At 44.2% G+C, this 288,358-nt stretch overlaps 1 protein-coding gene and 1 non-coding gene across 2 annotated transcripts; both read right to left on the bottom strand.

Annotated features, from left to right (window-relative positions):
- Nucleotides 1-83,019: 83,019 nt before the first annotated feature.
- LOC126214899 (uncharacterized) lies at nucleotides 83,020-237,289 on the bottom strand. Its single transcript, XM_049941542.1, has 3 exons — nucleotides 237,016-237,289; nucleotides 90,695-90,976; nucleotides 83,020-83,246 (listed from the first exon to the last, which is right to left on the bottom strand). Exons 1-3 carry the CDS (start codon nucleotides 237,287-237,289, stop codon nucleotides 83,020-83,022), a joined length of 783 nt encoding a protein of 260 aa, XP_049797499.1.
- Trnas-aga (transfer RNA serine (anticodon AGA)) lies at nucleotides 162,217-162,291 on the bottom strand. The gene has a single exon. It is a non-coding gene; the product is annotated as a tRNA-Ser (tRNA).
- Nucleotides 237,290-288,358: the final 51,069 nt, after the last annotated feature.

The raw sequence follows: 288,358 nt of genomic DNA, 5'->3' as shown, positions 1-288,358 counted from the left end.
TAGCGATGCTACACTGACGAAGACTCTCTCATTTGCCGAGAAGATAGTTAGCATGCCTTCAGCTAAGTCAATTGCTACGACCTAGCAAGGCGCCGTATTCAATTGATATTTATTATATGAAGCGTGTATCATCAAGAGCGATGTTCTACAATTATGGATTAAAGTTAAGTATTCCAGAAGCTACGTACTTTTCTTTATAGCATTCATTACGTATCCTGTTTCAGACCTCACGCCAGCCTGCCTGAGTTTAAGCGCGTGCCTTTCGGCTTCCTCTCATTGTGTCTAGGCTGTCTTGTCTAGACACAACACACACCATATAAACTAGTAAGAGAGAAGATCCGCTCTCCATTGGAATTATCAACAGTCAGGCACGGGGACAGGATGACGGAATCCTGGTAGGAGACTGCCGAGGTCCTCCTCCGGTCCCTGCTGCCTGATGATAGCGCGGATGGGGAATCCGAACAACAACAACTACTACTACTAAGACTTGATAGCCTCAATGAATACAACAACAATACGGCAGTCTACCCTTTCTCAGAGGAAGCGGTGGCTGCCCACATAAAGTCACTTAAAAGGGGTAAAGCTCCCGGGCCAGACGGCATTGTAGCCGAGGTGGTGCTGTTTCTAGCTCCCCAGCTAACTGCACCACTCACTTGTACAATGAGTGTCTTAGGCAACGAAAATTTCCAAGGGTGTGGAAGACAGCGAACGTAGTTATTATTCGAAAAGGTCCAGATAAAGTCCCAACAAACACAAAATTCTACAGACCAATCTGCTTGCTTAACATACTAGGGAAAATACTAGAAAAACTACTATCTGACAGACTGGCCGCACACCGAGTGCTGTGTGGGATGAGTGACAGGCAGATCGGCTCCAGGCCTGGGCGATCGGCATCTGATGCAGTCGCCCTGGCGGCTGAGGTCTGTGGCTCTACCCCGCACAAGTACGTGGTGGGCATCATGGTTGACATCAGTGGCGCCTTCGACAACCTGTGGTGGCCTTCACTCTTCTCCTGCTTGCACGAGAAGGAGTATCCAGGGCCGCTTTATGGCTGTCTGAGGAGCTATTGCGAGGAGCGGGAGGTCTGGCTATCATCCCCTAGCGGGAGAATTGGAAAATCAATAACAAATGGCTGTCCCCAGGGTTCTGTGTTAGGGCCCCTGTTTTGGGACATCCACATGGAGCCTTTACTAGACACCTTACAACAAAGCGATAGAGGTGATAGCTTATGCAGATGACATCCTCCTATTGGTCGGCGGCCGTAGCCGCGAAGACATAGAACCCAAAATAGAATGTTCCCTAAACAAACTACAGCTATGGTGCTAAAACACTAAAATGACGATATCACGAAGCAAGTCTACGAACTTGCTATTAAAGGGACAATTAATCCGAAACCCGACTGTACGAATCGAGCGCTCGCCGGTCCTTCGGCGACGTGACACACGATACCTGGGCATCATCATTGATGAGAAGTGGAACTTCGGGAAAACATTGAAACCGTAACTCAGAAAGCCCTCCAAACATTGAACAATCTCATATCCATCGGACATAAAAGATTTCATCTCTCCCCCTCATCTCATAAAACTCTACCACAATAGCATATTAACATCAATAGTAGATTACGGCTCGGGCGTCTGGGCACACAGGCTCACGAGGGTTGTGCCCGCCATGACAGTGAGAAGGGTTCAAATGAACATGATACTTAGATCTGTGGGGGCTTATAGAACATAGAACATTGGTCATAATGGGGCTCTGCCACCTGGACATCAAAATCAGAGAGCAGGCCGCGTGGTTCTGGGTTAAGAAGGGAAATGCAACGAAAATAGACGAGATGTTAGGCACTGGGGCTAGGGACAGGGGTGAGATTCGGCAAAAGGGGGAACAACTATGGCAAGAACTATGGGAGACGGACGAAACAGGGCGTAGGACATATGAACTCATTCCAAACATTAGGGAACGATTAAAAATGAAATACTTTGAACCCACCAGAGGACTAATCCATTTTCTCACTGGACATGGGCCTTACCCGACATACTTATGTCGGTTCGGGAAAAGGGCCACACCCGCGCATGAATGTGGTGAATCGGAGGGCACTACCGATCATGTGATTTACGAGTGCCCCCTCTTCAATGATGTGGCTTCCATACTACGTGACCAACTACCTGACCATGACACATACCACCTCATAAGACAACGAGACACTTTTCAGACTCTAAACAAACTAGCAGACGAGGTATCACGAAAAGTGCTAAAGGAATACATGAGGGAAATAAATTAACTACAATAGAAGTAGAGAAATTCTAATACCAAACACGCGCCCTACTCCTATACCGCCTGCGCGTGGATAGGCCGACCTTAATAGTCTGGAATCCACAACGTGCGGGACTAGGCGAAGTGGGGAATAACATCACGGACTAGACGATGCACCGGAATTGACTTAGGTTAGAACTAGTTAGTAGAAATTAGATTAGGAAATCAGTTATTAGGAACCTGCAGCGAATAACATCCTGGCCTGCCCAGTGTCAGGGGCACGCCCATCGGGATTAGCTCGATGGGCAAGGCAATAAAATAGGCTTATATATATATATATATATATATATATATATATATATATATATATATATATATATATTTCTGACACATTTGTGACGCTGAAGGCAGTAGAGTTAGATAAGATCTTAGGAATTAAATACTAATACGATTAACAATAGCTGCCCACTGTAATTAGAGTATAGCTGTAGCTCACAATCCACTACATTGTAATTGGCTGCAAATTGTATCTAACGAACTTAGAAAGTAAGACCCACTAATCATATAAGGAAGTGGGTTATGTTGTATAATTATTATTGATGGTTAATAAAGAATTTAAAAAAAAATCAAACAACATATCACCAATCACTTAACTTCTAATAAAATGCGATTTCTCGAGAAGACCTGGCGCAGCACCCCCAAATCGCTCCCTGAACCGTCCGCTGCCAGCCGCTTAATGGACGCAGGAGGGCGCTCCGATCTCCCGTCTCACGGCGTCGCAGCTCGCACCGGCCAGACTGATGTCGCGTGTTGACTCCTGTTGCTCTCGTGTCGGCCGGGAAGTCACTACCCCTCGCTATACGCCGCGGCCCACTGGACTCACGTGGCGACCTCACACGCGCCGACGCTCAAGGCGGACAAGTCATCTTGTGTCTCAGTGCGCGACCGACCAACCGAGCGATGCAAACGCCAATGACCGTTGCCTGAGCAAACTCGAGCAGACTGGCGGCCTAACGCGCAGACTCAGATGCAGGAACTAAGCGCCGACCGGGCGACCACTCGCTGAGTTCTCTTACTGGCGGAGTGGAAAGACTCTCACTTTGCCGACTTTAAAGGTTGATCCGAACGACAGGCAGACACTAACTGCGTAACAAATGCGGACGAGAGAGAGACTAGCAAGCTGGGGACGAGAGACTAACCCAGACTAACCGACTGGCGGGTTCATAGCGCCCCTTAAATGCACGTGAACAGGCAACCTTTCCCCTTTCCCACCAGAGGGAGACACCGAAGCTGCGATTGCCACAGCGGCGACTGCTTCACACTACGCGCTGAGGCGCGCTCTTCAAAACAGCAAATTTTTACCACGGCTCAAGCTGTTTTTAAGTGAGGTATATGTTTGACACAGCGGGCTGCGCATACATTTTCGCCATGGCGACACTCAGTGAGAGAACAACATTTCAATCGTTAATACACTGAAATGCCAAAGAAATTGGTATAGGCATGCATATTCAAATACAGAGATACAGGGTGTTTCAAAAATGACCGCTATATTTGAAACGGCAATAAAAACTAAACGAGCAGCGATAGAAATACACCGTTTGTTGCAATATGCTTGGGACAACAGTACATTTTCAAGCAGACAAACTTTCGAAATTACAGTAGTTACAATTTTCGACAACAGATGGCGCTGCGGTCTGGGAAACTCTATAGTACGCTATTTTCCACATATCCACCATGCGTAGCAATAATATGGCGTAGTCTCTGAATGAAATTACCCGAAACCTTTGACAACGTGTCTGGCGGAATGGCTTCACATGCAGATGAGATGTACTGCTTCAGCTGTTCAATTGTTTCTGGATTCTGGCGGTACACCTGGTCTTTCAAGTGTCCCCACAGAAAGAAGTCACAGGGGTTCATGTCTGGCGAATAGGGAGGCCAATCCACGCCGCCTCCTGTATGTTTCGGATAGCCCAAAGCAATCACACGATCATCGAAATATTCATTCAGGAAATTAAAGACGTCGGCCGTGCGATGTGGCCCGGCACCATCTTGCATAAACCACGAGGTGTTCGCGGTGTCGTCTAAGGCAGTTTGTACCGCCACAAATTCACGAAGAATGTCCAGATAGCGTGATGCAGTAATCGTTTCGGATCTGAAAAATGGGCCAATGATTCCTTTGGAAGAAATGGCGGCCCAGACCAGTACTTTTTGAGGATGCAGGGACGATGGGACTGCAACATGGGGCTTCTCGGTTCCCCATATGCGCCAGTTCTGTTTATTGACGAAGCCGTCCAGGTAAAAATAAGCTTCGTCAGTAAACAAAATGCTGCCCACATGCATATCGCCGTCATCAATCCTGTGCACTATATCGTTAGCGAATGTCTCTCGTGCAGCAATGGTAGCGGCGCTGAGGGGTTGCCGCGTTTGAATTTTGTATGGATAGAGTGTAAACTCTGGCGCATGAGACGATACGTGGACGTTGGCGTCATTTGGACCGCAGCTGCAACACGGCGAACGGAAACCCGAGGCCGCTCTTGGATCACCTGCTGCACTAGCTGCGCGTTGCCCTCTGTGGTTGCCGTACGAGGTCGCCGCACGTTCATCCGTCACGTTCCCAGTCCGTTGAAATGTTTCGAACAGATCCTTTATTCTATCGCTTTTCGGTCCTTTGGTTACATTAAACCTCCGTTGAAAACTTCGTCGTGTTGCAACAACACTGTGTTCTAGGCGGTGGAATTCCAACACCAGAAAAATCCTCTGTTCTAAGGAATAAACCATGTTGTCTACAGCACACTTGCACGTTGTGAACAGCACACGCTTACAGCAGAAAGACGACGTACAGAATGGCGCACCCACAGACTGCGTTGTCTTCTACATCGTTCACATCACTTGCAGCGCCATCTGTTGTTGAAAATTGTAACTACTGTAATTTCGAAAGTTTGTCCGCCTGAAAATGTACTGTTGTCCCAAGCATATTGCAACTAAAGGTGTATTTCTATCGCTGCTCGTTTAGTTTCTATTGCCGTTTCAAATATACCGGTCATTTTTGAAACACCCTGTATGTAAACAAACAGAATACAGTGCTACAGTCGGCATTGCCTATATAAGACAACAAGCCTCTGGCGCATGAGTTAGATTGGTTACTGCTGCTACAATGGCAGATTATCAAGATTTAAGTGAGTCTGAACGTGGTCTTAAGGTCATCGCACGAGCGATGGGACAGCATCTCCGCGGTAGCGATAAAGCGGGAATTTTCCCGTATGATCATTTAGCGAGTGTACCGTGAACGTCAGTAACCCGGTAAAACATCAAATCTCAGACATCGCTGTCGCCAGAAAAAGATCCTGCAAAAATGGGACCAACGACGACTGAAGAGAAGTGCAACCCTTCCTCAAATTACTGCATACGAGGTGCATTCAAGTTCTAAGGCCTCCGATGTTTTTTCTCCGGACTGGAAAGAGAGAGAAACATGCGCATTGCTTTAAAATGAGGCCGCGTTCATTGTCAATACGTTCCAGAGATGGCAGCACCGTACGGCAGATGGAATTTGACCGCCAGCGGCTAGAATGAGAACTGTTTTAAATACTTAAAATGGCGATGTTTTCCTTACTTCAACAGCGTGCAATCATTCGTTTTCTGAATTTGCGTGGTGTGAAACCAATTGAAATTCATCGACAGCTGAAGGAGACATGTGGTGATGGAGTTATGGATGTGTCGAAAGTGCATTCGTGGGTGCGACAGTTTAATGAAGGCAGAACATCGTGTGACAACAAACCGAAACAACTTCGGGCTCGCACAAGCCGGTCTGACGACATGATCGAGAAAGTGGAGAGAATTGTTTTGGGGGATCGACGAATTACTGTTGAACAGATCGCCTCCAGAGTTGGCATTTCTGTGGGTTCTGTGCACACAATCCCGCATGACGACCTGAAAATGCGAAAAGTATCATCCAGGTGGGTGCCACGAATGCTGACGGACGACCACACGGCTGCCCGTGTGGCATGTTGCCAAGCAATGTTGACGCGCAACGACAGCATGAATGGGACTTTCTTTTCGTCGGTTGTGACAATGGATGAGACGTGGATGCCATTTTTCAATCCAGAAACAAAGCGCCAGTCAGCTCAATGGAAGCACACAGATTCACCGCTACCAAAAAAATTTCGGGTAACCGCCAGTGCTGAAAAAATGATGGTGTCCATGTTCTGGGACAGCGAGGGCGTAATCCTTGCCCATTGCGTTCCAAAGGGCACTACGGTAACAGGTGCATACTACGAAAATGTTTTGAAGAACAAATTCCTTCCTGCACTGCAACAAAAACGTCCGGGAAGGGCTGCGCGTGTGCTGTTTCACCAAGACAACGCACCCGCACATCGAGCTAACGTTACGTAACAGTTTCTTCGTGATAACAACTTCGAAGTGATTCCTCACGCTCCCCACTCACCTGACCTGGCTCCTAGTGACTTTTGGCTTTTTCCAACAATGAAAGACACTCTCCGTGGCCGCACATTCACCAGCCGTGCTGCTATTGCCTCAGCGATTTTCCAGTGGTCAAAACAGACTCCTAAAGAAGCCTTCGCCGCTGCCATGGAATCATGGCGTCAGCGTTGTGAAAAATGTGTACGTCTGCAGGGCGATTACGTCGAGAAGTAACGCCAGTTTCATCGATTTAGAGTGAGTAGTTAATCAGAAAAAAAATCGGAGGCCTTAGAACTTGAATGCACCTCGTATTTCAATGCTGGGCCATCAACAAGTTTCAGCGTGCAAACCACTCAACGAAATATCATCGATACGGGCTTTCGGAGCCGAAGGTCCACTCTTGTACCCTTCATGACTGCACGACACAAAGCTTTACGCCTCAACTGGGCCCGTCAACACCGACTGTTGATCACTGGGAACGTGATGCCTGGTCGGACGAGTCCTCTTTCAAATTGTATCGAGTGGATGGACGTGTACGGGTATGGAGACAACCTCATGAATGCATGGACGCTGCATGTCAGCAGGGGAATGTTCAAGCTGCTGGAGGGTCTGTAACGGTGCGGGGCGTGATACGTCTAGATACGACTCTGACGGATGACACGTACGTAAACATCCTGTCTGATCACCTTCATCCATTCATGTCTATTGTGCATTCCGACGGACTTGGGCAATTCCAGCAGGACGATGCGACACCCACACGTCATGAATTGCTACAGAGTGGCTCCAGAAACACAAAAAAAAAAAAAAAAATTGGTTCAAATGGCTCTGAGCACTATGAGACTCAACTGCTGTGGTCATCAGTCCCCTAGAACTTAGAACTACTTAAACCTAACTAACCTAAGGACAGCACACAACACCCAGCCATCACGAGGCAGAGAAAATCCCTGACCCCGCCGGGAATCGAACCCGGGAACCCGGGCGTGGGAAGCGAGAACGCTACCGCACGACCACGAGATACGGGCTCCAGAAACACACTTCTGAGTTTAAACACTTCCGCTGGCCACCAAACTCTCCAGACTAATGAGCGTATCTGGGATGCCTTGCAACGTGCCGTTCCCCTCATACTATTAAGGATTTATGGACAGCCTCGAAAGATTCATGGTGTCGATTCCCTCCAGCACTACTTCAGACATTTGTCGAGTCAATGCCACGTCGTACTGCGGCACTTCTGCGTGCTCGCGGGGGCCCTACACGATTTTAGGAAATTGTACCAGTTTCTTTGGCTCTTCAGTGTATGTGGTAGGAGAAAAACGTCTGGCTGTCTGCTGTGGTAACACCAGTGTAGCCAACTTACCTTTCTCAGTAGAGGCAAAGAGATTTGTATCCTTTCTGTAGTCAGTAGTTGGTTGCGGAAAGGACCTTTCTGGTCTCTTCCGGCTACCCGGGGGATGTGCGTTGCAGGGAGAGCGTGTTCTCGGCACGCAGCACTGGATCCTTGGTGAGCGAAGACGGTCCTCTCAGGAGTGACTTGGCGCTCGCGAATGTGTTAGTGTGCGGTTGTTGTTGTTGTTGTTGTTGTGGTCTTCAGTCCTGAGACTGCTTTGATGCAGCTCTCCCTGCTACTCTATCATGTGCAAGCTTCTTCATCTCCCAGTACCTCCTGCAACCTACATCCTTCTGAATCTGCTTAGTGTATTGATCTCTTGGTCTCCCTCTACGATTTTTACCCTCCACGCTGCCCTCAAATGCCTCAGAACATATCCTACCAACCGGTCCCTTCTTCTTGTCAAGTCGTGCCACAAACTCCACTTCTCCCCAATTCTATTCAATACCTCCTCATTAGTTATGTGATCTACCCATCTAATCTTCAGCGTTCTTCTGTAGCACCACATTTCGAAAGCTTCTATTCTCTTCTTGTCCAAACTATTTATCGTCCATGTTTCACTTCCATACATGGCTACACTCCATACAAATACTTTCAGAAACTACATGCCTACACTCCATACAAATACTTTCAGTAACGACTTCCTGACACTTAATTCTATATTCGATGTTAACAAATTTCTCTTCTTCAGAAACGCTTTCCTTGCCATTGCCAGTCTACATTTTATATCCTCTCTACTTGAACCATCATTAGTTATTTTCTTCCCCAAATAGCAAAACTCCTTTACTACTTTAAGTGTCTCATTTCCTAATCTAATTCCCTCAGCATCACCCGACTTAATTCGACTACATTCCATAATCCTCGTTTTGCTTTTGTTGATGTTCTTCTTATACCCTCCTTTCAAGACACTGTCCATTCCTTTCAACTGCTCTTCCAAGTCCTTTGCTGTCTCTGACAGAATTACAATGTCATCGGCGAACCTCAAAATTTTTATTTCTTCTCCATGGATTTTAATACCTACTCCGAATTTTTCTTTTGTTTTCTTTACTGCTTGCTCAATATACAGATTGAATTACATCGGGGAAAGGCTACAACCCTGTCTCACTCCTTTCCCAACCACTGCTTCCCCCTTTCATGCCCCTCGACTCTTGTAACTGCCATCTGCTTTCTGTACGAATTGTAAGTAGCCTTTCGCTCCCTGTATTTTACCCCTTCCACCTTCAGAATTTGAAAGAGAGTATCCAGTCAATATTGTCAAAAGCTTTCTCTAAGTCTACAAATTCTAGAAACGTGGGTTTGCCTTTCCTTAATCTTTCTTCCAAGGTAAGTCGTAAGGTCAGTATTGCCTCACGTGTTCCAATATTTCTACGGAATCCAAACTGATCTTCCCCGAGGTCGGCTTCTACCAGTTTTTCCATTAGTCTGTATAGAATTCGTGTTAGTATTTTGCAGCTGTGACTTATTAAACTGATAGTTCGCTATTTTGCACATCTGTCAACACCTGCTTTCTTTGGGATTGGAATTATTATATTCTTCTTGAAATCTGAGGGTATTTCGCCTGTCTCATACATCTTGCTCACCAGATGGTAGAGCTTTGTCAGGACTGGCTCTCCCAAGGCCGTCAGTTGCGGTGGTGTGTACCTATTCCAACTGATGTACACGTTTGATATGCCAGTTCATTTTTAAGTTCGGTAGTCGAATTCTTACATTTTTTTCAGGTTGTAGTCACCGGTATTTCTGTATTATAGTAAGTTTTTCCGGACCCCGCTTTGTGTAAGCAGAACACGTGGTGTAGAAAGTTCGTTTCTTCAACACACGTTTAAAATTCAGCTGTCTGACATCTCTTTTAACTGGAACGTAGGTGTGAACTTTACTCATGTGTATTCCATTTGTTGTACTTTTCATTTCGTTTCAGTTTTAAGATCGCGTAGCTTTTTTCATACCACGTGGTGGTGATTTCGCCGTACGTAATTTCGGTACCATCTTAAATATGTTTTATTCTTATTTCCGCTTGATATTTTATTGGGTCTTGTGTCTATACGATTTACATCTGTGTTCTTTAAGTTCTCATGGGTCTCAGTAATTTTGCTTTGTTCATGAGTATCCACGGAATTCGCTGGCGTTTCACGGCAGAGTACCTTAGTTTCATGTGCGAGGTGATGCAGATAAATTTCTTTGTCGGAATGTATTCCATAGTATTGTTATTCAGAAAAATTGGGCCACTGCGATAGGGATGAACCAGTGAGCCTACGACTTGTTGTGACAAGCAAAATTCTCTTTTTCTCTATTTATGTGCGTGTGAATCGGGTATGTTTGTGTGAACTTATCACATGCGCGCCTAAGATTTCTCTTTCATTTATCACCGCCATGTACCTCAGCATTCAATATAATAATAACATAAGTGAGTCAGTTAATTAAATAACGGGCAGTAACAGAGAAAAGTTTAGAATTTTTAATACGATGTTTTATTTTAATAAACTGTGATGACTCTTTCTCAGACCAACCGAACATCTTTTGTAACATTATTTTTAAAACATTCAACTTGGCCTTTCTGAAGCGCAAAAGGCAGGCCTTATAACTGTAGAATTTTGAGTTATTATCTTTCTGTTGGGTCTAAAGCTCCTACTTCCTCTGAATTGGCCGGCCGAAGTGGCCGTGCGGTTAAAGGCGCTGCAGTCTGGAACCGCAAGTCCGCTACGGTCGCAGGTTCGAATCCTGCCTCGGGCTTGGATGTTTGTGATGTCCTTAGGTTAGTTAGGTTTAACTAGTTCTAAGTTCTAGGGGACTAATGACCTCAGAGGTTGAGTCCCATAGTGCTTAGAGCCATTTGAACCTGTGAATTGTATGATTTGACGTTTTTACATAAATTGTTCCCATATGCTTATTCAATATATTCACTTGGATCTGTTTATTAATATTAGCGCTTTAGTTATACTCACCAGTTCAGTGATTAATAGTCCTTATGTTAGATTTTCCCATTTTTCATTAAATCGGGTGGCGACCTAGAAAAATTTTGTGGCACACGAAACTTACAGAGACTGCTGAGTAACAAATTGCATAATTACCCTCAGTTTCCGTCTGCAAATCTCTAATTAACATTTACCTTCTCTGTGCGATGGCAATGGGAATACAGTGCTGTTAAATCAGACTTACTAAACACAGCCCTCCGAAATTCCTTCACCAAAGAAAACGAAGTAAATATTCCAGATTTCAAATCAAAAACAGCTGCCAACATGAGGAACTTCTAAGTAGATTTCCTCGGAGTAGTGAACTTGAATCACTTAATAAAAGCAAGTCTTCCGATCCAGACTGTATACCAGTTAGGTTCCTTTCAGAGTATGCTGATACAATAGCTCCATACTTAACAATCATATACAACCACTCGCTCGACAAAAGATACGTACCCAAAGACTGGAAAGTGGCAGAGGTCACACCAATATTCAAGAAAGGTATTAGGAGTAATCAGCTAAATTACTGGCCCATATCATTAACGTCGATGTGCAGCAGGATTTTCGAACATATAATGTGTTCGAATATTATGAATTACCGTGAAGAGAACGATCTATTGACTCACAGTCAACATGGATTTAGAAAACGTATTTCTTGTGGAACACAGCTAGCTCTTTACTCACACGAAGTGTTGAGTATTATTGATAAGGGATTTCAGATTGATTCCGCATTTCTGGATATCCAGATGTACCTCATATGCGGCTTGTATCAAGTTGCGTGCTTATGGAATATCGTCTTAGTTATGCAACAGGATTCGCGATTACGTGTCAGAAAGGTCACAGTTAGTAGTAATTGACGGAAAGTTATCGAGTAAATCAGAATGATTTCTGGTGTCCCCCAAGGTAGTGTTATAGGCCCTCTGCTATTCCTACCTAAACAGGCGATTTTGGAGACAACCTGAGCAGCCGTCTTAGGTTATTTACAGATGAAGCTGTAGTTTATCATCCAGTACAGTCATCAGAAGATCAATACAAATTGAAAAACGATTTAGAAAAGACATCTGAATGGTGCGAAAATTGGCAGTTGACCCTAAATAACGAAAAGTGTGAGGTCATCCACATGAGTGCTAAAAGGAATCCGTTAAACTTCGGTTACACGATAAATCAATCAAATCTAAAGCCCGTAAATTAAACTAAATAGCTAGGAATTACAATTACGAGCAACTTAACTTGGAAAGAACACACTGAAAATGTGGTGGGGAAGGCGAACCAAAGACTGCGATTTATTGACAGAACACTTAGAAACGTTACAGATTTAGTAAAGAGACTGCCTACACTACGCTCGTGGGGTGGACATCGTTAAAATAAAGGCGTTTCTCGTTGCGGCGGGATCTTATCACTAAGTTTCGATCACCAACTTTCTCATCTGAATGCGAAAGTATTTTGTTGACTTTTGATGAACCGCCTGCCAGGCGCTTGAGTGTGATTTGCAGAGTATCCATGCAGATGCAGCTGTAGATGTAAATACCTCTTAATGAGTAGATTATGATAGCATTTTAAATTTTTAAATTCGGTCAGTAATTATGTTAAATCCTAAAAATCTAATTTTTGCCAACCTTACCGGTTCCCGGGATAACGTTTTTGTAATGCAGATTCCTACTGCGTCAGTCTGACGGATGGCAATAGGGTGGTATTTCACCATGTCACTTGGTGCACAGGCGGACGCTACAGAATAAACTCACTAGCCTCTATAACTTTCTAAGAAGTGCTCTCGAGGAGAATTTTTTAGAAATCTAAAAGAAAGTTGCTGACGAATGATACTGCGTATGGTGTACCATTGAACGGGATCAAAACCATTTATTACGGTTAGTCACTCATAAAACTTCCATCTACCGAGCAAACAGCTACCATACTTAAACTAAAGCCCTATCTTTGATACACTTAACACGAAAACAGGTAATCTCACACTAATGAGGCATGTAATGTTACAATTTGTTTCTACGTTATCCTGAACACATTCTCTTCTCTATACTCGACATAACCTTCCGACAAACCCTCAATTTAAAGCGCTATGCAGTATCTCCACCACTGAAGTACATGTAGATGTGTCGTATTTGTTTCATGTGATAAACTTTTCTTAATTTTGCTTGCGGTTTTCATTTTATAACAGTTTTAAAAACCAACCCGAACATAGACATCATGTTACGCTGCGCATCACTGTAACTACAACCATGTGATCGGTGTCTGGGGAACGCGGGAGAGTTACACCCATTACGCTTCCAAATAATGACCACTGAAGTGGACGAACACTATCCTAATTACACTAAAGAGCCAAAGAAACTGGTACACCCGCCTAATATCGCGTAGGGCCCCCGCGAGCACGCAGAAGTGATGCAACACGACTTGGCATGTACTCGACAAATGTCTGAAGTAGTGTTGGAGGGAAGTGACACCACGAATCCTTCAGGAGTGTGCATAAATGCGTAATAGTACGAGGGGGTGGAGATCTCTTCTGAACAGCACGTTGCATCCCAGATTGTTCATGTCGGGGGGGGGGGCTGGGTGGCCAGCGGAAGTGTTTACACTTAAAAGAGTACCTCAAGCCACTCTGTAGCAATTCTGGACATGTGGGGTGTCGGGTGTCGCATTATCCTGCTGGAACTACCCAAGTCTGTCGCAATGCTCAATTGATATCAATGGATGCAAGTGATCAGACAGGATGCTTTCATACGTGTGACAGAGTCGTGTCTAGACGTATCAGGGATCCCATATTACTCCTAATGCACACGCTATAGCGTCCCCAGTTAAATAATACGAAAAGACTTAAAAACAGTATTTATAAAGAAGAGACATTTAAAAATTGAATAATATACATTTTATCATCTACCCGTATTATAGTAATTTCTCTGTGTACGTTTCGAGGGCAAAGAAATATAACAAAATGATCTAAAGAGACGACAAGATACGCTCTTTTGTTAATTTTTTAGTCGTCTTCACTTCTTCTCTTGTCTTGGTTGCGTGTTGACGGACATCTTGCGAGTGCTGGTAAATGTAAGAATATTTGTACTAATTAAGCAGATAATATATTGATTTAATGTTATTGTTCACTTTTCATTTGTAAGAGGTGATACCGATTTCATGTCCGCCTTCCTTGAATTAACCTGCATTCGAGTAATTTACAGTTCAACAATCGCAGCGGCCGATGCAGCCAACGACGCCATTACGTGGCGATATTAACTATAAAAAATTAGCGGAAGCGGAAAACTCGCCCGCTATTAATATAATATACATTTTTCTCCACAGCCGCCCGACGCTGTAAAAAATACGTAGCTTTAAGATTCTTATTTTCAGTACAACAGCCGAGAGCCAGAGCCAGGACTCCGACTACAATGCAATGGTTAACGGAGGTGAGAAAAAATACTCTCGCGCGTGTGTGGGCCGCAATTGCAATTAATAACTAAAGATTTTTTGATTTAAAGTGAACTGACTAGCCGAGGAAATTAATATGAAAAGTTTTTCCATTGTTAAACTTATATGCTCATGTTTTAAGATTCAGCGACTCCAACGTTCATTAACGGAACAAATAATTTATACTGAAGATTAATATTGGTAAGAAAAAAGAACTTCACAAAAGCAGTTAATTGTAAATCAAAATTAAATGAAATATCAGTTTCATTAAGGCCCACCACGTAAGTCGGCAACAATCAACATTACCAATAAATGATATATTAAATTACGACGGGCGACGGACGCGAGAACGTCCCACACCGTTACAGATCCTCCAACAGTTTGGACAGTCCCCTACTGGAGTGCAGGATTCATAGATTCATGAGGTTGTCTCCATACCCGTACACATCCATCCGCTCGATACAATTTTAAGAGAGACTCGTCCGACCGGGCAACATGTTTCCAGTCATCAACAGTCCAACGTCGGTGTTGACGCGCCCAGTCGACGCTTTGTGTAGTGGAGTTATTAATTATCAAGGGTATACGAGTGGACCTTCGGCTGCGAATTACCGTAACGCTGAATGGCTGAGAATTGTTGATGTCCCAACACTGATATCTGCAGCAAATTTGTGGAAGGGTTGCACTTTTGTCACGTCGAATGTTTCTCTTCAGTCGTCGTTGGTCCCGTTCTAGCAGCATTTTTTTCCGGCCGCAGCAATGTTGGAGATTTGATGTTTTACCGGATTACTGACATTCACGGTACACTCATGAGCCGGTCGTACGGGAAAATCCCCACTTTACCGCTACCTCGGAGATGCTGTGCCCCATTGCTCATGGGCCGTATGACCACGTTCAGACTCACGTTCATCTTGATAATCTGCCACTGTCGCAGCAGTAATCGACGTAACAACTACGCCGACCACAGCGCCGTATTCTGCCTGTTTACATATCTCTGTATTTGAATAAGCATGCCTATACCAATTTCTTTGTAGCCTCAGTGAATGTAAGTTGATATTTGCTAAGGTATTTGTAAATCAATGCTTTGTCTTTCAAGCAATAATTGATACCCTTTTTTTATAGGCTTTGTTCCCGTCGCTCCAAGATAACGTAGTGCCGTATTCGACAAATCACGTGTTTGCCATGTAATACGCACGAGTACTTCCTGAGCAGCATATGATGGAAAGTATGGCTTCAAGTACCTACTGAAGAAACGAAGCTTTTGTCTGTCTTAAATTCGTAACAGGCTTGGGAATTATTCCTGAAACATTCTTGTCAGGTCTGAAGTAAGAGTGTACCTCAACGCATTATGTACTGGTAGTAATAGAAACATCTTTGACCTGTCAGGGAAAAGTCTTACTTGCTGTACATGTTATCAAAACAAACCAGCATGATCAAATAGTCGCCGGCCGATGTGGCCGAGCGGTTCTAGGCGCTTCAGTCTGCGACCGCGCGACCGCTACGGCCGCAGGTTCTAATCCTGCCTCGGGCATTGATGTGTGTGATGTCCTTAGGATAGTTAGGTTTAAGTAGCTCTGAGTTCTAGGGGACTGATGACCTCAGATATTTAGTCCCATAGTGCTCAGAGCCATTTGAACCACTTTGATCAAATAGTCGCTGCTTTCTCGAAGATGGAGATCTTACAGATGAGCCTGCACAAAACTGTGCGCTCTTAACAGAACCGTGCCTATGACATTTTGCCATCTGGTTGTGGAGGGAGGGGGAAAGGTGCGGTTGGAGGATGGAGATGAATGATGTGCCGTTCACACCGACACAGGCACAACACTGATCAAAGTCAACAAAAGTTTTCTGACCAAGGAAAGAGACGTGTGCTTCGACGACAAAAGCAAAATCACACTTACAGAGTCTCACAGCTATAAAGACTTAACAGTATGGCGATCCAGAGTCTGACAAAGTAACACAGTTTCGATCTTCGTAGACTTGTGTGCCGGTGAAGCTGTCTCGAATAACATCGGCATAGGAACAGAGAAGCCTATCCTGGATACAGTCTAACTGCACCAAGGGAAAACGACGACAGCTGAATAAAGCCGGTCGACCCCTACAGTGGGCGGCCTACGACGATGGGGAAGTCGCACCCGCCCGGAGGCAAGGAGAGGATCTCGGAGACGAAGGAAGTGACATGTGCACCTTTTTTTCACGCTATAAATCCAAATGCCATCGTTGAGACGATCCAGATATCACGGTGGAAGGTAATTAGTGGCTTGAGTTAACTTTATTATGAATAAACGTTTGGGGTCAACTTCTTAGGGCCCGTATATCGGTCCGCAAGATACCGCCAGTTGGTGGAATGGGTTAGGATGTCATAGTACCAAGGAACGTGGTACCTTATACCGATGCCATAGGAGGGATATTGTCCTGCCCGGAGTTCTTATGTGGTACACCGAGTTACGCAAAGTGTCTACTTTGTTGTGCAAGGTGGTCGCCATTTGCGAACTGCCTCTAGTACTGTATCCACACGGAGGGCAGCGTGCAAGTCAACGATGCGAGTATAGCGGCTGGCACGAAGTATCCATCTGACTGCCATATTTCTTAAATCTTTTAGACGGCCAATTTGTGTCGGACTGGCAAGACGCTAGACCGAACAGCCATACAGTGTCTTAGAGGCAACATCGCCTTATATAAGCGAAGTTTTGCTGCGGTACTGAGGTCAGTATTATTGAAAAAAGGGAGGAGTTTCTTGGCCATACCAAAAGCTTTATTCCGAGAAGGTCAACATGTTTATGGAGAATGACGTGTTTGTCCAAAGTGACCCCCAGGTAAGTCACCGTTGCCCCCCCCCCCTCCCTCCCTCCCCCAGAGGATATCCCTCCCATGCAGCCTCAAGTTGGTAGGCATCGAGGGGTGTATCTTGTTGAAACAGGTGGCTCTCGTCTTATCAGGATTTTGTTGCACTTTATTGGTCTTACGCCAAGCGGTTGTGGCATCTAGTTGACATTGAAGGCGTCGAATTATTTCGTGAATATTTCTGTCGCTGGCGAGAAAAGCCGTATTATCGGCAAATTGCTCAATTTGGACTCCTGTGACAGTTAGCATGCCTTGACATAGAGATTAAATAGTAGTGGGGATGAAACGGATCCTTGAGGCAGCCCCACCTGGGCCAGTCGTGTATCAGACGATTGGCCCTCTACTGTATTAGTCACCTTTCTGTCTGCTGTAAGTTTCACATGGCAATTGGGTATTGAGCCGCGTATCGACTCGTGCTACATCTTGTGTTTAGATTGTATTGATTTTCCTTTTCTTCCCCTGACATGTTTGTTTGATATGTTGTCTGTCATTAAGTGGCTGCTTGGTTGTCTTTTCCCTCTGCTATCGATAGCTGCGTTTTTGCTTCCGGGAAACTGCTATGGAGGAAGTGAGATCTTTGACCGGTTGTAACCTCGTGTGGTGGCGACAATGCCACTAATTTTGTTACTAGTTGAATGACAGTCGTCATTTACTTCCATTAATGCTATTCACTGATGAAGCCAAGTTTACATGGGATGGATTCAACAACACACGTAATAACCATCAATGATCACAAGAAAATCCATACGCTACGATGGAAACCGATTTACAAGTTCGTTTTCCTATCGTAGTTTGACGCAACGTGATCGATAACTCGTTGATAGATCCAGTCACGTTAGAAGAGCGAATGACGATACAGAATTACTTGCGTTTTTTGGAAAATAATTCTGTTGAACATCGTGAGGATATTGCTTTTCGATACCGGACAAGCAACACATGTTCTTCTAATAGTGCACAAATGAACTCAAGTTGACGTTAGGATATTCGAACAAGTATTATGAACTATAGAACAACTGTAATGGGATGTGTACGATAATACTTAGAGGTGGTTGTGTTAAAAAGACCTATTTTTAAAGTAATACATTTTAAAAATCATGTAATGTTTACTGCCTGCTGTACATGATAAAAGTTGATACGCCCGCTAACCCGCAGGGCAGAACAGTGATTAGGATTGTGGTCAGTTTCACTCAAAATTGTAATTCATTATAATTTAATGACACCTTTAAACCAAAACGGCACATAGCCAAACCTTTAGAACTACGAGTTTCAAAAATCCAATTATTTCACGGCTGTGTCGTACAATGATATAATTTTGCAGGTACCGTGAGTGATATATGTGGTTACCGTCTGTAAAATGTATTGCGAATGGAGTTAATAGTATAGAACTACTAAATTAAAGCACCATCTTTGATGTGTACGAAAATATACAAGCGATAAACCTTTTTTCCCTTCATAATTTTGTGGAGGGATCGGAGAGAAAAAGTTTCGTAAGGCTTTGAAATTATGTGTTCAGTTTCTTGCAAGTTAGTAAGCGTTCTCATTCCCAAATACAGGAAAATATACTCTGTGACTTCATGCATCTCAGGCTACGCTTTTTTTTTTCACCTTCAAACTAACCCCTGTGATAGGTAGCTGGTTCTTGCCCCCACAGCGATTGTCGCCTGTCAGTAAGTTGTAAGGCATGCTGCGTCACGCTGCCTCAGTTTATAACTGTAGTACTTGACTTACTGTGATAAACCCTAAATATGATTATAACTCTTAATGAGTAGATTAAGTCAGCATTTTAAACTTTTAAATTCAGTCGATAATTATATGAAATATCGGAAAATAAATTGATATTGCCTCTGCAAACAGGTAGACAGGAAACCAGCAACAGCAGTTCTGCACCACACATTGGGTTCGCCGTTTAGTACACACATCAAAAAAGTTTTGCAACATCCCGGTTCCCAACACTCCTGAAGATAGACGTTGACTGTGGATATTGTATCACAGACACAGTCCCTTTGACTGTTCAGAGATGTCACTAAACCCGACCAAATATGTAAACAACCATACAGGAACAGGGCCTATTAGAGGGACGGGATCCGACAGTTCCAGTCATTCCACCATGAAGGAGCTACACTGCTCGTGTTGTCTGTAGTTCAACCATGCCTAGACTGCCAATATCGCCTTTCGATCGCGTCCGAATTGTTACTTTGTGCCAGGAAGGGCTCTCAACAAAGGAAGTGTCCAGGCTTCTCTGACTGAACCAAAGCGATGTTGTACGGACATGGAGGAGATACAGAGGCACGGGAACTGTCGATGACATGCCTCGCTCAGGCCGCCCAAGCGCTACTACTGCAGTGGATGACCGCTAGCTACGGATTATGGGTCGGAAGAACCCTGACATTGACGCCACCACGTTGAATTACGCTTTCCGTGCAGCCACTGGACGTCATGTTGCGACTCAAACTGTGCGAAATAGGCTGCCTAATGCGAAACTTCACGCCCGACATCCATCTTTGCAACCACCACACCATGCAGCGCGTTACAGATGGGCCCAACAACATGCCGAATGGACCGCTCAGGATTGGCATCACGTTCTCTGCACCGATGAGCGTCGCATATGCCTTCAACCAGACAATCGTCAGACACGCGTTTGGAGACAAACCGGTCAGGTTGAACGCCTTAGACACACTGTCCAGCGAGTGCAGCAAGGTGGAGGTTCCCTGCTGTTTTTGGGTGGTATTATGTGGGGTCGACGTGAATGCCATCCTCAGACCGATAGTGCAACCATGTCGGCAGCATGTTGGCGAGGCATTTGTCTTCATGGACGACAATTCACGCCCCCCATCGTGCGCATCTTGCGAATGACTTCCTTCAGTATAACGACATCGCTCGACTAGAGTGGCCAGCATGTTCTCCAGACATGAACCCTCTCGAACATGCCTGAGGTAGACTGAAAAGGGCTGTTTATGGACAACGTGACCCTCCGACCACTCTTAGGTATCTACGCCGAATCGCCGTTGAGGAGTGGGGCATCTGGACCAACAGTGCCTTGATAAACGTGTCGATAGTATGCCACGACGATTACAGTCATGCATCAATGCAAGAGGACGTGCTACTGAGTATTAGAGGTACAGCAATCTGGACCACCACCTCAAGGTCTCACTATATGGTGGTACAACATGCAACGTGTGGTTTTCATGAACAATAAAAAGGGCGGAAATGATGTTTATGATGACCTCTATTCCAATTTTCTGTACGGTTCCGGAACTCTAGGAATTGATGTGTTGCAAAACATTTTTTGATGTGTGTAATACAGATTAGGCTGTTTCCCCTTTTGATTCTCCTTCGCTGCTTTTCCCCCGTCTCCTTTCTTTCGCCTGAAGTTATGTTTCAGTACCATACAATTGGAGCGACAGATTATAATTCAGAATTTCGCAGTGATTGTAGGCCCATGTGGACTATCTCTTATTTTTTGTATTAGCCTATAATTACTAGAAACGTATTGTCGAAAGGACATACTCTGCGTTAACCAATACTTATTTTTTCTTTTTCTCTGTTTACCAGTTTCACGAAAACTACACAAACAGTATACTAGAAGTTCCTTGTGCTCTCCCCAGCAGATAGGAACCTGCGGTGATTTAATAATATGTACACAATCGCTGCTATGCAACATCTGTTTCCATCGTAAATGTTGAACCGCGCGGATGATGCTGGTTTTGATTGTAGCCGACCATGATGTACTCTCCTCATCACACTGGTTGAATCCCATTACATGTCAGTCATTCCTGGCTGTATTACCGTTTCTATTAATTTCGGCATTTACTGATAAGAAAAACTATCAATCAGTAAAACTTCCTGCCAGATTAAAACTGTGTGCCCGACCGAGACTCGAACTCGGGACCTTTGCCTTTCGCGGGCAAGTGCTCTACCATCTGAGCTACCGAAGCACGACTCACGCCCGGTCTCACAGCTTTACTTCTGCCAGTATCTCGTCTCCTACCTTCCAAACTTTACAGAAGCTCTCCTGCGAACCTTGCAGAAGTAGCACTCCTGAAAGAAAGGATATCGCGGAGACATGGCTTAGCCTGGGGGTAGAGCACTTGCCCGCGAAAGGCAAAGGTCCCGAGTTCGAGTCTCGGTCGGGCACACAGTTTTAATCTGCCAGGAAGTTTCATATCAGCGCACACTCCACTGCAGAGTGAAAATCTTATTCTGGAAACATCCCCCAGGCTTGGCTAAGCCATGTCTCCGCAATATGCTTTCTTTCAGGAGTGCTAGTTCTGCAAGGTTCGCAGTAGAGATTCTGTGAAGTTTGGAAGGTAGGAGACGAGATACTGGCAGAAGTAAAGCTGTGCTTCGGTAGCTCAGATGGTAGAGCACTTGCCCGCGAAAGGCAAAGGTCCCGAGTTCGAGTCTCGGTCGGGCACACAGTTTTAATCTGCCAGGAAGTTTCATATCAGTGCACACTCCGCTGCAGAGTGAAAATCTCATTCTGTTAATAGCTCATGCTAGCTTTGGTTTTTTTTTTTTTCTCAAGGAACATTAAACAGCGATTTTTTTCTGGCAACAACAAGGAAAGATTTAGGCGAAATACGGCTAAGCTTTTCGATGTAGATATAACCGCCAGACGACTGGAAACATTTTCGCACACACACGATAACTTCTTTTTGCTCTCAAACTATATATAAATCAATGTAAAATGATCAGATTTCACTGAAGATTATGAAGAACGCTTCGAAATGCGTTTTGATTAGCTAATATAAGCGGTACTTTTGTTTGTATGAAAATATGAAGAAGCAATATACTCGTATTTCTTAAATTACAGACTCGTTATGTGCCGATGTTGTCTCATTTAGAGTATTATCAATCGAAATGTCGAAAGCTCGTATTCTGGGCCCTGGTTGTGCGATTTTATCCTTTGTTTTGTAAATGTTGTGGAAAATTAAAGACAATTGAGATTGACTTGGACAAAAGGAGTCTATGATCATTTAAGTAGTATATACTTTTCTCTTCAATGTGCTTTGATCAGATGCAGCGTATTGTAGTTCGAAACAATTTGTCCCGTTTGATATTTACTGCGCATCTCTATGTTAGCTTCTGTCACTTCGATTTGCGCAACTGAACGCTAAACACGATTTAGGCATGTGTATTTTATATTTCGATAAACAAATTGGAAAGAAAAATTAAACGATTCACTAGATAATGCAGTTTGCTTTCCACGCAGACAAACGATACACTGGCTCCTTTCAGTGTTCTGACCACTTTCAACATGGATGCCGAGTTAACGTTGGTAACCACAAGGAGAGCTGTAACTCGTGTGTTTAGCCACTCTATGAAATTTAAACTCGTTGTTCGTTATGCGCTACTTTTTAAACTTTGGTGCTACAAAATTCACAGTCAAACATACTGTATTTATCTTTGTATCTGATGATGGTGCAACAGACCGAAAACCAGTTTGTAAAACAATAAGTGTTGTAGAATATTCTTTTACAAAAAGCTGCATATCTCGGTATAAGTGGTGCATCAGGGAAATGGCTCGACTCATATCTGTCAAACAGGAAACAAAAAGTTGTAGTAGATAGTCAAGATGGTGTCCCATTATCTTCAGAATGGGGTACCATCACATGTGGAGTGCCTCAGGACTCAGTTCTGGGCCCTCTACTTTTTATTATATTTATAAATGATCTCCCTCTATGTACGGAATATTGTAGATTCACCATTTTCGCTGATGACACTACACTACTTATTGATAATTCAGTAGATAAACTTGAGGTAACAGCAAATAAGGTTTTAAATAAAACGGTGAATTGGTTTAACATTAATGGTCTCTCTTTAAATTACTGTAAAACAAACTACATTCAGTTCCACAAAACATCCAAAGATGAGGAAATAGTAGTAAAAATAGGTGAGCAGACAATAACCAGGGTAGATTCCTCAAAATACCTAGGCTTGCATATTAATACCAAACTGAATTGGTCAAACCACATCCTGGATCTATGCAAAAGACTAAGTTCAGCAACATACGCATTGCGCATTGTTTCTTCTTATAGAAATATGGAAACCATGAAGTCAGCGTATTATGGTTGCTTTCATGCAGTTTTGGCATTTGGAATTATATTTTGGGGAAATCAGCCACTGTCTAAAAAAGTACTGTGTGTACAAAAAAGAGCCATAAGGATCATGTGTGGAGTCCATCCTAGAGCCACATGCAGGAATCTTTTTAAGAAGCTTGAAATACTTAAATCCACTGCGCAATATATATTCTCTTTGATGCATAATAAGGAAAGAAAAATCCATCTTTAAGCTGAATAGTGCATTTCACAGTCACAATACTAGAAGGAAACATGATATGCACTATGAACAGCCAAATCTAAGTATGGTGCAGAAACGAGTCCATTTCAGTGGCTGTAAGATTTTTTATGCCCTCCCTTCAAGAATTAAGTGTTTGGTAGATGATGATTTCTTGCTTAAAAAAACCTTAAGGCAGTTCCTTTTGCAAGGATCATTTTATACAATAGAAGAGTTCATGAACTACACTGTTTAACATTTCTTGTATTGTAAATTGCAAATGTATGCCCAAATTTGTATTTGTAATAATGAATAATTTTATTGTAAACATATATTTTGCAATATTTATTTCTCTGTAACACTTATTATTTTGTAATCTTAATCTATCTCTAAAATGTATTTTTGTAATGGGACCTAAGTTACTATTTACTGTTTTTGTTTTGTTTTATGTATTACCATAAATTCTGGCCAAAAGCTTGACACGTTCCATATCCTGTAATAGTGTCGCAACATGGATCACCGCAACAAGAGATAAATAAATAAAATAAAAATAAACACCAGTGTTGCGTGTTTCATTTAGCATCTTTCAGTTAAGACTTCGCTTGATTTTATTGTTTGGTTAGCTGAACTGTGTATTGTTTATTTTCAGAGATGCCAATATGACATGAAATTCTCAAAAAATTCATTTATATTGTCTGCATACTTATGGGAACGTCAAAGTGGTGCAAGGTTAGTGAATTAAGACCTATAAATATAACTAATTTTCAATTAGAGTCTTTGAAGCAGGTACCATAGAGACAAAACCGTAGATGTGTAAGAAACAATAGTTTTATTACATATAGATTATCTCTGGGTAATAAAAACTTATTTCTTTTTTTTAAAAAAAGGAGACTGCGTTAAACACTTTTTACAGTGACGAAGTAAGATATTAATTATGTGGGGATTTAATATCAATTTGTTTCCAGAATGAGATTTTCTCTTTTTTATTAATCTGTTACTTTAAACTGACAAAAAAGCTATGAGTATCTTAAGCAGTTTCACCTGAAACCAGTATCGATGCAGCCCACACGAATAGCAGAGTTGCTATCTTCCTCATTAGACAACATCTTCATAAATATTGAGAATTTTGTCAGCGAGGCTCTAAATGTGACCTTACGTCTGACAGATCACAACACACTAGTAATATGAATAAATTCTTTTGTACCCAAGGTAGTAAAAAGTAAGGGTGAGTAAAAATAAGATGAGCGGTTTGTTTGCTGTCGGCTATCTCGAACAATCTAGAGCTGGCTTTTTCTTTTTTCTTTTGCTATCGGTTAATTCTTGAACAATCGAGAGCTCGCGACGTAATCGTGCTAGTTGGCGGGGCGGCACAGAGATGGCGGTGGCGGCGCCGGCCCCATTTGACGCCGCGCCGCTTTGGACTCGCGCTGGCAGTCAGTCGGTAGGCTGCGACAGCTCAAGTGCGACAGCTCGTGCGGGGGTGAGGGGTCGTCTCTTTTTTTTCCGTCGTAACGAGTCTCTCCCCCGCTCCTGCACCTACAATCGCTCGCGCAAAAGCTCGCTCGGAATTTCCCTCCCGGACGGAACAAAAGCAGCACGTGGACGCCTATTTCGCCTTTGATGATTCCTGTTCGCAATGGAGTTGTCACCAAAACACAGATGACCAAACAGGTAAGAAATAAAATTCTTAATTAAAGTCCATCATTCGAATGTTCTTTTCTACAACGAAACCTATTCCATGCGGAAGATGGAGAGCTGTAAATGGAATGAAGGCATATTTTCTCTTCCTGTTTTCTCAACATGAAGCTAGACTTTTGAGACACACATCTAAATACACACAGTGTTGTTAGAGCGCAGTTAAAATTTGACTGTAAAAAATTGGCAAAAAATTTGACCATGATGAAATTTATGCAGGTTGCCCTTGCGTGTTTCACACAGACTGCAAATACACACGAAGACCTTATTTTTTTCAACATAGGAAAAGAATCTTCTGAAAATCTTGATCCAACTGGTGGCTCACTCACAGTAAGGAGACTCCATTGTTCCGCTACTTCTTCAGGGTACAGGCGTTTAAGACGTGCGTCGGCCTGTTGTTGTTGTGGTCTTCAGTCCTGAGACTGGTTTGATGCAGCTCTCCATGCGTCGGCCTAGAGTGCGTTATTAGTAGCGGCGATTGCGAAAGAGCTGTAGCCAAGCGGGTCTTTACGTAATCTGTTTATTTCGTTGGTCCCATTGGAAACAGAAGAACCGGTACAAAGCGATTAAGATCGTTGGCGTGGCTAACGAAATTGGCTATTCGCTTTAATAATACGACTTTCGATGTCATTCCATATTCGATAAATCACTAGCGCTCACAATTTCGTGCGTATTTTTTCTGTTGACTAAGCTGGTTATTGTAATCGATGTTTTAAGCGACTCCGAAAACTCTAGTATTTTACATTCAAATTAATTGTGTTGGCAAATTTGCGCAGCTGTGCTGTTCGATTTCACTTGTTTTCTGTACTCTCTGCGTAACTGTTTTACAAAGCTAAATCATTCTCATAACTGCGGATGTATTTGTCGTCATAGTTTTTCATTTTATCTTTGCTTTTTTAACATATTCATTGACGCCGCCTAATATTAAAGGTTCTGAGCGTTTCATATGATGGACGTACCACCATTTCTAATTTTCCTTCTATTTGATTTAGATTAACCACTAAAAGCAAAGTCTTTCCCGTGTATTTTGATCCTTGATCTGAAAGCTATTGTCCTTGCACACTTTTGCGTGGTTTACGAAATTCAGCCAAGATAGTGAAATATTACATTTGTATATTTCCCAGTAAATAGTATTTCTGTACATTAGCAGGAAACAAAATGTAGTAAAAACCAGATGAGGGCTTGCAAAAAAAAAAAAAAAGGAATTATTTATTGATTTTTTTTTTGGTAATACTTATTGAAATGTAATTCGTGACGTTATGCAATTTTTATTTAATATTTGATGGCAGTGTATTTGTTCACTTTAAAACGTTTTAAAATTACTGAATGAATTGTACTTTTTTCCTGAGGAAGCTCAACGAAAAATTACAATTGGACCGTCCTGGGTTCGAATTATGCCCTGGCATAAAGTTCAATAACTATTTCTGTCAAGTTTCTGTATTAGATACGCATTCAAAATTAATTAGTCGCTTGCCAGTTGACGATTTCCAATACCATGATTTGATATTGCCCAATTGTTACGTAAAAAAAAAAAAAGTTACAATTTGCTAGCTTCGACAGTGGTCGAAAGCGACCGTGAAAGTAAAATAGAACGATAAAATAAAATAGCGTTTCGGTGGTGACAGTCGTTGGACGCGGTTCTTGGCTTTGTCGCTAACATTCCGCATGTAGCCACACTGCTTATTGATTGGCTGCCCTTCTAGTCTCTGCGTCGCTAGGTCTTGGCATGATGTGCGGAGTTGGGGGGGGGGGGGGGAGGCGAAGAATGCCGAGCGTCTGTGAGCGCCGGGCGCTAAATGGGATTATCCCGCGTCCTCCCCTTATTCTCTTCAAGCAGTTCGCGGAAGAAGAGACGAAGTGAACGGTGAGCGGCGTACGTAAGAAAAGGCGCAACGGACTGTCCTTTGTTCGCGACATTCTTCGCGGAACCTGCGGTGCTGCGATGAATTCCTGTCGCGTCACACGGCTGTCTGACAGCTGAGGGGTGAAGACGTTATGTTCTCGCGTGGTGCTGTCTGCAGCACAATCAAAGCTCCCATAAAATCCACTGTCTACATAAAAGTTATCGGTCAAGTGTTGTGTAAAATGCTTGTCTAAAAAAAAGTTAGAGAGACATTTGACGCACCTCATTCGCTGTACATGATTTCGAGCGGCAGTCAAAGCCGCGCCAAATGTTTCTCACATACATTTCACTTGTTGTTACTGTTGTGTTCTACAGTCTGAACACAAATCTGATGCGGCTCTCCATGCTACTCTTATCTTGTGAGAGCTTTATCTCCGAATAACTACTGCGACCTACATCCTTCTGAATCTACTTAGTGTCTTCATCTTTTGCTCTCCCTCTACGATTTTTACCGCCCACGCTTCTCTCCAATACTAAAAATTGGTGATCCCTTGATGTCTCAGGATATATCATATCGACCGATCCTTTATTTTGGTCACGTTGTGCCACAAATTCCTTGTCTCTCCAATTCTATTCTGTATCTCATCATTAGTAATGTGATCGGCCTACCTAATCTTCAACATTCTTCTATAGTACCACATTTCGAAAGCTTATATTCTCTTTCTATCTAAACTGTTTATCGTCCATGTATCACTTCCATACATGGCTACAATCCAGGCAAATACCTTCAGAAAATACTTCCTAACAAATCTATATTCGATGTTAACAGATTTCTCTTCTTCAGAAATGCCAATCTACATTTTATATCCTCTCCACCCCGAGCGTCATCAGTTATTTTGCTACCCAAACAGCAAAAATCATCTACTACTCTATGTATCTCGTTTCCTAATCTGGTTCCCTTAGCATCACCTGGTTTAATTCGAGTACATTCTATTATCCTCGTTTTGCTTTTGTTGATGTTCATCTTATATCCTCCTTTCAAAGCAGTGTCCATTCCGTTCAGTTGCTCTTCCAAGTCCATTACTGTTTCTGACAGAATTACAGTGTCATCGGTAAAACTAAAAGTTTTTATTTTTCTGCCTTAACTTTAATTCTTACTATAAATTTTTCTTTGGTTTGCTTTACTGCTTGTTAAATATATATATTGAATAACATTGGAGATAAACTACAACCCTGTCTCACTCCCTTCCCTTTCACGTACCTTTCAGAAAAATCATTTCGCAAAACAGATGACCGCTTTTTTAAAAATTTTGTTTACATTTTCATACTTTGTTGAGAAAGTATGACCTTACTGGCATATCCATTTGCTTTTCTAGCATCTTCAGTTCTCGAAAAAAAAATAATAATAACACTGTAACTGTAAACAAACATATTTCTTATGTAAATGCAAGATAACAAAAGGAATGTAGTAGCCAAACAGATTTTACCTACATTAAACTGACATCCAATGATCAGCCTTAAAATGGAAGTTTTACATACCGGCTTTTACGGGTATACATCATATAAAGAAGATTCTTGTAATATATTCGTAATTTGTTTGTCCTAAAATATCGCATTTAATCATGAGCGAAACCAAAACGTTTAGTGCGTCTTCGAATATAGAGCTCCGAAGTCTTCAGTTTTCAAAATGATCTTTTACACAACTGTTAGCGATCGTATGTGACGTAGGTTCTTAGGGGAGGCCTTGAAATTACGAAAACAATGCTGATTCGTATGAACTAAGTTATGGAATAAGCTTCATGCGAAATCCAACTCATTTCAAACTCACTGAATTCCATTTACCATTATTTTAAAAATCCTTGGAAGTCTTTCCAACTGAAGTGCCACGCTGTTGATTGGGTGTTACTAGGGAGTGCGAGAGGGGTGAATGTTGACATCTTTCATATCAGCTATCCACTCAAAGATACTGCCCAATAAGTCCCTTCAAACAAAAATTCTGTGTACGCGTTTCGGGTGCGCGTCGTTCATTTTTCGCGAGTACGACGAAATAAAATTACAACATGTGTTTCATGTTAGTAGCCGGCCGGTGTGGCCGAGCCGTTCTAGGCGCTACAGTCTGCAACCGCGCGACCGCTACGGTCGCAGGTTCGAATCCTGCCTCGGGCATGGATGTGTGTGATGTCCTTAGGTTAGTTAGGTTTAAGTAGTTCCACGTTCTGGGGGACTGATGGCTTCAGATGGTTAAATCCCACAGTGCTCAGAGCCATTTGAACCATTTTTTCATATTAATATGTGAGCTAATCATCAATCTCTGTAACACGACAGTTACACAGAGCATCATGGTTACAGAATAGGTAAATCACAAGTGTGGACTGTCACTGACCACTGTACGCCCAATGTTCTAGCTACGTTGTCGCTCTGTGGCGTCCCTTCATTTCCTTTTCGTCACTGCCGTAGCTCTCGCATTAGCTCGGCACTGGAGTTTTTACACTGTTTATTTTCCGTTTGACGAGGAAATTCGTCTGATTTGCGTTTTTTTACAATTCAGAGCATATTTACTAGCCATATGAGACGACACCGTTCATTATTTTCTAATTTTTAATTTGATAATATTATACCGACGGAAAAAAATAGTTGTACAAGGAAAAAAATTAAGGCAGAGTAATGAAATTGTGGGAACACATTTATCTAGGTAACATCTGTAGGTGATTAACATTGCAAGATCACAGGTGAATGGAAGAGCGAGATAAGCTATTGCAAATGGGAAATGCTGGTACATTAATAATCAGTGCAAACGCCAGAATGCCGTCCGGGGTGGCCGAGCGGTTCTAGGCGCTACAGTCTGCAACCGCGCGACCGCTACGGTCGCAGGTTCGAATCCTGCCTCGGGCATGGATGTGTGTGATGTCCTTAGGTTAGTTAGGTTTAAGTAGTTCTAAGTTCTAGGGGACCGATGACCTCAGAAGTTAAGCCCCATAGTGCTCAGAGCCATTTGAACCATTTTGAACCGCCAGAGTATTGAATTCGAGCGTTCAAAAGTGCACGGATTGTCTTTTACAGGTGCCGGATGTCAGTTTGTGGGATGGAGAACCGTGCCTGTAGCACTTGGTCGGTCGGTACAGGGACGGTTAATGCTGGTTGTGGATGACGCTGGAGTCTTCGTCTGACGAGCTCGATTAGAAACAGATCTGGTGATCGAGCAGGCCAAGGCAACATGTCAACACTCTGTAGTCCTTGTTGGGTTACAACAGCGGTATGTGCGCAAGCGTTGTCCTATTGGAAAACAACCCCTGAAATGCCGTTCATGAATGGCAGCACAGCAGACTGACGTACAAATTTGCATTTAGGATGCGTGCGATAACCACGAGAGTGCTCCCAATGTCATGCAAATTCGCACCCAGGACCATGACCCTTATGTGTAGGTCTAATGTCTGTAGCATACAAAAAGGTTGGCTGCAGGCCCTTATGTTGTCTTGGCAGAAGAGGCAACACCGCGTTGCTAGTGGAGGCCGAAATGCACGCGTTTTAGCTCACGCAGGCTGGCGTGAGGAGGGAAGGACTATACTGACGTGAGGTCTGGAACATGACAAGGAATGAGAATTCAGAAAGCGGACGTAGCTAGTTGCATACTTAACTTTAATCCATTTATAATGAACGTCGCTATTGACGGTATATGATTCACAATATTATCTATTCAGAATACATTCTTAAAGAATATGGCGCCTTGCTAAGTCGTAGCAAATGACGGCTATGCTAAACTGTCATCTCGGCAAATGAGAGCGTATGTAGACAGTGAACCATCGCTAGCAAAGTTGGCTGTACAACTGCGGTGAGTGCTAGGGAGTCTCTCTAGACTGGACCTGCCGTGTGGCGGCGCTCGGTCTGCAATCACTCATAGTGGCGACACGCGGGTCCGACGTATACTAACGGACCGCGGCCGATTTAAAGGCTACCACCTAGCATGTGTGGTGTCTGGCGGTGACACCATACCTTAACTGCCTGCTTCTAACCGACACACCGCGATGACTGGCACCGAGACAGAACCAGCTTTCATCAGAAAACATACCAGACCTACACTCTTCCCTCCAATGAGCTCTCGTTCAACACCACTTAAATCACAAATGGCGGCAAATTGGGGTCAGTGGAACGCACACTACAGTGCTGCTAGGTCGAAACTGTCCTTGAAGAAACCGATTTGTAACAGTTAGTTGTCACTGTGGTGGCGACTGCTGCTCAGATTGCTGCTGCAAATGCAGTACGATGCGCGAGAGCCATCCGCCTAACATGATGGCCCTTCCTCACGGTTGTGCCACGTGGCCGTTCGGAGACTACCTTCTTGCAATCGTACATCGTCGTAACCACCGCTGCCAGTAACATGCTGTAGTATACAGAGAAGCTGCAGCATTAGAAAATTGTCGCGAAATGCAGGGAGATCTGCAGCGGATAGCCACTTGGTGCAGGGAGTGGCAACTAACCCTTAACATAAACAAATGTAATGTATTGCGAATACATAGAAAGAAGGATCCTCTATTGTGTGATTATATGATAGCGGAACAAACACTGGTAGCAGTTACTTCCGTAAAATATCTGGGAGTATGCGTGCGGAACGATTTGAAGTGGAATGATCATATAAAATTAATTGTTACTAAGGCGGGTACCAGGTTGAGATTCATTGGGAGAGTCCTTAGAAAATGTAGTCCATCAACAAAGGAGGTGGCTTAGAAAACACTCGTTCCACCTATACTTGAGTATTGCTCATCTGTGTGGGATCCGTACCAGATCGGGTTGACGGAGGAGATAGAGAAGATCCAAAGAAGAACGGCGCGTTTCGTCACAGGGTTATTTGGTAAGCGTGATAGCGTTACGGAGATGTTTAGCAAACTCAAGTGACAGACTCTGCAAGAGAGGCGCTCTGCATCGCCGTGTAGCTTGCTGTCCAGGTTTCGAGAGGGTGCGCTTCTGGATGAGGTATCGAATATATTGCTTCCCCCTACTTATACCTGCCGAGGAGATCACGAATGTAAAATTAGAGAGATTAGAGCGCGCACGGAGGCTTTCCTGCAGTCATTCTTCCCGCGAACCATACGCGACTGGAACAGGAAAGGGAGGTAATGACAGTGGCACGTAAAGTGCCCTCCGCCACACACCGTTGGGTGGCTTGCGGAGTATAAATGTAGATGGAGACTCTGTCCCTGCCAAGTTATTCTGCATTGTAGCAGAAGAAACGTTCAGCTTCTCTTAGGCTTATTATACGACCTAGTTCCAACTCAGTGAGGTGTTGACAATGTGATTCTTGGCTAATATCAACTCACTAGTCCAGTTTCAAAGGTAACTAACACTCACTACCGTTGCAGCGTGTATTTAAGCAAACATTATTTGCACCCTCATAGTGACGCTAATAGCGTCACTGTTATGAGACTAGCGCTAAATTTAAATAGACAACATCTTTTAGACGCAGAAATAGCCTACCAACTTTCGTTCATGTCACACAACTGCGTCTCCGTATTTTGATTTTTCTTCCGTCGGTGTATATTCTGGTGAACGTTTTTACTGTCTCAAGTTCTTCACAACGACACCCGAATCAATATCCTAGCTAAACACGTTTCCATGTTTCAAGAATTTATAACTTTACATAAAACTGCGTTGTAACAATAACGCGCATCTCTATACACCAGTACGATGACGACACAGGCATGACAAAACCGGCCTCTATCCGACCAATAATACTGCACAGTAATATTTTTCAATATAATTAATGTTCTCCCTAGACTGCCGAGTAATATTGTTCTATTGAACAGTGGTTCGGATTAAATTCAGTATTTTAAAAGTTTTTCATGATTTCAATATAACTGCTCAGCTTTGTTGCAACAGAAGGAAGGTGGAAGAAAAACTGGGTCAAGACACCTCGAAGGTCACTCACGAAAACTTGTTGAGCAAATTGAGGTTAAACGGAAAAAATGATTATGATAACTTTTTACGTTAAACAATCCTGTCGGAGGAACATCCGCTACTGAGCATTGTGCCAGAAGTTGGAAACACCGCTACAGTTGTAAGGTTCTTTTATTTAACACACGACCGGTTTCGGGCTCTTATACGCCCATCTTCAGGTGTCGTAACTTGGTGCTGTGTACACGTCCACCGCGGCGCTCGTCTATATCTTTCTGTGGGAGCTCTCATTTCCCACATTTTATTATGATGATCGTTTCTCCCAACGTAGGTCGGCGTGAACAAAGTATTTTCGGAATCGTAGCAGAGATTTGGTGATTGAAATTTTATGAGAAGATCCCGCCACAAGGAGGGACGCCTTTGTCTTAATGATATCCACCCCAAATCCTGTATTATGTCCGTGACACTCTCTCCCCTATTTATAGTTAGTACAAAACGTGCTGCTCTTCTTTGAACTTCCTCGATGTGCTTTGTTAATGCTATTTGGTAAAAATCACACACCGCACGCCAGTATTCCCAAAGGGGACGGACAAGCGTAGTGTAGGCAGTCTCTTTAGTAGATACAATACATCTTCCAAGTGACCTGTCAATAAATCGCAGTCTTTTGTTCGCCTTCCCCACCACATTTTTAATGTGTTCTTTCCAAGTTGTTCGTAATTGTAATTCCTAGGTATTTAGTTGAAATTATGGCCTTTAGATCTGACTGATTTATCGAGTAACTGAAGTTTAACAGATTACTTTTAGCACTCATGTGGAGGAACTTACACTTTCCATTATTTAGGTTCAATTGCCAATTTTCACACCATACGGATATCTTTTCTAAATCTTTTTGCAATTTAGCCGACCGAAGTGGCCGTGCGGTTCTAGGCGCTGCAGTCTGGAACCGAGCGACCGCTACGGCCGCAGGTTCGAATCCTGCCTCGGGCATGGCTGTGTGTGATGTCCTTAGGTTAGTTAGGTTTAAGTAGTTCTAAGTTCTAGGGGACTGATGACCTCAGAAGTTGAGTCGCATAGTGCTCAGAGCCATTTGAACAATTTTGGACCTTTTTGCAATTTGCTTTGATCTTCTGATGACTGTACTGGACGCTAAACGACAGTCATCTGCAAACGACCTAAGACGGCAGCTCAGATTGTCACCTAATTCGTCTGTATGGATAGAGAACAGCAGAGGGCCTATAACACTACCCTGGGGAAAGCCATATATCACTTCTGTTTCACTCGATGGCTTTCCGTCAGTTACAACGAACTGTGATCTCTCTGACAGGAAATCACTAATCCAGTCACATAACTGAGACGATATTCCATAAGCAAGCAATTTCACTACAAGTCGCGTGTGTAGTACAGTGTAAAATGCCTTCGTGTGAGTAAAGAGCTAGTTGTGTTGCAGAGCAGTAGAAGCAGAACCAACGCACACACGCAGACATCACATTCAATACTAATGTACAAGGATTGGAAATTTAATAGTGGCAACTATTTATTTACAGCTCGTACAATATAGATACGTGTTTCAAAGTTTTACTGATCTCAAAGTAGTCACCAGCATTGTGCATAACCCGTTGCCAGCAATGTGGGAGTCGTAGGATACTCTTAGCAGTGCCAGTGGTTTGACAGTTCGAGAGGCACGGTCTATTGCCCGACGGATTTGTAGCAGTTCTGAAGCGCATGCCGTGAAGTGTTTCCTTCAGCTTAGAAATCGAGTTGACCTTACGAGGGTTTAAGTCAGGGGAGTGCAGTAGGTGGTATAGCACGTAGCAGCCCCATCAGTGAAACAAATCAGTAACAGCTTGCACTGTACGTGCTTGAGCATTGTCCTGCAAAATGATGGTCAGGCCCGGCAGAAAGTGTCATCACTTCTGTCTCTAAGCTGATAGTAGGTTGTGTTCCAAAAATGAACAGCATAGAGACAGAAGTGATAACACTTTCTGCAGGACCTGACCAACATTTTGCAGGACAATGCTCAAGCACGTACAGTGCAGGCTGTTACTGATTTGTTTCACTGATGGGGCTGCTAAGTGCTATACCATCTACTGTGCTCCCCTGACTTAATCCCTCGTGATTTCAACTCGATTTCTAAACTGAAGGAAACACTTCACGGCATTCGCTTCAGAACTGCTACAAATTCGTCGGGCAATAGACCGCGTCGGTCGAACTGAATACAACTGGCATTGCTAAGAGTATCCCACGACTTCCACGTCACTGGCAACGGGTTATACACAATGCTGCTAATTACTTTGAAGGTCAGTAAACCTTTGAAACCCTTATCAATTTTGTACGAGCAGTAAATAAATAGTTACCACTATTAAAGTTCCAACCCTCGTCCATAGTAGAGCCTCAAATTAGGAACAAATTTCTGAAACGATGCGGCTATACAGGATAAAACGTATACTGCGCAGTGTTTTATTATTTAAAAGAGAATCAGTACTTCATCGTACAGAAGTAGCACGTCTCTGAACAGTGCAAACGTTACAACAACTAATGACTTATGTCCTAAAACCAAAATAAAGCATTTGTTTCTACGAATCCGTAACTCAATTACAAGTACCTTCCTTTTCCGTAAAGAAGATTCTCCTATTCCCGTCACTTCCTGAGGCCATCTACCTAAATTTCTCTCTCATAGAACGTTCACATCACCCAGCTTTGCACTCTGACTCATGAATATCCTTGCATCATTATTATAATGTAATGAAGAAAAAAACGAATTACAAATACTGACTGGGTGTGGACATTGACTTCATGGGGAAAGCTGAAAATTTGTGCCGGACCAGAATTCTATTATCGTTGAGGAGATTCATTGTCAAATACTGGTGAATAATGTCAGGCAATTCACGCGTCGTGGGCTACACTTCTTTTCCTTCACCAGCCCTTTGATAGGTGGGTGCTTCTTACACCCCACAGCTATTCCCTCCAGACTGTATGTGATACGTGTACCAAGTTCGGTTGAAATTGGTCCAGTGGCTTAGGAGGAAATGTGGAACATACGTACATGCATTTTTATAATATCTATCGATTCCTTCCGAATAGCCTTATCATTAAAATTCCTATCGTACAGGACTGATACAGTGAATAACAGGAATGGTCTGTTATCAGACTGACGTACGACAGTGTCACGCTTGTCACCTCCGACCGCTCAGACGTTATGTGTTTCATGATCTTGCAGGATAGCGCTTTAGCTGTATGAAGGGATCTGATATTCGTAGAGCTCGGTGTATTTGCCAGCGAAGGTATGAGCAGGCCTCCCTGAGTTTCGTCAGATATTCTAGACTGGAAGGGAGGTCTTATGTGGGGCATGGTCTAAGAGTGAACTCCACAAAATCGACATCTATCGTCTTGAGTGGTTTTTATGATAAATTTTTTGTAGTTCTTCGTCCTCAGTGCCTCATGTTTGTATGCTATCGTTAGAGCTAAAGTAACAGCTATTGTTATTATTAGTATTACTATTATTGTTCAAAATGTTCAAATGTGTGTGAAATCTCATGGGACTTAACTGCCAAGGTCATCAGTCCCTAAGCTTACACACTACTTAACCTAAATTATGCTAAGGACAAACACACACACCCATGCCCGAGGGAGAACTCGAACCTTCGCCGGGACCAGCCGCACAGTCCGTGACTGCAGCGCCTGAGACCGCTCGGCTAATCCCTCGCGGCTTCTATTATTATTATTATTATTAGTAGTAGTAGTAGTAGTAGTAGCTGTTGTAGTTTCTCAGTTCTCACAATTTTGCAAAATTGCTGTATTAATGACTTTGTCTAGGTAAAAACTGTCAGTCTAAGTACACCAACTCAGTTTTTAAAACGAAGAGCAATAATTTGATTTCAAAAGTGTCAAAGAACAGTGCGAGGTGGATGTGAGAGGTTCGGACATTCAGCCACAGACAACAGTGCCGTCTTCTCACGTTTATCTTCAAAGGATCATTGCGGCAATGTGCAAGATGATGAGCGACCGACAAAGTATGACTTAACCGCCCACACCTTATACTGAAATTTATCTTAATAAGTATCGAATATAAAGAAGATTATGTTATTGTGCACCTGTTTGCTTTACTTCTGGACTGTCTCTTTCTGAATGTATAGTCTTTTCATGAATGTAAGCTACTGCATACCACAACGTTCCATTCATAGAAAGGAAATATGTACATAAGGTAACCACATGTTTACAGTTAAGAACGAAATTTGCGTGTGAGAATGAAAAGCGAATCTCATTGCGAGAAGGTATATGTAATATACTCTGTCTGAAAAAAATAAAACCTCTGAACTTTAATGAGAATGGTTCAAATGGCTCTGAGCACTATGGGACTCAACTGCTGAGGTCATTAGTCCCCTAGAACTTAGAACTAGTTAAACCTAACTAACCTAAGGACATCACAAACAACCATGCCCGAGGCAGGATTCGAACCTGCGACCGTAGCGGTCTTGCGGTTCCAGACTGCAGCGCCTTTAACCGCACGGCCACTTCGGCCGGCTTTTAATGAGAATAATTTAAGTCAACAGTGTTAACTGACCCTATCAAACAGAAAACTCGTATCTTCTGTATTTGGATTTCTGCCCTCGTACAAAAAGGAGAAAAGGCGCTTCTCAGTTTCCGAGGCTGCTACTAAATACAGAGAACTGTGGTAGTGCAATGCTATCTCTTAGATAGATGCAATGCAAACTTTGTTGTCGTCACATGTATCACTCATAAAAAAACGAATGTTCATCGGGTAATGGGAACTGGGTAATGACGGAGGAGAATCTAAGTTACTCTACAGAAAAAAACTGTTCTTCTCAAGAAAATGTATAAAAAAATTTCTTGTCGCTATTCCATTTACAAAATTTCACGATTATGGGCTTAGTAAGCAGTAGAAACATATTTCATTACAAATTACAACTAAGCAAGAGCAACACTGGAGAAATACGAAAATGTAGCTCAACACGAAAATTTATACTAATGCTTAAATTCTTTTCGTCTTTTCAAATCCATGAACTGACTACGCCAAACTTTTTTTAAAAATAACAAGCAATTCTAGATTTACCTGTGTGTTTTGAAGAAAGAATGCCTAACTAAATACTGCCGCAATCCCAATTTTTCTCAAAATAGTATCTGCCTCAGTAAATGCATCTCACTCTGTGCACAATTATGATATTCCTTTTGTAATAATAATGTCTTCCATCGGATCAATAAAATAATTCCCAGGAGCTCCATGTTCTGCGTCCTTCCTGTACAAGCTCACTACTACCAGCACACCCCGCTACACATCTCGTCACGATCAAGACTTAACACCTGCGCATCCTCGCAGAGTGAAGATGACATAACTAGTCTCCTGGCAGTGCAACGTCTCTGATAACTAAACGATACAAATATTGCATGCGCGTCATAAGATACCGAAAAGCAAGAAAATACCTGAAATATTATAAACATACCCTTCAATATAACTGGTCATAAGAATATATAGAGCTTTACTCACTGTAAAACTCTGTAACTGAAGTATCTTCCAAATAGCCGTGATACATTATACAGAACATTAATATGCAGAGTCCGTAATACTTACAAACGCTGCGCTAAACAGAGCCTCATGTCTCGCAAGAACAAAAACAGTAGAAAATACAGGAAAGTGCTTATGGCACTCTTGTAGTGCGCGTTTCTTCGTGCGGATCTGAAACCGGTCACTACACCGAAACATCAACGAGGAAACACCCTGTGTCCCCAGGTACATCATGCCCCAGCTGCAGCACGCTCCCCTATAGTAAATCGTATCAGATTCAGACTGTGACTGGTTGCATATTATACAGGGTGTCCGAAAAGTGTTTCCCTGATTACATAAATTGATAACTCAGGCTAGAAGTAAGATACAAATATGAAACTGGTGTCTAATTGTTTACAAACTATCAAAGTTTTTTTTCACACATCAGTAAACCTCCACATGAGGACCTTTGGTAGCACGTAGCATATGTAGGCGATATTCAATTTCCGTCTACACATTAGCCAACATCACTGGAGGCATCACTTCAACGACTGTAGTTATCCGTTGCCGCAGGGTTTCAAGATCTGGTACACGTGTTCGGTAGACCTCGTCCTTGACATAATCCCATAAAAAGAAGTCTAATGGGGTTATGTCAGGAGAGCGTGGAGGCCAAACCGTTGGCCCATCACGACCAATCAATCGCCCAGGAAAGGTCATATCGAGATAGGCACGGACGTCCAAACCCCAATGAGGCGGTGCACCGTCTTGCTGAAACAAGACATCGAGGTGATACCGAAGCAGCTGAGGAACAGCATACAGTTGCAACATGTCCAGATACACTGCAGATGTGATGGTAGCCTCAGCGAAGGAGAATAGCCCGATAATTCGATCGCGCAATAGTGCGCACCAAACATTCACCTCTGGACTGCCTCTGGTGCACTCCATGACCGCGCCAGGGTGTTGTGAGCCCCAAATGCGCACTTTATGGCGATTCACTTCTCCACTGACAAAAAAGGTCGCTTCGTGGGAAAAGGCAATTCGTCTGAGATAACCATCATCGTCCTCAATACGTGGTAGCATTTCGACCGCAAAGTCATATCGACTTGTATTGTCATTGGGCAACAAGGCCTGAACGATTTTCACTTTGTATGCACGAAACAATAAACGTTTGTGCAAAATGTCATGGAGAGAGCTTTTTGGCATCTGTAATTCACGTGACTGCTTTACAGCTTCCACCCTGTCTGCTGAGGTTCTTGGTCGACCAGACCTCGGAAGGTCAGCAACCGATCCTGTGTTCTTGAACCTCTCATACCAGGCTTTAATGCTCTTGACATCAGGTGGATTCCTTCCAAATTTTGTCTGGAAGTGTCTCTGCACTGCGGTTGGTGATCGTGTCTCATGGTACCACAGGACACACTGTGCCTTCTCCTGATTGGTTAACGTGGCTTCTTGGGCACTGCACCTCATCCACCACTTACGTACTACGAACCTAAAACAGAAAAAAAACTTTGATAGTTGTAAAAAATTCGACACAAGTTTCATATTTGAATCTTACTTCTAGCCCGAGTTATCAATTTATGTAATCAGGGAAAGACTTTTTGGACACCCTGTGTGTGCATAAACCGCCGATTTATAGGGGATGCAAATGTATGAAAGGAAAGCGTTAAAAAGTAAAAAAAAAGTAAAAAAAATAAAAATTTCCGTCAGAAACGTGATAAAAAGTGATAGTGTTATTGTTGAGAACGTGGCGTGCCATAGATTGTGGCCGAGTTGTTGTGAGCCCTGAGGCTTCCAGCGAGCGTAGGCGGGTATGGCTACTGTTGTCACCGCTGAAGTGACTGCGCCGCTCATCTGCCGTCATCGATCGCTGATAGCGCCAAAGTGACGCCCCCCCCCCCTACCACACACACACACACACACACACACACACACACACACACACACACACATCCTGGGTGCCTTGCATGCTGTCCAATAAACTCGTATGTACGTCCGACATTGCTTTTCCAAGGACTGCCTCCAGCAGACAATAAAGGACACGAAAGGATCGTGAACTGTTACAAAATAGCTTGTCGTCCATTTATTCAATTCCGGGCAAGTTTTTGTACTGCGTGGCCGGCAGTCTAACACTCAACCCGTTTACAGCCCTCCCCCCCTGCCCCCCAAAAACTGGATTACGTAACCAATTTCCCAATACCGCTTCTGGGTGGTCATGTAAAGACTTCAAAATCGATTCAGTAAATCCGCTTCTGCTTACTTGTTTTCCTGTTCTGCAATCGATTTTCGTTCCCATGTAAACGCAACCGGTTTTGAAACGTGCTTGGGCTCTTAGGTTTCGTCTTGTTTTTACAAATTGTCGGCTAATATGGACGGAGTGGCTTTTTGTACAGTGAAGGATAGGGAGAAATATTAGACTGAAGCTGTTTGCACCTCGTCTAATTGAAGATAAATAGCGACTGTGCTGACTACATCAGAAACTATGGTTTTTCAGGCGCCATATTTAACTGGGCTAGCAAATCCGCTTCAGGCGACAGCGGAAAACGGTTTCCGAAATTCGGTTTTCGTCTTTCGGAACATATGCCGCATCTAAACGAAGTGACTTTCTTCGCCGGCCGAAGTGGCACAGTCAGCCTTCGGCGGCGCAGCGGTTCGGACGGTGTTTACGTCCCTGCCGCACGTCTGCGCGAGAGGTGTTTACGTTACGTGTGTAGCGGTGTGTCGCGGTAATACATAGAACGAATCATGGCCTTGTCGTTCCGCAAATCGACACTGAAATTTAGTTTTGCTAACGAATATGCTCGACCGAAGGCTTACGAGATCGAACGTTATTTACGGGACGAGGTGAAAATCGAACCTGACGTTCTAGTTGGAATACACTTATCTATAGTCAGCAGCGTGGTTTATGTCAAGCTTATAAATGAAGCGGCATGTGACGAACTACTACTTCGACACCGACAAGGACTTCGTTTCTGTCATTCGGACGGGAATGTTGGAGCGGTAACAGTTGAACACGCCGGCATGGGACTCCGAACAATCCGCGTCTTTGAGCTTCCATTCGAAGTGCCAGAAGAATTGGTGACAGACGCCCTGCGTCCTTACGGAACGGTCCTATCCCACGTGGCTGAAAAATGGGCGAGTTTCAAGACGTATCCTGTCCTCAATGGCGTCAGACAAATACGGATTGAACTCCGAAAACACGTCCCGTCATACTTGTACATCGCCGGTTGTAGGGCGATTGTCATTTACGACGGACAACCAAGGACGTGCTCTGGATGTGGGAAGGAGGGACACATACGTTCTGAGTGTGCTCAACGAAGGTTATTACAGCTGCCACGGGATGATCCACCCCTCACGCCACATCCGACTGTGCTCCCCATGACTTACGTCGCCGCATTACGCGATGACGTGGGCCGCGAGACAGACGCGTACCAGAACACACAGGCAGCGGCGGATCGTGGCGAGCCACAGAAAGACGACGTTGCGCTGGACCGCCTGCAGCAGTCACAGGACGCCCTCTCTTCGGTCCCACTTGCGGCCCCTTCCGATAAGGCACTTGGATCCGTCGATAATACGACGGCGCACGATTCTGACGTCCCCCACGAACAACTGGAGACCATGCTGACCTCTGATTCCGAGGCCCGGCAACGTAAACAGCGCTCACCAAAACGCCGGAAGAAGCGCCGCCTCACGGTGGAGAACGACCACTCTGATGTAGCAGATAATTCTGAGAAGTTTACGGGTACAGAACAGACGACCATGGATACAGAAGAACTGCCTAGCGTGGATGCAACGGTGGCCAGCGGGACGGCGACACGACCTACCGCTGATGATGCTCCAGACACAGCGAAGGAGCTCAATAGACGGCAACAGGCTACTGAGGAGGCTACGGCGCCTGCACCGCACGACAACGATGGGACACTAGGGGACTGGTCAGAAGAGCCAACCCCGTGGGGGACAGATGATGCCGGAGGAACTGCTCCCACGCACTCTCCCGGTGTAAGATCGGCAGAGTGCACGGAATAATGGCAGACCATATGAGGGGACGGCGGGGGCCGTTAGTCCGACAGCAGCCTATGTACGGCAAAATTAGCGACCGTACGGTACCCTATCTACGTAGACCGCCATGCAACAAGCTTATCGGATAGGGTCTGTTAACATCAATAGCATTGGGACGCCGGTAAAAATCAAGATGCTCAGTGACATGATAAAGGCTGCGGATTTAGACATCGCACTATTACAAGAAGTCCGGGTACTTCCCTCCTCGGACTTTTACGGTTACGACGTTTACTGTTCCCCGTGTGACGAGAGAGGCGTTGGCACAGCTATACTATTAAAGGAAGGGATACGTGCAGACGAAGTAGAGTATTTGCCTTCTGCCCGTGGTACGGCCGTGACCATAGGAGGAATACGTTTGATCAACATATACGCACCGTCAGGCTCGGATAAGAGAAGGGACAGAGCAGATTTTTACGCCCATGAGGTTGCACCGTTGTTCCAGGGACGATACGATGGTTGCATACTCGGCGGAGATTTTAATTGTGTGCTTGACAGAAAGGACCAACACCCTAACTATACTACTAGCCCAGAACTTAGGGAGCTGGTCAACGGGATGGAATTAGTCGATACATGGGACCTGAAGTATCGCAACCAACCAGGATATACATTTTTTACTAGCCACTCCGCGGGCCGTTTGGACCGAATCTACGTTTCAAGGGCGTTAGCAGTGTCGACGGTGGACGCAGAAATATGGCCGACAGCGTTTACGGACCACGAGGCATATATTTGTACGGTTAACCTTGATAGACAGCAGGTATGGAGACGGAGGGGTGATTGGAAGATGAACGTCTCCCACCTGCGAGATGCAGAATGCCGACGCATGGTGGAGGCCGCGTGGCATGGCTGTCTCCGTCGCTGAAATTCTTTCGGTTCTATCCTGCAGTGGTGGATCGAGTGCGCGAAGCCAGCTTTACGGAGGACGTTAATAGGTTACGGGAAGGAGGTTTCTCAATGGCAGCGCACGACCACTGAGTTTTACTTTACGGCTCTCCGGGAACTGTTAGCTCAACCACCTACACCAGAACGCCAGACGGCCGTCCGCCGAGTTAAGGCGAAGCTGGTACAACTTGCGAAGCAGAGGATGGCAGGTACGATGATACGCGCGAGGTCGCAGGATTTCCTGCCCAACGAGGTTCCCTCGATGCATTACGTGATAAAGGAACGACGAAGAAGACGCAGGAATTTAATACATGAGATCGATCTCGGCGATGGCCGTCGTTTTACAACACAAAGGGGCATAGCACAGGCGTTCACGGATCATTTTAGCAGATTCTATGCGAGCAACGGGGAGGGTCCGAGGGAGCTGGGGAACGTCCTGGAAGAGATCCCAGACGCGACGAGTGTGAACGGGGAAGCAGACGGGTTAACTGAAATTACGTGTGAAGAGCTGGAGGAAGCGATTACACGAGGTGCTTGCAACAAGTCCCCAGGTCCAGATGGATTCCCGTTGGAATTTTACCGTGCCTTCGTGACCATTATGACACCGATGTGGCTATGTATGTTTAATGAGCTTCTGCGGCAAGAAGTACCGATTCACATTCAATTCACGGAAGGGCTCATGATACCGATACCGAAGCCCCGTGGTGGCAAACGGCCTTGTGATTATCGCCCCTTGACCCTCCTTAATAGTGACTACAAGATCTTCATGCGCATCCTGGGAAGTCGTATCAAAAAGTCGCTGGAGCATCGAATACATGCCGATCAGACTTGTCTTGGCGGCATCAGTAATATCCACACAGCCTTGGGAGACTATCGTGACGTCGTCGCCCTCGCGGCTGCATGCCGCCTCCGGGGGGCGATGGTTGCTGTAGATTTCGATCATGCTTTTGATCGCGTGGATCATGTGTACCTCGCGGCGGTGATGAACAGGATGGGTGTCTCGCCATTACTGACCAATGCTGTGATGCGGCTGTTGCACGGCGCCAGATCAGCGATGGTGGTCAACGGAGGGAGAACTGAGTATTTTAAGATCTTAAGATCAGTGAGACAGGGTTGCCCCTCGTCGATCCTCCTTTATGCGATCGCCTTAGAACCGTGCCTCGCAGGCCTTCGCCGCCGTCTTACCGGGATCTCCCTACGGCATTTATCATTCAAATGCAGAGCATACGCGGATGATATTGTGTTCCTCGTGCGGAATGAGAGGGAGACTCAAACAGCACTGGATTGGCTACGGACGTATGGGATGGCAGCTGGAAGTGTGGTCAACTACCGAAAATCACAATTCATGCATGTGGGGCGTGGACTAGAACCGGGAACGGAAGGGCCCTTACCTGCGGTGGAAACCCTCCGCTGTTTGGGTATCACCTTTCATAAAGAGACAGCGGGAACGGCTGCGGACAACTACCGAAGACTGTTACTCAGAGTCCGCACGGCAGTACGACTAAACGCCCTACGGTCGATGGATATGCTGCAGCGAGTGTTACTCGTCAACCTTTATCTAGCGCCCATGATGTGCCACCTGACACACCTTCTCCCCTTGACGCGTACGGTGGCTATGAGGATTCAGGCGGCTTGTGGGTACTATGTGTGCCTGGGACAACTCTTTAAGGTACAGTACAACACGCTTACCCTCCCAGCGCGAGAGGGGGGCGTTGGTTCAGTGAACGTGCACGAGAAGGCGCGTGCCATGTTTATTAATACTATGCTCAAACGGTGGCGCAACAGGAACCACTCGCTTACGGGGACGATCATCGAAGAACTCGTCCCAACATCGCATCTTCCTCCAGTCAGTGTCGGCCATATATCGCCCCCTTTAACGTATGTGCGCACGTTCATCGTGGAACACAGTTACGTTGGAGAGCGTTTACCGACGACCCGACAGTCGACATCGAAGGACGTGTACCATCTGCTTCTTCGACAGATCGCCCGGAATAGGGTGGAACGCAAACATCCAGCTGTTAATTGGCACGTGGTGTGGCGCACGGTCCATCACCCCCACCTACCTACATCAGTCAGATCAACATGGTACATTGTCGTCAACCGAAAACACCCTACAAACGATAGAAAGTACGCAATACATTTGGCGGATTCGCCCTTGTGTCAGCAATGCGGCGTGCTGGATACGGACGACCATCGGCTGGTCTGCGGCGCGGCATTAGCTGTCTGGACTCTCGCACGAAAGATAATAGCGTTCATGCGGCGCACTATCTATACAGCAGTCTCTTCTGACATAGTATTTTTTCCAGAGGAAACGTATTTTCCGCGTCATAAGACGAACGCGGTGGCGTGGATCACAGGTATGACGGTCCATTACATCTATAGAGACTCACGTACGAACTTACTCCACGTCCTGGATTACTGGCAATACTTGCAAGAGGACACACAACACTATTACGGCTACAAAAGTACAAGGATTGGTATGCCAATTTCCTAGTAACGGTTTTTGCGGACCCGCCATATACCTGGGGTGTGCCGGGTGCGCGAAGATGAGCGGCGGTGCTGTCGTTGTGAAACCGACCAAGTTAAAGTGATCGACTAAGAACACTATGCGAGTATGCGACCTACGAAAAACTCACGCTTGAACAGTTATCAAATGGATGTATTTCAAATTTTGTTTTCATATCCAACATACTTTTCTTTAGGGTGCCGGAGGTGGCCCCACTTCGATTTTGTTGTTATTTCATGCTGCATGGTAGGACGGCAGCGAGGATCCTTCCAGAACAGTTATCATGTGGCAAAACGTACTATGTTTATTTTGTGAATAACAAAGGTTTCTGTTTCTCCTACCTTCCTTCATATATATATATATATATATATATATATATATATATATATATATATATATATATATAAAAGTTGGTAGAGCACTTGCCCGCAAAAAAAAAAAATAAAAAAAAGTGGCCGTGCGGTTAAAGGCGCTGCAGTCTGGAACCGCAAGACCGCTACGGTCGCAGGTTCGAATCCTGCCTCGGGCATGGATGTTTGTGATGATGTCCTTAGGTTAGTTAGGTTTAACTAGTTCTAAGTTCTAGGGGACTAATGACCTCAGCAATTGAGTCCCATAGTGCTCAGAGCCATTTGAACCATTTTTGACTTTCTTCCACAAGTGCTTCACTAATCACATAAGAATTCTCCTATTTCGTGTTTCTTCAGCAGTTTTCACAATAACCTATGGCGTCTAGTAAAACCCGAGAAACCGGTAGAATATGCAGCTCAGCGCCTGGTCATCGACTTCGCAAAGCAGTACGCTGCAATTCATAAAACATAAAAAAATTAATAAAATTAAAAAACGCTCTAAAAAGTTTTTTGACCGCTGTTAATTAATAAACTTTTTCAGGTTAATAACTAAAATGCTGGTTCCTGACAGCCTAGCGTAGAAGTTTAGTATAGTCACGCCGGTTCGAATCTCCACTTAAAAATTATTATTGTACTTTTATCTGAATTCCATATTTATTAAGAAATGTAAATGTTTATTAACAAATATTCAGTCATTTTCAATATAAATAACATCTTGCTATTTTTAATTATTGGTCGTCCAAAAATAATCACAGACATGTGATATGCATTATTGTTAAACAGAAAAAAATACATACATCAATAATTCAGTTTAAATTCTAAACATAAAAAACTCTTTATTTACTATTTGATATTTCGCTCTCTTGTACCAAATTTGAATTTATTGTGAATACTCACTTTTCAAGCGATTAGTAATTTAAATTTTTATTAACATTATGATTTAGTATTTGTCAATTAAATTTTCACTTGTAAATAAATATACAATTTCATCAAAAAAAGATGCTACTAGCAAGATTCGAACCAGCGACCATACGATTACCGAACCGAGAGAGCTGTCGCTGTGGTTAGCACACTGGTCTCGCTTTCGGGAGGACGACGTGATTTTCCTAAACTGCTTCAGGCAAATGCCGGGGTGTTTCCTTTGAAAGGGCACAGCCAATTTCCTTTCCCATCCATTCCTAATTCGAGCTCGTGCTCCGTCTCTAATGACCTCGTTGTCGACGGGACGTTAAACACTCATCTTCCTCCTCCTCACGATTACCGAACTTTTATGCTGTGAGCTCAGCTGAAATGTTTTGTATTCAGTAGCACCCGGGAATCTTCAAAAGGATTTTTTTCGACTTTTTCTGGGGACTGCATAGTACCGCTTAACGAAATTCATGTCCGGGTAAGTCCATAAGGCGCCTTTGTGAAACATTCTGCGATAGTCATAAGGTATTTTCCAACAAAGAGGCTGCGAGGAATGTTCACCACCCCACACAGAAAAAAGTTATCAGCATTGTTTTTACTTTTGATTGCACTTGACGAGTTTTTTTTGGGTGACGCGAACTTTAAGTCTTCCACAGACTTCATTGGTGCTTCATTTCAGGATCGTACACGGAGCACCGTGATTCGTCAGCTGACGACCTCGGAGAAAAGTTTGAAGCACATTAAGTTACCACGCAACATTGTTTATGTTAAGCAGTCGACACACGCATATGGCAGCTACAATTTTCATCCCCAAACCTTCCCTTAAAATTTCTTGTAATTCTAAATAACTATCTTTCTCGAGGGTTTCCCGAATTTTTTAAATGTTTTCGTCGGTTCAAGTCGTGGTAGGTCGACTAGAGCATAATTCGTCTTCAGTTGGGATTTCACCTCTTTTGAAACAGGAAAACCGTAAAAGGACTTTACTTTTTCCCGTTGCATCATCCTTTTACGCAGTTTTCAACATTTGAAGAATTTCTGTGCCGCTTTTTCCGTGCGAGCAGCAAAACTTTACGGCCCCCCGCTGTTCACGAGAATCAGCCAGTAAAGAAACGACGAACACATGAAACAACTGTCGCTATCAGATTCAGACAAGCCGAACGGTGATTAGGTAGACAGCCTGTAGGGAATGGTATCTCTATACGATCCTGGTGGCAGAATGCGGTAGAGGAAGGTGAGATGAAACAGCCAGGGCGGGAAAAGCGGACATCGCATATTTTTTGCGCTGATCAGTTCTGCTGTGACCCGAGAAGTGGTCAAACTAGTTGTGATAGATACCATCTTTGTTGTTAGTGATTGACAGTGGAAGCTTGTTCCATTGTTTTTAGTAAAAGCTTATCTGATTTTCAGTAGTTTGGTGTCAGGTAAGTCAGTTACATTATTCATGTCACACGTCACTTGTACGAAGGATTATACTTTTTTACAATATGATTGTTTAAACAACGCATTTTGTCATACAAATGTAGTTCCTTGTTATTTCATTCGGTGCAATAATTTCATCTGTAATTCGCTAACAGCGGAGTGAAATCCGATCTGGAAAAGTGGCCACACTACTCGTCGGGAAATATGGTCAAGTTGTTTATCCCAGTAAGAGTCTGAGTGAGTGAGGAAAGTGATCCGACATCAACAGGGTGGTCCATTGATCGTGACAAGGCCCGCACATGCATTTACAATGCGCTGACGCATGTTGTCAGCCATTGTCGGTGGATCACGATAGCAAATATCCTTCAACTTTCCCCACAGAAAGAAATTCGGGGACGTGAGACCCGGTGAACTTGCGGGACATTGTATGGTGCTTCGACGACAAATCCACCTGTCATGAAATATGCTATTCAATACCGCTTCAGCTGCACGCGAGCTATGTGCCGGACATCCATCATGTTGGAGGTACATCGCCATTCTATCATGCAGTGAAACATCTTATAGTAACATCGGTAGAATATTACGTAGGAAATCAGCATACATTGCACAATTTAGATTGCCATCGATAAAATGGGAGCCAATTAATTCTTCCTACCATAACGCCGCACCACACATTAACCCGCCAAGGTCGCTGATGTTTCACTTGTCGCAACCATTGTGGATTTTCCGTTGCCCAATAGTCCATATTATGCCGGTTTACGTTACCGCTGTTGGTGAATGACGCATCGTCGCTAAATAGAATGCGTGCAAAAAATCTGTCATCGTGCCGTAATTTCTCTTGTGGCCAGTGGCAGAACTGTACACGACGTTCAGAGTCGTCGCCATGCAATTCCTGGTGCATAGAAATAAGGTACGGGTGCAATCGATGTTGATGTAGCATTCTCAACACCGACGTTTTCGGGATTCCCGATTCTCGCGCAATTTGTCTGATACTGATGTGCGGGTTAGCCGCCACAGCAGCTAAAACACCTACTTGGGCATCATCACTTGTTGCAGGTTGTGGTTGACGTTTCACATGTGGTTGAACACTTCCTGTTTTCTTAAATAACGTAACTATCCGGCGAACGGTCCGGAAACTTGGATGATGTCGTCCAGGATACCGAGCAGCGTTCATAGCACACGCCCGTTGGGCATTTTGATCACAATAGCCATACATCAAAACGATATCGACCTTTTGCGCAATTGGTAAACGGTCCATTTTAACACAGGTAATGTATCACGAAGCAAATACCGTCCGCACTGGCGGGATGTTACGTGATGCGACATACTTATACGTCGCCATCTATCATAAAGCGAAAAAAGTGGTCCAACTAAAACATTCATATTTCTTTACGTAGTACACAAATATGGAATAAAAAATGGGGGTTCCTATTTAAAAAACGGAATTTATATCCGTTTGACCTATGGCAGCGGCATCTAGCGGGCCAACCATAGCGCCATCTGGTTGCCCCCTTCAAGCTAGACGAATTTCGTTCTTTGTAGTTTTCTCATTTGATGCTTATTTCGTGAGATATTTGGCCCAGTCACTATCAATGGACCACCCTGTATATGCACGTATACAGATGGCGGTGGTACAGCATACACAAGATACGAAAGAGCAGTGTATTGGCGGAGTTCTCATCTGTACTCAGGTGATTCGTGTGGGAAGGTTTCCCGCCTGATTATGGCCGAACGACGGGAATTAACTGACTTTGAGTGCGGAATGGTAGTTGGAGCTAGAAGCATGGAGCATTCAGTTTCGGGAAGCGTTAGGGAATTCAATGTTATGAGATCCACAGGGTCAAGGGTCTGCCGAGAAAAGCAAATTTCAGGCATTATATTTCACCACGGAGCCTTCACTTAACGACCGAGAGCAATGGCGTTTGCTTAGAGTTGTCAGTACTAATCGACAAGTAACAACCTCTTCTGCAACGCCTCTCCTGGGCTCGTCACCATATCGGTTGGACCCTAGACGACTGGAAATCCGTGGCCTGGTCAGATGAGTCTCGATTTGAGTTGTTAATAGCTGTTGTTTAGGTCCCAGTGTGGCGAAGACCATACAGATCCATGGACCAAGTTGTCAACAAGGCACTGTGCAAGCTGGTAGTGGCTCCATAATGTTTTGGGCTGCGTTTAGATGATATCGATTGGGTCCTCTGGTCCACTACATCGATCATGGACTGGAAATGTTTGTGTTCAGCTACATGGAGATCATTCGTGGACCTCAACATCAGGATGGAATTTTTGTGGATGACAGTGCGCCATGTCACCAAACCGCAACTGTTCGCCACTGATTTATTCTGGAGAATTCGAGCGAATGATTCGGCAGATCAGATGGCCCGTCATGAATCCCATCTAACATAATCGGGAGGTCAGTTCGTGCACAAAATCCTATGCCAGCAACACTTTCGCAGTTATCGACGGCTATGGAGGCAGCGCGGCTCAGAATTTCTGCAGTGGATTTCGAACGACTTGTTGAGTTCAAACCATGTCGAGCTGGTGTACTCGCCGGGCAAAAGTAGGCCCGACACGATTATAGGAGCTATCCCATGACTTTTGTCACCTCAGTATACATCAGACTGGGAGGGGGTGGTGAGGGTGGGGGAACAATCTGACAAACATAACAGTAGTAACAGAAGCTCTCGAAGATTCCTGGAGATACGGAAGGACTTGGCTGTGGATTACGGCCACAGACTAACAATAGCATGCCAGATAACATCTGAAATGGACAAACATTACAGGAAAATGTATAATCGAAAAACTGTCCGGAGTGAACCGTATCCGGCAGAAATCCACGGCACAGCGTATATCCCGAAATCGTAGAAAACACAAAGCAATTTACTGAGACATGGGATTGGTGTCGCAAATACGCAAAATGAACGCGATGGCTACGGGAGTGTGTCAACAGGCCACACGAATGGACGACCCCATCACTCGCGATCCGGAGGACATGTTTACATCTGTAGAGCGCCAGTAGAAGCCTACCGTGTTTACCGACTCCGCCCCGCTGTGAAGGAGCCCATTGGCGCTGAGGGGAGCGGTGTCACACCGTTGAGTTTGTCCACTTGTGCTGTGTGAGCGGGGTAACGTCTGCAGTCTGGGCGACCAGCTTCATCCAGTGCGACAAGCTGTGTTCCCTGGATAATGACACGTTAATCTAGACGATGATGCTCCCATTCACACATCTGTAATTGCCCGGAGACTGATGTAATGAAGCCGACAATGACGTACGCCTCCTGTACACTACTCGGTCCCCTGATCTGAAGATAACTGACCCTTTGTGGGGTATTTTGGAGATAAGCTGCATAGCTGATTTTCTCTCTGTGAACCGCTTTCAGAATTAACGACCTTTCAGCGGGACGGGTAGGGACGACCTTTGCGCTAGCTTATACGGGATTATAGCACCGGTTTCAGAAAACGCGATAATTACAAGACATACACAAAGTAGATGTGTATCAGTGAATTTAGCATCTCTCCTAGGTTTTAACGTGCTTTGCAGTTGATAAATACACGTTCCGTTTGTGACGCGGAAAATTTCAGTACGATAGCCGCACACTTGCCATTCATGTCCCAAACCTTGATGGTCGATATCAGCGATCGCATTAATTATCCGTCCTTGCAGTGCTTCATAATTGAATGGCAGTGGAGGCAGGAACGCACGATATTTGAGATAACCCCATAAGACGAAATCACACGGAGTTGAATCAAGTGACCGTAGGGACCACTGAATAAGAGGAGAATCATGATAAGAAAGACGCCCGATCCGACACTGAGGCAGTTCGGCAGTGAGCTAATACGAACGTCTGAAAGATTGCAAAAGATATTGCAAAAGATATTGCAAAATTAGCTCTCCACTGTCATAGTCCATTACATGACCCACTTGTACTCTAGTGGTGGGCTCTACAACTAACCATGTCGCATTATTTAATGGTATGTGTCATTGTTCATTATACCTTGTAATGCTATTGTAAATATAATACTGCCATGAATCTATATATATTAAAATTTTTTGCTCCGTAATAATTTTGAAAAATTAAGCAAATACTATAACGAGAGTAAGCTTTTGTTAAGTGTAGTTTATCTGTTCAAAATAACCTCTTTGACGTAGGTAGAATAAATGTATTAAAACATGTTTTGTAAATAATTATGTAATATTTCAAGTACAACAGTAATTATGTCAATTTTGTATGTATATGCTGTCATGCAATTGTAGATGGTTCATATTTAGGGTTTTTGTAAGCAGAAGTGTAAATTGAAAAGGTGCAGGGATCGTAGGTAGAACTCCGTTCTGTGGTGGAATGGAAAAGGTGGTGGGGGGCGCGCGAGTGAGATTTTGGCGCGCAAGTGGCTCCTACAGTCGGTAGCTGCCCTGCAAGTGGTGAACACGCATTACGTTGGTCAAGCACTAGAGGCCCCGAATTTACCTGCAAGACTGGGTTTTTGGTCTCGGACGTGTTCTACATGATTGGCGCAGTACGGCAATAAATTAATGGCTCAGAAATTTGCAATTTTGTCGTCGCCACCAAGAGGAAGACAGAGCTATGTACATCAAGAGCCGTAGCTGCGCAATGTCACTACGCAGCACCGCCTCACGCCACCTTCGACGTCAGTGACAGGCAAAGTACTTTATTTAGAAGTGTATCACAGTGTGAACCATGCATCTTCAATCAGTGGAATATAAGTGTTAAATGTACCTTTGTGTTTAACCGTGATTTTCCTTTGTCATGTACCTCAGTAGGATCCTTACCTAAACGAAGTTATTCCGAGTATCCTGATGTTTATTGAAGCTTAAATAATAGTAAATTAGTGGCAAGAGTACTGTTTTGCACGTATCAGTAGTCCTATCTTCCAAGGTAGGAGACGAGGTACTGGCAGAATTAAAGCTGTGAAGACGGGGCGTGAGTCGTGCTTGGGTAGCTCATATGGTAGAGCACCTGCCCGCGAAAGGCAAAGGTCCCGAGTTCGAGTCTCGGTCCGGCACACAGTTTTAATCTGCCAGGGAGGTACCTATACGTCTGTCTATTTTGTTGGTGTGGGGCGACGTGCTGAGGTCTATCTGCAAGGATGCCTTGAATACAGTCGCAAATGTGGTCGATGCTTTTTCACTAAAGAGCAATGAGGGGCGCTATCAAATCCCTTCTTGAGGTGAATGCTCGCGGCATCTACCTGAGCGCTGTGGATCTCATGGAGGAACAGAGCGAGCTGAGTTTTGCAAGGTCTCTGTTTTAGAAATGCATGTTGATTTTAGTGGTGGAGATTGTTGTTCTAAAAGAAAGTCGCAATTCTTGAGCCTACAACAAGTTCCGTACTTTTACGAGAGACTGACGCCAACGATGTAGGCCCATAGTTATGTTCATCTGTCCTACGGCCGTTCACAGATACGGAAATGACACGCGCTCTTACCCAGTCGCTAGGTACCCTTCGTTGCTCCAGCAAACTAGAAGGGGGTCATGTTCTTTCGCATCAACTTTTTAGAATCTTTTAGAAAGCTCATCGGTTGTTACTGCCGTTCCACTACTAAAAGACTTACCGAGCGAGGTGGTGAAGTGGTTAACACACTGGACTCGCTTTCGGAAGAACGACAGTTCGAACCCGCGTCCGGCCACCCTGATTTAGGTTTTCCGTGATTTCCCTACATCGCTTCAGGCAAATGCCGGGATGGTTCCCTTGAAAGGACACGACCAATTTCCTTTCCCATCCATCCTTCATCCAATGGGACCGATTACCTGGCTGTTGGGTCCCTCCTCCAAATCAACCAACCAACCAACCTACTAAGCGACTGTAGTTCCTTTTGTATTTCACTTTCGATTATCTCAGTATCTGCCATTTCAACGTTTGTGCGTTGATTGAATGGAAGGACTATGTTACGATCTTACGCCGTGCAGTGTTGTGTAGAGGACAGATCAGGCTATGATCTGTTCTAATTCTCCAGCTGTGTGTTCATTATTTATTAACATCGAATAGACAGGATGTAAACGGTATAAGGCGCCAAAATTATACAGATGGTACATCTCGGTGTGCTTGACAAAAAAGTCTAATGACATTTTCTTGTATCTTGTACTTTATTTTTGTTTTATTAAAACCTAATGTTCGTAGGATAGATAGTATATGCATTTCTGTTTACGTAGTCAACCGACAGTACACGGCGTACCGAGCTTATTGCCTACAATGACGGGGCGGCCAGAGAAAGGCAACGAGCCGACCAGAGGATTGAAATCATTAGACGTGTACAACGACGTGGTGTGATAATCAGGTGGTACCGAAAAAAGGAATGTAAACGGTTTTTGGGTTGTCAAGAATGTGTAATTGTCTTTACGTGAATTGAATACAACCAGTCTGTTTCTCAACAAGTCGATAACGAAGGTCGTCGTAGTAGTAATGAGAAGCTAATATCAAACACAATGTATTTCCAGTAGTACAAATTCAATCAATCACCAAGTAGATAGTTGTGAATTAATTACAATCAACTGTTTCACCTTTTTACGGAAATGCCATAACTAATACTGAATTCACATTATTTTTCTTCTGTACAAAACATCGTAACGAAAAGAAAACCCATTAGTTCGTTTCCTCTTACACCAATACTACAAAAATTGTTCGAAATGACCACCATTCGTTTCTACACATGCTTCATTACGGCGAACCCAGTTTCGTCGTACTCGTTCACACACATGCACATTGGCCTTTATAGTATTGGCAGCATCTAAAATCATCTGCGTCAATTGGTCCACATTATTTACTGGCTCAGCATAAACAAGTTCCTTCATATGGCCCCAAAAGTAAAAATCCAGTGGACTTAAATCAGGGCTGCGTGCTGGCCATCGACGTGGACCCGAACGCCCGATCCATCGTCCTGGAAATCGACTATCCAAAAATCTGCGTTCTCTGTGACCAATGTGGGGTGGAGCACCATCGCGGAGGAACCACATGTTATGACGTATGCCTAACGGAATTTCTTCTAACAACGTTGTCAACAATGTTTCTAGAGGAAACGTTCGATAACAGTTACCAGTCAAACGTGCAGTAAAACATAGGGCCCAATAATGTAATTATCGAGCATACCCGCCCACACATTTACGGAAAATCGTCGCTGAAAATGTGTTGCCACTACGTGGCGAGGATTGTGTACACTCCACGTGTGCACGTTATGGAAATGAGTTATTCCGTCGCGAGTGAAACACGCTTCATCTGTGACGAGTATTTTGTTGACAAAATCATGCTGCGCACAGTGTAACAAAAACCACTCTGAGAATGCACGTCGTGGAGGGAAATCTTGTTCTTCCAGTGCTTGTACGCGTTGAATGTGGTAAGGCCGCAGACACTCCTCTTGCAAAGTGCGATGAACGACAGTGTGCGATATACCCACGTGGCGGGCGATGCTTCTAGTTCTCTGAGAAGGATCCTCCTGGATGCGGTCCAGCACTCTTTCCTCAGCTTCCAATGTACGATCGGCGCGTTGTGAGCCTCTGCCTTCTGCTCGGGGCAGTAAAGAGTCAGTATCTCTCAATCTAAGGAGATTAAATACGTACTCGTCAGTTGGATTCTGTCATGGGGTAACAAAAACGGAAAGCATATCAGAACAGAAGATACGTTTACGTTTCGCATACGGACGAAAATTTACAAAGGTGCAGATAACTACTGTACTTTATTAAGACGCAAATGCATAACAATCGCATACAAGTAGAGAATTACAATGACACAAACCTTTGGTGCACAGCAGCAAATGTCTTTCGTGCAGGAAGTCGTCGTTGGGGGAAGCGTTCTCGATAAATTCGTACAGCTGCCCTCGCAACACCTTTTGCTTCGCCATAATTAAATGCATATCCCATGCATCCCATTTACTATAGATCGCCTATAGTATATCTCCTTTCCATCCTAACAATTAACAGAGTTGCAATAACATCAGCACAGGTTACTCGCCCACTGTCGTCGCTCGGTGTATTACAATGACGCAGCCACTCAGGCCGCAGTTGCCTATGTGTTTACGATTTACGCTCGCGATGTCAATACGCACAGCGGGCAATAAGAGGAACCAATTGCTTACGTACGTGCACGGCCAAGTATCTACTTTTCCAAAACCTTTATCCTGAGACGAACTGTCTTTTTCTGGGTCAACCGTACGAAATACGTAAACATGTTACTATAATTTTTTGTCAAGCTTTGCGAGATGTGCCATCTGTATAATTTTGGCGCCTTATACCGTTTACACCCTCTATATTTAAGTGTTAGGAGGTCTTTTCGGAAAGTATTTGTATGGAGTGTAGCCATGTATGCTAATGAAAGATCGACGATAACCAGTTCAGACAAGAAGAGAATAGAAGCTTTTGAAATTTAATGCTACAGAAGAATGTTGAAGATTAGGTGGGTAGATCACGTACTCATGAGAAGGTACTGAATGGAATTGGGGAGACAAGAAACCCGTGGCGCAACTTGACCAAAAGAAGGGATCGACTGATAGGACACATTCTGAGCCATCAATGGATCAGAAATTTGGTGTTTGAGGGAAGTGTGACGTGTAAAAACTGTAGAGGGAGACTAAGAGACGAATACAGTAAACACGTTCAGAATCATGTAGGTTGCAGAAGTTAACTGCAGATGAACAGGCTCGCATAGGATAGAGTAGCATGGAGAGCTGCATCAAACCAGTCTCTGGACTGAAGCCCGTGACACCAACAACATGTTCATTATTAAAATTTTTATGACAAAGAAGGCATTACCATTGATCCACCCTCGTATACAGGGTGTTACAGAAAGGTACGGCCAAACTTTCAGGAAACATTCCTCACACACAAATAAAGAAAAGATCTTATGTGGACATGTGTCCGGAAACGCTTAATTTCCATGTTAGAGCTCATTTTAGTTTCGTCAGTATGTACTGTACTTCCTCGATTCACCGCCAGTTGGCCCAATTGAAGGAAGGTAATGTTGACTTGGGTGCTTGTGTTGACATGCGACTCATTGCTCTACAGTAGTAGCATCAAGCACATCAGTACGTAACATCAACAGGTTAGTGTTCATCACGAACGTGGTTTTGCAGTCAGTGCAATGTTTACAAATGCGGAGTTGGCAGATGCCCATTTGATGTATGGTTTACCACGGGGCAATAGCCGTGGCGCGATACGTTTGTATCGAGACAGATTTCCAGAACGAAGGTGTCGCGACAGGAAGACGTTCGAAGCAATTGATCGGCGTCTTAGGGAGCACGGAACATTCCAGCCTATGACTCGCGACGAGGACACCTGCAATGGACGAGGCAATTCTTCGTGCAGTTGACGATAACCCTAATGTCAGCGTCAGAGAAGTTGCTGCTGTACAAGGTAACGTTGACCACATCACAGTATGGAGAGTGCTACGGGAGAATCAGTTGTTTCCGTACCATGTACAGCGTGTGCAGGCACTATCAGCAGGTGATTGGCCTCCACGGGTACACTTCTGCGAATGGTTCATCCAACAATGAGTCTGTCAGTCCTCATTTCAGTGCAAATGTTCTCTTTACGGATGAGGCTTCTTTCCAACGTGAATAAATTGTAAATTTTCACAATCAGCATGTGTGGGTGATCAAATTGTAAATTTTCACAATCAGCATGTGTGGGCTGACGAGAATTGTCACGCAATTGGGCAATCACGTCATCAACACAGATTTTCTGTGAACGTTTGGGCAGGCATTGTTGGTGATGTCTTGATTGGGCCCCATGTTCTTCCATGGAGCACGTTATCATGATTTCATACGGTATACTCTACCTGTGCTGTAGAACATGTGCCTTTGCAAGTACGACACATGTGGTTCATGCACGATGGAGCTCCTGCACATTTCAGTCGAAGTGTTCGTACGCTTCTCAACAGCAGATTCGGTGACCGATGGATTGGTAGAGGCGGACCAATTCCATGGCCTCCACGTTCTCCTGACCTCAACCCTCTTGACTTTCATTTATGGGGGCATTTGAAAGCTCTTGTCTACGCAACCCCGGTAACAAATGTAGAGACTCTTCGTGCTCGTATTGTGGACGGCTGTGATACAATACGCCATTCTCCAGGGCTGCATCAGCGCATCAGGGATTCCATGCGACGGAGGGTGGATGCATGTATCCTCGCTAACGGAGGACATTTTGAACATTTCCTGTAACAAAGTGTTTGAAGTCACGCTGGTACGTTCTGTTGCTGTGTGCTTCCATTCCATGATTAATGTGATTTGAAGAGAAGCAATAAAATGAGCTCTAACATGGAAAGTAAGCGTTTCCGGACACATGTCCACATAACATATTTTCTTTCTCTGTGTGTGAGGAATGTTTCCTGAAAGTTTGGCCGTACCTTTTTGTAACACCCTGTATAGGTCTTATAGGTCTCTTGCATTTGCAGTCAACTTGGTTTCCTAGATTCGCAGGAGGCCTATTGCATCTCTTATGCTCATATTCCGCCTAAAATCAAAATGCGTTTTGTACGTGATGAGTAAAACCTTTCGCAAACACGCACATGCGAGAGCGCGCCCACACACACACACACACACACACACACACACACACATGGTGAAGGAGCGCCAGCGTGTTTTCCACGGGATAGCGTGTCGTGAGTGATTTCCCCCGTGGTCTAGGCAGGCACTGTGTGTGTTGCGGCCGTAGCTAGACCAGCAGCGCCTGCGTTTGCTCGCTATTCCCTCGCCGCCTTTCAGTCGCTGCCCCCTCCACCCTCCCCACCCTCTCCCTCCCCCATAGAGGTTCCGCTTCCAGCTGGCTGATTGCAGTAAACTCGTTACACAAAAACTCGTCTGTTTTTTTCTTTTTTTCTGTTTTTCTTTTTTACTTTCCTCTCTGAACCGGGACATCGGCAGCGCTGTTGTTGCCTGTGGATAATAATATTCCCTCCCTACTCCCTCAAAAAAATCCCTGCATTTTCCGGAAAATGGAAATGGCGACGATGCGGAAGGCATCTTTAGCGTGGTAAACACACGTGGCGTGAATGTACAGACAAAGTAAACATCCTCTGTGATCGTGAAGCGGGACGTCTAAACGGCTGCACCGCTCGAAAGGGGAGTCGAAGCGTTTACCTCACCGCTGTCTCTCATTGACATCAGTTGCGTCGACGGAGCTGTTGGCATTGTCTGTCGTCCTGTCACTCTTTTTGAACTCACCGACAGCTTCGAATTGCAACTGCGGCACCTATCCATCTCGACTTGTGTAGGTAAAGAAATCATGTACAACAGCGACAGTCTCGGGATATAATGTGATAGTATCTCCACCGTGAAGGCTTGGTTGTGATGACTATGGCTGTGACGCAGAACGTATGTATTCGTTTCCGATTAACGAATGACTGTACGAGACTTTCGTTGCTCACTGAAAACGTTTAGTTACTCGCACGCAATTCGGTCCCAATTCGGTTGTGTCGGTACTACTATCATTCGCTACCTTCAACGAACTCGCCTGAATTATGCTCCGCACACATCGAGCTGACAGATAGTTTCCTGATTCTTCCAATTTCTTATTATCTGAGGAGCAAAGTGTTCGTGACTCGAAGTAACCAATACGTATTATCGCTCGCCATCTCTTCTTTCACGCACGCAATTCTTGTCCGACTCGGGCAATGTCAACAGTATTCGTAATCCCCAAATTTCTTCCGCCCAGACATATTTCGCGCGTGGGATACAAGGCGTGAACGACTTGTGCGACAACTGTGTGCCTTCGAAATTTCTCAGTTGAGGCTACCGACGGGGAGATTATATTCATTACGAAGTGTTCAGTTCGATTATTGGCTCAAATGGCTCCGAGCACTATGGGACTTAACATCTATGGTCATCAGTCCCCTAGAACTTAGAACTACTTAAACCTAACCAACCTAAGGACATCACACAACACCCAGTCATCACGAGGCAGAGAAAATCCCTGACCCCGCCGGGAATCGAACCCAGGAACCCGGGCGCGGGAAGCGAGAACGCTTAGTTCGATTATTAAATTAACCTGAAATCTGAGATCAGTGGTGAGATTAATCCTACTTTACAACGAGTTGTTGTACTATATGTATGAGCTCACATTATTGGTGTCAAACTGCGTAGAGCTGAAAAGAAGTAAAGTTTTTGATATTACTATTATTATTATGTTTTGTAAACAGCCATGAAACAGACCAAAGTGTTATATCCATCGACAGCCATAGACGACATTTTATCTTGAGAACTGTGAAATGAAATCGGACAAAAATAAATAATTTAGCTGCGTTACCTCGTATGTCAGAATACCACTTTGGGCCATATCTATTTGGAATTTCCGCACTTTCATACATCGTGCCATTCGGTTATCGAAAAACAAATACCACTGCACGTATTTCCCAGCGGTAATGGCGTGTTTTAGGGGGTTTAAACATAACGACATTTAGTAACGACAGTAAAGAGTAACGAATACTTTATAACGGATATGTGGGTCAGCAATATCGAATACGTACTTCACGAAATTTATCCGTTACTTTTACAGCTACTGTAGTGACAGACTGAAGTGTAGCGTAGATCGAAGTTTAGATTAGGGCAGAAGGTGGCAATTTGGTTGTAAGTTGGCGAATCGAAGTAATGTGAATGAGAAGAAAAGGTTGTGCTAATACACCGAACTGTACCATAGACTAATACACTCCTGGAAATGGAAAAAAGAACACATTGACACCGGTGTGTCAGACCCACCATACTTGCTCCGGACACTGCGAGAGGGCTGTACAAGCAATGATCACACGCACGGCACAGCGGACACACCAGGAACCGCGGTGTTGGTCGTCGAATGGCGCTAGCTGCGCAGCATTTGTGCACCGCCGCCGTCAGTGTCAGCCAGTTTGCCGTGGCATACGGAGCTCCATCGCAGTCTTTAACACTGGTAGCATGCCGCGACAGCGTGGACGTGAACCGTATGTGCAGTTGACGGACTTTGAGCGAGGGCGTATAGTGGGCATGCGGGAGGCCGGGTGGACGTACCGCCGAATTGCTCAACACGTGGGGCGTGAGGTCTCCACAGTACATCGATGTTGTCGCCAGTGGTCGGCGGAAGGTGCACGTGCCCGTCGACCTGGGACCGGACCGCAGCGACGCACGGATGCACGCCAAGACCGTAGGATCCTACGCAGTGCCGTAGGGGACCGCACCGCCACTTCCCAGCAAATTAGGGACACTGTTGCTCCTGGGGTATCGGCGAGGACCATTCGCAACCGTCTCCATGAAGCTGGGCTACGGTCCCGCACACCGTTAGGCCGTCTTCCGCTCACGCCCCAACATCGTGCAGCCCGCCTCCAGTGGTGTCGCGACAGGCGTGAATGGAGGGACGAATGGAGACGTGTCGTCTTCAGCGATGAGAGTCGCTTCTGCCTTGGTGCCAATGATGGTCGTATGCGTGTTTGGCGCCGTGCAGGTGAGCGCCACAATCAGGACTGCATACGACCGAGGCACACAGGGCCAACACCCGGCATCATGGTGTGGGGAGCGATCTCCTACACTGGCCGTACACCACTGGTGATCGTCGAGGGGACACTGAATAGTGCACGGTACATCCAAACCGTCATCGAACCCATCGTTCTACCATTCCTAGACCGGCAAGGGAACTTGCTGTTCCAACAGGACAATGCACGTCCGCATGTATCCCGTGCCACCCAACGTGCTCTAGAAGGTGTAAGTCAACTACCCTGGCCAGCAAGATCTCCGGATCTGTCCCCCATTGAGCATGTTTGGGACTGGATGAAGCGTCGTCTCACGCAGTCTGCACGTCCAGCACGAACGCTGGTCCAACTGAGGCGCCAGGTGGAAATGGCATGGCAAGCCGTTCCACAGGGCTACATCCAGCATATCTACGATCGTCTCCATGGGAGAATAGCAGCCTGCATTGCTGCGAAAGGTGGATATACACTGTACTAGTGCCGACATTGTGCATGCTCTGTTGCCTGTGTCTATGTGCCTGTGGTTCTGTCAGTGTGATCATGTGATGTATCTGACCCCAGAAATGTGTCAATAAAGTTTCCCCTTCCTGGGACAATGAATTCATGGTGTTCTTATTTCAATTTCCAGGAGTGTATTTACGTCCGCGCCATATTTAAGCCACTTTACCGTATTTACACACTTTTCGTTATGGAGACTGAAACTGTGCGCCGCCAATTTCTTGCTCTCCTAGACGCATACCGTGACTCGGAGGTTATGTATGCCGATGGCTCGATGGTTGATGGCCATGTGGGGGTACGCTTATGCTCATGCGGACTATGTAGACCAGCGCTCCTTGCCGGAAGGCTGCAGTGTTTACACCGCAGAGCTCACAGCCATTCATTTTTCGTGCCCTTGAGCGTATTCGAACCAGCACTGGAGAGTCCTTCATTTGCAGTGACTCTCTGAGTAGTCTACAGGCTCTTGACCAATTATACCCAGGCCATCCCATTGTTGTTGCCATCCAGGAGTCCGTTCACGCTCTTGAACAGCGTGGTCGTTCGGTGGTGTTCATATGGGCCCCGGGACACGCTGGGATAGCGGGAAACGAACTCGCCGACGAGAGGCTATCCGCAAACTGGCGCTGGAGATCAGCCTCGCGGCAACTGATCTTCGATCGGTGTTGCGCCGTCGGGACTTTGGGATGTGGGGAGACGAATGGCGCACTCTGTCTGCACCCAACAAGCAGCGGCGAGTAAAGGAGACCACGACTGTGTGGGGTTCCTCCATGCGGGCGTCTCGTAGGGATTCTGTTGTTCTCTGTAGGCTCCGCATTGGTCACTCTTGGCTGACGCATGGTCATCTGCTGCGTCGAGAGGACCCCCCTAATTGTCGCTGTGGTGCAAACATGATGGTGGCCCACATGTTGTTGGAATGTCCTATTTTAACGGCCCTCAGGCGAACTTTTAATCTCCTGGGTGATTTAACATCTCTTTTAGGTGACAATGTCTCTATGGCAGATCGGGTTTTAAGTTTTATTCGCGCAAGCGGCTTTTATAGGTCCATCTAATTTTATTGCGTCATCCTCTTTTGTGCTGTATCTTTTACTTAGTTTTGTGTTGTAATTCGACTCCACCCTAATCTTTTAGGCTGGAGGTTTTAACGTGTTGCAGAGTGACTGGCTCATCCTTTTATTTTCGTGATCAGCCAGCCACGGTCCTCCGCTGTACAGTTTTAATTCTTTCTGCCTTTATTCTATATGTTGTTTTTGCTGCTGTGCTCCGTTTTCCATGTTGCCTTACCATTGACCTTGGGGCGTTTCTTCCCCCTGACAGGCGGATGGTTTCAATATGCTGTGTGTGTTTACGAAACAAGGGACCGATGACCATTGCAGTTTGGTCCCTTTAACCTTTAAAGCAACCAACCAACTGCGAGGTAAATTCAAAACAAACAAAAAAATGGTTCAAATGGCTCGGAGCACTATGGGACTCAACTGCTGAGGTCATAAGTCCCCTAGAACTTATAACTACTTAAACCTAACTAACCTAAGTACAACACATACATCCATGCCCGAGGGAGGATTCGAACCTGCGACCGTAGCGGTCGCGTGGTTCCAGACTGTAGCGCCAGAACCGCTCGGCCACCAACGGCCGGCTAGGTAAATTCAAAAAAACATATTAGATGTTAGACCGATCTTCGACATATTGATGCATATGATGTATATATGAAGAGCTTATTTCAATGGTGGTACAAGTCGATTACCTCCACTTTTCTGAGTTAATGATGCAAACAAACAGAAAGAAAGGTTCATCGCTAGCAAGAACCCATATGCTTGACTATTTCAGTGCTCACTTTAGGACTGTGTATCTCAAAATGAACAAAAATGGACTTGTACCACTATTCAAATGGCTCTGAGCACTATGGGACTTAACATCTATGGGCATCAGTCCCCTAGAACTAAGAACTACTTAAACCTAACTAACCTAAGGACATCACACACATCCATGCCCGAGGCAGGATTCGAACCTGCGACCGTAGCAGTCGCGCGGCTCCGGACTGAGCGCCTAGAACCGCTAGACCACCGCGGCCGGCCTGTACCACTATTGAAATAAGCCCTTCATATATAGAACATAAGAAGAAAAAAACAAAGAGGATCCACTACGTAAAGTTTACTCGGTCTTGCGGGACAGATTCAAGCAAATTGTATAAAGAACTGAATGGATAGATTCTAAGCAGTAACGCTTAGAATTATCTCCTTAGCCAGTAGTTTCCGCGTTCCTCCAGTACGTCAGCCTCAGAGAACTGATGCCGCCGTCATTTTTCTCCCTTCCTCCCTCCACTCACGAAAGGTGGGGAGGGACGGGGGGCCGGGAGGGGGGGGGGAGAAAGATTGAAGATTGTCGGTAAGCTTCTGTAATTTCTCGAATTTTCTCGTCGTCGTCATTTCGCCTGATGTATGAGGGAGGAAGTAATGTGTTGTCCGACTTTTCCCGGAAAGTGCTTTCTCAGAACTTCAGTTGTAAACCTCTCCGTGATGCACAACGCCTCTCGTGAACCATCTTGCCACGGATGTTTGTCGAGCACCTCTGCAACGCTGTCGCGCCGACTAAATGACCCTGTGACAAAACACGCCGGTCTTCCTATATATTCTCCATCTCTTCTGTTAGTACGCCAGTGGCCTTGCCGCAGTGGTAACACCGGTTCCCGTCACATCACCGAAGTCAAGCGCTAACGGGCTGGGCTAGCACCTGGATGGGTGACCATCCGTTGAACCGAGCGCTGTTGGCAAGCGGGGTGCACTCAGCCCTTATGAAGCGAACTCGGTTGAGAAGTAGCGACTCCGGTCTTGTAAACTAACATACGGCCAGGAGAGCGGTGTGCTGACCACATGCCCCTCCGTATCCGCATCCAGTGACGCCTGTGGGCTGAGGATGACACGGCGGCCGGTAGGTACCGTTGAGGCTTCGTGGCCTGTTCGGGAGGAGTTTTTTTTCTTTTATTAATACGGCCTGGTAAGCGTCACGGACTCATGAGCAATTTAAGAAATCGGTCGTGCAAGTGTTTGAAAGCCACTTATTTCGTAGTTTAACTACCCTTTTTTGATATTCTTCGGTCATTAATCCTAGGTACTTGGACGCAGTAGTTGTTCACAGCGGTTGGTTTCCAACAGAACGACAGAACAGCTGCGGATTTCCTCGCCTATTTACGCACAATACGCTACATTTAGCGGCAGCTACCAGTCCCTGCACTAATTCTCGATACAATATCCAGCAAAATCATACGCAGAAATGTAATGCCGTCAAACGGGGTGATTTCGGACGGTTTTGTCGTTATTTTGATTGTAACTTTGGTATATATTGTTAGATTCAATTGAATGTTATGGAAGTGGTAGGGTATATGTGTAACGAATAAAATATCCCAGAACCAGAAAGTGTATGTGTAGATATATTTATGTGAGGCAGTTAAAGTGTCCGAAGTCACCCCATGGATTAGGGTGATTTCGGACACATGTGTTTTTTAAATATCTGTCCGAAGTTACAGTATATAGACGGCGAATTCGGACAGTTACTGCCTTTTTTTAAATTCTACATGCTTTTTATTTGATTTTGGTGACATTTTACACATTTTAAGGTAGCTCTTTCTTACAAATAAGTGATACGGAATGATATAATGAATTTTATATATTACAGATAAGTTTTGCACGAGCTCATTTAATATTTTCGGTTAAGCGAACAGAAAGATCTTCTGTCGTTTGAGGAATAAATGCACCCATTCTTCTCCTGGCAAATTATTACGAAATTTCTTCTCTTTTCGGTCAGATTTATCAAGGTAGCCTTTAACTAAATATCTAATATCCAATTTAGTGAAGGGAATTCCCCAATTTGCAGCCCTCAAGATACCTTGCTTCAACATTTCTTCTCCTTCTTTATTTATCACTGGCTGTCCTCCCATTTTTTTCGGATGTGCTTCTTGCACTTTACTTTGTAGGGTTGATTTAGGTATACCATACAAATCTCACGCTTTTCTGTACGATAATTTGCCACTATGAATATCACAAACAGCTTTATCTAGAAGTTCCGGGTCATAATTACACCGTACTGTTGCACCTCTCCTGCTCTTATACGTTCTTGGCACTGTCCGAAGTCACCCCACACAGTACACAGTTATACAAAAACCGTCGTTATTTTATAACCTTGCACAAGAAACTCGACAAACTTGTACAGAAATGGTCTCAATGCTGTTAGCTACTGAGCGCACCGGCAATTACGGTTGCAATAACTTCGCGCTCGGCGCAACAATAGAAAGTTTCCACTTTACGATAATGCATGGATTTTTAACACTGAGACTGGTCGTCAATTATTCACCTAGGGAAACATTTGTGAATAAATGTTTGACGTTTTGTTTTGTGAAACTGAAACCTTGCGTAGAACAAAAGTAAATGGTCGCAGACTATGTATTTCACACATGTCCAAAATTATCACTGCGAAAAGAATGTGACGGAGTACGCCTGTAGAGCCATGTATCTAACTGCCAAAAGGCTATCGTTTCAGATGCAAAATTTTACTCTTAGCGGATAGCGTTGAGCTTAATGTCAATGCTGGACGAAGCTTTCAGAAAGAGGTCATAAATTTTACGGTGAAATATTGCTTTTTTTAACATGAAGAGAGCTATCAGAATGTTGGTTTATATCTGAAATAACGTGCACCTCAATGAAACTTCGATGTCGACAGGAGTTTGACGCCTTCAAAATAAGCACGAAGAGATGTCTTGGTCTGTAGCATATTCTGTTAACATATTCTGTTAACGTTACCCACGAACCTGCAGGTTATTTTGAAACGTGAAAGCAAAGCGTGTTTGTTTGTTTATAAAACAAAGTTGCCAGAGGGAAGTTTCCCATTAAGGCAATGAGATTATGATCGATCTGTATGCAGCCCGTCACGGTTCCTGCCACCTTGTAACTAGCGAGGGCGGCAGTGGCGGCCCTGCTAGTGCAAAAGCGACCCATGCGACCCAGCTACCACCTACCGCTACAAACGTCACAAAGACGTAGATCTCCCGAACGCTGTTGAAGCATACGGGGTGGCCATTAATAAAACCGAAAACGAGGTACGGAATCCCGACAGGAAATGGAAGAAGAAACGTCTTATGAACCTGTGTCCAGAAATGCATCGTTGCCGCGTTGGATGGTGCTGGCAAATGAAAACGCTTCTGACCACGTGCCATGTGTTCTTTGTGTGTTGTACGCTGTGTGATTGACTCAGCGCACTGTAAGCAATAGAGTGGTCCGGTGTTCATGCTTCAAATCGTTCAAATGGCTCTAAGCACTATGGGATTTAACACCTGAGGTCATCAGTCCCCTAGACTTAGAACTAATTAAACGTAACTAACGTAAGGACATCACACACAACCATTCCCGACGCAGGATTAGAACCTGCGACCGTAGCAGTCGAGCGGTTCCGGACTGAAGCGCCTAAAACCGCTCGGCCACCGCGGCCGGCCGAGATGTATACACAGCTTTCTAACTTAGTCTTATTGTGTTCAGTCTTTAATAAGATTGTACCTCTTAGTATGTACATTATGACAGCATTTTAAAATGTTAAGTTCCTTCAGTAATTAGGCTGCGTCAAACACTGAGAATCCAATGATGCACCTGGAAGTCGTTATACAGGGTGTTACAAAAAGGTACGGCCAAACTTTCAGGAAACATTCCTCACACACAAATAAAGAAAAGATGTTATGTGGACATGTGTCCGGAAACGCTTAATTTCCATGTTAGAGCTCATTTTAGTGTCGTCAGTATGTACTGTACTTCCTCGATTCACCGCCAGTTGTACCAATTGAAGGAAGGTAATGCTGACTTGGGTGCTTGTGTTGACATGCGACTCATTTCTCTATAGTACTAGCATCAAGCACATCAGTGTTCGTACGCTTCTCAACAACAGATTCGATGCCCGGTGGATTGGTAAAGGCGGACCAATTCCATGGCCTCCACGCTCTCCTGACCTCAACCCTCTTGACTTTCATTTATGGGGACATTTGAAAGCTCTTGTCTACGCAACCCCGGTACCAAATGTAGAGACTCTTCGTGCTCGTATTGTGGACGGCTGTGATACATTACGCCATTCTCCAGGGATGCATCAGCGCATCAGGGATTCCATGCGACGGAGGGCGGATGCATGTATCCTCGCTAACGGAGGACATTTTGAACATTTACTGTCACGCTGGTACGTTCTGTTGCTGTGTTTCCACTCCATGATTAATGTGATTTGAAGAGAAGTAGTAAAATGAGCTCTAACATGGAAAGTAAGCGTTTCCGGACACATATCCACATAACATATTTTCTTGATTTGTGTGTGAGGAATGTTTCCTGAAAGTTTGGCCGTACCTTTTTGTAACACCCTGTATAGGCAACCAGAAACTGGGTTCAAATGGCTCTGAGCACTATGGCACTTAACTTCTGAGGTCATCAGTCCCCTAGAACATAGAACTACTTAAGCCTAACTAACCTAAGGACATCACACACATCCATGCCCGAGGCAGGATTCGAACCTGCGACAGTAGCGGTCGCGCGGCTCCAGACTGTAGCGCCTAGAACCACTCGGCCACTACGGCCGGCCCAGAAACTGGGGCCGAGCACCATGCATCGTGTTAGCCATTCAGTAATGCACGCTGTCCAGTCACGTCGATGTTACAGTCTGTCAAAACGTTGAATGGCACCTTTTGCAGGGCTGTCGTGCAGGAAGTGTCAGTGAAGTTCTGAAAGGTACTGACAGGGTGTTGAGCCATACAGTACTGTGGCCAGCTGCGCTAGGTTTCTCAGTTGAGGATCCAAGGCACGAACAGCACGACGGAGGTGGTCCCACAGATTGTCGACTGGGTTTAAACCCGGGGAGTTCTTGGTCAGGAGAGTACGGTAAGCTAGTTCAGGTACTTTTCGAACCACTCACGTACACTGAGGGCAGTGTGACACATTGCATTGTCTTGCTGGCAGACGCCATCGAATCGTGGAAGAACAAACTGCACATTGTAGTGAACGTGGTCCCCAAGGAAAGACGCATATATGTGTTGATCCATTGTGCCTTCCACGAAAATCATTCTAGAGGCCGTAGCACTCCCTCCTCGGACCTGGACCCTTATACGACAGCTGCTGCATGGTGTATGCTTCCAGACGTTGCCCGCCGATGCAGCATAAAACGGACGTCCAATAACTGTGTTGGTGTCCATATTCCAGTCTTTAGTCACCAATGATGACCAGTCATCACTGTTGCAGGAACCAGATGCCTGACGTGGCCGGCCGCAGTGACCGAGCGGTTCTAGGCGCTACAGTCTGGAGCCGCACGACCGCTACGGTCGCAGGTTCGAATCCTGCCTCGGGCATGAATGTGTGTGATGTCCTTAGGTTAGTTAGGTTTAAGTAGTTCTACGTTCTAGGGGACTGATGACCTGAGCAGTTAAGTCCCATAGTGCTCAGAGCCATTTTGAACCAGATGCCTGATGCGGTGGTCCATACTCAGCACTGTTCGCTGAACGGTCGTTGAGGAGACACTGTTTGTAGCCCATTGGTTCAGGCAGGCGATCCATTGCTCAACAGTTGCACGACTGTTTCCCCTGTACACGTCTCAGCAGCCACAGCTGCGACGGCGCCGGTTTTGGAAAGTGCCATTTTGCCACGCACAGTATACTGCTGTCTGGGAGTGGTTATTGCACATTGACTTCGAACGTAGGAAGTGATTGGACTCTGTAGGTGATAAAGATATTTAGCCACTGTAGTACACATTATCGGTGGTTGAGACACACAGTGGTTACGGTTACTACAAGCCACACCAGAAGTTGGGAAACGGGGCCAAATTTCTAGTAGTTTACTGTCGATTTGAGATTTTCACAAACAAATGTTTTATTGATATCTTACAGAAACTAGCAGTACGGCAATAACAACTTTTCAAAACACGCCGCTAAGAGCAATCAAGTTTTAAAAAATTTAAAGAACATTAGTAAACAATATACTAAAGTAAATAAAGAACTTTGTTAATAAAGTTTCAAAAATGGCTCTGAGCACTATGCGGCTTAACTTCTGAGGTCATCAGTCGCCTAGAACTTAGAACTAATTAAACCCAACTAACCTAAGGACATCACACACATCCATGCCCGAGGCAGGATTCGAACCTGCGACCGTAGCAGTCGCACGGTTCCAGACTGTAGCGCCTAAAACCAGTCGGCCACTCCGGCCAGCGTTAATAAAGTACAGTGAGGTAGTAAAGCTACCAACACCGCCATTAAAAAAATTAAACAGGGGTGAGCAAACACGATTAATGACAATAAAAGGAAATTGCAAACTTCGTGGAATTTAAAAAAAATTTAAACAAAAGTGTCCTGGAATATCATTAGAACATAACAGATATGACGGACCCGTGTAAGGCGGCCACAAATCACCCACTCAGGGATGCTCAGGCTAGGCAGAATACCGTAAACCCAGTTGCCACTCTCAGGCTGGTTACTGCACCGACTTTTAGCCAACGAAAACTTGTAATAAGATGGCTTTACTTGCTGACAGGATTAGAGCTAACCTCGTGCAAGAAAACATTACACGACACAGTCCTGAATGAGCGAAGACATGATCAGTATTGGAACAAGGCCGGTCCCATTCCATAGCCGGTACCATTCCAAAGTACCGTTATCCATGATGGCGGCCATGGCGTCAGAGACACACCCCCCCCCGCCTACATATACGCGCTAGGCATGAAATGTTTTCATAACACCGCCACCATTCCAAAGCACTGTTATTCGACAACAACAAGGTCGCACCCAGTGTATCCACCACGTGGTGCGTGTCTAGTCCCTATTGCCGTGGCGCGGTGCGAGAGAGAGAGAGAGAGAGAGAGATAGCGTCATCTCTCTGTGTCACAACCCCGCGCTTACATGCACGCGCTAGGCAGGACCTATACAAATCAGTGCACGGTCCACCTCACTCTCACACTGCTCGTATACTTCGTTCGTCCAGTACTTGTCACGTCTTCGTAATTAAACGTGCAAAAATGAAGCGTTCACGATCCGCCAGCGGCAGCAGCAGCAGCAAACGTGCTCACGTGGACGAAGTTCCCTCGTGGTTCTCGTCTGCTGTCCCGCTCGTCGTCAGTTGGCCAGTCACCGCCACAAAGTGTAACTGCACTCACTAAGGATACGATATTTTATACGTGATTACTTATTGCCTAAGCAACTTCCTCTTACGTCATCACGTACAATACATTACAATTATTTTACAGAAATACATTTCTTAAACAAAATTTTCAAAACAAAATTATAAAAACAATCATGATGGTCTGTTCCTGTGGATAAAATAAACGTTTATTAATTTAGTCATCCCATCACCACATGGTCTCTAACTACTAATTTCTCTATTTCTACTTTCTACAGTTGACGTCAACATGCTACTAATACATGCCGTGACCTTTTATAGTAAACTCCTTTCCCTGGCGTCGCTCAGTTGCTGCTATTATCTGCGAACAATTAAAAACATTTGTTGCACATTATTGTAGGTTACTGTAACTCCGAATTTCTCCGATACCCCTTTGATGTTGTGCTTGTTTGACTGGTTATGGCATTGGTCTTCCGCTCCTAGTCTGCTTCTGTCTGTAACGGTAGGCTCAATTCAACGTCATGCTTATCTGTTGAGCAAAACAAGAGTTAGTTTTGCACGTTACAGCAAGTAAAAATCAGTGATAGTGGTCAAGGTTCATGGCTGGACTTGAGAGCATCTATCTTTTGTGGTGACCTTCATTATCATCCTTTAAACTGACTGGCGTGTTGTTTTAGCGTCTCTGCTTAACTCAAATAGTTAAGCCCAGACTCGGCTAGCGTCGCTAATACGTCTCTACAACACTCCTACGGCCCAAATCATCAATAAGCTCTGTCGATCACGCTATTGCGTGCGACCAGCCACCTGATTTACGTCTTTCTATGACGGCTCAAAACTCGCCTTTTCACACAACATCCTCATCGCACCCATTACGAATTATCCATGTTTGGTGCGTCCCTATCGCCTAATTTAGATTGACTGGCCACCGGATAGTCGTTTTGATCACCGTACTCACACTATCAACACAATTGAGATAACATGTGCGTCTCGAACACTACTGCGTCGGACAGACCACCTCATAATTATCACCCGAAACACCCACAATCGCCATACGCCGATAACGCAACGGGTGGGTCCTGAACACTAACGCGTCGGACATCATACCCTGCACTCGTCTCAAGAAACGCAACACATTCGGTGGGACGCAATATCCACCTACCACATCACAACACGCTCAACACACCCCAAATCCATCCACCACAGATCCAGATTTTATCCTGAAAGCTCTCCTGTCCAATAGCCTTGCCATAAAATTTTGTATAGGAAGTTATCTACATAAGATAACCCCTTCTATCATTAATCTAATACTTCTAAATATTGTTTGTGTCATAGCTGAAGCAAATTTTCTATACTAAGCGACCCAGTGGTCACCATACAACAAAATTTATCATCAAACACATAATATACACACAATCCATACCAAAATAAGACAAGCACATGAAAATAGAAAATAAATACACACAACATAAAACAAATAATCACAAAACACAAATAAAACACTGCCTATACTAATACAAATAAACATCGCCAACAAATCACAAAAATCTAATCTAATTATACACTACTTTGTTCCCGGCCGCGTTCTTCCGCTGCCGAGTGTGCCGCCCTAGTCATTCTTGTCTGTTTTGCGCAGTTTGCGTACGGCCAGGGTTCGTCGGACGTATTTCGATTATTTGTGCAGGCTCTGGATTGCGGTCTTCAATCGCTCTCCAGTTGTGCACTGGTTGATCCCTTCCATTTTGATTGGCTGGTTTCCAGTTATTTTTACCCTGGTTCCGCCTACGTTCGTGTGGCGGAAAATGTTTGTCCTCTATTATCGCGCCACTGTGGGTTGTTTCCCCTATTGTTACCGTTACCGGCATAGTTAATCCTCATCTGGTTTCTGTTTCTCTCTATATTCGCGTCTTGGCCTTCCTCATGCGGTCCCCTTTGCTTCTTCTTCTCACGCACCTGCTGGTCGTTATAGGCAAACTCCAGTTCCCTAAGAATGCCCTTAAATGCTTCTACTTCATTTCCGCATCTGCCAGCTAGCGTCTGCTGATATGTAAGTGGCAACTTCATATAGCATACGCGTATAATCTCCCCAAGGCTGCACGGTTCGTCCAGATACTGATTCTTTTTCAGCATGTTCTATAAAAATTTCACAACACTTCGGAAACCTGAGCTCTCGAAGTCGCGTGTCATGAGGATTTCTTCTTTAATTCTGTTTTGGGTCTCCTTTGACCAATATCTGCTCATAAATGCGTCGCGGAACTCTTGGTATGTTCTGCAACCTTTAGCAACACTACGCATACTTTCCGCTGATGCACCTTCCAAGTGCGCACACACAAAGTCAAGTTTGTACATTAACGGCCACTGTGGTGGTAACGTTAGATCAAACTGCCCAATGGAAGTTTTTGGATGTAACGTATTATTATCATCCTTATAGTGCTGGAACTTGTGTACCGACAGAAAGTGTTTATAATCAAACTGCCTAGTTTCATCTTTATGCTGTGGCGTTTCGATGTTTTCATAAACTACCTCCGTGTGCGCCTCCTGGATATCCTGTGGCTCTTGCAAGTGCGAGGTGGATCGCCTAAGCGGGTAGCAATTGCTTGCGCCAGTTGTTCTGCTACTGAACTCCGCCTCCGGCAAATCACTTACTACACGCGATACCTCCGTACGTGTGCCTCGCGGTTCATAGCTGTCATGACGTTCTAACGGTCTGGTTTCCAGCATGCGTGCTTCATTATCACGTCGGTTCACAACTCCTGTGACAGATACTGTGTCCCGTTGCCGTACTTCCGAGGTTACCTCTTCCGTGGATACTGTCTGAAAATCGGCTCCAGTTTGTCCTGTATTTGTAGAAGTTCTGTCGACTGACAGTGCCTCTACCCTGCTCTCGATTTGTCGTTTAAATTCGGCAAATTCTGCCATCAGTGGTGCCTCTGCGGCTTCCTCCTTCCTGCTCGACACGGTTTCTTCAATCTTTTTCACTCGTGTCTGCCGCATATTTATAACAGTTTTGCCGACCTTGGTCTTGTTCTCTGTGACCTCCCTCGTTTCTCTCGCTATTCTCTTGGCTCTCCGCGCAATTAATTTCACCTCATTGGCGGTTCTTTTCGCTTCGGCTATCTCTCGCTCTAACTTCTCGCGCAACGCTTTTACGTCATCCTTCACACCGCATGTTTCACGCTTTATGATCGCAAGCTGCGCCCGGGTTTCCTTTCTACACTTCTGTATGCTGCTGTGTGTTTCTTCGCTGATTCTTTCCAGACTAGCTTGCCTCTCCATTCTACACGTTTAAATTCTTTCCTGCATCACTTTCGTACTAGCGTCTATCTTCTGCATCATAGGCTCCAAGAATCCAGCGATACCTGAACCGTCTACCGCCAAGTCTCCCCTTTCCGCATGATAACTACTGTCATGACTTGCAGGTGATCCCCTGCTCATTTTTCCGTCTCCTGTCGAGTAAAGTCCAAACCCTGCTCGGTACGATCAACCAACAAGAAGCATGAATTTACTTATAACCTACGACAAAATAGCCAAACAATTAAACTGCCAAAACTACACCTCCCATCGGGCAGTAACGAGAGGAGCCGGAAAGATCACTGTCTTCAATTATACCGGTGCCGGGGACAGGAAAGCCGGTCGCCGGAGGTCACAAGGCAGAAGAGACGCTGGTTACGCAAACTTACTACTTAATGATTAAACCTTCCACTAACTTAACTTGCAATAATGCTCGAACAGGCAGTACACGACCTCCGATGGCAAGGACCCACACATCCGACCGCGCACGCGTCGCCAGCGCACCCAACACGCCACGGTCACGTGACAACACGCTCTGTCACCAGAGTTCCCGTCTTCTCTGCAACGTTGACGGGTAGTGACCGCTCCTTCATGTTAGGTGTCTCCTTTTTAAACTCCAGTGTTGAAACGGAGGATTTAAAGAAGCTTGTTAACGTCACACCGAGGCGAAATGAACAGCAACTACTCGTGGGGCGATTCTGTATACAACCAACACGCGGGGAGCTCTTCCGTCAACTCGACCCGCTCGTTACACACCACCGAGATACATCACGTGGCGACTCGGTACAACCCACCACGCCTGCTTCGCGCTGGAGAGGCCACTGCCCTCCCGTGTCCACCACACTCTCTCTGCGCGCTACGCCCCTACTTCCGCGCCACCACACGAGGTTACAACCGGTCAAAAATCTCACTTCCTCCATAGCAGTTTCCCGGAAGCAAAAACGCAGATATCGATAGCAGAGGGAAAAGACAACCAAGCACACACTTAATGACAGAAAACATATCAAACAAACATGTCAGGGGAAGAAAAGGAAAACCAATGCAATCTAAACACAAGGTGTAGCACGAGTCGATACACGGCTCAGTGGTATAAAGCAAACACGTCAAGTATTACGTTGTAGAAGCGACAACGACAGATTCCCGGGTATGTCGAAGTCTTCTACGGAGAGTCAGAAGCAGAGAGAGTTGTCCGATGTGACCCTCGCCACACCGTCGCCAGTTACAAAGCCAACAGCTGGAGAGTGACGGGCGGCAGTGGACGCAATGACGACGCCACTAAGAAGGGGAGGCCATGCCGTTTGGAAGGCGGATTTACTTAAAACTGCGTGCACTCGTAGTACTCCGTTAGGACAACAAAATGTATAAGAGGTAGCGCATACTTCTCAAGCATTAATGAGAAAATCGCAAGATAATTTCGGTTGTCCAATATACAGCGTGTTACAAAAAGCTACGGCCAAACTTTCAGGAAACATTCCTCACACGCAAAGAAAGAAAATATGTTATGTGGACATGTGTCCGGAAACGCTTACTTTCCATGTTAGAGCGCATTTTATTACTTCTCTTCAAATCACATTAATCATGGAATGGAAACACACAGCAACAGAACGTACCAGCGTGACTTCAAACACTTTGTTACAGGAAATGTTCAAAATGTCCTCCGTCGCATGGAATTCCTGATGCGCTGATGCAGCCCTGGAGAATGGCGTATTGTATCACAGCCGTCCACAATACGAGCACGAAGAGTCTCTACATTTGGTACCGGGGTTGCGTAGACAAGAGCTTTCAAATGCCCCCATAAATGAAAGTCAAGAGGGTTGAGGTCAGGAGAGCGTGGAGGCCATGGAATTGGTCCGCCTCTACCAATCCATCGGTCACCGAATCTGTTGTTGGGAAGCGTACGAACACTTAGACTGAAATATGCAGGAGCTCCATCGTGCATGAACCGCATGTTGTGTCGTACTTGTAAAGGCACATGTTCTAGCAGCACACGTAGAGTATCCTGTATGAAATCATCATAACGTGCTCCACTGATAGTAGGTGGAAGAACATGGGGCCAAATCAAGACATCACTAACAATGCCTGCCCAAACGTTCACAGAAAATCTGTGTTGATGACGTGATTGCATGATTGCGTGCGGATTCTCGTCAGCCCACACATGTTGGTTGTGAAAATTTACAATTTGATCACGTTGGAATGAAGCCTCATCCGTAAATGGAACATTTGCACTGAAATGAGGATTGACACATTGTTGGATGAACCATTCGCAGATGCGTACCCGTGGAGGCCAATCAGCTGCTGATAGTGCCTGCACACGCTGTACATGGTACGGAAACAACTGGTTCTCCCGTAGCACTCTCCATACAGTGACGTGGTCAACGTTACCTTGTACAGCAGCAACTTCTCTGACGCTGACATTATGGTTATCGTCAACTGCACGAAGAATTGCCTCGTCCATTGCAGGTGTACTCGTCGTTCTAGGTCTTCCCCAGTCGCGAGTCATAGGCTGGAATGTTCCGTGCTCCCTTAGACGCCGATCAATTGCTCCGAACGTCTTCCTGTCGCGACACCTTCGTTCTGGAAATCTGTCTCGATACAAACGTATCGCGCCACGGCTATTGCCCCGTGCTAATCCATACATCAAATGGGCATCTGCCAACTCCGCATTTGTAAACATTGCACTGACTGCAAAACCACGTTCGTGATGAACACTAACCTGTTGATGCTACATATTGATGTGGTTGATGCTAGAACTGTAGAGCAATGAGTCGCATGTCAACACAAGCACCGAAGTCAACATTACCTTCCTTCAATTGGGCCAACTGGCGGTGAATCGAGGAAGTACAGTACATACTGACGAAACTAAAATGAGCTCTAACATGGAAATTAAGCGTTTCCGGACACATGTCCACATAACATCTTTTCTTTATTTGTGTGTGAGGAATGTTTCCTGAAAGTTTCGCCGTACGTTTCTGTAACACCCTGTATACCTGTGCGTGGCCCTTCTTGCGAGGAAGCAGCGACAGCCGAGCGGGTAACGTTCAAGCCCCGTAATCGCTGGATCGCTTTCTTTACTATTTATATTACGATTGATATAATGGGAAAATATGTGTAATCGGATGAACTTTTATTAATTTACAATGTTATTTGGCAGTCTATATAATTTTTTATTATCACATATAATATAATATTCAAAAATATCGACTAGTAAACGACCAAACGCGTAAAGTGATACTGAAAATGTACGCTTGTCCGTGATTTGAGAAATCCCTTATACCTGGAAGAAGCCCGAAACTACTTGTTACCTCCAAGTTTTGACCGGCACAGACGGCTTTCGAAAGCTGTACAATTAATCGTCGCTTTCGACATTACGAGTACAATGGCAGGATGGTATTTTTCGTAAAAACATGGAAAACAAAGTTAAACGGCACCAGCTGCATTGAATAAATGTTGTTTCCTCATACCAAAAGTCTTGTGAGGTTTTCCGTGGAAAAACAAACCTCGTTAACCTTTTCTAAAACATCTCTTTCAGCCGATAATTTGGAAGCAAACCATGCATAACGCAGCATTTCCTCAAATATCAGCGCTGCTAATTGATCTTGCAGTATCGAGTGTATTTTAATAGCGTCTTCACGAGAAGCAATTTCTCGTTCTTTTTCGATCAAGTACGAACAATTTTGAAGACACGGACAAGCATACATTTTCAGTATAATTTCGGTCGTTTACTAGTCGATAGTTATGAATATTATATTGTTTGTGATGATAAAAATTTGTAGACTGCCAAACAACATCGTAAATTTAATAAAAGTTCCTCCGATTACACGTATTTTTCCCATTATATCAACTGTAATGTAAATAGTGAAGAAAATGACTGTGCTAGAAATAAAAAATACTGACGAACGGGACTCGATCCAGCGATTACGGGGCTTGAACGCTACCCACTGGGCTGCCTCCGCTTCATGGTAAAAATGGCCACGCGCAGGTATACAGGGTGAAAAGTATTTAAACCGACAAATTCTGGGAGGTTGTAGGGGACATCAAAACAAATATTTTTTCCTAATGTCATTTTTTCCTATGAGGATTATTTAAACCGGTTGAGGCTGTATTACGCTCTTCAGTTGTTAGAGGGTGTATTACAGTCTTCAGTTATAGGCAACTGCTGTCCACCAGTGTAGTAGTGCATTGTCTCTGTTTACTAACGGAGCGATACACCTGGAGTGAGTACACTGACAAGCTTGGTGCGTACTACGTAGCGCACCACAACGGACGAGCTGCACAGCGGGTTTATCAACAATATCTTAATCGCCGTATCCCGCATCATACGACCTTTGCTGCTGTGTACCAACGTCTGCGTGAGACCGCGTCATTTAGCAGATTACCTGGACAGGGACGCCGTCGCACGGTAAGAACGCTGCAATTTGAGGAAGCTGTCTTGCAGCATGTGGAGCGGGAACCTTCACTCAGCACTCGTGCAACTGCACGTAACATGGGGACAAACAGACGAACAGTCCTTCGAGAGCAATTGTTACGTCCATTTCACTTACAGCGTGTCCACAACCTGGAACCAGTTGATTATCCACCCAGAGCACAGTTTTCGCAGTGGTACCTGGGACACTGAAATGCATCCTACATTTCCATCCTCTGTCTTCAACATACAGTATTCGCATGTTTGGAATGAGGATAACCCACATGCCACAGTTACTAGCGCTCATTAAGTGCGGTGCTTCGTCAAAGCGTGGGTCAGTGTTGTTGGGGACTGTTTAACTGGGCCGTATCTGCTACCTAGGCCATAAAATGGCAGGCACTATTACAATTTTCTTGCCAGAGCATTGCCAGAATTGCTGACAACGTCCCGCTCCCTACAAGAAAACGCATGTTGTTTCAACATGACGGGGCGCCGGCACATTTCAGTCGTCGTGTGCGTCCATTCCTGGACCGACGGTTCCCAGGAACGTGGATTGGCAAAGGTGGTCCTGTACCATGGCCTGCTCGATCGCCAGATGTGTCCCCTCTGGACTTTTTTGTTGGTTTAATTAATTTGTCGCCAGAGAAATCTTCCTCTACCGGTTTAAATACTCCTCATAGGAAAAAAATGCATTTGGGAAAAATATTTGTTTTGATGTCCCCTACAGCCTCCCAGAGTTTATCGGTTTAAATACTTTTCACCGTGTATATTTCACGACCGAAATTATATTGCGCTTTTCTCAATAAAAATATAGATTTAGAAAAGGCTTTTGACGGAGTTCAGTGGAACAAGCTGATGGATATCTTGAACAGGAAAGGAGTAGATTGGAAAGAGAGACGACTGATACAGAATCTATATTTACACCAGAAAGTAAAGGATTGGAAATGAAGTGTCAGAAGGAAGCAGCATTGGACGAGGTGTTAGCCAAGTTGTTGCCTTTCCCCACTGTTGTTTAACGTATACCTTGAAGAGATTGGCTGGCCGCGGTGGCCGAGCGGTTCTAGGCGCTTCAGTCCGGAACCGCGTGACTGCTACGGTCGCAGGTTCGAATCCTGCCTCGGGCATGGATGTGTGTGATGTCCTTAGGTTAGCTATGTTTAAGTAGTTCTAAGTTCTAGGGGACTGATGACCTCAGATGTTAAGTCCCATAGTGCTCAGAGCCATTTGAACCATTTTTTGAAGAGATTATTGCGAAAAGATTAGATGGGAAAAGAGGAATATGTATTGGTGGAAAGAGAATAGAATGTATAAGATTTGCTGATGACATGGTATTAGTGGCAGAAAGTGAGCGGGCAGTGAATAACATGGTCAAGGATCTGAATGAAGCTTTTGTGGAATATGGGATGCAAATAAACACAGCAAAAACAAAGAGTACGGTCATCAGTACAAGACGCAGACTGTCCAATATCAAAATAGGACAATCTACCATTAGCCAAGTAAGTGAATTTAAATATCTCGGCAGCACAATAACTGAAGACTTGAGATGTCACCAGGAGGTGAAAACTCGAATTGCCATAGCGAAGGAGGCATTCAACAGAAAGAGGAGACTTATGTGGCAAATAAGATAAATGACTAAGGAAAAGGCTTGGCAAATGTTTTGTCTGGAGTGTGGCAGTATATGGGGCAGAAACATGGACACTGAGACGAGAGGATGAAAAAAGATTCGAAGCATTTGAGATGTGGATGTGGAGGAGAATGGAGAGAATAAGCTGGATGGAAAGAGTGAGTAATGAAATATTGGAAAGGGTTGGTGAGAGAAGATGTCTGCTGAAGGTTGTAAGAGAAAGGAAAAAGTACTGGTTGGGACATTCATTGAGTAGGGAGTGCTTGCTAGTAGATGCTTTGGAAGGATTTGTTTGTGGGAGAAGACTGAGAGCAAGAAGGAAATACAAGGTGATAGACGACATAAAGGGAAGAGGAAATTATGCAGACCTGAAGAGGACGGCAGAAGACCGGACAGCTTGGAGAACTACCATGTGAAAACCTGCCTTTATGCAGAACACTGATGATGATGATTTCTCAATAAAGCTTGAGAAGTACGCGCTACTACTTACACGTTTTGTTGTCCTAATGGAGTACTACGGGTGTACGAAGTTTGAAGTAAATCCGCATTCCAAACGTCGTGGCCTCCCCTTGTAAGTGTTCTTCGTGTCTCTCGGGGCCTTCTTACCCACGCACCACTCTAGCAGCTGTCGCGAGCTGAGGCAAAGCCTTCTAGATACAAGGCCTACGCACACCGGCCATAGTGGGACGTGACGTCACAAACTGTTGGCCATCTTATCTTCAGTCGGTAGTCCTGTTTGCGTGTATGTTGTGTTGAAAGTGTGTCTCATGTGAAAGTCACATATGTTTCACACAGTATTCGCCTACATTTCTTCGAAGTATGGGATACAAGTGCTGCGTTCCCTTTTGCCAGGGAAATTATAGATCCCAAAAAGGCAAAAAGGTGCACATGTTTCGATTTCCCAAATGTGTGAAGTTGAGAAATCGCTGGATTGAAGCTATTCCCAGACAGGAATTTGTATCTACGCATCATTCAAGGGTAAGTAAATGACAAAAAATTTGTAGCGTGTTAGTTGTTTCAATTGCAACACATTTGCCAATTGTTTTTAAAAGCATTTGTGTATGATGTACCGGTATAATTTGTTTCTTAATTCTGGACCATTGCTGCGAGGTTAATACGAAGCTGGCTGTGAAATGTCTCTCATATTTGCAACTATTGTCACACAGAATAGTTACATTAATTATTGTGACTCGAAAATCTTTAGTATTCCTTATCATTCCTACCAGATTATTGAGTTTCCAGTACTTTTATTTGGCAGAGCTACAGAATGATTTCGTTCAGTTTTACATATACAGCTATTCGGAAATAATTTCAATTTGAATAAACTACCTTAGAAAATTGCTTTAATGAATTCAATGTTCGACAGATTAAGCAGTATAGAAACGATAATTTCGAGATAAGTGCATTATGATTAAATTAACAGCACGCTGTGACACGAATTTCAATCAAGGGTGTAGGAGAAACAATCTATTCATGTTTAAGGTTCTAAACTTTTAGAGAAACAGGGAAAGAAAATATTTCTTTGGGTTTTTTTATTTATTAAACATTATGTCAGGAGGTGTCCATTTCGTGGAATGATTTGAGTATCGTGTGACATCAGCAAACTTTAAAGTGGAGAGGAAAATTTACGAAAATAACCAGGGAAACAAATTATTAAATTCTGTAGGATCTCCAGCTGCTTTATTTAAAACCGGAAACGTCTGCTTGTTGTTGCATATTGCCGATTTTTTACTGGAAGAAAGCGTAGTTCCTGAGGTAAAAGACAGAACTTAAAATTACAGTTTGTATTCAAGCCCAGAAACGCGCATTTGAGGCAAATCGTCAAAATAATTTTACATCTTGAAATAACATAGGGCAGTTTTGTTCAGTTACTTAACGCAATGATATAACTTTCCATACTTTCATTACCAGGACATGTAGCACAGGAAAGCACGAGTATCTCCATGCGGTCTCAGCTCTAAAACTCGTAAAGTTGGTATAGCTGCAGAGTGCTTTACAGGAGCGTTCCGATACAGACGCGGCCATCAGTATGTGACGTCACAAGGGTGCGCGCAGGCCTGTAGTCTAGGTGGTGTTGGCTGAGGTGGGTCGTGACAGCTATAGGCAGTTGTCAGAGGCGGGCCGCGGGCCGGATCGCTGGCAGAGGCAGGGAGCAGCGCGGCGCAGCGCAGGTAAATATAGCTGCTGCGAGCCAGGGGTCAGGCGCGGACAGCTGGCAGCGCGAGCCGCCGCCGCCGTCGCCGCCGTCGCCGCAGCCGGGCTACTTGTCGCGCGAGCGCGCACTGCTGTCTTCTGCGCCGGCGTGCGCTCGCCAAGGCCGTCCGCTAAACACAGGCGGTTGGCATTCAAAACAGCTTCGTCTCGGAATGGATGAACGCAGGTCTTGCATCGTTTCCGAGGGACAGCGATGTGCATTCGTACAACCTATAGAACGAGCAGGATTCCCAAGCCATTTTAGCACTATTGACCACATTCTGACCGTTAGTGAAGTGATAAGCAGAGCGAATGAATACCAACTGCCTCTCTGCATTGCCTTGGTTGACTTTGAAAAGGCATTTGACTCCGTTAGCCGTGTAGCTGTCCTCCAAGCTTTGAGTGAGGAGTGGGAACAGCATAAATTGAAGTGCTCAGGAAAATCTACGAGAATTCTTCAGCTTATGTTAACATCAGCGAATCAACTCAAGAATTCCGCATCGTGAGGGGTGTCAAGCAAGGCGATCCCATCTCTCCAAAGCTGTTCTCTGCTGTACTGGCTATGTCAAAGCTGAGCTGGGAAGGTAAGAGAATTAGAATTAATGGAAGAAGGCTTACCAACTTGAGATTTGCTGATGATATTGCCTTACAGGCCAAAGACTTCGCAGATCTTGCATCGGAATGTCAGATGGTTGGCTTGAACATGAACCTTTCCAAAACAAAAGTAATGTCCAACGAATGGGTCCCAGCTGGAGATGTGAAAGTCAAGGACAGTCTACTAGAAGAGGTCAGTGAACATGTCTACCTTGGCCAGGTTATAAATATGAAGGGAGACAAGGCTAGAAATCTATCGACGCATCAAGCTCGGCTGGCAAGCATCTGGGAAGAATTCAACAGTTTTCAAATGGAAAATGCCAGTAAATCTGAAGAAAGCAGTATTTGATCAATGTGATGACGTATGGCTGCGAGACATGGACACTGAACTCATTTACAAAAGGGAAACTTAGGACAGCACAGAGAACCATGGAAAGATTAATGCTGGGCTATACAAGAAAGGATAGGAAAAGGGCAGATGACATCCGGTCTGTGACGAAGGTTAATGACATTTTAGAGATAGTAGGTTCCTTGAAATGGCAGTGGGCTGACCACGTCGCAAGAAGAAAAGACGACAGATGGACGAAGCTAGTACTGGAGTGGAGTCCAAGAGAGCACCGGAGGTCTAGAGGAAGACCACCAGACAGATGGGACAAGGACATCAAGAAGATCGCTGGTAACACCTGGCAGAGAACTGCCCAAGACCGTCCCACTTGGAGAAGACTGCTGAAAGCCTACCTGAATCCACGACTCGAAGAGGCCACATCATTTAATGATTGAATTGACTGGTGATGATGATGATGATGATATGGCGGTAGGATCGTGTACACAAGGTAGTCCATTGGTAGAGCTGTCAACTGTATTCGGGATGATTGATGTGAAAAGGTGTCCGACCTCATAGTGGCTGTACGACGAGAAATAACGGACTTTTAACGTGGGATGATAGTTGGAGCTAGACGGATGGGTCATTCCATTTCGGAAACCGTTAGAGATCCACACTATCAAGATTGTGCAGTGACTACCAAATTTCGGTCATTACCTCTCACCACGGGCAGTGCAATGGCCGACAGGTGACACTTAACGTCCGAGAGCGGCTTTTCGAGGATCATGCTGTAGTATACAGAGAAGTTGCAGCATTAGAAAATTGCAGCGAAATGCAGGAAGATCTGCAGCGGATAGGCACTTGGTGCAGGGAGTGCAACTGACCCTTATCATAGACAAATGTAATGTATTGCGAATACATAAAAAGAAGGATCTTTTACTTTATGATTATATGATAGCCGAACAAACACTGGTAGCAGTTACTTCTGTAAAATGTCTGGGTGTATGCGTACGGAACGATCTGAAGTGGAATGATCATATAAAATTAATTGCTGGTAATGCGGGTGCCAGGATGAGATTCATTGGGAGAGTCCTTAGAAAATGTAGACCATCAACAAAGGAGGTGCCTTACAAAACACTCGTTCGACCTATACTTGAGTATTGCTCAACAGTGTGGGATCTATACCAGGTCGGGTTGACAGAGAAGATAGAGAAGATCCAAAGAAGAGCGGCGCGTTTCGTCACAGGGTTATTTGGTAAGCGCGGTAGCATTATGGAGATGTTTAGAAAACTCAAGTGGCACATAAAGTACCCTCCACCACACACCGTTGGGTGGCTTGCGGAGTATAAATGTAGATGTAGAAACAACAACAGAAATCAGTGTGGGGCGCACGACGAACGTGCCCGTTAGAATAGTGCTGCGAAATTTTGCGTTAATGGGCAGTGGAAGCGGACGACCGATGCGAGTGCTTTTGCGAACAGCACGAAGTCGCCTGCAGTGCCTCTCCTGGGCTCGTGACTATATCGGTTGAACCCTAGGCGACTGGATAACAGTGGTCTGGTCAGATAAGTCCAGATTTCAGCTGGTAAGAGCTGATCGTGGGGTTCGAGTGTGGACCCAAGTTGTCAACAAACTGTGCAAACTATTGGTGGCTGCATAATTGTGTGGGCTGTGTTCATATGGATTGGACTGGGTCCTCTAGTCCAACTGAACAGTTCATTGACTGGAAGCTACTAGGAGACGATTCGCAGCCGTTCGTAGACTTCAACCATGAAATTCTTCTGGGTGTTGTTGTTGTGGTCTTCAGTCCTGAGACTGGTTTGTTGCAGCTCTCCATGCAACTCTATCCTGTGCAAGCTTCTTCATCTCCCAGTACCTACTGCAGCTTACATCCTTCAGAATCTGCTTAGTGTATTCATCTCTTGGTCTCCCTATACGATTTTTACCCTCCACGCTGCCCTACAGTACTAAATTGGTGATCCCTTGATGCCTCAGAACATGTCCTACCAACCGATCCCTTCTTCTGGTGAAGTTGTGCCACAAACTCCTCTTCTCCCCAATTCTATTCAATACCTCCTCATTAGTTATGTGATCTACCCATCTTATCTTCATCTTTTTTCTATAGCACCACATTTCGAAAGCTTCTGTTCTCTTCTCGTCCAAACTATTTATCGTCCATGTTTCACTTCTGTACATGGCTACACTCGATACAAATACTTTCAGAAACAACTTCCTGACACTTACATCTATACTCGATGTTAACAACTTCAGAAACGCTTTCCTTGCCATTGCCAGTCTACATTTTATATCCTCTCTACTTCGACCATCATCAGTTATTTTGCTCCCCAAATAGTAAAACTCCTTTACTACTTTAAGTGTCTCATGTCCTAATCTAATTCCCTCAGCATTACCCGACTTAATTCGACTACATTCCATTATCCTCGTTTTGCTTTTGTTGATGTTCGTCTTATATCCTCCTTTCAAGATACTATCCATCCGTTCAACTGCTCTTTGAAGTCCTTTGCTGTCTCTGACAGAATTACAATGTCATCGGCATACCTCAAAGTTTTTATTTCTTCTCCACGGATTTTTAATACCCACTCCGAATTTTTCTTTTGTTTCCTTTACTGATTGCTCAATATACAGATATAATAACCTCGGGGAGAGGCTACAACCCTGTCTCACTCCCTTCCCAACCACTGCTTCCCTTTCAAGTCCCTCGACTCTTATGCCATCTGCTTTCTGTACAAATTGTAAATAGCCTTTCGCTCCCTGTATTTTGCCCCTGCCACCTTCAGAATTTGAAAGAGAATATTCCAGTCAACATTGTCAAAAACTTTCTCAAAGTTTACAAATGCTAGAAATGTAGGTTTGTCTTTCCTTAATCTTTCTTCTAAGGTAAGTCGTAGGCTCAGTATTGCCTCACGTGTTCCAACATTTCTACGAAACTGATCTTCCCCGAGCTCTGCTTCTGGGTGACAATGCCCAATGTCATCGGTTTGAAGTACATTCTCGACAATTCTTGGGAGCGATTTGGCAACCCAGACCGCCCGATATGAATCCCATATAACATTTATGGGATATAATCGAGAGGTATTTGGATAAAATCCTGCGCCAGCAACACTTTCCCACATATGGTCGCCGGCCGGGGTGGCCGAGCGGTTCTAGGCGCTTCAGTCTGGAACCGAGCGACCGCTACGGTTGCAGGTTCGAATCCTGCCTTGGGCATGGATGTGTGTGATGTCCTTAGGTTAGTTAGGTTTAAGTAGTTCTAAGTTCTAGGGGACTGATGACCTCAGCTGTTAAGTCCCATAGTGCTCAGAGCCATTTGAACCATTTTGAACTCACTTATGGTCAGCTATAGAGGCAGCTTGGCTGTTTCTGCCACGTCCAGTTGCCGCACTACGCCGGGCAAAGGGAGGTACGACACGGTATCAGTGGGTATTCCATGACTTTTGTCACCTCAGTGTGTACCATTTTTCCTGGAAAATAGTGGAAATTTCAGGTATGGCGGAGGTGGATAGCTGTTGCGCGTGGTACTTTCCAAAATAGACCACAAAGGCTGAATAATACTGAGATCTTATGAATCAGAAGGCATGGAGGGTTGGGGGGGGGGGTGATGCGAGAATTCATCCTTGTGCTCACAAAACCAGTGCTGGACAAACCGAGCTGTGTCCACAGGGGTCCTCTCATCATCATTCTGGAGCAAACATTATACCATAGGACTGGCCTCATCAATGAAAGTAGTCGCAGAATCCTTGGCAGTAATGCCACCTTGCAGGATAACCATGAGGCTCTTGGGGTACCACGATATGGCTGTCCAAATCATCGCCAAACCCCTACCCATTTTTCACTCTTGGGACGTTAACTCGAGCTGAAGTTGGAATCATTGTAAAAGGCGTTGTGGGTTTCCTCTGTTGTGGTCCATTACCTGTCTGCATGTCTAGAGTCTTCAAGACTGCATGGAAATCCACTACTTCTGTGTGTATTTTCTTTTACTACTCAGACTTTGAGAAAAACACTCCAATTTTACTGTGATGAATGATCAGGACTGTCTTTATGGACTGTGAGAAAATCTTTGCTTTTGACCAACAGTATATAAATGTGTGCATTTGATATCTTTGTTATTGTAATTATGAAATTTTTTTTCAAATTCGTATTGGCCACTGCCCAAAACAATTTGTAAAATTTTTTGTGGGGAGCATAGGGGCTATGTAAGTAGGCTGTTTAGGTTTTTATGTTGGTATCACCACGTAGCGCTCTGTATGAAAATCACTGACTGTGTTGTGTGCAGTCTGTGGCTGGTTTGCATTGTTGGAATTTGCTATTGTAGTGTTGGGCAGTTGGCTGTCAACAGCGCGTAGCATTGCGCAGTTGGAGGTGAGCCGCCAGCAGTGTTGGATGTGGGGAGAGAGATGGCGGAGTTTTGATAGCGGATGATCTGGACGTGTGTCCATCAGAGACAGTAAATTTGTAAGACTGCATGTCATGAATATATATTTGAACACTATTAAGGTAAATACATTGTTTGTTCTCTATCAAAATCTTTCATTTGCTAACTATGCCTATCAATATAGTGCTTTCAGTAGTTAGAATCTTTTATTTAGCTGGCAGTATTGGCCCTCGCTGTACTGCAGTAGTTCGATTAACGAAGATTTTTGTGAGGTAAGTGATTCATGAAAGGTGTAGGTTATTGTTAGTCAGGGCCATTCTTTTGTAGGGATTTTTGAAAGTCAGATTGCGTTGCGCTAAAAATATTGTGTCAGTTTAGTGATGATCAGAATAAGTAAAGAGCGAAATGTCTGAGTACGTTCAGTTCTGCTCAGCTGTTTGAAAATCAAATAACGTAAGGGATTTACCAGCACAATCACTCCCTCATAAATTTTTCTAACGGGACGTTTCAGCCTCTTACCGGACCAAATGACAGACTTCCATTGCTCCGCAGTCCAGGTGTATGGTTTCAGCACCACATTTTCCTGTTAAGGGAATTTACATTATAGAACAGCGGTTTTGGAATTCTAGCTCGCCCTGCAGTTCTCTGTATTGACTTTTGCAGCTGTCTTCTTATTTTTTGTCATAATCCTCTTCAATGATCGTCCTTCACGATCACTCAGGCATTGTCGTCCGAGCTGTGACTTATCGGATGACGTTTTTCCACTTTATCTGTATGCGGTATAGCATTTATTTCTGGCAGTGTTTCCATACTTTTGTCCAGTATGTCAATGTGGGTACTAACTGCATTACGCTGTGCATATAGTAGTGAACGTAGCTCACAACACTCTTACTAATGGCGAGAGAGTTAGAAGGGAAAGTCGAATTCCGCGAGCCTGTTTCGTTCCTCGTTCCCCGTTCTCCCATGTTCATCCTCTTTCTTCAATGGCTTTACATATTCTCACATGTTGTCTCATGATTTTCTACATTTTATTTCGTTCTCACTCATTCTCCCTCAGTTTCCCTCTTCCTCTCTCGGTTTGTCACTTTTTGTTTCATTCTCAGATATTCTCCCTCCTTCTTCCACATACTAGGTCATTCCACCTAGTCTGACGCTAGACCTTGTCCTCCTATGTTCTGCTTTATTCTCTCAATTTCACGCTCTTTTACCAATATTCTCCTCTTTTCTCCCATTTCTCCTTTGATCTCCGTCTTCATCAACCGTCCTCCCTTCTTCTGCAATGTTCTCCCATGTTCCACCTCATTTTCTTAAATGCTATTTTTGTCCCCACATTTAGTCTCCATCGAACTCCGTTTTGTCCCACATTATCCCTTTTACTTCCACGTTATTGTTCATACCCCCACATTCTCTCTCAGGTTTACATGTTTTACCTTGTTTTCCAAAGTTCTTCCACAGTCTGCCTTGTATTCCCAATTTCCCTTCCATTCCTCCATAGTGTACTTAGTTCTTCCATGGCCTGCTTCGTTGTCCCACTTTCTATCATCCAATTCCTCCCCCATTCTCATATTTTCCCTCTCTGTGCCTTGGTCTGCTCCTTCCTTTCATGTCCTCTCTCATTCTTACATGCTCTGTCATTTTCTCACGTGGTACTTTTTTTCTGCATTTTCAGTCTCCGCTAGTCTCCCACATTGTTCCTCGTTCAACATTATTCTCCCACATTCTCCTCCATAATCTCACATTATCCCTTGTATTGCAACGTTATTCTTTGCTATCCCACATTCTTCCTTGGTCTTTCGCATCTTCCTCTTTCTCTCTGAGTCTCCCTTTGCGTCCCCATTCCTCAGTGGAGGACAATAAGTTCAGGGGCATACTGAGAGCTTTTCTTCCTGCGAACCATAACTGAATGGACACTGCACAGTGGATGTAGATGTAGATGGATGATTGCTAGACTGGACTTCTCGTATCGATCCCCCTTTCCAGAGAATACAGCTTGGAGCACAGCAGACAAAGGCTTGTTCTCATTATTCCGAAAGCTGACATTAGAAAATGAGGTAAGAATGATGTTACTTTATCGAGGATTAATCTCACAAAATGACGAGTGCGAAAGTTGAGAAACTGGAGAGTATTCAGGCCGGAATATCAATCAGGTACAAAGTCAGGAAGTGAGTAATTTACAACGACTGGCAAGAAAATGCCGCGGACATGTCTAAATTTGCCCGCACGCAGACAGGAGGAATGAGTCCATGTCACAGCCGCGCTGTTTCCCCCACCTGCACTGGGCTGTGAAGTTGAGTCAGGCTCTCCCTCCCCCTCCCAGAGCAGACGCCAATAGGCCGTAACTCTGGGGACAGCCCCACCCGCCGCGGTGACGGGCCGTAAGTCACGCAGCCAGCAGAGCCGCTCGCCCGACCTTGAGGTCACCCGGCGACCGAGCACACCCACGCAGCCGCCCGCCCTCACGCCGCTACTGCCGGAGACGTCGCCACCGGACAGGTTGCCGCCGCCTGGAGGCCGCCGTCGTGCTCTCCAGTTCTCCAGTACGGATGAATAATCTAAGACGAGCCACGCAGAATATATCTGCGCTGGATCTTTTTGAACACCGGGGCTGTTATTCACTTGAATGTCATTGACAGAGAACGCAACCAGCCACAAATAGTTCAAACGAACTTTACGTTACTGCTATGACATCTTTCACCTGAGTCGATACAAGGCCCCGGGAGTAGACAACATTCCATTAGAACTACTGACAGCCTTGGGAGAGCCAGTCCTGACAAAACTCTACCATCTGGTGAGCAAGATGTACGAGACAGGCAAAATACCCTCAGACTTCAAGAAGAATGTAATAATTCCAATCCTAAAGAAAGCAGGTGTTGACAGATGTGAAAATTACCGAACTATCAGTTTAATAAGTCACAGCTGCAAAATACTAACGCGAATTCTTTACAGACGAATGGAGAAACTGGTAGAAGCCGACCTCGGGGAAGATCAGTTTGGATTCCGTAGTGATGTTGGAACACGTGAGGCAATACTGACCCTGCGACTTATCTTAGAAGCTAGATTAAGGAAAGGCAAACCTACATTTCTAGCATTTGTATAGAGAAAGCTTTTGACTGCATAGTGCTCAGAACCATTTGAACCATTTTGAAAGCTTTTGACAATGTTGACTGGAATACTCTCTTTAAAATTGTGAAATTGGCAGGGGTAAAATACAGGGAACGAAAGGCTATTTACAATTTGTACAGAAACCTGATGGCAGTTATAAGAGTCGAGGGACACGAAAGGGAAGCAGTGGTTGGGAAGGGAGTGAGACAGGGTTGTAGCCTGTCCCCGATGTTATTCAATCTGTATATTGAGCAAGCAGTAAAGGAAACAAAAGAAAAATTCGGAGTAGGTATTAAAATCCGTGGAGAAGAAATAAAAACCTTGAGGTTCGCCGATGACATTGTAATTCTGTCAGAGACAGCAAAGGACTTGGATCAGCAGTTGAACGGAAAGGAAAGTGTCTTGAAAGGAGGGTATAAGATGAACATCAACAAAAGCAAAACGAGGATAATGGAATGTAGTCGAATTAAGTCGGGTGATGCTGAGGGAATTAGATTAGGAAATGAGACACTTAAAGCAGTAAAGGAGTTTTACTATTTGGGGAGCAAAATAAATGATGATGGTCGAAGTAGAGAGGATATAAAATGTAGACTGGCAATGGCAAGGAAAGCGTTTCTGAAGAAGAGAAATTTGTTAACATCGAGTATAGATTTAAGTGTCACGAAGTCGTTTCTGAAAGTATTTGTATGGAGTGTAGCCATGTATGGAAGTGAAACGTCGACGATAAATAGTTTGGACGAGAAGAGAATAGAAGCTTTCGAAATGTGGTGCTACAGAACAATGCTGAAGATTAGATGGGTAGATCACATAACTAATGAGGAGCTATTGATTAGGATTGGGGAGAAGAGGATTTTGCGGCACAACTTGAATAGAAGAAGGGATCGGTTGGTAGGACATGTCCTGAGGCATCAAGGGATCACCAATTTAGTGTTGGAGGGCAGCGTGGAGCGTAAAAATCGTAGAGGGAGTCCAAGAGATGAATACATTAAACAGATTGAGAAGGATGTAGGTTGCAGTAAGTAATGGGAGATGATGAAGCTTGCACAGGATTGAGTAGCATGGAGAGCTGCATCAAACCAGTCTCAGGACTGAAGATCTCGCGCTACCATGCGTTTCTTCTTGTCACTACACCATTACTTTCGCCAGGAACATGACGATATCTGAAGATCTAATTTGTGTACTGTTCTGCAGCTACAAAATGTATGAATGCATTGCGATTGTCACCAGTGCTGCTTTTTATATCTATTTGTTCATTGCCATCGGTTTCCAGCGTGATTCATTTTAGAGAGGTACGTAAATAAATTATTTATCAGTAAATATATATTGTATGGGTGTACGGGTTGCACGCAGCTGTGTGGTACGTTAACACGCGCTCGCCAGCCGACCTGTCTGGAACGCTGACGATTCGCTTAGTCAGTAGACGCGCGTCCGGGCGCACTGCGACGGGGAATACGCGACTGGCCGCCGTCCGCAGCGGGCAGTGTTAACTACTGCGGCCTCGGCCGCGAATATGTCTCTATTCTTAGCTCTCCCTGGAGCCCTTCGATACGACCGTAATTAGCCAGTGTAAGGATGTCACACACAAAAAAATGGCTCTGAGCACTATGCGACTTAACTTCTGAGATCATCAGTCGCCTAGAACTTAGAACTACTTAAACCTAACTAACCTAAGGACATCACACACATCCATGCCGGAGGCAGGATTCGAACCTGCGACCGTAGCGGTCGCTCGGTTCCAGACTGTAGCGCCTAGAACCGCACGGCCACTAAGGCCGGCTGTCACACACAGTGATGATGGGTGGGCGTAGCGAGCGTGTTTTATAATCCCCCTTTGTTAATAAAACTGTTTAAACTTACTTCTCGTGTTCGCGTATTGTCGTACTTCAAGGACCCGCCGCTTACAAATCCTGACAAAATATTCGTGTAATCATCATCCGGGGCAACAACACAAACTACCCCCCTTATTCTATGTATAAGTAAATTTTCAATATTTATTTGTAATATATTTTTGTATTTACGCAATAATATTGTGAATGATATTTTTCAAATATGATGTACTTTTGTTACATTGTACACGATCGTTATATTATCGATGTATATCTCAGAATACGGTAAGCTTAAATCAACTTACATCGTAAAATTTGGGATTCTTTTCTGTTCTGAATTATCTGTCACAAGTAACAATTTTGTGGAAATTCTCAGTCTACTTTTCTAACTTTTCTGTGTTCTAGTTGTTCATTTAGGGTGTTGTTTACAATGCTAAAGGAGGGTACATGAGCAGCTTGGAGGAAATAGTAATTTACACAGATTTCGCAAAAATCTAGATAACATCCTAAAAGAACAAAAGAAACTCAGAATTAAAAAAAAGTATTGAAAACTTTGAAAAAATTGTATTGTTGACAACAAATTCAGAACAATAGACAAACCTGAATTTTACGTGCGATATAAATTGGCTTTCGTCAAAGATAAAACACACAGGTAGTCAGTATAACGACCAGGTGCAAATATACAAGTACATTGTGTTTAAAAAATAGCAGTTTCAATATTTCTTTGAAAGTAAAAAAAAAATGTTACAACTAAATAATACAAAATCATATGTATGTAAGAGATGCGACAATGAAGTAATGAGACTGATGTGAAAAAAAAAATGTTGCCTACCGTTTTAGTCAAGTTTAGTATTGTCTCCTTCAAAGTAGTTCCCTTCTGATTGCACACACTTTTTCCAGCGCTTCTGCCATTGATGGTAACATTTCTGGAACTCATCTTCTGTAATATCCACCACGACCCTCGTCACAGCTTTTTGGACATCTTGTGTTGTTTGAAAATGGTGTCCCTTGACCGCCGTTTTGGAAATAGAAAAAAACAGTCGCGATATCTGGTGAATAAGGTGGCTGTGGTAGTACTGAAATTTGTTTTGAGGTTAAAAACCGCTGTACTGACAGAGCAGTATGGGATGGCGCACTATCGTAATGCAGAATGCAATTATCAGCAATGTTGGCACGGACACGAAGAACCAGTGACAACACAGCTCAAAAATTCTGGATTTAATTCCGTTTTCTCTAACAGATCGGCTGCCACATTTTTCCGTGTTTCTCGCTGTTATGATGTGAGATTATTGGGGACCATTTTCGCACAAATCTTTCTTATACCAAGATCTTCAGTTATTATCAGACGAATCATTTCTCGATTGATGTTCAGTTCTTCTGGAATCATTTTCACGGGCAATATTGGATCAGATCGTACGAGTTCACGCATCCTGGCCAAGTTGACATCCGTTCGTGAGGATGATGGTCGTCAACTGTGGTCTTTATCTTCAATATTCGTTCTGCCTTCACTAAACATTTTATGCCAACTAAAACCTTCAGCTCTTGACGTAACCTCCTCTCCAAAAGCTTTCTGAAGCTTACTGTAAGTTGTCGTCGCGTTTTCACCCAATTTAACGCAAAAAGAAATGGCATACCGTTGCGCAATATTTTGCGGTTCCATTTCCATGACGAGAGACACAAACACGTGTTAACTTATTACAGCACAGCTCACGACTGAGCAGTTGCATCGATGTCCCACTTGGACTAGCAGCAGATTATAGACCAAGGTCAAAGATATTGTGCCTACACGAGCCTGCAGGGTTGCCACATCTTGCAAAGAACATCAGTCTCATTACTTTATTACCGCACCTCGTATGTACTGATAATAGTTTGATTTTATTTAGGCATCACTTGAAATGAGCCATAAAGCAATAAATAAAGAAGACATCAAAAGCAGCTCTAACGGACTAAAGTACAATGCATTTCATATTTCAGTAGTTAGCGCTACTTTATATGCCTGTGGATGACTTAAATAATATAGAAAACTTTGCTAATGTGCTATAGCTGCTAACATGTAAAGTGTGTCTGTCATAGGCTCTAACATTTGCCCTAATGAACAGCATATACACCTACAAGTCACATTAATTGGACATCCCATCAAAAGCGCGATAACCATCTTCTGCAGCGCGGACCGCTGCCACACGTGAAGGAAGAGAGTGAGTGAGGATCTGCAAGGTATCGATAGGCATCTGGAGCCACGCTGACCCCAGCGCAGTGGTCAGCTGCGCTAGGTTTCTCGGCTAAGAATCAATGGCACGAACCGCCCGATCGAAGCGGTCTCAAAGATTCTCCACTGGGTTTAAATCCGGTTAGTTTGCTGGCTACGGGAATACGGGAAACTCATCCAGGTGCTCTTCGAACAACACACTTGCACTGCGAACTGTGTGACATGTTGCACTGTCCTGCTGGTAGATGCCGTCGTCTCAACGAGAAACAAACTGCATGTAAGGCTGGATATGGTCCCCAAGAATACGTGCCTGCTTGTCTTGATCCATTGCGACTTCCACAATGACGACACCACCCACGGAATGCCAGGAAGACATTTCCCAGACTGTAACGCTTCCTCCTCCGGCCTGGACCATTCTGACAGTTGTGGCAGGGTGTTTATTTTCAGACGTTTCACGCCGTACATGCCAACGGCCACCTTTCATCTGAAAATACCCCTAGTGGAGGTATTGGCGTCGAAATTGCAGCCTTTGTTGCTGATGAATAGCAGTCAGCACGGGTGGTTGAACCAGGTGCATGTTGCGGAGACCCATACAAAGCATCGTTCGGTTAACGGTCGTTGAGGAGACGCTGTTGGAAGACCCTTGGTTCTTCTGGACCGTCAATTGCTCAACATTTGCGCGTCTGTTTGGCCGTAGTCGTCTCCGCAACCGACATTGACTCCCATAGCTGCCTCAGAGCCGGTTGTGGGTAGCGGCATTCTGCCATACACGGTATACTTTAACCATGGCGGCTCGGGAACAGTTTACAAGCTTTATAGTTTCTGAAATGCTTCTACCCTCGACCCGAAAACCAATGGTCATTCCCTTTGGTCAGATAAATCTCACCGTTCCCGCACTGCGGCAACGTATGCATTTGTTTCCCGCGACACCAGTTATACACCCTCCACTGCAAGTACTGCCGTCTGCCGTCTGTGAGTGGTTACTGCACGTTGACATCGAACATAGGCGGTAGTCACAGTAAAGGGACAGGACCGCGAGTTATTGTTTACGTTCTTGAGCATCGCACCTCCCGGAAATGGGAGGCCATGGCTGTGCCAAGAGAGAAGGCATTTAATATTGTACAGTCGTAGATAAAACGAGCGAGACCCCTCGCCTTTTCGTCATGCTGATTCGCACAGCTTTAAAGTCTGCTACACAGCATAACAGGCAGGTGACGAAGTGCTACCAACATACTATGCACAGGCGTGAAATTGACAAACTACCCGGATTTTCTCAGACTGTTTTCAATCATGTGTATGACTATATTAATGCTGATTAGTGCGTTAAACACAACACATAAATATAAGATGTAAATGAATGAAGAAACGCTAATTAGTATGAACCGTACTAATAAAAATAAATTTCAGCTGATCGAGATAACATAACTGTTTTAGTAAGACAAAGTACCCCAGATCGTCACGAATTAGCAGAAAATGGTTCAAATGGCTCTGAGCACTATGGGACTTAATGTCTGAGGTCATCAGTCCCCTAGAACCTAGAACTACTTAAACCTAACTAACCTAAGGACATCACACACATCCATGCCCGAGGCAGGATTCGAACCTGCGACCGTAGCGGTCACGCGGTTCCAAACTGAAGCGCCTAGAACCGCACGGCCACTCCGACCGGCACGAATTAGCAAAACGGGTTTTGAGGGCTGGGTAGACAGACGGTCAAGAAAGTGAGACAAGTAGGGTTTCATTTTTACCGATTTAGGTGACGAAATCCTAACAACGAAAATAACTACAACAGTTACTGAAGATGAGGGCCGCATAAATAACCCCCCCTACTCTTTATTGGAAATGTTCTAGTTGCAGTCGATACATCAGCATATTACTCGTAGCTATGCTTTCGATCCAAATCACGTTTACAGGAATGCAAATAAAATCCATTTGCCTATACACGTGGTAATTGAGATCCCAGTATTAATGCCACCGTGTTTTAGAAGTGCTAGCATTCTCATTGCCAGATAGCTTAAGAAACACTTCGGCTAATGAACGTTTTCTAGCTGTGGCGAGTCTAATTAATGGAGAATTCGAAACATTGTAGAATACGTTTGGCAGCTATGTAGCCGTTTCTTTCCTGGGGTGGTGCAGAATTATCCTACTAAATTTACTCGCTAATAACAGTATTTTGTTATTTCGATAAACATCCCGAATGATTGTCACATAAGCGGTGACATAAAGGTAGAAAATTCTTGTTTTTGAGTCCAGAAATCTCTGTGCAACGGAATCTGCAGATCATTTTGCCATTTTCATTGCGAAATTGCCGGTGTATTCAAGTCTGGGGTAGTAATAGAGGGCTGTTTGCCTGGGTTATCTGCTAGCGTAGTGAAAGGTGTTTGCTGCTGAAAGGGAGGTCTGGTTTGTTTTCGGTTCTAATCTCGATGGAGGCAGATAGACTGGCAGTAAAGCAATTTTAAGAAATTCTCGCGCCCCCAATACGTTTAATGCTTCCTTTATTCTGTAACGGCATCCTGTGGATGTAAATATGAAGATCTTGTAGAATTTCATACTTCTCACTGATTACTTTTTCCGCTTCTGTCAATAGCCGAATTGACTTACGTGTGGCACTGAATGATTTTTCACTGAATTTCGTTATGAATCTTCAAGCATTGCTAAATTTGCACATTTTCATGGTAGCTCAGCAACGGTAATCCAGTATGACTGGTCTGAACGTTGACACAGACCGTTTCGCAGCCGAATACGCATAATATTTTGCTAATTTGTAACGATCTGGGGTACAATGTCTTACTAAAACAGTTATGTTGTCTCGATAAACTGAAATTCATTTTTGTTAGTACAGTTCATGCTAACTAGCGTTTCTTCTTTCACTTACATCTTGTATTTACGTGTTGTGTTTAACACACTAAACAGAATAGTCATACACATGATTGAAAACAGTCTGACAAAGTTCGGCTAGTCTGTCAATTTCACGCCTGCACATAGTATATTGGTAGCACTTCGTCGCCTTGCCTGCTATGCTGTGTAGCTGACTCTAAACCTGTGCAGATTAGCATAACGAAAAGGCGAGGGGTCTCCCTCGTTTTGTCCACGACTGTACGTGGTTACTTGGTAACTGAAAATTATCGGTGTGATGGCTGCTGATGGTGGACTAGAGGATGCAGTGGCAAACACGAAGCTAGTTTTGGAAGCAGTTTACGCCCTAGTGTGTAATACTGCTGTATTCGCCAAAAGGGTTTGGCGCCTAGCGAAACGGTAGCAGGAAGCGAAGCTCCTGTCAAAGAAAGTAGATGCTGTATCGAGGTGGTGTGTTTACGGGCTGCAGCTAGTCTTGTCACAGGGTAACAAAAATGAGAATCATTTACAGTGAAGTGCAAAGTCATGAGATATCTCCAAATATCACGTAGGCCCTCCTTTTTCCCGACGTAGTGCAGAAACTCGACGTGGCATGGACTTAACAAGTCGTTAGAAGTCTCCTGCAGAAATGCTGAGGTATGCTACCTCTACAGCCGTGCATAATTGCGAAAGTGTCGTCGGTGCAAGATGTTGTGCACGAGCTATCGTCTCGATTATGTCTTATAAATGTTCGAAGGAATTTATGTCGGGAGACCCGGCGCGCCAAACCATTCACTCGAATTGTCCAGACAACCGCAAACAATTGTGACGCAGCAACGTGTTTTTGGAATATGAATTCCACAGATGCGAATGGTCTTCATGTAGCCGAACATATCCATTTCTAGTCACTGATCGGTTCAGTTTGGACCGATGACCCAGTCAATTCGATGTAAACACGGCCCACACCATTACTGAGCCACCACCAGCTTGCACAGTGCCTTGTTGACAACTTGGATCCACGGCTTCGTGGGGTGTGCGCCACACTCTAACCCTAACATCGGTTCTTACCAACTGAAATCCCTCCAGGCTACGGTTTTCCAGCCGTCTGGGGTCCAAATAATACTGTCACGAGTCCAGCAGAGGCGCTACAGCCTATGTCGTGCTGATAGCAAAGGTGCTCGCGTCGATCGTCGGTGACCATAGCTAGCGAACGCAAAATTTCGATGTACTGTCCTAACGGATAAGTTCGTCTTACTTTCTTGATGCAATAATTTACCAACAGCCGTACGTGTTGTAGAGATTTATTTTATGAACTTCTTAGGTGCTACCAGTTTCGGCATTACATTGATACCATCTTCAGGCCCCACACATCAGTCGTAAAATCGTTATACACGGAAGGAGCCATATAACTGGATCCGTGAATCAAATCGTTATGCAACAGCTGAGTGCTCAGTCTGTGTCGCCTGACCACCAACAGCTGTTGCATAACGATTTGATTCACGGATCCAGTTATATGGCTCCTTTCGTGTATAACGATTTTACGACTATGACGTGTGTGGCCTGAAGATGGCATCCATGTAATGCCGAAACTGGTAGCACCTAAGAAGTTCATAAAATAAATCTATACAACACATACGGGTGTTGGTAAATTATTGAATCAAGAAATACATGCCAGCCGTTGTCCCACGGTCCATAATGGATCAACGAAGCCCGTCTTACGTCTCACATTGATTTCCGCAGTTATTTGACGCAGTGTTACTTCTCTGTTAGCACTGACAACTCTAAGGAAACGCTCTCGGTCGCTAAGGCGTCGGCCACTGCGTTGTCCGTGGTGAGAGGTAACGCCGGAAATTTGGTTTTCTCGGCACTGTCTCGACGCTGTGGATCTCGGAATATTGAATTCCCTAACGATTCCCAAAATGGAATACCCCATGCGTCTATCTCCAACGACCATTCTGCGTTCAAAGTCTGGTAATTCCCGTCGTGCGGGAAACCTTTCCACATTAGTCATCTGAGAACAAATGATGGCTGCGCTAAAGCACTGCCCTTTTTTATACCTTGTGTACGCGATGCTACCGCCATATATATATGACTTCCGTCACCTCAGTGCATGAGGAGAATGTGCGACGAGAAGCTGTAGTACTGAATTAAAAGATCTGAACGAAGATCAAACCTACCTTAGTGAACAACAGCAACACAGATAATAGTTGTTCAGTCTCGACTGCTGTCGGGGATAGTCCTTATGTTCAGGCACATTGCAGCACTCTGCGTTGGTTACCGCAACATGAAGATAATATATATATATATATATATATATATATATATATATATATATATATATATATATATATATATATATATATACGTACTAGGATGGTATCTGTTCTTTCGGACATGTCCGAAAGAACAGATACCATCCTAGTATACATATAGTTAAGGCTCACCGGCCACTTGACCATCTTCTTCTTCAGTGCGAATGCACAAACAGTGCCCGAACTCTTATGGGATACGGCAACGCGCCGCGAGTAATGAGTATAATGGGCGGGGGCTCTACGAATGTAGTGCGGGACAATACGTTGAGAATGTGGGTTTCGCGGGAGGCGGGCCGGAGATAAATCCCTGCAGTCGCGCTATCCTCTGTGTCCTCGGTGGCTCAGATGGATAGAGCGTCTGCCATGTAAACAGGAGGTACCGAGTTCGAGTCCCGGTCGGGGCACACATTTTCAACTGTCCGCGTTGACTTAAATCAACGCCTGTATGCAGCTAAGGGTATTCATTTCATTGTAATAATGATAACTGTTAGTGATTCGTTGCTAACTGCAACTGGAACTGGTCGAGTGAACGTCTGCGGCCGATTAAATGTGCGGTCGGCGGAAGAATGTTCACCAGCAAACTGTTTGGCAGATGGAGGAAGCACTCGCTGGTATTGGCACCTCCTGTGGCGTCAGACGTAACTCCTGCGTCGCGAAGCGTAATGCGGTTCCTGTTCCATGCGCCATCTGTACGACGACCGATGGTAACTATGTGGAGACTGTTGTGTGAGGCCCACTCTCGGTTCAAATGGCTCTAAGCACTATGGGACTTAACATCTGAGGTCATCAGTCCCATAGAACTACTTAAACCTAACTAACCTAAGGACATCACACACATCCGTGCCCGAGGCAGGATTCGAACATGTGACCGCAGCGGTCGCGCGGTCCAGACTGAAGCGCCTAGAACCGCTCGGCCACAACGGCCGGCCCCACTCTCTGATGATGATGATGATTGGTTTGTGAGGCGCTCAACGTCCACCCTCGAAACAGCTGTGTACCGTTTCTGATGGCTGACACAGCAAGACCATAGTCACGATTCGACGTTACACTTCATCGATGACCGGATTTAGATGTCAGGCATTCAGTGTGAACTTGGAAACGGTTATCACAATCTGAAACTTGATGGCCAAACTTGCCATGCGAAACTAGTCACCGATAAATACCAGTATGAAAGACTATATACTACATACCACATTTCGACTAACGGCATTTGTTCCGTGGCGCTATGGAAAATTTTACCCCTTTAAACAAGACTAAAGTGCAACTTGAGTCACGTTGTCAGCAATGATTCATAGTTATATCCTGCAAAATAAGCAAAGTCTAAGCCATCGGTTACTGCTGGTGAATATCCCAGGGAAAAGGCGACAGCAATCATGTTGCATGGTAAGGTTATGCTTCCAAATTTTTTGGATTGGAAAAAGGTGGGAAAACTGAGCAGTACCCCCATTCGAGAAGAAACTCAAGGAAACAAGGCCCCTTTTGGTGAAGAAGAAAGTGTCTTTCCACCACAACAACGCCCAATACATTCGTCTGGAGTTGCCGGTACAGAAACTCATGTCTCAATAACGATGCAGATCTACGTAAATATTTCATAACACGGATTTACGGATATGACTTTGAAACTAATGCTCATTCGTCGCAATGAAAGCGTTCTTGACCGCCAAGACTGGAAAAAAAGCTCGAGAAGAGATATGAAGGTTACGCTCACAGTATCTTCGCTTACCGAACTACAAGTTTAATAAGCCACGGCCGCAAAATACTAATACCAATTCTTTACAGACGAATGGAAAAACTGGTATAAGCCGACCTCGGGGAAGATCAGTTTGGATTCTGCAGAAATGTTGGAACACGTGAGGCAGTACTGACCCTACGACTTATCTTAGAAAATAGATTAAGGACAGGCAAACCTACGTATCTAGCATTTGTAGACTTACAGAAAGCGTTTGACAATGTTGACTGGAATACTCTCTTTCAAATTCTGCAGGTGGCAGGGGTAAAATACAGGGAGCGAAAGGCTATTTACAATTTGTACAGAAACCAGATGGCAGTTATAAGAGTCGAGGGGCATGAAAGGGAAACAGTGGTTGGGAAAGGAGTGAGACAGGGTTGTAGCCTCTCCCCGATGTTATTCAATCTGTATATTGAGCAAGCAGTAAAGGAAACAAAAGAAAAATTCGGAGTAGGTATTAAAATTCATGGAGAAGAAGTAAAAACTTTGAGGTTCGCCGATGACATTGTAATTCTGTCAGAGACAGCAAAGGACTTGGAAGAGCTGTTGAACGGAATGGACAGTGTCTTGAAAGGAGGATATAAGATGAACATCAACAAAAGCAAAACGAGGATAATGGAATGTAGTCTAATTAAATCTGGTGATGCCGCGGGAATTACATTAGGACATGAGACGTTTAAAGTAGTAAATGAGTTTTGCTATTTGGGAAGCAAAATAACTGATGATGGTCGAAGTAGAGAGGATATATAATGTAGACTGGCAATGGCAAGGAAAGCGTTTCTGAAGAAGAAAAATTTGTTAACATCGAGTATTGATTTAAGTGTCAGGAAGTCGTTTCTGAAAGTATTTGTATGGAGTGTAGTCATTTATGGAAGTGAAACGTGGACGATAAATAGTTTGGACAAGAAGAGAATAGAAGCTTTCGAAATGTGGTGCTACAGAAGAAAGATGAAGATAAGATGGGTAGATCGCATAACTAATGAGGAGATATTGAATAGAATTGGGGAGAAGAGGAGTTCGTGGCACAACTTCACCAGAAGAAGGGATCGGTTGGTAGGACATGTTCTGAGGCATCAAGGGATCACCAATTTAGTATTGGAGGGCAGCGTGAAGGGTAAAAATCGTATAGGGAGACCAAGAGATGAATACATTAAACAGATTCAGAAGGATGTAGGTTGCAGTAGGTACTGGGAGATGATGAAGCTTGCACAGGATAGAGGAGCATGGAGAGCTGCATCAAACCAGTCTCAGGACTGAAGACCACAACAACAACAACATGTTCGTTTTTACGGCATAGTGCGCTACGAGTTTTTGCCACACGGCCGAACGGTCAGCAAGAACTGCTACTTACAAGGTAAACGCTGTTTGCGTGAGGCAGTTCGAGAAAAACGCCCGGTCGGAGTTGTGGCGCAACAATGCACGAATTTTTTTGCGACGATTATTCACCGTGTCACTCTTTTGGCCAGAAGCAGTAATGTAATGATCCTCTAGCCACCATATTCACCAGAAATGCCCCTTGCTACTATTACCTGTTTCTAAAAATGAAGAAAACAAAGCACAGACAGGTCACAATCGTACATGATTTTTATAACGCATTGATGAGAGAGACAAAAGCTATCCGACAGATTTCCGGAAGCGATTGGAAATTGAAAAAAGCGCTAAGTTAAGTGTGTGAGGTTTAATTGGGATAATTTTGAATAGGGAACATTGACGTAGACGAATAAATTATATTCTTTTCAAAAAATAAAAATTTCCGCAATTGTTTGAGCACGACATGGTATGGCATACGTATAATGTTTTTTGGCGTGCGTCACTGTTGTTTTGGGATGATGGTTAAAACAGCAGAAAGATAGAAGCTATGCTGTGAGAGCGAGTGGGAAATTACTGGAGTGGCTACAGCAAGCTCAGTGACCCAGAAGACGCCTCGCACAAGCGTGCGATCAGTTCTATTGTGACTGCGAGGGCGCTTCGATTATCTCGCACTGCCAAGAGTGGCGGAGCGTTCAGTCACTACAGTGAGATACTGACTGAATGTTCATTTTCAATGGCTGTGTGCATCTACCAGAATATATTCGAATGTTGTTATTGTTGTCCAGTCTGAAGACTGATTTGATACAGCTCTCTACGCTAGACTATTCTGTGCATCGCTCTTCGTTTCCGAATAACTGCTGCAACCTACATACGTTAGAACCTGCTCCATGTTTCCCTCTGCAATTTTTGCCCTCGACACCTCCCTTCCTCCTAATTAACTGTTACTTGATTCCTCAGGCTGTCTCTCATCAAGTGATATCTTCTTTTACCCAAGTTGTTACATATATTGTTTTTCTCCCCAATTCTGTTCAATACTTATTCATTATATATACGAAGACAGTAACTTGTTCTCGAAAGAACAGTTACTGTTGATGACCGTGCAGCTTTTCCCTGGAATAAATGATGACTAACTGACAACCTCAGCTGCCGACAGGTGTAGTTGGTATACCTCGATGTGGACAGCTAAAAATGTGTGCTCCGACCGGGACTCGAACCCGGGATCTCCTGCTTACATGGCAGACGCTCTATCCATCTGAGCAACCGAGGACACACATGAATAGCGCGACTGCAGGGACTTGTCCCTTGCACGCCTCCCGTGAGACTCACACTCCCAACTGTCCACAATTCTACTTATGTATTGTACTTATAGACATTTGCCCACCCACTCAGATGGATAGAGCGTCTGCCATGTAAGCAGGAGATCTCGGGTTCGAGCCCCGGTCGGGGCACACATTTTCAGCTGTCCACATCGAGGTATATCAACAACACCTGTCGGCAGCTGAGGTTGTCAGTTAGTCATCACTTATTCATCAATTACTCGTCCTAATGATCTAAGCTTCAGCATTCTTCTATACCACCACATTTCGAAAGCTTTTATTCTCTTCTTGTGTGACCTCCTTATCGTTCACGTCTCTCTATCTCTCTCTCTCTCTCTCGTACAAGGCTACTCTCCACACAAATAGCCACGTGGTCTTAAGCGCCTTGCCACGGTTCCAGTCCTCTCTCGGGCATGAGTGTGTGTGTTATCCTTAGCGTAATTTAGTTTAAGTAGTGTGTAAGCCTAGGGATCGATGACCTCATCAGTTGGGTCCCATAGGAACTTACCAAAAATTTGCAAAATGTTTGCCACTAAAATACGGTAAGGAAAGTCTTCCTAATATTTAAATTTATATTAGATCTTAACAAATTCCTGTCTTTCAGAAATGATTTCCTTGCTGTAGCCAGACTGAATTTTATATCCTCTTTACTTCTAACATAATTATTTCCTCTTCCAAATAGCATGACTCTTACTGTCTCATTTCATTATCTAAGTCTCTCAGCGTCGCCTGAGGTGATTCCGTTACCCTTGTATTACTTTTTCGATGTTCATCCTATAACCTATTTTCAAGATACCATCCATTCCGTTCAACTGCTCACCCAAATCCTTAACCGCCTCTCACGGAATTACAATGTCAGCAGATCCTCAGAGTTTTTATTTCTTTTCCTTGACCTCTGATTCTTGTTCCAAATTTCTCCTTGTTTTCCTTTACTTCTTGCTCAATATACAGAGTGCATTACATCGGAGCTATCCTACAACCCTGTCTCACTCCATTTCGTTCCTTTCATATAACTGTAATGTGGTTTCCATACAGTGTTGAATAATTTTCCGCTTTCTGAATTTTGTCCCTGCTACTCTCAAAACTTCCCTTCCAGCCACTATTGTAAAAAGCTTTCTCTAAATCCGCAAAATGATGATGTTAGCGTATGTGATTGTAGGCTCCCTTGGCGTATTCCAATGATGAAATCTTCTCGGGTGTCGGTGGCGTCGTCTTGTCGCAACGTTTCGGTGAGTTTCGCACCCACCTTCTTCAAGAGAAGTTTACGCTAGAAGATGATGGGCACGAAACTCTTCGAAACGTTGCGACAAGGCGACGCCACCAACACGCGATTGGTGACCCGAGAACACTTCATCAATGATATAAATGTCTTTCTTCAACCCATCTACTAAGAAAAGTCGTAGGGCCAGTAATGCATCTTGTGTTCCTACATTTCTTGGGAATCCAAACTGATCTTCTCCGAGGACGGACTCTAGAAGTTCTCTCAGTCTTATGTGAATAATTCCTGTCAGTATTTTGCTGCCATTACGTACTAAACGGGTGGTTTCGTACCATTATACCTGTAGCACATGCCTTCTTTGGAATTAAGTAGTAAAGTCATCAGAACATCAAATTGCAAAACAGTTTAGAAAAGATATCTGCATGGTGCAAAAATTGGCAATTGACCCTAAATAACGGTAGGTGTGAGGTCATCCACATGAGTGCTAAAAGGAATCCGTTAAACTTGAATTACACGATAAATCACTCAAAACTGAAGGCCGTAAAGTCAAATAAATACCTAGGAATTACAGTTACGAGCAATGTAAATCGGAAGAAACACATATAAAATGTTGTGCGGAAGGCTAACCAAAGACTGCGTTTTATTGGCAGGACACTTAGAAAATGTAACACACTACGCTTGTCCATCCTCGTTTCGAATACTGCTGCGCGGTGTGGGATCCTTAACAGACAGGACTGACGGAGTACATCGAGAAAGTTCAAAGAAGGACAGCACGTTTCATATTATCGCGAAATATGGGAGAGAGTGTCACAGAAATGATACAGGATTTGGGCTGGACATCATCAAAACAAAGGCGGTTTTCGTTGTGACGGTATCTCCTCGCTAAATTCCGATGACCAACATTCTCCTCTGAATGCGAAAATATTTTGTTGACGACGACCTACATAGGGAGAAACGGTCATCATAATAAAATTTGGGAAATCAGAGCTCGCAGGGAACGATGTAGGCGTTCGTTTTTTCCGCTAGCTGTGCGAGATTGGATTAAGAGAGAGTTATTGTGAAAGTTGTTCAATGGACCCTCTGCCAGGTGCTCAAATGTGCAGAGTATCCACGTAGACGTAGATGCAGAATTCGAATTGTTACATCCCTCTTGGAGTGTCTGGGTATATCACCGACGCACATACACTGCCTTACAAAACAAAATGAAGCACACAGAAAACATGGTTGAATGTCAGTCTAACGTCGTAATTGGTACAAAACATCAGCGGGTATGAAAATCATGAGAACTGCAACTTTCTGTAATAGGTTCTAATGGCACACCCTTTGCCACTAGATAAATTATTAAGTATTCCTGATAAGACCAAAAAGAACAGACAGACAGGTCGCCTCGAAACTTTGCGCTGCAAAATTGATTGTAACTAGCGTTCCCTAGCCTTACCGGGTCCTCTTTACTTCCTAGTATAAAGTGATTTAAATAAATTTGTCCTTTGGCGTTTCTTTTGAATATGAAAACTGAAACTGACTTTTTCATCAAGAATAAAATATTTAGTGCTGTGGATCTTAATTACTGTCTTCTTGGCTGCAAAAAGACTAAATTATTGATTTTAAAATAATGCGTGGCCTGTCCGTAGTGCAATTGAGCGCACCCAAGGTTGACGTTCTTCTTAGCAGCCAGCGTTACTGCTTAGTTTCCAATAGGCTTTTTTATAAAAAGATACGCGACATTTCAAAAAATGGTTCAAATGGCTCTGAGCACTATGGGACTTAACTTCTGAGGTCATCAGTCGCCTAGAATTTAGTACTTAAACCTGACTAACCTAAGGACATCACACACACCCATGCCCGAGGCAGGATTCGAACCTGCGACTGTAGTGGTCGCGCGGTTTCAGACTGTAGCGCCTAGAACTGCTCGGCCGCCCCGGCCGGCAGCAGACGGACTACTAATTACCGTTCTAGGCGTAGGGTGCCGTTAACACCACAACACATAGGGCTGGCGCTGTGGCCGGGAAGCATGTAATGCTGATGAAGGGCGTCACACTATGTTCAGCGATGGATCTCGGTTTTGAATGACTCCGGAAGACCATCGTCGGTACGGTGGCGACGGGAGAGGTCCAATTCTTGCAGCGTTTTGCAGAGCCATGGCGGAGTTGTTTCCAGTGTTATGGTGCGGGAAGCCATCGGGTATGACTCCAGGTGACGGGTGGTAGTGAACGAGCGAACTATGATGGCATAGCAGTAGGTTAAGGACATCCTGCGTCCATATGTGTTACCTCTAACGCAACAGCATCATGGTGTTACTTTTCATCAAGATAATGCTCGTCAAAATGTGGTATGTGCCTCTATGAACTACAGTATGTGATCAAAAGTATCCAGACACCCGGCTGAAAATGACTTACAAGTTCGTGGCGCCCTCCCAACGGTCTTGAATTCAAAAATCGATTAAAGATACCAGGATTTAGCAAATCGAACGTTCTTCACCTTGGTACATATCTACATGATGAGAACTATAAAATGCATGCAAGAAAACGCAGTTCTAAGAATACACGAATTTCGAGGAAAAACGTTAATACCGTAACGCTGGAATTCAATATGGTGTTGGCCCACAGCCTTGATGACAGCTTCCCCCTTCGCAGGTATACGTTCAATCAGGGGCTGGAAGATTTCTTGGGGAATGGCAGCCCATTCTTCACGCAGTGCTATACTGAGGAGAGGTATCGATGTCGGTCGGTGAAGCCTAGCACGAAGTCGGCGTTCCAAAACATCCCAAAGGTGTTCTATTGGATTCAGATCAGGATTCTGTGCAGGCCAGTCCATTACAGGCATGTTATTGTCGTGTAACCACTCCGCCACATGCCGCGCATTATGAACAGGTGCTCGAACGTGTTGAAAGATGCAATCGCCATTCCCGAATTGCTCTTCAACAGTGGAAAGCGAGAATGTACTTAAAACATCAATGTAAACCTGTGCTCTGATAGTGTCACGCCAAACAACAAGGGGTGCAAACCCTTCCAGGAAAAACACGACCACACTATAACACCATTGTTATTCTTTACCGAGAAGGTTTTTTGTAATAGATACTTATCTACAATATGTGTTGTTTTTAAAGGCGCAATAAAAGCCTTAAAACATCAGTTGTCAAGTCCTGATTTTTAGTAAAAATTAAGTTAGTCTACACATAAGAAGAGCAATTTTAGTGTTGCCATTACGCACGCTGGCTGATGACGTTCACCGCGCATTCGCCATACCCACACCATGCCATCGGATCGCTGCACTGTGTAGCGTGATTCGTCACTCCACAAAACGTTTTTCCACTGTTCAATCGTACAATGTTTCCGCTCCTTACACCAAGCGAGGCGTCGTTTGGAATTTACCGGCGTGATGTGTGGCTTATGAGCAGCCGATCGACCGTGAAATCCAAGTTTTCAGACCTCTCGCCTAACTGTCATAATACTTGCAGTAGATCGTGATGCAGTTTGGAATTCCTGTGTATTCGTCTGAACAGATGTCTGCTTATTACTCATCACGGCCCTATTCTACTGTCGGCGGTCAACAGACGAGGTCGGCCTGTACACTTTTGTGCTGTACGTGTCCCTTCATGTTTCCATTTCATCATCACATCGGAAACAGTGGACCTAGCGATGTTTAGGAATGTGGAAATCTCGCGTACAGACGTATTACGCAAATGACACCCAATCACCTGACCACGTTTGAAGTCAGTAAGTTCCGCAGAGCACTCCATTCTGCTCCCTCATGATGTCTAACGGCTACTGAGGTCGCTGATATGGAGTACCTTGCAGCAGGTGGCAGCACACTCCTCCTCATATCAAAAAGTATGGTTTTTTGGAGTGTCTGAATACTTTTGATCACACAGCGCATCACCATAATATTGAGCTATCCCCGTTTCCAGTAAGATACCGAGATCTGTGTTGGACAGTGCGTGTATCCAAAATGTCACAGGGCAGTCAAAAGGGTTGCGGACCACTTTGCTTTAGCAGTGGGTCCAGCTAGTTTATTACACCTTTTGGAAGGGTTCGTTCATATTTTAAATTGCCTCATTGTGGTCTTGAGCTCAGAGTAGTCTGCAAAGCCCACACTTGTGCAATACTCTTCTTATCTGTAGACTAACTTAATGTTTACTAAAAATCAGGACATGGTAACTGCTCCGTTAAGGCTTTTATTGCGCCTTTAAAATAGATACGTATTAGACGATGAGTATCTAGGTACAGGAAACCTTCTCGGTAAAGAGTAACAACCGTTTTTTCGATACATACATATATTCATTATTGAAAAAATTCTAGTCATTGGTATTCCGTGACAGCGGAGCTGGCGCAGAAGACTCTTTGCGACCTTTGACTACTTTGCCCGTCAAGATTCCAAGTACGTCTTCGACACTCTTGGAACGGCACGGAGACCAGACAGAACACCTCACACAAATAATAAAATACACGAAACAGGACTTGTCCCCTAACAAATCATCTTACATAATAATTAGAACGTTATTTCTGAACGATTATTCTGGATTGTTCATTGACGTTCAAAATTAATACCACATTTCACTTCCACTCAATCAAATTATTTCCAAACTTTGGCTGCAAAATATCTGGAAAATTTCTTACCCTAAAACCCTCCTAACCGGATCAGTTCGTGCATCCAGCACAGAAGCTGTGCAGCATCATAGTGGTAAAGTGGGTTCGTACTGCTGACCTCTTCGTAAGTTTGACTCGACTATGGGAACACTGAAGTAATATCACATACATTCTCAACCCGTGAAGCTTCATTTCGTTTTCTGATCTGCTTGTGATTGCTTCACTATTTTTAAAAGGCAATGGAACTCCTTGACCGTTCCTTTAAAGGGTAATGTTGAATGAGATCCACTTCAAGTCGTAACTGAAGCTGATTTATTTAACTCAGAACTGGTTTCGAGTCTATGCCCTTCTCCAAGTGGTTACACTTTAAATTTTATGTTTCCAAATTTATTGTTGGAGTTCGCTGGTCAGTATACTCTTGGGGTATCCAAATCGCATTTCCACATTTGTCACCAAAGTAATCATTTGAACCACCATATTCCGGAACAGAAATATTAATGAATGATTACTTTGTTAAGAAACGTGCAGTTACTATTTGGGTACTCCATCTGTATGCTAACAGTGAATTCCAGCAACGAATTTGTAAATATAAAACTGAACGTGTAATCTCTAGAAGTAGGGCATAGGCCCAAAACCATACGTAAATGTAACAGCTTCAGATGTGATGGTAGTGGATTTTAATCAATATCTTGGCCAAAAATAAATGTAAGAATGGTCTCGACTGTCTCTGACAGAGCAACGCAATTGCTTGTTCACTTTGCTTACATTCACTCTATTACCTGTGTGTTGTCAGATTTCGGGGAAACTCTGTGCTCTCTCCAGCAACATTCTCACTCGAGAGAAGGGCGGTCAGGCTGACCTACGGTGTCTGTTCGCTATCTCTCCCCTCCTTCTACATATAGTCTGTCATGGGACTTGTTGTTGGCAGTATTGGCTCATTCAGAAGAATACTAGCCGGAAATACGATATGCATCTGGACAACACTTCGGTAAGTATTGTACAGAAAGGTGTGCACTGTTCAGCGGATTTAATTTTCAGTAGACGTCTAAAAAATTAAAAAAAAAGAGTGATGGACTACAAGTATTCGAATCTGAATTGAAAGGTTTCCTTGGCACAAGGCCTTGTAACTTTTTGCCTCACAGGTCTGGCATGACCGGTTGGTTGTTTTCGCTGCGCCTGCGCTAGACAGCAGCTGCAGTGCCGGACGCAGCTGAGCTCTGCGGTACAGCCTATACCCGATACCGCAGGCACTCACCATTGTGAACAGTATTATGGACTCAAACGTACAGATAGGTGCTAATCATCTGTTTTAAATGACGTCGTGCTCACCATCGACTGTATTCTTTAATATAATTTCCACAGTGGTAATTTCGACTTTTATGTCATTTTCAAGTAGTTAAGGTGTCTAAAACAAAGTAATGAGACGCCCTGCTTAACCCGCAGGACAGGACAGATAGTTTAAATTGTGGAAAGGGACCAAAATAAGCGGCTGTCAGTTACACTCTAAGATAAAACTTTATTATTTGACCAAACAATACAAGATCCCAAAAACATTTTTTTGGGACTTGATTACCGGCTGAAAGCCACTTTAATTAGAAACGGCGGAAGGCTAATAACTTAAAACGAAAGCATAATCAGAAATTTAAAAGGCAAACCTTATCGTACAACACTTCTTTATTTAGGCTGAAGGCCCAAAGAATCTGAGATGATCAGATCAAACAATTTGAATTCAAAATCGGCTGAAAGCCCAACACTTAAGGCTAAACAATATTAATTAAAAAAAAAGACAAGGCCTTACATAAAACAGTTCTTAATTAGGCAAAACTCAAGCAAAACAGACATTTAAAAGGCAAAGCCTTATCGTAAAACAGTTCCTTAGTTAGGCTGAAGGCCCAAAGAATCAGACACTTCAAGAGAAAAACAGTTAAATTGAAATCGGCTGAAGGTCTAACACTTAGAACTCCAAAAAATAAAAAATAAAAATAAAAAAATTTAAATTCGAAAGGCCTTACGTGAAACAGTTCTTTAATTTAGGCTGAAGGCCTTCAGAGCGAAACAACTCAAAATCGGCTGAAGACCCAACACTTAAAATTCAACAACCTCAAAACCTTTAAAATGCCGAAGGTCTTACATGAAACAGTTCTTTAAATTAGGCTGAAGGCCGAAAGAATCTTATGCTTTAAGGGCAAAACAACCTTACTTAAAAAAAAATCTGCTAGAAGCCATACAAGTACAAACAACAAGAACAAATAAAAAAAAAAGTAGTACACCCAAGGCCGCTCAGATGTTCGAGGGTCGGCCTGGAATTCAAACACTAACGCTCGCTTATGTGAGACAGGCAGTCGGGACAACCATTCACGACCCGACGAGAACCAAACCGACCGACAGTCAGTCAACGGACCCACCGACATGATAACTTCCACTTCACACGACCAGGGCACAACAGGGAGTTCAACGGAACAACGTAGAAGATACTGGCACCCACAACCAATCATATACGGAGCTGTCAAAGTACACACCGTCCTGGACAGCAACAACACGATTAGGAAACTGTACTTCCTGAAATTTACGTCAACGGCCATGGCAGGTAACCGGAAAGTTATTGGCCACAAGACAGAAGATTCCGCTGGTGCACTTCAATTCAAATAACCAAAAACAGTGGAACTCCACCGGAGGTTGGCTAAAACTTGCCAACTTGAAAACACACGTTGTTGCTCGCGGGAATATCCCAACAGCCGACAAGGAACTCCAAACGACACGCTGGTAGATTAAATCATAACTCAACTTTCGTGTCCAGGGTCGGTCAGCCACAGACCTCGTAGCAATGGGAACAGCACCACATACTCCGACACCTCAGAGGCCGCCAGCAGGCCCGGCCAAACAACATCCCGTAGAGAACTCCTCGCTGCTCCACGCCAACCGACTCGTTACATACATAATACAGGATAAATGTGCTTGAATTATTTCCCCGAGTCGTCTACGAAATAATCATTTTGTACTGGGTAACACCTGAAGTTTACCAACACGTGACTTCCACGAATAGCTCGTTGAAGACCTCCTACCGCGTCAAACATTCGTTTCCGACAGTTAGTACCCTGTCTCAAAATACTGGGTTTTGAGAGCTCTATCGCCTGAGTAATTTTGACTCTGCAGCTTTGGGACAGCTCGTATACTCCTCCGCTTCCAGCCACATCTAGTATATGGGTGGACACAATTATGGAAATACAAAATTACAGAATATTGAACACATTTCCGTGGCATAATATGGCGTACGAAAACTGTTGGCATTCAAAATAACTTCGAGTCGTCTCATAACGGGTAATACGGCTCTTGCATGGTTTTCACGTGAATCTTATACAGATTTTTGGACAACATGGCTGTGGAGAGAAGCAGCGATTAGTATGATTAATCAATAAATCAAGAACAGTCTTCATCGCATTTATTATTGCTATAATACCGCCAACCGGTTTCAACCCGACTTAGGGATCATCTTCTGGTCGCTTACACCATTGGTCGACTGCTGGTGGTGTCACTCCTGTCTACATAACGGCAGGAAACTATCACAGACAGGAGTGGCACCACCAGCAGTCGACCAATGGTGCAAACGACCAGAAGATGACCCCGTGGAATCATATATAATTACACAAGCTGCGAAACGGTCGGGAATAAAATTTTGACCCGAATATAGAATAAATTTCCTTTGCTTTACGTCTATGGTCACAAATTTTTTCGCCATCATACTGCCGGTTTCGGTCTATAATGACCACCATTTGACGATGCCACTAGGGCTTCAGTACATTAGGACATGATTTTATAAAACAGATCTGAAGATGGTCATTATTGACCGGAACCGGTAATCTGATGACGAAAAAGTTTGTGAGCATAGACGTAAAGCAAAGGAAATTTATTCTTATAACATTCTTCGCGCAAAACAGTGGCAAGCTGAGACAACGAATATGGAAGTGAATGGCGATCATGCACCATTCTCTCCAAAACAGACGAAAAGGGCACAATAATACTGAGATCTGGGGACTTTGGTGGCCACGGGAGATCCAACAATTCATCCTCGCGTTCGAAAAACCGGTGCTGGATAATGCGAACCGTGTGAACAGCGACCCCCGTCGTATTGGAAGACGGATTCACCATTGGAGAGCAAACATGGTATTGTAGGATGGACTTGATCAGCTAAACTGCTTGGCAGTAATGCGACCTTGGAGAGTGTTTGTGGGGCCCTTAGATTAAAGTGACGCGACTGCCCAAATCGTCACCGAACCGCCCCCATGTTTCCCTCTTGGAACGTAAAATCGGTCAGAAGTTAGAAACTCATCCGACCATAATCCACGTTTTATGGCTTCGGAAACAAGTTTTCCTCTTACATACATTGGCACCAACGATGAGCAGTTTTGGAATTCCAGGTCATCCTGTAGTTCCCTGCTTGTGGAGCTCCCTTTGTGTTGTTCTGGTGCTCAAGTGGTTCACTAGTGCGACATTCAGTTCAGTAGCGACTGCCGCAGCTGTCTTTTATTTTTCGTTCAAATGGCTCTAAGCACTATGGGACTTAATTTCTGAGGTCATCAGTTCCCTAGAACTTAGAACTACGTAAACCTAACTAACCTAAGGGCATCACACACATCCATGCCCGAGGCAGGATTCGAACCTGCGACCGTAGCGGTCGCGCGGTTCCAGACTGAAGCGCCTAGAACCGCTCGGCTACCCCAGCCGGCTTTATTTTTCGTCACAATCCTATTCATTAACGGTCTGTCATCATCTCCCTGCACACACCTTAGTCCGCGTTGTGACGTTACGATTTCCCCTTTCCCCGTATGCGGTATAAATCTTCGATACGGTGCCTCTTGAAACACCAAGCAGTTCGGCTTCCTCGGTTACGGAAGCACCCATCTTACGAGCGCTAGCAGTTTGCCCACGTTCGAATTCACTTAGTTCCGACATAACGCACCCACACTGTTTTGACTATGACTGAGGACTCTGCACAGGTACACTTCCTGGTCAAACATAACAACGCAACTTGGAGGCTTCGCTAGCACCCGCATTTATATACAGGCACGCATTCCACGTAGTGTTTCCATATTTTCGTCCGCCCCCTGTTCAAGAGATGGACTATCGCAAGCCAGTCCTTTCATTTAACTATGGGGTTTTTCCCCTGTCCTACTTGCAGACTTCTCACAGTCCTCTCTCGCTAGACCTTGAAATATCTCTGTTATCAGCAGAAATGGTAATGAAATTTCGCAAGGTACTGGTAATAAAGCTTCTTATACTTTTGTCTTCGGTGACTATCAAGCGGTTATGCTGCGAAAGTTGAAGCGAAAATAGGATGTATGGGGACTGACAGTTAACTTGCAGCCGGTCGGGGTGGCCGATCGGTTCTATGCGCTACAGTCTGGAACCGCGCGACCGCTACGGTCGCAGGTTCGAATCCTGCCTCGGGCATGGATGTGTGTGATGTCCTTAGGTTAGTTAGGTTTAAGTAGTTCTAAGTTCTAGGCGACTGATGACCTCAGAAGTTTAGTCCCATAGTGCTCAGAGCCATTTGAACCATTTGACGTTAACTTGCAGAGAACGGAATATTTAGCAGTTGACGTCGAACTGATAAAAAGCAAAGAATGTGACCGTTTCAGATACTGCTGTCATCCAGTAGCGGAAGCATTGTAGAGAGAAGTAACACGACAGTTGAAGGGAAGACAGCATTAAAACAACTCAACTCCGTTATCTGAAATAACAATGTATTAAGAAAGATACTGCTGAATAGAACTGAAGGATTCCTAGATACTTGGAGAATACCAGGGTGGGTTCCGGAAAGACCACTCCTGTGCCGAACAAATTTTCAATTTGAAATCAATAATCCGACACAGAATGCAAAAATATAGTGGTTTCTTTCGTTGACTTCAAAAAAAGTGGATAGAGATCCTAGATAGCATCATCAGAGAATTTGAAGTCAAAAACAAGCTGGCAAACATTATCAGAGAAACCTTAACAGGCACAACTTCCAAAGTGAAGTTCATGGGAGAATTGTCCCAACCATTTGAAATCAAGACAGGTGTGTGACAGGGCAGTGGATTATCACAATGCCTCCTGGAGAAGAAAGTGAGAATTTGGAATTCCGAACTTGAAAATCAAGGTGTGAGCCCAATCTGTCTAGGAAGAAAATCGGAAGGAATTAAAGTCAATTGTTTGGCTTTCGCTGAAGATTTTGCAATACTTTCAGAGAACTTAGAAGACGCGGCCGTACAGATCAACCTACCAGAAAGGATCGCTGGCAAGACAGCATCTCGAAAGAGATTCCTTGAAACAGAAATGGGATGGATTGAGAGGGTGAAAAAATTCAAATACCTCGGTGAAGCCATACAAGGACAACGGACTAAGCTGCTGTGGGGAAGACGGTTCAAATGGCTCTGAGCACTACGGGACTTAACATCTAGGGTCATCAGTCCCCTAGAACTTAGAACTACTTAAACCTAACCAACCTAAGGACATAGCACACATCCATGCCCGAGGCAGGATTCGAACCTGCGACCGTAGAGGTCGCGCGGTTCCAGACTGTAGCGCCTAGAACCGGTCGGCCACTTCGGCCGGCTGTGGGGGAGAGCTTACGGATTAACTAAAAACATTTACAACAAAAAGTGCATCTCTTGGAATGCCAAAATAAAGGACTGGAATGCTGTGGTAAAGACAGAGTGCCTGAATGTCATCGAATGCCTCTCAATTAATTACGAGTTGGAAAAGCTGGAGATACTAGAAAGAATAAAATTACGGAAAATCATGGGTCCAATCCAGGTTGAAACTGGCTGGAAACTTGGGAGCAACAATGAAATCTACTAAAAGGTAATGAAAATTTCGGAGACCTTGTAAAAGAGGTGGTTATCGTTTCTAGGACACCTGTACAGAATGGACAAAACCAGACTAAGCAAAAGGATATTCGACTACCTGTGGAAAAAGACAACAACGACATGGATTAAGGAAGCTCGTAAAGATCGTGACGCAGTTTTGAAATCCTGTGTAATGGTCTGGATAGATGTCTGCCTGTTACTTATTACGATCCTCTTCCACTGTCGGCGGTCACTGTCAGTCAACAGACACTTTTGTGCTGTACGTGTCCCACATTTGAAACAGTGGACCCAGGAATTTTTAGACGTGTGACACAAGTGACAACCAATGACCTGACCACGTTCGAAGTCCGTGAGTTCCGCGGTGAGCCCCATTCTGCTCTCTCACGCTGTCTAATGACTACAGAGGTCGCTGATATGGAGTACCTGGGAGTAAGTGACACCAAAATGCACCTAATACGAAAAACGTATGTTTTTGGGGATGACCGAATAATTATGATCACATGTTGTTTAACATCAGCGTTTTAGGACCTTCTGAAGTGGGTTGGGAGTGTGGAGGAGAGTTGGTTTCTGGAGCGTATGACTTACAAGGGAGGAGACAACAGAGGAGGAGGAGTCTTCCTGTGTAAGAAGAATTTTGATAATGCCAGTCAGTGACAGGATGATAGCAATGAGGATATTGAGTGTCTCTGTAGACACATTATTTGTTTAAGTGTACATGCCTATATCGGAAGCAGACGAGGAAGAAGTGGACAAGGCATATGAAGAGATGGAAGACGTATCTGAAGAAGATGGAAAAGGTCAAATAAGAACAGTGATGATGGGAGACTGCAACAGCGTGTAGAGGTATGGAAATGTTGGAGATTAGGGACTCGGACAACAGAATGAAAGAGGAGATAAGTTAATATGGTTTTGTGAGAGTGTTGGGTTTTGGATTGCCAACACCTGGTTCAGGAATCATCAAGGAAGACTGCATACATGGAAAACTGCTGGTGATAAAGCCAGGTACCACATAGACTGCATTTTAATCGATCGAAAAACAGCATCAAGATGTCTAAAACTATCCCTGGAGCAGATGCCTATACAGACCACAACTTGTTTGTTGCAGGTATAGGAACTAGGCTAAAACACGTAATGTACAAAAGAAACAACTTGTAAATAAGTGGAATCTGGCAAAACTGAAAAATGAACATGCCAAGCTCATTACAAATAGTGTGTGAGAAAACTTGGAGAAGATAAATAGTGATGAGAAGAATAGAAAGTAAAACAGAGAAGAACATAAGAGAGTTCAGTACAGAGGGACCAGACATGCAATTGAGTGTCTGAAGATGATGGCAGCAAGATTTTTGAAAGTGAGTAGAGAAATGTATATTTCTTTTGTCGATTGGGAAAAAGAATATGATTGAATTGACTGGTCTTTGGTGTTAAAGATTCTGAAAGATAGTGGTATAAAGGATTCATGGTCAATAAAGCAACTCTACATGGGGAAAAAAGTGGTAGTTCGAGTAGATGAAACTGAAGAGTGAGACAGGGTTGCTGTGTGTCGCCAGCACCTTTTAATATAGATTGCCCGAAAAAAAAAATAGTTCACCCTTTTAGAGTTTTCAAGTTCACACAACATTTATTGTTGCAACAGTGCATATGGAGCAGGTGAACTGATTAAATTTACAGATCAATAGCAAAAGCAGTTCTGAGGTGGCTGAAACACCGTTATTACGGGCGCCAGTGCAGGCGCTAACTATAGCATCTAGTCGATCGTACAGATGGTGAATACTCTCCTCTCCTGGGATACGTTCTGCCACGCCCGCTCGACCTGCTCACATATCTCTGGTAAGTTGTTGGATGTCGAGTTGCACAAGTCACTTCTCGTCCAATCATATCCCACACATGTTGGATTGGAGACGAGTGGGGAAACCGTGCCTGCCAGGAAAACTGCTGCATGTCTTACAGGGCACGTTTTGTTTCACGGGAGTGTGTGAGCGAGCATTATCCTGTTGGAATAATATATCACCTTCCTGTTGCAAGAACGACAAAAGAGCCAGTCTAACAACGTTCTGCATGTGCCGAATAGCGGTTAGCGTCCCCTCCAGAGCCAGCAAAGGTGAACGGTGCTGTAGCTTATCGCACCCCAGACCATCAGGCCTGGGGAGGGGCCAGTATGTCTTAGACAAATGCTCTCTAAGAGGCAGCGCTCACCAGGTCAACGTCGTACGCACAAACATCGCTTACATGCAGGCAGAATCTGCTTTCATCGCTGAAGACCACGGCGCGCCATTCAGTCTTGCACGTGATCCTCTGACGGCACCAGTCAAGCTGCGCACATCAATGTTGTGGCGGGAGTGCAATACGGGCTAGATGTGTGCGTGGCAGTAGTCCCACTGCTAATAACTGGTTCGCAACAGTTCGTGTTGATATGCCTGCTATCACAAGCTCTCTTATCTGTGCTGTGGTACCTGTATGATCTATCACTGCTGCCCTTGCAAGACGACCCTCCTGGTGGGCGTCTGTGCTGTGTGGTCGTCCAGAATGTTTGTGTGTGAATGTTCACGTGACCGCTGATACCAACATCGTTTCACAAATGACATAGTAGGTCCAACTTGTGGGGCAGTTCTCCAATAGGACCATCCTGCCACTCCGAAGGCCACAATTCGACCAGTTTCCAACTCGCTCAGTTGGCTGTATGGAGCACGAGTGCATTTCTGTGGCATGATTCCAGCCTACTTCACACTGAGCCTTCTAGCCATGACCAGTCCGTATTGTAACTGGGTGCTCTCTTTTGATGCTAGTCAATTGTAAGGATCAGCATTACTGCAAAGGGCGTTTGATTCTACAGCACTATGACAGGGTGAAAAACACTAAATAAATTACTTTGTCTCTCTTAACAACATGTGGCAGGGTGGGTTCTTCCTTGGCTCGGGTATGAGGTAGAATGAAACAGCATCTTTGCATAATATAACTTTTATTGAAAGTTTTGTACAGTGGTTTCCTTACTGGGTTGTTCTGGCTGGGAGAGCGGCAGCTGTGTAGTTTGCAAAGCCTTCTGCTGCAGCAGCGGCGTCGTCTGATTACGCCTGGCGGTGTGTATCTCGTGTCGCCGTCCCGCCCAGTTGACTGGAGACGCGCAGCGTGAGGAGACCCGTTTAATTAATGAGAACGAAGTCGTGAATCGGATGGTGATACCTTCGATGGGGCGTCCCAGTGTTTCTCTTCTCTATGCGGCCGCATCTGTTGTGCGTCGGCCAGCGGAGCAGCGCGGCGGGGAAGGCCAGTGTCCCGGACTCGAACAATGGACTCCAGCTTGGCAGTCTTCGGCTGTCAGATCTTCATCACCAGCTCACAGGTGACTGCTGATGCGAGGCCGTCTTCTTCCCATCCTCACGAGTCACCCGGGTACGTAAAAATCAGTCTTCAAATACCTTCTGTCTTCTGGCGGCGAGGCTCCTGCTTGCTATTCCGTTACAGCGGCGGATTTGGTGCTTCTGTGTACGATGTGGTCTCTTCCTACATGACGGTCTTCAGCACCGACTGAACTGTACTAGAACTGAACTGAAAACTACTGTCGGGCCCACTGCATCTCGCGTATTAATTTACTTCAGTTCACTTTAGGTGAATGATGGTGGTGGTTAGTGTTTAACGTCCCGTCGACAACGAGGTCATTAGAGACGGAGCTCATGCTCGGGTTAGGGAAGGATTGGGAAGGAAATCGGCCGTGCCCTTTCAAAGGAACCATCCCGGCATTTGCCTGAAGCGATTTTAGGGAAATCACGGAAAACCTAAATCAGGATGGCTGGAGACGGGATTGAACCGTCGTCCTCCCGAATGCGAGTCCAGTGTTTAGGTGAATGACTTCACGGTCATTGCCTCTTCTGTCACGTTAAAAAGCTTCTCAAAGAATCTTCTTAACGTCGGTCACTGACTCTTGGAATGTAGGTGAGCGCCTTTGATCACATGTGACAATGGATATACACGAGAGCCGGTCGGGCGATGCCCTGACGGCTGAATCGACAGCGTCCGCTTATGTGGGGAGGGCGATGGCTTCTCCTGAAAGTGCTGACTTCACGGTCATTGCCTCTTCTGCTCTGCCTGCTGTTTGCCAGTGTGTAACTCTTCTAAACTAAGCTAAGTTTTTCATTTATTTTCTAATTTCTGCTTCACATTGATTTCACTAATTTATTTACCTATCTTAAGTACCACTCAACAGTATTTAAGGGTAGAAGCAAATGGCGCTCTGGTGGCCTTGCCATTGTACTATCTGTTGGCAGACGACGTTTTGAACCAATTATCAGTACATCTTCAATCCCCAGGTGACATATGCCGTCATCGGATCAAGATCGACATCATCTTTCCGGGTGCACTATTTTTTCGGCAGTGTATATGCTGAAAACCTAATCAAAATGGTCTTGGAAATATCAAAAGGACGTGTAATGGGAGGAGGAAAAATAAAACAAACTGATGATATGATTGTTCTAAGAGAAAAGGAGGAAGAGCTGCAGGCTAACGACGGAGGATATGGTAAGTGTGGGTAAAGAGTTTGGAATTAAACTTGAGACTGGCGAGACCAAAGTGATGAGACTCGGAAAAGAAGGCGACACGATTAATATAATACTAGGCTGAATGGTGGTAGAGCCATTTCAGTCGTTCCAGTATTTTGGAAGCTTGGTAATTATCAGCGGAATTCGTACAGAGGTGAGACGCAGGATCTCTATGGGAAAGAGAACTTTCGAAGGTTTTCTTACTCCTAGTAAGAGCTGAGCAGGGTAGGAGAAGAGACAAACTTCATGGGTGGGATACAGAAAACATTTTGGATGGGACACATTACGTAGGAATTATCTATTACAAAATGGTTCAAATGGCTCTGAGCACTATGGGACACAACATCTTAGGTCATAAGTCCCCTAGAACTTAGAACTACTTAAACCTAACTAACCTAAGGACATCACACACACCCATGCCCGAGGCAGGATTCGAACCTGCGACCGTAGCAGTCCCGCGGTTCCGGACTGCAGCGCCAGAACCGCACGGCCACCGCGGCCGGCTATCTATTACAGATAATCAGTGAGAGGAGAAGTAGATGGAGAAGGAGGGAAAGGAAGAATAAGTTATAGAATGCTAACGGATGTGAAGAGAGGAATTAAGTTATGAGCAAATGATGAAGGAGGATGCTCTGGACAGAGAAATAAGAAGAACGTCCAGTTGATACCTGTCTGAGGATAGATTTACTGAAAGAAGGAAAAAGTGGATGAGAGACTGATAATATATCCCGACACCTCAAAGTAGTTGTTGTTGTTGTTGTTGTGGTCCTCAGTCCAGAGACTGGTTTGATGCATCTCTCCATGCTACTCTATCCTGTGCAAGCTTCTTCATCTCCCAGTACCTACTGCAACCTACATCCTTCTGAATCTGCTTACTGTATTCATCTCTTGGTCTCCCTCTACGATTTTTACCCTCCACGCTGCCCTCCAATACTAAATTGGTGATCCCTTGATGCCTCAGAATATGCCCTACCAACCGATCCCTTCTTCTAGTCAAGTTGTGCCACAAATTTCTCTTCTCTCCAATTCTATTCAATACCTCCTCATTAGTTATGTGATCTACCCATCTAATCTTCAGCATTCTTCTGTAGCACCACATTTCGAAAGCTTCTATTCTCTTCATGTCCAAACTATTTATCGTCCATGTTTGACTTCCATACATGGCTACATTCCATACAAATACTTTCAGAGACGACTTCCTGACACTTAAATTTATACTCGATGTTAACAAATTTCTCTTCTTCAGAAACGCTTTCCTTCCCATTGCCAGTCCACATTTTATATCCTCTCTACTTCGACCATCATAAGTTATTTTGCTCCCCAAATAGCAAACCTCCTTCACTATTTTAAGTGTCTCATTTCCTACTCTAATTCCCTCAGAATCACCCGACTTAATTCGACTACATTCCATTAGTCTCGTCTTGCTTTTGTTGATGTTCATCTTATACCCTACTTTCAAGACACTGTCCACTCCGTTCAACTGCTCTTCCAAGTCCTTTGCTGTCTCTGACAGAATTACAATGTCATCGGTGAACCCCAAAGTTTTTATTTCTTCTCCGTGGATTTTAATACCTACTCCGAATTTTTCTTTTGTTTCCTTTACTGCTTGCTCAATATACAGATTGTATAGCATCTGGGAGAGGCTACAACCCTGTCTCATTCCCTACCCATTCAATGCTTCCCTTTCATGCCCGCCGGCCGGTGTGGCCGTGCGCTTCTGGGCGCTTCAGTCTGGAACCGCGTGACCGCTACGGTCGCAGGTTCGAATCCTGCCTCGGGCATGGATGTGTGTGATGTCCTTAGGTTAGTTAGGTTTAAGTAGTTCTAAGTTCTAGGGGACTGATGACCACAGATGTTAAGTCCCATAGCGCTCAGAGCCATTTGAACCATTTGAACCTTTCATGCCCCTCGACTCTTATAACTGCCATCTGCTCTCTGTACAAATCGTAAACAGCCTTTCGCTCCCGATATTTTACCCCTGCCGCCTTCAGAATTTGAAAGAGAGTATTCCAGTCAACATAGTCAAAAGCTTTATCTAAGTGTACAAACGCTAGGAACGTAGATTTGCTTTTCCTTAATCTATTTTCCAAGATAAGTCGTAGGGTCAGTGTAACAACTCCGTTTCCAAAGAAGCCAGTTGTAAATACTACCGAACCACAATTTAATAAGTCTTGGTTCCAGAACATTGAAACGAATTATTTATTGAAGAGAGGAACAACTTGTAGAGACCAACTTCAGAGAAAATCGGTTTGCGTTCCGGATAAATGTAAGAACACACGAGACAATAGCGAAACAAAATAATCTGTGATGGGACTCAAACAAATCGGATGGTGCTTGGAGAAATGTTAAACGCTTACTGAAAGCATGGTGTCCGTGACTGCAGCTTTTGCGATTAAGACTCGGCCGTAACGTAAGGGATTTCACGCAGCACTTGCCGTGGCGAGACACCGACTTGGTGACGTCATACCGACTACTTGTCAGTTGTGGTAGGCTCTGCTGTGTACTGCATAGGCTGGGCCAGAGAGCGGGGACGTGCGCGTGAGGCTGGAAGGCGGCAGTTGTCTCCGCTCTGGGGCGTGTTGTGCTGTGAGGGTCAGGGACAGCGGCGGCGGAGGTGTGCTATTTCGGGCTCTCTGTTTAGCGCTGTGGTGCGGCGCGAGCAACTGCACCGTGAGCGACACACTTGCTGCCGTTGCGGCGGAGGGGGGTGGGAGGGGGGGGGGGGGTCGCGCTGACACGAGAGCTGGTGCCGCCTACATCTGCAACGTCGCAAGGCAGCGGTCGCTTCCCACGATACTACGCATCAGGCGCGATGCACATCAGCAAGCAATGGCCGCACGTCCTAGCGCCGAGTTCGCAGCGTCAGAAATCGTTTCAGTTTACTCTCGGCCACATCGTAGTGATAAGCGCGAGCAGTACTAGACCGGGAGGTGAAATGTAACAGCTGATTTTTCATACGATTTCGAAGCTAATTTATGTTGCATGGTTATAAGGTAGAACCCTTACAAGCAGTTTTGCCTTTTGAGCTCTGTAACGTAATTTTTAACAACTCCGTGTCTAAGTACTCACTAATATTCCTCCCATCCGTTATTAGGAACATACACTACTGGCCATTAAAATTGCTACACCACGAAGATGACGTGCTACAGAAGCGACATTTAACCGACAGGAAGAAGATGCTGTCATATGCAAATGATTAGCTTTTCAGAGCATTCACGCAAGGTTGGCGCCGTGGCGACACCTACAACGTGCTGCCATGAGGAAGCTTTCCAACCGATTTCTCATACACAAACAGCAGTTGACCGGCGTTGCCTGGGGAAACGTTGTTGTGATGCCTCATGTAGGGAGGAGAAATGCGTACCATCACGTTTCCGACTTTTGATGAAGGTCGGATAGTAGCCTATCGCGATTGCGGTTTATCGCATCGCGACATTGTTGCTCGCGTTGGTCGAGATCCAATGACTGTTAGCAGAATATGGAGTCGGTGGGTTCAGGAGGGTAATACGGAACGCCGTGCTGGAACCCAACGGCCTCGTATCACTAGCAGTCGAGATGACAGGCATCTTATCAGCATGGCTGTAAGGGATCGTGCAGCCACGTCTCGATCCCTGAGTAAACAGATGAGGACGTTTGAAAGACAACAACCATCTGCACGAACAGTTCAACGACGTTTGCAGCAGTATGGACTATCAGCTCGGAGACCGTGGCTGCGGTTACCCCTGACGCTGCATCACAGACAGGATCGCCTGCGTTGGTGTACTCAACGACGAACCTGGGTGCACGAATGGCAAAACGTCATTTTTTCGGATGAATCCAGTTTCTGTTTACAGTATTATGATGGTCGCATCCGTGTTTGGCGGCATCGCGGTGAAGGCACATTGGAAGCGTGTATTCGTCATCGCCATAATGGCGTATCACTCGGCGTGATGGTATGGGGTGCCACTGGTTACACGTCTCGGTCACCTCTTGTTCGCATTGACGGCACTTTGAACAGTGGACGTTACATATCAGATGTGTTACGACCCGTGGCTCTACCCGTCATTCGATCCGTCCGAAACTTTACATTTCAGCAGCATAATGCACGACAGCATGTTGCAGGTCCTGTACGGGCCTTTCTGGATACAGAAAATGATCCACTGCTGCCCTGGCCAGCACATTCTCCGTATCTCTCACCAATTGAAAACGTCTGGTCAATGGTGGCCGAGCAACTGGCTCGTCACAATACGGCAGTCACTACTCTTGATGAACTGTGGTATCGTGTTGAAGCTGCATGGGCAGCTCTACCTGTACAGCCGGCCGAAGTGGCCGTGCGGTTAAAGGCGCTCCAGTCTGGAACCGCGAGACCGCTGCGGTCGCAGGTTCGAATCCTGTCTCGGGCATGGATGTTTGTGATGTCCTTAGGTTAGTTAGGTTTAACTAGTTCTAAGTTCTAGGGGACTAATGGCCTCAGCAGTTGAGTCCCATAGTGCTCAGAGCCATTTGAACCATTCTACCTGTACACGCCATCCAAACTCTGTTTTACTCAATGCCCAGGCGTATCAAGGCCGTTATTACGGCCAGAGGTGATTGTTCTGGGTACAGATTTCTCTGGGTCTATGTACCCAAATTGCGTGAAAATGTAATCACATGTCAGTTCTAGTATAATATATTTGTCCAATGAATGCCCGTTTATCATCTGTATTCTTCTTGGTGTAGCAATTTTAATGGCCAGTAGTGTATATTGTCGATTTGTTCGGTTGCAAATAGGGCTTTCCAATTACTAACAACAGAGTAACGAAAGAGATACCAAATATTTTGTAATTATAGTTTTTGAAACCAATAACAACTCAGTTTATCACGCCGTCAGCTTGCTATGCTATTGGCTAACGTAATATCCTCTAAATACTGTAATTCACAAAACGAAACCAGATTAACAATGTAAAAAATATTTAGGGCGCTCTGTTATATACTGAAATTCTGTTCACACTAATAAAATAATAGTATTTGGAAGAGAAAGCATGGTAGAAATGATTGGGATAATGTAGTTTCAGTGCAGTTAAGAAAAGTGTTATTAGAATTGTTTAATCGTATCAGTTCAGCTATTTTTCTACCAAAACGAGAGCTACAAAATAATCAAAATCCTCAAGGCAATCACATTCCAGAATTACTTCCAATTTGAAAAGGAATTTTACTTGGAAAAAGCTAGGCATACAATAGGACCTCCAATACCGGGAACACTGGCAAACAGAGTCATCAACCACTTAGAAAAACACAGTCTTCGATACAGTCATCACAAATGAAGGATACAAACTTGTTTAATGATACAGGTATGTGGATGACCTAATCTGTGTGGTATATGAACCAACTGAGAAAATAGATAAGCTTCATATAGACAACCAGTATGTATAAAAATATTCAATTCACCATGGAGAAAGTAACACGATAGCAAATACATTTCTTGGATATAACAATAAACAGAAATAGCAGTAAGCATTTGACGTCTTCAGAAAACCAATAGTCACAGATCCAATGATATATGCTTCATCTGACCATCCGCAAAATCAAAAATTAGCAGCCTTACGACACATGTTACACAGACTAAATAATATCCCACTCAGCAAAGAAAAGTATGAAAAAGAATTGCAAACAATACAACTCAAAGCCACAAACAATGGTTGCAACACCCATATAGTAGAAGAGTCAACCAAAAAGTCAAAACACAGCTAAAGAAAAATGAAAACAAGCAGAGAACGCAAATACCAATGCAGCACACCTATAAACACAAACAATAACATCCATGACATCGGTAACAGAAAGAAATGACACACTCTAACATACAAATACAAATCGACACACAGGGTAACAAATATGCTGAAGAAACAGGGATTACATCTTGCTTACAGAACAAGAAACACACTCCAGTCACATTTACCAGCAACAACAGACAAACCAGATAAAGACGTAGCACCAGGTATATACCACTTAGAACGCCTAGAATGTGAATCAGTATATCTGGGCATGACAGCCAGGAATTTCAAAACTACGTATAAATAACATATAAGAAGCTGGAAATATGATAGTAGCCATTCAACCTTTGCTGAATACCTGATAAAACATGGACATGAACCATCCACGATGGAACAAGACATGAAAATTACTAGAGTGAACAATCACAACCAATGGTGACCCATATATAACGTACCTACAACAAATAGAGCCTATGTTCGTCTGTAAAAATGGACTCGATAAGCAACCTGAGCTATCAGTAATCGGAATCTAACCAGCATAACACTGTGTGTGTGTTGTATGAGAGTCAGTTTCACTGTCATTTAAGTCCTCAACAGATCGTTACACGAAAAACTTAAAACTAACATTGGGATAAGCTATCTGACTGCGTATTTGAGTAAGAATTTACAAGTGATACAGAATCTGGCTTGTGCAACGGAATTTACGGGATCAGAGTACATGACATGTTGTGGTGTGTCAGTGTCTCTGTTTTGGCCCTACGTTTTGCACTCACCTCTCACACTCACCTCTCACACTCATTTAATGACTGGCTTGTTCCAGGTGGTTTACAGCAATTCGTAGCTTCAGCGGCTAAAGCTTATTGTTACTAAGAATGAATTTAATGAAAAGCAGTTTGCTTGGGACCTCTTAACTACTAAATAACTTGGGATTTAGTAAATTAAGTCTATTGAAAAACTTGAGAAACCATCATGACTAATAATAGTTTGACAAGTATTAATAATGGCGAAAAGCCTGACAATGACCTTAAAAGTATTAATAATGGGTGAGTGCCAGATTAAGAAATTATTTCAATTTCAAAGCTATATTAACGTTTAATAACCACAGAATGTTTATGAATTAGATGTGGAGAATAATAATTATTATAATTATTATTTGGAGGATAAGGAGGCATCTTTAACTGACAAAAAAACGGGATTGTTGCAAAGTCTGACTAATAATCACCATGAATTGCATCTTCAGTTGTGATTAAGCCATCTAAATCTCTCCTGGCCATATTAATGGAATCAGACCTCGAGTGTGGTAAGATCTGCCATCACCGACGTGAGAGCAGCGTGACACGTCTTCTGTCTCCAAGCTCTCGACGAACACTACTGAAATTTTACTCTCGCAGACAGACTTCGTCTCACAACAATGCTTAGAATCGCGCTCCCATGCTTCACCCTCAGATTGTTACTATTGATGTCTAAGTGCTTATTTATTTCCATTGAGAATCGCACATTCTTACAAATGCAAAGGATAGCCTGAAGTTGGCTATATTGTTTCTGATACTCAATGTAGTGTTTAATCAATGTGATGGTGAGTTCTGACACACTCCTTACAAAGTAGGGAAAGAAACTATAACCACCTTGTATTTCCTGAAATTAAGGCTCGTGTACATTGGTTATCCTTGTTGTTCCCAACATTCCAAAGCTTTTACAGGCCCAGGTTTACTTCCAAGACCGTAAGCTGATATATTGCGGCTCAGCTCTTCAGTTTATGCGAAAGCTTTTGAATTACCCTGTTTATCCAGTGTCTTTGGGTAGGCCACACTCCTCCGCCGATTCCGCGCCTTCAGTGGTACTGTTTTAATTCTATTCCTACGTACCTCACGATGGGACAACCTGTGATAGTAGTGCTCATATATCATAGGTGCAAACATCCGAGAGACAATGGAAGTCTGTGAAGTTTCTGGAAGTCTGTGAAGTTTCTGTGACGTCGGACGTTTACCTTACCAGCGGTCAGTTTTATTTGGCCTCTGCACTCTAAATCGTTCCTTACGCATTATCCCAGGATGTGACTGCTTCCTGTGTGGTGCGTTCCAGTCCCGGTCTGGCATAAATTTTTAGTTGTCACGACATTCATTATCCTGTTGGTTCGGTGTATCTGAACACTTTGCACTGCTATGATTCCATTTTACTGCATCTTTATCGATTCAGTCCACATCGATCCATCTGCGTCACTTCAAACCATTTGACTGATTTCGCGCTATGATTTGTCCATCACCAGCTACTGAAGTCTTCTAGTCAGTGTCTGGGAAGCGAGGGACAGACTGATGAAACTGTAACATTAGTCCCTATACCGCAGAGTATATACACTACTTGACAGTTGCTATGGAACGGAGACGTTGTTGGACAGGAATAATCACAGACAACTTTTTATCCTGGAAAATCAATAGAGCCTGCACCAAGGTCATTTATGCTCTGTTTTAAGAGATTAAATTCTGGGCTTCATCGAAAGTGATACACAGATTGGACACAGATTGCCAAAGCAAACGAATCTGCGTCTGATTATTTGAAGAATTTTAGAGTCGATGATCGCCAGAATTCTGCAGGACCTCAGAGATTTTACTGCAGGTGTTGAATTCGAGAACGAGGGCCAGAGAGAGTATGATCATGAACTGTGTAAGTAGGCTGTTTAGGATTTTTTATTGGTAACGCCAAGTAGCGCTCTGTATGAAAATCACTCCATATGAAACATCCCCTTAGAAAAATTTATGAATTACTGTGCTGGAAAACCTCTTACGTTATTTGCTTTTCAAACAGCTGAGCAGAACTGAACGTCCTCAGACATTTCGCTCTTTACCTATTCTGATCAACGCTAAACTGACACACAATAGTTTTAGCGCAACGCAATCTGACTTTTAATAATCCCTACAAAAGAATGGCCCTGACTAACAATAACCTATACCTTTCGAATCACTTACCTCACAAAAATCTTCGTTACTCGAACTACTGCAAAACAGCGAGCGCCAATACTGCCAGCTAAATAAAAGATTCTAACTACTGAAGGCACTAACTAATGACAGGCATAGTTATCAAATGAAAGATTTTGATAGAGAACAAACAATGTATTTACCTTAATAATGGCTCAAGTGGCTCTGAGCACTATGGGACTCAACTGCTGAGGTCATTAGTCCCCTAGAACTTAGAACTAGTTAAACCTAACTAACCTAAGGACATCACAAACATCCATGCCCGAGGCAGGATTCGAACCTGCGACCGTAGCGGTCTTGCGGTTCCAGACTGCAGCGCCTTTAACCGCACCTTAATAATGTTCAAAAGTAATTATATATATATATATATCAGTTCATGACATCCAGTCTTACAAATTTACTGTCTCTGATGGACACACGTCCAGATCATCCGCTCCCAAAACTCCGCCATCTCTCTCCCCACATCCACCACTGCTGGCGGCTCACCTCCAACTGCGCAATGCTACGCGCTGTTGACAGCCAACTGCCCGACACTACAATAGCAAATTCCAACAATGCAAACCAGCCACAGACTGCACACAGCACAGTCAGTGATTTTCATACAGAGCGCTACGTGGCGTTACCAATAAAAAAGCCTAAACAGCTTACTTACAACTGTAACTTCTAATCATTTTGTTTTATATATTCCAGAATTCAAAATAGTAACAGGATTTGTACATGGAAATGTGAGAGATAATTGTGTAAAAATGCTGGTGAAGTGACTTCTCTCGTCCAAAAGTTTCCATTCAAGCAAGTAGATATTATTCAACTTCAATGTAATGGGATGGGAAGCTAAACAGTGTAGTAACCAATTTGCAAATGCTTCAGTTACCTTGTTCTGCACCTTAAGCCAGATGCTGTACTTAAATGTCGCTGCAGGTTATTGACAACCGTTCTCGTGTAAACGCGGCCAGTAAGGTGGTCGGCCACGACAAACCGTCGTCGCGCGGACGCCTCCGCCGATCTGCTATCGCGGAATTCTCTAAAGGTGTGGAAACCCGACTTCCTGGCGCGCGTCCCGGCGTTTCTGGCAGCCGGTGGCGGCTCCACGACTTGGCCTGTTTGCTCCACGGCTCTCAGCCCATCTCGGTCGTAGAATGAGCTGAATACTTTACTACCCCACAACCGTGTGCGTTTCGCCCTGGTTTCGAAATCCAGTCACAGTATCGTGCCTTCAGCGACGCGTTCAATGCTGGGAAAACTATAGTGGACCGAGAGAAAATACCGGGTGATGAAAAAGTCAGTATAAATTTGAAAACTTAATAAACCACGGAATAATGTAGATATAGAGGTAAAAACTGACACACATGCTTGGAATGACATGGGGTTTTATTAGAACAACAAAGTTCACAAAATGTCCGACAGATGGCGCTGGACAGCAAAACGTCAGTGACCACGCGTGACATTCGTGTATAAAAGGAGCTGTAATGATAGAGAGAATCAGATGTGCCAGCAGTCGCAGCATGTTGACGTTAGCTGAAAAGGCGCTTTTAGTGAAGCTGTGTTATCAGAATGGGGAATGTGCTAGTTCAGCGTTACGATACTATCGCCATACGAAGGGTATTCGAACGGGTAAAGGTCCGTTGACAAATGCAGCTGTGGCGAGAATGATTTCGAAGTTCGAAGCCACGGGTTGTTTAGACGATAGACCCCATAGTGGTCGACCGAGCACAAGCCATAATGCTGCTGAGGCAGTTCAGGAAGAAATGGGGACTGTAGCGGGTTCATCTATGCACGGGGAAGTCAGCGCTCGTGCAGTCTCACGTCGCACCGACATTCCATACACTACTGTTTGGTGGTTGGTGGTTGTTTGGGGGAAGAGACTAAACTGCGTGGTCAACGGTCTCATCGGATTAGGGAAGGACGTGGAGAGAAGTCGGTCGTGCCCTTTCAAAGGAACCATCCCGGCATTTGCCTGGAGCGATTTAGGGAAATCACGGAAAACCTGAATCAGGATGGCCGGACGCGGGACTGAACCGCTGTCCTCCCGAATGCGAGTCCAGTGTGCTACTACTGCTTGGTTGGCACTTAGGCGTACCCTCCGATGCTATCCGTACAAAATCCATTGGCATCATGAACTGTTACCTGGCGATTTAGTGAAGCGGAGGGCATTTGCGGTGTGGGCGTTTCAAAAGATGGCGGAAGATGACGATTGGTTGAGTAACGTGTTGCGGACTGACGAAGCTCATTTCACGCTCCGAGGGTCTGTCAGTGCCCACAACTGCAGAATTTGCGCTACCGAAAAGCCTAGAACTGTCGTGAAAACTCCATTGCACGACGAGAAAGTCACGGTATGGGTCGGGTTTACCACATCTACCGTTATCGGGCCTTTTTTCTTCGAGGAAATTCGTTGTTCTCGTTTTGTAACTGCTACCGTGACGTGTGAGAGGTACGCCGATATGTTAGAGAATCGCATCATCCCCAGCCTGGCTGATAAACACCTGTTCGAACGTACGATGTTTATGCAGGATGGCGCTCCACCACATATTGCTAGATGCGTGAAAGATCTCTTACGCTCGTCGTTCGGTGATGATCGTGTGCTCAGCCGCCACTTTCGTCATGCTTGGCCTCCCAGGTCCCAGACCTCAGTCCGTGCGATTATTAGCTTTAGATCTCTTACGCTCGTCGTTTGGTGATGATCGTGTGCTCAGCCGCCACTTTCGTCATGCTTGGCCTCCCAGGTCCCAGACCTCAGTCCGTGCGATTATTAGCTTTAGGGTTACCTGAAGTCGCAAGTGCATCGTGATCGATATCTCTAGGGATGCTGAAAGACAGCTTCCGACGCCAATGCCTCACCATAACTCCGGACATGCTATACAGTGCTGTTCACAACAATATTCCTCGACTACAGCTGTTGTTGAGGAATGATGGTGGACATATTGAGCATTTCCTGTAAAGATCATCATCTTTGCTTTGTCTTACTTTGTTATGCTAATTATTGCTATTCTGATCAGATGAAGCGCTACCTGTCGGACATTTTCTGAACTTTTGTATTTTTTTTGTTCTAATAAAACCGCATGTCATTCCAAGCATGTGTGTCAATTTGTACCTCTCTATATACAATATTCCGTGATTTATTCAGTTTTCAAATTTATACTGACTTTTTGATCATCCGGTATTTACTTTTCAAAACTGTCAGCGACGTGTCTTCATTGCAGGGCGCTTGCCTTCTCCACGCATGAGGTTACGGCGAGTGTCAGAGAGGCGCTGCTATAGGCCTATTCTGTTCATCATACGTTTAAATCTTTAAATGACACTGGTAAATGGGTCCATGAAAATGTAGACACTCTCTGATAGTTAACATGCTTGGAACAAAATGACGTATCATTTCAATTTTGTGCCATATGTATAACACTTTTGTGGAAGCGGCGAATTACAAGAATGCACAGTGAAAAAAAAAAATATTCACTCAAGAACAGTAATTGTTAGAAGAACTGTCAATAGGTTTCAAGTTGACCACATGTAGAAACGATAACCATTGCTTTATCATAAGGAATTTCGGAGAAACTGAGTTAACTGCACTGCTACATGTGTAAGAGTAGTACTACAGTTCGTAGACGTCTCAAACTCACGTGACTTAGATGTTGGTTTCAAGTGTTAACACGGCAGAGATGGAGACATGCGCGGTCTATGTTATACGAGGTGCGACAATGAAATAATGAGAGTGATTTTCTTTGCAAGACGTGACGCCCCTGCAGGATTGCGTAGGTACAATATCTTTGACTTTGGTCTATAAGGTGCTTCTAGTCCAAGCGGCACACCGATGCAACTGCTCAGTCGTGAGTTGTGCTATAACAAGTCAACACGTGTTTGTGTCCCTCGTCACAGAAATGGAACCGCATAATATTGTGCAACGGTATGCCATTTCTTTTTGCGTTAAATTGGGTGAAAATGCGACGACAACTTACAGTAAGCTTCAGAAAGCTTTTGGAGAGCAGGTTATGTCAAGAGCTCAAGTTTTTCGTTGGCATAAAATGTTTCGTGAAGGCAGAACGAATGTTGAAGATGAAGACCGCAGTGGACGACCATCAGCCTCACCGACGGATGTCAACTTGGCCAGGGTGCGTGAACTCGTACGATCTAATCGAAGATTATCCTTGAAAATGATTGCAGAAGAACTGAACATCAATCGAGAAACGGTTCGTTTAATAATAACTGAAGATCTTGGTATGAGAAAGATTTGTGCGAAAATGGTCCCCAATAATCTCACATCATAACAGCGAGAAACACGGAAAAATGTGGCAGCCGATCTGTTAGAGAAAACGGAATTAAATCCAGAATTTTTGAGCTGTGTTATCACTGGTTCTTCGTGTCCGTGCCAACATTGCTGATAGTTGCATTCTGCATTACGATAATGCGCCATCCCATACTGCTCTGTCAGTACAGCAGTTTTTAACCTCAAAACAAATTTCAGTACTACCACAGCCACCTTATTCACCAGATATCGCGACTCTTTTTTCTACTTCCAAAACGGCGGTCAAGTGACACCATTTTCAAACAACACAAGATGTCCAAAAAGCTGTGACGAGGGTCTTGTAGGATATTACAGAAGATGAGTCCAGAAATGTTACCATCAATGGCAGAAGCGCTGGAAAAAGTGTGTGCAATCAGAAGGGAACTGCTTTGAAGGAGACAACACTAAACTTGACTAAAACGGTAAGCAACACTTTTTTCACATCATTCTCATTACTTTACTGTCGCACCTCGTACATGATGATGATGAGGTTGCATACTACGAGGAGCGTAGGGGACGACGCGGGAGACCAGCACTGCTGTACTAGGCAAGGTCATTGAGGAAGTGGTTTGCCTTTGCATTCCACCGACTGTAATGGCGATGAATGATGATGATGAAGAGGAGACAACAACACCAACCGTGCAGAGGCAGGGTGACGACTCCTGCGAGCGACCAAATGGTGTAAATTGCCCTGAAGATGACCGCATCGCGGGTTGAAACCGGTTGGCGGCAAAATAAATAATGCGATTGTGACTGTCATTTTGAATAACTGCTCAATGCATTTGGCAATACGTGTAACGACATTCCTCTCAACAGCGAGTAGTTCGCCTTCCGTAAAGTTCGCAAATGAATTGACAATGCGCTGACGTAAGTTGTCAAGCGTTGTCGGTGGATCACGATTGCGAATATCCTTCAGCTTTCCCCACAGAAATAAATTCGGGGACTTCAGATCCGGTGAACGACCAATCTACCTGTCATGAAATATGCTATTCAGTACCGCTTCAACAGCACGCGAGCTATGTGCCGGACATCCATCATGTCGAAAGTTCATCGCCATTCTGTCATGCAGTGAAACATCTTGTAGTAACATCGCTAGAACATTACGTAGGAAATCAGCATGCATTGCACCATTTAGATTTCCATCGGTCAAATGGGAGCCAATTATCCTTCCTACCATAATGCCGCACCATACATTAACCCGCCAAGGTCGCTGGTGTTCCACTTGTCGCAGCCATTGTGGATTTTCTGTTGCCCAATAGTGCATATTATGCCGATTTACGTTACCGCTGTTGGTAAATGACGCTTCGTCGCTAAATAGAATGCGTGCAAAAAATCTGTCATCGTCCCGTAATTTCTCTTGTGGCCAGTGGCAGAACGTTCAAAGTCGTCGCCATGCAATTCCTGGTGCATAGAAATATGGTACGGGTACAATCGATGTTGATGTAGCATTCTCAACACCGACGTTTTTGAGATTCCCGATTCTCGCGCAATTTGTCTGCTACTGATGTGCGGATTAGCCGCGACAGCAGCTAAAACACCTGCTTGGGCATCATCATTTGTTGCAGGTCATGGTTGACGTTTCACATGTGGCTGAACACTTCCTGTTTCCTTAAATAACGTAACTATCCGGCGAACGGTCCGGACACTTGGATGATGGGACCAGGATATCGAGCAGCATACATAGCACACGCCCGTTGGGCATTTTGATCACAATATCCATACATCAACACGATATCGACCTTTTCCGCAATTGGTAAACGGTCCATTTTAACAAGGGTAATGTATCACGAAGCAAATACCGTCCACACTGGCGGAATGTTACGTGATACCACGTACTTATACGTTAGTGACTATTACAGCGCCATCTATCACAAAGCGAAAAAAGTGGTCCAACTAAAACATTCATATTTATTTACGTACTACATGAATATGTAATAAAAAATGGGGGTCCTATTTTAAAAAAACGCAGTTGATATTCGTTTGACCTATGGCAGAGCCAAGTAGCGGGCTAACCCTTCAAGCTAGACGAGTTTCGTTCTTTGTAGTTTTTTCATTTGATGCTCATTTTGTGAGATATTTGGCCCGGTCACTATCAATGGACCACCCTGTATATTTAGAGCTACTTGGCATGGAAGACAACAACTAGAAAGTTTGTCTAAGTACTCGTATCCCGTACCGTACACCACGGCATCACCAGCAAGCAACCGCAGACAGCTGTGACCCTGTCCGCCACATCATTTATTTATATAGGGAACAGACGTCCTATCACACTTCCATACCGAGTGAGGTGGTTAGCACACTAGACTCGCATTCGGGAAGACGACGGTTCAAACCTGCGTCCGGCCATCCTGATTTAGGTTTTCCGTGACTTCCCTAAATTTCAGGCAAATGCCGGGATGGTTCCTTTGAAAGGACACTGTCGATTTCCTCCTGCATCCTTCCGTAATCCGATGGGGTCGATGACCTCGCTGTTTAGTCCCTGCCCAAAGTCAACCAACCAACCACACCTCCATGGGCCACTCCTGACGATACTCTTGTCTCTGATGAACAATCACCATCGACGGCAAGTTAGTGGTTTCTGTGACTTGAAAAGTCTCCGAGCCATTCACATATCTGTGAACCTATTGCATACGCTCGTACCTTTGTTAGTAGCCTGAATCTGGTTGGTTGGTTGGAAAGGGACCAGACTACATCTACATCTACATTTATAAAATTATAAACAGCCGACCAGTTGCAATGGATAAAAAAAATCTTTACCTAGGTTTCAACAAATATAAATTTGTCTTCTTCAGAAGGTGGCAATTTTACATTAGTATGGACTGATGTATCATCGCCGTTTTTACAAATGTCTGCATAGATCCATTTGTCCAAATTAAAATATAGCCCCAAAAATAGGGTTTGTCATGTAAATATAAATTAGTACAAGGATGTTGCAGAGCTCAAAAGCGACTCTACATTTATACTCCGCAAGCCACCCAACGGTGTGTAGTGGAGGGCACTTTATGTGCCACTGTCATCACCTCCTTTTCCTGTTCCAGTCGCGTACGTTTCGCGGGAAGAACGACTGACGGAAAGCCTCCGTGCGCACTCGAATATGTCTGATTTTACATTCTTGATCTCCTCGGGAGGTATAAGTAGGGGGAAGCAATATATTCGATACCTCATCCAGAAACGCACCCTCTCCAAACCTGGACTGCAAGCTACACCGCGATGCAGAGCGCCTCTCTTGCAGAGTCTGCCACTTGAGTTTGCTAAACATCTCCGTAACGCTATCACGCTTACCAAATAACCTGGTACGGATCCGACACTCATGAGCAATACTCAAGTATAGGTCGAACGAGTGTTTTGTAAGCCACCTCCTTTGTTGATGGACTACATTTTCTAAGCACTCTCCCAATGAATCTCAACCTGGTACCCGCCTTACCAACAATTAATTTTATATGATCATTCCACTTCAAATCGTTCCGTACGAATACTCCCAGATATTTTACAGAAGTATCTGCTACCATTGTTTGTTCTGCTATCATATAATCATACAATAAGGGATCATTCTTTCTATGTATTCGCAATACATTACATTTGTCTATGTTAAGGGTCAGTTGCCACTCCCTGCACGAAGTGCCTATCCGCGCAGATCTTCCTGCATTTCGCTGCAATTTTCGAGTGCTGCAACTTCTCTGTATACTACAGCATCATCCGCGAAAAGCCGCATGGAACTTCCGACACCACCTACTAGGTCATTCATATATATTGTGAAAAGCAATGGTCCCATAACACTCCCCTGTGGCACGCCAGAGGTTACTTTAACGTCTGTAGACGTCTCTCCATTGAGAACAACATGCTGTGTTCTGTTTGCTAAAAACTCTTCAATCCAGCCACACAGCTGGTCTCATATTCCGTAGGCTCTTACTTTGTTTATCAGGCGACAGTGCGGAACTGTATCGAACGCCTTCCGGAAGTCAAGGAAAATGGCATCTACCGGGGAGCCTGTATCTAATATTTTCTGTGTCTCATGAACAAATAAAGCGAGTTGGGTCTCACACGATCGTTGTTTCCGGAATCCATGTTGATTCCTACAGAGTAGATTCTGGGTTTCCAGAAACGACATGATCGCGAGCAAAAAACATGCTCTAAAAATTCTAAAACAGATCGATGTCAGAGATATAGGTCTATAGATTTGCGCATCTGCTCGCCGACCCTTCTTGAAGACTGGGACTACCTGCGCTCTTTTCCAACCATTTGGAACCTTCCGTTCCTCTAGAGACTTGCGGTGCACGGTACGCGGTCATCAGTCCCTGCGACCCGAGATTAACTACAACCGATAAAATCCCACATTAAAAGAAGGAACTACAACATCCATAAAATGATGAACTATTGACAGGGAAGGAAGGAAAAGGACAGAAGACGAGGTGAGGGAAAGAAAGTGACTAATGACAGGGGCATGAAAGAAAATGGTTCAAATGGCTCTGAGCACTATGGGACTTAACTTCTGAGGTCATCAGTGCCCTAGAACTTAGAACTACTTAAGCCTAACTAACCTAAGGACATCACACACATCCACGCCCGAGGCAGGATTCGAACCTGCGACCGCAGCCGTCGCGCGGCTCCAAACTGTTGCGCCTAGAACCGCACGGCCACTCCGGCCGGCGCATCAAAGGAAGAAGCACAGGGAGACAAGAGAGATGCTCAGGACATAACAGACCCCATTAGGAAAGGAGTGGGAAGGCAGATGTCCGGGGTGAACCACGAAGCCTAGTTGATCCAGTCGGGGAGAAGGGGGGGAGTATGATAGCCTGCCATACCCCCCACTCACCGATAAGATGGAAGAACCCTACCTTAAATAAAGTGATAAAAACCCCATCACAAATAAAAAGTAAAACGAGATTCGCCGCTGGGGCATCGTCAGCCAAAACCAGGGGTATCGATTCTGGAAAGCTAAAAGTCCGTCGTAGGTTGGCTAAGTTGGGGTAGTCCAATAAGATGTGAGCCACAGTCAACATCGATCCACAACGACAGAGTGAGGGGGGGGGGGGGGTCCTCACGACGGAGATAACCGTGAGTGAGCCAAGTATTGCCGATGCGGAGCGGCATAGAACGACAGAGGCCTTACGAGAGGCCCCTGAGAAGGACCGACATGGAGTTGTAGAATCCTTAATTGCCCTGAGCTTGTTCGGCGAAGAAAGAGTGCTCCTGCATCCCAAAGGCCCAAAACCTGATGACGTAATGCCGAGCTACGGTCTATTTCCGGAATACCAATAGCGAGAGATGGTCTGGTAGTAGCTACACTACTGGCCATTAAAACTTCTACACCACGAACATGACGTGCTACAGACGCGAAATTTAACCGACAGGAAGAAGATGCTGTGATATGCAAATGTTTCGCGCCGGAGGAGACACCTAAAACGTGCTGACATGAGGAAAGTTTCCAACCGATTTCTCATACACAAACAGCAATTGACCGGCGTTGCTTGGTGGAACGTTGTTGTGATGCCTCGTGTAAGGAGGAGAAATGCGTACCATCACGTTTCCGACTTTGATAAAGGTCGGATTGTAGCCGGTTGCGATTGTGGTTTATCGTATCGCGACACTGCTCCTCGCGTTGGTCGAGATCCAATGACTGTTAGCAGAATATGGAATCGGTGGGTTCAGGAGTTTAATACGGAACGCCGTGCTGGATCCCAACGGCCTCGTATCACTAGCAGTCTAGATGACAGGCATCTTATCCGCATGGCTGTAACAGATCTTGCAGCCACGTCTCGATCCCTGAGTCAAAATATAGGGACGTTTGCAAGACAACAACCATCTCCACGAACAGTTCGACGACGTTTGCAGCAGCATGGACTATCAGCTCAGAGACCATGGTTGCGTTTACCCTTGACGCTGCATCACAGACAGGAGCGCCTGCGATGGTGTACTCAACGACGAACCTGGGTGCACGAATGGCAAAACGTCATTTTTTCGGATTAATCCACGTTCTGTTTACAGCATCATGATGGTCGCATCCGTGTTTGTCGGCATCGCGGTGAACGCACATTGGATGCGTGTATTCGTCATCGTCATACTGGCGTATCACCAGGCGTGATGGTTTGGGGTGCCGGTGGTTACACGTCTCGGTCACCTCTTGTTCGCACTGACGGCACTTTGAACATTGGACGTTACATTTCAGATTTGTTACGACCCGTCGCTCTACCCTTAATTCGGTCCCTGCGAAACCGTACATTTCAGCAGGATAATGCACGACCGCATGTTGCAGGTCCTGTACGGGCCTTTCTGTATACAGAAAATGTTCGACTGCTGCCCTGTCCAGCACGTTCTCCAGATCTCTCACCAATTGAAAACGTCTGGTCAATGGTGGTCGAGCAACTGGCTCGTCACAATACGCCAGTCATTACTCTTGATGAACTGTGGTATCGTGTTGAAGCTTCATGGGCAGATGTACCTGTACCCGCAATTCAAAGCTCTGTTTGACTCAATGCCCAAGCGTATCAAGGCTGTTATTACGGCCAGAGGTGGTTGTTCTGGGTACTGATTTCTCAGGATGTATGCACCCAAATTGCCTGAAATTGTAATCACATGTCCGTTCTAGTATTATATATTTGTCCAATGAATACCCGTTTATCATCTTCATTTCTTCTTGGTGTAGCAATTTTAATAGCCAGTAGTGTAATTAAGCCAGTCGATAGGCAAGATCATTGGCAGGAATCCCAACATGGCCTGGGGTCCAAATGAAAACCAGCGAGCATCCAAGATGAGCGAGGAGAGAAAGGGAGTCCTGGATAGCGATGACCAACGGGCGGCGAGGGAATCACTGGCCAATAGCTTGCAAACCGCTCAATGAGTTACTACAGAGAGTGAAGGATAGTCCTGAGCAAGAGCGGATATGGTCCAGTGAGCGCAAGATGGCTACCAATTCTGCAGTAAAAACACTACAGCCATCTGGCAAGAAGCGAAGTTCCGTTCGCCGCGGATAGGTGTAAGCAAAACCAGTGCGGCCAGCAACCGTGGAACCATCAGTATAGATAACTTCTGAACCCTGAGCCGGAATTTGGGCTACGTGTGAAATGCTTTACGGAAATCTAGAATCAAGGAATCTGCCTGTTTCCCTTTCATCCATAGTTTGCAGTAGAACATGCGAAGAAAGGGCAAGCTGAGTTTCACACTAGCGATGTTTTCTAAAACCATGCCGATTCGTGGACATAAGCTTCTTCTTTTCTAGAAAATGTATCGTATTGGAACTGAGAATATGTTCAAGGATTCTACAACAAACCGAATTTAACAATATTGATCTGTAATTTTGCTTGTCCGTTCTTTTACGCTTCTCGTATACTGGAGTCACCTGTGATTTTTTTCCAGTCGCTGGAGAGACTCGCGATGAGTGCAATCTAGGTAAGGGGCCGATGTAGTACAGTACTCTTTGTAAAATCGAACTGGAATTCCATCCCGACCTGGTGACTTATTTGCTTTCAAATCTCTCAGTTGTTTCTCTGCGCCAGGTATGCTTATTACTGTGTCGTACATTCGGTAGTTTGTTCGACGTTCAGATGACGGTACGCTTGTACGGTTCTCCTGTGTGAAGCATTTGTTGAACGCGAAATTTAAAAATTTGGCTTTCGTTTTGCTATCTTCAACTGCCACACCAGACTGGCCAACAAGGGACTGCATAGAAGTCGTAGACCCGCTTAGCGATTTGGCGTAGGATCAGTATTTTCTCTGCCAGGCCTTTTGCTGAGGTACAACGATGGTAGTCGTCGCATGCTTCCCGCGTAGATCTTTGCACAGACCCAGGAATCTCTACTAACATTTGCTTGTTGTCAATTATAGGTTCCTTTTTTGAATGGAGAGTGCAACAGCCTTTGCTTCTTCAGCATTTTCCGAATTTAGTTGTTAATCCTCGGCGGGTCCTCTTCGACACATAGTTATCTAGAGCGCGATTTACAATCTGTTTCAACTTTGCCCCCTAATTTCTCTATGTCCATCATACTGGAACTAAATACTGTCTGTTCATTGTCTAAGTGAGACGCTAAGAATTGCTTATCTGCTGTTTCTAGGAGAAACACACTCCTAGCCTTCTTAACTTATTTATTTAATTTCGTAACCACAGATGCTGAAGTTACTTAATGATACCTAATCCCCATATCTATAATCACATTGTCGATAAGTTCCGGACTGTTCGTAGCTACAAGATCTAAGATATTTCCATTGTGTGTGGGCTGCCGAACTAGCTGCTCAAGATTTCAGAAAACGTGTTCAACAGAACTTCGCAGAGCTGTCTCTGTACCCCCTTCAATGAATCCATAGACATCCCAGTCTGTACTCGGAAGGTTAAAGTCGCAAACTGAAAATGCATAAACTGGGTATTTTCGCGCTACCTATCGTAGACATTCTTTGGATGATTAACTGTCACAATGGAGTCGGATTACCGGTAAAAACTTCCAACAATAAACTAGGTTTCATCTATGCCTGTTATCCGTGACTAGATAACTCCACTGTCACACACAGCTTCGGCCTCAGTAGAAACAATATTTTTGTCAGCTGCTAAGAACACTCTCTCTCCTATGGCCCCCGGTCTGCCTTCCACGACTCGCCAAATATCACAGAGCTTTCCACGTCGGTTTTCGAGCAGTGAACCTGCTTACTGTACTCATCCCTTGGTATCCCTCTACAATTTTTGGCCCCTGCACCTCGCTCCATTACTATACTGACGATTCCTTCATACTTCATGGTATCTCCCATCAACGGATCCCTTCTTTTAGTTAAGTTCTATCATAACACTATTTTCTCCCCAATTGAAACTTCATTGGTTGTCCGATCTACTCATTAAAACTTTGGCCACGTAACATCTGTCTGATAAGTACTTCATTAGAAATTACTATTGGAACAACTCTACTGGACGTTTAACATGTCGGACAGATGATATTGTGGGTAGTTTAACTTCTGCGGACTGCTTGTGTGATTACAATCGCGACGATGCAATGCTCTAATCACCCCAAGACGAGTTTTTCGCGTCATTGGTCAGTACTGAAGGCTGGATAATGAAGTATTTTATTTTAACACCTTCAGACGCTTCAGCGTACTTTTCCACTATAATTACGAAGAGTCACTAACGAGTTCCACCAACCGTAGCGGTGCCGAAGTCGTAGCTGACCTCATAATTTCTGTCGCGTTTTCAGGTGTGGTGCGCTACCGTGTAAACAAATATACAAGCCCTGGAATGCTATCCGTGTGGGCGCCGTATTTCTCCTATCGACTGGGTCTGCCCCATCGCGTGGCTGAGCGCAGCAGCGGTGGGGCCGACCTACATACCGGTCCGTGGTCAAGGACGGGTCGCCCTGAAGATGCGGCACGTGTTATGGGTCGAAACGTCGTGTGTAGGACAAAGAGGGTCACAGTTCCCTGGTCGACATTGTATTGCCACTTCCTCGGACGAGAAATAAAAATAAAAAATTAGCTCCCAGTACCCCAAAGATTTCCCCCCAAGTCCCAAATTCCAAGAAAAGTGAATAAGCGAACGAAGTTCCATTTATCACTATTATTAAGACAATAACTAGTAATTAAATCAGGAATCTAAGACTTGACAATTTAGCAATCTACGAAAGAAAGATTAAATTTCAGTAAAATTAAAATTAAAATCATAATAAATTGCAAAATTAGCATAAATTAACATTCGCAAAGTAGAACCAACGATCCCAAAGAATACTCCGTGTGAGTACTCTTTGGGAATCGTGAGTAATGACTAAGTATAATTCAATGCATTGTCACTACGTTACGAGAGTTAGCCGAAGCAGGTCATATATTTGAATACTCGTACATGTAGGCGCACTTAGATTGTTTTTGAGATTGAATCATTGCTATCTATTATGACGCAGTAATACGATCTTCTGACTTCAAATATCACGGCATTAGAATTCGAACGGAGAACTTTTACCTGCTAGAATAAAGTGAACTTTTAACTAGATACGTGAACTAAACATGACTTAGACAGTGATTAAGGCAACGAACACTGATAGACAGTTTTCATTCGTAATAGCCAGTGGTTTATGGAACTTCAGTGATAGGTCCGAAGAATATAATTTAAATCCGCCCAACACCTGGGAAAGTTTTCTTCTTAAGGCTCAGTTAGGACGTGACTGATATTGCGCAAAAAACACCCTCTCGTGCCAAGTCGCGCATTTGTGATTTAAAATTCTATCAAATTATTGACATGAAACTGCCGAGCAATAATTACGCGCAGCGATAGTATTTGACTGTAGCGCTCGGCGCTTGTGTAGAATCTTTGACTCAAATAACAAGCCCACCGTTACGATTTCTTAGATACTTGAAATTACGACCAGCTTGTAGGGAATTTGTTGTGGATGTGACTGTATTGGTTTTATCATTAATACTTCATCATTAATCAGTTAAACATCGATTACGAACGATTAATTACGATTCTTGGTGAAGTAAATACCTCACGCACGTCGACATTTCGGTTCAGCACTGTTATGTTGTGTAACGTCGTCTTCGTAACTTGATAACGATATCAACACTCTACCGACTGTCGCCGAGTTTTAGCCGAGGCCAAGTACAAATCAAACCAAATCACTGCCTAACCAATATGCAACTGCTCCTATTACTTCGTAATCTGCTCGTGTCCGGATTCACGTTTTCGAGCACCTTCGCTTCCGTTAGCGAATATTTTCACCCTCTCAGTTTTCGCTATTAATCCCTATACAACCAGTACATTAGTAAAAGTGTACAGAAAAGACAGTGTACACGAAATATGTATTACTACCAATCTGACTTCGTAGCGCCATTTATCTCTAACCAGAAATTACGTCCAAAAAGCATAAAATACCTAAAGGTATGTGTTCCATCTGAACAAAACAATGCGTGGTATGGTGTTTTAACATCAGCATTGGTAATATAGGGTGCGGCATAAGGAATGACGTGCGACATTGTTGAACACGGCTTCCTGAAGAGTTCAAGTTGGAACTGCTACGTTATCTTGTACATTTGTTTCCAACTAGGTTACAGGGATCCTTGTGTGGCAAGCAGTCGGGCGATTAACTAATTTTAATGTTTAACCACATGTATTAAACAAAAATAACGTACATTTGTACCTGAGCAATATACAATTTCAACAATCAATAAACAACTCTTGCCACTTACACTCTTTAGAATCCTGGCAATTAATGCCTCTATCAGTTCATTAATTTAATGGGCCGTAAGATTACCTAAGACAACTTAGAACGAATAGTCTTTCATTACACTGAAACCCAAGACAGGTAAACTAGCACCTTAATATGTCATAAATGATTTGAATGTAGCAAAGGTAAACAGACACTAGTCCCTGCAAGATTAGTATTTTATTCATCTTCAGAAATTGTAGTAGTATATAATGAAATAATAATCAACCACTCGCTTGAAAGAAATTTAATTTCTTTATAGGTTTCGAGCACTTAGTACCCCTCTTCAGGAGCTTATACCTATCGCATTATTTGCCAGTGTCAACAATCAAGTGCATACGGAAATATGCCATAGTTCTAAAAAATATGCAGGAGCAATGAGTAACACAATACTGAATCCGTTAATAGAGTTGCCCACATGTAGTTCACAGTATCTGCACAAAATAGTTTTCTGCAGTCCTTTTATGCAGATACTGTAAACTACATGCGGGCATCTGAGAGGTCTTATTGTATTAATGGATTCAGTATTGTGTTACTTGTTGCTGCTGCATATTTTTTTAGGACCATAGCGTTTTGCTGTATGCACTTTATTATTGACACTCGCAAAAATTGTAATAGGTATATCCTTCTGAATAGGGGCACTAAGTGTCCCAAACCAGTAAAAAAATTAAATTTGTTTTATGCAACTCGTTGCTTATTATTTCATTATACCCTGCAAGATGTTAAAGAAAATTTTAATACAGGTGTCGCGTAATAGGCCCTCTCAAATATTAAAGAAATTTCAATATAGAAAATATGAAGTGGGTGATATCCCCTTTTAATTGTTACTGACTAAAAACACTTAATACAGGAAAACCAGCAAATAGCTGTTGGGCAGTAGTCGCTTCAAATATTAAACAAATTCCAGTACAGGAAAGATGTGACGTGATTTTAACACAATTAACTGGTCTACAGACTATCACTCGTAATAAAACGGCCGGAAGGGTAACAGAAATTTAGGTCAATTTCAACTTATCAGAATAGTGCTGGGTGGAGTTTAGTCAACCAAACATTTAAGCAGTTTGTTACTGCCAAAAATGGAGAGCCGCAATTATCGAGCAACTTAACAGTCGTCCAAAACACAGGGGAGGGCGTCTGGCGTTGAAACGATCGCTACTGGCCGCAGCAAAATACCACAGCAATACAACTTGCCGCGTAATTAACAGCCAACAGCCGCGCGGGATTAGCCGAGCGGTTTTAGGCGCTGCAGTCATGGACTGTGCGGCTGGTCCCGGCGGAGGTTCGAGTCCTCCCTCGGGCATGGGTTTGTGTTTTTGTCCTAAGGATAATTTAGGTTAAGTAGTGTGTAACATTAGGGACTGATGACCGTAGCAGTTAAGTCCCATAAGATTTCACACACATTTGAACATTTGAAAGGACAACGTAAAGCGTGCTGGGGACGAGTCCAAGTCAGATGCTTAACTAATGAGGAGGTATTGAATATAACTGGGGAGAAGGGGAATTTGTGGCACAACTTGACAAGAAGAAGGGCAGCGTGGAGGGTAAAAATCGTAGAGGGAGACCAAGAGATGAATACACCAAGCAGATTCAGAAGGATGTAGGTTGCAGTAAGTACTGGGGGATGAAGAAGCTTGCACAGGATAGAGTAGCATGGAGAGCTGCACCAAACAAGTCTCAGGAGTGAAGACCACAACAACAACATGAGGTACTCGCGTTGTTACCTTGAAGGGTGTACGAATTGTGATCAAAAGTTTGTGGGAATTGTCATTTTTAGGGCTCATACTAGCTGAGTTCCCCCCGATGAACCATGGACCTTGCCGTTCGTGGGGAGGCTTGCGTGCCTCAACGACACAGGTAGCCGTACCACAACGGAGGGGTATCTGTTGAGAGGCCAGACAAACGTGTGGTTCCTCAAGAGGGGCAGCAGCCTTTTCAGTGGTTGCAGGGGCAACAGTCTGGATGATTGACTGATCTGGCCTTGTAACCCTAACCAAAACGGCCTTGCTGTGCTGGTACTGCGAACGGCTGAAAGCAATGGGAAACTACAGCCGTAATTTTTCCCGAGGGCATGCAGCTTTACTGTATGGTTAAATGATGATGGCGTCCTCTTGGGTAAAATATTCCGGATGTAAAATAGTCCCCCATTCGGATCTCCGGGCGGGGACTACTCAGGAGGACGTCGTTATCAGGAGAAAGAAAACTGGCGTTCTACGGATCGGAGCGTGGAATGTCAGATCCCTTAATCGGGCAGGTGGGATAGAAAATTGAAAAAGGGAAATGAATAGGTTGAAGTTAGATATAGTAGGAATTAGTTAAGTACGGTGGCAGGAGGAACAAGACTTTTGGTCAGGTGAATACAGAGTTATAAATACAAAATCAAATAGGGGTAATGCAGGAGTAGGTTTAATAATGAATAAAAAATAGGAGTGCGGGTAAGCTACTACCAACAGCATAGTGAACGCATTATTGTGGCCATGCCTGCTACAGTAGTAGAAGTATATACGCCAACTAGTTCTGCAGATGACGAAGAAATTGAAGAAATGTATGATGAGATAAAAGAAATTATTCAGGTAGTGAAGGGAGACGAAAATTTATTAGTCATGGGTGACTGGAATTCGAAAGTAGGAAAATGGAGAGAAGGAAACATGGCAGGTGAATATGGATTGGGGCTAAGAAATGAAAGAGGAAGCCGTCTGGTAGAATTTTGCACAGAGCATAACTTAATCATAGCTAACACTTGGTTCAAGAATCATAAAAGAAGGCTGTATACATGGAAGTATCCTGGAGATACTAAAAGGTATCAGATAGATTATATAATGGTAAGACAGAGATTTAGGAACCATGTTTTAAATTGTAGGACATGTTCAGGGGCAGATGTGGACTCTGACCACAATCTATTGGTTACGAAATGTACATTAAAACTGAAGAAATTGCAAAAGGTGAGAATTTAAGGACATGGGACCTGGATAAACTGACTAAACCAGAGGTTGTACAGAGTTTCAGGGACAGCATAAGGGAACAATTGACAGGAACGGGGGAAAGAAATACAGTAGAAGACGAATGGGTAGCTTTGAGGGATGAAGTAGTGAAGGCAGCCGAGGATTAAGTAGGTAAAAAGACAAGGGCTAGTAGAAATCCTTGGGTAACAGAAGAAATATTGAATTTAATTGATGAACGGAGAAAATATAAAAATGCAGTAAATGAAGCAGGCAAAAAGGAATACAAACGTCTCAAAAATGAGATCGACAGGAAGTGCAAAATGGCTAAGCAGGCATGGCTAGAGGACAAATGTAAGGAAGTAGAGACTTATCTCACTAGGGGTAAGATAGATACAGCCTACAGGAAATTTAAAGAGACCTTTGGAGAAAAGAGAGCCACTTGTACGAATATCAAGAGCTCAGATGGAAACCCAGTTCTAAGCAAAGAGGGGAAAGCAGAAAGGTGGAAGGAGTATATGGAGGGTCTATACAAGGGCGATGTACTTGAGGACAATATCATAGAAATGGAAGAGAATGTAGATGAAGATGAAATGGGAGATACGATACTGCGTGAAGCGTTTGACAGAGCACTGAAAGACCTGAGTCGAAACAAGGCCCCCGGAGTAGACAACATTCCATTAGAACTACTGACAGCCTTGGGTGAGCCAGTCCTGACAATACTCTACCATATGGTGAGCAAGATGTACGAGACAGGCGAAATACCCTCAGACTTCAAGAAGAATATAATAATTCCCATCCCAAGGAAAGCAGGTGTTGACAAATGTGAAAATTACCGAACTATCAGTTTAATAAGCCACAGCTGCAAAATACTAACGCGAATTATTTACAGACGAATGGAAAAACTGGTAGAAGCCGACCGCGGGGAAGATAAGTTTGGATTCCGTAGAAATGTTGGAACACGTGAGGCAATACTGACCTTACGACTTATCTTAGAAGAAAGATTAAGCAAAGGCAAACCTACGTTTCTAGCATTTGTAGACTTAGAGAAAGCTTTTGACAATGTTGATTGGAATACTGTCTTTCATATTCTTAAGGTGGCAAGGGTAAAACACAGGGAGCTAAAGGCTATTTACAATCTGTACAGAAACCCGATGGCAGTTATAAGAGTCGAGGGGTATCAAAGGGAATCAGTGGTTGGGAAGGGAGTGAGATAGGGTTGTAGCCTCTCCCCGATGTTATTCAATCTGTATATTGAGCAAGCAGTAAAAGAAACAAAAGAAAAATTTGTAGTAGGTATTAAAATCCAGGGAGAAGAAATAAAAACTTTGAGGTTCGCCGATGACATTGTAATTCTGTCAGAGACAGCAAAGGACTTGGATGAGCAGTTGAACGGAATGGACAGTGTCTTGAAGAGAGGATATAAGATGAACATCAACAAAAATAAAATGAGGATAATGGAATGTAGTCGAATTATGTCGGGTGATGCTGAGGGAATTAGATCAGGAAATGAGTCACTTAAAGTAGTAAAGGAGTTTTGCTATTTGGGGAGCAAAATAACTGATGATGGTCGAAGTAGAGAGGATATAAAATGTAGACTGGCAATGGCAAGGAAAGCGTTTCTGAGGAAGAGGAATTTGTTAACATCGAGTGTAGATTTAAGTGTCAGGAAGTCGTTTCTGAAAGTATTTGTATGGAGTGTGGAAGTGAAACATGGACAATAAATAGTTTGGACAAGAAGAGAATAGAAGCTTTCGAAATGTGGTGCTACAGAAGAATGCTGAAGATTAGATGGGTAGATCACATAACTAATGAGGAGGTAATGAATAGGATTGGGGAGAAGAGAAATTTGTGACTAGAAGAAGGGATCGGTTGGTAGGACATGTCCTGAGGCATCAAGGGATCACAAATTTAGCATTGGAGGGCAGCGTGGAGGGTAAAAATCGTAGAGGGAGACCAAGAGATGAATACACTCAGCAGATTCAGAAGGATTTAGGTTGCAGTAGGTATTGGGAGATGAAGGAGCTTGCACAGGATAGATTAGAATGGAGAGCTGCATCAAACCAGTCTCAGGACTGAAGACCACAACAACAACAACAACATTAACTGAGTTACTTCTATATCATTAAAAGGGCGGCAATGTAATTTCAGAACACCCTTTTACAAACATTTCACTGCAGCTAATCCTCATTGTTCAATAAAAAGTAAATCTGGTGCACTATTGTGTGGAAAGGGAGCTGCATTTCTTTTTAAAAAAGGTAACAAAATTTACGAGAACTGCTTAAAACAAAACAAGATAAGGCAGTTTGCCGCGCAGTAATTACGTAAATGCAGTCTGCCTTTTCTTATTCTTGCAGTATACAGATAGGGTACAGCTGACTTGTCTGTTACAAGGTATGAATCCATGGTATGATCTGAACCAACTATCCCAGATTAAATCAGGAACAATTTTTATTTGCAGAGTCTTTACATTATTTCAGTAAATGCATTTGTCTGTTACACAACAGTTAGCCATTATATCTGATTGTTTCACGAGAAAGGCATTCTGAGTAATATTCATAGCCGGCCGAAGTGGCCGAGCGGTTCTAGGAGCTACAATCGGGAACCGCGCGACCGCTACGGTCGCAGGTTCGAATCCTGCCTCGGGCATGGATGTGTGTGATGTCGTTAGGTTAGTAAGGTTTAAGTAGTTCTAAGTTCTAGGGGACTGATGACCACAGCAGTTAAGTCCCATAGTGCTCAGAGCCATTTGAACCATTTCTGAATATTCATAACCGTTCTTTACATTCAATCTCATTTACAGATAGTCAGATGTAGCTTAAATTAATTTGTATAACACATCGAATATTACATGCACATGTATGTTCGTGTTCAAAATTGGGGTAGCTAAGGCTTTTCCAGATGAGACTACATGGGCGACGATGTAATCTGAATTTAAGAATGCTTGCTTTCACATTGTTAGCAAGAGGTTTTGACACACACTCTTTCGTATTAACAGGCTACAGCTTTTAGATAGCTAAAACGTTTACATTTATCATTTCTGGTTGGTCGGTCGATTTGCGGGAGGGGACTAAACATTGAGGTTATCCATCCCATCCGACTGCGGAAAGATGGGGAAGGAAATCGGTCGCGCACTTTCTAAGGAATCATCCCAGAATTTGCCTGAAGCGCTTTAGGGAACTCACGGAAGAGCTAGATCAGGATGACTGGAAGAGGGTTTGAATCGTCGTCCTCCCGAATGCGACTGAGCCAACTCGCTCGGTATTTATCAGTTTTGTTCTGGTTAAAAACGATGTGTTCAGTTTTATCTGTAAGGAAGTCCTATATTCAATAGTAAATTTGGCAGTCAGTCAGTGAGATCGTATTTTGGTCAGTAATGGACAGTGCAGAAATGTATCGAATAGGAAAAACAACGGCCAACCTGGGTGCCTTTGTCTGTGGAGCTCTAGACATCGTGAACGTACTGAGAGAACTGAATTCCGCCAGACCTCTGTTTGCGGTATCCATGTTGATTTTTATAGAAAAAACATTTTTGTTCTTCAAAACCGCCATTACGCTTGACGATCAAACGTGTTCCATAGTTCTACAACAGATTGACGTCACTGTTATTGGTATTAAATTAATCTTATTAATTTTCTGTTTTGCAAGCGGTTCTCTCAATATCTGCCATTTCAGCATTCGTGCGATAGTAGGAAGGAGAACAACGTTAAACTAGCGTGTTACGTTAGTTGTGAGTGCGTGGCAAAAATGTGCCTTTCCGGCTTGAGTAATGCTGATGAGAAAGCGAACAATAAACACGCGTCACCAGGCCAAAACGTGGGAAAATGGAGCAGTGTTTTCTTTTTTCCGCTGCTCTTGTTTGGTCAGTACAAATACGTACGGCTGGTGTGGTATTAATTATGCACACATGCAGCATTAATCATAGTACTCGGTGGTATTGACACAAAAAACTGTTATTCGGTGTTTATTTGAAGCCGCTAAATATGTGGCAAATTTCAGACGGAAAAGCAGCAAATATTTGTGCATCGCTGTTTGTACAGCTTGTTGCCGAGAAATGTCAGCTCGAGAAACAATACCAGGTCAGCTGCACAAACTGGAGTAAGACTAGTGGCCGTAACACACAATTCAAATTGATTTTTTACCTTATCACGAGTGAAGATTGTTTTATTCTATTCCAAATAACCGGAGTTGTCGTACATAAGAATAGAGTAAATACTAAAGGAAACTTGTCGTACGTCCAAAAACGTATAACCACGATCTTAGTTTTAGCCCATGTTAGGAAAAAAAAATAAAAATAAAAAAAGATAAACGAGAAATACTCAGATATGAAGGTCCTTTAACACAGGTCAATAATGAGGATGTTGCAGCAATTCGGCAATAATTGAGGTAGAGTGGTTCATGTTGTTTCACTGAATAGGTATTATTCTTTACGCTTTGGCGAATACTGTTGAGAATCTTAAATGGAGAATATTTGGATTATGGAAATAACGGTCGGAAGTGGCTTTAATATGTACTAACTTAACGCCGACTACTCAAATGGCTCTGAGCACTATGGGACTTAACTTCTGAGGTCGTGTCCGCTAGAAATTAGTACTGTAACCTAACTAACCTAAGGACATCACACACATCCATGCCCGAGGCAGGATTGGAACCTGCGACCGTAGCAGTCGCGCGGTTACGGACTTAAGCGCCTAGAACCGCTCGACCACCGCGGCCGGCCTGCTTTGCTGGCGTAGACTGTATGGGCTATACTGATTTCTCTTGTTTTTCTCTAATCGAATTTTTTAATTGTTCACAAATCGCAGTACCATCCAAATTTTTAACGCTAATTGAGGCTTTAGAAGCACGATCTTTTCCGAATGTATTTCTAGCTAAAAAGTGATTCTGGTAGCTGGAATCTAAAGTTTTTGTTAATTATGCCTTTTGCATTCTTGTGGTTCTATGGAAATATAAACTTTCATTCCCTAAAATATTTCTTTATGTCTAACCAAGAAGTGAGATACCAGTTTCCATAGATTTAGCTCTAGAAGTTTTTTTAATGTAACGAAATATTTTCTTAAAAAATTTCATCCACATTTAGGGGCTGAGCTTCCAAAAGACAAACAGAAAAGCCGAGTCTTCGGTCCGGCACACAGTTTAAATCTGCCAGAAGTTTCATATCAGCGTACTCTCCGCTGCAGAGAGAAAATTTCATTCTACGAAGCCAAATACAAAGTTGATACATTTAATATTGAAAATGCTTTCATAATGAAATCATTTCATATAACTTTTCATTCACTGTTTCACTTCCTTAGGGCGCTTACTTCCCACAATCACTGAAATATATATTTTTCAGTTTCCAATCGAGAAGTCAGACACCAGTTTTCAATAAATGTCACTTTAAAAATGCTTTAGCAGTTTTTTAATAATAATTTATTTTCAAAAAAACTTTCACTTTCTGTTTTATCCCCTAAGAGGTTGAATTTCCAAAACTGCTGAAACACGTATTTTCTTGTTTCTGACTGAGAAACCAAACACGAATTTTCGTAGTTCTAGCTTCAAAATTGCGTTATTAGCGACATGCTTTAAATTCCTTTCGCCCTTTATTTTACCCCCTTTGGGATGGAATTTCAAACAGTCCCTTCTTAAATGATACCTACAGTGTAATTGCAATGTCATCTCCAAATTTCAAATTTATATCCTTAGCGGTTTGGCCCAGACTATGATGAATCAATGAGTGTGTGAGTGAGTGTGTCGGGTCATTGCCTTTCATATAAATACAGACAAATAAATAACATCTTAATTTCTTATAAAGCTCAGTCACCACTAAATGTGCGCCATTGGTCGAAACAAGACACCTGATGTGGACGACAGAACAATTGCAATCGCTGGCAGAACATGACAAAATCTGTTGGCTTCTCATGCACGATGTATCTGAGACATACGCGTAACTTCAAGAATAATGTGTTAATAGCGCTCCAAAGAGAACGAGTAGCTGGCAAGTGGGAATATTACTAAACCATCAACTTAATAAGCAATGGTTGCAAAATACTGACGAGAATTGCTTAGAGAAGAATGGAAAGACTGGTAGAGGACGACCTCGGGGTGGGGGGGAGTGGGGGGGGGGGGAGAGGGTTCAGGTGGGGTTCCAGAGAAATACAGAAAACCCCAAGGCAGTATTGAGCGTACGGCTTCACTTAGAAGACCGGTTCACAAAACACAAAGCAAATTTATAGCATTTGCAGATTTAGAGAAAGCATTTAACAATGGTGACCGAAATGAACTCTTTGAAATATTGACGGAATCACGGATAGAATACGGGCAAGTTGTACAGAAACCAAACAGCAGTTGTTAGAGCTGAAGGACCTGACAAGGAATGTGTGATTTCGAAGGGAGTGAGCTTCCTTTTGACCAACAAAGACCCATTTCAGTTCTTCTTCTTTCTCCGTTATATCCTTTTTAGTACGCTTTCTCTCAATGTTGCTCCTGATTTCCCGCTTGTTCTGCCTTAAAACACTTCTAAATTTTTTTATCCTTAAAAATGGGTCAGAAAGGGTTGTAACTTATCACGGATACACTGTACACTGAGAAATCACTAAAGGAAACCAAGGAGAATTTGGAAAGGGCATTAAGGTTCAGCACACAGTTTTAATCTGCCAGAGAGTTTCACATCAGCGCATATTCCGCTGCAGAATAAAGCTCTCGTTCTGGACAAATTTCAGTGCTACGAAATCTTTTCTGAACGTATTTGTCTGCAGTTAAACCCTGTACGAAACTGAAACGTTGTCGAGTGATGAAGAGGCTTGCACAGGATACAGATGCTTCAGACGAGTCTCTGGACTGAAGACCACAACAAGAAAAAAATGTTCAAATGTGTGGGAAATCTTATGGGACTTAACTGCTAAGGTCATCAGTCCCTAACCTTACACACTACTTAACCTAAATTATCCTAAGGACAAACAAACACACCCACGCCCGAGGGAGGACTCGAACCGCCGGGACCAGCCGCACAGTCCACGACTGCAGCGCCCAAGACCGCTCGGCTAATCCCGCGCGGCTAGCACATCAACAACAACAACAACAACAACAGGAGAAAGTAGACTGGAGAAGAGGTCGGTGCTTTCATTGTGCGAGGAGGGCAGTGGTAGAGCATTTGGGAGGAGGACGGTCCGGGTTCGCAACTGGCCACCCATGTTTAGATTTCTCCGTCGTTTTCTCAAATCGATTCTACATCTACATCTACATTTATACTCCGCAATCCACCCAACGGTGTGTGGCGGAGGGCACTTTACGTGCCACTGTCATTACCTCCCTTTCCTCTTCCAGTCGCGTATGGTTCGCGGGAAGAACGACTGCCGGAAAGCATCCGTGCGCGCTCGAATCTCTCTAATTTTACATTCGTGATCTCCTCGGGAGGTATAAATAGGGGGAAGCAATATATTCGATACCTCATTCAGAAACGCACCCTCTCGAAACCTGGACAGCAGAGTCTGCCACTTGAGTTTGCTAAACATCTCCATAACGCAGTCACGCTTACCAAATAACCCTGTGACGAAACGCGCCGCTCTTCTTAGGATCTTCTCTATCTCCTCCGTCAACCCGATCTGGTACGGATCCCACACTGATGAGCAATACTCAAGTATAGGTCGAACGAGTGTTTTGTAAGCCACCTCCTTTGTTGATGGACTACATTTTCTAAGGACTCTCCCAATGAATCTCAACCTGGTACCCGCCTTACTAACAATTAATTTTATATGATCATTCCACTTCAAATCGTTCCGCAAGCATACTCCCAGATATTTTACAGAAGTAACCGCTACCAGTGTTTGTTCTGCTATCATATTATCATACAATAAGGGATCCTTCTTTCTATGTATTCGCAATATATTACATTTGTCTATGTTAAGGGGCAGTTGCCACTCCCTGCACCAAGTGCCCATCCGCTGCAGATCTTCCGGCATTTCGCTGCAATTTTCTAATGCTGCAACTTCTCTGTATACTACAGCATCATCCGCGAAAATCCGCATGGAACTTCCGACACCATGTACTAGGTCATTTATATATATTGTGAAAAGCCATGGTCCCATAACATTCCCATGTGGCACGCCAGAGGTTACTTTAACGTCTGTAGACGTCTCTCCATTGAGAAAAACACGCTGTGTTCTGTTTGCTAAAAACTCTTCAACCCAGCCACACAGCTGGTCTCATATTCCGTAGGCTCTTACTTTGTTTATCAGGCGACAGTGCGGAACTGTATCGAACGCCTTCCGGAAATCAAGGAAAATGGCATCTACCTGGGAGCCTGTATCTAATATTTTCTGTGTCTCATGGACAAGTAAAGCGAGTTGGGTCTCACACGATCGCTGTTTCCGGAATCCATGTTGATTCGTACAGAGTAGGTTCTGGGTTTTCAGAAATGACATGACAAGCGAGCAAAAAACATGTTCGAAAATTCTACAACAGATCGACGTCAGAGATATAGGTCTATAGTTTTGCGCATCTGCTCGACGACCCTTCTTGAAGACTGGGACTACCTGTGCTCTTTTCCAATCATTTGGAACCTTCCGTTCCTCTAGAGACTTGCGGTACACGGCTGTTAGAAGGGGGGCAATTTCTTTCGTGTACTCTGTGTAGAATCGAATTGGTATCCCGTCAGGTCCAGTGGACTTTCCTCTGTTGAGTGATTCCAGTTGTTTTTCTATTCCTTGGACACTTATTTCGATGTCAGCCATTTTTTCGTTTGTGCGAGGATTACGGTAAATACTGAGTCGGTTGTGTTGAAAGGAACGTAGATAGTTGTCCGCCCTCGATCAAACTCAGGCTCCGCTCTTAGTCCACGGGAAGTTAAACCTCACCGTTCCTTCCTTTTTAAGTGTTTCGCGTTCAAAATTCCGAAGGTAGAACGGATAAAATGCAGGCAGGGGTAGGTTCCTTCAATAATTATATTCCGGGTGATTTCCTTTTGAACTGAAAGACAGCTGATGTCGCAATAAGTGAACAAGTGACAGAGCACAATTTTTCTCACAGCGAAACAGCAACAATATCCTCTATGGAATTCTACCAAGGAAAACTCAATTATCTTCAATTATGAGAATTGAAGGTGAGCTATTTTACTACTCATTTTCATGGGCACTTGTTGTTTCCATGATCTATTAAGGAATCGAATCTATATAATACCTTAGTGTAAGGCACAATAACAATCGCCATATGCCACGTGCCTATGACTTATCTTTAAATTATACCGGGGCAGTTTTACTTATCAACTAGCGAGGTAACGGCCTGTTACAGGCCTTTCTCCTCACGTTTTATCCCATTAGCATACTGAATTTTCATACGAGACTCTCCTATGTCGTTTACTTTCCGATTCAGCTTTTACTTGTCAACTTTTCACCCATATTGAGGGCTGATTACATGAGTGCACGACCGCATGTTGTAGGTCCAGTACGGGCCTTTCTGGATACAGAAAATGTTCGACTGCTGCCCTGGCTAGCACATTCTACAGATTTAGTTAATGGTGGCCGTGCCACTGGCTCGTCACAATACGCCAGTCACTTCTCTTGTTGAACTGTGGTATCGTGTTGAAGCTGCATGGGCAGCTGTACCTGTACACGCCATCAAAGCTCTGTTTGACTCAATGCCCAGGCGTATGAAGGCCATTATTACGGTCAGAGGTGGTTATTATGGGTACTGATTTCTCAGGATCTATGCACCCAAATTGCGTGAAAATGTAATCACATGTCAGTTCTAGCATAATTTATTTGTCCACTGAATACCCGTTTATCATCTGCATTTCTTCTTGGTGTAGCAATTTTAATGGCCAGTAGTGTAAATTATTCAGTTGAAATGCCCAGGTCCTCCAACCGTAAGCAGTAGGCGAGGCCTCTGACGAATTCAGGAGCTTGTCGCATAACGTTTTCCGATAGTCGTTGCCACTTTTTTTTATTATTATTTTTCAAGTAGCCTATAAGATTCATGGGAGTAATTTATCAATGATCTGGGGTGATAGATTGACCACCAGTCTGATCTGCCTACCTGAGGAACACCTGATGATCAAGAGATCTTGTTCACAGAATAGCCGGCTTCTGGTAGCATTAAAAAACTCAAGCTACGTCAGTAATTTACTGTTTGTCTGGAGATACACGTCCGGAATTTTGGTACACCTCGAAATCGCCTCACTTCAGTACCGTAGCATCCCACTGGAGGGAGCAAAGCAAAATGTCAACAGCTATTTCTAGTTTATCAATGGGCGGCACCATTTTCTCTTGGCCTCTCTGGAGGGATGCTACAGTGTTGTGATGCGGTGTAGCAGTATCGCAGACATGTAGGCCTACCAGCAGACAAACAAATTTGCTATCGTACTTTACTTGTTTGGAAGTTGAGCTGTGCATGGCTCATGTGCCCGCCATCATGTATTTTACACCCTCTTTTTAACGTACTTCCACCTCACTACGTTAATTTAAATTACTGGTGTCACTGAGTTGCTATAGTATCTCTGCTCGACTGCTGTTACTTCCCAGTCGTTGTCTGCCGTAAGCCAGGTCGGGTTGCGAGTTCGGTCTGCCAGTCAGTTGGAAGGTGTCTGGATCGCAGAGCGGACCTGCCATTTTGGGAGTTGCAATGCGGCACTACTGCAGTCGGGTAGGAACAGTGATGTCTGCGTCGACATGGCTCGCCCGACCATTGCCGCCGGTCGGTTGGTGCAGACCAGGGTGGATATCTCCGTGCGGTGCAGTCGGCTGGGTCTGCTGGCGGTCCCTGCCCAGTGTTGGAGCGTGTCTGGAGTTGTTCGATCGCTACGAGCTTCGTGGCTCACCGACCCAGGATGTCAAAGTTGAGAGCTGTGTTAAGTACCCAAGCCACGCCCGTTCATGTTGTGTCGTTCGTTTCAGTGGTTCGCTGTCTGTGAGCAACACTGAGTGTTTGTAGTGGCGAAATAGAGCCGCTGCGCAGTGGAATTAACAATTCGGCTGCACAAGCGGAATTTTCTGCCTTGTGGCTGTTAGTGTTCCGGTTACCTGCCCTGCCCTGCCCACTAATGTAATTTCAGGCAGCGTCCTTGACTCATCTCTTGTCGCTGTCCAACATGGTGTGTAGTTTTGACAGCTTAATATATGTTTCATTGTGGATAATCACGTCCATAACAGTTTGATCTTTGGGTTTTCATGCACCTATTGGTGGCTAGCAAATCGTATGGTCGGTCAGTCCGTGACTGTCTGTTGGTTGCGTTACCGACGGATCAAGTGTAGTTGGGCCCACCACCTGTCGCCCACCCCCCCTCCCACTGTTGGTAATCTATTATAGCCGATGCCTTTTATGTAAATCAACTGTGGGTCTTCGGCCGCTTAAAACCTTATTGTTAAATTTAGTTATTGTCGTTGCATTGCTTTTTCATTTAGTGTGCATTCGGCCATTGAAAACTTGAAGGTTAAGACTTTTTGAATTTTTGGAAAATCAACTGTGGGCCTTCAGCCACTCTCAAAATTTCCCCTTAAGCTAAAACATTGCGGCCTTCTGCATTAAGATATTATGGTAATTTATTTTAAAATTATGAAATGTAATTGTGGCCTTCAGCCGTTTGTATTGCGCCTTGTATAACTTTGTTGTATCCACTTTTGCCTTAAGGCTTTCCGCCTAGTTGTGATTTATATATATATATATATATATATATATATATATATATATAATTTGCAATTTTAACTGGACTTCAGTCAGTTGAAGTTTATCTTGTTGCTTTTTAAGATTTCTTGTCTGGAGGCCTTCAGCGGTGAAAGAATTTTATTTTGAAACTCGTAAAGGTTCTGGCCTAGCGGTTCTAGGCGCTACAGTCTGGAACAGAGCGACCGCTACGATCGCTGGTTCGAATTCTGCCTCGGGCATGGATGTGTGTGATGTCCTTAGCTTAGTTAGTTTTAAGTAGTTCTAAGTTCTAGGGTACTGATGACCTCAGAAGTTGAGTCCCATAGTGCTCAGAGCCATTTGAACCATTTTTCGTAAAGGTTCGGCTATGTGCCGTTTTGGTTTAAAAGTGTTATTAAATTACAATTTTAAGGTGAAGCTCACCGACATCTTATTTGGCCCTTTCCACAATCCTAATCACCTGTTCTGTGGGTTTAGCGGCCGTCTCGGAAGTGATAGTCAAAACTTTTTGCCTATCCTTCATAGATGCAGAACAGCACGTTATTCATTAATTGCAACAATGAATGTCGAGCATTAGCGAACCGCCATTCTCGGTGTGTAGGGGCCAGTGATGAAAGCTATCATCGTCCTGGACAGACCCCGTCAGCGCCTGCTTAATAAATAGTGTCTCGACCAGGGAAAGCCACCAGACGCTGTCACGACACGACAGCGAAAGTAATTTCGGTCCGCGAGTGGAACCCTGCGGAACTCCCGTCTCGCCGTGACATCTCGCTCGGCATCCGCCAGTGCGGAACGCTGTGACCGCCAAAACCTTGGCCGGCGACCTGCCCCTGCACTGACCCACTTCCCGGAGACGCACGCCACGGTGCCGAAACGACGTTGCGGAGAAAGAGGAAGAGAAAGGCGAAGGAGAAGAGGTGCTACCAGAAATACGCGGCGTGTTCTTTTGGCCGCCGGCGTCGCGTGCCGACCCACGGTGTGCCGTTATTGCGAGCAGTTCTGTTGAGAGTGGTGCTACTTGGACGCAGTGGGGCGGTCAGGGGCGGCAGAAATAACGGCGGGGTCTCGCGGTCGCCGTGGAAACGACACTGTCAAAACAAATTTCAGAGCGAAAAAGAGAGAGGCGGGAGCAGAAAGGTCACAAACAGAAACAAAAGAATTGTTAATGAAATGTCAAGGTAACGTCATAAAAAGATAATCCAGAAATAGGGGAAGAGGCAGAGATACGTGGAACTGTCTGATAGAGTCGCTACTGGTATGAAACTTTCTGGCAGATTAAAACTGTGTGCCGGACCGAGACTCGAACTCGGGACCTTTGCCTTTCTCGGGCAAGTGCTCTACCAACTGAGCTACCCAAGCACGAATCACGCCTCGTCCTCACAGCTTTACTTCTGCCAGTACCTCGTCTCCTACCCTCCGAACTTTACAGAAGCTCTCCTGCGAACCTTGTAGAACTTGCCCGCGAAAGGCAAAGGTCCCGAGTTCGAGTCTCGGTCCGGCACACAGTTTTAATCTGCCAAAAAGTTTCATATCAGCGCCCACTCCGCTGCAGAGTGAAAATCTCATTCTAGAGTCGCTACTGTTGCCAGATCCCCAGCAGCTACATCTACTCACTAAAAATACTGTTAACAGGTAGTGCAAGGTGTAACTCTGAATATGGAACCATTAACTGCATGTGGTATTTGAAATAGTTACTCAGGTTTTTCATTCCAGATGGTTTCAGTACAGGACCAATATCAGCTGGAATCGCAAAAACTGAACAAGGCCCCACGGCACGATGAAATATATGTCAGATTCCAAACACAATTTTTACTATTTTTTCGCCGTCATCAGCGGACCAAAACTCAGCCGATGATTCCAACAAATGACTGTAATTTGTACGGTGTGTTCCTAAGAACCCGATCTCAAACTACCATAAACGTTTTCTTCATGTCTTCATCCGCTGCCATTCCGTTTCATTACAGAATCAGTCTTTCACTCTGCAGTGGTGAGTGCGCTGTTTTGAAACCTAATACTAATATGGGTCAGAACTGCACAACAGGAGATGGTTCATTAGCTGTCGAATAAGAAGTTACTCATAAATGAATCAGATTTTAAGCAGATAACTTGGAACCCAAATGTGTGACATGTGTATTTTCTTTTTGTTTCAGGTGAGTCATTGAGACGTGATAAATGGTCCGCCAATCCACTGCCTTCTCCCGGTATGTACTCTGTGTATATCTCATGTGTATTGTGAACACCTACTTTTACTTTCTTTCGCACCTGCACGGTAAATGATTATTTCATAGAAATACCGATTACCCTCCTCAGTGTATCGATGACCAATTACATCTACATCTCTACAATTCACAATTAAGTGCCTGGCAAAAGCATCATCGAAGCACCATGAGGCTATTTCTCTACCGTTCCACTGCCGAAGAGCACGCCGGAAAAACAAACACTTCAATCTTTCAGTGCAATCTCTAATTTCTCTTATTTTATTACTACGATAAATTATTTCTGTGGGCCGGCCGCGGTGGTCTAGTGGTTCTAGGCGCGCAGTCCGGAACCGCGGGACTGCTACGGCCGCAGGTTCGAATCCTGCCTCGGGCATGGCTGTGTGTGATGTCCTTAGGTTAGTTAGGTTTAAGTAGTTCTAAGTTCTAGGTGACTGATGACCACAGAAGTTGAGTCCCATAGTGCTCAGAGCCATTTTATTTCTGTGTAGCTGGGCGCCAAAAAAATATTTTCGCAGTTGGAGGAAAAAGTTGGTGATTGAAATTTTATGGAAAGACCTCACCGCAGCGTAAATAATCTTTGTTTTAATGATTGTAACCTCAGCTGCGTATTTCGCGATAATATTAAACGAGTGTTCTTCTTTGAACTTCTTGGATGTTCTCTGTCAATCGTACCTGGTACGGATCCAATACCGCACAGAAATACTCCAGAAAGGACGTACAAGCGTAGTGTAGGCAGTTACCTTAGTAGATTTGTTGCACATTCCACGTGTTCTGCAAAAATATCAATCTTTGGATCGTCTTGCCCAGAACATTTTCCATGTGATAGTTCCAATTTCAGTAGTTCGTAATTATAATACCTATGGCCGGCCGGTGTGGTCCAGCAGTTCTAGGCGTTTCAGTCTGGAACCGCTCGACCGCTACGGTCGCAGGTTCGAATCCTGCCTCGGGCATGGACGTGTGTGATGTCCTTAGGTTAGTTAGGTTTAAGTAGTTCTAAGTTCTAGGGGACTGATGACCTCAGACGTTAAGTCCCATAGTGCTCAGAGCCATCTGAACCTTTTTTTTTTTTTTTCGTGAATTGACTCCCTTGAGATTGTGTGATTTATTGTGTAATGGGAATTTAACCGAATTCTTTTTAGTACTCAGTAGATGATCTCCAACTTTTCCTTGTTTCAGTTGCCACTTTTCGCACCATAAAATATTTTTCTATCTCATTTTGCAATTGGTTTTGATATTCTTATGATTTTGCTAGACGGTAAACGACAACATCACGGTAAACAATCTAAGATTGTCTCCTAAATAGTTTATACACATTAGGAACAGCAGACGGCCTGTAACACTTTCTTGTGGAATGACAGATATCACTTCTGTTTTTCACGATTATTTTCCGTCCAGTACTGCGAAATGTGTGACCTTTCTGACATGAAATTGCGAATCCAGTCCCACAACTGAGAATATACTCCATAGGCACGTAGGTTGATTAGAAGCCGCTTGTGAAGAAAAGTGTCAAAAACCCTCTGGAAAAATTAGAAATATAGTATCAATTTGAGACCCCCTGTCGACAGCACTCATTACTTCGTGTGAATAGAGAGAATTACTTTGTCCAAGTGGATGCTACCTGTGGTAGGGTGTTTCAAAAAGATTCATTCGATTTCACAACACTGTATCTCCCACATGAACGAAGACAGAAACATGGACTATATTTTAACTTATGCGTAGGAATGCGAGATTTTAATTTTCAGTACAACATGCATCTTTTACATGCATGCACATATAACTTTCGGGTGCTTTCTGCAATTGCAGATCAAAATTTTGAGTTACAATTCACAAATGTTTAATGTACACTCCACCGGACGCACGACCACCATCCAGACAACACTCAGACACGTCCCATATTTTTTCGAGCACGCCTGTCATGTAAACGACTATTCTTTTAATACTGAAACATATTTCAGAGCAAATATATCGTCGTAAGGTCTTAACCAGTAGAATCTTAGGTTCTGTAAGACCTTATTTACGTTGTTACATAGCTTGGCATAGTTTTTCTCATGGATGTTGTCCTGAACTGTGGAATCGTCTGTTGCTTAAATACGTGCAGGAACACGGTACATGTTTCTGATGAACACCACTCGCAAGTTAAAAGTCAAACTTCACGAGGCGCAATGTTTATGTTTCTCGTGTGCGTGGTCCCTGTCGAGGGAAATTCCTTCTTTAACTTACTTTGTGTTCTGCCTTACGGGAGGTCTTGTCATGGGGGAAGCCTCGTCAGAGAGGTCCAACGCATGATCGTCTAGGGAAGTGATTCCAGTGGTGGTTTCCTGTTGCCTTCCACTGATGAAATGATAAAGAGGGCAGCGTAACACCCAGTCCCTGAGCGGAGAAAATCTCCGACCCAGCCGGGAATCGAACTCGGGCCCCTTGGCGTGACAGACCACCGCGCCGACCACTCAGCTATCAGGACGGACGAAATTCATTCAGAAATTATAATTCTAGAGAATAAGACCTGAGCAAAATGTGGTGATACATGTACGAAGAGCAAAAAGGATAGTTGTCTTCGCAAATTGGCAGACCTGAATTCCAATAATTTAGTCCGGAAAAACGGCTTCTGAAAGAGTTTTAAAATCAAATGATCAGTAAATAACTGCTTCCCAAACACTATTCAAAACCGGGAAAATAATAAGCCGACTCTTCTTTCTGTTTAAAAGTATTTTCTGCCTTTAAAATCTTCCTCCAATGAATGTCCGTGAAGTAACAAACGTTTTAATGTTGATATATTAATTACTGTAAATATTAATTAAAATATAGCATTTCACTTGAATTCGACTGCTTGTGTTGAGGAAGTTTGGCACTCCGAATCACTCTATAAGTTTGTAGCGTTTTTGCATATGTAATAAACACCACATTGACACATAACAGAGACTTCAGTCATCGATAATATATTATCCTTGACTATTTAAAACATTCTGCTAACTCTGGGGTAACTTTTCAATTCCGCGATTGTAAAAATCATATGACTTCGAGGCGCTGAACTCGTCGAGTCATGCTCGGAGCGCATTTTCATACAGAAAGGAAGTTCCTTGCAGGTTGTTCGACAGAGAGTGAAAAAGGTGAAAACCTGCAGGTGCAAGATCAGGTGAATTTTTATCAAGGTGGATGCGGAATGACTTCGCAACCTAACTCCTGGGTATTGTTTTTTGTCAGTCTAGGAGAATGCGGGCGGGCATTGTCGTGGAGTAGCAGCAGCTCACGCAGTCTTCCTGGTGGTCGTTTTTGAATTTGCACCTGCAAGACGTCTCTGAAACCTAGAAATCAAGGAAGGCAGGATTCGGTTACTATTGTGGACGGGACCGTAATCAGTTACTATTGGTTCCCTTCTGCAATTACACACATTTATTTTAAAACGGCAATTCCAAACTCAGCAATAAATAAATATATCACACGTTATTAATGAAGGAATAAACGACTGTGTAATTAATAGTGCTTTCAGTGCGTCACAATTTGCCAAATAAGCATAAAATAAAGACACAGCAAATAATGTTTTAAAAACAAGCCAATGTGACCCCAATTAGAATTTTAAGGCAAGTAACCACAGTCATGGCTCAAGGCCTTCAACGCCAAGAGCGGCAATTATAAAAAAATTATCAAACATACTGTAAAACAGCAATTCAATAGCAAAGGTTAATTTAAAAAGATAGGCAAATTATCACCAAACGGGTGAGACAAAATGATGGTAAACTTGGTAGCACAACCATTTAAACCTGCTGTAACTCCAAGAATGGCAATTATATAAAAAAATTAGAAATTTAGGATAAAACAGCAAATACAATAATAAAACACAAGGGCCAGTCACAGACGGTGCACCAGGAATCGACCTCTGAGTAGGTCTGGCAAAAAACACTTTCGCGAGCGATGAGAGAGGCAGCCAAGAGTTGCATTCACTTCACCAGATAGCAACTCAGACTAGTGGCAGTCTAGCGAATGACTAATGGCAGTCTTGCTGAAGCTACCTGACGTCAAATAAGGCAAATGCAAGAATGGAACAATACGCCAAAGCCGGAACCGGCAAACTGCACTACGCCCCCAGAATGCTGTGCTTAGAGCTCCCGGAACGAGGAAGGAATCACTACTACCGGAGTAGAAGAATCACAACCGGCCTACAATCAAGAAAGCTGTCAAAACTACACGCCTTACCGGACAGCAGCGGCAAGGCGGGGAAATGTACACTGCCGTTACATACGCCAACCGCCAGGGCAGGTAACTGGGGCACTAGCGGCCACCAGGCAAGAAAAATTACCGCTGGTTGAACTTCATAAATTGTAACAACTTGAAAGAGGTAAATAGTAATAAGAAGTCGAGGAAAGCTAATCAGAACCGCCATCCCCAAGCACTCCACTCTCTGCTCTTCGCCTCGGCGACACTACGAGCAACAACACGAACCACTGCTTCCCACTGTTGAAGAGAAAGTAGGGGATGGCCAACGCAGCTTTCAATATCATCTAGCACATGTTCAAAATGCACTGCTTTTGCCGGAGTGTTTACGTGACAATAACATCCCTGTAATGGACTGGCATGCACAGAGTCCTGACGTGAATTCTGTAGAACAACACTGGGATGTTTTGGAACGCCGAAATCGTACCAGGCCTCACCGACCAACATCGATACCTTTCTTAGTGCACCACTCCGCGAAGAATGCGCTGTCATTCCCCAAGAAACCTTTCAGCACCTGATTGAACGTATGGCTACGAGAATGGAAGCTGTTATCAAGGTTAACGGTGGGCCAACACCATAATGAATGAAATGATAATTAAATGGACACCCTAGCTGCAAACAGGCATTGATGTACTTCATTGGGGACATGTTGAAAGCGTGCAAGGGATAAGTCCCTGCAGACGCACTATCCTCTGCGCCCGCGGTGGCTCAGATGGAAAGAGCGTCTGCCATGTAAGCAGGAGATGGCTCAAATGGTTCAAATGGCTCTGAGCACTATGGGACTTAACTGCTTAGGTCATCAGTCCCCTAGAACTTAGAACTACTTAAACCTAACTAACCTAAGGACATCACACACATCCATGCCCGAGGCAGGATTCGAACCTGCGACCGTAGCAGTCGCGCGGTTCCGGACTGTAAGCAGGAGATCCCGGGTTCGAGTCCCGGTCGGGGCACACATTTTCAACATGTCCCCAATGAAGTACATCAAAGCCTGTTTGCAGCTAGGGTGTCCATTTAATTATCATTTCATTTCTAGCAAAGCTGCATGGTCATCCACGGTAACTGTTCTTTCGGGAACAGATACTACCGTCATATATAGTGACCATAATGAATTCCAGCATTACCGATTGAAGGCGCCACGAACTTGTTAGTCATTTTCAGCCAGGTGTCCAGATACTTCTGATCACATAGTGTGTATCCCCTCTTCTTCGTCCATCGTCACTTATAATACTGCACAACTAAAAATTTCACCTACTGCTTTTACCGTCTCATTTCCAAATATATTTCTTGTAGGACTGCTTCATTTAATTTGGGTACATTCCACAATCCTAGACGTACATATGTTTGTAGTCTCCTTATTAATCTTTCCAAGATACTAATATCCATTCCGTTGAACTCCTCTTGCAAATCCTTTTCCATAACAGAAATACAATGCCATCAGTAAAATATGAAGTTTTCATTTCTTCTCCCTGAACAGTAATTCCATTTACAAATTTCTCCTACATTTCCTTTACTCCTTGCTCATCGTACAGACTGTATAATATCGTGAATAACTGCTACCCTGCCTCACTTCTCAACTTCTGCTTCCCTTTCATGACCTCAGAGTCTTATAACTGCAGTCTGACCTCTGTACAACATTCTAAGCTGGAATTATATCACACTGTGACAGAGGATTGTATGTTTATTGCAGTAGTATTACCAACTATAGGATAAAATTCAAGGGGGACAATTTGGCTGACCACGGTGTAGTAACGTAAGTATCCATGCACAGTCTTGCGCCTCCAGTACTAACGACGCTTGTAAGTGACAGGAACCGAGTGTGGCAGGAGTGCGGACGTCGAATATATAGGGTGATTCAGCTGCCCCTACCGCTGGATTTTATGCAATCCAGAACACCTTGAAATACCATGTGCAAGATTTTTGTAGGCCGTTACTTACTTACTATGCACAAACTATCAGTCTTACAGAAAAAAAATGAACAAGACCTTTTTGTAGGAAAATTTTGTACTTGGTTATGTTTCCCCTGGAGGCCGTAGTTGCCGAATTATTCAAGAAAAATGAACAATAGTGACCTTCAAACACGTCTTTCTTAAATGACTCTAAGACCATGGTCTCCAGAGAAAACGTACCCCAGTGCAAAATTTAACTACATTGAATTTCATTCAAAAAGGTTCTGTTCAGTTTTCTCTGGGACTACTGATTTATGTGTAGCGACCGAGAGAATATGAAAATCTCACACGAGGTTTTTGAAGGTGTTGCAGGTTGCATAAAACCTTTAGGTAGGGGCTGCTAGAAACACACTGCACAGGAATGGTAAATATTCAGGGATATGACACGAAGATCATTCGACGCAAAAATTTCTAGTAAACATGGGTGCTAGAATGCATACGTTTAGTAGACAGTTTTTTAATTGTTCTCTTCTATAATACCTCCTCCCAAAATGTGACGAGCAAGGAAGAAAAGCCTACAGAAGAGATTTGCTTCACTGTATCGATGCTGAAGAACTGCTCATACCTCTTAAGGACTGCATTTCAGAGCCCATGTTTACTGGATTTTTTTTCTGTGTTGGCCAATACGACCACTCAAAATATGAAGAGCAAAGAGCTTGCAATAGAAGAGATTTGTTTCACTATATCAAATATGAAAAAGTGCTCATAGCTGTTAAGGTAGGCGTTTTGGAGCCCATGTTTAATAGAGTTTTTTGCCTTGAATGCTTGTTCTTGTCATACCCTTTATACTGACGAGTCCTCCTGGGGTATTCAGTGTGTGTTTTGCCTGTTTCTGATTATATCACCAAAAAAATACTTTGTTATGTGCTTCTATGTAATGTTATCTAGTTTTAGGACGTTCAACAATAAAGAATATTCAGCGTAAACAATGTTTTAAGAAATTATTAGTGACTAGCTTAGCGCCCACTACTTCGCTAGTATAGGCTGTATGACTTGCAGATTTTTTTTGTTTTTATTTAACTGAATTTTTATGTTGTTCACAACTCGCAACACCTTCTAAGCTTTTCACGCTAATTAAGGCCATAGAAGCATGACCTTTTCCGAATGTACATCTGATCAAAAAGCAATTCTGGTAGCTGGAATCCAAAGTTTTTGTTAATAATGCCTTTTGCGTTCTTGTGGAGATATTTCTATAGAAACTTTCATCCCCTAACAAATATTTCTTTATGTCTAATCGAAAAGTGAAATACCTGTTTTCATAAACAAAGCTTTAAAATATTTTTAATGAAACGAAATATTTTCTTAAAAATTTTCCCCTATTGCACTCCCTTTGGGATTGAATTTCCAGAAATTCTGTGACTCGCATTTTTTATTTGTAACCGAGACGTCAGATACCAATTGTAGCCTTAAAAATCCTTTATCAGTTCTTTAGTAAATATTTATTTGAAAAAAGCTTTCATGTACTGTTTTACCCATCTTAGTTGTTGAATTTCGAAAAAATGCTGAAACACACATCTTTTTTCTGGCTGAGAAAGCAAATACTAGTTTTCGTATTTCTAGCTTCAAAATTCCCTTAATAGCGACATACTTTCATAAAGCCTTTCACCCCCTATTTCACACCCTTGGGGGTGGAATTTCGGACAATCGCTTCTTAAACGATACCTACAGCACAAGAGCCACACCAACTTCGGGTTTCTATCCTTACCAGTATGGGATGAGTAATGATGAATCAGTGGATCAGACTGACTGTATTTCTCCCCCTTAGGGCTTGAATTTCAAAAACAGTGAAACATGTATTTTTTCATCTCCAACCGAGAAGCTAAACATCAATTTTCAAACATTTAACTTTGAAAATGCTTTTGCAACGAAATATCTTCATAAAACGTTTCATCCCCTGTTTCACCCGTTAGGGGTTGAATTTCCAGAAACAGTGAAACAAGTACTTTTTCATTTCTAAGAGAGAAGACAAATACAAATATTCATAGCTTTAGCTTCAAAAATGCCTGGCACAGTGAACATAAACAAAAATAAAAAACCAATTTCACGCTCATGGATGTTGAATTTCCAAGAACACACATTTTAATTTTCATACATTTAGCTTTAAAATGCTTTCATAACAATATTTTCGTAAAAAATTTCATCCCCTGTATTACCTCCTTAGCGGTTCAATTTTCGAAAGCACTGAAACATGTATTTATTTACTTGTAACCGAGAAGTCAAATACTAATGTTCATAAATTTAGCTTCAAGAATACTTTAGTAGTTCTTTGATAACGACATAGTATCAAAAAAAGTTTTCACCCACTATTTCACCCCCGTAGGGCTAGATTTCCAAAAATGCTGAAACACGCATTTCTTTATTTCTGACCGAGAAAGCAAATACCATTTTCGTATATCATAGGGCTTGAATTTCTAAAAATCCCTTTTTAAGCGACACTGACAGTATAAGATTCACACCTTCTCCAAACTTCAAGTTTCTATCCTTAGCGATTTGGGTTGGGCGGTGATGAGTTTCAAAAAGGACTTTACAACTTTGAAAATTCATATAAATTAATTCATAGTACCTAGAGAGGTGACTGTAGTGTCAATTTGTAGGGAAGTACATCAAGTTTTGTCTCGCATAGTTCGTTAGTGCCGAATCGCACCGTAAGGAGCTCTAGCGTCAGTTGCGTTAAAAATGTGTGCCTTCACTGGACCCGTGTGTACTATCTATGTGTTTTGGTTTAAAGAATCGAAGTCGGCGACAACAGTTCAGCCTTATTTCCGTATCAAGTCAACTAAAGATCCTCCTAGTAGGCCTACAGTTTATGAGTGACAAAAATGTTTTGTAGAAACAGGTTGCTCGGTAAGACATGGGAAATCATCAGGCCCTCAAAGCACATCTGACGACATCGTTGAGCGAGTGGGACAACGTTTCGTCAACAGCCCAACGAAATGGACCGGGCGTGCACCTCGTGAACTGCATATCGAGAATACGACTGTTTGTCGTGTGTTGAGAAACCGTTTGCATTTGAAACCGCAGAGATTGACGATCGTGCAAGCAATAAATGAGACTGATAAAACTACTCGCAAGAACTTCTGTGCGGATATGTTAAATCGATTACATGAGAACGAACATTTGATGGACAAAATAATCTTTTCTGACGAGTCGACTTTTCACTTATGTGGCAAGGTTGATACACCTAAGTATAGAATTTGGGCCAATGAAAATTCACATCAAACATCGCAACATATTCGTGATAGCCCTAAACTGAACTTTTTTTTGTGCATTGAGGAAGAACAAAGTGTACGGCCCCTTTTTTTTCCATGAGAGAACCATCAAAGGGATAGTGTACCTGGATATGATACAACAGTTTTCGATACCACAGATTGGTGAGTATGACCAAGAACGAAATGTTTACTCCATGCAAGATGGTGCACCACCCCACTACCTGGCTGACGTCCCGGTTTTTCTCAGTGACCGCTTTCCAGGTCAATGGATTGGCAGTGATGCGCCAATTGCATGACTCCCACGTTCCCCAGATCTGACACCACCCGATTTTTTTATGGTGATTCATGAAGGATATCGTGTTTGTACCTCCTGTGCCAGCTTCTCTACCTGAACTTAGAGCAAGAATTTACGCCGCCACTGAGCAAGATACACCTGCAATGCTACAGCGAGTTTGGGAAGAAGTTGACTTCTGACGGGATATGTACAGGATAACCAACGGAAGGAACATACACTTTTAGTTTAAGGTAAACAAAGTTGTGTGTTTCCCTACAAAATAACACTAAACTCAGCTGTATATCTTCTTTGAATAAATTTTTATGAATTTTAAATTGTGAAGTCTTTTTTGAAACACTCTGTACAGAGAAGAAGATGATAAATACAGAAGAGCCCGGACTGATGACTCAGCACCATATCGTGCCCAGCACGGCTAAGACTGCCGCATGGAGTGGACGGACCGCACGGGGACGTGCGCTCTGTTACTAGTATGACGCACTCAGCGCTGAAAGAGTTAACCCTGCACCTCTTAAACTGATTCGGGACGTTCTCTGGGTGTTCATTTCCAAAATCGCCTCATCAGCAACAGCAATAATTCCACGTCCTCTTCTAGTATAAATGAAAGACAGTGGAAACCGACGAATACAGGTACCCATTAGGTCTCCTTGTCGAACACACCCGACATTAGACGCCCTTATACATCCAGCCTTCACAAAAATAATTTAATCGAAGCAATCATTTCACCCTGGAGGTCGGCTGCGATGTAATCAGTTGCTACCTCCCGCGCGATGCCAGCTATGAATACACCGAAACGCGTCGTGTCCAGACGTAAAAGAGCGGGAGAGTTTTTCTGGCGCGGCGTCACCTTTGGGAGGGCCCTGTTATTATAGCGGTCGAATCGCGTGCTCCCCACGGATCAATCTCGGGCCCGATAAACAGTTTCGCCCTGCGGTATGGCGCGCAGCGGTAATTCAAAGATTATGAGAAAATGCGACACGCCACGTGATGGGACCCACGCTGCGCCTATTTCGGTCCGTAGCTTAGTTATCAAATCAGAAATAATTTACTAGGAAGCCAGCAACCTGGGTCTTAGTTCAGATGTTGGAGAGGTTACCAGACCCTAGTTTCTCTGCATTTGTAACATCAGACAGTACCGTACCTTGTAAACAATGGGGCCTCAGCAGGGTCACCTTTCTTTTTTTTGTGTAAACTTCGCAGTTTGCCGTTGAGATTGTCATTCTGACAGAGCCGATAATTTACTTGGAAGAGCGACTGAAGGATACCTTGGAAAAAGGTTAAAAAACGAATATGAACAGAAATAAAACATGGCTAATAGATGTAGTCGAATTACATCAGGTGATGCCGATACGAAATGGGACACTAAACGTAGTAGATGATAAGGTGTATGATTTAATCAATAACGAGATGGATCTTGCCGTTTGAAACTCCCGCAAAACCCACTGGGCAAAACAGGTAATTACGATTGTGGAAAGGGCCGAATAGGTTGGGGTCAGCTTCATCTTCTCATTTTAATTTATTGTAACTTACTAACACTTTTACAACCAAAGCGGCACACAGCCGGACCTTTACCGAATGCTACTCTTTCACGGCTGAAGGCCTCCAAACAAGAAATCTTAACAAATGGCTCAAAAATGGTTCAAATGGCTCTGAGCACTATGGCACTTAATATCTCAGGTCATCAGTCTCCTAGAACTTAGAACTAGTTAAACCTAACTAACCTAAGGACATCACACACATCCATGCCCGAGGCAGGATTCGAACCTGCGACCGTAGCGGTCGCGCGGTTCCAGACTGAAGCGCCTAGAACCGCTCGGCAACCACCGGCCGGCTCTTAACAAATCAATAAGATAAAAATCCAATTAAGATAGCAATAAAACAATTAAAAAAACATCACAGCAAAATAGATAGAACAAACATATGCAAGGTGCAATACAAATGGTTGAAGGCCACAACTGAATTTCAAAATTTTAGAATATATTGCGATAGACTTTTAAAGGCAGAAGGCCACAATGTTTAAGCTTGAAAGATAAATTTAAGAATTAATTTTGCAAAATCTTAAAGAAAAGAATAAAATAACCATAAGCTTTAAATTTTAAGCAGCTGAAAACAGATAATTAAACACCGGTGGCACTCAGAAGCCTCCAGGGAGGTCGGTCTGCCCTTGTTCAGTTAGTAGAGACGGGTGGTGAGCCCAACTGTGCTTCATCCGTCGGAACCCAACCAGGGGACAGCCACGGACCGACCGACAAAACGACTTGCTTGCCACCAATCGGTACATGAGAACTCGAACACAAAATTTCATCAATACAAACACTCTGTGTTGCTCACAGGAAAACCTCCCCAACAGCCAACCACCGAAACGAACCACACAACATGAATGGACGTGGCTTGGGTACTTGAAAACATTACTCAACTTTTGCGTCTGGTCCCGGCGGAGGTTCGAATCCTCCCTTGTGCATTGGTGTGTGTGTTTGTCCTAAGGATAATTTAGGTTAAGTAGTGTGCAAGCTTAGGGACTGATGACCTTAGCAGTTAAGTCCCGTAAGGTTTCACAAACATCTGAACTACTCAACTTTGACGTCCTGGGTCTGTGAACCTCGAAGCGATCTGACAGCTCCACACACGCTCCGACACTGCGCAGGGACCGCCAGCGGACCCAGCCGACTGCACCGCGTGGACATATCTTCCCTGGTCCGCAGCAACCGACCGACTCCTCTCAGAATGCCGACAACATCTAAAATAGTTGTCAGTGGAAATAACGCCAACTACACACACAACCTGACAAACACTTGCACGTAGACCTGTACGATACCCAACAGTAACTAAGCACACACCAAGACAAATCGGGAGTCGATGCACACACACACAGCCGACTGATGAACGATCGGCGAGCCAAAACGCGTCGTCCGGTTGGACGACCGACCCATGATCCACCAAGACCGTGGCCCGGCCCAAGTGATGCGTGGCGGCAATGATCGGGCGAGCCACTGCTCACTGCTGCTCCAACCCGATTGCACTAGTGCCGCATTACAACTCCCCGACTGGCAGGTCCGGACTGCGGTCCAGACGCGTTCCAACTGACTGGCAGACCCGAACTCGCAAACCGAACTGCCTTACGACAGACAACGACCGGCAAGTAATAGCAGTCGAGCAAAGATGCTACGAGAGGGGATACATCGATACTCGCTGCTAGCGCCGCTCACGATCAGGCAAAGCAGCAACTCACTGACAGTAGTAATTTAAATTAACGTCGTGAGATGGAAGTGCGTTATAAACAGGGTGTAAAATGCACGAGGGCGGGAACACGAGCCACACACAGCACACCGTTCAAATTATAAAATTCGTTATTTTGCTACACACACGTTTCTCAAAATGTCAAATTTTAACAAGATAAAGAGTACTAGATCCGTTATCTACATCTACATACATACTCCGCAATCCACCATACGGTGCGTGGCGGAGGGTACCTCGTACCACAACTAGCATCTTCTCTCCCTGTTCCACTCCCAAACAGAACGGGGGAAAAACGACTGCCTATATGCCTCTGTACGAGCCCTAATCTCTCTCATCTTATCTTTGTGGTCTTTCCGAGAAATGTAAGTTGGCGGCAGTAAAATTCTACTGCAGTCAGCATCAAACGCTAGTTCTCCAAATTTCCCCAGTAGCGATTCACGAAAAGAACGCCTCCTTTCCTCTAGAGACGCCCACCCGAGTTCCTGAAGCATTTCCGTAACACTCGCATCATGACCAAACCTACCAGTATCAAATCTAGCAGCCCGCCTCTGAACTGCTTCTATTTCCTCCCTCAATCCGACATGATAGGGATCCCAAACGCTCGAGCAGTACTCAAGAATATGTCGTATTAGTGTTTCATAAGCGGTCTCCTTTACAGATGCACCACACCTTCCCAAAATTTTACCAATGAACCGAAGACGACTATCCGCCTTCCCCACAATTGCCATTACATACTTGTCCCACTTCGTATCGCTGTGCAATGTTACGCCCAAATATTTAATCGACGTGACTCTGTCAAGCGCTACACTACTAATGGAGTATTCAAACATTACAGGATTCTTTTTCCTATTCATCTGCATTAATTTACATTTATCTATATTTAGAGTTAGCTGCCATTCTTTACACCAATCACAAATCCTGTCCAAGTCATCTTGTATCCTCCCTCCTAGAGTCTCTCAACGACGACACCTTCTCGTACACGGCAGCATCATCAGCAAACAGCCGCACATTACTGTCCACTCTATCCAAAAGATAATTTATGTAGATAGAAAACAACAGCGGACCTACCACACTTCCCTGGAGCACTCCAGATGATACCCTAGCCTCTGATGAAGACTCACCATCGAGGGCAACGTACTGTTCTATTACTTAAGAAGTCTTCGAGCCACTCATACTTGGGAACCAATCCCATATGTTGTTGATGTGGTCTTCAGTCCTGAGACTGGTTTGATGCAGCTCTCCATGCTACTCTATCCTGTGCAAGCTTCTTCATCTCCCAGTACCTACTGCAGCCTACATCCTTCTGAATCTGCTAAGCATCTCTTGGTCTCCCTCTACGATTTTTACCCTCCACGCTGCCCTCCAGTACTAAATTGGTGTATCCTCGATGTCTCAGAACATGTCCTACCAACCGAACCCTCCTTCTAGTCAAATTGTGCCACAAGCTCCTTTTCTCCCCAATTCTATTCAATACCTCCTCATTAGTTATGTGATCTACCCATCTAATCTTCAGCATTCTTCTGTAGTACCACATTTCGAAAGCTTCTATTCTCTTCTTGTCTAAACTATTTATTGGCCACGTTTCACTTCCGTACATGGCTACACTCCATACAAATACTTTCAGAAACGGCTTCCTGGCATTTAAATCTACACTCGATGTTAACAAATTTTTCTTCTTCAGAAACGCTTTCCTTGCCATTGCCAGTCTACATTTTATATCCTCTCTACTTCGACCATCATCAGTTACTTTGCTCCCCAAATAGCAAAACTCCTTTACTACTTTAAGTGTCTCATTTCCTAATCTAATTCCCTCAGCTTCACCCGACTTAATTCGACTACATTCCATTATCCTCGTTTTGCTTTTGTTGATGTTCATCTTATACCCTCCTTTCAAGACATTGTCCATCCCGTTCAACTGCTCTTCCAAGTCCCTTGCTGTCTCTGACAGAATTGCAATGTCATCAGCGAACCTCAAAGTTTTTATTTCTTCTCCATGGATTTTAATACCTACTCCAAACTTTTCTTTTGTTTCTTTTATTGCTTGCTCAATATACAGATTGAATAACATCGGGGAGGGGCTACAACCCTATCTCACTCCTTTCCCAACCACTGCTTCCCTTTCATTCCCTCGACTCTTACAACTGCTATCTGCTTTCTGTACAAATTGTAAATAGCCTTTCGCTCCCTGTATTTTACCCCTGCCACCTTCAGAATTTGAAAGAGAGTATTCCAGTCAACACTGTCAAAAGCGTTCTCTAAGTCTACAAATGCTAGAAACGTAGGTTTGCCTTTCCTTAATCTTTCTTCTAAGATAAGTCGTAAGGTCAGTATTGCCTCACGTGTTGCAGTATTTCTACGGAATCCAAACTGATCTTCCCCGAGGTCGGCTTCTACTAGTTTTTCCATTCGTCTGTAAAGAATTCGCGTTAGTATTTTGCAGCTGTGACTTATTAAACTGATAGTTCGGTAATTTTCACATCTGTCAACACCTGCTTTCTTTGGGATTGGGATTATTATATTCTTCTTGAAGTCTGAGGGTATTTCACCTGTCTCATACATCTTGCTCACCAGATGGTAGAGTTTTGTCATGACTGGCTCTCCCAAGGCCATCAGTAGTTCTAATGGAATGTTGTCTACTCCCGGGGCCTTGTTTCGACTCAGGTATTTCAGTGCTCTGTCAAACTCTTCATGCAGTATCATGTCTCCCATTTCATCTTCATCCTCTTCCATTTTCATAATATTGTCCTCAAGTACATCACCATTGTATAGACCCTCTATATACTCCTTCCACCTTTCTGCTTTCTCTTCTTTGCTTAGAACTGGGTTTCCATCTGAGCTCTTGATATTCATACAAGTGGTTCTCTTTTCTCCATAGGTCTCTTTAATTTTCCTGTAGGCAGTATCTATCTTACCCTTAGTGAGATAAGCCTCTGCTCGTACCTTAATTAGGAGTCTGCAGTGGGGCACCGAGTCAACCGCTTTCCGGAAGTCAAGGAATATGGCATCCGTCTGATACACTTCATCCATGGTTCGCAAGATATCATGTGAAAAAAGGGCGAGTTGCGTTTCGCAGGAGCGATGCTTTCTAAAGCCGTGCTGATGCATGGACAGCAACTTCTCTGTCTCAAGGAAATTGATTCCACTTCGGTAGCAAAATGATTGGTGGTGGCCGCTCTATGACATGATGAACTGATAAAGCGTTTCGGGAAAAGAGAAATTTGTCAACATCCAGTATGTTGCGTTCCAATCAGATTGACGTGATCATCGCCATGGCTGTCTGGGGGATGCGGCAAACAGTGTAGTCGTTCTCGTGATGCAGAAACGGAGCGTTCCATTAAGTTTCGGGTGTGCAGCCGGAAGAAATCTCCTTCTTCTTCTAATATTTCGGCTGTATAACGTTCAGCCATCTTCAGAGTGAGCCCCAAGACTGCCGCTCCAGTGTTCGCTTCGTCCCTTTATACTGTTATACCGCGCGACTGCCCATGCGGCCACAGATGCAAATGCGCCAGAGACGTTGGTCGGCGGCAGAGACGTGCATAATGCGCGAGTTATATCTATGACTTGGCAGTTGATCTGTGTTGGTATATTGATGTATCATTGTGAGCTACACTGTGACGACGTCTTTGCGAGTTTATTACAGCAAGTGCCGGATTCCGTGATTTATCAAGATTGAAACCACTATCTCTATTAATTAAATTCGTCGTCAAGCGAATTTCAATTGCCTCCTTCACTATCGAGTCCCAAAAGGATTATGTAGTTGCCAAAATTTCGACGTTGTCATACAACATACTGTGAGCATTAGGTTGTAGAAGTCGTGTGTAACTCGGGTGTTCTGTACATCTTTCTTGGACAGTACGAGTTGTTTGTCCGATGTAAGAAGGGCCACATTCACATGGGACGAAGCGAGCACTGGAGCGGCAGTCTTGCGGCTCACTCTGAAGATGGCTGAACGTTATACAGCCGAAATATTAGAAGAATAAGGAGATTTCTTGCGGCTGCACACCCGAAACTTAATGGAACAGTCTTTGCGCCGTCAAAACCTGAAGATTCACAGATACGGAGCGATTTATCAGACTTCCAGACGGGCATGATCATTAGCCTTCGGGCCACGGGTGGAAGAAAGCATTTCCGTAACGGCTGAGTTTGTAAACAGTTCACCTGGCGCTGTGGTTAAAGTACACGGTGTGTGGCAAAATGGGGCTATCCAAAACCGGCGTCGAGGCAACTGTGGCGCACCGAGGGCTGGAGGTGACAGGGTTCAACTACGGCTGCGTAGATGTGAACGGTCGAACACGTCCAACTGTTGAGCAGCTGACAGTGTCACCTCAAGGACTATTCAGCGAATGTTGCTGCGTATGAGTCTCCGCAGCCAGCGCCGGGTTCATGGATGCTTGCTGACTGCTGTTCATATACGACGAAGGCTGGAATTGGCAGGCCAGTACCGCAACTGGCTTGTGGCGACAGGTGGCCTTTTCAGATGAATCGCGTTTTTTGCTCCATCGGACGGATGGATGTTGGTTTGTGCAGCGTAAAAGCTTCTTTTCTTGTTAAGTAAATTTTTGGGTAACTTAAATTTTGCTTTAAATTGCACCCAGTAACTGAGATACTTTGTTCGATTTAATGTTCAAATTTGTCGATTGGTTTAGCAATTAACTTGTCTAGCTGGTGCTCCAATTAATTAACATTTTTGGCTAAATTAAAAACCGTGTCTTTAAATCAGCTAACTATGACAAGCTCTGATATCATTAAGGTCCAAGATATTTTATTAACGTTGCTCGGTTATAATAAGTGCTTAACAGTTGTGTTGCAGAGCTGTTATTACTACGTGCAGAAACTGTGTTGATGTGACGCCAAACCAACAACCACAGAGGGGGGCATGGCATGGACGAGTGGGGCCAGCCACCCGCCCAATCTAAAGTTAGTTCGCCATGTAAACGGAGTTCTTTTGGAGATGAGGCGCTTCATGTTCGCTTATTCTAAAATGGATTGGCCTACTTCCCATTGCATTACTTACCTTTCAAGTGATTTAATTTATTGATGATGGTGAATATTTGTTTCCTAAAAGTTTAACGTGAAGTTTATGTAAATAAATTTTAAAACTAATGAAATCTTTGAATGTTTTAAAGTTAATATTTTAATCTGTTGTAAAGTTATTAAAATTTTTTTGAGCTTTTGTTTTATTGCAAGGTCTTGCATAAATAAAAATTTAAACTGTCATCGTTTCTAAAGTAAAAGAAATCTTTGTCAAAGTCCAATACATGTCAGTAACTGTGATTTGAAATGCTCTGTCTTTGAGTATTTAGTAAAATAAATACGTTTATGTAAGTAGTAGTTAACATTTCCTGTTCCATCACCTCTCTTCCTACAAGCTAGGAACTATCCGTTTGCTCCAAAATTAATTGGTATTTGTCTGATTAAATCTGTGTGGAATAATTTACATTATATTATCTTCTAAAGTACGGTGTCAATTATGCTCGTCACATTTCAGTGGCAGATGCTACATGAGAGACGTTACGCACCAGGAGTTATACTGTTAAAATATCGTTGAGTATATTCCAAGAAAAGTCTGGCAAGATATTATTTCTTCCTTCACCCATATCACAAAATGACTAGGACGGAAAAATTAGTGAATTTCAAACCCATATTGAGTTTTACTCTGCAGTCATTCTTCCTGCGTACCATTATGCAACGGAGCAGGATTGGGAGAAATGATTTTGGTACTAGAGGGCCCTTCAGTTAGACATTGTTGCGAGGTATGGACGCAGATATAGAAATAATGACAACGTGTGACAATACTGTGCCCTGCCAATGTTAATCTCCTTCTTTTATCACTACGCGTGTGCGTGCGCGTGCGGTAGCATCACGGGGTGATATCGTCATCCTGGAAGCTGAGCATGAATACACGTACGTATCTATCCTTGGGGACCATTTGCACTCTTGCATACAGTTTGTTTTTTCTCGATACGATGGCATCTACCAACAGGACAATGCAACGTGTCACACAACTCGCGTTGTATCGTACGTCGTCTGAAGAGCACAAGGATGAGTTCACCGTACTACCCTACCTATCAAACCATCCGGGCTTAAGCCCAGTCGAGACTCTGCCATATTACCTCGATCGCGTGGTATGCGCCCTGTACAAAGCTAGCGTAGGGGGCCGCAGCACACCAGGGTCTGCATGGTTGCATCTTCCATAACTTAATTGACTTTTTTTTTGCATGTCTGCAGCTTTCTGCTCTACAAAACGTGTCTGTTCAGCCTTTTCACAAATGGTCACAGTAAGGTGACTGTGTAGTGTTACAATGTTTATTTCCCACTATGTAGGACAGAGCCAGCAAAATATTTTGGTATTCAGAAGACAAAAGCGGTGATCCTAATTTCATGAAAAGATCACCGTAGCGAGAAATCCTTGTATTTTGAAGACTGCCACCCCAACTCGCTTATCATATCAATGACACTCTCTCTGTGTCTCCTATTTAGTGATAATAGAAAACGAAGTGCCTTCTTCAAAGCTTTTCGATGTCCTCCGTCTTTTTTATCTGGTAAAGATCAGATGCCGGGCAGTAACACTTCAGGAAAGGACAGAGAAGAAGTGTAGTGCAGGCAGTCACATTATTAGATTTGTTACACGTTCCGTGTACTGTGCCAAGGAAATAGAATCTGTGGTTCTCTTTCCACATAGCATTTTGTATGTGGTGGTTCCATTTTAAGTTACCTCTAACTGCAATCTCTAGACTTTTAGTTGAACTGACAACATTTAAACTTGTGTAATTCATCGCGTGACCGAAATATAAGCAGTGTGTTTTTAGTATTCATGTTGACTTCACCACTCTTTTTATTGTTCATTGCCAATTGACACTTTTCGCACTTTTCAGATAACTTGTCTAAATCACTCTAAGTCTCTTTGATCTCCTGATGAGTTTATTGAACGGTATAAGCGTGATGTCACGTCGCGGTGACTAATTTTGTAATCTTTATGCTTATTAACAGAATGCTTACCTATATCTACATATGTACGTACGTACACGCATACACTACTGGCCATTAAAATTGCGACACCAAGACCAAATGCAGATGATAAACGGGTATTCATTGGACAAATATATTATACTAGAACTGATATGTGATTACATTTTCACGCAATTTGGGTGCATAGATCCTGAGAAATCAGTACCCAGAACAACCACCTCTGGCCGTAATTACGGCCTTGATACGCCTGGGCATTGAGTCAAACAGAGCTTGGATGGCGTGTACAGGTACAGCTGCCCGTGCAGCTTCAACACGGTACCACGGTTCATCAAGAGTAGTGACTGGCGCATTGTGCCGAGCCAGTTGCTCGGCCGCCATTGACGAGACGTTTTCAGTTGGCGAGAGATCTGGAGAATGTGCTGGCCAGGGCAGCAGTCGAACATTTTATGTATCCAGGAAGGCCCGTGTAGGACCTGTAACATGCTGTCGTGCATTATCCTGCTGAAATGTTGGGTTTCGCAGGGATCGAATGAAGGGTAGAACCACGGGCCGTAACACATCTGAAATGTAACGTCCACTGTTCAGAGTGCCGTCAATGCGAACAAGAGGTGACCGAGACGTGTAACCAATGGCACCACATACCATCACGCCGGGTGATACGCCAGTATGGCGATGACGCATAGATGCTTCCAATGTGAGTTCACCGCGATGTCACCAAACACGGATGCGACAATCATGATGCTGTAAACAGAACCTGGATTCATCCGAAAAAATGACGTTTTGCCCTTCGTGCACCCAGGTTCGTCGTTGAGTACACCATCGCAAGCGCTCCTGTCTGTGATGCAGCGTCAAGCTGATAGTCCATGCTGCTGCAAATGTCGTCGAACTGTTCGTGCCGATGGTTGTTGTCTTGCAAACCTCCCCATCTGTTGACTCATGGATCGAAACGTGGCTGCAAGATCCGTTACAGCCATGCGGATAAGATGCCTGTCATCTCAACTGCTAGTGATACGAGGCCGTTGGGATCCAGCACGGCGTTCCGTATTACCCTCCTGAACCCACCGATTCCATTTCTGCTAACAGTCATTGGATCTCGACCAACGCGAGCAGCAATGTCGCGATACGATAAACCGCAATCGCGATAGGCTACAATCTGACCTTTATCAAAGTCGAAAACGTGATGTTATGCATTTCTCCTCCTTACACGAGACATCACAACAACGGTTCACCAGGCAACGCCGGTCAACTGCTGTTTGTGTATGAGAAATCGGTTGGAAACTTTCCTCATGTCAGCACGTTGTAGGTGTCGCCAACGGCGGCATGATTGTGTGAATGCTCTGAAAAGTTAATCATTTGCATATCGCAGCATCATCTTCCTGTCGGTTGAATTTCGCGTCTGTAGCACGTCATCTTCGTGGTGTAGCAGTTTTAATGGCCAGTAGTGTATGTAGGTTCTCCGCAACCTTAGGTGTGCGACGGTACCTGGCACCACGGCTAGTGATTTCCTTTCGCGTTACATTCGCAAATGGAGAGGGAAATATGTCTGTATGCTTCCGTATGCGCTCTGATTTTTGCTTTCTTGTCTTCGCGCACCTTAGGGGAAATGTATATTGGCGGTGGTAGAATCTTTCTGCAGCTAGCCGCAAATACGTGTTGTCTAACTTTTCTCAATAGCGTTTGGCGAAAACAATGTCACCTTCCCTCCAGGGATTCTCATTCGAGTTCCCGAAGCATCTCCGTGATACTGGAGTGTTGATCGAAAGTACCAGTAACGAAATTGGTAGCACGCCTTTGAATTGCTGAATATGATACTTTAATTATATCCGGTGAAGATCCCGAACTGTCGAGCAGTACTCGTCAGGAATGAGCCTCAAAACGCCTTACGCGGTCTGCCTTACAGATGAGCTGCACTTTCCTGAAATGCTCCCAATAAACCAAAGTCTATAGATCATTCGGCTCCCGTGCAACCGACTTTACGTGCTAGTTCTCATATCGCTTTGCAACTTTACTGCTACATACTTAATCTGTGCGTTTGTATCAAGCAGCATGCCACTAATACTGTACTGGAGCATTAGAGGATTGTTTCGCTGACTCGTTTCCATTAACGTACCTTTTCCATATGAAGAGAAAGCTATAATTCATCTCATCAGTTATAAATTGTGTCCAAGTCTTCTGTATGCCTCCAGAGGCAGTGGAAGACAATAGTCACTCGTACATTATAACGCTGTCTACAAAGAGTCGCAGATTGCTGCTTAGCCTAACTGTAAGACTGTTTATGTATGTATTGGCTGATTCAAAAGGTAGTGTACAACATTCCAACAGGAACGTACAGTCTTGGGAGTAATTTTGAGCCGATGAAACCTTTGGAATGTCAGAAACAATAAGGACAAGGAATACACACGGGCCTTAATTCGAACGAACATAATGTAATGTTCCTGTGCATGTATTGTTGGATGCAGCTTGACGGAATATTCTGTGGAAATACGTGACGTACTCAGTGCCACGTACGCCGGCCTAGGATCGGAAAGGGAGGTCCAATTGCACGCTCGAGTCTTTTCCTTTCATTTTTTTGTAGGTGAATATCAAAAACCTCGTGTACGTGATGCCAATTCCCGATGGAGAAACACTTCCCGCCAGAATACTTGCAGCGTCTGACCAAGGTCGCGCCACGTATTGTGTGCTTGGTAGGGAGCGCCAGGTTTTTTTCCCAAGATGTTATGCCCATTGTGCCGTGGTAAAAATTGCTGTTTTGAAGAGCTCGCCGCAGCGCGTAGTGTGAAGCAGTCGCCCTCCGTTTCTGGCAGTGGCGCCGCTGTGGCAATCGCAGCTTTGGTGTCTCCCTCTGGTGGGAAAGGGGAAAAGGTGCCTGTTCACGTGCATTTAAGCGGCGCTATGAGCTCGCCAGTGGTTTTCGCCATGTTACTCTTTAAGTCTCCGATTTTATCGCCTGTTTTTATTATTTATTCTCTTCCTCTTTCTAACAAAGTCTATAGGCTGAAGAGCGGCATACTAAGCTGCTGCCAGCCCGCCCCCTTCGGGGGGAATTGAAATTCACTAAAGGAAAAAAAAAACTCGGCAGTGGGTCAGTCAGTCTCTCGTTCCCAGCTTGCTAGTCTGTCTCTCGTCCGCATTTGTTAGGCAGTTAGTGTCTGTCTGTCATTCGGAGTACTAGTATGTCTGTCGTTCAGATCAACCTTTAAAGCCGGCAAAATGAGAGTCTTTCCACTTCGCCAGTAAGAGAACTCAGCGAGTGGTCGCCCGTCGGCGCTTAGTTCCTGCATCTGAGTCTGCGCGTTAGGCCGCCAGTCTGCTCGAGTTTGCTCAGGCAATGGTCATTGGCCGTTGGATCGATCGGTTGGATCGATCGGTTGGTCGGTCGCGCACTGGGACACGAGATGACTTGTCCACCTTGAGCGTCGGCGCATGTGAGGTCGCCACGTGTCCAGTAGGCCGTGGCGTATAGTGAGGGGTAGTGGCTTCGCGGCCGACACGAGAGCAACAGAAGTCAAACCAAGACATGGGTCTGGCCGGTGCGAGCTGCGACGCCGAGAGACGGGAGATCGGCGCCACTTCCTGCGTCCGTTGAAGCGGCTGGCAGTGGACGGTTCGGGAGAGTGATTTGGGGGTGCTGCGCCAGGTCTTCTCGAGAAATCGCAGTTTGTTAGAAGTTAAGTGATTGGTGATACGTTGCTTGATTTAGTCTTGTTACATTCTACTTGTTTTCTTGGTGAGGTCACCAGCCGTTTTGCTTTGGGGTCCTCCCACCATTCTTCTCCGTTTGCCCACCCGCGGGAAGGTGGTTGTTTATAAATTGGGTAGTCCGTTTTTCCCTTGTGGAGTAGGGGTGGGTTAGAGCAACCTGCGGTTCGGGTAATTCGGTAATCTCCCTATCAATCTACCGTGCGTTAGAAGCTGTCTGTGTCATGTTTGTCGGATTTGGTGTGTTAACGAATTTATTGCTTGGAGTGTAACGGCCTAATACCTGAAATATGTTTTGATCTTTGGAAACTTTTGATATCATTGCCTATGATCTTGAGAGGCGGTATCTGTGTACTGTAGAGCATCTTAACTATTGTTTGGCCAACCTTGTAGAATTTTATGTAAGATTGCTTTTCATGGGCTTTTATTTAAATGATCATTTTAGTATATAAAGTGGTCACCCTTTCACCGTAAGACTTTTCTTAGAACTTAAAATCAAGTTGCACCTACGGTGGCAAGGTTTATGTTTTAACTGTTAGTGTTTTGTACCATTTTCCATCCCTCCTGCGGGGGTGCATAGTTTGTGTGCTTGTGTAAATTGTTAAAACTCTTCGTTTAAAGTTATCAGGTGTGTTGCAGATTTGCACCAGTGTAGTCTTTCAGAGGCTGTTGTGGGCTGTCGTAACTACGGCCATGTCAAAAGGGAGCGGCAAGGTTCTCTGCCCGAAAGCTCATACAGTCAAAACTTGTTTCTTTCTGCCTCTGAATAAATTGTAACTTTGATATTTAGAGGGTGCTTTCTGATTATAGTTTTAAATCTGTTTCTTTTAAAAAATGCTTGTAGATACTATTAAAGTGAATAAAATTCCCATTTTTTAAAAGGAATTTGGTTATGATTTCATCAGTTACTCCCTGGCAACTACTTCCAAGCCTACATAGTGTGACTAAATGTGTTAATGTTCTTGATGAATCGCTAGTAAATAAAATAAATTCTTAAGGATATTCTTTGAAAATAAATCACGGTTCACCCATATTGAATGTGGTGGTCCGCATTTGGAGCATTTTGTGTTATGTACAACATGGCTGAGTAAATAATACATTATGACTAATGACCGTAAGGTGCGTATGCATTGATCGTCCTTGTTGTTCCTGTGGTTGCAGAACTGTCACTGGCTCAGAATTACTTGCAAGGCTTAAGTTTTTATTCCGAAGTTCTAGTGTAACGGGCGAGCGAAAACTTTCCATTCCAAGGCTTTACAGTGCAGAATCGGTTATCCAATCGGGCAAAATCGCCTTGAGCATTGAGACCATCATTCCACCGACGCACCAGGTTGAATATACCAGTATGTAAAACACCGTATCGTCGTGCGTGAAGAAGTCCCTAACTCCAGAATGAGATTTTCACTCTCCAGCGGAGTGTGCACTGATATGAAACTTCCTGGCAGATTAAAACTGTGTGCCAGAGCGACACTCGAACTCGGGAGCTTTGCCTTTCGCGGGAAGTTGCTCTACCAACTGAGCTACCAAAGCACGACTCACGCCCCGTCCTGACAGCTTTACTTCTGCCAGTACCTCGTCTCCTACCTTCCAAACTTTCCAGAAGCTCTCCTGCGAACCTTGCAGAACTATCCCGCGAAAGGCAAAGGTCCCGAGTTCGAGTCTCGGTCCGGCACACAGTTTTAATCTGCCAGGAAGTTTGAATTCCCTAACTGCCTGCTGAACATACTCTTCGAACAGGAATTGTTCACCGTTTTTAAAGAATAGAAGTCGTCGTAACTGCAGAGGCGGAGATCAGAACTTCATGGCGGGCGCTCGGCTGTCTCCCAGTGTAGGCTGGCCTTCCAGGTTTACTGACGTGTTTCGTCGGGTCGCGACCGCCACGGAACTTGGCGCACCGCTCCACAACGGTGGCTTTCGACACACACTTCTTCATTCTCCGATGGATCTCGAACTGGTGTGTGTCCTTTGGGTGCCGAGAAAAGAGTAACTGTGCGTCGGTCCTGTTTGGACGAATTTGGTAATAACACCGCCACAGTTCGTATTTCCGTATTTACCGCACGCACGTCGGGAAGACACGAATGCCGCATCAGAGTTGCACTGAGCCGTGTATCGACTCGTGCTTCCAGGAAACTGCTATGGAGGAAGTCAGATCTTTGACCGGTTGTAACCTCGTGTGGTAGCGCGGAAGTAAGGGCGTTGCGCGCAGAGAGAGTGTGGTGGACACGGGAGGGCAGTGTGCCTCTCCAGCTCGAAGCAGGCGCGGTGGGTTGTACCGAGTCGCCACGTGATGTATGTCGGTTGTGTGTAACGAGTGGGTCGAGTTGACGGAAGAGCTCCCCGCGTGTTGGTTGTATACAGTATCGCCCCACGAGTAGTTGCTGTTCATTTCGCCTTGGTGGGACGTTAACAAGCTTCTTTAAATCCTCCGTTTCAACACTGGAGTTTAAAAAGGAGACACCTAACATGAAGGAGCGGTCACTACCCGTCAACGTTGCAGAGAAGACGTGAACTCCGGTGACAGAGCGTGTTGTCACGTGACCGTGGCGTGTTGGGTACGCTGGCGACGCGTGCGCGGTCGGATGTGTGGGTCCTTGCCATCAGAGGTCGTGTACTGCCTGTTCGAGCATAATTGCAAGTTAAGTTCGTGGAAGGGTTAATCATTAAGTAATAATTTTGTGTAACCACCGTCTCTTCTGCCTTGTGGCCTCTGGCGACCGGGTTTCCTGTCTCCGGTACCGGTGTAATTAAAGACAGTGATCTTTCCTCCTCCTCTCGTTATTGTCCGGTGGGAGGTGTAGTTTTGGCAGTTTAATTGTTTCGCTATTCTGTCGTGGGTTATGAATAAATTTATGCTTCTTGTTGTTTGATCATGTGGTCGCTCATTCAGGACTGTGTGGTGTAATGTTTCCTTGCACGAGGTTAGCTTTAATTCTGTCAGTAAGTTAAACCATCTTATAACAAGTTTTCGCTAGCTAAAAATCGGTGCAGTAACCAGCCTGAGAGTGGCAACTGGGTTTACGGGCGTATTTAAATTGGTCAGTATTCTGCCTAGCCTGAGCATCCCTGAGTGGGTGATTTGTGGCCGCCTTACACTGGTCCGTCATATCTGTTATGTTATAATGATATTTCAGGACACTTTTGTTTAAAAAAATTTTAAATTCCTCCAAGCTTGTAAATTCCTTTTATTGCCATCAGTAGTGTGTTTGCTGAGACCTGTTTAATAATTTTTAATGGCGGTGTTGGTAGCTTCACTACCTCACCGTACCTTATTAACAAAGTTCTGTATTTACTTTAGTAGCCTGTTTACTAATGTTCTTTAATTTTTTTTAAATTGTTGTATTGCTATAAATTACTTTGATTGGCGTTAGCGGCGTGTTTTAAAAGATTGTTTGTTGCCGTACTGTTAGCTTCTGTGTTTTTTTTTAATTTTTTTTAAATTGTTGTATTGCTATAAATTACTTGACTGCCGTTAGCGGCGTGCTTAAAAGACTGTTAATTGCCGTATTGCTAGTTTCTGTAAGATACGAATAAAACATTTATGAAAATCTCAACTCGACAGTAAACTACTAGAAATTTGGCCCCGTTTCCCAGCTTGTGGTGTGGCTTGTAGCAACCGTAACCACTATGTGTGTCACGCACTACGTTCCATTTGCCGGCCGATGTGGCCGTGCGGTTCTAGGCGCGTCAGTCTGGAACCGCGTGACCGCTACGGTCGCAGATTAGAATCCTGCCTCGGGCATGGATGTGTGTGATGTCCTTTGGTTAGTTCGGTTTAAGTAGTTCTAAGTTCTAAGGGACTGATGACGACAGATGTTGAGTCCCATAGTGCTCAGAGCCATTTGAACCATTTTTGAACTACGTTCCATTTACGCCACGGCAATGCCCTCGAACGGAAACTTTGTGATCGCCCCTTACATTTCGACTGTTTTCTCAACTCCTTTAGTATGTGCACAACTTTTGAATCACCCTGATGGAAAAAAAAAGAGCGGTCCTGTCACAGTTCTATGGGACGCTCCTGACATTGCTTCACAAAATGTGAAGAGACGGAGTAAAGTGGAGTACTGGAGCAGAACGCGTAGCGCTTGACGCGTCGTCGGGACGCTGCGCCGCCAGCGGTGTTTCGGCGCGGCGCGGCAAGACTTTGTGTCACACTCAGACGCCACACGGCGACGCGACGCTGCAGCTGCCGCCTGCAGCTGCCAGCTGGCGCCCGTCCCTGCCAGCCACGCTCGCTTTGTCGCTGACAGCTAGCCAACGGGCGCCCGCTGCACCCGCGCTGACATCGCATCTCCAGGAAACACAATCAGCTCAGTCTCTATAACCCTCGCCCTAGTTCTGCCATTTCTACAGGGTGAAAAGTACTTAAACCGACAAACTCTGGGAGGTTGTAGGGGACAGCAGAACCAATATTTTTTCGTAATGTCATTTATTCCTATGCACAGCACTCCGTCGTCAGGCCACAAGTGGCCCATCGGGACCATCCGACCGCCGTGTCATCCTCAGCTGAGGATGCGGATAGGACGGGCGTGTGGTCAGCACACCGCTCTCCCGGTCGTTACGATGGTTTTCTGTGACCGGAGCCGCTACTATTCGGTCGAGTAGCTCCTCAATTGGCATCACGAGGCTGAGGGCACCCCGAAAAATGGCAACAGCACATGGCGGCCCGGATGGCCACCCATCCAAGTACCGGCCATGCCCGACAGCGCTTAACTTCGGTGATCTGACGTGAATTTTTTCCTATGAGGAATTAATTAAACCAACAAACACTTTTCCATTTTAATGACCAGGAGACAACACATTAATACAACCCAATTTCAATTACAGTAACTTTTCAAAAATGCCTCCATTGCCACGTAAACAGAGGTTACTCCGTCGGATCATGTTCTGTCTGACACGGGCAAAAACCCCAGGAGTATCCTGAATTGTTCCTGCTGCTGCTACTGTCCGGGCAACCAGATCCTCTTCTGATGCAACAGGAGTTGCATAAACAAGGTTGCGCATCCAGAATGAGCTTTTCACTCTGCAGCGGAGTGTGCGCTGATATGAAACTTACTGGCAGATTAAAATTGGCAAAGGCAAAGGCAAAGGTCCCGAGTTCTAGTCTCTGTCCCGCACACAGTTTTAATCTTCAAGGAAGTTTCATACCAGCACACAGTCCGCTGCAGAGTGAAAATCTCATTATGGAAACATCCCCGAGGCTGTGGCTAAGCCATGTCTCCGCAATATCCTTTCTTTCAGGAGTGCTAGTTCTGCAAGGTTCGCAGGAGAGCTTCTGTAAAGTTTGGAAGGTAGGAGACGAGGTACTGGCAGAAGTAAAGCTTTGAGGACGGGGCGTGAGTCGTGCTTGGGTAGCTCAGCTGGTAGAGCACTTGCCCGCGAAAGGCAAAGGTCCCGAGTTCGAGTGTCGGTTCGGCACACAGTTTTAATCTGCCAGGAAGTTTCAAGGTTGCGCATCTCTCCCCACACAAAAAAGTCCAGAGGCGACATACCTGGGGATCGAGCAGGCCATGGTACAGGACCACCTCTGCCAATCCACGTTTCTGGGAACCGTCGGTCCAGCAATCGACGCACACGATGGCTGAAATGTGCAGGCGCCCCGTCATGTTGGAACTACATGCGTTGTCTTGTGGGGAGCGGGACGTCTTCCAGCCATTCTGGCAATGCTCTGGCGAGAAAATTGTAACAGTGCCCGCCATTTGATGGCCTAGGTAGTAGATGCGGCCCAATTAAACAGTCCCCAACAACACCGACCCACACATTAACGAAGAATCGCATTTCATGAGCGCTAGTGACTGTGGCATGTGGGTTATCCTCACTCCAAACATGCGAATTGTGCATGTTGAAGACTCCATCACGCCCGAACGTTGCTTCATCGGTAAACAACACAGAGGATGGAAATGTAGGATGAATTTCACACTGTTCCAGGTACACTGCGAAAACTGTGCTCTGGGTGGATAATCAACTGGTCCCAGGTCGTGGACACGCTATAAGTGAAATGGACGTAACAATGGCTCTCGAAGGACTGTTCTTACATTTGTCTGATTCGTCCCCATGTTACGTGCAATTGCACGAGTGCTGATTGAAAGATCCCGCTCCACATGCTGCAAGACAGCTTCCTGAAATTGCAGCGTTCTTACCGTGCGACGGCGTCCCTGTCCAGGTAATCTGCTGAATGACCCGGTCTCACGCAGACGTTGGTACACAGCAGCAAAGGTCGTGTGGTGCGGGATACGGCGATTAGGATATTGTTGTTGATAAACCCGCTGTGCAGCTCGTCCGTTGTGGTGCGCTACGTAGTACGCACCAACCATATCAGTGTACTCACTCCAGGTGTATCGCTCCATTAGAAAACAGAGACAATGCACTACTACACTGGTGGACAGCAGTTGCTTACAACTGAACAGTGTACTATGTCCTCTAACAACTGAAGATCGTAATACGGCCTCTAACAACTGAAGAGCGTAATACGGCCTCCACCGGTTTAAATAATACCCATAGGAAAAAATGACATTAGGGAAAAATATTTGTTTTGATGTCCCCTACAATCTCCCAGAGTTTGTCGGTTTAAATACTTTTCACCCTGTATAGCTATACTCTGCAAACCACGGTGAAGTTCGTGTCAGGGAGTGCCTGAAGATTGATTGTTGAAATGCCTCTACGCACTCTGTAATTAATCTAATCTTACGCTCACGATATGTGGGCGATTCTGCAGTATGTTCTTAGAGTTTATGTTGTAAATAGGCTTTCACAGGACGGTTTACATCTATCTTCTCTATGTTCAGTTTCTTTAGCATCCTAGTGACTCCTATGGGTCGAACAAATCTGTGACCATACGTGCTGCCCTTTACTGTATATGTTCAGCGACTGCTGCTATTCTTGGTTAGCTCTGAGCACAATGGGACTCAACGTCTGAGGTCATCAGTCCCCTAGAACTGAGAGAACTACTTAAACCTAACTAACCTAAGGACATCACACACATCCATGCCCGAGGCAGGATTCGAACCTGCGACCACAGCGGCCGCGCGGTTCCAGACTGTAGCGCCTAGAACCGCTCAGTCACTCCGGCCGGCTGCTAGTCTTGTTACGTGTGGGTCCCATGTACTTGAACAATATTCTACGATGCTGTGCACAAGCGATTCTTAACTTATACATCTACAGTATATATGCACTGGATGATACAGCTCCTCCTCCCTATGGCCCGCATCTCGTGGTCGTGTGGTAGCGTTCTCGCTTCCAACGCCCGGGTTCCCGGGTTCGATTCCCGGCGGGGTCAGGGATTTTCTCTGCCTCGTGATGGCTGGGTGTTGTGTGCTGTCCTTAGGTTAGTTAGGTTTAAGTAGTTCTAAGTTCTAGGGGACTTATGACCACAACATTTGAGTCCCATAGTGCTCAGAGCCATTTGAACCATTTTTGAACCTCCCTATGGTTTTCATGCAACCCACAACGCCTTTGAAAACCACGGCGATATTTTCAAATCCTATGTGCGAACTATTACTCCAGCAGAAAAAAATGAACAGTGCCTTTCTGTAGGAAATTTAATGTAGTTAAATTTTGTACTGGGATACATTTTTGCTGCAGACCACATTTTTAGAGTTATTAAAAACAGCGCGTTTGAAGGCCACTATTGGACATATCACAGTTCAAAATTTAAGAACATTGAACTACCAGCAAAAAAGTCCTTCTCATTTTTTCTGTAGGACCAACAGTTTGCGCGTAGCGAGCGAGAGAATATGAGAACCTCGCACGCGGTTTTTGAAGCCATTGCGGGTTGCATAAAATCTACAGGTAGGGGCAGCTGAGTTGGGTTGTTTTGGGGGAGGAGACTAGAGAGCGAAGTCATCGGTCTCATCGGATTAGGAAAGGAAGTCGGCCGTGCCCTTTCGGAGGAACCATCCCGGTATTTGCCTGGACCGATTTAGGGAAATCACGGAAAACGTAAATCAGGATGGTCGGACACGGGATTGAACCGTCGTCCTCCCGAATGCTAGGGGCAGCTGACTCGCCTGAGATTTCCCTATTAGTCTGTCAATGAACCGCAGTGTACCACCTGCTTCACATAACACTTGCAACAGTGCGGCTATGTAATTTCAACTTCATATCCCTACAGGCTGTGACGTCCAGTATTTGTTGAGTTGCGCTTCCCACGCTCGGGTTCCCGGGTTCGATTCCCGGCGGGGTCAGGGATTTTCTCTGCCTCGTGATGGCTGGGTGTTGTGTGCTGTCCTTAGGTTAGTTAGGTTTAAGTAGTTCTAAGTTCTAGGGGACTTATGACCACAGCAGTTGAGTCCCATAGTGCTCAGAGCCATTTGAACCATTTTTGTTGAGTTGACGAGTCCAGCCATAATTCATTAATATTATAATTATAGGACACTATTTTTTCTTTTTGTGAAGTGCACAGTTTTATGTTTCTGAACAAAAGCAAGTTACCAGTATTCACACCACTTTGAAATCTCATGAAGAGCTTATATGCAAACGCAGACCAGTGGAAGAGTTTCAATAATAAAATTAGCTGGCGCAATATTTACGCAATTTTTTCAGACAGTGCTTCATTAGAGATAACTGATACTGTGTATGAAAAGTCTGCTTACTACAACTATTTTCTACAAGATAATTAATATAATTCCGGGGGGCACTCTTGAAGTTACTTTTACATCTGTCGATGACTGTCCATCCAAGATAACGTGCTGCGTCCTTTCTTTCACGAAATCCTTAATACACTCACAAATTTTGCTCGATATGGCATAAGATCGTACTTTCGTTAATAAGCGGAACTGTCATAGGGAGTTAAATGTTTTGTCAGAAACAAACGACTGCTGTATCCACCTGGCGGCCTTGATCGTGGCTTTTAGGCTATCAACTGATAAAAGAGAGTTTGGTTTCGCACGTTCGATGTTTTCGGAATCCGCGCTTGTTGACATGGAAGAGAAACCTCATCTGAACTGTGCTCCCTTCCAACCAAATCGCTCCACAGGCCCGAACAGATGCCTTCTGAGTCCAGATAGAGTAGATAAGAGAAAGAAAATATTAATACTGTATTACTACCTGCAGCAGTTTTTATCGAAAGATCCCAGAACTAATCTCGCTTGTAAACGGTAGCAGTGCCCACATAGTACTAGGGTCAGAAAGCTGGCCGAACCCGGATATTCACAGCAATGAAATTCTAAGCTGCAACTGGAGTGTTAGATAGGTTGACCGCTTGTGGTGGAGGCGTTTTTAATAACAATAAAAATACAATAATGTCCAGTCATATTAGTTTAGACTTGGAATTTGAAATAATTATTTCATATTAAATTTGGATGAAGATAAATATTGAAGGTGAGGCAAACATGGTCATCGGATGTTTCTGTAGACCCCTCCATCAGCAACAGTAGTGGTGGAACAGTTGAGGGGAAACTTGGAGGATATTTCGCGCAAAATTTCTTTGTCACGTTATAGTTTTAGGTGGAGATTTTAACCTACCAGTTAGAGACTGGCAGACTCGAGTGATTAGAACGGGTAGTAGGAACACAACTATTTGAAACTGTGCTAAGTTTTTTATCCCAGAACAGATTATCAGAGATCCGATTCGGGAAGATAACATCTTACACCTCAGGCAATCAGTGATCATAGAGCATCACTGAATACCGCTGTAAATATGAATATAAACAAAAGGCAGAAAAATCTTTCTACTTAAGAAAAGCGACAAGACAGAGATTTCAGAACATCAGACAGGTCATCACGAAAATTTTATGTCCAGCACTGACAGTGTTGAGCACCAATGGACAGATTTTAAGAGCATCTTTCAACACGCTTATCACAAGTATGTACCGTACGGAATTGTGAGGGACGGAAGAGACGGACCGTGTCATGACTACTATTTTAGGAAGCTGCTACGAAAGCAAAGAGAACCTCTCTACAAATTTAAACTTAGCCAAAGCCTTCCATACAAACAGAATCTTAAGGATGCCAAAATTAGTTTTTTTTTGAAGGCTATTTGTGAATCGTTGAAAGGGTATGAAGATAAAAATCTACCTACTAACTTATCAAAAGGTCCTAAAAAGTTTTGGCTGGTATTAAATCAGCATTCGGATCAAAACCATCTGTTGAGACCATAATGGCGAGGAAACGTTTCTGGTACCATAATGGCAATGAAACAAAGAATAACAGAGGAAAGGCCCAAATACCGAACGTCCTTCTCCAGAACTGTTTCACAGAGGAAAATGACACTGTAGTCCCTCCTTTAAATCGTCGTTCGAACGATAAAGTAACCGTTATCGAAGTAAGTGACCAAGGGGCAGAACAGAGGAACGGCCACTGGACCTGACGGGGTGCCGGCCGATGTGGCCGAGCGGTTCTACGCACTACAGTCTGGAACCGCGCGACTGCTACGGACGCAGGTTCGAATCCTGCCTCAGGCATGGATGTGTGTGATGTTCTTATGTTAGTTAGGTTTAAGCGGTTCTAAGTCTAGGGGCCTAGCCGGCCGAAGTGGCCGTGCGGTTAAAGGCGCTGCAGTCTGGAGCCGCAAGACCGCTACGGTCGCAGGTTCGAATCCTGCCTCGGGCATGGATGTTTGTTATGTCCTTAGGTTAGTTAGGTTTAACTAGTTCTCAGTTCTAGGGGACTAATGACCTCAGCAGTTGAGTCCCATAGTGCTCAGAGCCATTTGAACCAGCCATCTAGGGGACTGATGACCTCAGAAGTTAAGTCCCATAGTGCTTAGAGCCATTTGAACCATTTTTGAACCTGACGGGATACCACTTCGGTTCTGCGCAGCGTCTCTTGAGGAGCTAAGCATTGCTAATGATTGGAGAAACGCACAGGTCATTCCGATTTTCTAGAATGGTGGTCGAGCAGACACACAGAACTATAGGCCTTAATGTCTGACAGAGCATGTTTTATGGTCGCGTATTATGACATTTCTGGAGACAAAAATCTTCTCTGTAGGAACGAACATGGGTTCCGAAAGCAACGATCGTGTGAGGCCCAGCTCGCTCTGTTTTTCTGCGAGACCCAGATGCCGTCTTCCTTGACTTCCGGAAGGCATTCGATACAGTTCCGCACTGCCATCAGATGCACAAAATAAGAAATGCCAGACTAACTGTATGGCTGGATTGAAGAGTTTCTTGCTAACAAGACAAATATGCCATTCTGAACTTCGGGCGTGCCCCAGGGGAGCGTTACACTGCCACTAATTTTCGATGGTTGGTGCACGGACGGCTGTTGACTCTCAACATCATAAAATATAACGAGCTGCGAATGCATAGACAGAAAGATCCTTCATTGCATCACTGAAAAGCTAAAAAAGGATCACAGGAACGAGGTACTTCAACCATATATCAAAGAGTATGGGTACAATGTGATTTAAAGTGTAACGAGCACATAAAAATAACTGCGAGTAAGGAAGATGCCAGACAGATTCACTGGAAGAGTCCTCAGGAAATGTAGCCCATTAACAAAGAAGTAGCTTACAAAACATTAGCTCGACCAATACTTGAATACTGTTCGTCAGTATGGGATCCGTGCCAGATAGGATTGATAGAGAAGATCCAAACAAGAGCAGCGCGTGTCGTTACAGGGTCATTTAATAAGCAAGGAACTGTGATGTAGATGCTGCGCTACCATGAAAAGCATCGCCCATCACCATGTGGCTTACTGTTGAAATCCGGGATAAAGCATTGCTGGAAGCAGCAACCGAAATATTGCTTCCTGCTGCGTATGTCTCGCAAAAAAAGACCAAGAGGGGGTAAAATCAGAGAGATTCGAGACTAACCAGGAGTCGTCCTTCCACTCGCGACTGGAACAGGAGAGGAGGAGACAAGACAGTGATACACAAAGTACCCTCCGCCACCTGCCGCAATGTCGCTTGCGGAGGGTAGATGAAGACTCGCGCACCTGTGGTTACTCTACAGTAAATCCCGACTACAGAAGAGCAGCCTAGAATAGCAGTCTCACAACGTTTTCTGTCATGTCGTTCGCATTTGCGCCTGACTTCCCTATCCCTCCAACTTTCCCGTTCCTACGGGGCCTGTTGTTCGTGGTCTAGCTATTTCATTGCAAGTCTGTGGCTGGGATCCCTTCCTGTCGCCACAGCCATCAGGAAACCTGAGGGACGGAAGTCGTTTACGACATCTGTCTGCGAATCGCGTAAACTGAGGTCTGTATGTATTTCTACTGAGGCGGAGATTGGGGACAACCCAGAATTTACCTAAGCGAGCGTGGAAAACCACATGAAAGGAACACTGGAGATACCCGTTGTAGCAGCGAGTTGGCTTCAAGTTACGCGATCAGGACTAACGGACTCTTTCCAGTATAAATAAGAAATGAATGGAAAACTCATGATTAAACAAGAAAATCTTCAACGTTATAAGCAGAACTTAAAAAACCAAAGTACTATGGCTTGCTTAGTGACACACGAAGCGATCTAAAGGATATTTCTGTTGAACACGGTCGGCGTAGAGACAGATGATCGACTCCCATAGGTTGTCATCCAGACAACTCAGAGAAAAAAATTTAAACTTAAAAACGTATGGGCAGTAGAATGAGGAATTATAAATGTGAAGAGAGAGATACTTTTCCATAATGGCCTGCTTGTTAACGGCTGCGACTAGTTAGATACAAACAGCTACTGGCATACAGTTTCAGCCACTACTACATGTTTCGATGGGAAGTGCATCATCGTCAGCTCTCTCGTACCTTTACCTTGCCTAAAGCCAAACTGATCGTCATCTAACATAGTTCTCTTTTCCGTTAATGTGCGAGGTGCCGGGTCTAGCAGTGTATTTACCACTAAATTCTTCTAGAATCTTCATATGGAAATGTTGCTCTAAGCACCCCCACCCCCCTTTTCAAACTCCGACTTTTGCTGTTGCACTTGGATTAAGAAGAAACGCGAACTGACTCTAATCGACCCTGCAAGTGATGTAGAAAAGAGTTTGGCACCTGAAATAATTAATTTGATAGAAGTTTCATTAACGTGGTGAGAAATGAAAGGGTTGCTCTACCGAGCTACAGAATGAAAGTTCTGTCCAGAATAACAATTTGATTTATTATGACTAAACTCAAAATAATAAACACAATACATGAAACACTTACAATACGTCAAATCGGATACTCAAATATATGCTGTGAAGGAGAAGCTGTCCGTAAACTAGCTTGTGACGTTTATGACCAAATGGTATGGGGAGCAAATTCCTTGCAACTCAAATCTTAAGAGAAACACCCAGCCAACCCAACATTAATTGCTGTTACAGTAGTGAGAACTCAGACAATGAACACCCAAGACAGACAGAACCACATAAGAAAAGATGGGAACAGGCGCGCACTGCTGAGCTCTGATTATCACAGAGCAAAATTCCCTAATATGCCGGTGCTGCGGACATACATTACCAAGCTGTCTTCTTAACTGCAAGGATACGGTCTGGCGTACCGGAGGCGATAGCTGGTTGCTTCGACGTCCCGTCGTGGTGATGATAATGTCGCGAGTATAGCCCGAAACAAATTATCCTTGTCTGGTTGTTCCATACTAAAGACTTCCTAACAATACAAATGCGGCTCTGAGGGAGACGAAGAAGGCTCGCCACACAATCACTGACGATACAGTGATTGATTTTAACAAGCGAAGTCACACAGTAACTCCGATACAGTCAACTTTAGCCAAAACTGCTCAAGACGGACAACATAGGCCGCTTGTACGAAGAACGCGCAACTGCCAAGTGTACTCGGAAAGTTACGTTGAAGTCGAAATTTCAGCAACTTCGTCAAACAGTTACAAGCAAATGAAAGTATATTAGACAGCCAACGGAAGGCAGGCTGTCCAGAGCAGCGAGAGCTCAGCCTTGTAACCTACTCCCACTGAAAGGCGAGAGCCGACTCTACTCAAGAGCATCTGTACCAGCCGAACACAGAACATTCCCGCCTCCACGACAGTGGCCATGGTTAAACGTGCCAATCAGCAAATTGAAAACCGGCGGAAAATTCCACTCTATTGCCGAAGCACTACTATTCCACCAACGGAGATACTTGGCGCCAATTTCTGTGGCGATTATGCTACGTCACGGAGCTATCCCCTGAGCAAGCCAATCACATTTATGATTTTGCAGAAAACGGGGGAATTTGCCCGCCAAGGCTGCCTGGGAACACAAGTTCGATACAGTTCCCCACAGTCGTTTAATGAACAAAGTAAGAGCATATGGACTATCAGACCAATTGTGTGATTGGATTGAAGAGTTCCTAGATAACAGAACGCAGCATGTCATTCTCAATGGAGAGAAGTCTTCCGAAGTAAGAGTGATTTCATGTGTGCCGCAGGGGAGTGTCATAGGACCATTGCTATTCACATTATGCATAAATGACCTTGTGGATGACATCGGAAGTTCACTGAGGCTTTTTGCGGATGATGCTGTGGTGTATCGAGAGGTTGTAACAATGGAAAATTGTACTGAAATGCAGGAGGATCTGCAGCGAATTGACGCAGGGTGCAAGCAATGGCAATTGAATCTCGATGTATACAAGTGTAATGTGCTGCGAATACATAGAATGAAAGATCCCTTAGCATTTAGCTACAATATAGCAGGTCAGCAGCTGGAAGCAGTTAATTCCATAAATTATCTGGGAGTACGCATTAGGAGTGATTTAAAATTGAATGATCATATAAAGTTGATCGTCGGTAAAGCAGATGCCAGAGCGAGATTCAATGGAAGAAACCTAAGGAAATGCAATCCGAAAACCAAGGAAGTAGGTTACAGTATGCTTGTTCACCCACTGCTTGAATGCTACTCAACAGTGTGGGATCCGTATCAGATAGGGTTGATAGAAGAGATAGAGAAGATCCAACGGAGAGCAGTGTGCTTCGTTACAGGATCATTTAGTAATCGCGAAAGCGTTACGGAGGTGACAAACTCCAGTGGAAGACTCTGCAGGAGAGACGCTCTGTAGCTCCGTACGGGCTTTTGTTAAAGTTTCGAGAACATACCTTCACCGAAGAGTCGAGCAGTATATTGCTCCCTCCTACGTATATCTCGCGAAGAGACCATGAGGATAAAATCAGAGAGATTAGAGCCCACACAAAGGCATACCGACAATCCTCCTTTCCACGAACAATACGAGACTGGAATAGAAGGGAGAACCGATAGAGGTACTTAAGGTACCCACCGCCACACACCATCAGGTGGCTTGCAGAGTATGGATGTAGATGTAGAAGTCATTTCCACGTCTCGCTGGTAGCCCGCCAGAAATTTTTTTCACTAAGTTTCTGCGAAGTAACGGAATCTGTAGCCCAGCCGCTCCGTCAGGCCCCTGTGGGCGCGTCGCCCCCACTGTTACGACAATGTCGGCGTCTGAAAAGCATCCACTCGACTCCCTCACACCCGTCGGCTTAACCCTTTCAAGATCAGCATAACTGGGTGACGAGAGACGCTGCGTGGGAAGTCCGCGTGTGAAGGAGTAGCAACTCTTCACCGCATGCAGTTAGAGAGGAAAATCGAATTACTCAGAGTTAAGATGGAAATATGAGAGGGGGCTCATTCCACCTTTCAAATGTTTGTACAAAGCGTCTTTCCCGGGTAATGGGTAGCAGGAGGAGTGAGGGGGGAAGAGAGGGGAGAGCCTAGCTTTATCGTCGAGATCTTGGAGAAGTAAATCTGTGGGTAGCGTTCCGGCGGCCGTAATGAATCATCGGCGCGTGTCACGCGGCCGGCCTTGCCCCTACGCAGCCCAACTTTCCCGGTAACTCCGTGCTGCCGGCCGCCTCTGTTGGCGGAGCCACCGGGCCGCACGTTGGTGCAGGCAGGCAGGCAGGCAGAGTTGGCGTCTCCGCGCCGCTTCGATTTTCGGCCGTGTGCGGCGCAGATTTGGGCCGCAATATTGCGACCGCCCTCTTGCGTGCCGCGGAACGCTGAAGCGTGACCCGGCCTGACCTGCCCGCGGCGGACACGCTCGGGCAGCGCCGCTGACGTCAGTCGAAGAGAACACGCCAAAAAATTGCGTGACAAATGAAATGAAATGGTACCGTCGCTATGAATACGCTTCGCCGCAGAGTAGGCGCATACCAGACCTACATCTCCATTCTAAAAATTCTTCAAAATCTATACCTACACTAAAAAAGGAAAAAAAGAAAGAGAAAAGTAATACGTGGAGGACTGTGTTCAACGGCACCAGTGTATAATATGTGCATACTGAGGGATTGTAGTCTAGTAATTCGTTTGTCTCGATTATCGGCAGCCGGCCGAAGTGGCCGTGCGGTTAAAGGCGCTGCAGTCTGGAACCGCAAGACCGCTACGGTTGCAGGTTCGAATGCTGCCTCGGGCATGGATGTTTGTGATGTCCTTAGGTTAGTTAGGTTTAACTAGTTCTAAGTTCTAGGGGACTAATGACCTCAGCAGTTGAGTCCCATAGTGCTCAGAGCCATTTGAACCATTTTTTTGATTATCGGCAATAGGATGGCGTTCGGGAGTCCTGTCTGTGCGTCCTCTGCTGTGGTTCTGCACGCAGTAGGTGAAGTGTTGGCAGAAGAGCCAACACCGTGTTCCTAGAGGAGGCCGAAATGCACGCGTTTAATTACACGCAGACTGGCGTGAGGTCTGGAACAGGACAATGTCCTGAGAATTGCAAATAAAGTACGTAGATGATGTAATACCTAACTTTAATCCATTATTGGTGTACATCGCTCGTGACGCTACAGGATTTATAATAAGCTCAATATAACTGGTAATGGCACCTTGCTAGGTCGTAGCAAATTACGTAGCTGAAGGCTATGCTAACTATCGTCTCGGCAAATGAGAGCGTATTTGTCAGTGAACCGTAGCTATGAACGTCGGCTGTACAACTGGGGCGAGTGCTAGTAAGTCTCTCTAGACCTGCCGTGTGGCGGCGCTCGGTCTGCGATCACTGACAGTGGCGACACGCGGGTCCAACGTATACTAATGGACCGCGGCCGATTTAAAGGCTACCACCTAGCAAGTGTAGTGTCTGGCGGTGACACCACAGTAGGTGTGCTGAGTTCAGACGTGAAGAGTGTGTGTGAAGTATACCGGCTCTGGGCAAGTTCACAGTAAGTCAGTTGATTACATTTAAAAGTCAATTTATTGAAACAATCAGTTTTTGTTCAGAAAAGTAAGTTCTGCGATCGGTTAGCAAATTAAATTTAATAAGAAAAGCCCATCTTAAATAATGGAATTACTTCTTTGACAAGCTTAAGTTCTTCAAAAACAATTCAAGTAAATATATTCGTATGAAGATGGTATCTGTGCTTTCGGACATGTCCGACATGTCCAAAACAACAGAAAGAAAAGATACCATCTTCATATATACAGGGTGTTTCAAAAATGACCGGTATATTTGAAACGGTAATAAAAACTAAACGAGCAGCGATAGAAATACACCGTTTGTTGCAATATGCTTGGGACAACAGTACATTTTCAGGCAGACAAACTTTCGAAATTACAGTAGTTACAATTGTCAACAACAGATGGCGCTGCGGTCTGGGAAACTCTATAGTACGATATTTTCCACATATCCACCATGCGTAGCAATAATATGGCGTAGTCTCTGAATGAAATTACCCGAAACCTTTGACAACGTGTCTGGCGAAATTGCTTCACATGCAGATGAGAGATACTGCTTCAGCTGTTCAATTGTTTCTGGATTCTGGCGGTACACCTGGTCTTTCAAGTGTCCCCACAGAAAGAAGTCACAGGGGTTCATGTCTGGCGAATAGGGAGGCCAATCCACGCCGCCTCCTGTATGTTTCGGATAGCCCAAAGCAATCACACGATCATCGAAATATTCATTCAGGAAATTAAAGACGTCGGCCGTGCGATGTGGCCGGGCACCAACTTGCATAAACCACGAGGTGTTCGCAGTGTCGTCTAAGGCAGTTTGTACCGCCACAAATTCACGAAGAATGTCCAGATAGCGTGATGCAGTAATCGTTTCGGATCTGAAAAATGGTCCAATGATTCCTTTGGAAGAAATGGCGGCCCAGACCAGTACTTTTTGAGGATTCAGGGACGATGGGACTGCAACATGGGGCTTTTCGGTTCCCCATATGCGCCAGTTCTGTTTATTGACGAAGCCGTCCAGGTAAAAATAAGCTTCGTCAGTAAAACAAATGCTGCCCACATGCATATCGCCGTCATCAATCCTGTGCACTATATCGTTAGCGAATGTCTCTCGTGCAGCAATGGTAGCGGCGCTGAGGGGTTGCCGCGTTTGAATTTTGTATGGATAGAGGTGTAAACTCTGGCGCATGAGACGATACGTGGACGTTGGCGTCATTTGGACCGCAGCTGCAACACGGCGAACGGAAACCCGAGGCCGCTGTTGGATCACCTGCTGCACTAGCTGCGCGTTGCCCTCTGTGGTTGCCGTACGCGGTCGCCCTACCTTTCCAGCACGTTCATCCGTCACGTTCCCAGTCCGTTGAAATTTTTCAAACAGATCCTTTATTGTATCGCTTTTCGGTCCTTTGGTTACATTAAACCTCCGTTGAAAACTTCGTCTTGTTGCAACAACACTGTGTTCTAGGCGGTGGAATTCCAACACCAGAAAAATCTTCTGTTCTAAGGAATAAACCATGTTGTCCACAGCACACTTGCACGTTGTGAACAGCACACGCTTACAGCAGAAAGACGACGTACAGAATGGCGCACCCACAGACTGCGTTGTCTTCTATATCTTTCACATCACTTGCAGCGCCATCTGTTGTTGAAAATTGTAACTACTGTAATTTCGAAAGTATGTCCGCCTGAAAATGTACTGTTGTCCCAAGCATATTGCAACAAACGGTGTATTTCTATCGCTGCTCGTTTAGTTTTTATTGCCGTTTCAAATATACCGGTCATTTTTGAAACACCCTGTATATACAGCGTGAGTCACCTAACGTTACCGCTGGATATGTTTCGTAAACCACATCAAATACTGACGAATCGATTCCACAGACCGAACGTGAGGAGAGGGGCTAGTGTAATTGGTTAATACAAACCATAAAAAAAAATGCACGGAAGTATGTTTTTTAACACAAACCTACGTTTTTTTAAATGGAACCCCCTTAGTTTTGTTAGCACATCTGAACATATAAACAAATACGTAATCAGTGCCGTTTGTTGCATTGTAAAATGTTAACTACATCCGAAGATATTGTAACCTAAAGTTGACGCTTGAGTGCCTCTCCTCCGCTTCGGAGAGCACCGAATTACGTAGGGATCCAAAGGGAGCGGTGATGGACCTTAGGTACAGAAGAGACTGGAACAGTACATTACATACACATGCTAACACCTTTTTATTGGTCTTTTCCACTGACGCACATGTACATTACAATGAGGGGTGAGGTACACGTACACACGTGGTTTCCGTTTTCAATTACGGAGTGGAATAGAGTGTGTCCCGACATGTCAGGCCTATAGATGTTCAATGCGGTGGCCATCACGGTCGCTCTACCTGTCTGAGCCAGCGAGGATTGTCCACGTACCAGTAATGCATGTTCCGTAGATTCACTGCCCCGTGGTTTGTGAAACCCGCTTCATCGGTAAACAGGTAGAAGTGCAACGCATTCTCTGTTAATGCCCATTGACAGAATTGCACTCGATGATTAAAGTCATCACCATGCAATTGCTGATGTAGCGACACATGAAACGGGTGAAAGCGGTGACGATGCAGTACGCGCATGACACTACTTTGACTCAGTCCACCGGCTCTCGCAATGTCCCGTGTACTCATGTGTGGATCCACGGCAACAGCAGCTAACACACCAACTGCACCCGCTTCTTCTGTGACGGGCCTGTTACGGACCCGTTTTGACACCTGGTCAGTACAACTTCTTCCTGGCCGAAAGCCTGCCTGTTCAACTGGGATCACCTTGAACAATTCTAAGCTAATTCTGTTATATATGATCCATTTGGCCATCTTCTTCTGTTCGGATACACAAACAGTGCCCGAACTCTCACGGGAATCGGCAAAAAGCAGCGAGTAACGAGTATAATGGGCAGGGGCACTACGAATATAGTGCGGGACAATAAGTTGGCAATGCGGGTCTCACGGGAGGCGTGCCAGAGATAAGTATCTGCAGTCGTACTGTGTTCTCGGTGGCTCAGATGGATTGAGCGTCTGCCATGTAAGCAGGAGATCCCGGGTTCGAGTCCCCGCAGGGGCACACATTTTCAACTGTCCCCGTTGTATATCAACGCCTGTATGCAGTTAGGGGTATTGATTTCATTGTAATTCAAGTAAATCTCTGCGTGAGACTTTCTTCTGAAAATGGTCTTAGTAACGAAACTGGCTACCTTCTTAGTCATCAACAGGAGGCAGAAAATTAAAGTCCCATCCCATGAACACTATAATGAATTCCAGCTTTAAAGTTCTCAGCCGGAGCAGCGTGTCGCGACGTACGGTGGTCACGCGTGGCGAGGGCGACGTCGATCCCTGGCGATGGCGCGGTGCTGGCGGCCTTCTACTTCTGATGGCGGAGACGGAACTGCCTGCTGTTCGTGGGGCTATTATTCCCGCATGACGGATGGCTCACCGACAGCCATTGTTCTAACGATGTGAGGTCGGACTGGTTATGTGAATTGGCGTGGCTGATGCAGCGGAGGGTCCGTAGATGTGGCGGCCTCTAAGGCTGTTGTGCGCGCCCTCCGAAGTAGAATGCTTTCTGCGAATCAGCCTGCGGAGCTCGAGCGATGATTCGCACAGTGGTGTTACGTTGCGGGATGCCGGTGTTGCAGGAGACCTCGGAAACACGCCACATTGCAGTCACCAATCTAGGGTGCTACAGTAGCCCGCCGATGAGCACGTACTCCGTTTGAACGACTCCAGCCATTTGAACGGGGTCGCACTGTGGGACCCCAGCAAGCTGAATAGACGTATCAACGGGTTGCTGCACATGTTGAGCACCACGTGTCACTGCTTACAGTACTAATAGACCAGGTTCTGGACGTCCGTGTGGCACAGACGCAGGTCAAAATCTACCGACTGTGAGAGCAGTCATGGCCGACCGAACATAATGCAGGGACGAAACCCGGACACGTGTTCCACCTGCTGTGTCATCAGAGAATACTGGGAACCGTCTACTTGCAGCAGGATTAAGACCACGTGTGCCTCTGGCCAGGCTACCATTGACACCGTGACACTGCGGTGGACGGCTACTCTTGTATCGTGAAGCAGTCGACTGGTGAATGGAATGGCGCTCTGTTATCTTCAGTCATGAGAGAACATTCTGTTTGTATGCGGGTGATGGATGTTGTACCATTATGTGATTGCCTTATCATTTTACATCATTCACTAATCGAGCAGTCGCTCGGCAACAGCTACAGTTAGCAAATAATGTTGTGAGAATGTAAAAGGTGAACGACCTGTGACGTAACGTGTTTATTGTCGAAGCGCCGTCAGAGATGCACTGAGTTACTGACTTTGAAAACTGCGGCGCGAAAAATGGACACTAGAAGAACGCTTTTACACATTCTTTTGATGTACGAGATATTCTGGATGAACAGGTACTCATTTTTCTCTTGTCTCTTGTAACTTGTGTCAGACGCGCATGTCTTGCCGCCGTATTATTATTGTTAAAAGTAATATTATTTTAGTGTAAAGTAAAAGTGCAATACTGCACAGCAGTAGATTTATTGTGCGACGCGTATGTGAAAACGTCAAAGGAATTATTTTCATTACGCGAAGTGCCACTCAAAACGGCATCCATGTTAAATCCTTCATTGCAGTGTAAGTTCATCTATTAATTGCCATAAATTCAGAGTTAAATGGAACTGGTGTATGGACTATTTATTTATTATAGAATCTATGTCTCACTCTTTCATGAATTTATTTATTTTCTTTATGTTTCTGCCAAATAGAGAGTTCACAAATTCTTTCGTCAAGATCGGACGGAAGTTGCATGCGGCGATATATTTTCTCCGCGCCATATTCTACTGGTAAATGCATGATAAACTACGGTCCCTTAGGAAATTTATGTTGAGCTATCCAAAAATAATTATATTTTGAATAGGTATTTAGTCTCCTCTTCACTGCAACTTCCGACTGATCAGACCACCAAACAAGAGACAGCCGCACACGGTCGGCGTTCGCAAATGTATTTCCACCGTTGATTGTAGCTATATGTTACAGCACAAAAGTAAACATATTGTTATAATTAGCGACTACGAACGGGGACATTTATAACTGTTTGTTTATGTATACACATTACGTAAACATATCGTTATAATGTTTATGTGTATGGCATAGACGTGGTAAGCAGCCTATTCCAGAGTGCATTCAGTCACGACAAACAGATACCACCGCAGGCCTTATGGTGTGAGAGTCCATTAGTTATAACTTGTGATGAGTTTTTTCAGCAGGACAATGTGCGTCTGCATACAGCTGCTGCGTCACAACGTGCTCTTCGTGGTGTACAACTGCCCTCGCAAGCGTGGTCATCAGATCTCTCACCTGCTAAACACGCATGAGACATGATGAAGTGGAAACCTACTCGTTCTTCTGCGCCTGCACGAACCATAGCCGAACAGCAAAAAATGTGCAAGGTGCTTGGGACAGTCTATTGCAGGAAGCTATTTGGGACCATTTTGATCGTTTGAATTAAAGGATGCCAGGATGGGCACACTGTGTACTAATGCGACTGTTTAGGCGTACTTAATTGTAACGTGTGTTCCATTTGGGCTGAATTTGTTATTGTATATTCCTATGATGATGAATCACCTCTTGTTACTTTTCAATAAAATGACTTTGTCCTTAAGGCTGTTTTTTCCCAGAGTAGTATAATCTGCAATCCACGTTAGTGCGTATAGTGGAGAGGAAAACTCTCACATCCATTTTTATTCGTACTGCTGGTGAAAGTATGTCACAAGGACTCCGAATGAGCCCGAATGTGTGACTTTCTCGTCGTTATCATTTCTCGAGAAGTATGTGGGAAGAAGTAATATGTTGCCCAACCTGTCATATTCATCACATAACCGGTATTAAACGCTTAAACTTTCATTTCAGTTGCGACTGACGTCTATCATCAACCTCAGTATAAAGTGTGGCCCCAACAGGTACGAAGATACCTTTGTTAACTTTCTGGCACGAAAGTGAACAGCCTCTGAATGTTGGCTTGAAGAATGTCTTGGGATGCTTCAAGCTCATCCTGAGTCACTTCATGAAGATTTCTGGTTTGAGGCTGGTAAGAAATACAGGCCTTCTCATTGCACCCTGTGTGTGCTCTTTCGATGACAAATTATTGAACAAGACAGGTCAGCCAAGAATCTGTACATTCCTCAAGGCGATTTTGGTGTGAACTACAGTGTGAGGCATTATCCAACTGAGAGTCTTCGAGAGATAGGTATTCTTCGAGAGACAGGTACTCTTCGAAAGATCAGTATTCTTTAAGGGATCGGATTCTTCGAGATATCGATATTCAATAATTCGAAACTCATCGATAGATCGAAATTCTTGTAGTGGTTGATATTCCTTGGGAGACACATTTTCATCGAGAGGGATCGATAATCGTAGATGGATCGACATTCTTCGACGTATCGATATGCTTCAAGGGACCAACATCCGTCGTTGTACCGTAAATTCTCGATGTATCGATATTCTTCAATAGATCAATAATCTTCAATAGATCGTTATCCGGGGTCAGAAAGATATTCTTTGACACATCATCTTCTTCAAAAGATATTCTTCGAGAGATAGATATTCTTTGCGAGATAGATATTCATCGAGAGATAGATCTCTTTCGGTAGATCGATGTTTGGAAAGATCAATACTGTTCGATAGAATGATATTTTTCGATAGGCCGATTTCTCGGTAGATCGGTAGTTACTCTATATCGGTATTATCGGTGGGTCGACACCTTCGACAGATCGATAGTTTCCAATAGAGATTTCCGAACTGTCGTTGGTGTTCGATCGAATTTTTCGATAGGTCGATTACTTCTTTTGGCCCATTTCTCCGATAGGTGTATTTTTTCGATATTTCGATTTTCGAGAGATTTTTTCGATAGGTCGTCTTTTTCTATAGGCCGACTTTTCTGACATGCACTTTCTTTCTCAATATCGATAGTTTTCGACTATTCGGTATTTTGTGATGTGTATTTATTCTCTGATGTATCGATATATTTCAATAGATCTATGTTTTTCGAATGATCTATGTTTTTCGATAGATGTATAGTTTACGACATATCGAAAGTTTTAGATATGTCGGTAATATTCGGTAGATCTATATTTGTCGATTGGTCAGTACTTTTCTGTAGATCGATATACTCCGACTTATCTATAGAATTCGATAGATCGATACTTTTCAATAGACCCCATGTCTGAACTTTTATTGCAATATTTCTTAACAGCGTATAGAGTAGACCTAACAGTGCCAACCTCAGTTATTACACCAAACCACAGTCTTAGATTTTATCAAGAGCTCTAATTTTGTGATCTTTCAGGTTTTCTCGGCGTGACTGATTAATGCTTCCGGTTGTTGTAAAATGTAAACATTCACGGACGAAAATGTCACTGAGTCCCACGGTGTGGATCGTACAAACCGCCGTGACGAAGCCCTCTGCAGACGCGGAGGAATCGTTCGGTTTCATCAAGAAAGTCATCCGACCACGGCGTAATGGGCAGCACTATTTTAAGCAATGTGCTTCCGTATCTTCAGCCGAGTTGCTGTTTCCATTTTATGCACAATACTAGTATTTCGACGATCGACTCACTCATCTTTTTCAGGTACAGACAGTTGTGCCGCCGTGAGACAAGTGTTCGTGTGAAATTCTGCAAGGGAACTTCGTTGTGCTCAAGAATGATACATACGTCACTCATTATCGACCATGCGCGAAGCAAATGGATGGCGATATTATGTGTCCCAAGTTCTGCATTAAATGACTTGGCGTGAGTGATGTCCGGTGTATAATTATTACAACGGATTCCCAATTATTTAGGTCTTAGTGTACATGGCTGCATTGATATCCTTTGGTTCTATCACTCAGTAAGAAGTGTAAGGAAAGTGTGTATTAGTAAACGGCTGAAATTGCTCGGCCTCAGTTACAAGCTACGTATCTAACGGTGTACATGTGGAAGGGCAGCCTGATTTTCAGAGTTCGATATAACTGTTTACCAAATTTGAAATACTGTCGGAATCTCTTCATCAAGGAATATAAAATTACATTGAATATTTAAGAGGGCGCCATTGGAACTTGGCAAGTAATTTTGCATCTCTTCTGCATTAATTCTGGTGTTAGTTTAGTAATTTAGAGAGTGATAATGGTGGGCACTGCAATAAGAAAATATTTACTAAAGATGTTGGATCACAGTGACTGGTAGTGCGACACCGTACGTCATTTACTTCATCTAACGTGGTGAAGGACAATGAGTTGTGAATGCATTGGTGTATGTGGGAATACACAACGTGTTGAAGCTGAGGTAAGTGAACAGATAATGTTACGGAGAACGGCACTTTGTGCGGCGACCGGAAGTACGAGGGCTTCCTGGAACAGGGGCTGCAGCGGCACCCCAAGAGGGTGCTAAGCATTGTCCGGCTTACAGTCACGGGCAGGTTGGGAGGCAGAGGGGGGGAGGGGGGCGTCAGGGGGCGGAGAGCTGCCACGAGCTGCAGCAGAGGGCAGTTTTCTCATGTTTTGCACCCAGTTTTGGAGACAGCCGTCGGCCGCTTTCGAAAACACGAGGTGAACAAAGCTATGGAATAGCGACGTGAGTAGTATTTCCTAATTCCAGAAGCCCCCTGGTGTGAAGCTATCTTCACGCTTACGAAGACATGGGACTGGTTTATTAGCATGTGACGTCACGAGCACAAAGCTGACGGAGAGGTTTCTTACAAGGAAACCTCCCCATCGCATCCCCCTCAGATTTAGTTATAAGTTGGCACAGTGGATAGGCCTTGAAAAACTGAACACATATCAGTAGAGAAAACAGGAACAATTTGTGTGGAACTATGAAAAAAATAAGTAAAATATACAAACTGAGTAGCCCATGCGAAGATAAGCAACATCAAGGAGAATGAGAGTTAAGAAGCGCCGTGGTCCCGTGGTTAGCGAGAGAAGCTACGGAACGAGAGGTACTAGGTTCAAGTCTTCCCTCGAGTGAAAAGGTTAATTCTTTTATTTTCCGCTTATGTGACAAACTCTTATGTTTTCATCACTTTTTTGGGAGTGATTATCACATCCACAAGAAAACCTAAATCGGGCAAGGTAGAAGAATTTTTTTACCCATTCGCTAAGTGTACAAGTTAAGTGGGTCGACAACATATTCCTGTCATGTGACGCACATGCCGTCACCAGTGTCGTATAGAATATATCAGACGTGCTTTCCTGTGGAGGAAAATGCGATCAAATGTTTTCGGTTCCCATTGTAGAGGCACGTCCTTTCGTCTACTAATCGCACGGTTTTGCGGTGCGGTCGCAAAACACAGACACTAAACTTATTACAGTGAACAGAGACGTCAATGAACCAACGGACAGCTCATAACTTTGCGAAAATAAAGAAAGTAAAATTTGCAGTCGAGGGAAGACTTGAACCAAGGACCACTCGTTCCGCAGCCGCTCACGCTAACCACCGGACCACGGCGCTCCTGAGCTCACGTTCTCCTTGATGTTGCTTATCATGCACATGGGCTACTCAGTTTGTATATTTTGATTATTTTTTTCATAGTTCCACACAACTTCTTCCTGTTTTCTCGATTGATCTGTGTTCAGTTTTTCAAGGCGTATCCACTGTGCCAACTAATAACTAAATCTGAAGGGGGTGCGATGGGGAGGTTTCCTTGTTAGTGGTACGGGCGCTTGAAGAAGGCTCGCAGAGACACACGATCGTTACATACCTTTGGTTACTGATAATAACATAACTTCCCACCAGTGCCTATGAGTTTAATTTGTACACTACAGCACTGAAGATGATCACTATGTGATTGAAAATCGATTTTGCTGTCAATAAACCATCAAAATTAAAACCAACGCTGACCTTGAAAGGGTACAGTACCGCCCGACATTGAAAATAGGTACAACATACTTCATTACTTTTGTCAGAACAACACATTTTTTGTGTAAAAGTAACTCAATTTCAATTAATACAGCGAAGCCGGATACCAGTGTGGGAAAGAATGACAATTTATTTATTTAATTGATCACATGTGCACTCCCACAAAGTAAATCCCTACATCCAGTTTGGTGAGATCTGTGAAATGAATGAATGTATGATCGTCTGCTAACCGCAGATAGTGAATGTGAATATATGATCATCTTTGAGACGATCCTTTGGCCAGCTTTGGTGGGACCAAAGAGATGAAATTTACCTAAGCTTTGAGCGCCTGAAATGTGGCTGACCAATACGGTAGCAAGGTGCTCCCCCACTTCAGCAGAGGTGCGAGAGGACCTGAACAACGGCCATGTTTCAGCACTCTGCCGCTGGATCTTGTGCTGTTAAGACCTTTTTAAGTTGTGCTCCGTAAACACAAAAGAGTGGAGACATGGTATGCATGTGGAATATTTAAGAGTAGTTTGATATAATAATTTCTCTATTTCAGGAAATTTTGTGGGGAGAATTAAATGTCAGGCAGGTAATATTAATGGGATTGTAGTAATCTTCGGAAGTGAACAACGGTCACAATGAAACCACGTGTAGCAATAAGTTGAAATACTTCCGTGTGCTTAAGTTAAGCTGAATTACTAGCGTGTGTACAATAAGTTGAAATATTTAAGAAATAGCGTGTGTACCATAAGTTGAAATATTTAAGGAATGGCGTGTGCAGGACTTGAAATTAGAGACGAGTACTTCCACGTGGTGAGTACTGTGTGAGTCTCAATCTGTGTATGAGACAAAGGATAAAGAGAAGTACTCGTCCATGGTATCAGTTGAGGACTCGCGTGTGTGATGAATATGTTCTTAATACTACTTTGCGTGATATGATTCCGTGTGACGCTAGATTCAAACTCTGAGAGAGAAGCAAGGTGAGTCGGCCGTCTATCCAGCAACGCCACTTGGCTTGCATTGCACAGGAAGACGTGCATATATCTCCAGAGTTCATAGTAGGAAAGTAGAATTACGAAATGGGGCAGTGTCGTGTGAAACTGGGATAAATATTAATTGAAGTGGGAAAGCTGAGAGTGATAATGTTGTGACTATATAGTGTTTTGTATTCCATGTCGTAGTGTGGTGTATGTCATGTAATTTGGGTATGTGTGGTTTGCATGGGAGAGTAGCAAGGTAGTTTCAAAAGATTAGTGGGTTATGCTTGTTCCTTCTGTACTGCTCGGTCTGGAGGATAGTTTCGTGATGATGATTGTGAGAGTCGAAGTGTGAGAAATAATAAAAGATCCACCATCCTATCCAGAAAGTGCACTGTAGCGTTAAATAATTACGAGACCATAATATAGAGATTCAACAATGTAAAGCCATGCCCACTGGGCGGAATTTCTCATGTGTTATTGTTGTAGGTTATAGAATTTGTGTGTTTAGGTTATAGAATTTATCGGAATAAATAAGACAGTGAAAAGAAAAAGATTGGTGGGCTTTTCCTTCGAATTGTATGTTGTCATGATGTCCCGAATTTATAATGTGTGCGCCATTCATATTCAGTGCGGTGGCCACGTGTTGATAAAAGCCGTTAAATAAAAGACAAAAAGAAAATGTGGTATTGCCAGTGCGTAGTGAACAGTCAGAGTTCAGTAAATCACTGATAGTCATATGTGCGTTTCCGTTGCGTATTATTCATACAGGAGGTTGATTAGTGACTTAATTGTGAGTACGAGAGTTCATGTTACTCGATAAATTAAGAATGAATCCACTCGCTTGGCAGACCACTCATCTTGCAGGCCTGACTGCTTGATGCCACAGTATGAGCAAGGCATGTGGGTGCCTCTCAACCTTCCTTCTAATTTCACGTATATGGTCGTTGTGCACGCAGTACTCTATGGAGTCGCTAATCACTAGTTTTTTGTTACTTCAATCTCAAACTCGTCCGCCCCCGGTAGCTGAGTGGTCAAAGCGACAGAATGTCAATTCTAAGGGACCGGGTTCGATGCCCGGGAGGGTCGGAGATTTTCTCCGCTCATGGACTGGGTGTTGTGTTGTCCTAATCATCATCATTTGATCCCCACGTTTATTTAATCTCAACATAAGAAAAAAATGTTATAATGGACATTTTCTAATAGCTAATTTAGTAGTAAAGTTAGCATCAAAGGTCGCGGAATCTAATTATCACCTATGGAGCAACATAATAATGCGAGTACCGTTCGACAAATAATGCAACACTTTTTTTCTGAAGGCATGGTTTTATTCACGATCCAGCACACCATATTCTTTCGTATTCTTTTAGCTATTTTTCAACAGAAACTCCGTTCAGTGCGATGGCCTTGCCCCATTTTACTGGGAAGACCTGCGTGGCCGGATGGTCATGTGACTGGGGCCTCCCGTCGGGTAGACCGTTCGCCGGGTGCAAGTCTTTCGATTTGACGCCACTTCGGCGACTTGCGCGTCGATGGAGATGAAAAGCTGCTGAGTAGGACAACACAACACCCAGTTCCTGAGCGGAGAGAATCTCCGACCCAGCCTGGAATCGAACCCGGGCCCCTAGGATTGACATTCTGTCGCGCTGACCACTCAGCTACCGGGGACGGACGCCCGGATGGAACCACTCTACTGGTCGACGTCGAAGCGAACGTCTTGCTGCATCAGCAACCTCCCCATCATCCAAGTACACCTTCCCACGCAGAGCATTCTTCATTTGGAAGTCGGAAGGTGCGAGATCCGGACTGTTTGGGGGATGAGGAACAGCAGTCCAACGAAGTTTCATGAGCCACTTTCGGATGTGCAGACTTGTGTTAGGCTTTCGTTGTCATGGAGGAGAAATTCGTTTGCTCTTTTCTGGCACCGAACTCGCTGAACTCGTTTCCTCAGTTTCTTTAGGATAGCACAGTACACTTCAGAGTTGAATGTTGCACTAAGAGGGACGACATCAGAGAGAATAACTCCTTCAGAGTCCCAGCGGATCATCGCCATTTCACCGCGTGAGTGAGTGGCTTCCATCTTTTTCTTCGTAGGAGAGGTGGGTTATTCTACGGTTCTTGCCGGCTCGCTTACTTGCAGCAGCGTCAGCCTTCACACACTTTGTGATAAAATGTTATAAAACATGGGCTAAAGTAAATGCCACACTGTAGTCCTCGAACCCACTGAAAAAACATACCGCAATCTCATAAGCTTTTAATGAGCCACAGTAGTTTCAGGACTCAGGATGTGTTCGTCGTTGGCTGGTACACCATACACCATGGTTAACTGCCTAAAACGCCTAACCAGTATCCGGCATCAAAATACTCGATGAAAACCACAAATGTCTGCGACTCCACATTTTACTTCCATAGAAGTTTGAGCTTTTAACATTTCTGCTCCATGTAAATGCATAAATAATTAAAAGTTTTTTCAAAATTATAAAGTTGGAGAAATAATTACTTAGACAACAAACTAGTTATGGATTGAGCAATTTTGCACAAAAGCTGCGATAGTTAACAGGTTCCTCTTGAATAACTTGAAACTAAATACTTCAGTTTGCTGCGTATGTCGCTAATACACTACTGGCCATTAAACCTGCTATACCAAGAAGAAATGCAGATAATAAACGGGTATTCATTCGACAAATATATTATACTAGAACTGACATGTGATTACATTTTCACGCAATTTGGGTACATAGATCCTGAGAAATCAGTACCCAGAACAACCACCTATGGCCGTAATAACGGCCTTGATGCGCCTGGGCATTAAGTCAAACAGAGCTTGGATGGTGTGTACAGGTACAGCTGCCATGCAGCTTCAACACGATACCACAATTCATCAAAAGTAGTGACTGGCGTATTGTGACGAGCCAGTTGCTCGGCCACCATTGACCAGACGATTTCAATTGATGAGATATCTGGAGAATGCGCTGGCCAGGGCAGCAGTCGAACATTTTCTGTATCCAGAAAGACCCGTACAGGACCTGCAACATGCGGTCGTGCATTATCCTGCTGAAATGTAGGGTTTCGCAGGGATCGAATGAAGGGTAGAGCCACAGGTCGTAACACGTCTGAAATGTGACGTCCACCGTTCAAAGTGCTGTGAATGTGAACAAGAGGTGACCGAGACGTGTAACCTATGGCACCCCATGCCATCACAGCATATCACAGCATCTTCTTCCTGTCGGTTAAATTTCGCGTCTGTAGCTCGTTATCTTCGTGGTGTAGCAATTTCAATGGCCAGTAGTGTATGGTGACGACTGGCTGGACCGTATATCAGTGAAAATAATGATAAAAAAAGAGCCCTCCGCCGCATACACACAAAAGTATGACAAGTTTACATAGTACGTCTACAATTAATTTTATCATATTAAAATAATTTTACATTGTTTATCACACTGCAAAAATTTCTGTTCCCGTTTTACCTTAAAAACATCAGTTTTTATTTTATAAAACTGCAGAAATTTGCTTAGAACTTAAGGTTGGTACATTGATTTTTATTTTCTGCAATGACGTGAATTAAGAGTATTTCGCTAATATCACGCGTCAACACTCGCCACCATAAATCCATAAAATTATATTCGAACCAATCTCGTAAGCAATGTATGTTTTGAAACTTCTTGGCGGATTAAAACTGTGTGCCGGACCGAGACTCGAACTGGGAACCTTCGGCTTTCGCGGGCAAGAGCTCTACCAACTGAGCTACCCAAACACGATTCGCGATCCCTCCTCACAAATTCAATTCTGCCAGTACCTCGTCTCCTACCTTCCAAACTTGGGTAGTTCAGATGGTAGAGCACTTACCCACGGAATGCATAGGTCCCGAGTTCGAGTCACGGTATGGCACACAGTTTCTAATATGCCAGGAAGTTTCATATTAATGCGCACTCCGCTTCAGAGTGAAAATCCTATTCTCTAGTATATGTTTTGATTTACTAATAATATATGTACAAATAATGTCAATTTGTAAAACGCCAACAAAGAAGTAACTCGTACTTTCGTATTATTATCTGTCATCAATATTTTTCTAATTACAAAATAAATAAAATCCATTATTCAGCATTTAAAAGTTGTAACTATCAACTCCAAACCGTAGATATGCCAAAATCCGGAAAAGATAAACATTAGAACGAAAAATACATATGTATTGGTTGTTTCAGTAAGCCACTGCATACTACGCTACAATACTTTCCAACTGTGGCAATTACATTTCAAGCCCCAGCTGGTCAATATTTGATATCGGCTGGGCGCATGTGTTTAAGAATTATTATTTTTTTTTTAATTTGTTCCAACCAGTTTTTGAAGTCTCTCCTTCTTGGATCGTCTTACCCGACCTTGGTTCCCGGATAGAAAGTATTCCACTTCTCTGTATTTAGTCTATTTATGATGTTCAGCGAGTAGCTGTTTCCCTACAGCTCTTCACCGTGTTCATTTTTGTGTCTTTACTCTTCACTCAAATTACGTATTGAGTGACCTGTCCATTATATTCCTGTACCTTTTCTTAATTTCTGCGATAAAGAAGTCTACGGACGGAGGCTTCAGTTTGAACCTGACCGGCGTATTATTGTCAACGAATGTGTCAATAGCTGCTTTCCTATGTTTCCATTTACGTAATACTGAAGGTGATTTTGTTCGAGTTTCGTACCAGGAGATGGTTTGTAACAGATACCGGTGGTACAGAAAAGAAGACAATACAGCTATGTGTTATGAATTTTGTGAAACATATTTGCGCTCTTGAGAACTACCTGAAGAAAATGTTCGACTTACACGTGACCCTCTTGTACTTTTTATTCCAGGTCTATAATTTTCTTTTACTTTCTTCATTACTCTTGCGACATAAAAGTTAAACAGCAACAAAAGTACGTCGCTGCTCTATTTAAAATCGTAACCCAAATGTGTATTCCTTCATTTTGTGTTCTTGTCCCCTCATTTCTATAACGATAGTAGCCTACACATGAGGCAGTTACTCCAGTGGCAGATGGCTCTGGATGTTAGCACATTCATTTCCGGAGAGTCACTTACTTCTAAATATAGTGCACTTTGGTATTTTTATCGCTTGACAGTGAAAAAAAGAGGGACGCATAAACTGCAGAACTTTGTCCGTGAAGGGTGCAAACTTGGCTGCTCTAATTAAAAGTGTAAAACATGAAACGCATGAAATGAGACCAAGTTCTCGAAACACGCTGCGCCTACCGCAATAAATGCGCGTTTCAAAGGTGACTGGTAGCCGAAATGTTTAATCTCAGTGAGGGACAAAAACTTGTATTCATACATTCTAAGGCATTTTTACGCTTACACAGCAGCTAAATTTAAATGCCGTGTGTTGGCAATATAGTGAAATTAACTTGCACTCTTGCCTTGCGTCTGAAGCGAAAAATCCGTACCTGGCTTTTTTGAGTGTTTCTAACCACAGGTTTATGACACGAAACAGGAGTTAAAAAAAATTGAGAGAAATTACACCTTATGCGAGACACAGTTCGTTTACAGTTGCTGTACTCATACATGCTTAAGCAGTTTTTTCTTTTATGTGGTATTTTCAGTTAGTTATTGTTATGATATGATCTGATCTTGGGAGGTTGATATGAAATTCGATTTAGAGCCATATTTGTACATAAACCAGAGATAATCAGACGTTGATTTTTTACATTCGCACAGATATTACACAAATGAGCCATGAAATGTTGTATGTTTATACTGCGTTGAAAATTAAGGGTCCGCAGCTCGTGGTCGTGCGGTAGCGTTCTCGCTTCCCGCGCCCGGGTTCCCGGGTTCGATTCCCGGCGGGGTCAGGGATTTTCTCTGCCTCGTGATGACTGGGTGTTGTGTGATGTCCTTAGGTTAGTTATGTTCAAGTAGTTCTAAGTTCTAGGGGACTGATGAGCATCGATGTTAAGTCCCATAGTGCTCAGAGCCATTTGAACCATTTGAAAATTAGGGCTGATCACTGATACTGCAAATACGACTTTTTATCTCACATAGATCTATTATTTCTGCTGATCGTTTTATATGTAGCATGCATTATACAGCTCGTCATCTATAGGCAACAAAAAACGTTACCTACTTCTGATTTTCTTCCATTTCAGGCTGAAAATCGCTATATTTGTTTTTACCACGACATGACTTCTGCTGTTGAAGTTCTATTTCCCGTTGTGTGGGTGTGCGTTCATTATGTTTCAACCGTTATACACGTACTTTATGAATGATATCACAAGGTTTGTGTTGTCAGTTCAGGGGTTACCATAGCTATATTATGTTCAAATACTTCGTTGTTTGAAGGCTGGTGTGTGTGTGTGTGTGTGTGTGTGTGTTGTGTGACAGAGAGAGAGAGAGAGAGAGAGAGAGAGAGAGAGAGAGAGAGAGAGGAGGAGGAGAAACGTTGAAATAGTTGATAGGCATTTGTTGTTTATGACGTAATAGTAATACTCGTGGCGATGTCTCATACCTCTAACGTAAGATTGTATATCTTAATAAGTAAATTATGCCTGCATTTTAAATATTTAAATTCGATCAATAATGGTATGAAGTATCGATGATAAAATTTTTGTTGTCTCTGGAAGCCTTATTAGATAGGCAACTTCCAAATGGCTTTGGGTACATGCCTCGGAATAGTTATTTAGTAATATACACTCCTGGAAATGGAAAAAAGAACACATTGACACCGGTGTGTCAGACCCACCATACTTGCTCCGGACCCTGCGAGAGGGCTGTACAAGCAATGATCACACGCACGGCACAGCGGACACACCAGGACCCGCGGTGTTGGCCGTCGAATGGCGCTAGCTGCGCAGCATTTGTGCACCGCCGCCGTCAGTGTCAGCCAGTTTGCCGTGGCATACGGAGCTCCATCGCAGTCTTTAACACAGGTAGCATGCCGCGACAGCGTGGACGTGAACCGTATGTGCAGTTGACGGACTTTGAGCGAGGGCGTATAGTGGGCATGCGGGAGGCCGGGTGGACGTACCGCCGAATTGCTCAACACGTGAGGCGTGAGGTCTCCACAGTACATCGATGTTGTCGCCAGTGGTCGGCGGAAGGTGCACGTGCCCGTCGACCTGGGACCGGACCGCAGCGACGCACGGATGCACGCCAAGACCGTAGGATCCTACGCAGTGCCGTAGGGGATCGCACCGCCACTTCCCAGCAAATTAGGGACACTGTTGCTCCTTGGGTATCGGCGAGGACCATTCGCAACCGTCTCCATGAAGCTGGGCTACGGTCCCGCACACCGTTAGGCCGTCTTCCGCTCACGCCCCAACATCGTGCAGCCCGCCTCCAGTGGTGTCGCGACAGGCGTTAATGGAGGGACGAATGGAGACGTGTCGTCTTCAGCGATGAGAGTCGCTTCTGCCTTGGTGCCAATGATGGTCGTATGCGTGTTTGGCGCCGTGCAGGTGAGCGCCACAATCAGGACTGCATACGACAGAGGCACACAGGGCCAACACCCGGCATCATGGTGTGGGGAGCGATCTCCTACACTGGCCGTACACCACTGGTGATCGTCGAGGGGACACTGAATAGTGCACGGTACATCCAAACCGTCATCGAACCCATCGTTCTACCATTCCTAGACCGGCAAGGGAACTTGCTGTTCCAACAGGACAATGCTCGTCCGCATGTATCCCGTGCCACCCAACGTGCTCTAGAAGGTGTAAGTCAACTACCCTGGCCAGCAAGATCTCCGGATCTGTCCCCCATTGAGCATGTTTGGGACTGGATGAAGCGTCGTCTCACGCGGTCTGCACGTCCAGCACGAACGCTGGTCCAACTGAGGCACCAGGTGGAAATGGCATGGCAAGCCGTTCCACAGGACTACATCCAGCATCTCTACGATCGTCTCCATGGGAGAATAGCAGCCTGCATTGCTGCGAAAGGTGGATATACACTGTACTAGTGCCGACATTGTGCATGCTCTGTTGCCTGTGTCTATGTGCCTGTGGTTCTGTCAATGTGATCATGTGATGTATCTGACCCCAGGAATGTGTCAATAAAGTTTCCCCTTCCTGGGACAATGAATTCACGGTGTTCTTATTTCAATTTCCAGGAGTGTAGATAATGTAAGTAAGGGGCTAAACTTTAACATATTATTTCTGGCCGCGGCCGGAACCTCTAACATTGGCTACTGTGTATACTAGAGCGGATCGAGGCTCAGCGAGCGTGAAACAGAGCTTTGTCGATCGTTGAGATGATCGGGCAGTCTTCCAGTAATACTTTTTGGATGGTCTTGACCGGCGTCTGCTATACTGTTCTACGGAACAGTGATTTTGCCCATGATGCCGACGTTTCCCAGCGTCTGTTCCAAATCAGTTTTTGAGAAGCACTAGCAGGTGTAGCACTCTCCAGAGAAGGATCAGTTACACGAGATGCAAATGGCCAAAGAGATTTCCAGCACTAGACTCCTGAACCTGATTTACTGAAACGCCTCGATTAAAATAAAAAACTGTGTTGCTGCTGGAAGCTGGCGAAGTCGAGAAATGGGCTGGAGTTCTAGAGTAAATCTACTTCGTGTAATTTGTCTCTCGTGCGCCAAGCATCGCGAATAGTGCGTGTATTCTGGCGGCGCCACGGAAGTTACCAGTAATAGGCGGGATGGACTCTCTACCTCCAAACTGGATATTTAAGTAAATAATTACTAATCACAATCTTTGTATTTCTACTAAGCCGTATTAGCTTAAGAGAAGAAAATACTTTTGAGTTATGAAATACGAGTATTTGTTTCTCCTCGCTGCAATATAGGCACTAAATTGCTTTTTTATCTTCCTTTTACAGGTAAGCAGGATTGCAGGCATATGGAGGGGGCGTGGATGTGGTAAGACTGATTTTTATACCTTCTGTAGTGCTTTGTCCCAGGTCCTATACTTAATAGGTCATTCTCGCGTGATATGTGTCCGTACCGTAACACTGACGAGTTTCTCGAAAAATGATAAATGGTTGAATAGTACAAATATCACCAGTATTCTACTGGTGACTAATTTTTTGAACTCTGCTCAAAAATCATGTTGAATTTGGGGATCATACCTCTATTTTGGTATTACTAGCAGTCTCTGCTGAAGAGTGAAAACTGTGATTGAAGAACTCTTTTTTTCGTGTTAATTTGTCCGTTTTCTAGGGCTAAAAGAAGATTAAGGCATGTTATGCAGGCACAGGAAGCAGCTCAGCTACTTTCTATTTCTTTTGTGTACTGTGAATGAATTTTTGTTAAGTTTTTAATTTATTACTGTTACCATTATTTCCTTCCTGTTTTATTATTTCATAAAAATGTCAGAAATCTTGAATTTTTTTAAGTAAATAAAACATTGCACTTCATTGCTACGTCACTTTGTGAAAATAAATCCAGACTAAGGCTGGGTCCATTCTGCAATACAATCGACGTCGGGCGACGATAGCAGAAAACTACCACATGTCTGTTGCTCTTTTCTTTCGGGCAAGTCGTCGTTTATGAAAAGACAATACGGTGCAATATTTTTTTCACTGTATCATAGGGTCTTCTTTCGGCAACAACCTATACTTTCGCATTTCACTGCCGTTGCTTTCTTAATGTTTAGCGGTACAATACTGAGTTTTCTGAGTGTTGCATATGTTTCAATTACTATTTAATATGAATGGTACACTTCTTAAAAGATTGGTCAATCACAACATTTCTTTAAAAAGAAAAAATATTTTAGTCTTACGTTGTCCCAGAACGAAGCACAGACCGCCAATAGAAAATTTTCATTAGAAAACCTAATCTCAAAAAGCGTATGCGAAATGCTGCACCCTTGTCAGCTCTATTATGTGTGAATGTCTGACAGCTCTCCATTTATACCATAACGTGAATGTTTTGTCTACTCTTTCCTCATAATGCTAAACAATTTTTCACTGTAAAATTTACCGAGGACTTTTCCAAAGCTTTTTTTAAATATATTTTCAAAATACATATAGATAAATAAATAAATTCTAGCGGTATAAACTGTCTAACGACTCCTTCGAACACAACAAATGAAAATAAAACCAAGTGAATCAAATTCCTTGACAGTCACAGATAACTGCCGTAGTTATGTGTGTTCCAAGTATTTTTGTAATTTTTCCGTCGGGTGCACAAACTGAACGGTTTGCTCTCGTTAGAATACTACGAGTACCAACAAGGCCGAAATACTGAATTTGGTGTTCTGAAATTGTTTCACAGCGGAAGATCGTAATACAGTTCCTCCTTTCAATCTTCGTACGAACGTAAAAATGGCATATACTGAGATAACCGACCGCTGAATAGAAAAGCAACTACAGTCGATTAGTAGTGGAAAGGCGTCAGAACTAGATGACATATCTGCCAAGATTATGCGAAAGAACTTGCTCTCCTTCTAGCAGCACTTACAGGTAGTTTGCCGGACCAGCGAAGTATTCCTAGCGACTGGAAAAAAGCGCGGGTCAGTCTCGTTTTCAAGAAGGGCTGCAGGGCAGATGCACACAATTATAGACCTATATCGTTGACATCGATCTGTTATAGAATTACGGAACTTGTTGTATGCTAAAGAATTATGTTTTTTGAGAAGAAAATCTCCTCTATAAGAAATCGTCACAGATTCTGGAAACATAGATCTTGCAAAACTCAGCTCACTCTGTTCCTCCATGAAACCGAAAGCGCTGTAGACAGCGACACTCAGGTTGATGCCGTGTTCCCAGATTTCAGGAAGGCGTTTGGCACCGACCGCACTGCCGTTTAGTGAAAAAAATACGAGCTTATCGAGTACCTGTCCAGACTTTCGGTTGGATTCGAGACTTCGTTGCTGATAGAACGCAACACGTCGCTCTTACGGAAACAAAATCGACAGATGTAAAGGTAATTTTCAGAGTACCCCAAGTAATTGTGGTAGAATCGTTACTGTTTGCGGTGTATAAAAATGATGTAATAGCGTCTGATGCTCTTTGAGACTGTTCGCAAATGATGCGGTTGTCTGTACAAAAGTAGCAACGCCAGAAGATAGAAACAATTTGCTGAATGAGTTCCAGAAAACTGAGAAATGGCGCAGGCCCCCTGGCAGCTGATTCCGAATGTAAATAAATGTAACTTATTGCGCAAACAAAGGAAAAGAAATCCACTACTGTACAACTACATTAATGATGGCAAACCGCTGGAAACAGTATCTACCGTAAAATATCTAGGAGTAACTATCCAGAGCGACCTTAAATGGAATGACCATAAAAACAAATAGTGGGGTAATAAGACGCCAGACTGGGATTCATAGAAAGGATCTTAAGGAAATGTAACTCATTCACGGTGGAGGTGGCTTATAAGGTGCTCGTTCGACCGGTTCTTGAGTATTGTTCATCTGTCTGGGATCCCTACAAGATAGGACTGATAGATAAGAAAAAGATCCGACGAAGAGCGGCACGTTTCGTCACGAGATCGTTTAGTCGGCACGAGAGCTTACGGAGATGCTCAACAAACACCATTGGAAGACGTTACAAGAGAAGCGTTGTTCATCACGGACACGTTTGCTTATGAAATTCCAAGAGAGCAGTTTCGAGAAAGAGTGGGTTAACATATTACTTCCTCCGATATACATTTCGCGTAATAACCATTACGAGAAAATTCGAGGAATTGGAGACAATACAGAGGGTTTCCGCAAATCATTCTTCCCACGCGCCGTTCGCGAATGAACAGGATAAGGGGCTTGACTTAGTGGTGCCAAAAGCACTCTCCGCCACACACCGTTAGGTGGCTTTAGTGTGATGCACATATAGTTTAACGACCCCTTAAAAAATTATAAATGACAGTGCTGGAAAACCTCTTACGTTATTGGATTTTCAAACAGCTGAGCAAAACTGAACGTGCACAGACATTCCTCTCTTTACTTATTCTGATCATCACTAAACTGACACACAATATTTTTTTTAGCGCAACGGAATCTAACTTTCAATAATCCCTACAAAATAAAGGCCCTGACTAACCATAACCTATACCTTTCATGAATCACTTACCTCACAAAAGTCTACGTTACTCGTACTACTGCAGTACAGCGAGCGCCAATACTGCCAGCCAAATAAGAGATTCTAACTACTGAAGGCACTAACTACTGATAAGCATAGTTTCAAATGAAAGATTTTGATGGAGAACAAACAATGTATTTACCTTAATAATGTTCAAAAGTCATCATATATATATCCACCAATTCATGACATCCATCTTTACAAATATCCTTTTTCTGGCGGACACACGTCCAGATCGTCCGCTTACAGCAACCTCTCGAAACTCTGGCATCTCTCTCTCTCCACATCCACCGGCTCACCTCCAACTGCCCAACGCTACGCGCTGTTAACACACAACTGTCCAACATTACACAAGCGAACATTCCAACAATGCAAACCGGCCACAGACTGCAGACAGCAAAGTCAGTGATTTTCATACAGAGTGCTACGTGGCGTTACCAACATAAAAATCTGAACAGCCCACTTACAATAGATGTGCTAAAAATATCGATCACATGCGTATTGTTAGATCGTAGTATTTCCAGGCGTAGTATAGTACAAGAAGAAAGGCAGGAAGACTCCTGTTTAACGTCCCGTCAACATCGAAGTTATTAGAGCGCAAGCTCGGTTTTCTTCGAGGATGGGGAAGGAAATTGGCTTTGTATTATCAAAGGGACCATGTTGACATTTGCATGCACCGGTTCGGGGAAATGATGGAAAATATAAATATTGATGGTCTGACAGAGATCTGAACCTCGTTCTCTCGATTTCGAATCCAGTGTGCTGACCACTGCCCAATTTCGCTAGGATGTTGTACAAAGGGAAATAGAACGGTGCAATTTAGACAAATCGGAATAACCAGGAACAGAAATGAAGGGTTTTTTGTGCCTGGAAGTTCATATTTTTCTTTTCTAAGCCTGCAGTACAGATATTATGGACTTCTCATGTATTGAACTGACGGATTAATTCAGAACGTGACTGGGTTCAAGCCGTGAACACCTGATGCTCAGGAAATCCCGAAGTCTTTCGGTCCCAGTAGCGCTTGACCTTATCATGGGGCGCCCTTCCGGTTGGAACTTGTTCCACGGCACAGTTCGGTTCTGACTGGTGGCGGTGCGTTATTGATGAAGCAATGTAGCAGCTACAGCGCCCGAGAGAGAACTTGTAACACACCCCTCTGACGCTACGCGCGGCTCACGCACGGTATGCAAACACTATGATATTCAGCGGTCACAGGAGGTAAACATTTATTTAGAACATACCTAAATAAAAAAAGGCAGTACACATATAAACTGCGGTTCCCAGTACATTACCCCGCTGTTTCATACATCCCTGAGTTGACAAGTGCAGCTAAATATTTTGTGATTATTGACTACAGCGCGCGAAATATCTCACTTTAATATTCTGTCAAGGAATACGCGAGTGTCTTTGCCCTTTGTTATGCAGCGAGGAACACCACGCGTACGCTTCCCTTCTCGTCCTTCAGTCTAATACTTAAATCTACTAACAGTTACGGTCTGCAGTCCCATAGCAGATACGAAATCGTGCGCCATGATTTTCTACTTCCCTTCTTATTAAAGAAACAGTATGCTGAAATACTCAGTTCGAAAAACAGACTAATTACACTAAATTTAAGGATTTGCTGTTGTATTTTTAAAAGCATCATTGTCGCCGTTGAATGTTAAAATTATTTATTTGTAAAACCCCCGATTGTACATTCTGTCTTGACGCATTTTCAAATGGATGTCAGCAACAATCTCGCGCTTTAGCGCATGTCAGAATTTAATAGCTATTTACATAAAAATCGATTTTTAATATACCACGTTTTTGAACACACTTAAGTTCTAAAAAATATTTTATCCTAGCCTTATACAGATTCCTAACCCCCTACCGATAACCCTGGAACATTTCATAGCTACGAAAATACTCGTAAGATCTAAAATTAAAAAAGGGGTGCATGAAGTACGTATAATTAATGCATGAATAGTTCATCTCATTAGCATTATTATCGCGTTCGCCCCAAGTTTTTCGTTTTCAAACTTACCAGTATTTTCACAGCTGTTTACGCGGGTCAACAAATGGAAGCAGTTAATTCCATAAATTATCTGGAAGTAGGCACTATGATTTAAAATGGAATGATCATATAAAGTTGATCGTCGGTAAAGCAGTTGCCAGACAGATTCATTGGAAGAATCCAAAGGAACTGCAGTCCGAAAACAAAGGAAGTAGGTTACGGTACACTTGTTCGCCCACTGTTTGAATATCGTTCGCCAGTGTGGGATCCGTGCCAGATAGGGTTGATAGAAGAAATAGAGAAGATCCAACGGAGAGCAGCGCGCTCCGTTACAGGATCATTTAGTAATAGCGAAAGCGTTACTTCAGTGGAAGACTCTGCAGGAGAGACGCTCAGTCGCTAAGTACGGGCTTTTGTTGAAGTTTTGATAACATACCTTCACCGAGGAGTCAAGCAGTAAACTGCTCCCTCCTACGTATATCTCGCGGAGAGACCATGAGGATAAAATCAGAGAGATCAGAGCCCGCACAGAGACATACCGACAATCTTTCATTCCACGAACAATACGAGACTGGAATAGAAGGGAGAACCGATGGAGATACCAAAAGTACCTTACACCACACACAGTCAGGTGGCTTGCGGAGTATGGTTGTAGATGTAGATATTAAAAATTCACAAAAACAAATTGTGAGGAAAATCGGTCGGAGGCTATGAGTGTGTATGGGGCTGGGAGGAATTTTCTCATACTTTTTAGTCAGACTTGAAGACGTGTTATATTAAAAACTGATTTTTATTTAAATAATTATTTTCAGCTTTATTGTTTTGCGTGTGTGAACTTTTTCAGTCGATTTGAAACACTTCGACGGAATTACAACAGAGACATGTTGTAAATTTCAGGTTCATATTTTCCATTTCTCTTCAGCTTAGTCAACAGAGATGTTGCCACCTCCTACGTATACCTCGCGGAAAGCCCGTGAAGCTAAAAGTTAAATAGACTTCAGCTCGCACGGAGGCCTACCATCACTCGGTCTTCCCGCGAACCATTCGCGACTGGGACAGGAACTTTCAGTGATACAAAACCTAATCTCTTCGAGACAAGTGTCAGTGAAGTGAGTTAATATAGCACTGCCATCTAGTTCTAAATATCTTGAAAGTTTCGAGTCTCTAGCTCATCGGGGAGTTAGTTTAAAATCACCAGCAAAATTTGTACCGTACAGACAGACGGACCAGAAAGCGACGTAATAGGAACATGTTAAAAATATGAGACAGGTACACAGGGTTACATCTGGTACAGCTGGGCAGACGTTTCCTCTGTAAACGGCTGGGCGGTGGTTTGTGTCACTGTTATGTTGGCACCATTTGATCAATTCCTGCCCATCTTATTCCGTTGTAGTCCTCTTCGAAGGCTCTTTGCAACGCCTTGGAAAAATGGTGTACAAGGAAAATAACGCATAATAATTTCTTTTCCTCAACTGACATCGCAGCTGGACAGTTAAAATTACACGATAATGTAGTTTGGGGTTTGCGCTACAGAGGGTATTTTGTTTTCATGTACAGCTCTAGCGAAAGTGACCTGAATTACGAAACCAACATGGTGTGTGGTTACTGTCACGAACATCTGAAGAGCACTGAAGTTTAGTTCGATGTTTGTGGGCTAAAGGGCATAAACCAAGTTAAGTTCGCAGGGCCATGCGTCGCGTGTATGTGGAAGACTGTATGTACCGTAGGAATGTCTCCAGGTGGTGTGCATTCTTCCAAGAGGGCCTGGCGAACCATAGTCATTGGCCACGCTCGGGGCGGCCGATAATAAGTGCAACCCCGCAGAATGTCGGGGCCATTGAGGCAGCAATTTTGAACGACCGGCGTGTACAACTGCGAACCTTAGCGCAGCAGTTTAGCATTTCCTATGGTACGACAATGTTCATGGGACGCTGAAATTTCTAAAGTCAGTTCTCGCTGGGTGCCTAAAACCTGACAACAGCACCTGACCGACAACGACAGTGTCCAGTGAATGGTGACAAGCTTGAATCACTTTACGCCGATGAGGGTATGACTTTCTGAAAGGAATCGTCACTGGTGATGAATCGTCGGCGTACCACCACACACCCGAAACCTAGTAGCCCTCTATGGAGTGTGAACACGTTGGTTCCCTCCTACGAAAAGTGACAGTCTGCTAGGGAAGTGCTTGTGACAGTATTGTGGGATATGCATGATGTGTTATTGGTGGACTCCGCTGAACGAGGGACCACTGTGAATGCTGCAGCCTATATTAAAACCATGGTTAATTTGCGTCGTGCCATTGGTGACAGACGCCACAACATTGATGCTGACCTTATCACACTTCTTCGTAACAATAGTCGCGCAAGTTGTTGCTCCTGCCAAATCGCCAGATTTGGGTGGGAGGAGCTCCAGCGTCCACCAAACAATCCGGACATTGCACCGTAGGACTTCATCTGTTTGGCTCCGTGAAGAAATTCCTGGCCGGGCAACGCATTTCGGAAGATTCGCAAGTGAGATCAGCAGACCTCGAACTTCACAAAACCCCATAAAAGGAAGTCAGATGGAGTAAGGGTGCAACATCTGGGAGGCCAATCCCAGTCACCACGAAATGAAATCACAGAGTGAGGGGATTTTTCATGAAGAAGGGTTATTGCCTCGCGGAAAATGTGAAGGTCGCCACGTCTTGCTGAAAAAAACATATTGGCTGTATACACTTCATACGGAGCAGGCGAAAGGTCGTTTCTAACCACTTCACGACAACGCTCACCATTAACTGTTACTGCACTACCGTCGAAATACTCGAAAAAACGGGTGCCGGTCACACGAGCTGCCCATAAGTCACACCAGACTGTGCTTCGCAGTGTACGCATGTGGCTCTCTTGAATCACAATCTGATTATATTCAAATACGGCAATTTTATCAGTTAACGAACCAGCACAGACGAAAATGTGCATCGTCAGTGAAGATGAATTCTTTTTTGCAGAATTGTTCTCATCGTCTTCGTTTGTGAGAATCCACTCGGCGAAATTTCTCCTGTTCAAATGATCTGTGAGTTTAAGATATTACGTCAGTTGAATCTTGTATGGGTGCACTTGAAGATCCTCTTTCAGAATTCTTTGCAATTCAGATTTCCAGAAGGCTTTTTATACCGTTCGTCACAAGCGACTATTAATCAAATTACATACATATGGAGAATCGTCTCAGTTGTATGACTGGATTCGTTATTTCCTCTCAGAGAGGTCACAGTTCGTAGTGATATAATGTAAACCATGGAGTAGATCAGAAGTGATATCTGGCGTTCCGCAAGGTAGTGTCATAGGCGCTCTGCTGTTCCTGATTTACATGAATGATCTAGGTGATAATCTGAGCAGCCCCCTTAGATTGTTTGCAGATGACGCTGTAATTTACCGTCTAGTAAAATCATTAGACGATCAATTCCAATTACAAAACGATCTAGAGAGAATTTCTGTATGGTGCGGAAAGTGGCAATTGGCACTGAACAAAGAAAAGTGCGAGGTCATCCACAGGTGGAACTAAAACAAATCCGATAAATTTTGGGTATACGATAAATCACACAAATCTAAGGGCTGTCAATTTGACTAAATACCTAGGAATTACAATCACGAGCAACTTCAATTGGAAAGACAACATAGATAATATTATGGGGAAGGCGAATCAAAGAATGCGCTTTGTTGGCAGAACAATTAGAAGATGCGACAAACCCACTAAAGAGACAGCCTACATTACGCATGTCCGTCTTCTGCTGGAATATTGCTGTGCGGTATGGGATCCGTACCAGGTAGGATTGACGGAGGACATCGAAAAAGTGCAAAGAAGGGCAGCCCGTTTCGTGTTATCGCGCAATAGGGGTGAGAATGTCATTGACACGATACGCGAGTTGGGGTGGCAGTCACTGAAACAAAGGCGGTTTTCTTTGCGGCGAGATCTATTTAAGAAATTTCAATCACGAACTTTCTCTTCCGAATGCGAAATTATTTTGTTGACCCCCATCTACATAGGGAGAAATGATTTTCATAAAAAAATAAGCGAAATCGGAGCTGGAACAGAAAGATTTAGGTGTTGCTTTTTCCCACGCGCCATTCGAGAGTGGAATGGTAGAGTAGTATGAAAATGGTTCGATGAACTCTCTGCCAGTCACTTAAGTGTGAATTGCAACGATGTAGATGTAGATGCTGTCGAAATTCCCAATTGTTGAGAACGACGTTGATGCGACTTGTGGCGGCTCACAGACGCACTATGCTGCACCAATGGAATTTTTTTTCCGTACGAACAGTACGGAAATTAGTTTAAAATCACCCACAAAATTTCTACCGGACAGATAAACGGACAAGAAAGTGACCTAACGAGAAAGTGTTACAAATTTGAGACATGTGTACAGGGTTACATCTAGCACAGATAGGCAGACGTTTCCTCTATTAACGACGGGACAGTGGTTTGTGGCACCGTTAGGCTGGTACAATTTGATCAATTACTGCCCCTGTTATGCCGCTGAAGTTTTCTTTGAAGACTCTTTCCAGTGCCTAGGAGAAAGAGCGTACACTCGTACGAGGGAGGATCGGAAAGTAACGCACAATAATTTTCGTCTCCCGCAGTATTACCGCTGGAATGTTGAAATTTCATGACGATATAGACTGAAGCAGACGGTATTTTGTTTTCGTGTGCATTCCTAGCGAGAAAAGACTAAACTACGAAACAAACACGGCGCGTATGTTATTGTCGTCAGATTGTGAAGAGCAGCGAAGTGTAGTTCAATATTTGTGGGCCAGAGGGCGTAAACCGAGTGTAGTTCGCAGGGACATGCGTGGCGTCACGTCCGAAGATCCCGGGCAATCTACGAATTGTCTCTGTATACCACTCCAATGCCTCTCTAATGGGTTTTCACGGTCATAACATGTTCCCCCTTTGTGAATAGCTCCATGGCAGCTGAGAACCTAAAATGCATTAGCAACGACTGATCTACATCTGCATCTACATCCATACTCCTCAAGCCACCTGACGCTGTGTGGCGGAGTGTACCTTGAGTACCTCTATCGGTTCTCCCTTCTATTCCAGTCTCGTATTGTTCGTGGAAAGAAGGATTGTCGGTATGCCTCGGTGTGGGCTCTAATCTCTCTGATTTTATCCTCATGGTCTCTTCGCGAGATATACGTAGGAGGGAGCAATATACTGCTTGACTCCTAGGTGAAGGTATGTTCTCGAAACTTCAACAAAAGCCCGTACCGAGCTACTGAGCGTCTCTCCTGCAGAGTCTTCCACTGGAGTTTATCTATCATCTCCGTAACGCTTTCGTGATTACTAAATGATCCTGTAACGAAGCGCACTACTCTCCGTTGGATCTTCTCTATCTCTTCTATCAACCCTATCTGGTTCGGATCCCACACTGGTGAGCAGTATTCGACCAGTGGGTGAACAAGCGTATTGTAACCTACTTCCTTTGTTTTCGGATTGCTTTTCCTTAGGATTCTTCCAATGAATCTCAGTCTGGCATCTGCTTTACTGACGATCAACTTTATATGATCATTCCATTTTAAATCACTCCTAATGCGTACTCCCAGATAATTTATGGAATTAACTGCTTCCAGTTGCTGACCTGCTATATTGTAGCTAAATGATAAGGGATCTTTCTTTCTATGTATTCGCAGCACATTACACTTGTCTACATTGAGATTGAATTGCCATTTCCTGCACCATGCGTCAATTCGCTGCAGATCCTCCTGCATTTCAGTACAATTTTCCATTGTCACAAACTCTCGATATACCACAGCATCATCCGCAAAAAGCCTCAGTGAACTTCCGATGTCATCCATAAGGTCATTTATGTATATTGTGAATAGCAACGGTACTACGACAGTCCCCTGCGGCACACCTGAAGTCACTCTTACTTCGGAAGACTTCTCTCCATTGAGAATGACATGCTGCGTTCTGTTATCTAGGAACTCTTCAATCCAATCACACAATTGGTCTGATAGTCCATATGCTCTTACTTTGTTCATTAAACGACTGTGGGGAACTGTATCGAACGCCTTGCGGAAGTCAAGAAACACGGCATCTACCTGTGAACCCGTGTCTATGGCCCTGTGAGTCTCGTGGACGAATAGCGCGAGCTGGGTTTCATACGATCGTCTTTTTCGAAACCCATGCTGATTCCTACAGAGTAGATTTATAGTCTCCAGAAAAGTCATTATATTCGAACATAATTCGTGTTCCAAAATTCTACAACTGGTAGACGTTAGAGATATAGGTCCATAGTTCTGCACATATGTTCGACGTCCCTTCTTGAAAACGGGGATGACCTGTGCCCTTTTCCAATGCTTTGGAACGCTAAGCTCTTTTAGAGACGTACGGTACACCGCTGCAATAAGGGGGGCAAGTTCCTTCGCGTACTCTGTGTAACATCGATCTGGTATCCCATCAGGTCCATCTTTTGAGCGATTTTAATTGTTTCTCTATCCCTCTGTCGTCTATTTCGAGTAATCGGAATGACAATCGATATTAAAATAAATACAGTGCTGTGAACTTTAAAAAAATTACCTATCAGTTTAAAAATTGCGTAATATGTAAAACACTGTACATATACAGGGTGTTACAAAAAGGTACGACCAAACTTTCAGGAAACATTCCTCTCACACAAATAAAGAATAGGTGTTATGTGGACATGTGTCCGGAGACGCTTAATTTCCATGTTAGAGCTCATTTTAGTTTCGTCAGTATGTACTGTACTTCCTCGATTCACCGCCAGTTGGCGCAATTGAAGGAAGGTAATGTTGACTTCGGTGCTTATGTTGACATGCGACTCATTGCTCTACAGTACTAGCATCAAGCACATCAGTACGTAGCATCAACAGGTTATTGTTCATCACGAACGTGGTTTTGCAGTCGGTGCAATGTTTACAAATGCGGAGTTGGCAGATGCCCATTTGATGTATGGATTAGCACGGGGCAATAGCCGTGGCGCGGTACATTTGTATCGAGACAGATGTCCAGAACGAAGGTGTCCCGACAGGAAGACGTCCGAAGCAATTGATCGGCGTCTTAGGGAGCACGGAACATTCCAGCCTATGACTCGCGACTGGGGAAGACCTAAAATGACGAGGACACCTGCAATGGACGAGGCAATTCTTCGTGCAGTTGACGATAACGCTAATGTCCGCGTCATAGAAGTTGCTGCTGTACAAGGTAACGTTGACCACGTCACTGTATGGAGAGTGCTACGGGAGAACCAGTTGTTTGCGTACAATGTACAGCGTGTGCAGGCACTATCAGCAGCTGATTGGCCTCCACGGGTATACTTCAGCGAATGGTTCATCCAACAATGTATCAATCCTCATTTCAGTGCAAATGTTCCCTTTACGGATGAGCTTCATTCCAACGTGACCAAATTGTAAATTTTCACACTCAATGTGCGTGGGCTGACAAGAATCCGCACACAATTGTGCAATCACGTCATCAACATAGATTTTCTGTGAACTTTTGGGCAGGCATTGTTGGTGATGTCTTGATTGGGCCCCATGGTCTTCAACCTAAGCTCAATGGAGCACGTTATCATGATTTCATACGGGATACTCTACCAGTGCTGCTAGAACATGTGCCTTTACAAGTACGACAGAACATACGGTTCGTGCACGATGTAGCTCCTGCACATTTCAGTCGAAGTGTTCGTACGCTTCTCAACAACAGATTCGGTGACCGATGGATTGGTAGAGGCGGACCAATTCCATCGCCTCCACGCTCTCCTGACCTCAACCCTCTTGACTTTCATTTATGGGGGCATTTGAAAGCTCTTGTCTACGCAACCCCGGTACCAAATGTAGAGACTCTTCGTGCTCGTGTTGTGGACGGCTGTGATACAATACGCCATTCTCCAGGACTGCATCAGCGCATCAGGGATTCCATGCGACGGAGGGTGGATGCATGTATCCTCGCTAACGGAGGCCATTTTGAACATTTCCTGTAACAAAGTGAAGTCACGCTGGTACTTTCTGTTGCTGTGTGTTTCCATTCCATGATAAATGTGATTTGAAGAGAAGTAATAAAATTAGCTCCAACATGTAAAGTAAGCGTTTCCGGACCCATGTCCACAAAACATACTTTCTTTCTTTGTGTGTGACGAATGTTTCCTGAAAGTTCGGCCGTACCTTTTTGTAACACCCTGTATAACGTTGTGACGTGTCTGTCTTTAGCTGGACGTGTACTGCAGCAGTCTGAAAGGAGTCTAGCCTTCTTGGACTTTAATGCCAGTATTGCGGAAGATCAAGATTAAGAACGAGGAAAGAGGCTGTCGGTGTAGCGCCTCGGCGGGGAACGACGACCCAGGTCAGGGAGGGGGTGAGGGTGGAGGCGGAACTGCCGCAGGGCACGAGACGATTACGGCCAACTTCTGGCGCGGCGGCGCCGGGGTCGGCGACCCCTGCGAATGGCACGGCCGCCCCACCCCTTCCACCGCTTCCCTTTTGTGGGTCAGGGGGAGCCCCGACGCACGCTATGCGGGGCAACGGGGCAGCGGGCCGGCGGCCGGGGGCGGCGGGGGTTGGCAGCACTGCGGCGCTGCGGGTGCGTGGCGCACCGGGCCGCGAACTGCGTGCCGCACGCAACTCGGCGCTCTGGGCACGAACGCCGGGCCGTCGTTTGCGGCGGCATTTCATCGACTGGACTACAACGGCATGTACCCAGTATGTTGTCCTCGACGGTGAGTGTTCATCAGAGACAAGGGCATCGTCAGCTGTGCCCCAGGGAAGTGTGCTAGGACTGTTTTGGGGGAAGAGACCAGACAGCGAGGTCATCGGTCTAATCGGGTTAGGGAAGGACGGGGGGGAAGGAAGACAGACATGCCCTTTCAAAGGAACCATCCCGGCATTTGCCTGCGGCGATTTAGGTTCAAATGGTTCAAATGGCTCTGACAAGGAAACTTCTCCATCGCACCCCCCTCAGATTTAGTTATAAGTTGGCACAGTGGATAGGCCTTGAAAAACTGAACACAGATCAATCGAGAAAACGGGAAGAAGTTGTACGGAACTATGAAATAAATTAGTAAAATATACAAACTGAGTAGTCCATGCGTAAGATATGCAACATTAATGAGATTGTGAGCTTCGGAGCGCCGTGGTCCCGTGGTTAGCGTGAGTAGCTGCGAAACGAGAGGTCCTTGGTTTAAGTCTTCCCTGGACTGAAAATTTTACTTTCTTTATTTTCGCAAAGTTATGATCTGTCCGTTCGTTCATTGACGTCTCTGTTCACTGCAATAAGTTTAGTGTCTGTGTTTTGCGACCGCACCGCAAAACCGTACGTTTAGTAGACGAAAGGACGTGCCTCTCCAATGGGAACCGAAAACATTTGATCGCAAGCTCATAGGTCAACCGATTCCTCCACAGGAAAGCGCGTCTGATATATTCTATACGACACTGGTGACGGCATGTGCGTCACATAACAGGAATATGTTGTCGACCCACCTAACTTGTACACTTAGCGAATGGGTAAAAAGGTTCTTCTACCTTGCCCGATTTAGGCTTTCTTGTGGATGTGATAATCACTCCCAACAAAGTGATGAAAACATAAGAGTTTGTCACATAAACTGAAAATAAAAAATTAAACTTTTCACTCGAGGGAAGACTTGAACCTAGGACCTCTCGTTCCGTAGCTGTTCTCGCTAACCACGGGACCACGGCCCTAGTTGACTCCCATTGTCCTTGACGTTGCCTGTCTTCGCATGGACTACTCAGTTTGTATATTTTACTAATTTTTTTCATAGTTCCACACAAATTCTTCCTGTTTTCTCGATTGATCTGTGTTCAGTTTTTCAAGGCCTATCCAATGTGCCAACTTATAACTAAATCTGAGGCGGGTGCGATGAGGAGATTCCCTTGTGAGCACTATGGGACTTAACATCTATGGTCGTCAGTCCCCTAGAACTTAGAACTACTTAAACCTAACTAACTTAAGGACAGCACACAACACCCAGTCATCACGAGCCAGAGAAAATCCCTGACCCCGCCGGGAATCGAACCCGGGAACCCGGGCGTGGGAAGCGAGAACGCTACCGCACGACCACGAGCTGCGGACGGCGATTTAGGGAAATCACGGAAAACCTAAATGAGGATGGCCGGACGCGGGATTGAACCGCCGTCCTCCCGAATACTGCGCCCCCTCGGGACGAATATTTGCAACGGTACACGAGAGAAAAGAAAATTAACAGACTGCGCTTCGCGTGATCCAGAAAGAAGCTTACCAGGACTGCTCCTGGAAGTGGAAACGGCGTTGTGAGTGGCGTATCAATTGTGGAGGAGAGTATTTCGAAGGAGATCATGTACAATAAGTAAAATCGTAGAATAATTTTGTGGACAAAGTTCCGGAATTTTTTGGACAGACCTCGTATATTTGAACATTTTCTACAAGTTAAAAAATAGATGTCGCAGTATGTTAGAGCCCGAAAATTTATTTGAATATCCCGTATAAGGCTGTATCTGTATTGAGAATAACTGCCACAGTGTGTTAGCGGGCGTAAATACATCTGAAGATTTCTTGCAGGTTAAAGAAAAGAGGTCACAGTGTGTTAGTGGCCGTAAATGTCATTTGCACAGCGACTACAATACGGTCTGTTCTCAGAGTAACTGCACAGCGTGTTTGCGCAAGTATATGCTTTTTTCCGAGTTAAGGGGCTCCGGAACGCCCTATACTTGCAATGTTAAAATAACGCTTATATATTACATCTTTCCTTACAAAGTATTTGAGGTAGGAAGTTGAACTTTTTACAGATTATTTATTGGAATATGGGCTACAACTTAACACAGGGATTTTACAAAATTTTGGTTCAGTTATTAAAGATGATTTTTTTTCAATTGTAATGAAAATTGACAACATTTGTTTGCAATTTTTTATTTATATATTCAAAAATATACAGTTTTTTGGAAAAAGCTGTGTTAAATTATGCAGAAGGTACTGTGTAACATTTACTGAAAGTTTGAAACAAATATGTTTGGAAGATCCTAAGAAAACATGTAATTAGTATGAGAAAATGAAAGTTTTGGGAATCGAGCGACAAAGATTGGATTAACTTTTTAGTGCATTCCAGGTCCATAGGATGGATTATCTTCATCGTCTGCAAACTCCTCCTCCAGCGTCCTCTTGTTCCTCCTCCTGTTTACTCTTGCTTATATTTCTAGACTCTTTACAGCCCTGTCTGCAGCCCGAAGGCGTTCCTTGTCTAAAGAAAGCATCGCTCGTACCATGTTAGAACCTATCTTCATTCCCATATTTCTAAATACCTTTGGCTTTCCAACATTTCTGCTTTTCTTAAAAGCCTTCAGAGGATTTCTAATAACTTTACTTTTACTCATTATTATACTTCAACAAAACAGAGACTCAAGAAACAGAATTAATTACGAATATTTTCGAGATAACGACAGAGTAAATAAACATGAAACAATCGACAATCACACCAGCGATATATATTGAACCATCACAGGTTAGCCACAACACATACTTTATCTCACATCACTAAAATGTACCTGATGAACACGGACGTTAATAATAACACCATTTGACAGCAGTTTAACAGCACCACAGTGGGTCACGCCCATGTAGAACACATTTCAAAAAAAATTTAAAAATAGTTGCAGTCTTCGGAATTGAATAAATTATATATCTATTAAAAGGTAATAGTCTGCAGATTCAGAAAACGCAAAAAAGTAAAAATTGAACTTTTCATGATTTTGACTCTTTCCGGAGCCCCTTAAAATATAAATGTCTCATTGCATTAATAGCGAAAAGTTCATTGGAACGGCTAGCACACATAGTTTCTATCTGGCAGGAGACTAGTGTTTAACATTCCGTCGACAACGAGGTCATTACGAACGGAGCAGACGCTCGGATTAGGGAAGGACGGAGAAGGGATTCGGCAATGCCCATTCAGAGGAACCATCCCGGCACTTGCGTTAAACCGTTTTGGGAAATCACGGAAAGCCCAAATCAGGATGGCCGTACGCCGGTTTGAACCACGTCCTCCCGAATGCGAGTCAAGTGTGCTAGCCAATGCGCCACCTCGCTCGGTGAAGTGTGCTAGGACCGCAATGGTTCTCTATGTACATAAATGATTTGGATGACAGCGTGAGGAGTAATGTGCGGTTGTTTGCTGATGATGGCGCGGTGTACGATGAGATGTCGAAGTTGAGTGACTGTAGGAAGATGCAAGACGAGTTAGACTAAACTTCCAGTAGCTGTGATGAATGGCAGCTAGTCCTAAAAGTGGAAAAATGTAAGTTGATGCGGATGAGTAGGAAGAACAAACCTGTAATGTTCGGATACAGTATTACTACACTACTAGCCATTAAAATTGCTACACCACGAAGATAACGTGCTACAGACGCGAAATTTAACCGACAGGAAGAAGATGCTGTGATATGCAAACGATTAGCTTTTCAAAATATTCACACAAGGTTGGCGCCGGTGGCGACACCTACAACGTGATGACATGAGTAAAGTTTCCAACCGATTTCTCATACACAAACAGCAGTTGACCGGCGTTGCCTGGTGGAACGTTGTTGTGATGCCTTGTGTAAGGAGGAGAAATGCGTAACATCACGTTTCCGACTTTGATAAAGGTCGCATTGTAGCCTATCGCGATTGCGGTTTATCGTATCGCGACATTGCTGCTCGCGTTGGTCGAGATCCAATGATTGTTAGCATAATATGGAATAGATAGGTTCAGGAGAGTAATACGGAACGCCGTGCTGGATCCCAACGGCCTCGTATCACTAGCGGTCGAGATGACAGGCATCTTATCCGCATGCCTGTAACGGGTCGTGCAGCCACGTCTCGATCCCTGAGTCAACAGATGGGGGCGTTTGCAAGACAACAACCATCTGCACGAACAGTTCGACGACGTTTGCAGCAGTATGGACTATCAGGTCGGAGACCATGGCTGTGGTTACCGTTGACGCTGTGTCACAGGCAGGAGCGCCTGCGATGGTGTACTCAACGACGAACGTGGGTGCACGAACGGCAAAACGTAATTTCTTCGGATGAATCCAGGTTCTGTTTACAGCATCATGATGGTCGCATCCGTGTTTGGCGACATCGCGGTGAACGAACATTGGAAGCGTGTATTCGTCACCGCCATACTGGCGTGATGGTATGGGGTCACATTGGTTACATGTCTCGGTCACCTCTTGTTCGCATTGACGGCACTTTGAACAATAGACGTTACATTTCAGATGTGTTGCAACCCGTGGCTCTACCCTTCATTCGATGCCTGCGAAACCCTACATTTCAGCAGGATAATGCACGACCGCATGTTGCAGGTTCTGTACGTGCCTTTCTGAATACAGATAATGTTCGACTGTTGCCGTGGACTGTACATTCTCCAGATCTCTCACCAATTTAAAACGTCTGGTCAATGGTGGCCGAGCAACTGGCTCGTCGCAATACGCCAGTCACTACTCTTGATGAACTGTTGAAGCTGCATGGGCAGCTGTATCTGTACACGCTATCCAAGCTCTGACTCAACGCGCAGGCCGTCATTACGACCAGAGGTGGTTGTTCTGGGTACTGATTTCTCAGGATCTATGCACCCAAATTGCGTGAAAATGTAATCAGATGTCAGTTCTAGTATAATATATTTGTCCAATGAATACCCGTTTATCATCTGCATTTCTTCTTGGTGTAGCAATTTTAATGGCCAGTATTGTAGTATCCTTGTTGACGCAGTCAAGTCGTTTAAATATCTGGGCGTAAAGCGATGTGGGGTGGAATGAGCATATGAAAACTGGGGTGGGGAAGGCAAATGGTCGACATCGGTTATATGGGAGAATTTTAGGGAAAAGTAGTTCAGCTGTAAAGGAAACCGCATGTAAGATGCTGCTGCGACCTATTACTGAGTACGGCTCTAGTGTTTGGGATTCGTAGCAGATCGGATTGAGAGAAGATATAGAAACAATTCAGAGCGGGCTGCTAGACTTGCTACCGATAATGAAAGTTTCACTCTACAGCGGAGTCTGCGCTGATATGAAACTTCCTGGCAGATTAAAACTGTGTGCCAGACCGAGACTCGAACACGATCCCGAGTTCGGGTCTCGGTCCGGCACACAGTTTTAATCTGCCAGGAAGTTTCATATTTGCTACCGATAGATTCAAACTGCACGTAAGTGTTAGGGAGATGTCTCGGAAACACAAATGGGATTTCTCTGGAGAGAAAGTGACATTTTCTTCGAAAAACACAAATTTAGAGAGCCGGTATTTGAAGCTGACTGCCAAACAATTCTATTTGATATACATTTTACAATTTACAACGCTACGCACCGTAAACCATAATATATACTGAGGGGTATAAAAATAAACAGAAGACAGCGGTGTGCCAAAAGTGTCGCGTGTTAATCGTGAGAACTCTATAGTTCTTCAGATCAGACAAAAATTAGACAACAAGGATCAGTATCTCATGAAGGAAAACTTCAAAGATGTGCGACAAGACGGTATTTCCCGACGTAGGCAAGAAACCAAGCGAAAATATCGCAAGTAAAAAGCTACAAATTACTAACGAATTGTTTTTCGATCTTGAAAACAAATCAAACTACAAATATCTTTAATTACAGACAACGCGTCTGGTGAAAAACGTGCATTTTCATGTAGTTGCAACGCCAGAACAAAAATACCCTCAAGGATTACGCAAACGAAAGAATTCCCCACATAAGCAAGTGCCGAAATCTGCAGATGGATTTTGAGAGGAGTTAATAAATTGTTCAATTTGGTGGCGGCCGTTAAAATGATTCAGGTTCAGACTGAGCGTCTTCTTGGTCTCGATGCGCGAATGAACGCAGAAAAGGCTGCCCTCCCAACGGCAGAGGCTAGAGCAGGTCAACAAGCCTCTGGTGCAAAAAGGAAGAGGCGTGTTCTGTGGCCCAGCGCCAGCCGGGGTGGCCGAGCGGTTCTAGGCGCTACAGTCTGGAATCCTGCGTCGGGCATGGATGTGTGTGATGTCCTTAGGTTAGTTAGGTTTAAGTAGTTCTAAGTTCTAGGGGACTGATGACCTCAGAAGTTAAGTCTCATAGTGCTCAGAGCCATTTGAACCAATTTTGTGGACCAGCAGGCGACAGCTAGCCGTTTGACCACCCAGGAAGTTGGCGGAACTACTTTTCTCAGTCGTAGGCTCACTAGTGTCAGGTGCCTATCAGCTAACAAAAACGTCCGGCATCGTCGCTCCAGCCCAGTCCTGGAATGTCTTCCATCTTGGAAGGTCCACTAGCTGCCGTCTCACCCGTGACAGCTTATTGCCTGTAGGTACACTCCGCCATATGACGGTGAAACTTAACGCTTCATGGTTTCGGGCGCAGTGTAACAATCTTGTTCGGTTTCGATCGGCGCAGTCTAATAATCTTGTTCGCTTTCGATCGTTTTGGTCTTTTGTCGATGGCGAGTATTTCGTGATACTACGGGAAAGCAAAAGCGCCAGCCATGAGATAAAGTTCACCGAATTCTGCCACCTCCCCACCCTCCACCCCCTTTCTCATACCGAATCCTGGTTCTCATCGTTAAGGTTCTCTTTCCGAAGTCTTCTCTGTTCAGCTTGTGTAGCTTTGGGTGAATGCCGTTTCTACATGTCATGACAGTGGAGCCTGCCCTCTGTAAAGAGTACGTTGTACTGTGCTAATTTCAGCGTACATCTCCTTCTGCTACTTTCTAAACTTTTTGTTTGTGGAGCCACTTCTGCCACCTTCCCTCAGTATTCATTCAAATCAGTGACTACGTGCAAGTAGCGTCGTAGTCCGTGCCTTCCCACGGTCTGATACTGAATAGAATGATAACATGAGATTCCGTCTTGGCCACTTCCTGTGTCAAGCAAGACCACCTGTGTGGCCTCTTCCACCCAGGGCTTGAGTTACGCCTGCCACTTCATTTCCACTTGCGTTCCAACCTCTACTAGTATAGGCAATCATTCATTACGCCGTTTTGATAATAAAGACACTGCGTCACCTTTCATGCACTAAACGTTAATAACTATTTACAAGGTGTACATGACAATGTCGTCTTCTTTAAATATTCATACACTCCTGGAAATTGAAATAAGAACACCGTGAATTCATTGTCCCAGGAAGGGGAAACTTTATTGACACATTCCTGGGGTCAGATACATCACATGATCACACTGACAGAACCACAGGCACATAGACACAGGCAACAGAGCATGCACAATGTCGGCACTAGTACAGTGTATATCCACCTTTCGCAGCAATGCAGGCTGCTATTCTCCCATGGAGACGATCGTAGAGATGCTGGATGTAGTCCTGTGGAACGGCTTGCCATGCCATTTCCACCTGGTGCCTCAGTTGGACCAGCGTTCGTGCTGGACGTGCAGACCGCGTGAGACGACGCTTCATCCAGTCCCAAACATGCTCAATGGGGGACAGATCCGGAGATCTTGCTGGCCAGGGTAGTTGACTTACACCTTCTAGAGCACGTTGGGTGGCACGGGATACATGCGGACGTGCATTGTCCTGTTGGAACAGCAAGTTCCCTTGCCGGTCTAGGAATGGTAGAACGATGGGTTCGATGACGGTTTGGATGTACCGTGCACTATTCAGTGTCCCCTCGACGATCACCAGTGGTGTACGGCCAGTGTAGGAGATCGCTCCCCACACCATGATGCCGGGTGTTGGCCCTGTGTGCCTCTGTCGTATGCAGTTCTGATTGTGGCGCTCACCTGCACGGCGCCAAACACGCATACGACCATCATTGGCACCAAGGCAGAAGCGACTCTCGTCGCTGAAGACGACACGTCTCCATTCGTCCCTCCATTCACGCCTGTCGCGACACCACTGGAGGCGGGCTGCACGATGTTGGGGCGTGAGCGGAAGACGGCCTAACGGTGTGCGGGACCGTAGCCCAGCTTCATGGAGACGGTTGCGAATGGTCCTCGCCGATACCCCAGGAGCAACAGTGTCCCTAATTTGCTGGGAAGTGGCGGTGCGGTCCCCTACGGCACTGCGTGCATCCGTGCGTCGCTGCGGTCCGGTCCCAGGTCAACGGGCACGTGCACCTTCCGCCGACCACTGGCGACAACATCGATGTACTGTGGAGACCTCACGCCCCACGTGTTGAGCAATTCGGCGGTACGTCCACCCGGCCCCCCGCATGCCCACTATACGCCCTCGCTCAAAGTCCGTCAACTGCACATACGGTTCACGTCCACGCTGTCGCGGCATGCTACCAGTGTTAAAGACTGCGATGGAGCTCCGTATGCCACGGCAAACTGGCTGACACTGACGGCGGCGGTGCACAAATGCTGCGCAGCTAGCGCCATTCGACGGCCAACACCGCGGGTCCTGGTGTGTCCGCTGTGCCGTGCGTGTGATCATTGCTTGTACAGCCCTCTCGCAGTGTCCGGAGCAAGTATGGTGGGTCTGACACACCGGTGTCAATGTGTTCTTTTTTCCATTTCCAGGAGTGTATATACGATGTATAACCTATCAAATGATACCTAATAGCGGTTGTAAATCACGGAAAAGTATGTAGATGAGTGCTTGTAAGGTGCGAAATTACAGCCACCTTACAACGTATACCACTAAAAATCAGAATAAAAAGAAGTTGAAATTTATAAAATCTGTTTTAGCATGGCTTTTAAGCGAGGTCATACGCAGTGCTACAGAATGTACTATTGACAAACGCCAAGTTTGTTGCGCACATATTTCGAGTCTTTTATTTGCCCATCTACATCTACATTTATACTTCACAAGCAACCGTAAGGTATTTAGTGGAGGACACTTCGAGTCTCCTGTTCCAGTCGCGAATGGTTCGTGGGAAGAACGACTGTTGGTAAGCCTCCTTGTGAGCGCGAATATATCTAATTTTATCTTTACGGTCTTTTAACGAGATGTGAGCAGGAGGAAGCAATATATGGGTTGACCTCACACAGTGATGGAGAATGCCTCTCTTGCAGCTCCTGCTACTAGAGTTGGATGAGCATCTCTGTGATGCTCTGGCGTGAACCTGTAACGAAATGTGCTGCTCTTCATTGGATCTTCTCTGCTTCCCCTATCACAGCTGTGTAGTTACGGACACAGACTGACGGCCAATATTCGAGGAGAACTGAAACTGTAGGGAGGGGTTGAGAGTCGGTAGAACACTTGCCCGCGAAAGGCGAAGATCACGAGTCCGAGTCTCGGTCCAGCACACAGTTTTTAATCTGCCAGAAAGTTTGAGTATTCAAGAATTCTTCAAATAAAGGGCCTGTAAGCTACTTCCTTTGTTGATGGTTGCGGATGATGTTTGGTTTGTGGGACGTTCAACTGCGCAGTCATCAGCGCCCGTACAAAGTCCGAATTGTTATACAGTCCAGCCCAGCAAATGTCACGAATGATGATGATGAAATGATGAGGACAACACAGACACTCATCCGCTGGCAGAGAAAATCCCCAGACCTGTCGGGAATCGAACCCGGGACCCCCTTTGTTGTTGATTACACTCCTGAGGATTCTCCCACTGAATGGCAGCCTGGCATCTGCCTTACCTGCGATTAATTCTATGTTGTCGTTCCACTTTAAATCGTTCCGTACGCATCCTTCTAAACATATCACGGAAGTAACTGCTCCAGTGAGTGTTCTGCAGTCGTATAGTCATACAGTAATACGTCTTTCGGCTTATTTATTCAAAATACGCTACATTTTTTCATGTTGAGGTCAGCTGCCTATCCCTGCAGCAAACGCCGGTCCGCTGCAGATGTTCCTGCATTTTGCTACAATTTTCTGCTGTTCCGACTTCTCCGTATACAACAGCGACATCGGCAGAAAGCCTCACGGAACTTCTGACCTCAACCACATGGTCATTTATATACACTGCGAACAGCAATGATCTTGTAAAGTACTGCTAAAAACAGTGGTCCTACAACAGTTAATTGGGATACGCCCGAAGTTACTTTTACGTCTGCAGACATTATGCTGAAAGTCTGGAAAGGCAGCTTAGATCCTTTTACTAGTTTAACGTAAGAGCAAAACCACTTAGGACGTTCTGTAAAGTCGGCGGATGGAATTTGACTTTTGAATTCGCTGAAAGCTTAACGCATGGCTCTCCTTACGCTACTTTTGGTTTCGTTCAATTTTTTGTCTGTCTCTGAGGCTTTCGCTGTCTTTAAATTTGCTGGATAGAAGCCTACGACCCGCTTAGTGATTTTGCAGTGGACCAGAACTTTGTTGGTTTCTCAACAAGATCTTTCACTAAGATATAACGGTGGAAGCTATTGTGTATTTCGCGCATTGATCTTTTTATAGATGCACACGTTTCTACGAACTTTTGCCTGTTAAAATTTACGCATTCTTTTATTGAACCGAGAGTGCAACATCCTCTCCTTTCTCAGCGTTTTCCGAACTTTGATATTAAATCATGGTGAGTCTTTTCCATACTTAACAGAAAATCCTAGGAAGTTCTGGTCTTACGTTAAATCAGTAAGTGGATCGAAACAGCCAGACACTCTGGCATTGAAACAGAGGACGGCACGCGGAAAGATGAAATACTAAACACCTTTTTCCAAAGCTGTTTCACAGAGGAAGACCACACTGCAGTTCCTTCTCTAAATCCTCGAACGAACGAAAAAATGGCTGACATCGAAATAAGTGTCCAAGGAATAGAAAAGCAACTGAAATCACTCAACAGAGGGAAGTCGACTGGACCTGACGGGATACCAATTCGATTCTACACAGAGTACGCGAAAGAATTTGATCCCCTTCTAACAGCCGTGTACCGCAAGTCCCTAGAGGAACGGAAGGTTCCAAATGATTGGAAAAGAGCACAGGTAGTCCCAGTTTTCAAGTAGTGTCGTCGAGCAGATGCGCAAAACTATAGGCCTATATCTCTGACATCGATCAGTTGTAGAATATAAGAACACGTTTTTTGCTCGCGTATCATGTCATTTCTGGAACCCCGAAATCTACTCAGTAGGAATCAACATGGATTCCGGAAACAGCGATCGTGTGAGACCCAACTCGCTTTATTTGTTCACGACACCCAGAAAATATTAGATACAGGCTCTAACATTCTGCGTGGTGTCTGTCTGTTCTATATCGTGTCTCCCTACCACTTTCGCGCAACGACGCTCTGAGCGTGTTTTTAAGGGAATTGACTAGTTTGAACCTGGGACCTGTTGCTGGTAAGGAGACGTCAGACCACACATGACATGTAGAGTTCAGAAGAGTTCAGTGAAACTAGCGATGATATAACCAAATACTTAATGATTTCAGCGTCAGCTCCACTGCACTCCCTGTAAAAGAATCTTAATACTAACTAAATTTAGTGGAAGGGGTTCAAGGCTTTCCTATTTTTAGTGAGCTGGTAAAATAACGTCGAAAAAGTAGTTAAGTTTACCATAGGAAATTTTATTCTACTCACAAAACATTGTTTATAAATTGCACTATTGATAAAAGGAAATGTTTTAATACAGGACGGTAAAAACCAACTGCGTTCAACAAAAAATGTGAACGAATATTCCCTGAATGGGTTTCCAAGTTTTACAATGGATCGAAGGATGACCTATGCCATATCACATCTATAACCTAGGTTTAAATTAAGTTTCACAAAAGAGAAAACTATCAAAATGGTCTATAGTGACCCTCAATTATCTTTAATTACTTATCTAACATGTCGTAAATTACAGTGGCTGATGTGGCTTCTCAATAACTATGTAACAGAAAAATCATCGCGTTTCAGATTTTTACTTCAAGTGGCAAATGTGAACACCATGAGCTTTAATTGACGATCGACACTAGTATTACGCAAAAAGGGGGTGTAACAGATGAGACTTCTTCAGTTCTGAGTGAAGCTTTATGCGCTGTTATGCGGCATCGCGTGCTTTCATTACCTTGTCGGTCTTCGTCAGGGGGCGGCGGGCAGCACAGCTCCGTCACCTCGCCGTCTCGGAAGCAACTCTCCCCTAAATTCTCCTTACTACAATTTACCGAAGTTGGTTTAAAAAAACTATCTGGCTATGTGTTTTCATCTGACCAATCAGGGTCTCAATGTTAACCTTAAGCTCCGCCTACAAAAATACTTTCTATCCAATGAGAAACGTTATACTTTTCGTGGTGGGGCAATGTTTTTGTGGTGTCACCGCTAGACACCACACTTGCTAGGTGGTAACTTAAATCGGCCGCGGTCCTTAGTACATGTCGGACCCGCGTGTCGCCACTGTGTAATCGCAATCCTAGCGCCACCACATGGCAGGTCACAAGACACGGACTAGACCTCGCCCCAGTTGTACGGACGACATTGCTTGCGACCAGAAGTACGACGCCTTACTCTCATTTGCCGAGAGACAGATAGAATAGCCTTCAGCTTAGTCCATAGCTACTACCTAGCAAGGCGCCATTTGTATCAGTGCTAATAGCGTACTAATATTCAAGAGAGATGTATTCCAACAAGAGAATAAAGATAAGTATTAAACGCATCTACGTACTTTTCCTCTTATTCATTAATAAGTCTCATGTTCCAGAACTTCAAGCCCGTCTGCGTTAGTTTAGCGTGCACCTAGCTACCTCATTGTGTCTATGCTGTATGAAATAGACACAACAGTTTTTAAAGTTTGCAACGTAACAGAGACGCGAAAAAGTATCACGCTAAAACTTGCAGCTGGTGTGTTATCGTAAGATCTATACTGTTCTTCTGGAGGGCTCTATCTTTTAACATGGGCTGAGGGTGGTCCTGACGTAACAGAGACGTGAAAAAGTCTCACGCTGAAACTTGCGGTTGGGGTGGCCCTTTTTGTGTTATCGTAAGATCTATACTGTTCTTCTGGAGGGCTCTAGCTTTTAACATGGGCTGGGGGTGGTCGTAGCGGTTAGCTGGCGACGTGGGTGTCCGTCCCTTATCGTAGGGCCTTCCAGCTCAACACGGTTCTGCTCTCGGCTTCTGTTCTCGTTTCTCCCCTCGGAACAGCGTCTGTCTCACGGTGGGAAGGTATGACATGCATTTAGGCATTCTTGTGTTAGTCTGTGGTATTCCATTTGCTCACTCGTTACTCGTATTACTTTGGTTAATTTAATGTCACGATTTATTCGGAGCTATGTGAGATACTACTGGATTTGCTTATCATGTCAGGGTTTTCATGGAAGGTGTTGGATTTGCCTGACACCTTACAAGGCTCCCAGGTAGATGCCATTTTCCTTGACTTCCGGAAGGCGTTCGATATAGTTCCGCACTGTCGCCTGATAAACAAAGTAAGAGCCTACGGAATATCAAACCACCTGTGTGGCTGGATTGAAGAGTTTTTAGCAAACAGAACACAGCATGTTGTTCTCATAGTTAGATGTCTACAGACGTTAAAGTAACCTCTGGCGTGCCACAGGGGAGTGTTATGGGACCATTGCTTTTCACAATATATATAAATGACGTAGTAGATAGTGTCGGAAGTTCCATGCGGCTTTTCGCGGATGATGCTGTAGTACACAGAGAAGTTGCAGCATTAGAAAATTGCAGAGAAATGCACGAAGATCTGCAGCGGACAGACACTTGGTGCAGGGAGTGGCAACTGACCCTTAACATAGGCAAATGTAATGTATGGCGAATACGTAGAGAGAAGGATCCTTTATTGTATGATTGTATGATAGCGGAACACTGGTAGCAGTTACTTCTCTAAAATATCTGGGAGAAAGCGTACGGAACGATTTGAAGTGGAATGATCATATAAAATTAATTGTTGGTAAGGCGGGTGCCAGGTTGAGATTCATTGGGAGAGTCCTTAGAAAATGTAATCCATTAATAAATGTGGTGTCTTACAAAATACTCGTTAGACCTCTACTTGAGTTTTGCTCATCAGTGTGGGATCCGTACCAGGTCGGGTTGACAGAGGAGATAGAGAAGATCCAAAGAAGAGCTGCGTGTTTCGTCGCAGGGTTATTTAGTAAGCGTGATAGCGTTACGGAGATGTTTAGCAAACTCAATTAGCAGACGCTGCAAGAGAGGCACTCTGCATCGCGGTGTAGCTTGCTGTCCAGGTTTCGAGAGGGTGTGTTCGTGGTTGTGGTATCGAATATATTGCTTCCCCTACTTATACCTCCCGAGGAGGTCACGAATGTAAAATCAGAGAGATTCGAGCGCGCACGGTGGCTTTCCGGCAGTCATTCTTCCCACGAACCATACGCGACCGGAACAGGAAAGGGAGGTAATGACAGTGGCACGTAAGGTGCCCTCCGCCACACACCGTTGGGTGGCTTGCGAAGTATAAATGTAGATGTATATGTACTCAATTCTTCAGAATGTGAGTTTAAGTCAGTGCAAATTTTGTCCATAATTCCTCTACGTCCATCATTTTCGTTTCTAACAAAGGGAGGCCACTGCGTTGGGATCACGGATATACTTTAAACTTTCTACACCTTTAGTAGGCCATTAAATCAACATAATGTCGCAGTAGTAAGGTCCACTACTCTGGAAATTCTGAGAGAATCGCAACACCAGTTTTACACGTCAAACACTAACCACTTTTTTAAGAAAATTCTCTTTTTGTTTGTTATTGCGCGTTGTATTTGTTCATGGCGGACGTCCTATGACACCCGTTCAAGGTCCGTTGACTCACTTGTTTCATTACAGAGGACTGTGAACCGTCTGACCAAACACGCTGGTTAAGCGCTTGACCACCATAAAGTCTAACGACCAGAACATAGGCACAGTTACGTAAGTCACATCATATAAGCGTAAAACTACTCTTGACATTTTCTCGGAATTTTCAGAGTAGTGCAGCTCACTATTTGCACATTATGTTGTTTTAATTGCCTACTAAAGGTGTAAAACGTTTAAAGGAAATCCGTGATCCGACCTAGTGGCCTCCCTTTGTGAGTAAGACGCTAACAACTTTAGCATAAATATTCTCCTAGCCTTCTTGTTGAACGTTGATAACGTCTTGAACGCTAATCTCTGTATCTGTACTGACACTGGTGATAGCTACGAGGTGAAAACATTTCTGATGCTTGTGGATAACCGAACTAGCAGCTCAAGACATGGCCTTTAATATCGTGCAGCGTTTCTCGGGACTCGCGATGTTGCAAACGTATTGGCCGGACAGCAGCTGTGACGTCACGTGGGCGGCTCACGGCGTCTCATTTAACAGCTGATGTTCGGAGGGTGCGGTTCGAATCTTGCGTTGTGCCCGCTTCCGCGATCCTCGCTTCTATCTACGACGGCTCAGCCCTGTTACGCCGACGGAGATGGCTTCCAGAGAAAGGTAGGCCTTCCTACGAGCTAAGCTATGTCTATTTTAAAATAACTCATGCGGTAAATGAATTTTTCATGAATTCCTGATAGCTGAATACCTCGTCCTTTATTGGCCTTGCTCTAGAATTGATGCACCGACCTACGACATCCAGATTATGCAGTTTAGGTTGCACGAAAGACCTATTTCACCAAGAGATTGTTTAGCTGTCCGTCAGTAACTTTCCGGCAATAACACTGCCTTCCGCCCTTCAAATTATTGATTTCACTGTATCAGTATAGAAGATCTTCCGTATTTTAGGAAATGTAATCCTAGTATCGCACATCTGCAATTTGAACCTTTAACAAAATAAAATACTTACAGTTAATGTAGAGGCAAAAGGCTTTGCAAAATACTAAACTGTGTAAGTGCATTTGCGAGAATTTCCGACATGTACACTCACTACATAACATCTTATTAACACTTAAGTACCTTGGTTGTGTTTTTATTCTGTCCTTAATTACAGACACTTTATGAAAGGTTCGTAAGAGTTTCATGAATTATATGTTGCTATTTGTGTGTCATATTGATATTATATCATATGCGGTGCATTATTTCTGCTACACGTACTACCCTTCTAGGGAATTAAAGGTAGCGGTACATAACCGTGATGTGTGTTATCTCGTAAAACAGTTTCTCGCCGGCGGCATTTTTTTGTCTATGTATTACCTTTCACGATAAAAGAAATTTCTATATCTTCTTTCACGTGAAGTCAGAACTTTTTTCCGCATTCATGTCATACGTTCCTTATGCTGATCTTTGTGTCTTGCTCATATTTAACGAATAAAATATGTCGTTCGTTACACTAATTTGTGAGCATTGGTATCGCATTATTAAAATATTTATATATACGCATTCATGAAAAACTCTAGAAATTAGACGATAATTTTCGGTAACATAACTATCGAGTTGGATATTACAGATGAATAATTGTCGCAGAAACAGCGACCGTTCGTATTTGTGCATTATCTACAGCAATTTCATTGAATTATAATTACTTATTTCTAATCTTAATGGTATAAGAGATGAAAGTTGAAATATCACAGGAAATTTCTTGTCTATACATTACGCACAACTATAGCTTTGCCTACTTGTTTCAGTGCAAATAAAACACAGTGAGCAAACAGTTTTCGGCATTCATAATCAGTATTTATTCTATTTACTCGCGTGCGCCTTGCGGAACATTTTTGCTCCGTTAGAACTGCGGTTTGTGTAGCATTTCGACTTACCAGGCAAGCGACTGCTAGGCTAGGCCACGAGCGAACCGATGACGCCCGAAATTGGCCGAAGTTTGCTGTTTGTGTCTGCGAGCTTCATTCGAATGGGGCGCGCTAACCGACAAATCGCTGCTTGATTGTCACGGTAGAGAGACTTAAGGCGTGACGATGAACGTAGCGAAAAGTGAGCGTGCTGCTAAGGTGACGTACGTCATCGAGGCACTCCGAACTTTACCGGAGGAAGCCGAGCATTGGCGTCAGCGATAGCAATGGCTGTTGAAATGTGCTGCGGTAAGATAACTACCGCCGCTTGATAGAGTATAGCTAAAAGTAGCTACAGAAACGCGTCATTCTCTGTTGGAAGTACTTGTTTTATTAGATACTTTTTTGTTACGGAATAGATTAGCGGAATGGGCTAGGTTGAGCTGAGCGTGACAACTTTTTTTCTTTTTTCAAGAAACATTACAGTTTTATTTCCCATTAAAAGAAAATAACATTCAAACCTTTATTCAATTTGAAAATTATATTTTAAAACAATGAAAGGGATACACTTCACCAACCTCCTCAGCAATTAGAAAATGCAAATACAATAATTTGTGAAAGAATACGAATTGAATTAACAGATTTATAAATCCCTGATTATCCGTACCTGTTGTGACTATAACATAAAAAATAAAATCAGCTTCCTTAACACAAACAACTATCCACATTTATGAGCACAGTCAATAAAATTGGCGACAAAGGCGCGCGTGGGAATTCGAATGAATCCAAACAGTGGCGACTTTTTTGTTGGCACATTTTTTATTTGGTACACCGGAGCCGAATTCTAACACAAGAAGAAAATTTTAGTGCAACCACACACCTGCCCATTATTCTAACCATACATGTATTTTCTCTAATGTTCGTCTCTCTCTTTCTATTTGTCTCTGACACACACACATATTCTGAAGGGAAAACAGTAAGAAAACGTATATTCCGTTCACTATTGTTTCCTATGTAAAAATGTTTGAAGATCTCCTAGAACAGAGCGGCTGAAAGTGAAATAACAAATCATTAGTAATTGTTATCTCGTGAAATACTATTTACATCTTCCGTTCAGAAATACCATCACCAGCGTCAGGGTATTTTTTATCTCCTGTAGGCAAATGACGTCTTGCTAATGGGAGCTGGCCTCTCTGTGCTTCTTGAGTAACACTTTTTTGTCTCACCCGGTGACTGCACCTACGAATTGTAGGGCGGAAGAGTGAGCATAGTACAGTTCCGTACGAAACCGAATTTACGAAAGTTTACAGTCGCGATCAACGTTAGAGCACTACATGCGAAATGTAAGACCAATCTACGAAAACAGCATCTTGAACTTCAGGAACACGAATTTTCGTAATGGAATCACGTGGTTACAGCTACGGTTTGTCGCAGATTATTAATACGAGTAGTGTTACTTGCTCCTGCTAACTGTGTAGACAAGAAATTGCATTGCTCGTAAATGCACCGTCTGTGTCTGTTTCGTCGGTCCATATGAGTAGTGGACTTATCACCAAAAAAACAAAAAACTCTGTATTTTGGCCAATCAGTTTCTTTTGTATCGTCTTCAATTCACTCTCTTATGTTGTTTGTATGTTCAGTTCGTGTGTAATTTCACTATGTACCACCATCTTCATTATTTATCTAGTTATGCAAGTTGAAGGAGGAGAGGGGAGAAAATTAAGCAAAGGGATTATTGATACCAGTTGGCTCAGGACTTAGTACGGCATCAGCGGCGACTAGTGAATATGCAGCTGATATCAATCCGTTCCCTTTCCCTGCCTTTTTCCCTCCTCCTCCTCCTTCAATTTGCATAATACGCTACTGGCCATTAAAATTGCTACACCAAGAAGAAATGCAGATGATAAACGGGTATTCGTTGGCCAAATATATTATACTAGAACTGCCGTGTGATTACATTTTCACGTAGTTTGGGTGCATAGATCCTGAGAAATCAGTACCTAGAACAATCACCTCTGGCCGTAATAGCGGCCTTGATACGCCTGTGCATTCAATCAAACAGAGCTTGGATGGCGTGTACAGGTACAGCTGCCCATGCGGCTTCAACACGATACCACAGTTTATCAAGAGTAGTGACTGGCGTATTGTGACTAGCCAGTTGCTCGGCCACCATTGGCCAGACGTTTTCAATTGGTGAGAGATCTGGAGAATGTGCTGGCCAAAGCAGAAGTCGAACATTTTCTGTATCCAGAAAGACCCGTACAGGATCTGCAACATGTGGTCGTGCATTATCCTGCTGAAATGTAGGGTTTCGCAGGGATCGAATGAAGGGTAGAGTCACGGGTGGTAACTCATCTGAAATGTAACGTCCACTGTTCAAAGTGCCGTCAATGCGAACAAGAGGTGACCGAGACGTGTAACCCATGGCACCCCATACCATCACGTCGGGTGATAACGCCAGTATGGCGATGACGAATACACGCTTCCAATGTGCGTTCAGCGCAGTGTCGCAAAACACGGATGTGACCATCATGATGCTGTAAACAGAACCTGGATTCATCCGAAAAAATGACGTCTTGCCATTCGTGCACCCAGGTTCGTCGTTTAGTACACCATCGCAGGCGCTCCTGTCTGTGATGCAGCGTCAACGGTAACCCCAGCCATGGTCTCCGAGCTGATAATCCATGCTGCTGCGCCCGCAACTCGTGGTCGTGCGGTAGCGTTCTCGCTTCCCACGCCCGGGTTCCCGGGTTCGATTCCCGGCGGGGTCAGGGATTTTCTCTGCCTCGTGATGGCTGGGTGTTGTGTGCTGTCCTTAGGTTAGTTAGGTTTAAGTAGTTCTAAGTTCTAGGGGACTTATGACCACAGCAGTTGAGTCCCATAGTGCTCAGAGCCATTTGAACCATTTTGAACCATGCTGCTGCAAACTTCGTCGAACTGTTGCTGCAGATGGTTGTTGTCTTGCAAATGTCCCCATCTGTTGACTAAAGGATCGAGCATGACTGCACGATCCGTTACAGCCATGCGGATAAGATGCCTGTCATCTCGACTGCTAGTGATACGAGGCCGTTGGGATCCAGCACGGCGTTCCGCATTACCCTCCTAAACCCACCGATTCCATATCCTGCTAACAGTCATTGGATCTCGACCAACGCGACCAGCAATGTCGCGATACGATAAACCGCAATCACAATAGGCTACAATCCGACCTTTATCAAAGTCGGAAACGTGATGGTAAGCATTTCTTCTCCTTACGCGAGGCATCACAAGAACGTTTCACCAGGCAACGCCGGTCAACTGCTATTTGTGTATGATAACTCGGTTGGAAACTTTCCTCATGACAGCACGTTGTAGGTGTCGCCTCTGTGCCAACCTTGTGTGAATGCTCTGAAATGCTAATCATTTGCATATCACAGCATCTTCTTCCTGTCGGTTAAATTTCGCGTCTGTAGCACGTTATCTTAGTGGTGTAGCAATTTTAATGGCCAGTAGTGGATGTTTCGCAGCTGCAGTATGTACGTGGTGTCTGTTCCTTCGGACATATCCGAAGGAACAGACACCACGCATTCATGTAACTACTTATCTAGTACCGTAGCTGTACCCATCCACAGAATAAAAACATTCACGAACTCCTTATTCGTCGCCGTTCTCCACCATTGGGACAAGCTCTTTGCGCGCTGTTCAGTGTTCAAATGGTTCAAATGGCTCTGAGCGCTATGGGACTTAACATCTGAGGCCATCAGTCCCCTAGTACTTAGAACTACTTAAACTTAACTAACCGAGGCAGAATTCGAACCTGCGACCGTAGCAGCAGCGCGGTTGCGGACTGAAGCGCCTAGAACCGCTCCGCCAAGATCGGTGTCGCGTTGCTTTTAAGGAGAAACTAAAGCGTTTATTCCTGTCACCTCATGACGTTCCCCTAAACTGACGTACATGGTGAGTTTGCCCTCTGTCAAACAGTAATGAAAATGCTCCCATCTTCTGCCAGTCTCACTTCTTTGTCTTTTCATTTCCCAACCTGAGACGTGTTTAAATTGAGTTTTATCGCGTCCCTCTTTGCGACCATGTGCTTTACAGTGGTATTATAATTTCTAAATGTTCAGTTCTAGATTGGATGTAACTTGTAACATGTTTACCGTAACACATATAAAGTAAAATATGGAGAATGTCTGGTTAGATGTAAGAGGGGGTGTCGTGCTCCTGATGTTGTCAGATTAAATCCATCCATACCTATTACAAAAATGGATGTACAAATGTATATATGTATGTTATACATCTCCTCCTATATTACTGGATCTATTTCAACCGAAATTGGTGGACATGTCACCTGCCACATGGAAAGAATGGCTGTGGGGGTAAGAATTACCTACCTTTGAAATGAGTGTGCGTCTGCGTCTGTGTGTGTTGGCGGGGGGTGGGGGTGGGGGGGGGGGGTGGGGAGGGGGAGAGATTGAGGAGAGGGGAAAGAAGTGTAGCCCTAGACATGCGAGTACCTAGAATATATTAATCCATTATTTGACAATGAGAGCTCTTGGTAACCTCAACAAATTTTTCACGTAATTTTAGACTTTTACGAAAGTATTTCTCACTGACGACCCCCACAAAACGATGACAGGAAAGACGATTATCGCTTACTACATTTTCGCTGCTTGTGTAGTAAGACTGCCGCATCAGGCATGACGTTTAAATCTATTACTTCTTTGCTACTAAGTTCATTCGCAGTAAAATTATATCGTTGTAGGTCACATAGTTCAGCAGATCTGACGTCATAAACCTGCGTGAAACCAAAACTACAGGGCGAAATTCGCTACAGTACAGGTGAATTAAGTCTACAAATACACGCATCAAAAAAAGTTTGCAGCACCTCGGTTCCAAGAGTTCCGCAACCTGTACAGAAAATTGGAACAGAGATCAACATAAACATCATTTTCACCCTTTATTGCACATGAAAACCACACATTGCATGTTGTACCAATATACAGCGAGACATTCAGAGGTGCTGGTCCAGATTGCTGTAGACACCAGTACCTCTAATACCAAGTAACACGTCCTATTGCATTGATGCATGCCTGTATTCGCCGTGGCATACTATCCACAAGGTGATCAAGGCACCGTTGGTCCAGGTCGTCCCATTCCTCAACGGCGATTCGGCGTAGATTCCTCAGAGTGGTTGGTGTGTCGCGTCGTCCATAAACAGCTCTTTTCAATCTATCCCAGGCATATTAAATAGGGTTCATGCCTGGAGAACATGCTAGCCACTCTAGTCGAGCGATGTCGTTATCCTGAGGGTGCGAATTGTCGTTCATGAAGACGAATGCCTCGCTAATATGTTGCCGATATGGGTGCACTATCGGTTGGAGGATGGCTTGTGAATGACTTCCTACAGGCTAACGACATGGATCGATCAGAGTGGCCAGCATGTTCTCCAGACATGAACCCTATCGAAAATATGTGGGATAGATTCAAAAGGCTGTTAATAGATGACGTGACCCACCATCCACTCTGAGGGTTCTACGCCGAATTGCCGTTGAGGAGTGGGCAATGTGGACCAACAGTGCCTTGATGAACTTGTGGATAGTATGTCTCGACGAATACAGGCATGCATCATTGCTAGAGGACGTTCTACTGGGTATTAGAGGTATCGGTGTGTACAGCAATCTGGACCTCCACCTCTGAAGGTCTCTCTGTATGGTGGTACAACATGCAATGTGTGGTTTTCATGAGCAATAAAAAGGGCGGAAATGACGTTTATGTTGATCTCTATTCCAATTTTCTCTACAGGTTTTGGAACTCTCGGGATGTATGTAGTTAGTACAGCTACTCACAGAGGTCCAGTGTGGCCTGTAATTACCGTATGGCAGCGAAAGTTGTTCGATATTGTAACGCGTTCATGCGGATCCGATTTAGGCTGGAAAACCAACGGGTTCCAATTTTGGTCATCAGTTGCAGATGTGCCGCAGTGAATGCAATAAAGAGTTCACAAATGTTTTCATATGTAATGAATTAGGACTGGGACGTGGGCAGAAAAGGTAAAACGAGTAAGAAGGGCACAATGTAGATTTTATTATTATACACTGGTTACACAATTTGTTCAACATGAGCACCGAAGACGTGGACGAGATGCTGCGTCCGTTAAACGACGTGATCAACAGTTTCTAGCTGCAGTTCCGGTGGAGTCTGAGCAACATGTTCCTGTATATTGGCCTTCGGACCAGGTACAGGCCGAAAGTGTCCCTGGTAAATGCGTTATTTTAGGTATCCCCAGAATCAAATGTCACATGGAGCCGGATCAGGTGATGGATTTGGATCTGTCGATCTTATATGGGGAAAACTTCTGGAGAGAACACGTATATGGAAGGTTGCATTACGCATGTCTTTCACTGGGCGAGCCCGCATCTCGTGGTCGTGCGGTAGCGTTCTCGCTTCCCACGCCCGGGTTCCCGGGTTCGATTCCCGGCGGGGTCAGGGATTTTCTCTGCCTCGTGATGGCTGGGTGTTGTGTGCTGTCCTTAGGTTAGTTAGGTTTAAGTAGTTCTAAGTTCTAGGGGACTTATGACCACAGCAGTTGAGTCCCATAGTGCTCAGAGCCATTTGACCCATTTTTTTTTTTTTTTTCACTGGGCGAGCGACATATGTTGACACCTCTTCGATGAAAACAGTGCTTTCCAGGCAGTTGCGCTCTTCCAAAGCATACCGTACAAGGAGGTATCGATGACATGCAGACGTCACGGTACGTATGATAGGCTCTGTAGGTTTATTGTCTTGAAAGAAGAACGGACCGAGAATTAAGGTACTTGTGATTCCACACCACAAAGGCACGTATGGCAAGTGCAGTGGTTCTTCGCGCACAACACGCGTTTGAACAGATTCGGCAAGACAAACGAGATTTTCCAGGAGGTATATAATAATAATAATTATTATTATTATTAGAGTAAATTCTACATTTTATACTACTATATGTGTTTGCGGAATAGCGGAATAGGATGGGTGGGGGGGATGTGGCGCTTGTAAAGTGTACCCTGGGCTCCAAAGATGGTGAAGGGACGGGGCCGTGGCGGGGGAGGGGGGGGGGGGCGGCAATAAAGTGTCGTGGCGCGGGAGTCAGTTAGTCGGTTATGCCCGCTGCGCCACTGCGTGGTCTGTAATTGCCACAGCTCTGACCGACCGTCCAATATACACTTCTTCACACTGCTTGCAAGTGATTTTATATACATCACTCTGTGCCAAGGGTTCATTTTGTCTTCACTACCGCGTAAAAATTTTGTTACACGGGGTGTTCAAAAAGTCTCTCCGCAGTGCCGTATGATTGTTAGCCGCGCGTGCCGTATGACTGAATTGTGTATTCAACAACAGGGGGGACACTTTCAACATTTAATGTGAAAATTTGTAAGAAAAAATGAATATTCAATAAATTTATAACTTGTACTATACTGAGTTTCATTTCGGTATATTCACTGGCATACGGTACGCGCGGCTAACAATCATACGGCACTGCGGAGAGTCTTTTTGAACACCCCGTACTATTGGTACTGTAAAATACAGGTCTGTAGTTGCAAGACTTTAACTTTATTTCAACGTTGCCTGAAATGTTTCCCATATATGGAATTTTGCTCCAGGTTTTGTAACTATTGAACGATTGCTGTTGGCTAGCGTACAGAAGTGTTGTAATGTTATGCATTTTCTTTTTTCGTTCTGTATTATCAATCAGGGAAGAGATATGTTTGATGGTCTGCAGCTCTGTTTGAAAGGCTGACTCAGATAATGGACCAGATATGAGGCGATCACCATCAAATGAAAATCTGCTTGTTTGTGGATGTGTGGTGCTAGGAGCTTGCAAGGATTACCGTATCAATGGCTATGAATTTTTTTTTTTGCTGTATATTTGTACTAATGTACTTAGCTCAGAAGAGCTTTCCAGATCCATTGTAAACTGAATTTTCTTACGTTGTGCGTTTAAATGCTATAGCAATGCACCTAGCTGTCTAGTGATACCAGTCCACAACAGAAGCAAATGGTTCAAATGGCTCTGAGCACTATGCGACTTAACATCTGAGGGCATCAGTCCCCTAGAACTTAGAACTACTTAAACCTAACTAACCTAAGGACATCACACACATCCATGCCAGAGGGAGGATTCGAACCTGCGACCGTAGCAGTCGCGCCGTTCCGGACTGCACCGCCTAGAACCGCGTGGCCACCGCGGTAGGCCAACAGCAGCATATCATCGACCTATCTGAACCTACACTTAATTTTACAATACAATGGCTCTTCCTATAAGAAAATTTGTTCGAAATTATCCATGAAAATTTCCAATGGTATAGGACTAAAAGCTGAACCCAAGGTAGGCCATCAGACTGATTATAGCTAATGCTTATTGTGAAACTGGAAGTAATTCTGTTCTACACAAATTTGCGTAGCATCGATTCTGTAATTTAATTCTACAGGCTTGTCTAAATGATCAGTTCATATGTTTAGATATACATCAGCAGGAGCTACTGTAAGTAAGGCAGTGACCTCGAACGATAGTGGTTTAGAACCGGGTGGCATTTTCATAACTTTAATTTTATCAAGAGCCATACAATTTCTGAAACCAAACTTAGGTTTCAAACTGGTTTTCTTTTTAATGATGTAATCTAGCCGTTTCGTTAGTAACACCATGCAGAAATATTTATGTGGGCGTAGTGATTTCTCTTATTTTATTATGACACTCACTTCTCCCTTTTTATATATTTTCGCATTCAGAGTAGGAAGATGGTGATCGAAATTTCGTAAAAAGATCTCGCTGCGAGAAATATTGTATTTGTTTTAATGATTGTCACCATAGCGTGCTTGTCATATTCATCACAATCTTTCCCCTGCCAATAAAACGCAGTCTCTTGTGCACGCTAGTCATAAAATTCCTCTATGTTGTGGTTCTAATCCTTAACCATCCTACTTGCTTCAGTGTTTTTCTTTTATGAAGAGCACGCTTATACAGCATTTGTCTGCGTAGCGTGATCTTCCTACGTGCCTACTTATTTTCGTTTTATGAAAATCTTGTTTATATACTGTTTGACTGGCAATATTGCACAGAAGCTTGTGTAGTGGTATTACTATTGTTTTTTTCCTGGCTTAGGCTTACTGCAGGGTGAGAGAGTTTTTTTACCAGACGTGATTAGCTTTCATTTACGATGCACTTTCAGTGGTCATTCTACAAATACGATATTCATAACTTTGCTAGGTTTTGCTGTTTATAGATTAAAAACAGTTATTCTTTATAAATTTGCGTGTCATTTACTTATGGTACTTTTTGTTTCTTGTTCCGAAAACCCTTCTTTTCCCCTCGTTGTGGGGGAGGATAAAGACGAAAAAACCTTCGCTGCACTTTCACGTTTTTGCGATTTTTCTGCTGTTCTGAACCGACTTTTTCTGCATTTCCGTTTTCTTGTATTTTACTTTTGGAAAACTCCACAAAACTTGTCGTCATAGAAATACAACTGTAGTGCGGAAAAGGTGAAACTACAGTAAAACACCTACGACGCGTCTGATGAAGTATAGTCTTAAATTACAGTCAAGTGAAGATTAGGGGAAGGGGCGGGGGAGGAAACTGACATTTATAAAAGTTGAAAATTGCTCTGTGGCCGTTGATTTGTAAACCATAATTACATTGTGGATGTAAATATGTATGTCACAAGTCACCGTTGGTGTGGCTCATAGTGCGAGAATAACGACCCCCGCCACCGCCTTCCACCGCACCGCAAAAAAATACAAAAAAAGAAAAATCACTGTAGCTAGGTTCCACTTCCGTTAGCTACGCACGCGAAATATCACTTTTGATGCTATTCTTTCCTGCATTACAACTACCGGAAGGCGAATTTTCATGATAAGGCCTGAATCGATTTTGCTATCCCGGTCAAAAGGCATTTTTTGCGTTGGTACTTTGTTTTGTAAGTATGACATATGGAAATCAGCTCTTCTGTTTCCGCTATAGTTAGCACGACAGCTGTTTTCTTCCAGTTGTGTAGGAGGTGCGCACCTTCTTAGTTAGACCTATATTTCTTCATCTCCATCCAGACTGGTCGACATTTTTAAAATTAAGTAGGAACCTGAAACCAGGCACGGTTCAAAATCGACATAGCATTTACCGTAGGAAATCCGCTAACTACAAACCGTATTACCAGAGTCGTTATGGGAGTGTATATATGGCCAACGAGAATCCGTTTTGAGAATTCACTTTACCAAAACCTGATGAGGAACGCCGTGTAAAAAGTATGATCAGGGTCCTGTTTCTTTTACCCAGCCCTTTTCTTCTATTGCATCACATTAAATAAGTACCAATGTCTTATATGCAGGGTGGTCCATTGACAGTGACCGGGCCAAATATCTCACGGAATAAGCGAAAAAACTATAAAGAACGAAACTCGTCTAGCTTGAAGGGGGAAACCAGGTGGCGCTGTGGTTGGCCCGCTAGATGGCGCTGCTATAGGTCAAACGGATATCGACTGCGTTTTCTGAAATAGGAACCCCAATTTTTATTACATATTCGTGTAGCACGTAAAGAAATATGAATGTTCTAGTTGGACCACGTTTTTCGCTTTGTGATAGATGGCGCTGTAATAGTCACAAACGTATAAGTACGTGGTATCACGTAACATTCCGCCAGTGTTGACGGTATTTGCTTCGTGATACATTACCTCTGTTAAAATGGACCGTTTACCAATTGCGGAAAAGGTCGATATTGTGTTGATGTAAGACTATTGTGATCAAAATGCCCAACGGGCGTGTGCTATTTAAGCTGCTCGGTATCCTGGACGACATCATCCAAGTTGGTTGGTTGTTTCGGGGAAGGAGACCAGACAGCGAGGTCATCGGTCTCATTGGATTAGGGAAGGACGGGGAAGGAAGTCGGCCGTGCCCTTTTCAAAGGAACCATCCCAGCATTTGCCTGGAGCGATTTAGGGAAATCACGGAAAACCTAAATCAGGATGGCCGGACGCGGGATTGAACCGTCGTCCTCCCGAATGCGAGTCCAGTGTCTAACCACTGCGCCACCTCGCTCGGTACATCATCCAAGTGTCCGGACCGTTCGCCGGATAGTTACGTTATTTAAGGAAACAGGAAGTGTTCAGCCACATGTGAAACGTCAACCACGACCTGCATCAAATGATGATGCCCAAGTAGGTGTTTTAGCTGCTGTCGCGGCTAATCCGCACAGCAGTAGCAGACAAATTGCGCGAGAATCTGGAATCTCAGAAACTTCGTTGTTGAGAATGCTACATCAACATCGATTGCACCCGTACCATATTTCTATGCACCAGGAATAGCATGGCGACGGCTTTGGACGTCGTGTACAGTTCTGCCACTGGCCACAAGAGAAATTACGGGACGATGACAGATTTTTTGCACGCGTTCTATTTAGTGACGAAGCGTCATTCACCAACACCGGTAACGTAAACCGGCATAATATGCACTATTGGGTAACGGAAAATCCACGACGGCTGCGCCAAGTGGAACATCAGCGACCTTAGCGGGTTAATGTGTGGTGCGGCATTAAGGGAGGAAGGATAATTGGCCCCCATTTTATCGATGGCAATCTAAATGGTGCAATGTATGCTGATTTCCTACCTAATGCTCTACCGATGTTACTACAAGATGTTTCACTGCATGACAGAATGGCGATGTACTTCCAATATGATGGATGTACGGCACATAGCTCGCGTGCGGTTGAAGAGGTATTGAATAGCATATTTCATGACAGGTGGATTGGTCGTCGAAACACCATACCGTGGCCCGCACGTTCACCGGATCTGACGTCCCCGGATTTATTTCTGTGGGGAAAATTGAAGGGTATTTGCCATTGTGATCCACAGACAACGCCTGACAACATGCATCAGCGCATTGTCATTGCATGTGCGAACATTACGGAAGACGAACTACTCGCTTTTGAGAGGAATGTCGTTACACGTATTGCGAAATGCATTGAGGTAGACGGACATCATTTTGAGCATTTATTGCATTAATGTGGTATTTACAGGTAATCACGCTCTAACAGCATGCGTTCTCAGAAATGATAAGTTCACAAAGGTACATGTATCACATTGCAACAACCGAAATAAAATGTTCAAACGTACCTACGTTCTGCATTTTAATTTAAAAAACCTATCTGTTACCAACCGTTCGTCTAAAATTGTGAGCCATATGTTTGTGACTATTAGAGCGCCATCTATCACAAAGCGAAAAAAGTGGTCCAACTAAAACACTCATATTTCTTTACGTACTACACGAATATGCAATAAAAATGGTGGTTCCTATTTAGGAAAAAACCCAGTTGATATCCGTTTGACCTATGGCAGCGCCATCTAGCGGGACAACCATAGCGCCAATTGGTTTCCCCCTTCAAGCTAGACAAGTTTCGTTCTTTGTAGTTTTTTAGTTTGACGCTTATTTCGTGAGATATTCGGCCCGGTTACCCTGTATAGTTCAACGGTTGTTGAATACTGTTGATTGGAAATGTATAAAATTATTTGTTTTGGCATTAACTGACTTTGTGTATAGCAATTTTATTTTTATTTAGACCTCTGGTAATCCATCGAGGATAGTGGGAAGGCACGGGACATCAAGCGCTCGAATAATGAAAATTGAAACCAACAGCTGTATTGTAATTCATAAGTCATTTATTCAAAGCTTGCTACCAGTTTCGAAATGAAAAAACGTCATCCTCAGGCTCCTAGCGTAATCTCCGATAAACTTACGAACCACAATGATAATGGCCAGCGGAAGCTTCAAACGGGAACAGTGCAACTTATTAAGCATGTTACGCCAGCATGCGCAGCCTACAAAGTCAAGTGCAGCGGGGCCAAAATCCACTGGATTCCATAACTTCCAGTAATAAGCTCACCAATGGTCAGACAACAACCGAAACTCCAAAGGACACGGAGGCAAGCGGAATCTGGACTGTTTACTTACTATCTGCAGTGAAGGGCGCAGGTAATTTAGGGATATCTTGTATACAATTGCCAAATGCGTTTTTTTTTTTTTTTTAGGATCCTGTAATCCTAAAAGAAATGTTTCCTGTTTCATTGATCAGAATCTACCAGTCTTGAAAGTGACTAAATGTTAGCCGTTCTTCTATTATAATGATTGGGATTATTAATTAATGGAAACTGATCTAATTTATTTTGATAATCCACAACGAAACTTTGTCTCGAAACCTAGCAGAAAATCCACAGAGATTCTGGTCGTATGTGAAGCATGCTAGCAGCAAGACACAATCAGTGCCTTCTTCGCGCGATAGTAAAGGGAATAGTATAGAGGACAATGCTGCCAAATCAGAGTTACTAAACACAGACTTCCGAAATTCATTCACAAAAGAAGACGAAGTAAATATTCCAGAATTCGAATCGAAAACAGCTGCCAACATGAGTAACGTAGAAGTAAATATCCTCAGAGTAGTGAAGCAAATTAAATCACATAACAAAAGTAAGTCTTCCAGTCCAGACTATATACCAGCTAGATTCCTTTCAGAGTATGCTGATACAATAGCTCCATACTTAACAATCATATACAACCGTTAGTTCGACGAACGATCCGTCTCCAAACACTGGAAAGCTGCCCAGGTCAACAATATTCAAGAAAGGCAATAGGAGTAATCAATTAAATTACAGGCCCATATCGTTAACGTTGGTATGCAGCAGGATTCTGGAACTCACACACATAAAAAAAAAAACTTTTGCGTCACCCCAATTCCCAGAACTCCTGAAAATAGACGTTGACTGTGGATATTGTGTCACAGACTGTTCAGAGATGTCATTAAACCCGCCCAAAGATGTAAAAACCCAAGCATGAGCGGCGCCTGTTAGACGGACGGGTGTCACAGCCGATCAGTTCCAGTCAGTCCACGAGGAAGGAGGTACACGGCTCGTGTTATCTGTAGTTCAAGCATGCCTAGACGCTCAATACCGTGGCTCGATCGCGTCCGCATTGTTACTTTGTGCCAGGAAGGGCTCTCAACAAGGGAAATTTCCAGGTGTCTCGGATTGAACCAAAGCGATGTTCTTCGGACGAAATACAGAGAGATAGGAACTTCGATGACGTGCCTCGCTCAGACCGCCCAATGGCTACTACTGCAGTGGACGACCGTTACCTATTGATTATGGCTCGGTGGAACCCTGACAGCAACGCCACCATGTTCAACGATGCTTTTCATGCGGCCATAGGACGTCGTGTTACGACTCACACTGTACGCAAAAGGCTCCATGATACGCAACTTCACTCCCGACGTCCATGGCGACGACCATCTTTGCAACCACGACACCATACAGCGCGGTACGGACGGGCCCAACAACATGCCGAATGGACCGCTCATGATTGGCATCAATTTCTCTTCACCGATGAGTATCGCATATGCCTTCAACCAGACAATCGTCGTGTTTGGAGGCAACCCGGTCACGCTGAACGCCTTAGGCACACTGTCCAGCGAGTGCAGCAAGGTGGAGGTTCGCTGCTGTTTTGGGGTGGCATTATGTGGGGCCTACGTACGCCCGGATGGTCATGGAAGGCGCCATAACGGCTGTACGAAACGTGAATGCCATCCTGCGACCGATAGTGCAACCATATCTGCAGCACATCAGCGAAGCACTCATCTTCATGGACGACAATACGTGCCCCCATCGTGCACATCTTGTGAATGACTTCCTTGAGGATGGCGACGTCGCTCGACTAGAGTGGCCATCATATTCTCCAGATAAACCTTGTCGCACATGCCGGGCGTAGATTGAAAAGGGCTGTTTATGGACGACGTGACCCACCACCCACTCTGAGTGATCTACGCCGAATCGCCGTTGAGGAGTGGTACAATCTGGACCAGCAGTTCCTTTGCGAACTTGTGGATAATATAGAGGCATGCATCATTGCTAGAGGACGTGTTACTGGGTATTAGAGGTACCGGTGTGTACAGCAGTCTGGACAACCACCTGTGAAGGTCTCGCTGAGTGGTGGTACAACATGCAATGTGTGGTTTTCAAGAGCAATGCAAAGGGCGGAATTGATGTTTATGTTGATCTCTATTCCCATTTTCTGTACAGGTTCCGGAGCTCTCGGAACCGAGGCGATGCAAAACTTTTTGTTGTGTGTGTATTGTGTTCGAACATTATGAATTACCTCGAAGAGGTATTGACACACACTGATCACGGATTTGAAAACATCGATCTTGCGAAACACAACTAGCTCTTTTCTCACATCAAGTGTTGAGTGCTATTGACAAATAATTTCAAATTGATTCCGTACTTCTAGATAACCAGAAGGCTTTTGACACTGTACCACACAAGCGGCTTATAGTGAAATTGCGTGCTTATGGAATATCATCTCAGTTATGTGACTGGATTCGTGATTTCCTGTCAGGGAGGTCACACTTCGTAGCAATAGACGGAAAGTCATCGAGTGAGACAGATGCGATTTCTGGAGTTCCCAAAGGTAGTGTTATAGGCCCTTTGCTGTTCCTTATCTATATAAACGATTTGGGAAACGACGTAAGCAGCCGTGTTAGGTAGTTTGCAGACGATGCTGTCGTTTATCGACTAGTGAATCCATCAAAAGATCAAAACAAATTACAAAACGATCTAGAAAAGCTGTCTATATGGTGCAAAAATTGTGAACTGATCCCAGCCGGCCGCGGTGGTCTCGCGGTTCTAGGCGTGCAGTCCGGAACCGCGCGACTGCTACGGTCGCAGGTTCGAATCCTGCCTCGGGCATGGATGTGTGTGATGTCCTTAGGTTAGTTAGGTTTAAGTAGTTCTAAGTTCTAGGGGACTGATGACCGCGGCTGTTAAGTCCCATAGTGCTCAGAGTCATTTGAACTATTTTTGAACTGATCCCAAATAACGAGCAGTGTGAGGTCATCTTCATGAGTGCTGAAAGGAATCTGTTAAACTTAGATTACACGATAAATCAATGAAATCTAAGACGCCTTAATTCAACTAAATACCGAGGAATTACAGTTACGAACAACTTAAATTGGAATGAACACATACAAAATATTGCGGGGAAGGCTAACCAAAGACTGCGCTTTATTGGCAGGACACGTGGAAAATGCAAAATATCTACTAAAGAGACTGCCTACACTACGCTTATGCCTCCTCTTTTAGAATACTGCTGCGCGGTGTGCGATCCTTACCAGGATTGACGGAGTGCATCGAGAAAGTTCAAAGAAGGGCAGCTTTGCCATCATATTCTCGATATAAACCCTATCGAACATGCATGGGATAGATTTAAAAGGGCTGTTTATGGACGACGTCACCTACCAACCACTCTGATGGAACTACCCCTAATCGCCGTTGTGGAGTGGACAATCTTGACCAACAGTGCCTTGATCAAGTTGTGGATAGTATGACACGGCGAGTACAGGCATGCATCAATGCCAGAGGACGTGCTACTGGGTATTAGAGGTACCGGTGTGTAACAGCAATCTGGACCACCACCTCTGAAGATCTCGCTGTATGGTGCTACAACATGCAATGTGTGGTTTTCATGAGCAATAAAAAGGACGGAAATGATGTTTATGTTGATCTTTATTCCAATTTTCTGTACAGGTTCTGGAACTCTCAGAATCGAGGTGATGCAAGACTTTTTTTGATGTGTGTGTATTCTCCTTCACTATTTACGACAGGCTGCCACCGTTGGGGTAGCTTTTCGATTCTAATGTAGAGATCACGTGGTTTTCAGACGGAGAACTCGTCGAGTCTTGGTTCGGAGCGCATTTTCATCCGGCAAGGTTGTTCCTTGAAGGCTGTTCGATAGGGAGCGGAAAAGGTGAAAATCTGAGGGCACAACATCAGATGTATAAGGTGAGCGCGGAATGACTTCCCAACCCATACCCCTGTATGGTGTTTTCTGTGAGTCTAGTAGAAGGCGGGCGGGCGTCGTCATGGAGTTGCAGCACTTCACGCTGTCTTTCCTGTTGTTGTTCTTGGACTGCGACTGCAAGCCTCCTCAGTTGTCGACAAATGTCAGCTGTGATGGTTACACTTCGGGGAAGCAATCTGTAGCACACCACACCGTCGCTGTTCCACCAGATCTACATCTACATACATACTCCGCTAGCCACCAAGCGGTGTGTGGCGGAGGGCACAATTCGCGCCAAAGTCATATTCCCCCCCCCCCCCCCCCCCCCCACTGTTACACTAGCGGATCGCGCGAGGGAAAAACGACTTTCTGAACGCCTCAGTACGAGCTCGTGTTTCCGTTATCTATGAATGATGGTTATTACGCGATTCGAAAGTTGGTGGTAGTAATATATGCTCTACATCCTCGGTGAAGATGGGATTTCGGAATTTAGTGAGCAGCCCCTTCTGTTTAGCGCGTCGTCTATCTGCAAGTGTGTCTCACTTCAAACTTTCTATGAGATTTGTAACGCTCTCGCGATGGCTAAATGTACCAGTCACGAATCTTGCCGCTATTCTTTGGGCCTTCTCAATCTCTTGAATCAGACCCAACTGGTAAGTGTCCCATACAGACGAACAATACTCTAAGACTGGACGAACTAACGTATTGTAAGCTATTTCCTTTGTTGAAGGACTGCACCGCTTCAGGAATCTACCAATAAACCGCAATCTAGAGTTCGCCTTACCCGTTACTTGTGTAATCTGATCATTCCACTTGGGGTCATTTCGAACAGTCACATCCAGATACTCGACGGATGTTACCCCTTTCAAAGACTGATCATTTATTTTGTACTCATACATTAATGGGGATTTTCACCTTGTTATACGCAGTAGGCTACACTTACTAATACTGAGAGATAACTGCCAGTCATTACACCACGCATTTATTTTCTGCAAGTCCTCATTGATTTGTTCACAACTTTCATGTGATACTACTTTCCTGCAGACTTCGGCATCATCGGCAAACAGTATAACGCCGCTGTCAATACCATCAACCAGATCGTTTATGTAAATCGTAAAAAGCAGAGGACCTTAACGTTATGTTTTCTAGATTCTTGCAAGTCTTTGTGCGTGGAGTTTCTGCTTTGTTTGGGCTCAGCCATTTATTTCTTTTCCTTATGTTAGCATAAAGACACCGTTTCACGTCGCCAATAACGATACGGGGTAGGAAAGGTCGGTGTTGTTCACGAGCCAATTGACGACATGCGAGCAAAGATGCGTATATGAGCACCCGTTGATTTTTGTGATTTTGGATTTGAGCATACGGTACACATACACCCGATTTTTGAAACTTACCCTTTGCATCCAAATGTCGGATGATGGTGGGATAATGACAGTTCATCACAATTGGCTATTCTCGATAATGATGTTTGGTTTGTGGGGCGCTAAACTGCGTGGTTAGCAGCGCCCATACAAATTCCCAACCTTTTCTCAGCCCGATCTCGCCGCTTTCATGAATGATGATGAAATGATGAGGACAGCACAAACACCCAGTCATCTCGAGGCAGGTTAAAATCCCTGACTCCGCCGGGAATCGAACTCGGGACCCCGAGCTCGGGAAGCGAGAACGCAGCCGCGTGAGCACGAGCTGCGGACGCTATTCTCGAGTACACTGACTTGTATCATTGTGGATTAATGCGTTTATATGATCTTCGTCAGACCCCGAATGTCTCCGTGAACGCGGAGAGTCACTAATGTCAAAACGATCCTCCTGAGAAAATCATTTTCTTGCCGTGCTCTGTTCAGCTGCATTATCCCCATACAAGGCGCAAATGATTCTGGCAGTCTCCGCTGCTGTCACCCCTAAACTAAACTCAGACAGAAGAATTTTCCGGAAATATCCCGATTTCTTCACATGGCACTGCGTTTTTTAGCGTCCACACCTCTACTCATCATCTCCAAATGACAGAATGACGATATGTAGACTCAAATAGTATCAGTGGACTGTTGTTGTGGTCTTCAGTCCTGAGACTGGTTTGAAGCAGCTCTCCATGGTACTCTATCCTGTGCAAGCTTCTTCAACTCCCAGTACCTACTGCAACCTACATCCTTCTGAAGCTGCTTAGTGTATTCATCTCTTGGTCTCCCTCTACGATTTTTACCTCCACGCTGCCCTCCAATACTAAATTGGTGATCCCTTGATGTCTCAGAATATGTCCTACCAACCGATCCCTTCTTATAGTCAAGTTGTGCCACAAACTCCTCTTCTCCCCAATTTTATTCAATACCTCCTCATTAGTTATGCGATCTACCCATCTAATCTTCAGCATTCTTCTGTAGCACCACATTTCGAAAGCTTCTATTCTCTTCTTGTCCAAACTATTTATTCTCCATGTTTGACTTCCATACATGGCTACAGTCTATACAAATACTTTCAGAAACGACTTCTTGACACTTAAATCTATACTCTATGTTAACAAATTTCTTGCCGTTGCCAGTCTACATTTTATATCCTCTCTACGTCGGCCATCATAATTTATTTTGCTCCCCAAATAGCAAAACTCCTTTACTACTTTAAGTGTCTCATTTGCTAATCTAATTCCCGCAGCATCACCCGATTTAATTTGACTACATTCCATTTTCCTCGTTTTGCTTTTGTTGATGTTCATCTTATATCCTCCTTTCAAGACACTGTCCATTCCATTCAGCTGCTTTTCCAGGTCCTATTCTGCCTGACAGAATTACAATATCATCGCGAAGCTCAAAGATTTTATTTCTTCTCCATGGATTTTAATTCCTGCCTCGAATTTTTCTTTTGTTTCCTTTACTGCTTGCTCAATATACAGATTGAACAACATCGGGGAGAGGCTACAAACCTGTCTCACTCCCTTCCGAACCACTGCTTCCCTTTGATGTCCCTCGACACTTATAACTGCCATCTGGTTTCTGTTCAAATTGTAAATAGCCTTTCGCTCCCTGTATTTTACCCCTGCCACCTTTAGAATTTGAAAGAGAGTATTCCACTCAACATTATCAAAAGCTTTCTCTAAGTCTACAAATGCAAGAAAGGTAGGTTTGCCTTTCCTTAATCTATTTTCTAAGATAAGTCGTAGGGTCAGTATTGCCTCACGTGTTCCAACATTTCTACGGAATCCAAACTGATCTTCCCCGAGGTCCGCTTCTACCAGTTTTTCCATTCCCCTGTAAAGAATTCGCGTTAGTATTTTGCAGCTGTGTCTTATTAAAGTGATAGTTCGGTATTTTTCACATCTGTCAACACCTGCTTTCTTTGGGATTGGAATTATTATATTCTTCTGAGGGTATTTCGCCTGTCTCATACATCTTGCACACCAGATGGTAGAGTTTTGTCAGGACTGGGTCTCCCAAAGCTGTCAGTAGTTCTAATGGAATGTTGTCTACTCCCGGGGCCGTGGTTCGACTTAGGTCTTTCAGTGCTCTGTCAAACACTTCACGCAGTATCGTATCTCCCATTTCATCTTCATCTACATCCTCTTCCACTTCCATAATATTGTCCTCAAGTACATCGCCCTTGTATAGACGCTCTTTATACTCCTTCCACCTTTCTGCTTTCCCTTCTTTGCTTAGAACTGGGTTTCCATCTGAGCTCTTGATATTCATGCAAGTGGTTCTCTTTACTCCAAAGGTCTCTTTAATTTTCCTGTAGGCAGTATCTATCTTACCCCTACTGACAAGGGAACCTCCCCATCGCACCCCCCTCAGATTTACTTATAAGTCGGCACAGTGGATAGGCCTTGAAAAACTGAACACAGATCAATCGAGAAAACAGGAAGAAGTTATGTGCAACTATGAGAAAAAGGCAAAATATACAAACTGAGTAGTCCATGCGCAAGATAGGCAACATTAAGGAACAGTGAAGTCAGGAGCACCGTGGTCCCGTGGTTAGCGTGCGTATCTACGGAACGAGCGGTCCTTGGTTCAAGTCTCCCATCGCATGAGAATTTTACTTTCTTTATTTTGGCAAAGTTATGATCTGTCCGTTCGTTCATTGACATCTCTGTTCACTGTAAGAAGTTTAGTGTATGTGTTTTGCGACCGCACCGCAAAACCGTGCGATTAGTAGACGAAAGGACGTGCCTCTCCAATGGCAACCGAAAACATTTGATCGCAAGGTCATAGGTCAACCGATTCCTCCAAAGGAAAACACGTCTGATATATTATATACGACACTGGTGACGGCATGTGCGTCACATGACAGGAATATGTTGTCGACCCACCTAACTTGGCGAATGGGTAAAAAGATTCTTCTACCTTGCCCGATTTAGGTTTTCTTGTTTAGGTGTAGCGTCCCCATACTACGGCATACTACTTCGCATCGGAGCGACGGATAGTAATTGTCTGGAAATAAAAAATTAAAATTTTCACACGAGGAAAGATTTGAACCAATGACCTCTCATTCCATAGTTGTTCACGCTAACCACGGGCCCACGGTGCCTCTGAGGTCACGGTTCCTTAATATTGCTTATCTTGCACATGGACTACTCAGTTTCTATATTTTGCTTTTTTTTTATAGTTGCACATAACTTCTTCCTGTTTTCTCGATTGATCTGTGTTCAGTTTTTCAAGGCCTATCCACTGTACCAACTTATAACTAAATCTGAGGGGGATGGGATGTGGGGGTTCCCTTGTGAGATATGCCTCTACATCCTTACATTTGTCCTCTAGCCATCGCTGCTTAGCCATTTTGCATTTCCTGTCCGATCTCATTTTTGAGACGTTTGTATTCCTTTTTGCCTGCTTCATTTACTGCATTTTTATATTTTCTCTTTTCGTCAATTAAATTCAATATTTCTTGTGTTACCCAAGGATTTCTACTAGCCCTCGTCTTTTTACCTATTTGATCCTCTGCTGCCTTCACTATTTCATCCCTCAAAGCTACCCATTCTTCTTCTACTATATTTCTTTCCCCCATTCCTGTCAATCGTTCCCTTATGCTCCCCTTAAACTCTGTACAACCTCTGGTTCTTTCGGTTTATCCAGGTCCCATCTCCTTAAATTCCCACCTTTTTGCAGTTTCTTCAGTTTTAATGTACAGTTCATAACCAATAGATTGTGGTCAGAGTCCACATCTGCCCCTGGAAATGTCTTACAATTTAAAACCTGGTTCCTAAATCTCTGTCTTATCATTATATAATCTATTTGATACGTTTTAGTATCTCCAGGGTTCTTCCATGTAGACAACCTTCTTACATGATTCTTGAACCGTGTTAGCTATGATTAAGTTATGCTCCGTACAAAATCCTACCAGGCGGCTTCCCATAGCAACCGGAATACTAACATGCAAAAAAAGACCCTACGAATCTACGCAGCAATCTAATACATCGCAGCCTCATGCAGATGCTCTTCATGTTTCGGGTTCAGCGCTTGCTTGCGTTTTTCTTAACTTCGGCCTTTTGCCAAGTCGTCGAAATTTTGCTGTGAACATACTGGCATCCGCGGTGGGTAGTCAGGAAGTTGATGAGATCCGCCACTCGCCGTCACACCACATCGGCCCATGCCAGCAGCAGTGAGCAGCCACTGCGGCGCTGCGGACGTTGACTCATCTGCAGACATCTCAGCCGCAGTGACGACAAGGCCGCAGCTGCAGTGTGCGCTCCCGTCCCGACGATGGACATACAATGAAGGGAGAGTAGTACATTCCCGTTTCTTTCAGTTTTCATAATTTCACCTGCGCGCTTCATACACTAGTAGGCATGTTTTCTATAATCCGAGTCTTGTTCCAAAGGAGATCTTTTCCCACTACCACTGACGTTTCGTTTCATTACTGAATTAATTCATTGGAGTTCCCCCGCCTGGTGATGATGCTTTCTATTCCTTCCTTTATTTATTGATCCGTTGTGTGGCCTGTTTGGATTCATACTCTTCTTTTTCATATACTTACACTACTGTCCATTAAAATTGCTGCACAAAGAAGAAATGCAGATGATACACAGCCATTCATTGGACAAATATGTTATACTAGAACTGACATGCGATTACATTTTCACGCAGTTGGGGTGCATAGATCCTGAGAAATCAGTACCCAGAACAACCACCTCTAGCCGTAATAACGGCCTTGATACGCCTGGGCATTGAGTCAAACAGAGCTTGGATGGCGTGTACAGGTACAGCTGCCCATGCAGCTTCAACACCATACGACTGTTCATCAAGAGTAGTGACTGGCGTATTGTGACCAGCCAGTTGCTCGACCACCATTGACCAGACGTTTTCAATTCGTGAGAGATCCGGAGAATGTGCTGGCCAAGGCAGCAGTCGAACATTTTCTCTATCCAGAAAGGTCCGTACAGGACCTGCAACATGTGGTCGTGCATTATCCTGCAGAAATGTAGGGTTTCGCAGGGATCGAATGAAGGCTAGAGCCACGGGTGGTAACACATCTGAAATGTAACATCCACTGATCAAAGTGCCGTCAGTGCGAACAAGACGTGACCGAGACGTGTAACCAATGGCACCACATACCATCACGCCGGGTGATACGCCAGTATGGCGATGACGCATACACGCTTCCATTGTGCATTCACCGCGGTGTCGCCAAACACGGATGTGACCATCACGATGCTGTAAACAGAACCTGGATTCATCCAAAAAAAATGATGTTTTGCCATTCGTGCACCAAGGTTCGTCGTTGAGTACACCATCGCAGGCGCTCCTGTCTGTGATGCAGCGACGAGGGTAACCGCAGCCATGGTTTCCGAGCTTATAGTGCATGCTCCTGCAAACGTCGTCGAACTGTTCGTGCAGACGGTTGTTGTCTTGCAAACTGCTGACTGAGGGATCGAGACGTGGCTGCACGATCCGTTACAGTCATGCGGATAAGATGCCTATCATCTCGGCTGCTAGTGATACGAGGCTGTTGGGATCGAGCACGGCGTTCCGTATTACCCTCCTGAACCCACCGATTCCATATTCTGCTAACAGTCATTGGATCTCGACCAACGCGAGCAACAATGTCACGATACGATAAACCGCAATTGTGATAGGCTACAATCCGACCTTTAGCAAAGTCGGAAACTTGACGGTACGCATTTCTCCTCCTTACACGAGGCTTCACAACAACCTTTCACCAGGCAACGCCGGTCAACTGCTGCTTGTGTATGAGAAATCTGTTGGAAACTTCCCTCATGTCAGCACGTTGTAAGTGTCGCCTCTGCTCCAACCTTGTGTGAATGTTCTGAAAAGCTAATCATTTGGATATCATAGCATCTTCTTTCTGTCGGTTAAATTTCGACTCTGTTGGTGTTGTCGGAATTTTAATGGCCAGTAGTGTATAAAGTTTTACAATTTAGGCTGAAAACGTTTTGTCCTATATGTGTCTTGACATTGTTTCAACCAGTATTGTCCAGCATTCTACTGGTGAAGACCACAATACCCATTTATTTTTTTCATCATGTGTAATCTCGGTGTCAGAGTGTTCAGAGTAAATTGCATATTGTTTCAATAAATCATATGTTTACCAGACCAAACTCTATCATTCAGCAGCCCGCATCTCGTGGTCGTGCGGTAGCGTTCTCGCTTCCCACGCCCGGGTTCCCGGGTTCGATTCCCGGCGGGGTCAGGGATTTTCTCTGCCTCGTGATGGCTGGGTGTTGTGTGATGTCCTTAGGTTAGTTAGGTTTAAGTAGTTCTAGGGGACTGATGACCATAGATATTAAGTCCCATAGTGCTCAGAGCCATTTGAACCATTTTTTTATCATTCAGCAAGCATTATACAATTGAAATACGGGGGTCCTCCGACCATAAGCAGTACTCGAGGCCCCTGACGAGATCCGGGTGTTATCAGATAATGCGTCCAATGTGTGCGGCCGCTGATTTTTCAAGTAGCCTGTTAGCTTAATGGTGTAATCTATCGTTTTATATGACCTGAGTGATAGAATTAACATCAGTGTAATCCGCACACCCACACCACATGTGGCTTCTGTTAGACGTTCTCCAGTTACTACGCCTCCACAACCGCGCCATCGTCAGCGGTCAGCGGTCATTCTTATAGTGGTGCTTCAGACCTGCCTAATAAATCATCCACGGTGCGGACAACATTAGAGATCCTGTCACACTTAAAACACGGTGGAAAATACATGACGCTCAAAGGAATTTGGAATGCTTATAATGAAATCAGCAACTATTAAATAAAAGTTGGTAAATTAAATCCACTCAAAACTGTCGCTTGAAAAATGGCTCTGAGCACTATGGGACTCAACTGCTGTGGTCATCAGTCCCCTAGAACTTAGAACTACTTAAACCTAACTAACCTAAGGACATCACACACATCCATGCCCGAGGCAGGATTCGAACCTGCGACCGTAACGGTCGCGCGGTTCCAGACTGTAGCACCTAGAACCGCTCGGCCGCTCCGGCCGGCAAAAACTGTCGCTTATTTGAATATTATCTTTGAGTTGCGCAATAAGCAGTTCGGCCTTTATCTTAAATACTGATCCCATCCACCTCATCTAAACTGAATTTTTCTTCTTACAACTGAAAAAAATTGAAAAAAAATTGAGCGCTATCTAATCTGCATCAACGCTTTTAGTCATCAAAAGAAGACAATACACAAAATGCCGAATATTTTTCTGCGCTGGCAGGTGAACCCACCTATTTTACAAAATCTCTGTGGCTACTTTTTAAGAGAAATTTCAATGCAAACTTTGGTATGCTTTCGGTCACTGCAATGATCTCTGTATACTTGGAAACATCGTAACAATCCACATGGTTCAGTTTGGAAGAAACGAAAACTGTTTCATTATCTGAATAGAGAATACTGTTAAACATTGCTAATCAAATGCCAAATAATTTTCCTTTACGTGCTAACACGTGTTACATCATTACTTTTCATAATTTCAACCACCCGTGAAATATTAACTATGTCAGCATTTCATGCGTCACCGTGGATCCGTTATTATATTCTCGAAATCTCATTACGGTGTTGAACGAGTCAACTGGTTTACAAGCATAACCTTTTAATGAAGACCTGCTGTTCCTTTACAAAATCAGTACTTATATTAATCGTAATTTACCTTCAATTTTAGTAACGATCTCTTACTTCCAATTCCAAATAAGGCAGGTGTTGAACTTTGCAGAATCATCAGTTTAAGACACCGTGAAATGCAAAATTCTGACAGAAGAATGAAAAAACTGGTATAAGCCGACCTCGGGGAATTGTAGGAACACGAAAGGCAGTACTAATCCGGCGACTTATATTAGAAGATACACAGAAGCAATTGAAACGTACGTTTATAGATTATGTAAATATGCTGACTGAAATACATTGCTTGAAATTCTGAAGGCAGCGGAGATAAAATGCAGGGGACGAAAGATTATTTACAATAAGTGAAGAGACAAAACGACCCTTACAAGAGTCGAAAGATATGAAAGGTAACAATACAGTCGTACCCTATCCCAAATGTTGTTTAAACAGTACGTTGAGCAAATTGTGAAGGAAAAGAAGGAAAAATTTTGTTGAGGGAATTTCAAAAAAATATACAAATAAATAAATAAATAACTTTAAAGTTTGCTGATGACATCGCAGTTGTGTCAGAGACGACTAAGGAGTTGTAAGAGCTGTTCAATGGAATGGACAATGCCTTAAAAAGAGATTATGAAATGAACATCAACGAAAGCAAAACAAGGATTATGGAATGTAGTCGAACTTAGTCAGGCAGTGATTAAGCCATTAAGTTAGGAAATTTTAGAAATAGTAGATCAGATTTGCTTTTCGGGCAGCAAAATAACTGACGATGGCCATGATGAACAGGATATAAAATGTGGACAGGCAATAGGAAGAAAAGCGGTTCTAAAAAAAGGGGAATTTGTTAACATCGAATATAGATTTAAGAGTTGGGAAGACTTTTATGGAAGTATTTGTACAGAGTGGAGCAATGTATGGAAGTGAAACATGTGCGATAAACTAGACAAGAAGAAAATAGAGGCTTCTCAAATGTGGTGCTACAGAAGAATGTTGAATATTAGATGGGCGGATGACGTAACTAATGAAGGGGCACTGTATAGGATTGGGGAGAAAAGAAATTTGTGGCACAACTTGACCAAAAGAAGGAATCGGTTGGTAAGACACGGTCTGAAACATGAAGAGATCACCAATTTAGTACCGGGGGAAGTGTGTGTGTGTGGGGGGGGGGGGGGGGGGACAAAAATTGGAGAGCGCGACGAAGGCTTGAATACAATAAGAAAATTCAGAAGGATGCAGCTATGAAGAGAGTTGTGCGGCATAGACTATCGTGGAGAGTTACATCAAACCAGTCAGTCTTCGAACTGCAAACGACAACAACAACAACAACAACAACAACCACCACCACTCATTGCTATCCATAAGTGACTGATCACAGTTAGAAACCTGATTTTTTAAAAATTATTACGTTGTAATTCTTTTATACCGCAGCGTATGAGTCTCTGCTTGCTGTTATTCTGTCTGTCTCTGCGGAAAAGCTTGCAGCGGACTGTGTTTTCATGGCCGAAAAATGCGGTGGAGGTGAGGTGATGGAATGAGGCCAGTTTTTCTGTATCGGGATCTGACCATCAAATTTTATGCATCGCACGTTTTATATACATGTATAAGTATTTCAGCATACTACGTGGAAATTGTTGCGAAGCGATCCTTTTGAATAATGGTGCTATCGAGTCCACGAATGAAGGACCAGAGCAGCTTCGATCGTAAGAAATCTGGTGACTTTCCTAGACTGGACCTCATTCATCATCTTCGGAGTGAGTATCGACTCCGTGTCATAGGTTCGAAAGTAAACCTAATACTTCTGCTCCAAAATGGTTCAAATGGCTCTGAGGACTATAGGACTTAACATCTGAGGTCATCAGTGCCCTAGACCTAGAACTACTTAAATCTAACTAACCTAAGGACATCACACACATCCATGCCCGAGTCAGGATTCGAACCTGCGACCGTAGCAGCTGCGTGGTTCCGGACAGAAGCGCCTAGAACCACTCGACCACAGCGGCCGGCATTACTGCTTCAAGTCTGAGGTAAATTTCCTACCCCAAAAAAGCCTTTTTCTAGCACTCATAACACTGTCGTCTTTGTGACGAGCAATACTGAGTTTCGGTGGCTTGAGACGACACTGGAAGAGAAGTGACTGTCTCTGCGTGGTGAAACTAGCCCTACTTGTACCTGCGGAACGCCACACGAAACCGGCGGTATTCCCATGGGAGTCGACAACGCGCCGCAGGTATCGATCCCACTGAGGATCGATGTAAGCTGGCCTGCTGAGAAAGTGGACTGGTCTGTTCTCTAACGCTGACATTGCTTCTCCCCCTCTTTTTGTCATTTCTCTCTATCTCTCTATCTCTCTCTCTCTTTCTTTCTCTCTACCGCTCCTCCTCGTCCTACTTCCTTCCGTTTCTCTTGACACAGTGTGTGTGTGTGTGTGTGTGTGTGTGTGTGTGTGTGTGTTTGTGTGTGTGTGTGTGTGTCGTGCTGCTACGAACCGCTCGTCAGTGCCACAATTTACGCACAAGCTACTAGACCGCAGTCTATGACCGCACTACAAAAATTTTAGAGTAAAAACATATTTTTAGATTTCCAGAAGGCTTTCGACACCGTTCCTCACAAGCGTCTTCTAAACAAACTGCGTGCCCATGGAATATCGCCTCAGTTGTGCCACTGGATTCGTGATCTCCTGTCACAAAGGTCACAGTTCATGGTAGTAGACGGAAAGTCATCGATTAAAACACAAATAATATCCGGTGTTCCCCGAGGAAGTGTTATAGGCCCTCTATTGTTCCTGATCTATATTAACGACATAGGAGACAATCTCAGTAGCCATCCTAGATTGTTTGCAAATAATTCTGTCATTTACCGTGTTGTAAAGTCATCAGATAACCAAAACGAATTGCAAAATGATTTAGATATCTGTATGGTGCGAAAAGTGACAATTGATCCCGAATAAAGAAAAGTGTGAAGTTATTCACATGAGTCCTGCAAGAAATCCGCTACATTTCGATGAAGCGATAAGTCACACAAATCTGACGTATGTAAATTCAACTAAATACTTAGGGATTACAATTACAAATACCCTAAATTGGAACGCTCACATAGAGAATGTTGTGGGTAGAGCCAACCAAAGACTTCGATTCATTGGCAGAACACTTAGAAGGTGCAACAGGTCTACTAACGAGACTGCTTACACCAAGCTTGTCCGCCCTATTCTGGAGTATTGCTGTGCGGTGTGGGACCCATGTCAGGTGGGACTGTCGGATGACATCGAAAAAGGACAAAGAAGGGTAGCTCGTTTTGTATTATCGCGACGTAGGGGAGATAGTGCCACAAACATCGTACGTGAATTGGAGTGTCAATCATTTAAAACAAAAGCGTTTATCGTTGCGATGGGATCTTCTCATGAAATTTCAATCACTATTTTTCTCCTCCGATTGCGAAAACATTCTGTTGACACCCACCTACATAGGGAGAAATGATCATCACGATAAAATAAGAGAAATCAGAGCTCGCACAGAAAAATTTAACTGCTCGTTTTTCCCGCACGCTGTTCGAGAGAGGATCGGTAGAGAGACAGCTTGAAGGTGGTTCATTGAAGCCTCTGCCAGGCACTTTATTGTGAATAGCAGAGTAATCACGTAGATGTAGATGTAGATTTGTTAAACAGTGTGACGCAGATTCTCTTATAATCATAATTTATGTATGCATAATTATTTTGTATGGACTTTTTCGTCAGTTTCAGTGAACAGACAGTGTCAATTGTCAGAACTGACATGTCCGCATCCTTTACACTATCTGCAGGCTTGATCCCCCCCCCCCCCATGGTTTCCTTCTTCCTCTCCACCTCCCGCCCATTGTCACGCCTCTATCGCTATATCCCTCCCTCTCTCCACCTCCACACCCTCCATCTCCTGCACCAGGGCATTTTCCATCACCTCCCCCTCCTGGATGTTGAAATTTGCTGTGACATATACCCTTCCTTCCAACTGTAACCTGGCCTTGCCCCCCCCCCCTCCCCAAGGCCCTCTTTTCCCTCTCCCCTCCTTCTCCCAGAGCGGATTTTCCTCCTTCTCTCCCCACCCCCACTGAGTCAATGCACCCCATCCTCGCCTCTTTCCCTCCCACTTCCTTCCTTCCCCAGCCCTCTACGGCGCGGCCCCCGCCCGTTTCTCCACTCTCTTCCCCTCTCTGCCTTCTTCCCTTCTCCCTCACCTCCTTGCGCCTGGAAGATCCTCCGTTTTGCTCATAATCATCAGTGTGCTATGTCAGTGTTGTGTTTGGTGCTGTTCTCCTGTGTCAAGAGCTGTGATTTTAATTGTGTGCTGGACTTGTACATAGTGCTACTGTCTGCGATCGGATTGTGCTACGCCGTCCATCGATACTTCGCCTGTGTTCTTTTGTCCCAGTGTGTGGTTTTTTGTGCTCCATACTTGTTAAGGTTTTTGTCTCCATTACACAATCGCCCCCTTTTCGTCTGTTCTCGTCTATTCTGTTCCCCATTTTTTATATTTTTGTCCGCCATATTTTCTCCTTTGTAATTTTAAATGTCTTCTGTTGTAGCATTATTGTCTTTTGGCTGAAGAGCAGCGCATATGCTGCTGCCAGCCTGCCCCGGATGGGGAATTGAAATTCAATAAAGGAAAAAAAAAGAACATCTTCGAGAACTTCACTTTGACAATGATGAAGCGGAGCGACCAGAGGTGAGATTGCGAGCCTGTCATGAAAGTCAAACATTATACAGCGACGGTATCAACGAAATGGTGTTCTTCGCCAGGGTGACTATGTTCAGAAATAAATATATACATATGCACAATAAAGACGTTTCCTTTATTTCAAAAGCTAGAACAGCTTTCACATAAAAAAATGTGAGGCATTACTTTTCAGCATGCCCTCGTATACTACCACCATTTCGAAACAAATCAGTGTTTCTAATCCATATTACAAAATTATAGCGGCTTTACTGCAAATCGTAGAACTGACGTTACGATGATACCTTCAACGTCAGTGAATGACGATAGAAAGGCGAAGTAGAGCTATTACAGGAATAAGACTTCTTTACATTTTCTGTGCAATCTATAATTATTGACTGCTATAAAATATAAACTATTCGCCATAAAAAGAGACAATTATTTAAAAGCGGAAGCGCTGAATTACAATTATTTTTCTTTTGGTATCTTGTGTTCATCAAATATCAAATTATATAGTAAAATTTTATTTGATTAAGTAATGAACCTCAAATCCCGCATTAATAACCGAGCGAGGTGGCGCAGTGGTTAGCACACTGGACTCGCATTCGGGAGGACGACGGTTCAATCCCGTCTCCAGCCATCCTGATTTAGGTTATCCGTGATTTCCCTAAATCGTTTCAGGCAAATGCCGGGATGGTTCCTTTGAAAGGGCACGGCCGATTTCCTTCCCAATCCTTCCCTAACCCGAGCTTGCAGTCAGTCTCTAATGACCTCGTTGTCGACGGGACGTTAAACACTAACCACCACCACCACCGCATTAATACGATATTTTCTATAAAATGCTGTTTTTGAGGGTTAATCATCACAAAATTTCAAGTGCTAGGAACTGCATCAAACATTCAGCCTCAGGGGCTATAGTACCTAGGGACAGCCCTACATCGCCCGTCTTTTCTATGGGTCTACTGTGCAGGGAAACTTATGAGAAACGGTTCCGATTTTGTATCCTCCTAGCAAGAAAATTATTTCATTCATGATTGCATGCAATATAAAGCCGGCCGGAGTGACCGTGCGATTCTAGGCGCTACAGTCTGGAACCGATCGACTGCTACGGTCGCAAATTCGAATCCTGCCTCGGGCATGGGTGTGTGTGATGTCCTTAGGTTAGTTAGGTTTAAGTAGTTATAAGTTCTAGGCGACTGATGACCTCAGAAGTTAAGTCGCATAGTGCTCAGAGCCATTTGAACCATTTTTTTGCAATTTTAAAAAGTCAATAATGCGAGAGCAGCAGATCCGACTGTGTATGCCTGATTCGATCGCGACGTGGCGCCATCGGCAGTTGGACCACAGCGGCCAGAGACACCGGCCGTGTGTGTGTGTGTGTGTGTGAGAGAGAGAGAGAGAGAGAGAGAGAGAGAGAGAGAGAGAGAGAGTGTGAGCTCTACTTGTAAGAATATGTGTATGTGTTTTCTGTTTCCGAAAAGGGACACTTCTAACCGAAAGTTTTAGTGTTTAGCTGTCCTTTGATTGTGCCTGTTTGCGACTCGACACCTCCTCTGTGTGGTGAGCAGCAATCAATTGTGTACATAATGTAGTTGTTATTTCTTCCGGACTTGTCATTGTTTAATTATACAAAGTGCCTTTTTTAATTCCATGGAATAGTTAACAATATCTGAAAAAAGTGTTGGATTGGCGCTTAGCTAATTATGTCTTATACACAATGAAGCGCAGAAGAAACCGGTATAGGCATACGTATTGAGAAAATAGATATGAAAACAGACAGTAATGGCGCTGCGGTCAGCAACGACTATATAATACAACGAGTGTGAAGCGCTTTTTAGATCGGTTACTGCTGCTACAATGGCAGATTAACAACATTTAAGTGAGTTTGAAAGTGGTGTAATAGTCGACGTACGAGGGACGGGCACAGCATCTCCGAGATAGCGATGAAGTGGGGATTTTCCCGTCCGATCGTTTCACGAGTGTACCGTGAACATCAGGAATCCGGTACAACATGAAATCTCCGACATCGCTGCAGCCGGAAAAGATCTTGCAAAAACTGGATCACCGACGAATGAAGGGAATCGTTCAACGTGATGGAAGTGCATCCTTCCGCAAATTGCTGAAGATTTCAATGCTGGTCCATCAACAAGTTTCAGAGTGCAAACCATTCAACGCATCATCTCGATATGGGCTTTCGGAGCCGATGGTCCACTCGTGCACCCTTGATGACTGCACGGCAGTCAACACCGACATTGGACTGTTGATGACTGGAAACATGTCGCCTGGTCGGACGAGTCTCGTTTCACATTTTTTCTAGCAGATTGACGGGTACGGGTATGGAGATAGCCTCCATGGCCCTTGCATGGACCTTGCATGTCAGCAGGGGCCGGCCGCTGCGATCGAGCTGTTGTAGGCGCTTCAGTCCGGAACCACGCGGCTGCTACGGTTGCAGTTTCGAATCCTGCCTCGGGCATGGATGTGTGTGATGTCCTTAGGTTAGGTTTAAGTAGTTCTAAGTGTATGGGACTGATTACCTCAGATGTTGAGTCCCATAGTGCTCGGAGCCATCTGAACCATTTGTCAGCAGGGGACTGTTCAAGCTGATGGAGGCTCCGTAATGGTGTGGGGCGTGTGCAACTGGAGTGATGTGGGTCCTCTGATACGACTACATATGACTCTGATCACCTACATCTATTCATGTCCATTGAGCGTTCCAAGGGACTTGCGCAATTCCAGCAGGATAGTGCGACACACCACACGTCCAGAACTGCTACAGAGTGACTGCAGGAACACTCGTCTGAGTTTAAACACTTCCTCTGGTCACCAGACTCCCCACACATGAACATTATTGAGCCTATCCGGGATGCCTTGCCACGTGCTGTTCAGAAGAGACCTCCACTCCCTCGTACTCTTACGGATTTATGGACGGCCCTGCAGGATTCATGTTGTGAGTTCCTTCCAGCACTACTTCAGACATTAGTCGAATCCATGTCACGTCGTGTTGCGGCATTTCTGCGTGCTCGCGGGGCCGCTACACGATATTACACGGGTGCGCCAGTTTCTTTGGCTGTTCAGTGAGTAAACAGACTATGGTCCCGAACAGACTGAAGGAGGTTGTGAAATAAAGAGAAAGTAACATGCCATGAATTTACCACTGGCTTCAAGCTCTCAATGACTGCCTACACAAAATATTTCATTTTTTTTCATATTGGAGCTCTCCAATTCAGGAATCAAGTAACACTTTGTAGTACTTCCTTATTGTTAGGAAACACACTGTTTTTAAAAGGACTCGCGATTGGCTATTTACATGCTAATACTCTCTGAACGGTACTGTGTGTGTAATTTTATGGGAATTAACTGCTAAGGTCATCAGTCCCTAAGCTTGCACACTACTTAACCTAAATTATCCTGAGGACAAACTCACACACCTATGCCCGAGGGAGGACTCGAACCTCCGCCGGAACCAGCCGCACAGTCCATGACTGCAGCGCCCCTAGACCGCTCGGCTAAACCCGCGCGGCCCTGAACTGGTACCATCGACACCTGTTATCAGTAGCTATAATTCAGCTGATAAGACTCTTTGAATACTTACATTTCCTATAGAGCTATTCCGGTTACAAAGGGAACCACATAGTTCGTCTTATGAATACTTCCGTGGCCGCTAACGTAAATACTTTCCCTGAGCTACCGCGCTCTTATATCATCATCATCCACGAAGTTCAAATGGTTCAAATGGCTCTGAGCACTATGGGACTTAACTTCTAA

Source organism: Schistocerca nitens, chromosome 12 (assembly GCF_023898315.1).
Source record: "Schistocerca nitens isolate TAMUIC-IGC-003100 chromosome 12, iqSchNite1.1, whole genome shotgun sequence".
Lineage (NCBI taxonomy): Eukaryota > Metazoa > Arthropoda > Insecta > Orthoptera > Acrididae > Schistocerca > Schistocerca nitens.
Note: the sequence above shows the minus strand (reverse complement) of the source record. Positions and strands in the feature narration are given on the sequence as shown.

What these genes read in the sequence shown, in the direction of transcription:
- LOC126214899 (XM_049941542.1), bottom strand. Translation starts at nt 237,289, where the DNA reads ATGAAATGCCGCCGCAAACGACGGCCCGGCGTTCGTGCCCAGAGCGCC. An exon ending in CGCCGCGCCAGAAGTTGGCC is followed by an intron (nt 90,977 to 237,015) that starts GTAATCGTCTCG and finishes GGCTCGTCTTAG; the next exon opens with ATTATTCATCCGTACTGGAG. An exon ending in AACTTCACAGCCCAGTGCAG is followed by an intron (nt 83,247 to 90,694) that starts GTGGGGGAAACA and finishes GCCTGTGTTTAG; the next exon opens with CGGACGGCCTTGGCGAGCGC.